We start from the raw sequence: 250,763 nt of genomic DNA on the forward strand, positions 1-250,763 counted from the left end.
TGCGTCGGGGAACTTTTTGGAAAACGCAGTTTAACTTTGGAATTCGTAGCAAATCCAAAAATATAGTATCCATCGAGGTAAATTTTTGATGCTGCATAGTGTTATCAATTAATAATTCCGAACTATTTAATAGAAACTCTACAATTTTAATACATTTCCTTCTAAATATGCTCCTTTGAAAAGACTCAATCTTCTTTAGACTATTTTTTTTGCTTTCTCCTTCCCCAATTTTTTTTGTCGCTTGTTACTTATCAGCAACCATTTTTAATTTACTGCTAGATTTTTTGCAGCTTCCCCGCTGTTGCTAATTATAAACTTTTTAAGTGGCTTATTGGGACGGCTGCGGTTGCCTGGGACACGTCGCGTATCCGCAGTGGTGTACGCCCAGTGCCGGCGGCAATTCATCAAGTGCTCCTCAACTTTTTTGTACTTTCCCAAGATGTTGCCGCTGTGTCCTTTTTACCCGCCGGCCGGGAAAAATGTATTATTTAAGGCAAGTAGTTTCCGCTTTAAGTATGCACACAGCGGCGTTTATGTGCATTGATAATGAGTAGGCCACCCGTTTTTTATGCTCTTTAAGCTGGCGTAAAAGTTTGATTAATGTTTGCCCAGTCGGGGAATTTATACGAACTTCAACGCTCCCCCATGCATATGCTTGTTTGGGCCGTCATAAAATGGCATTAAAAGCATAAACACACCAGTGCTACCAGCGACTTTTAACAGCCAGCTCATAAATATAAAATTATACATAAATGCGCAACGAAAATCACATCACTTTTTCAGGGGGATTTTCCAAAGTCGACCTTGCATTTTCAGCGGACATAGTTGATGTGATGGATCACAATTCGATTTTTAGTAGACATTAAGCTGGATCGCGTGTCCACGCCCCGCCGCATAAAAGCGGAAACATTTCTCACCTTCGTGGAAAGCGGAAAAAAAAGTGAATAGATGGAAAATCGGGGAAAGTTCAGCACGAAAAGCAAACATGAAGGAAGCATGGACAGGAACATCTGCCAATGGGGGTGCGTCAAAGTCAAGGGAAATTTATGATGATAGATGGGGGAAAACCGAGGGGAATATCTTCAATATGCAACAAGCTGCCAAATTGTTACAGCGTCAGCACAATCTTTGGGATATAAATGTTCCTAGCAGAAGAAGCTCCTTAAACGTGTATCAATAAATGAATTGACTTGGCCATAAAATATTCCATATTCCATCACCGGGAATTGCATCACAAAAAGAAATGGCGCAGGGTTGTAAATATTTAATATGCTTTTTGCATGTAGCCCATGATAAAGTGCGTGGCGTTGGGCAGATTAATCATATCCCCGGGGGGATTCAGGAGCTGGATCCTAGCACACCTAGCTGCAGCTGCTCCGAAAAAAGAAACCCATTGTTCTTTTTATATATATCTCGTCCTCCGCTTTTTTTGTTTCTGCACATTATCAGCATAAATTCAAATAAAAAACGAGAGTAGCTGCTGTCTGTCGTCTGTGTAGCTAAATAAATGATGTTATAACAGAGCGAGCGAAGAGCAGACTGACAGGACACACACAGGTCCTGGGGCCTGCCACCCAATCATACATTTTCCCCTACCTCCCCTTTTTTTTGTTCAGTTCAACTTTGGCAATTTTTCTTGCGCCCCCAAAAGTTGACAACAGGCAAAGCGAGGGACTAAGCCAGGACACGTTTTCCAAGGGGCAGCAGCTGTCAGCCGGAGAGCCAGGACAACATGATGGAGCTCATCAACATCAGGACGGCGGTATGTTCTGGTATATGGGGGCCAACTGCCGATGGTCTTAGGCAAATGGAGCAACAAAATGGCTGCCGACGGATGAAGACGCGTGCCTGGCCCGAAATCCCGAGGCGTGATTGATTAATATTATTCTCGGCTAATCTAACTTAAATGGGCCACAGCAGAAAGAGCAGGCAAATATTACTTATTCAGCAACTTTTTCCTCTTTTCCTTGGCTCCGAATGTGCGTGAGTTCGTCTCGTTGACTACGCTCCATACATAATAAACACGGCGGCGTGTTAAGTGTTGGCCAAAAAAAAAAAGGAGGAGAAATCCAGAAATATGTACGGATATCTGTGAGTATTTCATCTCATATTTATATGCAAGAAAGGTAGACAACTGAAATAACCTTGTTATAAGGAAATTTGCTATGCATAAAGCACGGCGGACGCCTAAGAAGCTCGAACTTTTCTTTGTCAGCAGAAAGATATAATAAATGTTGACATGAAGCACAAGTTATGTCTTGGCCAAAAATAAAATTCTCTTTTCCAGTAATATTAATACTTTTTCTCGCAATAAAAATTAATTAATCAAATTAAGTCTGTGCAAATGGCCGCTGACAGCGTTTGTCCCGAGGCAGTGAACTTCACTGATTGCTCACTTCAATCAATAAATGAAGCTCGTTATTAATTAATGCAAAAATGATGGCAAAAAGGCCGCAACAGCCGAAGCGAACAACTTTTCTGATGCGAATTGAACAACTGTCAGCAACATGTTGCCGTCGACCTGCGCTTTTCCCCGCTTTCCCCAGGAAAACTACCGCTTTTCCGCCTTGAAGGCCCGGCATTTGACAGTTGGCTCATTTATTTCTGCAATTTTCCACCTGACCAACAGCAACAGCAGCCGCTGAGTTGTTGACTTAATTAAAATAATAAATGATTTTCGGTTTCTATTAAGCCAAGGGTCAGTAAAATTAATTAAACCTGAACGGGGTACATAATTAATTGTGAAATAATTTGAGGAATGGCAAATCAAAAACTGACTTAATAATGAAATCTATATTAATGGTCAAAAGCAATTGAATAAATTTATGGGCTGTATAATTTTTTTGACGTCTAATTAATTTTGATTGATTATGTAGATTAAATAAAAAAAAATAAATTCTAATTTCTGAAACATATTTCTGAAATAAAATAAAAAGTACAGCAAATGCAGTGAAACTGAATTTAGAATTAAAATATATCTACAACAATATTAAAATTTAAATTAAAAGGGTTCTAAAAAATACGTACAAGTCTTTAATAGTTTAATATAAGTTTAATATTCCCGTAATAAAATCCAAAGTCTTTCTTAATATTTTCCTTACTTTATTTACCACAATTATGATTACCAAATATTGTCTGTTAGCACTTGAAGGACACAATCCCTTCTCTTTGGCCAAGGAAATGGAATTCCCTTCGCAGCCAGCTTGTTGCCAAGAATTTTTCAATTAATTTTTACGCCCAACCGCAGAAGGAGGCGTGGCCATATCTGCCAGAGTCAGCTTATGATTCGTCTTCTTCGATCCAGATTCAGAGCCACCCCAATCTCAACCGCCCCTTTTGGCCATAATTATTGTTTGCATTTGCCGGATGCAAAGTTTTTCATTAGTGCGAGGCAAACAAAAAGGAAGAAATAATAATAAAGAAATGAAAATCGCACAAAGTTGAAAATCGCTGGTGAAAGGGGGGCGGGGCGAGTTTTCCGACTGGGACGCATTTGCAAACGTGCCGGTGGCATGCTTCATTGGCTTGTGCATTATTTGTGCAACCTGGGTTGCATCGTAAAAAATGCAGGAGTAGCAGGCTGGCGCTGCAGCTGCTCCTGGCTCCTTTCGGCAGAGGGCAGGGCTCAGCAGGGCAAAGGGCAAGGACGATGATGGGTGGGCGCGAGGGGGAGGTGGGTGCTACGGGCTGGGCGTGCCGACACGGACATGCGAGAACAAGCCACAGTATTTATGGTGCTGTGGCTGCCGGGGACAGCAACGAGTAATGTTCGCCCCCCTCTCGCAGGACGACGTCGGGCCATAAAACACAATCAAGCGTAAAAATACAGGGCGGGCACTTAACCCGGCCAACAACAACACTAAGAGCTACGACAACCACGACACGTCAACGGTTTTTACCTTTTTATATGCACGGTACTCGAGCAGGACGCCGGGTATATTATATTCCTGAATATATATGGAATCAACTAGAGCAAAAAAATGTAAAAGCGCCATAAAAGCAAACCAGCCAGAAGGCAACTATATTTTCTATGCAGGTTTTGTAGGATACGCAGATATGGTTTATTTCTTTATAAATGCTTTGTTTTTATCACCAAACGTTGCTTTCTTTTTATGTCATTTAAAATAATTGCAGGTTGATGAAAAGAATATTTTCCTATTTAAGAAATTAAATATGGAACTTTTTTATCCCTTTACCAAACAAAATATGATTTTGTTATCCCTAGAATAAAGCATATAAAAATCTAGAAAGAATCAGAAAACTATAGCTGCAGAGTATCACAAGGTTGGTAACTTAAAAAGGTGTTACATGTGTTGCAGGTTCAGTGGTTGTTGCTTCTTGGTATTTAAATATTTTAAAATGTTTGCTTAGCAGCTCGGTGGCAGCGCTGTTGCTTTTTGTCGCTTATTTACTTATGCCCGTGTTGGCATTACGTATTAAAATTGCATGATTTTAATTGCACAGCTTGCACGGAGCGATGGCAACATCATTTCAGCGTTTCTGCAGCGGCTGCATTTAATGTTGCGCATACGCAACGTTGTCGCTGCACATAATGTTTGCGTTTGTAATTGCAAGGGCGGAAAAGATAGTAATGTCCACGTCCCCGCCACCGCCCACACATACATATATCAGGCAGTAAATCCATAGTTTCCCATGCCCCCCATTTTCTGGTTAAATATTATTTTTGCTATTAGCCGTACTGTACAGAGCGCTCCCTTCCATTCCCGCTTCATTACATCCGCATCCCTTTCATTTGCTGTGCTCATTTCGCCAGTTGTTTATTTATTTGTTTTCTCTGAATGCAGCTGCTGTTGCTGACTTTGTTGTTTTTGCGGTGCAGTTTCTTATTTCACGGAATGAAAAGCTAAACAGCAAAACGCATTGTCTGGCACGTAATGATCGGAATCGCGGGGATGAGGATGTTGTTGTGGTTAAAGCCTTTATGGAACTATAAACTCTTAGGTTAAGTGAGATGCAGAACGGGCAATTTTATAAACTATAATTCTAATACGGTTTTATGAAGAAAAACATTACTTGTGCTTATCACACCTATTTATGTTTTTTAATACTTAAATTATTTTAGAAAGCAGATTAAAAACAAATATAAAAAGTTAGTTATTTTTTTAGAATTTTATTGTCCATGCTTTATTGTTTTAATTATAAAGCTAACAACGAATTTATTGACGGTCAAAAAGCATAGTTCCTATAATTAGGAATAAATTTCCGCCTGTTGTCCACATTTTTAATAGCATATGACATTTTCCAGTTGTTCAAGCACTCAAAACCACACTCAATTATGCGTATAATTTAATAAACAATTATTCGCTTTTTCGACTGTTTCCAAAACATTAGTTAGACAAATGAACTTGTCATTTGCTGCTTATTTAAAAAGCAATGCAATGATATTTATATTTATTTTTGCGACAAATACACGCGTGCACTCGAAACGCGTAAAGTCTCCAAACATTTAATTAAATAAAAAATCGAACAACATTCACTAAAAGCATCAAAACAGCAAACAAATAAATGGAGTAAAATATAGAAAGTGGAGAGAAGCGCGCTAATGGCAACTTTAATGCTTCGAGGACTATATATGTATATATATATATTTTTGGGGATGGGGAGATCTCTGGGCATAAGGATGCGCATAATGTGCAAAGTTTGCGACGCAAACTAATTTCAAAGTAATTACGTAGCACAAAAGTGTTGATATTAGACTGCAGGAAAGGGGGGCGAAGAGCCAGCTGCAAAAACAACATGACAAAATGTCGTCAGCAGACAACAAAAAAGCCAAAAAAAAATAACTTGCCAGCCAAACAGCTGCACAAATGCGATGAGTTTACACCAACATCGGCAGCCGCCCTCGGAATCCCGCCCCTGTAAACAAGCCACGAATGCGCCACGTCAGCGCAGCATCATCAAGTCCCTTTACCGACTTTCTGGCGCTCTTAACAAGCCCCGAAAAAAATGCAATAAAATAAGGAAAAACTTCTTAGGCGGAAAACGCTGTCAAAGCTTTTGACTTTAATACGCGGTCGGGGAGAAATTAAACTTGGTATCTGGCTTCATCGAGAGTCCCCGGGCGATATCCTAAGTAGCTTCATTTTCCCCCCCAGGCCAAACAATTTTCTATTTATTTGTGTAATATTTTACAATTTCATAAAGTAAACGAGAAATGGCGAAATATGAAGACAGTTTAGGGAGCAAGAGAATTTTAGGCGAGGAATAAATACATTTAAAGAAAATTATAAGGATATTGGGATTATGACTTTAAAATAAGGTTTTATTTTATTTAAAACGTAGTAATTTTAGTATATATATTTTATAATTATTTAGAAAAATAAAATTAAAATTGTAAAATAATAAAACCAGTATTTTAAATTGGAACTTAGCCAACAATGTTTAAATTTCTTTCTAAAATATATTATCAGTATATATTATATCAGAAGCCTTTAAAAAATTGTCTAAGTGTATATGTAGCTGGAGGCACTGTAGGCAACTGGAGGAGTACTCCCAAGAGGACAAAACAGGAAGACAAAACTCAGTAGCCAAACACACAGATACACACTCTCGAAATACACTCGGCGGAAACGGAAGCTGGCAAAACAACGAGCGCCGAGCGGCAAAAACAAAGGCAAAAGCAGAAAAGCTGCAGCTGCAAAACAAAGGCAGAAACTCGAACAACGTTCGCACAAAGCGGCTAAAAACAACAATAAATGCAAGGCAACAGAAGCTAAAACAAGTAACACAAACACAAAGACAGTCAGGGAAAACACATTCGTAGATTCGTACACGTGTCTGTGTAAAATGCAGTCTGACTCTTTATCTATAAATAGTTTTTCACGTATAAAAAAATAGTCCTTTAATTAGTCTAAAAACCTCTGGAAAATTTGTATTTTTAAAAACCTTTAAAATCAAAGAAGAAGAATCATAAACTCCAAAAACAAAGACTAAAATATAATTGATAGTTTTTTTAACTTAAATAAGCCTAGTTTTATATTTAATTTATTATTTACTACAAGTCAGGTCGAGATTAATGGCAAAAACCTTTTAAAAGTTAAGCACTTTCGCCCAAATATCGTGCCAATCATTTAAAAGTCACGGTAATTACTTAGGTTTTATCTTTCGCAAATTATTACCGCACTTAGTATCCAAGCAAGAGAACGCATTCCGATTATTTAGGATTCCCCCCAGTTTGGCATTTGAGCCCTGAACTCTCCAAATGGGGCCACTATACACTATAGAAGCATCTCGGCCATTCTGGGCACGTTCATAAACAGGCATTTTATGTCCTGAAAGGACAGCTGTTGCCGCTCGCCCGACCATAATGAAAATATTTACAAGATGAAAACTTGTTTCGGCCATGGCTATGTGTGTGCTGGACATAAAATTAGCATTTTTATGCAGGCCGCCACACAATTAGAAACAGTTGCAGCCCAGTGTCTTCGACCCTGCTATAAGAACGATCCCTACACTTTTTCCTTTGGCTTATGCTCGTACTGTAAAATGGCCAACATAAAGTGAACTTTAATGGCGACCAGGTAGGTTTGTTAGCTCACATTTACATGGACATTAAATGGCTGCTGGTCCAGACATGTCCTGCCACTGATGCTCTGCTTCTTGTCGATTTGTTTTTGGTCATTACTTGCCCCGAAAAAGGGGGCAAAAAATAAAAGCGAAGGCTGCCCCAGCACCCGGTTCAGTTTTTAATGGCTTCGACTGGCGAACACTTGGAGTGTCGTTAAGGGGGGCGATAAAATCCAGAATGGGGCGTGGCCGGCGCCGGATGCTGGGTTACGGACGTTCTTTTTTTGTCTGACTGACCATTGGCTGCAATTAAACCCACACCAGGATACTCCTCCTCCCCATCCCCCTGCATCGAATATCCCTGCCCAACCTCCCAGCTGGTGTGTTAATTGAGGTAAATTACGCCATTTTTATACCAACTCCTCCTTTGCTTTTTTTCGTCCCGCCTCAAATAGGTTTATTGGGAAATTTATTTGTTTAATTGCATTATTTTTTGTTCCCTCGTTGCTGGCGAAAAAAAAAAGAAGTAAACCAACAAAAAAAAAAGTATGCCATAAAATTGTTTTTATGGCGCACTGGCATAAGCTGGAAATTTATCGCTCTTGTTTGGCCAACAGAGCGGACCTGAACGCAGAGCTTAATGAAATTTGAGAAATTTTTATTTTCAGCCATGGGGTTGCCGCGAAGAGTATTTTCCACAATTAAATTGGAATATTTCGCTAGCAGCTTGAATGAAATTTTCAAATTTTCATAGCACATTCCAAATGAAAATACTAAACTATTTCCTGATTAAATATCAGTTGAAATTGGAGCGACAAATTTTCTATTATTTAATCTATTTAATTTGGAATTTATTTGGTAAAAAAAACCAATGCAGATAATTAAACCCAAACTACCCAAAGCTTTGCTTCCCATAGGATAAATAAACTCTAAAAATCCCATTTCAAAGTTTAGGCTAAACTTTAAGCTACTCTGTACAGAATTTATCTTCATTCGCTGCACTAGCCAATTCTTTTTCGAAACTAGTTCAAATCCAGGTAATCCCTGCCCCAGCTTAGCTCTCGTTTGAGCAGATTCTCGTTTGGGAAAAACCAATCGGGCGGAGAGTAGCAAAGCCACCGAAAGACAGCCAACGATTGGATAGGCTGCTGTCTCAAGCATTTAAGCCTAATTTGAGGGAGGGCCGGGTGCTCAAAGGAGAGGCTACGCCAGCAGGTCCTGGCAATTACAGTTAAGGCAATTTTCGCAACGTGTCACTGGCGCTGGCTCCCACTTTTCACTCACTCTAATCACATACACCAACTGCAATCGGCTTTTGTGCTTTTTCCTCCCCGTGCAGCATCCTGTTGATGGCCTCGTTAGTTGCGACTTAGAACGAGCCACAGTACAATCAAATCGACACACACACACTCACACGGGGCTGCCATAAAAATGAATGTCCTGGCAAAAACAAAAAAATAGAAAAATCCAAAAAGGTACTAAACGAAAAAAGGAGGCCAACCAAATGCCATTTACATTTAAAGCGCTCTTTTAAAAGGGCCACCCTAACCCAGAAGCCCTTGTCTTTTTAGGCCGGGCCCAAAAAATAAATTGCAAACTTTTCGCAGCGCAAAAACTTTAGCAATTTAATTAAACCGAAGCGACTTAGTGGTTCGGGCCAAGGCGCGACACCTTTCAGTCTGAACTTTGGTGTCCTTTATGGCCAGCAAAATACCGACGAACAATGTTGCAGGCAAACGGAAAAGAGAGGGAGTGGAAAAATAGTGGAATTTCCCGGGAAAAACCGGGAGAAACGAAGAAGGTAAAGGACATGCAACTGGTTGCACTCTGGCCCTTGCACCCGGCAACATTTTATGGACCATTCAAAAGCGCTACAAAAATGAATCACAAGCGATAACAGTTAAGGCGAAAACTTGCAGTTTCCTTGATTACAGACAAGTTGCTTTTCCCCCCAAGGCGAGCTTTGTGGGTGGAGTCGATTACTCATCCACATGACAAGCAAAACGATTGAAGGCGACAGGAAAAAAGAGGAAAAGAACGAATTCTAAATACTCTCTTTAGAGATTTTAGGTGGTATATCTAAAGAAATTTTTTTATTTACTTTGCGAAAGTGTTTGGAAAAAGTTGTTTAAATGTTTGGAATAGTTTTGAAAATTGTTTTAATTTAAATATACATTTAAAACAAATACACATTTTGATTTTTAGCATTGTCAACATGCATTTTCCATTTTCCCCGTATTTATTTTATTTAAATGCTTGAGACAAGGTAGACAAAAGCACACATAGTGAGACGTACATATAGGATTTAAATCTTAACTGTCATTAGTGCCAACGCAAAACTGGCAGCCAGAGCACTCGGAAGCGTTTAAGTGCACTTGAGTGGATTTTAATGGACTCAAACGGAGGAGAGGCGCTGGGGTGGTGGGCGTGGCAGCAGGCAGAAGGAATAGCAACACTCTAGACTCTTGTGCCTCTAATCAAGCCTTTTGTCTCCGTTTGAGAGCGTAATGAGGAGCAGGAAGCTCTACCACTCCATCTGTTCCTCAATCATGTTTTCAACTTGAACCAATCACCAAAGCACAGAGGGAAATTCATAGGAATATGTAGTTTACCAAAAATATATTTTAAAAGGTATAAATTCGTTCGTAGAATATGTTTGTAATATAGTTTTAGTTTAAAAATTTCTTCTTGTGTATCTATACATTCTCTTCGAGCCCAGCTTAAATTTAATGCACTGCAAAGCAATGAGTACTGTGGCCACCCATTTCATGGACCATTTAATAACCAAAACATTTGCTAATTAGGCACCGAGTGGCCGCCATTGGCAGTTGAAGCGCTGATGCGTGACTTAACCAGTGAATTTCTCTTCATTTCTCCGCACCATTATGCGAATCCTATGCAAATAAACAGGAACTCAAGAGCTGGGCCAAAACGGGAGTAACAATGAATGGCAAAATTGTAAATAGGCCAGGATTTCTTGTTACAAATGCTCCATTCAACAACAAACTGAACTCTCGACTCAACTCGACTCGACTCGCACTTCTATGGCCTACTTCATTAATATTTATACAAAGCGAGAGAAGTTTCCGAGAACCCGTGCAAATGGTTTTTGCCTTTGAATCCGTAATGCTCGAAATGAGGCGGGGGATTTGGATTCGAAAAGGTTTTCCCCCGCTAACTTCTGGGATCGTTTTCGTCGTAATTGAACTATAAATGCGCCGAGTCGCACATTTATTTGCTTGTTTATTCGGTTATTATGCGACTGAGCGAGGCAAATAAAATGCTAAATTGTAAATCAAATAAATAAATCGGCTGCAAGTTAAGCCAGTATTTGCGTTGCATTTAAATGTGGAAACAGATTTTCATTATTGTATTTCCCTTTCATCTATTTGCAGAATCGTTTAAGCATTGCGGTCAAATGAATTTACATGGAATTTTCAATTTTCGGGGTAAGTTGACAATAAACAACCACAAAATATCAAATGCAGAAAATCGCTTTTTATGCTGCTTAACCCGCAAAATACAAAAGGCCATTGAGAGTCGCTTTCAACTTGGCTGCACATGTCTCCGGGCTGAAATTGATATTTTTGCCAGTGGAAATGGAAATGTAATTAAAGCCAGCTTATAGGAAACATTTCCTTTTGCCCTGACTGCCAGCTGTAGTTTGTAGTTAGAAGTTTGCAGTTTCCCAGGTCGTGTCATTGAAATAAACAAACTTGCGATTCAGCGAAGCAGAAAATTAATTTGCGAATTCGGGAGGTAAAGTTTGTGGCGAAAAATGGCCTGAGATCAATGAAGCTAAATTAATATTCTAAGTGCTCTTTTAAAGTGGTTACTCAAAAGTATTCACAATTACAATTAACATCCGAATATTTTAATAAAATATTTTTATAGTCACACTTAAGGCTTGTTCTGCAATTTCTTTTTACTTTCATCTTTTCAATTTTGCTTAAAAAATCTCACAGCCAAGAGTCCTTTTTTTGCCATGCACTATACATAGTTATGTAGTCCTAAGCCTCGGCATGTCCTGGCTGGAAGAAAGGACTTTCAATCAGCAGGCACTCCCTTTGAACTCTTGCCACCTGTGTTTCTGGGCCAAAAATGAAGTTAAAGCTCTTTTTATGGGGCCAACGTGAGGTTGTTTTTGCTGATGTTGTTCGCGTGGCTGTGTTATCCTTTAGCCGGGATGTTTGCCTCCGGTTTGTTGATGCAGCTATCCTTTCGCCGCTCCTCGGGTTGTTTTATTTGCCGTACATCTTTGTTGACTGAGTGCAAGAGTGTAACTAACGTGAACATCGTTGTCCGCGCGAGGAATTTAATTTGGCTGCAAATTGCTGGCAGGAAACATTGTTAGCCCGGCAAACTTGTTTACATTTTGAGCAGTTTTTAAATTAATTTGTAAGATTTCAAGATTTCTTTAAAATTTACTTTGGAGTCTGCAGTGAAATATGAACAATTGCTGAAAAGCCTGAATATGCCACACAAATCAGAATGCTTTATTCTAATCCGCATGGCCAGCTTGACTTTTTCCATACATTTCCATGGCTGCTTGTTCAAGGACTTTCCATTGCCTTCTTCTTGTGCTCGTGTGACCGTAAAAAGGACATTCACATCTGCATATTTGCATGAGAAATTTGCCAAAAACTTTGCAACTAACCATAGAAAAAAGCAAGTAACGAAACAAGTCAAATAAGAGATCATCGGATTACATGGAAAAGAAGAGCTAACAGGCAGCAGGCCTTAATTGTATTAGAAAACGCATAGAAATGCGGAATGCAAATAGTAATATTTTACAAGTTTGAAAGGAAGTTTTCGGTCTGATCCCCTGACTGGCACACACACACATCTTCAGGGAAGAGTGGTCATGCATATTGCATAATAAACAAGCCGGCACACATGCATTTATTTATTTCAATGCCTAGACAAAAACCAGATTTTTCACAAGCCCCAAAAACCGAAAACAGCAAATACCAAATAAGCCAAAATGATGGACGCAGTGGCTCAAGTAAAAGATTCATTTACAACCAGAAACAACTGGCGTCTGCTTAGATTTCCTGTAACTCGGTTTCTGCTATTTGCATACAAGGCATTTGACTTTTGTTCTAGATGACAAATAAAATAAACAATATACACATGTATGGCCATCTGTGGATTTGATTGGCCTGCTCCAGCCGACAGATACAGATACAGCTATAGATACGAGATACTGGGGAGAACTGAGTTCTCTACGTGACTGCGACACGACCAATTAGTGTTGGCCTGTCCGCAGACCGCCTGCTGTTTCCCAGGAATCCCAGATACAAGTTCTGTCTGCCATCCTGCCATTGGCAAATTAAAGACTTAAAGCCCTTGCAAATCCCCCTTTCACGCAGGCCGTCTGTAATTCAAAGCAGGCATTGAATTCAACACCTTTTATGAAGAGCCCGGCGCATGCACATGCATACAAAATCCAAAGGACGAGGAGGACGAAAAGGAGTCCTGCTTGTGCCATTGTGGCTGTGCGCTTGTTATTTGATGACTATTTTAAGGACACTTTGCCAGCGTCGTTTTGCCCAAGTGCCACTGCACAAAGTGCTAAAAAAAGGACCTGAAAAAGATGCTCGCACATAGAGAATAAAATGAAAATGATAACCAGAGTAGAGTAAACCGAGTACACAAATTTGATGAAAGGCGACCTGAAATAAGCAAAAAACAGGGAAGGATGAAAGCATCATTAGATTGATAAACACTTGGGGGAAAATTAAAGAAAAGCTTTCAAACTAAATAATTAGGAGAAAATTAAATTCAACATAATTGTTTATAGGAAGGAAGACCTTTATCGGGACCTAATAGAAAATATTTTTGTGCAACTAAATAATTAAGCGAATAAAAAATTTTAAAAATCACCACAATTTATTTTAGTTAAAAAAACTTTTTGTGCAATATTAATGGGTAAAAAAAAACATTTATTTAAATCTTTAATAACCAACAGTTCAACCTCTTTCACCCCAATCATAGTCCGAAAACCCTTATGCAGAGTACGCCAAATGAAATTTGCTCAGTAAATGTCGAAAGACAGCGGCAGACTTCAAAGTGTATGAAAATCGTAAGAAAAACTGATGGGGAAAACCGAACTTCACGAACGAAAGGAAGGGAAGGCAATGGAAAAGTTGGGGGAGGTTAAAAAGTAAACAACCATTATGCACTCCACATAAACGTTGGAGCTCGGAGATTGGGGGTCGGAGAAGTACGATGCTATCGAGAGGGTAAATGGCAGTTGGGCAGCATAAACACATTTTACGGGCCCACTCCACTCCCTTACCCACACACACACACAGCGAGAAAAATAAACAATTTCATAAGATATGCGAAAAAAACGGAAGAAACAGCGTTGGAAAATATCTGAATATTTCTGCAGGGACGAAGGGGGAAAGGACAACCGCAGGAGGAAAGCGGAAAATGCAAAACAAACAGAAAATTTTCAGATGGTGGACAACAAAAAAAAAGGGAAAAGGAAGGCGAGCCAGGCGACGAGACACTTTGCCGCCAACGCAAATATACCCCGAAAAGTGGGCAGGAAAAAAAACAAGAAGTGGACTTCAGGAGCAGTGTTGTTCACTGAAGTTATCACAAAATATTGTGAATTTTAATATTATAAAATAATGTAATAACATAACCAAATTTAATATTTTTTTATAAAATATAAAAGTAAGTAAAGTTGCTTTGTACTTTTGTCACACAGAAAAAATACATTTTTTTTAGCTTTTAAAAATAGTAAAATATATCCAGAAATATTCCAAATATTCAGCACTGACTAGGAAAAATGAAAAACAGGGGCAGGGAAAAGTTGGAAAAGACCGGAAACCGGGGGCGACAAGCAGAAATGGCGACATCGTTGGCCACTCAGCAGCGTTTGACACTTGAAGCAAATGACAATGTGGCCGGCAAGGACAACGTAAGGACAACGCTAAAGAGCACAACAAGGGCAAAACAAAACAACAAGAAAAAATAAACCAAAAAAACGAAGGCAAACACACATAAATATTTCAATTTTTGTTGGAAAAATTTCACTTATGCATACATTTATGTATCCCATTTAAGTGCGTAAAGTAAAGATGAAATATTGAGCGGGCATAAAATTAAATCCACACTCAAACATACACAGAGCAAGGATGTCGGAGTGGACCAGTTGGCATAACAAACTGCTGATAAGGCGGAAAACTCGTACGCGAATGGGGAAACCATTAAAAAAATGAAGAAGGGAAAACATCTGCGGGCCCAAACAGTCGTAAATAAATGGAAACTCTGTGCCCTGTGATGGCCCCTAAATTGTGGAAATAAATGTTATGTCCTTGGTTTCGGTTCAGTTCGACTCGATTCAGTGAAAGTGTTACATAACTATGGCTGCGATTTATGCCGCAGTCTTTTATATTTACAATAAATTTGCAAAGATTTTTATTTGATTTTTACATTAAATTCTAGTAAGGATTTAAAAAAAAAAATCTCTAAGGATCTGAATTCACCTAATAAATAGTTTTAAAGATACTTACTAGAAATTCTCTTTTTAAATTCCAATTGACAAGACACAATACCCACTTAGCCTGCTGACAGCAGTTTTGAAATCTCGTTTATATCCTGCTTATACCTGGTCAGCAATTTTCCTCATCTTCTTGTGGTCACGCCCCCTCGTTAGGGCCACGCCCACTCATATGGCATGCAATTGGCAATGCAACTCCCCTGTCAATCAAGTGACAGCCACCCAGCCATTTGGAAATTTTCATTTCTTTTGTTAACCAGGAGGAGAAGGAGGAACTCTGCGGTTAAAAAAACTGCTTATCAATGAAGGCGCTATAGTAGCAATATCCCCACTTCCCCACAAGCATATATACTCGTATGTTTATGTAGGGAAATCCATAGAGAGATTGGCAGAGAGACATTTGCATGTGTATTTGGTTGTTGGCTGGTTGGGGTTTTTTGTTGTAGCATTGACATTTACGCAACATGTCCCTGTTGCATGTTTGCAATTTGCATTTGCAAATAGTTGCCAAAACGAACATCAAATGTGGCTTGACGGAGGGGGCAAGATCACAAAGGGAAAGGCGGAAAAAGAGCAAGTAGAAGCGATATGACACTATGAAAAATATGGTATTTGAGTTAAAATATAGAAATAAATTATTCAATTATTTATATTTATATCTATTTTTTTTTTTAACTCAGTTTTCTTATTATAAAAAAGTACGAGTGTCTAAATATTTAATAAAGAAATAGAAGAACTTACTATTAAATTCTTCAAAACTGTACTAAAAATTTCTTTCATGCCACAATTTTTAATATACTTTTTTCTGGGAATTTTCAATTTCTTTTGCGAATTTCTTTTTTGACTGTACTGCCGTCACTCTGACTTTGCCGAACGAAAGTTTGTAAATATGCATGCAAATTTCGCCCGTTCTAGCTTTTTTTGTTTTCAATTTTGGCTGCCTAGAGTGAGCATTTGTGTGGGCGGAATGGGTGGTGATTTTGCCCACAGTTTTAGTTACAGTTTTCGGTTTCGGTTTCATGTTTGCCATGTTGCGGCAGCTCTTGTTGGCTGGTTTTGTTGTTTGCCTCTTGGCATGCATTTTGATGGCCTCAGCTGCCGACATCCCCCAACCAGACTTTGGCATTTTCATAAATGCATATACAATATGCGAGTGCTGCAGCCTTTGTATCTCAGCTGGTGTGTGGATGTGTTATGAATTGGAATATTGGCCATATTGATAACCACACAACGACAGCAACTAACTGGTCTAGTTGGGGGATAACATCAATAATCTATTTCTGGCCCGGAGCATTTTTCATTTGAATCCCATCTCTAGCGTTAATTTGCATTCTCAAAATGCCACAAGGCTGCCACTGAGTCTCAGTTCTCTTGTTTTTTTCGTTTCTGGGTATTAGCATATTGAAATTTGAACTGTGTGTATATTAGTCTGTCAGTTTGTTGGCTCGTCAATTAAAGCATACATTTCCCAGGACGATTTTCCATTTTTCATCTGGGATTGCTTGTTGGTTTGGCTTTGAATACCATTGGAAATTCGTTAGAGCTATAATTCGAAAATGGAGATGTGAGGCAGGAACGTATGAAAGCAATTAACTGTCCAATTTTAGCTTTCACTTGAGTTAAACATTTTAGATTTATTAACCTAAAGTAACAAATAAACAAGCTTCAATTTAGCATAAAAATAAAAACATTTCTACCCCTCTTTTGAAGCAATTAGAAATGTATTTCCAATTAGCAAAACATTGTTGCTCAGCTACGATTAATAGACAAAAGCTGTTCGAGAGCAGTTTTCCCAGAACTTTCGTGGCTGAAAAACACTTGAGCTAACTGAGCTCATTCAAAAGTGCTGACGCACAAGCCCGAAATCATGGCAAACTTTGCCAGGAATAAATTGAACCTTTTCTCGGAAAATCTTCAACTGCGAAGAGCAATTAAAAAACTGTTGGTTTCATTCCGGCAAATCACTTAAAATTATTAACAAACTTCGGCTCCGGTCGTTCTGGCCTAAAAGCCGAGCAAATGAAGTTAGCCATTTTCAATCTGCTGCCATGACCAAACAGAAAGGAAACTTCAAGGAAATCCCACACACTCTCGTCCAGATAAGAAAATCAGGAGCTACAGGGATTACCGACGAGGGGTGGGTAAGTGCAAATCAGGAAAAAGTGCGTCAACTTTTTCCCCAGGTCTCTCTTTCTTTTTTGCTTCCCTTTGCTGACTTAACAACATACAAATGATGAAAATGAATGACTACATCCTCGGAGCAGTGAATGAATGAATGAGTGAGTACATGAATAAATGCATGAACTCATGTTTGCATGTGGAACGCGATGCTGAAAGCAGCTTACTCACGTTTGTGTAATCAGTGTGAAACCAGCTCGGGCCAAAGAAAAAAGGAGGGAAGAAGAAAAAGCTGAGGGCAAAGAAAAATCCAAAGAGAAAAGGAGTCTTTCGAATTTAATACACCCCTTAGAAAATGTGTTTACCATTAGCAAATTAATATTTATCAGTATTAATATAGTGTAATTAAATTCAAATATGTCAAACATGTGACTAAAAGTATGTTTAAATTCACTCTGTTTTCCTGTTTAAATTCACTCCGCATTTGGATTAAAAATATATTGTTGCATACTTTTAGACACCTAATTTTTCTTTTAAAAGTTATTTAAAAAACCCAACTGTCACCAGTTCTTAAACTTGTAGTGCAGTTTCTTAAAACCATTTATTTTTTTAAAACTATACGCCCACCAATTCCCCGATTGAAAGGTATGGTAGAAGAAAGAAACCTTGCTTTAAGTTCAATATACACGATGACATGGGGCACTCCAGCCAGGAACTTCCTCCTCTTCGCTTCTAACAGGATTGAGTGACACGTCGCCGTTTCGGGTGATGAAAATTCCATGTGACAATCGCTGTAAGCTATATGCGAAGGCGGGCTGAGCTTAGGGCGTGGCCAAGGCAAATACCTTTATTGTATGTCAACGTGTCAAAGCCAAAAGCGCCAAAGTCAATTCGACTTGCGGTTGTCGCTCCTTGTCGTTGACAATTTTCCAACATGCTTTTCCTTTAGCTTTTTCCCATTTCCTACTTCCCACCCCACCCACACAACAAAATCACCCGGGCTGCCTTAGATTGGCTTGGCTTTTGGCCACAATGTTATGGCCCGGCTTAAAGGCTTTGGCTTTCTAAATGCACTCGCAATGACTCAACAATGGCGCTGCAGTCCATAAAGCCACACGCACCCATTAAAACTACTTAACGAGCAATTAAAATCACCAGTAAAGCACAAAAAAATCGGAAAACTCTACAAAAACGGAAAAATGCAAGTCAATTGCATTTATCAAATGCTGCCAATTAGAGCAGGCGAACGAACAAAAGAAATTCCTTGGGAAAAGAGGAGGGAAGGAGGGGAGTGCAGTTCTGAAACAAAAGCCAAGTCAGGGCACTAAAAATTTATGACAGCAACTAACCTCAAAATGTGAATGCCACCCAGGGCGCATTACGACCCAAATGCTGTGCCAAAGTTTGAGTAATACTCTTACGCTTGAAAGGGTAATTGAATCATGTCGTCGAAAATACTTTACGTTGAGAGACCACAACCTGAAAAGAGTGAAATTAATTTAAAAGGTGTCTAAAAGTATGCAGTAATAAAGGACAGGGAGAAACTCGGAATAAACTAAACGGACTTACGGTCACCAAAAATATTGTTGCATATTTTAGGGCACTATTACAAAAGATTTCATAAGGTACTTTTTAAAATACTTTTTACTCAAAACATATAGGTCATATTAAATTAAATTTCATAAAATATGAAGATTATTTTATAAAACAAGATTCTAAGTATGCAAATTAATTTTAACTGAAATCCAAAGAGTATTTAAAATTCCTTTACCGAAATAATTGAAAAGTCTCTCCACCTTTTTTCGTTTTTGCCTCGGCGCCAATGATGCCGAAAGTTGATTGCGCTTTAATGGCCAAGGCGTTGCACAAAGTTTCGGGCTTCCCCCCACCAGACTTTCCACCCCTTAGATATGCATTGGGAAAAGGAACATTTCTAATTATTTAATGGCTGCACCGCATGCAGTTTTGTTATGCAAATGACCCCATGGCCTGCCAAATATTTACGACTTGGGGCGTGTTTGGTTGCAGTATACGTTTTCCATTTCCCATTTCCAACTGCAAAGCGAAACTTTCCGATCATTATTGCAGGCGCACTCACACATGGAGTGCGGAAAACTCTCGCACACACACACACTTGGCTGAACACGTAATGGCCTCTCTCTCTCGTTTTTCCTTTGTGCAGTGATACGTGCGAGCCAAACAAAAACAAAAAAAAAGCGGCCCAAACAAAAGGCGCTAAAAAAAAATGAGCCGCAACCATAATCGGGGCTTAAAGTGCTCGGGAAACTGGGTGAAGAATTTCCCACTTAAAAGCAGAAAAAGCCAAGGAAACAGAGTGCCAAGCACATTAAATTACGACTCTGGCAAAAAGGAAAGGAGCGCACTTGGATTACCAACTTTTTGCAGTAGTACATTCAAATGAGTTGCCGGAAAAGGTGGTACATACTTCACTGGCAGGCCTTTCCTATCTGATTTTCCATTTAACGCTGGCAAATTTGCTGGCCAGGCCAAAACAGTAACTGGAAAATCAATCGTAAAAAACATTTCCGTTCGAGCAGCAAAGGTTTAATATTCCTAATAAACTGGATATATTTAGTTTTAAGTTTGGAGAATTTTTAATTTTATTTTAATCCTTTGCAATGCATTTTCCCAAGAATATTCCAGTAATTACAAAATTAGTAAAGCCAGAAAATTCTTTTATTTCCCATAAATTGGCCTGTCTTTTGTCGTAATTGCCTGGCAACTTTGGCTTTGTTCCTTGGTGTGAATTTCAGCAAATGACAGGACAGCCATCCCTACTTAGTCGCTCCATGGGCTGTGTATGTGCCCTTTTGACAAGGACGTGGCCCGCTAACTTGATTGCCATTTCAATTGACCGCAGTTTTAGAATGCCTTTTTGTCCACGGACATGGCCAAAAGCCATCGGCTGTGGAATTGGCAGCTACAGCTTCTGGCTTCGGGCTTTTGTGACTGCTGCGGCTGCCTTTTGTCCACTTCCGCATCATTACGGACCCAGTCGCTTTTGTCGTTCTCGTCGGTTTTCCCCCGCCGTTTCTGCTGCTTTCCCTAGCATTTCCCGGCCTTTCCTCTAGCTTTTTGTGGTATCGGCTAGCGGCTAATCTGTCGCGCTCATTGAATGTCCCGAATAGAAATCTGAAGTCGGAGCGGGGCCAGTCGACCGGAAGTTGCCACAGCTGCCGGATGCATCGATAACCATTTGCCATGTGTGGGCTATGTGTATTTTTCCGACAGCATTGGCTCGGCATTTTTTGTGCGGTTTTTTGTCGAGAGAGAGGAATTTCAATTAGCGTTCGCTTTTGACTGTGGCAGAACAAGAATCATTTTCTACAAAAATAATTGCGAAAAAGAATGCTTTTTTGATTTAAAGCTTCTCGAAAACTTAAAGTAGTTTCCCGATCTTTACTATTATTTTATTTCGGTTAATTACATTTTTTTTTTAAATTTGAACAAAGATAATGGTGAGTTTCTTACCCAATTTATTTTATTTATATACAACAGAACAAAAGAATTCGAAAGAATTTAACGGAGGCAAGGAAATTACGAAAACAAGCCACAAATCAAGTGGATGCCGAAACGAAATTGAAACATAAAAAAATTAAATAAAATGCTGAACCGGGAAAAACGACTCAAATTAATAGTGTCTAGAGGGGCGAGGCGAAACCATTTCACTGGCCAGACATCCTGGCATGCTGGGTACCAAAAAAAAAAGATGAAAAAGAAAACGGAGCCGAACGAGTGCAGGAAATGTCCAGGGCAGACTGTTGGGGGAAAAAAAGGAATCCGAGAAGCCGGCAGCTTTAAGCAAAAACATCCTTTCTGCGGTTGCTGCAAACTGAAACGAAATGAATCCTGCTGAGCTGCAGAAACCGTTGCCTACTTTCGGGCGTTTAGCTCGGCACTTTTCAATTTAGTTGCCATCGCCAATTTGCACAGACAAACTGCAGCTGCCACAAACAAAGTTTGCCGCTTGGCGTTGCGAAAATTCTAGAGTTTAGCTCTCCACCGAGTTGATGGCCTTTTAAAGCCATTTGAAGCGATTGCTGCCATTGCCAGTGGCAGTGGCAAGTTTTCCGCCTGCGCCAACCGCCAAAACAGCAAAAGACCAAAAACGCTTTGCGGTTTTTCCAGCTGCTCCTTCTTCTTCCACTGCGGCTTTTCCGCCGCAGTTTTGTGGCCAGCTCCAAGCACTTTCCACCAGTTTTCCGTTTTCAGTTTTCTACTGTGTCTGTTCATGATTTATGTTGTCTCGCCTTGGCGCTACAAAATCTTGGCTCTGCCGGCGCGAAAAGAGGAAAAATATGGAGGAAAACACCAGCACTTGTCAGTCAATGCTGAGTCGAGTCCCGGAGTTGTTAGGGAGTTAACCTTTCATTGAAGAACAAACAAGCAGAAAATAAATAAGAGGAAAAAGCTCAGTAGAACATGCAAAAGTTGAAGCGTTTTGCTTAGAAACTTTGCGGTTTTTTCCGCCCACTTTTTTCCACCTTTTCCACTCACCTCCGCTTGTTTGGCCAACTACTTTAAGTGAACCTAATGGCCTGATGTCTTCGATGAGTTTATTTGTTTGCCCAACTTTTGTTTGCCTTGCCCTGGACAATTTAGTTAAGAAAATTATCGTTTGGCCGTCAAGTGTTGACTCGGCTTTCGCCCACTCACACATATGTCCTGGGAAAACAAAGTTGAGGGAAAGAAGTTGTGCGGTGAGGTGGAGGGTGCTTGACATGCTGAAATGTTGACAGGCAGGCAAACTTGAATATGAAAGTTGGTTAATTGAATTGAAGTCATTAGAGAGTCAGAAGAGTTTGCCCAAATAAATAATTACATAAAATTGATACTAAGTAAATGAATAAGTAAGATGAAGGCAGCTAGGAAGGGAAAATCTTTCTCATAAATTAAACACGATTAATTTGAAGCAAAATAAATGAATAGAAAATAAACAATTGATTTGCTTCTGGAGCTAGATAAAATATTTATTTCTTGAAAGGAAGAAAGTATAAATTAAATATTTTTACAACAAAATCCCCTTTTATTATTGCCCAATTAGTTCGACTTACAAATTATGCTTCAAACTTTTGCCACATTTGTTTCCCTCCTGGACATCCCTGCGTATACGCAATGCACTAATCAAGCTTCTCATGTTTCTCTACTTACAGGCAGCCACATGTAAACTGGGCTGAAATTCCCAGGATATGGTCAGCAACTTTACGAAGGTAACACAAAAACCAAAAAATACCAACACGCAAGACCAAAAAAAAAAAGAAAAACTTCATCTACAACTGCCAGCAACAGAGTGTACAAACTTTGCTGCCCACTTGATATGTTAAATCTGCGTGAATTTATCAACTTTGCTAATTAACAGCGTTTCCTCTTCGTCGCTCGCCATTTTTCAGCCCGAGGGGTCAACCAGAAACTAGTCCGAAATCTGTTTACATTTGCAACACGAGAAACTGTTGGCCCCACAGCAACACGGGGCCATAACTTGTTAACGGTTTCACTTATGTAAGTTCATTAGCAGCAGCATCCAGCCATCAATCAAATCAGCAAACTAAACTGGCCAACTGACTTGGTTAGTTTGCGTTTGTGTGGCTCTCGGGTGGAAATGAAATGAAAATTAGAATGAGCACACGCCACACACACGGAGATCGACCGACTGACGGAATGACAGGTGAGTTTTGTGTGTGGAGGGTGGATTGCAGGTGGATTGCCCATGTCCATGCTCTCGGTTCCGGGATCCGGAGTCCGGACCCTTGGACAATGCCCGAGGGCTACGCGTTGTCACGTGAGCGGCGAGCTGGGCAATCAACGAATCAGGCAACCAATCAAGCGGCGTGTGACATGCAACTGAAGCGTCTACGTGACCCCCAAGAGCACAGAATCCAATCCAATCCCAGCCCACCTTGATTCGAAAGACCACCCAGTGCAACCACAGTGGTGCAAGTGGTGCAGGGAGATTGTCCTCATTTGCTTTTACTTTGCATTTAAACTTGATGGTTAGACTTGTCTCTTTCCTTGATTTATACAACATCTCTTGATACAGAGACTAGATAAAGGACTTGAAGAAAAAAGAATTTAATGATTTTACAGAGTTAAAAGATAGAAGGTTAATCAGAGAAAAAATCTAAATATTTTAAAATAACTAATAAGAAGGTGTTCCTAATATTTAAAGAACCTTATATGCAACTTTTTGAGATCCCAATTAGTATTCATCTCTTAGCACCTTTCAAAACTTTTAGAAAATTTCAAAAACCACTTCAGTTACCTAAACTTCACACGGTTCCCAGAGTGGTTGGCTATATCACGCAGAGTTCTGAACTCCCTCATTGCATTATGAACTGGTCGAACGTGCGTCTGTCAAGCTGCGAGTCCTGGCCAAGGACATGGCCCCCCGACTCCCAGAAGCCCAGCCTTCAGCCTCGCCTGTCCGCACTCCTGACTGCTCTCGGCCAACTCAGACTGCCTCTCCCTATCCTCCTCCTGGCCATTTAGTCCCTGCGACACGTCAATGCTTTCATCATTTAATTAACTGCCTTCGTGTGGCTAAATGGCCAGGTGGCAACTGGATGGCAAGGATGCGTCCTGCGTCCACATCTCACGTTTCAATTCGCAAGGAGCCAGGAGAACGAGCCAATCCTTGGTGGCCCACTTTGCATGCCACGTTTGATTGATCGCCCATCGGGGTGCGAGAGCTAAACGGGAAATTCGACTGTCACTTTCCCTTGGCCAGTGGGAAATGGTGAGCCAGTCAGCGCAGACAGGACCAAATGATGTTAATGCAATGAGTAGTCGAAGAAAACTATTGACAGCTCCAAGCGATGGAAATTGTCACCTGGAAAATTAGTTTTTTGACAGGGCCATAAAAGACTATTCCCTTTCAGTAATTTTAGTAATTTAATAGAAGTCAAATGAGAGACTTAAGTAAATTAAAACTAGAAACAGGATATTTCTTATACGAATGAAACTATTACCATTATTTCAATACTTTTACCTGCACTCGTGTTTATCCACTCACTTATTACTTTTGCATCCAGATTATTTGTAAACTGAAACCGAAAAAGAAAAGCAAAGAGAACAAAGTCTTTCGCATTAAGAGATAAACTTGCGTGTGAATAATTTATGGTCTCCAAACAAGCCAAACCAACAAAAGGGAAAAGTTACTCCAACTGTATCTGTATCTGTGTACTCGTGCAGATTGAAAAGAAATCCAAAAGCGATATTTGCGTTGATTTATGCTTTTATTTTCTGCATTATATTCGAGTTTATATTTAAAACATTAGACAACGTCAGCGGCGACACAAAAGAGATAAAAACCGAGCGCTGAGGACTGCAAAAATAAAACTGCAGCTGCAGCAACAAAAACTCCAAACAAATGTAGGTGGAACGTCGAGCTGAAAAGCGGGCATACAAATATATATATATATATATCTGTATTCTATACAGATAAAGCGGCGGGCGAAAGGGCAGACAGACAAATAAAGCGGAAATGTTAACAGCAACGAATGGCGCCGGCGACAGGAGTAACGGGAAAGCAGAAAGAAGGGGAAATTCCAGGGGGTCTAGGGGATCTAGGGGATGTAGGGGGTCAGGGGCTGACTTTTCCTCCTACCGAATTTTCATTTTGTACACGATTTCCGCTTAAGCACATGGGACAAGCTATCCCAGCTCGATTTCCCCCAGACATGTGCGTATAATTTATGTTGCAATTTATATATGTAGTTCTCGTTTTCCGTTTTTTTTTTCGGGGAACTCCAATTGACTGTCAGTCGAGCGGTGAAATATTCAGTGGAAAAGACAGGTGAAGAGGCAGGTGAGAAGTTGCTGCAACGTTCTGTTGACATCAATACCTTGGAGAGGTGGAAAGAGCAACTGCACAGGTAAAAATGGGTTTTTTATTATATTTCTTATTATTGGGATACGAACTTTGCAATGCTCCATTCTGTGAAAGTATGTCAATATATTAATTGTATATAATTTTAATAAATTCATTTAAATTCACACTTTTATTATGAAATTATTATAATTATTATAATATTTTATTATACTTATTTCTTTGTGTATCGCATGCAGCAGTTAAAGCATTTTTCAAGTCCTTCCTTGAGCAGAAAAGATCAGGGAAAAAAAGGCAAACAAGACAATAAAGGGACCTGAATGAAAGCGGAAAATGCCAGTCAAGAGGGGTCCACAGAACAGAACAGAACACATTCCTTTGCAAATGTCAAGTAAATAGTTGTTTGCTCGACAATTGGCAACAGGCTGCCTAAGAACACGAACTCCTTCAGCACAATTCCCCCTTGGAGCTTTGTCTTTGTTCCTGTTCTTGGGCCTTAAGCCCGTTAAGGAAACTTTAAACATTAGTTGAGAAATAAGTGAGCAGATTCTGTAAGGGACAAGAGACAACTCGTTAGGCGCGCATTAAACGGGTATTACGTATTTAGGGAACTTAAATGGCAGTGGAAATAAAGTATTTAAGATAAGGTTTTCTATGGCTTTGTTTTACTTTAAACAATTTTATTTGGGTTAGAAGGTTCTGGCGTTTCTTTTTAACAATAAATAAATGATAAAATCTTTATTTACTAAATATTTATAAAATTTAACTGACTTTACAATACTTGACACCTTTTCATTTTCCCGTTTCAGCTACTTTTTCGTTTCATGAAAGGCAGTCAAATGTATTTTTAAAGAGGAGATTTTCCACCCATTTTTTTGCGTTAAGCATGGCTATTTTTATACCTTTATCATGTTATATATATCTCTGATAAATTGTCTGCTGGCTGCCATCTCCAACCCGTCCACTCAGCTTTAATTTGCCTGTCATTTCGCATTGCCTGCGAGGGCTAAGCTGACATTTGGCCCCGTCAACTGCCACTCCCGCCGCCTTTCTCCCACTTTTTTTCAGCCAAGCTGCGCACATTTTGTGAAATGTAAGCGAAAAAAGGGGAAAAACTTGCACAGGTCGCAAACCGGGGGCAAGAGAAAAAAAATGCCATGGAAAGAGGCTGGAATGAAACTAATTACGTGGACGACTTTACACGGAGATAAGACTTAAATCACCAAAATGAAATGAAATTTCCTTCAGAAAAAAGGGGGAAAATTTTGCCTCAAAACGTGCACAACGTCATTAGGCAAAAGGCTACAAAACAAAGTGTGAAAGCCAAGAACGCGACCACGAAGCGGGTTAATTACGCACAACAAACAATAAATTACTTGGTCCACGGAAATGCAAAAAAAAGGGTTGGAAAAAAAAAGATGAAATAAAGTGGGAGAAAATAAGAAAGAAATTAGTAAAAAGAGACCCTAATCAGCTTAGTGGGTTTTCTTTTTACCCCGAAAAGATGATTAAATTTCTGTGTCGAAATCAAAGGAACATTGCGTATACGCCATGTGTTCGCTAGAATTCCTGACCATACCCTAGTTTGATGTCCTTCGTTTCTCTCCTTCTCTGCTGCCACTTCTCTAAGCTCATTCTTCCTTTTTCTCTTTTTCCACTTAATTTCTTTGACTCTATCACTTTATCCGCTGGCTTTGTTTTTGCGAGCTCACACAAAAACAAAATATACTGAGGAAACCAACAAAAAAGAGGCGAAGGAATTTTTTAATTATAAAATGTGTTTATCCGGAATTAATTGTTTTCTGTTGTTGTTGCACTTTTCATTTTAGCAGCTGTCCCGAAAAAGTAATCCAACAAAAATAAAGTCTTTTTATCTCTGCATTTTTCTTTCACATTTCTCTTTGTTAAATTACTCGCATATAAAGCTTTGACTTTTTGTCGTGTTTAAAAGAGAGCAAAAATAAATGTATTCACCAAGGATTATTAACCTTTTTTAGAAGCATTTGACGGAGTATTTTCTTTGGAATTTAAAATGATTTCGAGGCCATACATTTTAAATAAAGATTTTGCAGAATTGTGACTTTTTCAATAATTCTGGAACAAACAAACTTAAACACATGATTTTTACAACAACTATAATAACAAGAAATCGTTCATATAAACCTGGAATTTGGCTTCAAATAGTAAAACCGACTCTGCCTTATTTCTACATTTGTTTTTTACAATAAGTTCCGGTATCTGTTTTCCTTACTCGTTGCAGTCTGAAGCAAAATGGCGCACAACTCAACATTGATCCGTAAGGCGAAAACAACCCGATTAGAGAACCCGTCGATAGCCCAGACTTATCGACAGCAGGTCGACGAGTACGGACCGTCGAAAGATAAGATTTCCAAAGTGAGTAACAATCGACGCACCAAGACATCCAAACAGCAGATGCCGGAACCACCAAAAGATATTATCCACAATATGAGCAGGATGAGTAATCCGTTTGATATGGCCCAGTCTTCCAAAAATGCGATCAGAGTTGCCGGAGGTGGCGGTGCAGCAGTGACTTCAAAATACCAAAGCCGTGTTACTCTAAACAGCCAACCATCCAAAACTGTTCGACCCTCGGTGACTACAGCTAGCTTTCAAAAACTGACACCCAAGGAGATAAAGGAGCTCAAGGAAACCAAAGAATTCAAAGTTTTTAAGGAACCCAAAGAAATCCGATGTTTTAAGGAACCCAAGGAGCTTAAAGAACTTAGGGAACACAAAGAGCAGAAGGAGCCCAGGGAACTGAAGGAACCTAAAGAACCCAAAGAAACCAAGGATCCCAAGGTTAAGGGTGCCGATAAATCACCCCATCTCAGTCATCGTTCCACCCGTCATAACACCAATCGCACCAAGAACTATTTCGATAAATACCTTAAGTTCGCCTTCGATCTAAGTACTCCCGAGGGAGTTAAGAAGCTGGAGGACCATTTCTTTCCCAACCAAATCCCAAATGCTACTGGCAGCTTGAACCCTAAGCAAGAGGAATAATTAAATCACGATTTTGATCACTTTAAAGGCGAATTATGTTGTGCCCAAATTTTCAAGTTTTTTACAAAATGATTTTTAAATTGCAGCGAACCTTTCTTCTGAAATCAAATTGGAAAATTGTCAAATGCAAATGTTATACAAGTTAATAAATCGAAATCTTATGATTTTCTTGTTAATTATGTTAATTAAAGTAGAGTTTCGTGAATTTATTAAAAATATTATTAAAATTTAAATTATAAAACTATGTAAAAGAGCTAGAACTCTTACTAAAGGGATTTAAGCCCCAGAGTCTAATGAGCGTTAATAACACTTTAGTAAGTGTTTGCCAAAAAATAACATAAACAAGAGAACGCTATAGTCGGGTTGGTGTCTCGACTATCTAATACCCGTCACTCAGCTAAAGGGAGTGCGAACTCGGGTTGGTGTCCCGACTTATAATCGTAACTCAGCTAAAGGGAGTGCGAGGGAGATAGATATATAAATTTTGATTGCGTATAACTTTTTAATGAATGGTCCGATTTGAAAAATGTCTTCTACATTTCGAAAGGTATAAATATACACAACAAAATTGCATTTATACTTCTCGGAAATCTTTAAAGATGTGGGCGCAGGACTTATTTTAAAATCGTTAGTGGGCGATAGTGGGCGTTAGAGGGGGCGTGGCGCTCGCCTAAAAGAAACTTGCGCTGCGTAGGAAGTCAAAGAATATGTGTGGGAAATCTCAACCTTCTAGCTTTTGTAGTTTCTGAGATCTCAGCGTTCATACAGACGGACAGACGGACAGACGGACAGACAGACAGACAGACAGACAGACAGACGGACAGACGGACATGGCTAGATCGACTCGGCTAGTGACCCTGATCAAGAATATATATACTTTATGGGGTCGGAAACGCTTCCTTCTAGCTGTTACATACTTTTGCACGAATCTAGTATACCTTTTACTCTACGAGTAACGGGTATAAAAACTGCTGCACAAAGGGTCCATTTAAATAGTGGGTAATGTTTCTGCAGGGCTTAAATAAAATTTATTGTGTGGTCCAAATGACTCACTCTCTCTTTCGTTTTTCCCTATGCAAATGTATTATGCTTTGTTCAACATAAATTCACGCACACAACCATGTGCGCACCCACACTATAACACGCTTACCAACACACACACACACGAGCCACTCATTCAGCAGAGCAACAAAAGCTGCGCATTGGGCATTGTAAATCATAATCAAAACAATAGAACAAATGAAGCTAATGTGCCGCATGCAAAACAACAATCGGATGAATGAGTGGCAGAGAGAAAGAGAGGGAGAAGGACTGGGAGGAAGCAGGATATATGATCCTGGTCGTGACAAACCATTAAAGCTGGAAAATTAAATTGCAGAATATCTGCTAAAGCGTTTATCCTCCAAAGGGAGGTTAAGTTTATTGGAAAAAGGAATTTCGTATACAATTTTTATAATGCAATAAAAAAAATTAATTTAAATACAGATTTTTTATATTTATATTTTAAGCAGAAATTACATTTTTAGGAACTACCAATAAAAGCTATAATATGAAAGTAAACCTAACTATATCAAATTAAAATATTAAAACGGTTGTAAAAATATATTATTATAATTCTATTTTAAATCCTATGCTTCCATAAAAAATATTATTTAATAACAATAAAGATTTATAAAAATCTAGGGGTTTATTTTTAAGGTAAGTTTATTTAGGGTATCCAACTATCCCAATTTATAGCACACTTTTCTGGGCGAGAATTGTCAATGTCTGCTGACCGATGCATTGTGATTTACTGCCTGTGCGCATGTTTATTTTATTTAATTAATATTTCTCATTCAAGAAAAAATAATAATAAAATCGTTCACAACAATGGCGCGTAATTAGTGGGAATTGATTTATGCGACTGCCGGCGCATTGATATTACCGATCGGAACGTATAGAATAACGTGCTTAATGAAATGCAAATAGTGCACAAATGGAACCTGATTGAAATTCGCGATATTTAAAAATGATTACCTGCAACGCTGTGTGTAGCTGGTTGACATCGGGTCAGATCTACTTTTTCAAGCATTTGGTCCCCTTCAACCAGCTGTAGCCAGTGGTTGATGACAACGAAACACTAGTGAACTGTGATAGATGGCAAACATAAATTAATATTATTATAAAAATTCAAACAATTGATAAATTGACACAGAACATAAAATTCACTAGAAATATAAAGGCAATTAATCTGTAAAAATGTGGAAAATAACTAAGATAAATATTCAATTTAATCCAGAGATGTAAATAAAGCCAGCTGCAAATCCGATGAATTTATGGGAATTATGCGGAATATTTTTTATCCTTTCTATGCGCTTCATTTTTAGATTCTTGATTGTTATTTGCCAACATTTCGCTGCATTCCAATGAAGTTCAACTATGCAAACAATCTCGGCCAGCAGCAAAAGCATAAAAGGAAAAAAAGATGAAACAAAAGATTTATTAAGAAAAAAAATGTAATATTATTACATATTGAAGTAATTTAATAATAAAAAAAAAAAAAAATAAAATTAAAAACAACTATTATTGTAATTAAATAAAATTTATTACTAGTTTAATAAAAATCTTTAAACCTATTCCTAACAATATAAGCCCATCATTGACTTATTGTTAACGGAAAGCACAATAAGCTGGATAAGAATGTCAGGTTAAGTCACAAAAGATAATAGTCCATTCAAGAGATTATCAAAAGCAGATCGGATTTCTCAAAATGCACTTGGCAGCTTCACCCAACCTAGAGACCAAATGCAGCAAATTTTGCTGTGCAGACAATTTGATGTATTTCGGAAAGCCAAATAACTCATTTTCATGTTGAATGCATTACGGCTAAGAGCATTAAGTATTTACCGATTAAATATTCGCACAGATGCACACAGTCGGTGGATGTATTATATGCAAATATTTGATGAAATTCTGGCAATGGCAAATACATGAGCTGCGCTCAAGAAAATCAAACATTTTCCATTATTCAATGGCATTTCACTTGATCCGCAATTCTTATCCATTGCTTCGATTTGGGTAAAGCTCTATGAGCGCGGGTTATCAAACAAAATGAATTTAATTAATTTTATAGCCATGTGGAGTGGGCCAAAATGGCCACTCAATTAGTTAACAAGCTGCGTTGGCATTTGCACTCTAATCAACTCGACTGCTTCGTCCACAATCTATTCAGAAAATTTGGCAAATCAAGTGATATGTAAATAGCCCCCGCTGCTGAAACAAACTGCAATTAATAAAATATCTGAAGAGTGGACTAGGAATGTGCTAAATTAAATAAACTGACCACTCGGGCATTTAATTTATGGCATCAACTAAGTGAAAAGTTTTAATTGGGCACTGGAAGTGGATAAATTAGCAAATGTTTTACCTTATTTAATATTTGGCAAAAAAAATGTGCTTCTAAAAAACTGTTATAAATTTAAAGGATATTTTTTAAAATAAGATAAAAAAGACCTCTAAAAAGAAAACGCTTTGCTGGCCAAACTTGATCAAAGACAACTTTGGCTCGGCACGTCCATAAATTATTCAATTATGCGCAGCCCGCAACGAAACGAATCGAATCGAAACCAATCGAATCGAGCTGAACTCAACTCAACTGAATTGAAAGTTCAAATTGCATTGAATTTCAAAATGGTCAGCGTTTAATGAAGGCCCAGCGAAATGGAGCAGAAGTGAAAAATAAAATAAAAGAGCCAAACACCCTCGGACTTTTTTTCTGGCCACGAGAAATTCAATTTAATGTAGATTTACATGCAGTCGTCGAGGTCGAAGCCGTTTTTCTTTATTTTTCAATCGGAACGCTTGACAAATCACCGAGGGGTGGCTGAAGTGGGTGGTTATGGGGTGGTAGGGGATGGACGTTTCCCGCGGCTGTGTCATGAATGAAATCGACATAAAACCAACGTGACCAACGTCATTAATTATCGCCGGCAACGCCGTGCACTGCTAATTACGACATGGCCAGCTCGCTGAATTCCAGCCTCATTCCTCATCAGGATCTGAACTCCAGTTGCCGGTCATTCGGGACAAGGGGGACTAACCGGAATCGTTGGCAACATAATGGCGCACACTTTGCATTTTGGCCTCGAATAAAAAGTGTGTGCGGCCTGCCGCAAATTTATATGATGGCCAAATTGTGCCACTCTTGTTGGTCACGGAAAAAAAAATATGAACTTTAATCCTGAGAGTAGTAATACCTACTAGCTATTGGCATTGCTGGGTCTTAAATTATATACAAAATACAACGTTCATTTACATCAATAAATCTTTAAAAATATGGGCTAGAATCTGCTTTTCAACCTAAATCTTTCATTCATTTTGTAAGGTTTTTTGTTTGAAATAGCCAATCTTTAGATTGTCAAAATGTATTATTAAAGTGCAACCCAGTCAAAATGACCGAATGTCCAAAAAAAATATATTCATTATCTGCCCGACAACCAAGCACAACAAATCCATCATAAATAAACCCATATTTGTAAGGGCCAAACTCGATGCTAACGGCATTTTCCCCCAATTCATTTGACATTGCATTGTGTACCATTTTCTGTAGGAAAATCCTAAGCGAACTGGCGACCAAGTGAATTTTGACGAAGTTCTGAGGAATCCAATGAAGCGTCAAGGATAATGGAAGGACCTCGAGCGGCAAGATGAAGAGCTGCTGACCGCACCATTCATTTTGTCATTTTGCAAACAAGTCGCTGTAAAAGATAAGTCGCGCCAAGTACGAAACTTAAGCCACTGAAGCGTAAGATACACACAACAGCAACAGGACGAGGACGCCAAGGAGTAGCGGCGGTGGAGGAGTAAGAGGATTTCCAACAGGAAGGAATAAAGGAGCAGCAGCAAGAAGTACCAGTAAGGACTCAAAGGAGCATTTTTCCAATTGCAGGATATTCGACAGCACTCAATAACAAAAATCACACTAATTTGCGAAAAATATAAAAAAATATTAGTTACATTGAATTAATTATAATTAAATTAAATGTTGTCTTTGACTTTTAAACATTTTGTTATGGCTTTTAAAACGATTTAAACTAAAATATTAAAAGTACATTTCAGAACAAAAGTATTTAATAAAATTTAATTGTAGCGCTAAAATTGAAAAATAGATTCCATTGAAAAATCTAAAAATTGTCGAACACTACAAAAACTGCCAGAGGAATTTGGACTACATTGCATTTGGGGCTGGCACCTCCATATCGACATTCAATGAGGCCAAGCGACCGCAGCACTGACTCAAAGGACGAAGGACAAGGGCCGATCCCGAGTTGTTTCGCTGCAAAATTTCGTAGAAGATGAATGGTGGGTGTTGCGAAGCAGAAGAAAGATGGGGGAATGGTTCCTGTGGTGGATTATTTTCGGGTGCGGATGGTTCTGCGGTTATGTCAATATGACGACAATAGGATTTGCCACGATAAGCTTCTCTGTGGTCCTTGATTTCCTAGAACCAGTGGGAAAACGGGGATTTTCCAGATGCTCTGACGTCTGAAGAGTTCGCTGATAAATGAAATTCGCAAAATAAATGCATTGAAGTGGGCTTTACGCACACCCATTTCTCCCTTTCGCCGGCTGTTTATTTTCCTCTTTGCCGACTGTCGACTGCCGACGTCAGCAGTTCATAAATATGTTGCCTTATTTTGCCGAGTATTATTTCATGCCCACTTGTCAAAGCAAAGTGGAACACAATCCAAACTAAAGCGTATTGTGGCCGATTGTTTAAGGGTAAAGAGGCAAATATTCAAGCTAAACGAACTCTATTTTGAGAAAATATATTATTATAAGCTTGCATGTATTTCTTTGTGTGCTTTAATGGCAATAATAGTTAAATGCAGATTATGTGAATATGGTTAATATTTTAAGAGGGGTAATTTACCACCTCTTTCCATTTACTGATAAATTTCACTGCCATTATGGTTAACCAAATTATTTAACTTAAAGAAAGTCCATTCTCATTAACCAAGTATATTATTATTAATTAAAATTCGCATGCAGTTCTTAAAAAAAACACTGCTCAGCATTACTAAAAGTCAAATAAATTTTAAAAATAAAAAAGAAAATATAATCTTTATTTAATATTATATGAAATTAGTGTTTTTAAGTGCACTATTTCCATGAGACATATATTGTTCGTAAATTAATTGAAAAATTATTTTAAAACAGTTTTAATTTGTATCCAAGATTTTTGTGACAGCCTAACCTAATCCAATTCAAATGTGTAATCAACCTCGACTTGCTATAAAGTCGACACTCGTTTATAGTTATGGATCACACCTGTCTGTCGGGGCCATTAAAATTGATGCCCGTGGTGAACGCTCTCAGCCATACAATTATCATTGTTTTGTCACTTGCAACATTCGCATTCACATTAATTAAAGTGCCACATGAAATATTTCCCATTTAATGGTGAGTATTTTAAATAATTTTAAATGAACCGAGGACGGTCGTTCCAGAGTGCCATTAAAGATATAATAAGTGGATGTAAGTTATGGCTACAGTTTTTTAAACCGCAAAAAACGCGTGAAAAAATAATAAAGGGATTTTTTGCATTTAAAGGTATGCGAGTTGATTTTGAGGCGGATCCCTTTATTTATTTTATTTTTGTGCGGCCAACTCTGGGGCAAATAACTCATGCAAAGGACTTTGAGGCTGAAATCTCAGCAGGTTGATGACGGAGGATATGCGGGGGCCTCCTAATATGGCCATATATCTTCTGCTGACATAACTTTTTATGCCCAAAAAGGACTAAAAGGACTGAGCGTGAGATGAGTGCCAGTCCCTGTCGCTGTCGTCGTCCTTGCGGGGGGCGACCTGTAAAAAGGGGCGCCGGAAATACGCTTCACGTTTTACTGAATTTGAAAATTTGAAAATTATTCATGAGCATGTGGAAATTAAATTCAGGTCCACACAAAAGAGATTTATTTGCCCGTCTAGAGCCCTCCCTTTCGCACAGCTTGTCTACTCGTCTCATTCGCTCTATGAAATGAAACGAAATGAAAAGGCAGCAGGACAGGGCCAAGCGGCTATTTATTTGCCTGGAGCGCCTCCATCTTGAGCTCAAGCTCCCTTTTCATCTCCATCTATTGCCTTCAATTTTTTTTTTCCTGTCTTTTAGTAGTTTTTACCTATACTCTTTATATGGGTAGCCGGGAATATTATTTTCTAAGCTATACCATACTATTATCCTGCAACGATTTTAATAATATATATTTTTATATCGCAAAAAAATATTTCATCTTAAAATGGAACTCTGTAAAATTTCAAAAATATATTTAACTAGCCCCATTCATTTTTTCGATAGCTATTTAATAATTATTAAATAATAGTGCTATTATTTTTATTATTATTATTATTGCTCAATATCTAAACTGAACTCTATCCCTTACAATAAATTCCTTTTGCAAGTGTATCCAGAAGCTTTGCCTCCCCCATTTTCCGCACTTTTTTCTGATGTCCGACTTATCGCAAGTTTTCCATTATAAAATTAGGTCAGCTGCAAAAATAACTCAACTCAACTATTTTACCAGTCACTCGTTTTTTATATATCTTTTCTGAGCTGCGGTCGCCGGACAAATATTTAGTTGGTGGGGAGTTGGCGTGGTTGGCGGGAGGACAGAATGGGCGGGTCCGGAAAATGGAAAAAATGCTAATTTGTCAGTTTTACGCTGACATTGGTCCGGATCCGAAAGCAGGGACTTGATTCAGTGCCCCAGGAAGAGGACATCCTCCCATGGCCAGGGCCATTTTGGTTCCAGCCCATCCCATCTCATACCATCCCATGCGATCCCATCTGATGTTGGTTTCGTTCGGTCTGTTGTCATAAAAATTGTTTCCATTACATTATGCTGATTTCGTGCATTTATTCAGGCCGACTGCCGCTTGCCTCTTGGATATCTGCTTTGTGGCAACTTAATTTCCATTTTTTTTTTGTGCTGTTTGTCCCGGTTTCTTTTTCCTCCTATTTTTCATTGCGATTTCCACTAGTGTGTATTTGACCAAAAAGCAATTTCTATTTTCTTCATATCGCACAGAAAAGTTGAATTTGTTGTGCTGCAGATAGCGAAGGCAGCAGAAAAAAGCATTGGTCAAACAATATAACAACTTTTTTTTAAGCTTTTCATATTTTTCGATTGCCCTGGACAAAGAGGGGAAGAAAAATTGTAGTTTATCCTGGACTTCGATAATGGAGATGATGTTATAGGTATAGTTCGTTTGGCCAGCTAAGCAGTTGATTTGATTGGCGTGGCGAGTTTTTTTTGGGTCAAGCCACTATGTTTTTGAGATGGAAAAGTGGATACTCTGTATGAATCCCCCCCACACTCACAGAATGTGCAGCAAAAATGTTCTTCTGGATCCGCCACTAGATTAAACCAACCTATTCATTAGCTTTGTTCGTTGTTAAACTATTTAAACTACAATTGCCAATCCCCCATATCAACACTAGCAATTTGAACGTTTCCGCGTTGGCTCAGCATGCGATTAAAAGATTTTATCGAAGCATGTCCAAATGACTTTGCTCTCTCACCCATAAATCACCACACCTGAGTGAAAAGTGATAGGAACGGTGGTAATCTGAAAGCACTAGGTCAAAACTGGCTGCATTGTGTATAGTTAATTATTAATTATTCGTAACACAATTGTCGATGATATCATGTAAGCTGCAGGCTGCAAATTAGAATAGATTCCATGTTATTAGATGGACTGCAGTTTAGTCGACAGGTAGAGGGGTTGTATGAGAAAGACATTAATACCAAATAATTAATTTTATCCAAAGCATCCCGTCTGCCTACCAAATATGTATGTAAGCAATAGAGTATAGTATAAAATATTTAATCATTTTAAGGTGATCCCTATCTAAACATGTGAGGAAAGGATAAATATCCAATTATAATAGACTATATTGCCTTCCCGAAGTTTATAAAATCAATCGCAAGGTGTAGAATGTCAAACTTTATTACAAAATGTAAGCCAAAATATTTAAAAATTAATTTAAATATCTTTGCTAGCATTTCAACTTTATTTTAGAGACTTTGGGCCACTCCATTAAACCCTCACCTCAAAGGGAACAAAATAACCGAAGCGAATCGCATCGAACTCATCAAACCGCCAGTCAAATAACCAGTGACAAAAACAACAACAACAAGAACCACAGCAACAACGCGGCCAACTAACAAACCGAACAACGTGCGATATGCAACACAACCGACCAGCAACACCAAGAACCTTTGGGACAGCGAAAAACGGAGCTAAAAAAAAGCCAGAGGAGCTCGCAAAAAAAACTGTCACTTTACTCTGATTGCATCAATTGAAGCTCCACTGTGGCGCACGTCCATTCATCATCCGGTTGCTTCATCAACATGATGACATGACAGCGGCGGTTGAGACGACCCACCGATACTTGTACCTCTGCACCACCCACTGAACCGCCCACTGAACCACCCCTGAAAGACCACCCACTCCCTTCTATCGCCTTTACACCTCCCAGATCTACGCATGGCCAAACTAAACGAAGGTTCCCAACTAAAAAAAAGGAGGAAAATGAAGAAACAACAAGAAAACGCAGTCTACTTTAATCGTCATACTTTAAATACCCTTAAAAATATATAAAACAAATTGGCAATAGGATTTTTTTTAAATATTTTAGTTTTGAATTGGAAAATATGTGTTTAAGCGTGACAAAACTATAAATTACTCTTTCCGAATTTAGAAAGTGTTGACGAAATGCAGTACAATGCTATATTACCCCTTTTAAGGGTATAAAAAGGAAAATGAAGAAACAAAAATGAGTAAAGAGTGAAAAGTTTGCAACTTCATTTCGTGTTTTCGGGTGACAGGGACGGGTCTTTTGGTAGGGGCTCGGCACACAAAGAAAATAACGGATTCTTGCGCAAACAGAGGACTAAACGAATTTCGAAAATAGAATTACAACTTTTTCGCCCAGGACGAAGAAGAAGGCACTGGAAACAGGATGTCTAGAGCAAATTTGTCCGTTCGCTTGTTTCCCGAAAAGAAATTGGCGCTTGTGTTCCTCAAATTAGTGCAACGAAATGAATGGCGGTGCCAGCAATAACAATAGCAGCAAAGGAGAAATGATAAGCTGTATAACGGGAGATAGGATACTCTTACCCGAACGATCTTTAGCATTAGAGCCATGAAAAAGCATAAGAGTGCGATAGGTTATATAATTAAAAGGGTATATTTATATTCCAATTAACCCAAGATAAGAAAAGAAACTAGCTGCCTTTTCAGCTAAACCCATTGTTATTTTAGTTTTTCGCTAATTTCTAAGGGAACTATAGGATATAATATAAAAAAATAAACTTTGAAAGGGTATAAATATAATTACATGATCCATTGTCTCCAAATCATTATATTTCTGATTTTAATACAAATTATTATCTCATTCCAACAGTGTGCTGCATCTTAAATGTATACCTATTAATCGCAAGTTCTAATTTAGTGATAATACTGGATTTGTTACTAATATTTAGTAAATTAATAAATTGGTAAAATACCCAAAATTTTAGAATTCTATTACACATTAAAAACATAAAGCACTAAGATATTGTGACATATACGTTTACAGTAGCACGGTTAATATCATAAGCAAACCAGTTGGAATGAAAAAGATAGTCGCCGTGAGGAACTGGAAGAACATCTGTTACTTGCATATTAAGAAAATTGGTATTAAGCCTTTCCAAAATAATATCGTGCTGAAAGCAAATAATTATAAAAGGTATGTGAGGTATCCATATAAAAAATAATTAAAGCGGTGTACTCACATCAAAGGGACAAGTATGATTCATATTGGAGTGACTTTTGAAGAAACTATAAATGTAAGTAGCAACGGGATTCGATTTTTGATTTTTCAAAAATTTGCAGGCGTCTACTGTAACGTTATAGAGAAACGGCTTATAGCCATTTAAACGCTGAAATAATGCTACGTTGACCTAAAACGACAACAGATTAATTAGATCAAATACTTTTTGTTTAAGCATTTACACACTTTTATTTTGGTAATAGGCTTTTTTACCAAATTCACCTTTAAGGAAAGGTATTTATATGTACGATTCACTGATTTTAGCAAGCAATAGTCAAAGTTGGCGAACTCAGGGTCGTGGGAAGTGCATTTAACGTTTGTAAACTCCACTCTTGATATAATCTGCAAAATCGTTTAAGTACGTTGTAAGTATTATACATAAGGGAATTAATAATAAAATGTTTCTTACTTGTTTAATAAAACAAAATAAAATTATAAATTGAACAAGACGAAGACGAATAACCATTTTCGAATATGCTCGGTTTCGTTGCCAATGAGTTATAACAAATTTAGGTTTGGCAATAATAGCTCTATCTATTAAATCACCGGTACGTTAATTCCCATGTATAATCTAAATAAATGAGCAAAAAATCAGCTTGATGAGTTTGATGATCCATATAACAGATCCATATTATAAAAGTCAAAAAATTGTATACCAGATATGTCGTAGTTTTTTGGTACAATCGTAACGAATTTCATTATTGGTCAGTCTACGAAAACTAAACTACCAAACGTGTTATTTATTTGAGTATTTAAACCCTTTTGAAGAGTATAAAAAAATATACAATTTTTAAATGCTGGGTCTAAAGCACGTTCGGTTGTCCCTTAGCCTTTTCCCAATTTTCTTGACCCCGACTATATCAGGTATTGTTGAAGTGAATGCAAATCAGAAACCTCACAGCTTCACATGACGAGGAATTTTTCCCTGGCTAATTCCTTTATTACGATTCGTTAGAGCCAACTTTGATGCAGGACGCTTTTGGAGCAAAGCAACAACGACGGCAATTGACCAAAAGTAATCAGGCAAAGGAAAATGAATCTTTCAGGTGGGGTTACCAACACCTTTTTCAGCCCATTTCACCAAACCCCCATTCCAGATAAGCCCTTCTGTAGACGGAATCGAAAAGTTGAGCAGCTTAATTGCTTTCATTTGGCTTTGCACTCGATGCATCAATATGACGTTGATTTTTAACACAGCCAGAGGAGAAATCCAAGTGAGTTGGGGAGAATGAGGAGTGCTGCTCTGTTGGCTACGAAGAAATTTTCCAGTGCACTTCACTTGGCAAACAATGATGCAAGAAATTGATTTTCAACAAGCTCAAGCTCAAGTGCCCTTCACCCGACCCCTCACCACTCCGTATTTTCCGCCCACCACCTCGCTTTTCCACCTCCCTTTTCCACTTGAGGGCGGCGACGTCTGCCTTGATGATGAAACGTTGTCTAAGACAATTGCTTTTTGGCCAAAGTGCAAGAAATAGATAAAATTAGTGAGGGGCGTGGCAGCCTCGAAAGTGCTCCTTGACAATTGAGCAAAAGGAAAAGGGACTCTTGAGTGGTGGAAATGCAATCCTCAAGCAACTGCAATCTCGGCCAAATCCCAAATGGTGAATCCCTTTTCCTCACTCAGTTTTCCCATTTGTTTTGTTTAATTTGTATAGAAAATATATTTAAGCCACACATTTAATTTAACTGTACTTATCCATTAAATAATTTTTTCTCTCAATTTTCCGCAATCTTTTATTCTTTTCCTTGAAGCTATTGCATTTGCATAACGCGCAATTATAAATAGCTCGCTCGTTTGTTTTTCTTCCATTTACCTGGTCGCAAGCTCTGCCCGCTCGCTATGTTAATTAAAAATTATTGTAATTTTTTAACGCATAATTATGCTCAAGCACTCGACCACTGGCCCTGCATTTTATTTATTGAAAGCACTTTTTTCCATGCACACGGCCACGAAAATTTCATTAACAGAATGGCCCCCGCTCGCACTCGCATTCATAAACCACGATATACGAGCTTGATGCAGGGGAAAATGCATATAAGGTGCCACCAACAGAAGCAAAGAGATGTACCCTTCAGCGGGCAAACGACCCAATTAATTATTATTTTAATAGTTATTTTAAATTCATTTCCATTTTCTTGGTCGTTCTTTTTAATATTTCAGAAAGATAATTATTTACTCAGCAAACTTTTATTATCTTAAGAGAGAACAAAATTTCAAACGACCTAAGTTACCATTATTTCATCAAATTAAATTTTTTTACAATTCTTAAATTAATCTTAGGGATCACGGACGCAACAAAAATCCCTTGACCTAAATTGTTTTAAATATATACTGTTCTTAAAAAAATCTTTATGTTTTGTGATAGTGATGGGATTTTATCCTGGCTTATCCTGATAAACTAATGGATTTTAAAGTACCTTTTTAATTTCTACAATTTGAAGGACTTGCTTTAAATTACAAATAGAAAAGTGTATCAACTAAAATTAAAAATGCAGTAAATTCAAAAAATGAGGAACATCCAACACCCATTGTCATCTACCGTCAATGGAAATTTTGAGACCTGGTCAAAAAAGGCTTAAATTCCAGATGGGTGCCTCATTATTTCGACTGCGAAGCCATCATCGATGGCTTAGTTTTCACAAAACAAAAAGCCTTGCGGGTAACAAAGGAACGCATACATTGGAATCTGTAACCCATACACATATGCATTTCCCACACAGATGCACCAACACCCACACACACGGGCACACCACTCGGAGGAATTGTCATTATACAATGCAACCGTGAATAATAGGCTGACCCAGATGAGGTGCATTAACCAAATGAACCGCATCGCAAGCCATAACAATAACGCATACACCCACGCAAGCACCGACAAAAGCCACACACACGCACATGGAAAACAGCCCACGCGGCGTATGCGTAATGCGAGAGCTTTAACATTTCGAAAAGTACGTGGGTGGAGAAAAATACAGAGATGTGAAAAGAGCCCAGGGGAGATAAGAACTTTAGGATGCAGACCGGCATAATTGAATTCTAGTGCTGAACTAAATAAATTAAAACTTTTACCAATCGACTGGCAAACATAAGCAACCCAACCTTTAACTGCGGAATGTAATAAAATGTGTGCTAAATATTTTAAACGAGAATGAATGTTTGTTTCTGATTCGTTATCTAGAAACTTGATTTTAGTAGATTTTTTAGAATAAATCTGCTATTTTTAATATTTTTAATATATTAATATTTTTATAAAAAACGTACAAATTCATGTTATTTATGAAAACTGTAAAAATTTTACTTAATCCTTCTTAGAATTACAAAAATTGATTTTTGATTGGAACGTGCTTGTCTCGATAACATCTGCAATCGGGACCAAACTGGAATTGCCTGCATTCGTAAATCATTCCTTTGGGACAAAAGCGTTTGTCCTTTTCGGTGATTGGGCGACATCGGCAAATTAACCTTCCCTGGTAGAAGACACACTTGTGTTGCTCCCACCAGGTGCATTTTAAGGGTTTCTCGGCCAAGGTTAAATAGCACCAAAATCCCAGGAGGAACAGCAGAAGAAACGATCGCATTCCGATCCGGCTAAACCAACAAGTAACTATACAAAAACCAAATGCAAACAAGCAGCTGGATCGAATGCTGCAGAAAGCGTGTCAAATGGGAGATATTTTTTTAAGAATTTAAAAGCAATATTTTTTTGTTTTTGATTAAATTTTGATGGTAGGTAGGTAGGTAAAAATTTTGATAGTATCTTATATATTTTTGAGCTTTTATACAACTGCTAACGATTTTTAGTTCAGCTCTAAGAACTTTAATTGGTTTTATTATATGTTATGCTAAATAACAATGGTAGTAATTTTAAAATTTAAAACCCCTTAAAATGCTATCTCTCAACACTTATCCCACGCGATAGCATCTACAGTCGGGACCATGAGCCACTTCTTTACAGAAATATTTCATAGTGGGCGGACAATCGCGGAAGGTTTTGTTCAGATAAATGGGCCGACAGGCGCAAATATTTTTACCCTTCCAATGGACACACTTTGCCTGCGTTTGCCAAGTGCATCGCAGCTTCTTCTTGTCGGCCATGGAGGCTACACAGCCGCAGAACAACAGGATGACCAGCCATTGGGTGAAATGGAGTTTCATTGGATACACCAGACCAACTGCGCAATGCCCAAGCTATCTGCCATCCAAATAATGCGAAGCGAATGCTTCATTCAATTTCTGGAATCGATTTACGTTGGCCCCTACACCGCGGGAAATAATTAGCATTCTACTGAAGGGAAATTTTAAATATAATCTATAAAAATAAAATTATTAAAAATTTATATTTAATGGTAATAATATTTATTTAATGAAATAAAACAAATTACAGAACTTAAAAAAATGTGTTGAGATTTTTTTTAAATTTCTTTTTAATTCATAATTTTTTATTTTATTGGAATATTTGACTTCTTTGATTTTGTATATATACAAAATCATGTTATCAATATTAACATTAAATCGAAAATGAAAACTTTCCAAAAAAGTTTCTTTCTGTGCAGTGAAAATGGCTCACAATCTCTTATTAAAACGAGACCAATTAGGCTCCAATGCCCTTGCCCTACTTGGAAAATTAATAAGCAAAGCCTGTGAGGATGGAAGAATGAGGGTCCAGACCCTTTTCGTTGGCACAAATCGCATTTCATTCAATTGTCGATCAGCTTTGCTGATTGAAGGCAAGCTGCATCGGCAGCTCAAAATCAAACTCAAACAGCATCGAAGTTTCTTCTTTCGGGCTGACGAAAATTGCTCGTTTGCACATGAGCTCAGCTGAAAATTGCAACGCGAAACACGTAGAAATGCGGCGGTGGCGACGGAGATTCAAAGGGAAAATGAAGGGGGGATTCGAGTCGTGGCCAAATGATTGGCCGTGTCAGAAGAACTTATCATGCATTTCCCCAACGTCCGTTGATGGTCCAGTTCTCCCTTATCGGTAGAACGATGGAATTTCAATTACGCCCGGAGGATGGTAGATATGCCACAAACCGAATTTGGGAAACTCCCAATATTTCATCATCATTTTCATTGGTTATTGAGTAAACCCACAACTGACTGCAAATTTTGGTGGCTAAGAAAACAGGAACGTGAATTTATGTATAAACTTAATAGGCAAGACTCCACAACAGCATTAAATTACTATTTAAAAACTGAAAATAAATTCATAAATCCTTTAAACATTGTTATCTTCAACTAAATACATAAATAAGTAGAAAAAGAAAGAGCCATAAATACTGAATAAAAAAATAGTAAGGGAAAACTAATGGCAGCGACAATTCGCCGCAATTACGAAAATAGTTGAAAACTGTGCGAACGACAACGGAAAAAACAGGAACATAACCAACCGAGAATACCGGTTAAAGTATAGTAAATATTTTGCACCAAACACGGAAAAAAAGGAACAACTATATAGACGTGGGTATGTGTGTTTTAAAAGCGTTGTGGCATCGTTAATATTTTTCCTGCCAACTGTCAGACAACAAAACCCACAGGAACAACAGCGACAAGTTGGCTAACACGCATACGCCGCGTACGCCAGGGGGCCAAGAGGGGCAGAGATGCAGAAGGCGTGGCTTTCGCGATTGGCAATGGGAACAGCAATTTTTTGGTCCATGAGCATGCGGCAAAAATTAGTAGCGAAGCGAACCAGACACAAAACACACATCTGACAACGGAAATTGTTCAAATGGCAGAGCAAAAATCGACGCAGCAACAGCAAAAGTTTAAAAAAAATACAAAATCAAGAAAACAAAAATACAAAAAGTAATATTCTTAATTTTCTAGAAAAAATTGTTTTAACTATCTAAAGAAATAAAAAAATTAAGTAATTATAAATCGTTTTATAGTTTAAATTCCAAATCAAACATTTTAATTAAAACAATTAAATTTTCCCAGTTAAATGCTACATGGACTATTGAATTTATTTTATTAATTGTTTATTTTTTGACAACCTATAATATGAAATATTTCAATAATGTGAGGTTGATATTGAACGTAAAAAAAATTACTCCAATGTTCTACTTAACCCCTTTTCATAAAGCGACAACCTCAAACAACCTCTGTTATAACAGCAGACATAGCGAATATAATATAACTGCAGCGACCACAGCGAATATTGAAAAACAACAAAAACCGAAAACTTATCTAGTAAAATGACGCCACAACAGAAATGATAATAATGTAAGCAGAAACGCTGATAAAAATGGCCAAATGTTTTGTATGTTTTACATGCGGACGACCTGTCCTCTCTATTTTGTTTATTTTACCATAGCTGACGGTGTTTTTGTAGCTGCTCCGAGGTTTTAGGATTGCATAAATATTGCCAGGACACTCGCACGCTGATTAAATTGCTGTCTTACATTTTAAAGCATAAAAATATATTTAGACCCATATTAAACAAGTAAATTAAAAAGTAGCATTAGGACTATTTCAAATCAACATTAGGTACATACTTTTTGTTATTGGAAATCAAGTCAGAGGTTTGGAGAAATCAATGCAAATCGTAAAGCAAAATACATTCTATTTCCCTACCGCACCCTTCAATTTTCTGGATCCATTTTCCGGCCCAAAATCACTAGCAGCCACAAGAAATTGGCCGACCTTTACCGCCTGATTACACAGGTACACAGCCAAAAATTTCCACGAACCATTTCAAGTTTTCCATGATATTTGGGTGCTCCTGAGTAAAAGTCCCATACAAAATTATTTTCCATCACCTACAGGTTCCGCGGTATAGCTAAGAATACAAAAAACCGATGTTTGCCGACATTTTGAATTACGTGGCCTATATAATTGGACCAACCTTTATTATTTTCGGTAGGACCTACTCTCAATACATCAAGGCATTCCTAAAAAATAGTCCCCATTGTGAACCATTGCCCATGTCTTTGGAATTCGACGCCAAAGTTGAAAATCCCAAAATTGTAGAGATTTTTCTGATGGAAAAACAATTCTGAGGATTAAATCTTGAATGGAAGTAATTTTAACTATTAATTGTATCTATTGTTCATTGTATGCTTTAATTTCGGTTTACAGCGTTTTCATGAGAACATTTTATTGGATTTCTTATACTAATAAAACCGATTTTTTTATTTCATTATCTACTCCTAAATGTTGTCAAATTTTGAATAAGTCATGGCAACCTCTAAAACTAAGAAACTAAAATACGTTCACTGAACATACACAGAGAAATGTAAATGTTTACTCCCATTCTGTAGGATGCCTTGACTTTTTTAAAATTTGACAACATTTAGGAGTAGATAATGAAATAAAAAAAACGGTTTTATTAGTATAAGAAATCCAATAAAATGTTCTCATGAAAACGCTTTAAACCGAAATTAAAGCATACAATGAACAATAGATACAATGAATAGTTAAAATTACTTCCATTCAAGATTTAATCCTCAGAATTGTTTTTCCATCAGAAAAATCTCTACAATTTTGGGATTTTCAACTTTGGCGTCGAATTCCAAAGACATGGGCAATGGTTCACAATGGGGACTATTTTTTAGGAATGCCTTGATGTATTGAGAGTAGGTCCTACCGAAAATAATAAAGGTTGGTCCAATTATATAGGCCACGTAATTCAAAATGTCGGCAAACATCGGTTTTTTGTATTCTTAGCTATACCGCGGAACCTGTAGGTGATGGAAAATAATTTTGTATGGGACTTTTACTCAGGAGCACCCAAACATCATGGAAAACTTGAAATGGTTCGTGGAAATTTCACAAAGTTTAATTTTGTGTTCCTGTGTTATGAGTCCAAGTTTTTCGTTTGGCTTATTGCGAAACTTTCCGTTTGCCCCATCGACTCGCCTTTTTTTTGGTGTTTCAGTTTGCTCTGGCTTTGCTTTGCTTTTTGGCCTTTTGATTTTATTATTTTTCCATTTGCAGCAGATTGGCTTAGGCCCGGCCAAAGGAACCCAGGAGAGTGCTCCACTCTCAGTCGGGCTCTCCTTAGCTGCAATCCCCGTGGGCAATTTGGAAGCCATTTGTTTAGTCCTTTTCTTCACCTCATCCTTCAATGTTGTTTTGGCTCAAAAAATGTCACAGTATTTGATGAAAAACTTGTTTAAGCAGATGGCTAACGTACAACTGACTTTTTCTTTTAACTCCAAAACGTAAAAAAAATATTAATAAAATACACCAAAATGTGGCTTTTCTTAATTCGTTATTTTGGTATCAAAATGAATTTTGAATGAAACTTATAAAACATGGGACTTTAAGCAATTTGAATTATTTTTTGAAGGTAGGGAATTTGTAAACAAAGCCGTTACAGAAAAAAGGTACTACAAATTTTTACGAAATATCTAACAACCCAAAATATATTTTTCAGATGCCGCAAACACATTTACAATATTGCATATCAAATATAGGTACATGTATTTCCCAAAAACCGACAAGTATTTCCAGCCAAATAATCCCCCACGAGCTTAACAATATCACTTTAGGAATTGTGTAAATATTTCATTTACAATTTTTGTGCTGCAGCAAATGCCATTCGCTTAGGGTATATTTTTAATTACCATAGTTGCATTGGCCAAAAATGGCAAATGCAAAAGGCAAACGTAACAACAAATTCAATTGCGACTTTTTGCAAGAGTAAACAGCAAGCAAAAATAAAATAAAATAAAATGAAATAAAGGCGAAAGCCTCAAAAATAATATGGGGGTACACGCAAATTGTTAAGCTTCTTGTAAGCCGCAATGCAAATGCGGCTTTAATCAATTAAAAAATTTTCCAAAGGCAGTTACCATGTGTGTGTGTGGGTTTGTTGGGCAAAACAAACGAAATCAAATACAGAATGGTGGGGGGAGGGAGGGGGTTTATTTTTTGGAAACACGGGGCGTATGAGCAACTTTTGCGGCCTGTTTCCCCATCGCTCCTTGACTGTCATGTTGGCAAGGCTTTTGCCAAAAATTTCAACTTTCTGCCCCTGGTAGTGGCATTGTGTTGCTGTTGTTGTCTCTGCGGTCTGTTGGCTTGACTTGACTTTTGGTTTTTCCCTGAGCCCTGCTGAATCCTTCGTCCTGGCTCTGGCACTGTTTGTCCTTGCCTAATGTTGCTCATCATCGCATTGTTGTTGCCGCGCTGAGTCTTATTTATGCGACATTGTTGCCTTTGTTGCTGTTGTTGCTGCCGCCGCTATATGCAAAGATAATAAGATAAATGTTCTCCAAGGACTGGCCGACAACGTCGTTGCTTATGCGAGCAGGACATTTGCACAAATGTTTTGTGATAATAAATATTACTCAGTGCCCCATCACCGGGACCGGTCTTTGGTCTTTTGGTCCTTTGGTCCTCTCAGTCCTCTTAGTCCTTGGGCCAATGTTTAGGGACTGGCTTGCGGTCGTTCAGAAATGGCAACAAAATAGCTGCGACCTTACGGGGGAATAGCTGATATTTCGAAAAATGTTGCATTTACTTTTGTATCGTGTCTGCGGTGCGGTCACGAATCCTGCTCATAACTTATAAATGCCCTCCGCTCGGTAATTGAAATTTACTTTTAAATTATATTTCCGATTTGGCCTTGTCTAAATTTGCAGCCCCTAAATTTGCCAAATGAATTTTAATGATCAAGATGTGTCACAAAATAAATAATATTTTATCTCAATCAACTTGTTAAAAATTCCAATTAATTTCTCAGTATCTTATTATTTTACTTCCCGTTTAAAAATTTAACCTTTTTTAAATTCCACAACTTTTGAGCAACCATTTTTCTGTATTTTTTCTCTCCCCAGCAACACTTTAGCCTAATCTAACTAAACTTTTAACTTATCATTTTGTAGTTTGCAACTATTTTTGTTTTAGTTAGTTAGTTGCCGAAAAGGAAATCACATTAGGCGTACATTTTGTCTGAGCAGGAGGTATAAAATCCGGGGGACAAGGGGCCTTAGTAAAACTTATTTTCTAATGAATTTATAAAAACGTTTCGGAACATTTGGGACCATTTCGTTGAGGATATATGGGCGAAAAATGAATTTGCATAATTGACATGCGCCGAGTTTTCGGGCAAACCGCAAAGCAAAAATATATATGAGCTAGATTTTAAAGCCAAACTTTAGCAAATATATGGCGAATGTTTAAAGGAATATATTAGCTTAATTGTTCCATTTGTGGTCAGCAATTTTAGACGAAATGCAATTTGGCAAGTTTAAAAAGGAAACCAAGGCTTAAACAATTAAATTAAGTATTTAATTTCTTCTTTACTTGGCAAAATTATTAAAAACAATGAAATTAGTTTGGAGAAAATTTAAAATTCCTTTAAAAAATTTCCTTTTTTAGTGGCAAATATATCTTGGGACCAAAAATATCTTGACATCTGCCTTTAAAATTTTTAAATTCCATTTTATATAAATTTCTTTAAATGCTTAAACAGCAATGTTGATTTAGGCCTGTCTCCCACCAATATACAAACAGAAATTGATTAACAAAATGAAGAGAAATGAAAGGGGCTCGTAAAAGAGAATTCGCCAGCATAAACAGGAGGCAATAAGTGTGCCGGAATGGATCATAAAACCAATTGGTCATCCCCCTTCCCCCTCCAAATGACACCAACTGCCAATGGAGTGCAAAATATACCCAAAAGACGGTGGGTCGGCTCGATGAAAAATTTATGCCTCACGTGATGGTCGCCGATGGCCGGAGACACAAAAACAGAAACACACAAAAGCCAACTGCGAAGGGGAAATGAAAAACCGTAATCATTTAAATGAAATTCAGAGAAGGAAGAGCCCTGCGTGGAACCTCTGATTATCTGAGGAACTGAGGAAGTGGCTGTGGCCGTGTCAGTGGCACTGCCAGTGGCACCATCAGTTTAACTCGGACAATGAAACCAAGCGAGTGAAAAATTACAATTGTCACAACAGCAAATCGGTTTTTCATTGCTGTCCTTCTCGTCCTCTCGTCCTCAGCGCGAGACTTTTCACGGCGCATTGAAGTTGATATGAAAATAATTGCATGGAAATTCTCGCCAAACGGGGAGATCTATATCTCACGGTTTCCACCTCTTCACCTTCCTCTCTGTCACTTGGAAAATCATTAATCTTTGGCGAGATCTTGGCGCGTTACGTATACGACGCGTTGGCCGCCGTCGAGTTTAATGAGTTAATTATACCCGTTACTCGTAGAGTAAAAGGGTATACTAGATTCGTGCAAAAGTATGTAACAGCTAGAAGGAAGCGTTTCCGACCCCATAAAGTATATATATTCTTGATCAGGGTCACTAGCCGAGTCGATCTAGCCATGTCCGTCTGTCCGTCTGTCCGTCTGTCCGTCTGTCTGTCTGTCTGTCTGTCTGTCTGTCTGTCTGTCTGTCTGTCCGTCTGTATGAACGCTGAGATCTCAGAAACTACAAAAGCTAGAAGGTTGAGATTTCCCACACATATTCTTTGGCTTCCTACGCAGCGCAAGTTTATTTTAGCCGAGCGCCACGCCCCCTCTAACGCCCACAATCGCCCACTAACGATTTTAAAATGGGTCCTGCGCCCACATCTTCAAAGATTTCCGAGAAGTATAAATGCAATTTTGTTGTGTATATTTATACCTATCGAAATGTAGAAGACATTTTTCAAATCGGACCATTCATTAAAAAGTTATACGCAATCAAAAATTATATATCTATCTCCCTCGCACTCCCTTTAGCTGAGTTACGATTATTAGTCGGGACACCAACCCGACACAGCGTTCGCACTCCCTTTAGCTGAGTGACGGGTATTAGATAGTCGGGACAACAACCCGACTATAGCGTTCTCTCTTGTTTTCAATTCCATTGGCACGACGGGAGGGACAGAGGGGCAGAACGGGGAAAAATGCAAATTTTACACCGCCTGGCATCTTGCATTTCATCTCCATCCCCTTTCCAACCCCGCAAACCCCCCAAACCACCCAATCCCACCCCATTCATTAGCCATTAGAGCTCCATTATGCGTTGCATGTTTAATTATGGGACCCTTTGGTTGGGAAAATAAAAGGAGAGACCGAGAGGGAGTGCAAAATGGACGGCAGAAGTTTAAGAATTCCATTAGATAACAGCTTTGATGACTTTCAAGTGGCTCACTGGCATTTATGGTCTGGTTTGCCTTCGATTGGCTCATCGAGTATTGATTGCTGGATATTGATGGTGATTGCATCCGTCCAGTGGCTCTGGATATCCATTAACGATGCCATTGTAAGCGTGTTATCAAAGGGCTTGGTCCGAGCCAAGTTTTCAATTCCATGTAATACCTATTTGTTGGGATATTTGAAGAAGTGGCTTACTTGTTTCCACTTTGTAATCTTTGTTAGGTATTTTGCAGCTTTCAGGGCTTACATTGTATTTGCTGGTCAACATAGCTTACAAAACAAACCAACATCTATTAAAACATGAGATCCAAAAACATAAAATTATAAAGAATATTAAAAAGATTTCTTATATTTATTTGTATATCAAATTAAGATTGTGGGACGTGAGCTTGTTATATCAGAATGAAGATCTTGTTGCTGGAAACCTTCTCAACCTTCTCCATTGATGAAATCTATTACACTGTGCAGCATTTTTAGTGCTTTTTAAATTTACCTCGATGGATGCTATATTTTTGGATTCGTTACGAATTCCCAAGTTAAACTGCGTTTTCTAAAAAGTTCCCCGACGCAAGGATTCTTAGCAAAAGGACCTCAAAGTTCGAAGAATGCTGAAATTGGACAACTTTCCAGAGCTCTCAGAGACAAACGGATGCATTGTTTGATTCGATGTTAAAGTTTTTTAAAGGATACACCCTTTATCTTTCAAACCCCATACTTAGAATAATTTTAGGATTTTTATTAAAGGAGAAACAAATTTTAGAAAACATAGTCAAAAAACATAAAAGCATACAGCTGCGGTCAAAATAGTAGTAGTGTTGCCGCCCTGTGTTTTTAAAGGTTTGTTGTTGTAATTTATCTTCTCCTGGTAATATTGTATTGATTATAATTGTACTAATAGACTAATTGGATAAGAAAAGTGACAACAAAAAAACTTTTAAAAACACAGGGCGGCAACACTACTACTATTTTTACCGCAGCTGTAAGTTTTTTAGTTTTTTGACTATGTTTTTTGGAATTTATTTCTGCCTTAAAAAAAATCCTAAAATTATTCTAAGTATGGGGTTTGAAAGATAAAGAGTGTATCTTTTAAAAAACTTTAACATCGAATCAAACCTTGCATCCATTTGCCTCTGAGAGCACTGGAAAGTAGGCCAATTTCACAATTTTTCGAACTTTGAGGTCCTTTTGCTATGAATCCTTGCGTCGGGGAACTTTTTGGAAAACGCAGTTTAACTTGGGAATTCGTAACGAATCCAAAAATATAGCATCCATCGAGGTAAATTTTTGATGCTGCATAGTGTTATTAAAGTTAAGTCCCATCGACATTTCATCGGCTCTTAAGCTTCGTAGGCGGCATCCAAGTAATTAAAAAATATACGCAAATTACTCGACACAATGGAAACAACAGCGGTAATGGCAATGGCAATCATTATGATTGCACGAACGTAATGCAATTTAATGGCCAACAAACAGGGGACACGAGGGCGGAGGCTGGGGGCGTGACCACACTGGAACATCGGCCAGAAGATGAAACAGAAACAGCCAGCTGAGTTTAAAGTGTTGCAGATATTGGTCAAAAGTGCTGCTGCCGGATTTCAAAAAGTACACTTAAAATAACAAAAAATAACAATAGAAAAAATTGAAAAATATATTTAAATTTTATATGCAAATAATACTAAACAAAATTGTTGGTCAAAAAAACTTTGACCTAATATAACATCATTATAAAAATCAAAATCATTAGGAATACCTTTTTATTTGAAAAATAAAACTTAAAATTTGATAAAATAGTTTTCTAAAATATAGAGAAGTTTTTAGCTAAAATATTAAAAACATTGTTATTTATTTTTGAAATTAATTAATTAATTGTAAATTCGTTTCACAAATTTGCAGGATAATAAAAAAGTAATTTAAAAACCGAGTAAATATTTGTACCTAACCTAATATTTCTAAAATATAAAAAAAAAACATTTTTTTAGTGTAGAGGTGAAGAGGAAACAGCAGAGGAGGACAGAAAGCCACACGAGAGATAAACGCCCACATGAGCAGTTATCACGCAGGACACAAAAGTGGAGGGTGCAGGGGGTGGAAGGGGGTGCGGATAAACTGATGGACGGACGGCGACAAAGTGCGTTCACATAATAATAATGGAAATAATTTAACTTATTGGATTTTAATGGGATTACACATGCGCAACATGGCCAGTGCGGGTATTAAAAGTTGGTCAACTTCTGTAATGGCCCTTGGCCAACTCTCGGGCCCAACGGAAATGCCGGCCGACCAACGATGATAACGGTAATGATAATGATGATGTTGATGGCCTCCGGTCGGAGGAGGGGCAGGTCGGAAAGGGGCGTGGCTGTGCAGCTGAGCGGTCCATTTGAAGCTGACGGCTTTGATTGCATCTCGACTGGCTGACTTTATGATTATCCAACCCAAACTTATTCAAAATAATTGTTTATAACATATATTAATAATGGTGTATAATCCTTACCATAAGTACAACAATTTAAGTTGTAAGATTAAAAACAAAATTAACATTTTCTGATAAATGATACATTAAGAAAAACCCAAAAAGTAATTTATTCATTAAATTTAAATGAAAAGTGCCGTTTTGAAGGTTTTTTTTTATAAAAAAAAAGACATGCCCCACACGTATTCAAATTTATCTGCTTATAACCCTCAAAAGCAAATCCCTTTTTGAAACTACCAAAATGCCGCTGGGTGGCACTTCTTTTGGCATGGGCATTTTCATTTAAAAACCGCACTGGTCTGGCGTCTGATGTCTGGATGTCGGATGTCTGACCTACTGCCGGAGGGCCTAACTTTAACTGCTGTAGTTACATTTACGGTTGGGTCCGAAAAAAGAGAAAAAAGTTTTGCCGTCAGGCAGTCGTCATTTCCATGACCAGCGTCATCAGGAGTAGCAGCAAGGACCAACGGCCACCACATGGACCGCAACTAACCAACCACATCATTTCCAGGCGCAAACTGCCGGCAGTGAGTTTTCCCGAGTATTCGTGTCCGTTTCCATGTCGGAGGGATATTGCTGCAGATGAGTTTGATACACATATCCTATCAGGCAGCTCTTCATCAGAGTTATACGTAGTCTAGCTTAAGTAGGTCACCGAATAAATATTTCAGAATTAGATTTGCATTTAGTTACCAGGTTTTTTCCATTATAACTATGTTTTAGTGAATTAAGCTTAACCAATTGATTAGTTATATAAGCTTAAATCTACAAAATAAGAGCATCTTTTATATGCCAGTATCAGATTTCGTTTCTTTTTAGCAAGATGAAAATAATAGCTATTTTAATATTGGCAAGTCTTGGCTATGGTGAGTTTAACTGGGCCTCTAGATTTCTATCTCAACAATATGATATATTTCACAGTCCTAAGTGAAAGTTCTGACACTCTGAAGAGGGAAAATCGACGGGACCTTCAAGACATATTAAACAAGTATGGACACCTATCTAATGGAAATGCAGAATTCTCCGACTGGATTGAGAAAGTCCAAGCTGCTATCAAAAGAGATTATATGAACCTTAGAGAGAAAGTGGACTTGGTGATTGAGTTTAAGCGTTACGATAGGGAACGTCAAGACCTCGAAGATAAACTTGGTGATCGTAGATCCAAGGTCAAAAATCTTATTATTGATGGAAACGGAGGCCCGAAATGTATACAGTTTTACCAAATGCAGTATAGAAACCTTGAAAGAGCTTTCAAGTACTCAAATGCTATAAAACGGAAAAAAATCAAAGATAATAGTGTACCATGCCCAAGAAATTTAATGGTAATTCAGGTCGAGGACGACGATGATTATGACTATTTAAACTATTTTTAAGCAAACGAAATATTTGCAAAGAACGTATATATACGTTCTATATATACGTTCTGTATACATATATTCTAACATTTGATTTAAATATATTTTATTTTAATTCATTGATTTCAAATTTAATGTTATTTGTATTTTGATCAAAGTTAAAACTAAATACAGAAAGCGACTTGGAACCTAGGAGGTAATATAGAAAGTTTTTAAAGTTATAGCAACTCATAAACTTATGATTGTTAGCATGTCTAATTGTTTTGTTATTGCCGCAGAAAATTTGTAAAGCATTAAGCTTTACAAATCGATTGGTTGTTTAAACTCAAATCTGTATAATAAAAGCCATCCAAGTATCAATATCAGCTGGCATTCCTTCTTAGCAAGATGAAGATCATAATCATTTTAGTTGTGTCATTTAATCTTGGCTATGGTAAGTCCGGTTGGAATTCTATATTTCTATCTCAATATATATATTTTACAGCAAGTGAATATGAAGCTCTCAAGAGAGAAAATAGGCGAGAGCTACAGAATATTATAAAGAAGTATAAACACTTGTCTACTGGAAATGCGGAATTCTCTCAGTGGATTGAAAAAGTCTACAATGAACTGAATAGACAATCTGGGAATATTAAAGGAAAAATGGAATTAGTAGCTCAATTTTACCTTTACGATAAGGAACGTCAACGCCTCGAAGATCAAATTACAGATCGTCTATCGAAGGTTACAGATTTATTGATCTACAGAAGAGGCGGACCAAAATGTGTTCAGTTTTATCGAATGCAGGAAAGTGAACTTAAAAGGGCCTTCAAATTCTCCAATTCCAGAAAAAGGACAAAAATCGATGAAAATAGTACTCCATGCCCAAGGAATTTTATGGTGAAAAAAGTCAAGGAGTATGATGAGTACGACTATTTAAACTGGCTTTAATTAAAACAAGAGAGAACGCTATAGTCGGGTTGTTGTCCCGACTATCTAATACCCGTCACTCAGCTAAAGGGAGTGCGAACGCTGTGTCGGGTTGGTGTCCCGACTAATAATCGTAACTCAGCTAAAGGGAGTGCGAGGGAGATAGATATATAATTTTTGATTGCGTATAACTTTTTAATGAATGGTCCGATTTGAAAAATGTCTTCTACATTTCGATAGGTATAAATATACACAACAAAATTGCATTTATACTTCTCGGAAATCTTTAAAGATGTGGGCGCAGGACCCATTTTAAAATCGTTAGTGGGCGATTGTGGGCGTTAGAGGGGGCGTGGCGCTCGGCTAAAATAAACTTGCGCTGCGTAGGAAGCCAAAGAATATGTGTGGGAAATCTCAACCTTCTAGCTTTTGTAGTTTCTGAGATCTCAGCGTTCATACAGACGGACAGACAGACAGACAGACAGACAGACAGACAGACAGACAGACAGACGGACAGACGGACATGGCTAGATCGACTCGGCTAGTGACCCTGATCAAGAATATATATACTTTATGGGGTCGGAAACGCTTCCTTTTAGCTGTTACATACTTTTGCACGAATCTAGTATACCCTTTTACTCTACGAGTAACGGGTATAAAAATTTAATTCAATATATAATACCACTTTTGATTTGAATTTTTTATTAAAAAGTTTTTAATTATTGGGGTAATCAAACTATAACACAATGCTATTTTTCTGCAAGTTATGTGGTAATTATTTTTTGTTTTACAACCTTTAAATTGACTTAGTACAGTGGATAATTGTTTAAAAATTAAGATTTTTTTATGCTCGTTATAATATACCATCTCGAATCGCTTTGTTTCGCATATAAAGGCTTACGCTAATTGAATGTTTATTCAGTTAGCTTTTAGAATCAGAAGAATGAAGATTATAGCAATATTCCTAATGTTAAATATTGGCTACAGTAAGACCACAACAACCAGCATTGCAACTCAATGAAACGATATATTTTTCAGTTTTGGGCTCTGAAACACTTGAAGAACTTAATGCAGTAGCAACAAAACAAGTAAAAGATATGGTGGACAAGTATAAACACTTGTCTGTTGGAAATACTGAGTTCTCCCAGTGGATTAAAAAACTTGACAAAGCAAGTAAATCGAGTCCTATGAAAGAAAAATTTAAAGTCCGAGCTCAGTTTGATATTTACAACGAACGTCGCCAAGACTTGGAAGATCGTATTAGGAACCGCATCAAAACGATCGATGATCTAATCAACAAACTCCTTGTTATAAACACAAAGAAAAGTAAAAAGTGTCTTGGGTTTTATCGAAGGCAGAAAAAATCTCTTCAAAAGGCATATAACTTTTCGAATGTAACAAAACGGGCTAACCTTTTGCATAATAAGAAACAATGCGACCCAGAAAATGAAAGTTATGAAAGCTCTGAATACGATGAATATAGTTATTATTAAGCCAACACAATATCTTAAAAAACTATAAATATGATTAAAGAAACTATAAAGAGAAACAACAACCTTATTTTATTAAATAAATTTAACATAAAGATTAAATTAAGGATTAGTACAAATTTGTATTCTATCATAAAAACTGTGAGCTAACCTTCTAACAGGCATACAAAAACTTCCTTTTTAATACACCTCAAAACATGGAGTTTCTGTCACCGTTCATATTGATTATAACCAATCTTGTTCACCATCCTCTCATTCAGAGCTGGGGCTTCTGTCCATTTTTATTGCATCCCCCATTCGGCTGACCGCACTTTAGCTTCATTTACAGTTATTTGCAATACCCCACCTGCACACACTTGTCCCTCCCGCCGCCCACAGCCACGCCCCCGCAGGCAAAACCGCAAATTCAATTTTGGTTTAGAGCCTACAAACATTTTGCAGCGTGTTTATGTCCGCTGCATTGTTACGAGTAGTTTTCGCTCCTGGCCCGCTTTTAATGCAATTTATGGGAAGTGTTTTTGCCCCGGTTTCGGTTGCCATTGACCACAAAACGATCTTTTGTGATATAGAGAGCGGACTGGGTGGGTTGAAATAGTGGTCGTGGTCTATAGTTGGATTTTCATTTAAGCATGACCGGTCGCCAACTGACAATTCTTAGTGGCCATGTCCATCTGCATCACCATCGGGCCCACAGATAATAATCATCAACTGAATGGGGAAAAATTTTGCAATTTCGCATATTGCAATTACGAAACCATATGCTAGCTATTGCATCTAGATCGGTCAATTGGCAGGGTTTTGTAGTGGAGCAATTCGAATGTGGGGAAACATTGAATGCACATTGTCAATCACAATTTTTAAAAAACCATAATGTAAAAAAAAGGTTTTTTAACCCATATTTAAATACATATTATAAGAATATTAAAACAATTAAAGTTATGGTAAGCATATAATATAGATTCGTTAATAAAACCTATAATAAATCAATACTTATGGTTTAAGTTTTAGTAAATTTTATTTATTTATTTATTGTCAGGTTAACAAGGAAATTATAAATTGCCTATAACCTTGGTGTTTAATAGTAACTATAGCTGCTGTGACCTTAAACTACGTTTGTGCCGTAAATATTTACATTTTTACATTGAGCTTAAGTCTAGTTTTATATTAGTTGGTATATTTTTATTTTCTTTAGGAATTTAAGGGAAGCTCGGATATTTGAGGTAGTTTTAGTAAATTAAAGCTGTCATTTAAGTTAGAATGGTCAACTTTATTACGAAATTGAAAATGCTATGCATATGCGTAGGTCGACCTGAAGATCTGAACAAATTTCGAAACACTTGAAGACAGTGGATATAATTTTGAACGAAAAACATGTTTCGTCTACTTCTTGTCGAATCGGACCAGACGCGTGTCGTCTCCGACCTCCTTGAGATCCTGGGCGTCGCGACGGAAGCGATAGGTGCCCACATCCTGGTTAGCCGTCTCCGGCAGCTTCACCTTGATGCCCTTGTATTCGGTTTGGGCTTCCCTGATCTCTGGCACCCGCAGAGCCATCTCGGCCTTGTACTCGTCATCATTTCCGATGTCCACGTCCTTCGAGTTCTTCTGCACAGTGGGATCCTCCTCGTCCTGATTCCAGCCATCGATTTCGATGGGTACAATGGGATTTCCGTCCACGCCTAAAACGGAACTGGGGGCACCATGGGGCAGGATGCCAACAGGCTCCGCTGGAGCCGAATCCTCTGGAGTTGGCGAGTCAGCCGCATCAGTGGCAACTGACTGAATCGGTTCCTGGAAATGAGGGCGGTCCATCGAAGTCAGCGAATTGACGAAATTACGATTGAACTCCACGTCATTCTTGGCCATATCATTCATATTAATGTCGATCACCGTCACGCCATCGATGTTCCTGGGACGATTAATTGTGAGGCACGTAACTCCGGTGGACATTTTGGATCGCGAAGTCAAGCGGGAAACCAGAATTCGCTGGAGTGCCAGCTTGTTTCTCAGCATCGACAAGTTGCGAAACATGGTTTTCGTTAATATATTCGATTTTCAAAATTAAAGACCTGTCACACAAAACCGTAAAGAAAAATTTTTAACAAAAAATACTTTATTTACAAACAAAAATTGGAAGGTCTTGAGTTGCCGAAATTTTAGATATGACTGAAGTTCACAGATTGGCTAGACATCTGACACAGTTCGATTGGGAAAGAAGTTAAATCCAAGGCTAAAATGTTTCCAGATATTTGAATTCTTATATAGAGTGACAAAAAATAAACAAATAAATGTATCAATAGTTAAGTTGGTCCAAATATATTTTATTTCAAGCTTAACGAAGTTTCTAGGAATACTATAAATACATTTCCAAACATATTCATTCAAATTAGCTGTCCGAGAAATGGTTATTTTAACAAGAAATTTATATATCAAATTAGCTGTCCAAGAAATTATTATTTTAAAAAAAAATTTATACATGTAATAAGAAATTGATATATGTATTATGTAGCATTTTTTTACTTAGTTATTATTCATTCCAAAATTAAATTAATTATGACACTAAATGTACCCCAATTAGGGTAGCATACCATTACTAAAATATTACATTAAACATTGGTTAAGTTTTAAATTTACAAATAAACGAATACCATAAATATCTACATACCCCGTCCTTTAAGAAGCATACATATATAAATTTCAACGCTTTCGCTTCGGGGCATTTCCGCCTGCCTTTCGCACCTTCCGCTTGCCTGAAGTGGAGGTTTCTGTGCTCTCCTCAAAGGACGACTGCTCCTCCTTGCCCGTGCGCACCTCCCGATTCACTTTATAGGCGGCGCCCATTCGCTTGATGTTCTCCTTGTGCACCACTTCGTGTTTAACAATCCGGTGGGGATAATCTGTGCCCAGGACGCAGCCGTAGGCCCTCTGGTCGGCCAGCGAGGCTTTCCAGGGCTCATAAATACAGCCTGCTGGATATTTTGAGAGTTCCGGGACATACTTCCGTATGTAGTGCCCCTGGGGATCCGTCTTCTTGCCAAACGCCACCGGGCTGTAGACGCGAAAGTACTGATGAAAGAAGGCGGACGCCGAGAGCCACATCCAGTTGCCAGCGTTGAGGGCCCAGTCCTGATCCAGCAGTAGCTGCTCGAACACGCGCTGCCCCTCCTCCCAGCTGATCCAGAGATCGCCGCGTGTCAGGAAACAGGCCACCGCATGCCGGGCCAAATGGTGGATCCAGCCCTCCTGGCGCAGCTGACGCATAATGGCATCGATGAAGGGATAACCGGTGCGTCCATGAGTCCAGGCCTCCAGGTGATCGGGCTGCTCTTGCCAGGGAATCTGCAGGCAGTAAATGTTTCCCAGCATCCGGTCAAAGTTCGGCTCAGCTGCCGCCACTGTGTAGTAGAATTCCCGCCACAAAAGTTGTCCAATTAGCGAAACGGGAGGCTGCGAGTGCTTCGTCTGACGCTTGAGAATCTCCTTGAGCCTTTGATGAAACAATCGAGCACTAAGGCATCCAAACTTTAGATAGGGACTCAGTACAGTAGTGCTGGGCTCCAGGGAATTGGGTGCCGTGTTGGGCTTCTCAAAGCGGGCCACCCAAAGTTCATCCTTTAGAGATTCCTCCATACGTCGCAGGGCCTCTGTTTCACCTGGTTGTGAAAATAATTTATAATATATTCATTTATTTTAAGGATTCTAAACATATTCACCTCCCGGAAATTTATTCGGTCCCAGTTCCTCTGGTCTCTTGACCAATTGCTCCATTGTAGGACAATCGTAGGCTGCCGAATCCTTCTGCTCCACTTCATCTTTAGGTGGAACAACCTTAATCTTGAGCTTCTCAGGAAAGCCTAGAACTTTGGGTACCTTGAGTTGATCCACAATGCCCAGAAACTTTTGATAGGTAATGGGAGCCTTGCCAAGATTCTTGGCTATAACCAATTCCGGGTTGTAAATCGTGTGGGAGCAGTGGGTCTCCACCCTAACACCCTCTAATTTGGCCAACTTCTGGACGGCAGCATCTCTGGACAGCGAATACGGCTCGATGTCCGTCTCGAAAGTCAGGAGTTCTACGCGCCAGCTCTTGAAGATCCGGGGAAACACCTCTGCAGGCTTTCCGCGCACCACAAACAGGCGGGAGTCGAGTTTTCGTAGCTGCTTATCCAAATCCTCCAGCGTCTGCTGAAGGAATCGCCATCGATTGGCTCCCACTTGCATCCAGTCGAGAATTCCCGGGTCCAAAATGAATATCGGGCGGATGAAGAATTTTCCCGGCTTAGCATTGGCGGCGGTGAAAATCTGCGATAGAGCTGGATTGTCATGGACCCGGAGACCTTTGCGGAACCAGTGGACCAGAGTGGATCTGTCTTTATCCATTTCAGCACGTGTCCGTGACTTAAAACGGTACTTATTCGGATTTAACGCGGAAAAGGTATTTCAAACGCAAAAGCGCTCAAGGAGACCTGCCAACTTGTTTTTCTGAACTCATTTACACTGCGCTGCAAACAGAGGGTTTTAGTTGTTTGTTAAATGTTTCAGTTTATGATGTATTTGTTATATTCAGTAGCAAATGCCTTAAATTTAAAGTTTTTTAATTTCAATTTTACCAATGTATTTCAACATTAAGCATAACAAATGTAAACAATCTTTTAAACTTGTCCATCCAATTATTTATTTTTAAAGCTAATATTGCACCACTCTAATTGAATTAAAAATGTATTTTAATTTATAAATTGTTCAGTTTTTCTTTTATCTTAAGAATGGTTTATTGGCTTCACAATATTTTTCGCAGTTAATTTTTTAAAGTACCCAAAAAACACAACTTGAAACCTGCTGCTGAGTGTAAACAGCTGTTGTGTAACTTAAAATACCGCATTTGTGACCGAGTTGGCATCCCATATTTTAGTATTTTTCGCAGAACTTATTTGGTGCACAAGCACCGGTTGCCAATATAATTATAATTACTTTTTAGCCCAATAAAATAAGCAAATCAACGGCAATCGAACACCCCAAGAGGCTAATAATAAACGCCAGAGAGTGGTAAGTCCCTTAAAAATCCGCCCACAATGAGCGAACAGACCGATTAACCGAGATTCCCTCGCATTTCTTTCGCTGGCATCGCAACGCATCGCAGGCGCACATCCGCCAATTGATCAACAACAAGAAGCGAGGAAATCACGGCGGAAAAGCGAGGAAAACACGGCGGGAAAATGGACCTGCTCGACTCGATACTCAATGCCATGGATGCGCCGCCTGCCAACAACGAGCAGCAGAAGACGCTGATCAAAAAGCAACGCGAAATGATGGAGCGAATGCAGAACAAACAGAAGGAGGAGCTCCTCCGATTCCGCAAGTATGTGGACGAACGGATGGGCCGATTCGCCAAGGACGACAGACAGTGCATCGAGTTCCAGCCGCTGGACAAGGTGCATCGATCGGTGATCCACGAGGTGGCCGAGAATGGCGGCTTCATTGCCATGAGCTTTGGCCGCGAGGATGTGGACCGGCATTCGGTGGTGTACAAAAAGGAGCACGCTCCCGGCGAGGACGAGGTCACGGCCCGTCGCAATGGAGATGGCTGGAATCCGGAGGTGGCCAAGGAGTATGCCGAGCGGCGGCGGGAGCGATTGGCGCAGGAGCAGAGCGACAAAGAGGCTTCCACCTCCGAGGCGGCGAACTCATCCACATCCGCAGCCGGGGATCCGGAGTCCGGCGAAGTCAAACCCACGACCAACTACAAGGCCAAGTACGCCCACCTCATCGGAGAGTCGGCCGCATTGCAGGCGGCCCGCAAGACGGAGACCAACCAAAGCTACGGATTCGTGCCCAGCAAGAACAAGAAGGACATGCGCTCCATCGAACAAACGCTGGCCGACATCCAGGCCAAGAAGCGCCTGCGATTGGCGCAGCAACAGGAACTGGAGCAGGAGCAGCAAGCGCAGGAGGCAACCACAACATACACAGAGGACCCATGAGTCGGCTGGAACACAATTAGTATACTGATAGCTCACTTAATGCAAGACTGTCGTAACCCAAAAAATTTGATTATACTTTGTAAGGGATTCATATACCCCCCCAAAAACATAAAATAAGAATCAGCCATACTTGTCTTGTTCCCGAATTCCTAATCAATTATAGTTGAAGAAACAAATCAAACTAGGTTACTGGCAAACTTTTGAAAGCCAAACATTTTTAACATTTTACTTACATCAATTGTATTTAGAAAAGGGAAAAAGGCTCGAGAATCATCTCTCATTTAAGGTTCCCCAGTTCAATGTTTTTCCCAAAAAACGCCTTATTTTTGAAGTTATGACAGCCTTGTATCGAGTGAGATTAGTTTTGTTGATTCAGATTAGTCACATGCAAGGTCACGGACTGCCATGTAAATCATAAGTAATAAGCAATTTAATTTGTTGGCCAATTAGGAATCGAGAGTTGCAAGTGAAGTGTTTAGAACAAGTTATGTATCCGCAACAGCGTCCGAATCGCAATATCTATTTATATAATAAAAATATAGAAAAAATCGACAAATTCAAATTAATCTTGAATGCAGGGCGCCATTTAAAAGTCACCAAAAAATCCAGAATATTTTGCAGTTTTCGGTATTTTATTTTTGGTGATTTCTCGTCACGGTGGTGAGGCAGTCACAGTTTAAAATTTTCATCTGCAGAGAACCCACGTGTTGCAGAGCTATGAAAAAATATATCCAAATAAAAATGATTTCCACGAGAAATCATCAAGATATTTATGGAAATATCACAGGCGAAGTCCTTCTTAATAGCTGAAACTTAAGTCGTAACTAAAAAATGTGCGGATATTAAGCAGCGTGGCAACCGCCCCAAGGAGTCTCATTTGAAGACTTCTTGGGACCAACGTGGATTGTTTCAGCGGTAAGTCATATATTTATTAAATATTTTTAACGTCCATGATGAGATCTTGAGATAGGGACATCTGATGTCTATGACTGATTTATCTTGATAGTAGAACTGATAAAAGAAATTCATGTCCTGAGTCACTAGTCTTCTATGTATTTACTATGTACTAAATATTATATTTATCTTTCAGATGATATTGCTGTTCACTAGTACAACGGCCTCCAAATAAATGTCATCTATAAGTAAGTATAATTTATAATACCCAAACCCACGTTTTTTTATGATGACACCCTAAGATAGGGACATCTGATGTCTATGACTGATTTATCTTGATAGTAGAACTGATTATACAAATTAACAGTTCTTCTGTGTGGCTTTATCCTTAAAAACACTATATAAATTTATAATTATTGCAGGGACAAAAGGATATTTCGAATGGAATAACCACAAAAACGGATTTCCTAATATGTAAGTATGATTTATAGTACTTAAATCTTGCATTTTGTATGATGACACCCTAAGATAGGGACATCTGATGTCTATGACTGATTTATCTTGATAGTAGAACTGATTATACAAATTAACAGTTCTTCTGTGTGGTCTTTTTTTAAAATATACTAATTTATTTACAATTTTTGCAGGAAAAAAATTTTTTTATCTGGAATAACCATAAAAAAGGAATTTTAAAAATGTAAGTATGGATTATAGTACTGAAATCTTTTATTTTTATGATGACACCTTAAGATAGGGACATCTGAAGTCTATGACTGATTTATCTTGATAGTAGAACTGATTATACAAATAAAAAGTATTTCTGTGTGGTCTTAACTTAAATAATACTAATTGATTTATAATTTTTTCAGGGAAAAGGATACTTTGTATGGAATAACCACAAAAATGGATTTTCTGATATGTAAGTATGATTACAGTACTTAAATCTTGCATTTTATATGATGACACCTTAAGATAGGGACATCTGAAGACTATGATTGATTTATCTTGATAGTAGAACTGATTTTTAAAAAGTTATTTTAAATCCATTTATTTAACTTAACATACTAATCCATAATTTTCTTATTGTTACAGAGTTTTGTTCTGGACAAAAAAAATGGTTGGATGATTTGAGCTGAAAAATGTTTAAAAAGAAAATTTAATAAATACTTTTCAAAACGCATAAGTTTATTATTAAAAAGTTTAACAAAATTTGAAAAAGCTTGCAGAAATAAAAACGAAATAAAAACTGTTTAGATGAACAGAGCTAGCTTGCATAACTGGGTCAAACTCATATGACAAAAACTAATATTTCCAAATCAGTTCTCAATCGACAATATAATCTTGAAACTTTTTGGAATACATATTTTAATCATGAGATTCCGTTCGCTGAAGAAAATCTGCCCGAAAAAGAAAAAGGAGCGACTACTCATTCTATTTATTCTTTGCGTTGTGATTGCGGTCTACAAAATACTCATGGGGATAGTTCTGCCGGAGATGTCGGATTACGGGACACCCAGTTACATATTTCAACGGGTTCTGGGGGTCTTTCTCTTGTCAAATATATTGTCGAACTTTGTCATGTGCATACTGGTGGATTCAACCATCGATCCCAAGCGAATGAAGGATCAGTTGGAGCGAGGAAGGCACAGTGAGAACTGGCACAAGTGCGACGAGTGCCGGATTTTTGCTCCACCTCGATCATCTCACTGCGATTCGTGTGATGTTTGTGTCCTGAAGCGAGATCATCACTGCATCCTTACCGGTTGCTGCATCGGTCATGCAAACTATCGATACTTCTTCTATTTTATGTTCTATATGTTTTTAGGCTGCCTGATCTCGATAATATCATCTTTTATCTTTATTTATGCGCTACGTGGAGGCCGCTACAAATTCAGTTTGCTGACTCTTCCAGCAATTATTCTTTCAAAATTTTCAGGACATAAGGATCAGGATTTGCCTTCAATTATTTTGAGGGCCATTGATTTAAGCTTTCCTGATAAATACGAGGTGGTATTTGCAGTTACGTTCGCTTTGTTGTGGATCGGGATTTGCGGAAGTGTTTATATGATTTGTGGACACTGGTCCGCTATCCAGAAGGGAGCAGTTTGTTATGAGTTCAAAATTAAAAACTTTCCGTTCGATCGGGGACTACGCCGGAACTTGGAGTCATTTTTGGGGACACGAATGAAATGGACCTGGATTTCTGCCTTCATACCCAGCCCGCTGCCCTGCGACGGATTCCACTGGGAGCCAATTGAAACTGATGAAAAAGATGGGGGCAATCGGGCTTCGGAAAAAACATTTAAGGATATATGATTGATGTTGTGATTTCTATCCGGCGTTTTCTTCGAAATTGTTAAAAGTATTGAAAGGAAACTTGCAATTACTTAATGATGTAAAAAGCATTTTAGATACATATAACCGATTATCTCATTTCAAAATGTAACCACCTTTTTTTTAATAAAAAATAGATACAAATTTTATCACAAAAAAAATTATTAAAACGTAAAATACATTAGATATTAAAATATATTCGCAAATTCTTCTAAACTGGAGAGTTTGTTAACGACATTTAATGATCCATATCCATATTTTTATTTAGCAGCTTTGAAGTTTAATTTCTCGAGTGTCCACTGTACTTGTTTATTTTCCTCAAGTTGGCAGCTTCAGCAGCTGTTTTTCTGATAACATTGAAATGCTGGAGAGTCGCTGCTAAATGCTTAGTGTTTTATTTTCACCCGGTCAAGATCGGCTAGTAGTCCAAATATGCAGCCCACCAAATCGAATTCACGGCTCCGCCTAAACGCGGGGGGTGGGGTTGGAAGTTCCCCACCAGCAGGCTCTGGGGAATATATCAAGGTGGTGGAGTCCCAGTGCGAGACCGATGGATTCGTCAATGAACAGTGGACAGAACCGGCGATCCCAGGACCAGTACCCTGGAAAACCATTATCATCATCCTATTGCTCTTCATCGGTGGCATTGTAAGTAATATTATTTAGTACCTACAACCAAATATATATTTTTTGTTCATATTTATGCACGTAAATATGTTCAATCACATCACAGAATAACATCATAATTTATGATTTATTTACCTTAGCTTCTAAAGCACTTAATTTAGTTAGCTTATAGTTTTAACTTTTAGTTAAATAATAAATAATACAAAAATAAATAATTTATTTATATTTTTAATATTTAATAATTAATGTAAATTTGGTTTATTAAAAGAATATATTTTTGAAGGAAAGGAAACATTATTCATCGCTTACACGAATTATATCATAATACTCAGAGTCATTACCACAGTTTGATCTGATATTTAGGGTCATCTATTTATACACAGAAAAAAAAAAAGATCAAAAATAGTCATCAATCGGGTATTTTTTCATATCAATTTTGGTCCCATTTGTGTTCAATGAACACTGTTCATATCAAAATGATATTTTCGAACATATGAAATCATACCATTTTGTTATGGAAAAATTGATATGAAACAATATCAGTTTCATGTTTTCCCGTTTTTTTTCTCCGTGTATATCTTACCTATATTTAAGAGTTAAACATTTATATACCCCCTCACGCACATCTCTCTTTATTTTCAGATCTGCATCGCCTTCGCCACTCTCAACTGGGTGACCGATACGAGCCGGGAGCGATCGGATCGCGTGTGGGCGCTCGGCATTATCGGGGCACTGACTTTCATACCGGGCAGCTACTACGTGTACGTGCTCTCCTGCATTTTGCTCAATCGCAACGGATTCACCATGGACGAGATACGAAGACTCGGCTGAGGAGAAGTGGAGACCAAATTCCATGTTTTTCGTCAAATAGATTTTATTGCGTTTACACTACAGTTACTCACACATTTCATTGGCATAATTTCTTTAGCAACAATCTTAATTTGTAGTTCATAATGATACATGTGTATTGCCCCAGTAATTGTATAAAAATATTTTGTAAATACGAGTTTGTTATCAAAATGTATAATGCTTGGCGTGGCTTTTAGTGCGCGGAACATTAGCTATCTATATAAATACACCACGGCGTAACGCTTGTTTAAATATGTTAAGCATATGTTTTACAGGCATGGACTATATAGGTTCTATAAGATTTATGTTATGGCCATTTTCTCTATCAAGCTTAGGATACAGTATGTTTTGAGCTTAATTATATACAGTGTTATGCGTTATATTTTTGTATCTAGTTTAGAATTCTTTACAAACAATTGCTTTTCGTATTTTCGGGTATAACAGAGCGGGTAATCAAACTATTTAACGGGAGAGGGTAGATTCGGTGTATACACAGTACATACACAAACATTATAACGAAATTAAACTAGCGATAATTAACATTTCACTGCTCCACGACGGTCACCTCTATGGGTGGAATGAATTTCCACACATGCACCTGCTGCTCATCGTAGCTGGAGGAGAACATGACCGAAGGACCGACATTCTCGCTTTCCGCCGGACAGGAACGTGTTAGCAGCGATGCCGGCTGCTCCGATTGCTTCTGCGGATTACTGGTACACTCGATGCTGGCCTTAAAGCGTCCGGGCGTAAAGAATATCACAGAGCAAGTGTGCTGTTTCTGCTCCTGCTTCTCCAGTAGGGGAATTGCAATTCTAAGATTTTAAAATATTGTAAGTATTTAACTAAAATCGAATTTTAATAGTTATGATTCTCACCTATTTGGTCCTGAGATGGCCACGCGTGTCTCCAAATTGTAATTCTCCATACCGTTCAGGTAATCTTGATAGAACTTGATGCTCAGCACCAAGTTTCTGAGCGGCTGCAGGGATTGATTTGCCAGCTGGATGCTAAGATGCGAACGCTGGCCCACTGTGCACACAATCTCACTGTGCGGCTGCACGGGGATCTCCCGAAAGCTAATGGCTAAAATTGAAATTATCATTAATAAATCGATAAAGAAAATTAAAATTAATTAAAATAAAATATTACCCCACTCCAAAGGCGATACCGCTGTCAAATCCACCATGGACTGCGAGAGAACTATCCCCCGCAGGGAGGCGATTCCCTGGATGTCCGTTCCCGTCAACAGCCAGTTGATTTTCACCCTCTCAGCTATGTGAATTGAACAGAGCTTGCTGAGGGCATCATTAAACGACAGAAGCTGCGTCCGAAAGCAGAGTTCTAATTGACAGAGAATCATTATTAATGAATGACCTCGCATTGCTAGTAAATTGGCGTACGTACCCCTCTCCAGATTCTCAGCCACCTCGGCTGCCCGGGCGGCTACCACTTGCTCCAGGGAGCAACGATCCACCGGTATGGGCACCCGGCAGCTCTCTTTGGCCTCGATGAGTATATTCTTGGTGTCTGTATAGTTGAGCGACATCTCTTGAGCGGTCAGGTTGGAAATGTCAAGTACCAGGTAAAATTGGGAGGCTCTGTAGATTTAACATTTAAAAATATGAAATAAATCCTATTAAAATCAATAAGTTTGTAACTTACACCTCAGCTGGCAGGACATCCCAGCTAGTTATCTGCGCGCTGGGCAGCAATTCTAGGTTAAAAGACACCGCACACTGGCGGCAGTAGCCCGCCGCCAGAGCTTCTCCCCCGGAGTACTTTAATCGCACTTGTGCCTCAATGTGCTGCGAATATTGTGAGCCCAGGCTGGAGGGTCCTGCTCCTCCGCCTGGCTGCAAACTCAGGGCAGCCAGCGACGGTTGACCGCCCGAGAAGGTCGATCGGAAACTGGAGTTCTGCGGCTCGTGGCGGCGATGTTGCGGCGAACCAACTCTCGAGGGTAAGCTAGCGTGCCCGGAGTAGTTCGTAAGGGACGCCGCTCCATAATCCCCGGTAGCAGCGCTGGAATGCACCGAAGCCGGTGGCTGAGGACAAACAAAGTCCGCTTCGGCATAAACATCCAATATAATTTCTATGGAGCCCTGCGGAGGCACTGGCAGCTTGGCCTGTAATTAGTTATTTAAAGTTATTTTATTTATTCTCTATTACAACTCATATCTCACCTTTAAAGCTTCCTCATCTATTCGGAAGATCTTTTTCTGCAGCTCCTGCTCCACATTCGAGTTGATGCTGACCTCCAGGTGCTCCAACGGTAGCGTGGCGCTCTCATTAGTGATTGTAATCGTGCAGCTGGAGGATTCTCCATTGTACAGGGTCAGGCTGGCGGAGGTCACTACGATATCCGCACTGTTCATGTTGCTAAATGTCGCTGTTTGGGGCAGCGAAGTTTTAACGGATATCCTAGGAAGAGCGGGGATCACATCCACTAGGTAATTAGGCGGAAAACTGCGCCCACGCATATGCTTCAGCCGGCAGTTGGACTTCACGCCCAGCGTGTGCGTGCTGTAGCCCTGCAGATCTAGCTGCCCCGTCTCGATGGGCGTGCCATGGAGTGCCACATATGTGGGCACATGTGGCTGGAGAACAATTGTCTGGGGCAGTGACTCAAAAACCACGCCGTTCGTCAGCAGTCTCATGTCCGTTACGGCCAGCTCAAAGGGCAGAGGATTGCGCAGACGCACAGTCACCTCACTAAGATCGTTTTGCACCCACTGGAAAGCTAAAAAATATGTAAATTAGTAAGGAGTATGCCGAATATATCGTACCAGCTTACCTATTTTATTTTTGTCCTTTTTCTTGTCCCTCCTGTCGACCGAATTAAAGTGTATGGGGGTAAACAGAAATGGCCCACTATCCGCCTTGGCCACCTTTATTCTCTGCGGTCGTAGATGAGCGGGCAAATCCTTAACCTGAAGATCCAGGCAGAAGGGCAGATCCGTAAGATTGGCGGGTGGTATCACAGTGCCATTTTCTAGAACCAAAGGGACAGGTGAACCCTCGCACTGGGCGCTTAAATTCTGCAAGAAATAATCATTAATTAATTACAGGTTATTCTCTTATTTTGATTGACTAAAATAACCTGCAGTTGCACAGCCATTTCGCTTTGCTCCGTTGGCGACATGTTGTCCCATTGCGTTTGCAGCAGGAAGGTCATATGCCGCGTGGCCAGAGCCGAGTGTCCCAATCGCCTGGCGGCCGTTATGAGGGTCTGGACCAGATCGATCTGCAAAGCCGGCCAGCCGGCTGCATTCTCGAGCACCTCCAACGGATCCAGGCAAAGCAGATAGCCCGTAAAGCTGCCCAACATGAGGCGATAGCTTTGATTCCAGTCCGGCGCCTGGCTGCCCTGCTGCACGTGCTTCAAAGCAGCGAGTCGTTGGAAAAATGCCGCCTTCCTTTGATAGCCAATCTGCTGGTAGAGCTCCGTAATAATCTCGAACCGCTTTACACGTTCCGCTTCGCTCATGCTCAAGTTAATGTACAGGATATTTTGCAGGAACATGGCCACATCCAGCGGACGATTCTGTTCTATGCAAATTCGCGATGCCTTCAGAGCAGCCTCCGTTTCAATGGTGGCTGCATGCCTGTATTTGCTGTAGTTAATAATCGCCTTGCGGTAGTAGTTCGTAATCTCCTCGGCCTTGAGTATATTCCCCGGTAAATCGCCGTTTCTTTGGTGACCGGGAATAGGGGCCGCCGATATCGTCGAAGTGGAGGAAGACGACGTGGTCGGCGTGTCCGAGGCAGATGAATTGGTGGCCGTCGTCACCAGGGAAGACACCGATGAGCAGGAAGATGAGTTCGAGGTCATGCGATGCTGCTGCGTGGAGTCCACATTGTTTGCAGTGGCTTCAGTGGCATTGATCTTCTTGGTGGCATCACTAGCACGCCACTTTTCAGGGGTGTTCTTCAGAGGAGAGGTGCCTGGAGAGGATCACAGATGAGTAAAAGAAAATCAATGGTATTTTGATGACTCACCCGCCTCCTGAAGCGAAGAGTTCCTGTGCAGCGTCTCAATCTCGCGCATTTGGGGATACAACAGCATTGCGGAGGCGGCACAGAGACCCTCCTCGGTGGCACCTACCCATAAAGAATCGCCCACCGACCTCAAGGTCTCGTTTGCATTGTGGTACAAGCTCAAGGCATCGTCCACTAGGCCGGCTTGCAGCGATAGATCCGCCAGGTTCTTCATCACACGACCCACGCACCTTTTCCTATTGTTCCTGGACTCCATATCCAAGCCCACAAAATCCCGCTTTTCGAAGGGCGCCAGCAGCAGGCTCACCTTGTCCGCCTTCTCGCGGGATCTCTCCAAGCGTCGCGATTCGAGTACCCAAAACAAAGCGCTGGCAAAGTCCCCAATCCGCGATTCCAGATCCGAGCAGGAATCCTGTTCGCGGTAGAAAAAGGCCTGCGCTTTGAAGTTCGAGGGCGTGGTGAATTCATCCTGCAGTCGACGACCTCCAGCCGGCGGAGGTGCCAGTACCTCACCAATCGTCTCCAGCGTGGGTTCATCGGGTCCAAAGAAAATGGCACGCGATTCGTACAGAGTAGAGCCGTAGCGAACTTTCAGGGATTCGTGCTGGCGGCACAGTTCGTTGAGTTCCGTTTGGTTATCGAATTTTCCAATGGTAATGAGTCCTAGCAGACGACGGTGCGTCTGAAAGTCGCCCCAATCGTTGTGCTCGACGGGATGATCGTGAACGAAGCGGATCCAAATGGAGCGCGGATTGCCAGCGGAATCTGTGGATAGGATGATAGGGAGTTAAAGGAAGAAGTGACTACGGAGGATCACCCACCATTCACCCGGATGTGGTTGACACGTCGCACTTTCTCGAACGCCCGCTGGAGGATGCGGGCGCGGGAGGGTCCCACGCCGCGTAGCAGCACCAGCAGGCAGCTGTGGTGCAGGGCGCTCTGCTCGTAATCCGGCCGGGACATCGCTGGCTCGGCGCCACCACCACCGTGCGAGAGCATCAGGCCAACGGCCGCACGCATTTACACCGCGCCGCGGCTAGCGAATCCAATCCGAGTCCCAATCCCAGTCCGCAGGATCGCGATCCCAGTTTCAGTTGCATCTGCCGAGCGGCCTACAGGTTTTCCATTTCGCCGTGGAGCTCTCGATTGGATTCGATTTCTTCCAGGAGGAACCACCACCTCCCCCTTTTTCTTGGTCGCTGTCCGACTGCTTTCACTTCACTTTTTGCCTGGTTCCGCGGCTGCTTTCTCGCCCACTGGCCTCTGCCACATGGAGAAGGATGCTGGGCACTTGGGGGATCGCGAAAATCCCGGCTAATTGTTATGTAAATGGAGTTTTGAGCGCAGAAAACCGTTTGGCAGTTTGCTTTTGGCGAAGAAATTGTCCAATCAGTGCCTGTCGACTAGTCGCTGTGAATGGCACATCGCACAGATTGACGGTGGGCAGGGTAACACTAACTTTTGGGATCAGTGTTGGCAAACGGATTTAGTTTTAAGTTGTTAAAATTAAATAATGAATTTTTAGTTTCCATATTTATAAACGATTTTGTTTTAAATGTGCTACTGTCTATATTAAATTGTGAAATCTAATGAAATTTGTTAAAAAATTTGTTTCATACTTATTTATTTAATTTATAATTTAAGTAAAACAAAAAAGTTAAAAGTCGTTACTTTGCTTTATTTTTTGCCATTATCTGGCGAAAAAGTTGTAGATCTAGTTGAAATACACGAATGTTTCATTATTTTTGTTCACTTGCTATGATCTTATATTTACCAAGAAAACTTAAATTAGCAAAGGTCGTAGAAAAAGAAATTTATAAAATAATAAATCGATTAAAGCCCCGACTACCATTAAAAGCCCGGACTATTTTCGAAAATGAAATCTACCGCCCTCGAAAATACCGTCATTTTGGCATTTGGTATGTTCTAGTACTATTGTAACTGCTCCCCAAACGGGCACACTGTTTGCAGTCAGATTTTCAAGGGAAAACATCTGACAATAATTTCAATATTTTCCCGATGACGAGCGTCGAGGACAATCCGTTCGCTGCTCTGCTCCAGGAGGGCACCAATGCCGATGGCGTGTCCCACAAACTGGTCGAGGAGGTGCTCCTGTTCACGCTGAACAAGGCGTCCGCCTGCGCAGGCCTCTGCCTGGCGGACGTGGTGGTGGACACCAGTGAGGAGACGCTGGGCGAGGATCTGGTGGCCCACGCCCTCTTCGAGCGCCTGATGCTGGCCGAGACCGGCCAGTATGCCAAGGCCAACGCCAGTGTGGATTCTCGGGAGCCGCGAGCCATGTGCTACCTGCGCGGAGCCTTCGCCCGTTGCGAAAGGATCCAAGCCGAGCGGAAAACCGACTGCTCCAAGGTCCTTGCGCTGATCCTTAACAATGCCAGCACCTGCATGCGCCAGCCGGACCTCTTTGCCCCCCAATCCTTCGCTGCCCAGTGGCTGGAGATGTTCGAGCAGGCCGACGAGCATGATACCAGCACCCAGGAGTTCCTGGTCCGCGTCGCCTGCAAGGTGGTGGAGGAGGACGAACCTCTCGAGGCCCTGGGCGCCCTCAAGGCCATCTTCTACCCGCTGCTCACCGAGCTGCAGAAGCTCATTGCCAAGGAGAACCTGATTACGGTCAAGAAGAACGTCTTCTGGATCCTGGGATTCTTTGTGCGCGACAAGCGAGCCGCCGTCCTGGGAGAGCTGCTCATTGACTACACCACTCCCAATCCCAAGGCTAAAGGTTAGTCTTCTGGTATCTGAATAATTAGACTATCTTTTACATTGCCATTTCTAACTAGAGCTTTGCATGAATGGATTTAATGAATTATTTTGAATTTTTTATTTTATATGAATGAGTTTATTAGATTTTTGAGTTTAATAGAAATGAATGAATTTGAATTTTGAGTTTAATAGAATTGAATGAATGAATTCCGAAATAATTCAAACAACAATTTCTTTTGAAGAAGAAAGGGCCAAAATTTTGTGATCAAATCTGCATGCATTTTATTTTCTAAGCAGTTAACATTGATTTGTTAAAAATTTCCCACTTTTTGTTCTTAAAAGAAAGCACAAAAATTAATACAAATTAATAGAATTGAATGAATTTGAATTTTGAGTTTAATGGAATTGAATGAATGAACGGCGTGAATTCCGAAATAATTCAAACGACAATTTCTTTTGAAAAAGAAAAGGCATTAATTATACCCGTTACTCGTAGAGTAATTTTGTGATCAAATCTGCATGAATTTTATTTTCTAAGCAGTTAACATTGATTTTTTAAAAATTTGTTACTTTTTGTTCTCAAAACAAAGCACAAAAAAAATCTGGCAAATTCATAAAAATTAAATTCATTCATTCATTCAATTTGAAACATAGGTTTGAATTAAACAAATCAGAAATGTCATGGCATACTATTATAAAACAAAAATGTAATGATTCACGCAGGGCTCTACTTCTAACTAAAAAAGCTAAATAATATTTTTATTAAATATTTTCCTTAATTTCCTTCAGGTGGCGAGTACATGGACACTTTGCTGGGCAGTCTTCTGTGCATCTCCATCTTGCCCAAGACCCAAACGGCCAAGTACGAGTTTTTCCATGAGCTTTCGCTGAATCAAACGGACTCCGCCCTGTGGGGACTTTTATCCCATCACCAGCAGTCCATTTTCCTGCTCGTCAAACAGCTGCTCGTCCTGTCGCCCGAGACCAAGAAGAAGACTCTCCAATGGCTGGCCAATTGCCTGGATGCAAACGTATCGCGTGGTCACCTGTGGAGCAGCATCAATCTGAACCTGGAGCAAACGGTCCACAGCACGGCCAGCGATGCCTTCATGACGAGCTTAAGTGCAGTTTTGATTCGTCTCTGCGCGCCTCTGTGTTTGCCCTCGTTGAAGGTAAGCAATTTATGCACCTGTTTTGGTTTTGTACTTAATATCTGTTATAGGTTCTTCTGGTGGACCCCACTTATTGTGCCGTGCCGGACAAGGATCGGCAGGAGAAGAGCGTGAGCCTGCTGAAGGCCCACGACGAGACCTGCCTGCTTCCGAGTGAAGAGGGCGCGGAGCGTCTGACGGCTGAAAAGTACAATTTCGTGACGGAGATCTTCTACATGACACACAAATGTTTCGAACTTGCCAATCGTCCCTGCATTGAACGCCTCACCCGCGTGATGCGCGAACTACAGAACACACAGACGGCCTACGAAGAGGTTCTTCACAGCGATCCCAACAACGAGTTGACCAAGAACCTATTTCGCATGATGCTGGAACAGATGCAGCAGGTGCTGTGCATCAAGAACACGCTGTCGGAGCCCTCGAATGACACCGCCTTGCTGAAGTTCTTCGAGGCCTCGGCCATCTGGCTGACGGAGGTGGCCATGCTGCCGCGAGAGATTTACGAGCAGTGCCTGGACAAGCGAGACTTCTCGCCGCAGCTACTCCGCAACCTGGAGCTGCTCTCGGACACGCCGCCCTTTGTGGCTCCCTATATGCAATCCGTGCCGGAAAGCATTATTGACAACATTTCGGCTTATTTGAACTTCTGCCGGCGACTCAACGGAGATCAATACATCCATATCTATTTTTCCGCCCACGATGCCTTCTTCAAGATGATACTGCTGTTCATGGGCAGCTCGGGGCTGGTCAAGAATCCCCACCTGCGTGCCAAGCTGGCTGAGGCTTTGGAATATCTCCTGCCCACGCAGATCCTGGGAAGCAATCGGCAGACTTTCGTCACTCACGTTTTCGACAACCATTCGGATCGGTTGAAGGTGGTGCGCAGTCTGCTGAACGTCTTCGTTAGCATCGAGATGACCGGTCAGTCGGTGCAGTTTGAGCAGAAATTCAACTATCGCCGGCCCATGTATGCAATAATGGAGTTTCTGTGGACAAAGCCGGAGCATGTGCAGTGCTTCCGGGATCTGGCCATCGAAGCGGAGGAGAATATGGAAGCCATCGAGCCGCCCATCTTTCTGCGATTCATCAATTTGCTCATCAACGATGCCATCTTCCTGCTGGACGAATCGCTGTCCAATCTCGAGCAGATCAAGCAGCTGCAGCAGGCCCAGGACAATGGGGAATGGAATGGCCTTTCGCATAACGAGCGCCAACAGCAGGTGACGAACCTGCAACACTTGGGAATGCTGGCGCGCTTTGACAACATCCTGGGAAGGGACACTATCAACATCCTGAAGCTTCTGACCACGGAGATCAGGAGCATTTTCTGCCACAACAGCATGGTGGATCGCATGGCAGCCATGCTGAACTACTTCCTGTTGCATTTAGTGGGGCCGCGGAAGGAGCGCTTCAAGGTCAAGGACAAGAAGGAGTTCGAATTCGATCCGGCGCAGACGGTGCTGGAGATCTCGCACATCTACATCAATTTAAGTGCTGACGACAGCTTTTGTTTGGCAGTGTCGCAGGATGGCCGCTCGTACAGTGAACAGCTTTTCGGCTATGCCGAAAACATCCTCGTGCGGATCGGAGGCGGTCAACTGATTGGCGACATGTCCGAGTTTGCCGTGAAGGTGGCGCGAATGGGAGCTCAGTATAAGGAGGAGCAGGAGCTGCTGGCTGATGCGCCGGAGGAGTACCTAGATCCGATTATCTCCACTCTGATGACGGATCCCGTCGTGCTGCCCAGCTCCAAGGTAACCGTGGATCGTTCCACCATCGCCCGTCATCTGCTAAGCGATCAGACGGATCCCTTCAATCGCGAACCGCTCACCATGGACAAGGTCAAGTCGAATGAGGCTCTGAAGTTGGAGATTGAGCAGTGGATCCAGGGCAAACGGGATGCGGCGCGCTCCAAGAGTTGAGGGAGCATCGGGCACGCAACTGCTGGCACAGCTGGCCAACCAAAGAGTTAAGTCCACGGGATCACGGATCAGGCTATAGTCAATGTTTTTGTTTTTTTCATAAGAATTCCAGTCATACATAGTGTCGTGTGTATGTTCAATCCTTGTACAGTTAGTGGTTTTTGAACTTTATTCCTAATCTATTTCTCTTATTGGTCAAATAAATGTTTCTATACTCTCGAGCTGTATTTATTTGTTGTTTGTTTTATGTTGTGTTGCCATTAGGGAACTAACCACGGTTTTGTTTTCAATTAAAATGTAAGCTCTGTATCTGTACATTAAATAAATAATACTTCATTAAACAACTAACATGTTTTTGGAAAATATTTAAAGAGAAAACTAGAGTATAAAGTCGAAAGATTATCATAATATTCAGAGTTGTGACTAATGCATTATTAGATTTATAATGAATTATCAATTTCATTAGCATTAAAGCAAAGTAATGCTAGTGAACTCAGTTTTCATTATCATTAGAAAAATTAATGCTTTTAATGCATTACTTTTGACAAATATAATGCTAATAAAAATTCAATTCAATACTTTTGAGAAAAGTAATGCTAATGAAAATACAATTTATTACCTTTGAGAAAAGTAATGCTATTAAAAAATCAATTCAATACTTTTGAGCAGGGACCGAAAATAACAGTTATTTTATTATTTTTAATCAAAAAAATCTTGCACTTCGGATCCCACTAAAAATCAGAGAAAAAAGTCACATAACCAATCTAATGCGGTCTATTCAGATCCGCAATGACCTAAATTTTTGTAACTTTTTTGAAATTGGTCATGAAGTAACTGTTATTTCAGACTTTTAAAATAAAAGTCAGAGAATAACAGTTATTTTTTGACCGAAAAAATAAAAGTCCTCCGTAACTTTTATTCATGACTTTTATAATAAAAGTCTAAAAATAACTGTTATTTTTAGACTGAAAAAATAAAAGTCAAGATAACTCTTACGAAAAGACTTATAGTAAAAAAATCATTAAATAACTTTTATTTGGTGATCGAAAATATATAAGTCTTAAATATCTGTTGCTCAATTGGAATTGGAATTTTAAAGGTTGCAATTTGTACTTATACACATGAATTCTTCAACATAATAAGACCGCGAATTCTTCAGACCTAGAGAAACCATTAATGACCATGGTAACAATTTTTAAAGTTCTAACCAATACAGCCATTCATGAATTCTTCAACATAATAAGACCGCGAATTCTTCAGACCTAGAGGAACCATTAATGACCATGGTAACAATTTTTAAAGTTCTGACCAATACAGCCATTCATAAAGTCATAAACATAATAAGACCGCGAATTCTTCAGACCTAGAGGAACCATTAATGACCATTGTAACAATTTTTAAAGTTCTGGCCAATACAGCCATTCATGAATTCTTCAACATAATAAGACCGCGAATTCTTCAGACCTAGAGGAACCATTAATGACCATGGTAACAATTTTTATGACAATTTATGACAACCTTTTATGTTGAACTCAACTAATAATGTAACGATGTACAACAAAACCTTTGACAATAAAATATTTGAATAACATATGAATACTCGATTATGTATACGCATATTATTCAATGTCGCGCTAGTAATTATCAAGGCTCGCTATATGAGTTTATGACTTTATGAATGGCTGTATTGGTCAGAACTTTAAAAATTGTTACCATGGTCATTAATGGTTCCTCTAGGTCTGAAGAATTCGCGGTCTTATTATGTTTATGACTTTATGAATGGCTGTATTGGTCAGAACTTTAAAAATTGTTACCATGGTCATTAATGGTTCCTCTAGGTCTGAAGAATTCGCGGTCTTATTATGTTGAAGAATTCATGAATGGCTGTATTGGTTAGAACTTTAAAAATTGTTACCATGGTCATTAATGGTTTCTCTAGGTCTGAAGAATTCGCGGTCTTATTATGTTGAAGAATTCATGTGTATAAGTACAAATTGCAACCTTTAAAATTCCAATTCCAATTGAGCAACAGATATTTAAGACTTATATATTTTCGATCACCAAATAAAAGTTATTTAATGATTTTTTTACTATAAGTCTTTTCGTAAGAGTTATCTTGACTTTTATTTTTTCAGTCTAAAAATAACAGTTATTTTTAGACTTTTATTATAAAAGTCATGAATAAAAGTTACGGAGGACTTTTATTTTTTCGGTCAAAAAATAACTGTTATTTTCTGACTTTTATTTTAAAAGTCTGAAATAACAGTTACGTCATGACTTATAAATAAAAGGTGCTGAATAACGATTAATCGATGACTTTTAAAGTAAAACTTATAACTGTTACGGTCCCTGCTTTTGAGAAAAGTAATGCTAGTGAAAAATATTTCATTACTTTTGAGAGAAAGTAATGCCAATGATATTTTGTTCATTACCATTAATAATGATAATGAAAAAATGTTCATTAAAAATTTTATAAAATATTTTTCAACTATATTTTACTTTAATCATATTAATAGGAACTAAAATAAAACTAACAAATTCGTTTCCATAACCGATATAGGATAAAGAACGATCTGGAAAGTAAAGAAGTGGTTTTCTAGACAGCTTTAATCACGAGAGACTAGTTATACAGTCGTATTGAAATGTCTTTATATGTTCTTTTTGAAAAACTGTTGCTTTATTAATCCCTGATAACTCCTTATCGTAAGGCTTTAACCTGCTCCATCGGTCTTTCCCGAAGGACTTGATGCACTGCCCTCCATGTCTCGACCTACTGATTCGAGGAAGCGATTGAAGTAGCGACGCCCTGTCAAATACCATAAGGCCTCGTAATAACTTTTTGGCAGGACCTCCGGAACCTTGTGGCTGCACAAATAGGTCAAATGCAGCGTGTTGCAGGGAAACTGCGTAAAGTCATTGCCATGGATGGCGTCCACCACAGTCATCAGCTGGACGTAATTGTCCTGGGTGTAGACCACGTAGGCCTTCAGGTTTATATAGCTGTGGACGGGGATCGAATGGGTGAAGGTGATGTCCGATATGAAACGGATCATCGAGTACTCGTTGGCGAAGAGGCTGGCCGTCATGTAGGCCAACTCGATGGCGTTGCGGATGATGAAGCCACCGAAAATGGTGTTCGATTCGTTGCGGTGCTCCGGGAAGGAGTGCAGCAGGGTCCGGCGATGCCACTTGGACATCCAGCGGCAATCCGGAGGCAGAGTGGTCATATCCGTGGGTGTGGGACCCTCGATGCCCTTGGTTCGAGTGAACAACTCATACATGATCTGCTCCTCCTCCCTCGAAGGCTTTCGTTTGTCCTCCAAAAGGGGCGATTTACCCGCCCTTAGCTTGTGCCGCTCCAGGGCCTCCTGGTGGAGGCATTCCTCCAGTTCGTTGGCCGGCACTAGAGGATTCACTGGGGCCGGGCCACTATTGGTGGCATCGCGGGCGGCAATCACAAAAATGGCCTTCGCCAGCAGCATTCCACTTTGCCGCACATATGCCGAGATCTCCATGGAGCTATCGCCCGTCCACGAAACGTGTCCCGACAGGGAGACGTCCACATCCGGCCTGAACTTCTCGACCAGGAAGTGCCCGTGGTCCACCAGCAGGGTGACGAAAGTGTAGGGCAATGGAACGCCTTTCGGTAGCTTCGGCAGAAGGACATGCCGATGGCAGATCCACACTGCAGGGGAAAAGATCTTAATAAGAACAGGGATTGGGATCAGAATTGTAAAATCGATATGGCCATGTAAATTTCAAGTCGTTTTTACATGAAATACCCTTTTCGACCAGGTCAAATTTACCAGAGGCCAGGTCAAATTAAAATTGATCTTAAATAAGGTAAAATTGACCTACGATTCATTTCGATTTTTTTTGGGTGCAGTTTACCTTACCGGCGAGAAGGTCGAGTTCCTCCATCATCCTGCCCATGCGCAGCAGGCCGCCGGCGTAAGCGAAGCGTTGCCTCAGCAGAGCATCGGATTCCAGGAGCACATTGGCGCTCGTCTGCGAGTCCGTCATGGAGCGGTTCGGCAAGTCGCTCAGCTTTGGCTGGAACTTGAGCAGCCCTTCCCGGCTCTTGGGGATGGCGTGGTAGCCAGCCTCCACCCCGATGTACTCCCGGATTTTCTTTGCCACTTGAGATTAGGATTAGGATCGGGATTACGAGTATTGCAGCTGGTTGTGGTTACCGTCTGCCATGGTGCCCGAGCAGTGTCCGGACTCCAGTTGCTTCCTGCCGCATTCCGCGAACCGGTGACGAAGGGATCCCAGTTGCGGACACAATCCTCGCAAGGCGATCCTCCCAAAGCATTTGCTTTTTTTGCAATTTGAAAAAATATACATTTGTATGTCAAATAACAAAATAAATGAAATTAGAGTAAAGTAAAATTAAATACTATACTACTATTCAAGTTGAAAACAAACAACTTTTTAAATAGTAACCAATCATACAAATTTAAAGTTTTTGAGCCCTAAATAAACCGTTACACCCCTTGGATTCCCAGTCCGCTCCTGTTCAAAAGCGGCGCTGGCATTTCCCCGCAAGTCGCGAACGGTCTCACTGTTCCATACGGTTGTTTCCATATGAACTGACTGTTTTTTTTATACCGAGTGCAGTGCAGAAAAAAATGGTTAAAGCTCTTTTTGAACCAATATATTTTACATAACGGCTGTGCATCAAATAACCAACCGAGCGGAGGTCAAGAACTCATCCGACGCCGCCTGAGCGTGGTCGTCCTGCTCCCAGAGCCACCACCACCCCCAAACCCTCAGGGCTCCGCTCCTGGGTGCGCGAATCAATTACAGCGACGTCGTAACGCGAAAATCGATTTCGGCTGCGGGTGCAGGCTGAATCACCAGAAACTATGTCCCACTGCGATGTGGACGCGGAAGTAGAGATGACATCGCCCAGCAGGATGAAGGAAGCAGCCGTTAGCCGGAGCAGCGTTCTCCTCCTCCTGGCCACAGTGATTCTGGGCCTACTGACCTCCGGATGCGAGGCCACGGACACGGATATCGCCCTGGACGCCAAGGCCACGCTGAACCATCGCATCCAGAGCCTGGATCTGCTCGTCTTCGTGTTCCTGCTGGCCCTCACGGTCCTCACCATATGGCTGTTCAAGCACCATCGCGTCTCCTGGCTCCACGAGACCGGACTGGCCGTCATTTACGGTATGTTGGATTCTTAGGGTCTCAGAAGGTGTCATGAAAAGTCATCATTACATCTCCGGGCTCATAAAGTTTAGATTTGTATATACAAGATGATAATATGTATCTACAATGTACAATATGTTGGCATTTCCGTTTGTCTAGTCTCCATATTTTAAAGTTATCTGAATGAAGCTTTTATAGATCTCATCTTTCAATCGTCACATCTTTCTATTCATAGCTGCACTGAGGGAAAAATTGAATTCTAATAATATTTAATGTGTAACTAATGATTACCTTTTTCTAATATTACCCCACAAAATCCGATATGAAATAGGTTTATTTCTACCTTATTTCATATCAATAAAAAGGCGATATGACTTATGTCAAAATTAAAGATTCAATCATGATATTTTATCATATCATAAAAATACAAAATTTAGTATTTTTTGAGCAAATAATATAAAATTAGATTAACATAATTTTTTTCATATCAAAATGATATGAATAACTTGATCTTTAAAAAATATCAAATTGACCATTACCATTTTTTTTTTCTGTGCCTTTAAGATATACAAGAATTTAATATATTTTTTACTATATACAATGTATATAACTTGAAGATAGCTTTTGTTATTCAAAATACCTTTTTCCTGCAATACCTAGAACTCAAAGCTCTTGATTATCGGTCACCTGCCCGTCGTTTTGTAGACCCCGTCATTTTCATTGTCACCTCTTTGTTGTCCCATATTCGGAATTACCCTTTTGTGCACGCCAGCCGTGACATTACGTTCGAGCATTTGGGAGGCAGTAAAAGCCAAAGTAATCTAAATAAACATAGAAGAACCTGCACGCAACGACAACGGAATCCATTGCAGCAAAGATATTGTACACGAGACCTTGTCGTGCTTAGTCAGCCATTATCATTGGGGTTTTCCGTCAAAATACATTTTCACTGCTCTTTCATGATCGCGCAAACCTGCCGAGTACTTTGTTATTCTAACATTTTCATATACATTAAGTACTGCGGCATATGTGTGCAGCAATAAAAGAGCAAACAAGATTTCTTTCAACTAATTGAAGCTAATGAAACAATTCAATAAAACAGGTTGGGCTGGGCATTGATGAAACCCCGGGCCTGGGCGTAAATTGGGAATGATTATTTAGCATTCCCCAACAGAGCGGGTGAAAGCTTTTTGTTATGGCCCAGCTCGATTGATAAATTCCCAAGATGTTGTGTTCATTACAATACACGGGAAATAAAACAATTTTCAAATCAAGCAAGATAAAGAACACCCTAAATCACTCTGTTTGTTTTTCTCTGATAACGTTTGACTAAGCATATTTCTTATCGGTTCGGTTCTATTAGTCACACTTTCGCTTTTGCGATAGGTCAGGCCAGACATTGGACATGTGCTGTTTTCTTAAAAAAAAAAACTTTTAAAATAAATAATATAATCTGAAGTGACCTCAAGGCAACACTTGTTTTTACTTACCATCATGTTTTCATTTATTTTTATATGATTGTTCCAATATTAATACTATATTGACTAAAAAAATTTTGTTATATTGAGTTTTTCTTAAACTACGATATTCACAATTATTTTTTGTTTTTAAAGACATGAAACTGCGTTCTAATGTTATTACTAATTTCTAATAATAATAATATTATTTTATTGACTACAAAAATTTGTTATGTTGAATTTTTTTTAACAAATATATTCGCAATTGTTTTCTGTTTTTAAAGACATGGAACTGCATTTTAATATTATTACTAATTACCTATACTAATTTTTAAAAATTCATTTAAAATCTTAATTAAAAGCCAAACCAAATAGATGTTTTATCTTTATTTCCTTATCCTCTCTCAGGCTTAATTGTTGGAGCAATTATTCGGTATGCGGGAACCTCCGCCACCCTTGTCCACATGCAGGTGGAGCCGCAAGGTGTTCCGACGTACACCGATAAGTTGCCGCCCGATACCCTCTGGTTTAAGGTAAGTCATTAAATGACAGAACAATGCCGGGGTTAATATAATTCTTGTCTTTGTTTTAGTACCCCGTTAACCAGACGAATGGAACCAAATTACCGGAGGGCATCAAGACATACGCCTATGTATTTCGTGGTCAGGTCCACGATGTGGATGAGAATGAAATCGATCTGAAGGCAACTTTTGATCCAGAGGTGTTTTTCAACATTTTACTACCGCCTATAATATTTTACGCGGGTTACAGCTTGAAAAAGGTTTGCTTATTGCTCTGAATTTTGTAAACAATTTACTGGATTGGTTTTCTTCTTCGCAGAAATACTTTTTCCGCAATCTGGGTGCCATCCTCACGTTCGCCATTGTGGGCACTACCTTGTCGGCCTTTCTTATCGGCGGCTTCATGTACGGTTGTGTGAAACTGATGCCAAAGTACTTGAGCAGCAGTTTCACATTCCTGGACACTCTTTACTTTGGAGCCCTGATATCGCCCACAGATCCGCTCACCATTCTAGCCATATTCAACGATCTTCGAGTTGACGTTAACCTATATGCGCTAGTCTTGGGCGAATCTGTGCTCAACGATGCCGTGGCCATTGTCCTTAGCGGGTAAGGGTTTTCTGATTTATTTTAAATAATTTTAAGTAATATGTGCTTATTTATTTGCAGAGCAATACAAAACTATGGTGAACATTACTCTAATACAGGGGAATTCGAAACTACAGCTTTTCTGCGCTCGTTAAGTGACTTTTTCTCCATCTTTCTGCTGTCCCTGATGATTGGCGCCGCCATGGGCTGTTTGACAGCATTGATATCCTTTTCAAATATGCCTTTACTCTATAATATTAACTTTAGTACAATAGCTAGATCGATAACTTCCTTAACTCCTGCCACACATGACCAAATTCACGCGGGTTCGCGACTTTCCCCTTCTAGAGTCGGCGCTCTTCGTGCTAATGAGCTACAGCACCTTCCTGCTGGCCGAGGCCACCGAACTCACTGGCGTGGTGGCCGTGCTCTTCTGCGGCATCTGCCAGGCCCACTACACCTACAACAACCTGTCGGAGGATTCGCGGCAAAGAACTAAACAGATCTTCGAGCTGCTTAACTTTTTGGCCGAGAACTTTATATTTTCCTATATTGGCGTTTCGATGTTCACCTTTCCCAAGCATCATTTCGACGCGGGATTTATCATAACAGCTTTCGTAAGTTTATTTCTATATTATTGAAAATCCCAAGGCTAAAAAATATTTTACTTTCGCAGATCTGCGCCGCTATAGGACGTGCCGTGAATGTGTATCCTTTATCCTGGCTGCTGAACATCAAGCGGAAGCCTAAAATCTCCTCAAACTTCCAGCACATGCTGTTCTTTGCTGGCAAGTCTTTAATTGCTACTAAAAAGGGACTCTTTGTAATGAGTTTAATTTCTAATAGGACTTCGTGGCGCCATGTCCTTTGCCTTGGCCATCCGAAATACAGTGTCGGATGCGCGACAAACTATGTTGACCGCCACATCGCTGATTGTCATCTTTACGGTCGTAATCCAAGGTGGGGCAGCCAATTTTCTGTTAAATTGGTTGAAAATACCGTGAGTACATGCCGTACATTTAAATGCTTCCGCGTTTATTATCAAAAATCTCCCTTAATTGCAGTGTTGGCGTTGACGATGAGACTGAACAATTAAATAATTACCAAGTGCACAGTGTGAGTACACAAATATCACGTACATATGTACGTGCTTTTAGAAAGTATTTTGAAAAATGTTTGTGAACAGTAGAGGATTATCTATTTAGTACATATATTTAATGTCTAAAGATCTTTAAGCCATAATTGCAAATGCATTGATTAAATTACAACTTCTCTCTTACATTCTTTTGAAAGAATAATTTTTAACTCATGATTTTTGTTACTTATACATTTCTACGCACCTCACAACATTAAACCATCTGCTCAAAAAAAGGTTTACAATTCAATGGACAATTCACACCCGCAGACGGTAGGTTTTTGGCAATGATCATTCAATACATGTCCGTTTTGTTTAAATTGAATTTATAATTTTATCTAGCCTCTAGCATATTTATTATCCAAACGTTGACAGGCCCTTTTTTATAAGCAAATATTTTGAATTTCTAATTTTTGTGCATTTTTCTTTTGTTCACCCGCATTGAAAGTAGAGCTAATATCATTTAATTGAACTCTGTGTTAGTCTGACGGTTATTTACAGGATGTGGAAAGCGCCGGCGGAGGTCGCGGCAAGTTGCGTTTGTCCGGTGGAACGGAGTCCAACTTGGATACGCCAGCGGATGGACCGAATGGCAGTTTGGGCGGTGGACGTCGTCGCAACAGTCACGAGAAGGCCATACTGGCTAGGATCTGGGGGAACTTTGATACCAAGTGAGTGGCAGTAAACTATAAAGATTTGAATTTCACTTAGAGACTGATACCGTATCCCTAGGTACATGAAGCCCTTGCTGACGCACTCGCGACCCACTCTGCTGGAGACGCTGCCCGTTTGCTGCAATCCCATTGCCAGACTGCTCACCACCACACAGCAGTTAACTCAAGTGAGTTGAATGCTGCACTAAACAGGAGAAAAAGGATAATAACCAACTGAAATTCCTTTCAGGATGGTAGCGAATTTAGGCGCGTGGACTCGGACTCGGATATCTGCATAGACAATGATACCGGGAATGGTCTCAGCCAGGATGTTGGACCCGGAACGGGACCGGCTGTGGGGCGCCGGAACTCTCTGAGTCGCGTAAGTATCAAGTACACCGGCGATAATCACCATCTGCTCGCTAGCTACCGAAATATTGAATAACCGAATGAGCGAAGCACCCCAACCACCAAAGACTAATCCTAGGCGTAGCAAGCTGGCCATTAACACACGAAACGAAAAACCTCAACTAAACCAGAAACCAAAAAACAAGAACCGAAAGCATCTACACCATAGATACTTTGGCAAAGTAGACATATTGTTATTTAAATACTTAACAACCATGAAAATGTGATTTTTGTTTAGCGATATTCTGTTTTTGTATAATTTATATGTTGATTTTGTGGTGCAAGAGGAAAGGAGGAGGCTATTAATTTGCACCCACCTTCAATATTGTTGATTAATTGTTTAAGTTTGTGCGGCGGCAAGCGATTTCTAGTCTACGATTGTAACACCTATGTAATATTGATTTGACTGTTAACTACTACCTAATGCATGCTTACCAAATATACTATATAATCGAAATGTAACTACTCTCTCAGCGATGATATTAATTTATTTATTCATTTCTGCGGCATCTTTCTTTCTTTCTTTCTGTCTTTCCTTCGACCAATCAATCATCTAACAAACTCATGCGGACTATTTATCAATTTAACTTTGGTTGCTCTAACAACAACAACAACAACTACAACAACCAATGAAAAACTGCATTCATCTAAAAAACAAATATATCAAAAATTTTATCAATTGGTAAATGCCCAAAAAAAAGTCTGTTCAATTGAACGAAGCCAATCATCACCTTGCAAATGAACTCAGCCTGGTTACTAATAATTTCATGTAATCATTTCTGTGGAAGAACCAAGAGATCGAGCCCGTTTCTTATGTATTTGATTTATTTACTATTTATAATATTTTTGTTTGTTTTTGTCTACTTTTCCTTGGTAAATCAAATGTTGTAAACGAAGCACAGACGGAGACCCAGACATGAAAAACTAAGTCCCAGAGTCAGTTAGTTCAGTCAGTGAATTGATTAACAGATTAACAAATGCTTCTTAAAGCACAGCAGTTAAGAATGTTCGTTTGTATTGTTCACTTTTAATTTCTGTATTTTTCCTCATAATCTAATTTCTTAGATTCTAACACGCGACTAACCATGTAAGTACAAATTAAATTGCAGTTGATTTCCTCATTTCCTTATCGCCTTTTGTACATAAATACGTACTTAAAAATAACCATAAATTCACTTATTAAATAAATTTTATATTTATTTATTTGATTTTCTTCTAAAAATTATTATTATTTCTTTTAGGTTGGAGGCGAGCATCGAAATGTTTACTTATAAGTTTTATTAATTTTTCTGTTTCTTTTGTTATTTATTTTAATTGGTCTCATTTAAAATGGAATATGATGTGAAAACTGTACAAATTAGATTATTACTCCTTAGTTTCTCCTTGTTTACGATATGTGATTCGGAACTCTAGTTATAAATTAAATATCAAGCTTATCAATTAATTCAAAAGTTCTTGTGCAACGATTTAAATTCCGTAAGGGCACTGAAGCTACCTTTCATCAAGGTGACACACACGAATACCATACCTTAAAACACGATATATTACATGCATATGAAGCCTCTTTTATTTTAATTTTTCTACTCTTGCGTCTTTGCCATTTTCTTAGTTTTGCCAAAATATATAAATACGCCTAACTAAATGGCCTAGTGAAAATTTATACGAATACTTATAGACATATTTTCTTTTTCTTATTTATTCGTCATCGCAATATATGCAAACATTTAAAAATATTCGCCTAAAACCACAAAACAAATTTATATTCAGATGGAGATTCTGGAGCATGTTCAAAGTCCGGTGTCGACGAGAATCAGACTCTTAGGATTTTATGGAAAAAAGTTATAAAAGCCAAGGCAGAAATAATCTTATTTACTTTTTGATGTATTTTACACAACATAAAAAATTATAGCTTTTTCGTTTTAAGAAGTTAGTGTAAATATATCGTTTTGAAATCTGAGCTAAATATGTATATTCGGTTTAGTTCTAACGTTTAAATTTCGATCCATTTGCTGATCTATTAATTTGTTCCCATATTACCTAAGACCATTTCTTACTACATACATACGCTGTATTTTAATCAAAGCGAAGCTCTCTGAAGATATTAATTGTTGTGCTGTTAATTTTTAAGTCTCAACAAAATAAAATAAAAAACAAATGTGCCGAATTGTTTTATTTTAGAAACAAGAATTGGAGTTTACTTCTTGTTTAATTGTTTAAAATCGATTTGGTTCCGTTAAATACTTCAACTACCACCCGTAATGAAATTTTTGAAAACGCCGTATTTTACAAATATGCCGAAGCAGTGTCACTAAATTAATACAATTATTTCGTATTTAATTCAAATTTTTTAAATGGCTTAAAAATTGATTTCAAATCGGAAAAAACTTACAATTTTTGAAAACATTGAATTTTAAAAATATTGCGGTGCAGTGTCACCAAATTAATACGATTATTTTGTATTTAAGGCTAATTTTTTTAATGTCTTTTAAATGATCATGCTTTTATAAAATAGCGTTTAAATCGGAAAAAACTTCAAGTTTTCTAAAACATTGAATTTAAAAAATATTGCGCTGCAGTATGACCAAACTTCGTATGTAGGTATTTTAAGGCCCTGCTGCATTGGGCACACTGTGACGGCGCGCATTTTTTATTATTGGAGATTTTGGAATCGCTTTAAAATTGATATAATCACTGACCTACGATACTCATCATGGAGGTGGTCAAGCGCGGCTTCCTCCGCGCCTGCAAGAACCACAGTTACCTGAGCTTCGAACTGATCGATAATATTCTGGGCCCGCTGTGCGCCCACCACAAGGTCCCGAAACCCTCCAGCAAGGAGGCCGTGAAGGCACTCGTGAGCGAAATAAACGACACCATCAGCGACTTGGGACTGACGCTCGTCTTCATCAAGTATCCAGTTAAGAGCGAGGAGTATCTGGTGTTCGCCAAGACGGATCCCACGCCCGACAACGTGGCCAACACGGGACTGTCGGCCGAGGAATGCCAGTACTTCTCCAGGCTGCTGGACAAGATTGCCTCCGAGGAGGACTGCCACATCGCCTGGAATGCGGCCTACAACCTGCAGGGCAACTCGAAGCCGCTGAAGAAGAGCCGCATGCAGGAACTGCTGCAGAAGTGGACCCAAATGGGCTACTTCATGGAGCTGGACGAGAGCATCTACCTGGGGCCGCGCAGCCTCGTCGAGTTGAGCTTCTACCTGACCACCAATCACGGGGAGCACATCAAGAACTGCATGCTCTGCAAGTGCCTGGTGCTGTGGGACATCCGCTGCGGATCGTGCAGCATCCAGTTCCATCGGGAGTGCATCCACACCTACCTGCAGCGCCGCGATATCTGCCCGTCCTGCGGCAACAAGTGGACGACGCCTCTAAGACGTTCCACTAGTTCATCTTCATAAGAACTAATTTTGTTAAGTATAGTATAGATTTCGGTTAGTATATGTATCGTATAATCAGGTTTACCCATGTCTATTGGTATTAACTAACTGATTTCAAGAATACAAATAAACGAGTTAAGTTAACATGTTAATTGTACTGAAAAAGATTTCTATAAGTATGACAAGGTCTTAAGGAGCTATTTATACCCGTTTCTCGTAGAGTAAAAGGGTATATTGCATTCGTGCAAAAGTATGTAACAGCTAGAAGAAAGCGTTTCCGACCCCATAAAGTATATATATTCTTGATCACTGATCAGGGTCACTGGTCGATCTAGCCATGTCCGTCTGTATGAACACTGAGATCTCGGAAACTACAGAAGCTAGAAGGTTGAGATTTCCCACACATATTCTTGTGCTTCCTACGCAGCGCAAGTTTATTTCAGCGAGCGCCACGCCCCCTCTAACGCCCATAATCGCCCACTAACGATTTTAAAATGTGTCCTGCGCCCACATCTTTAAAGATTTCAGAGAAGTATAAATGCAATTTTGATGTGTATATTTATACCTATCGAAATGTAGAAGACATTTTTCAAATCGGACCATTCATTAAAAAGTTATACGCAATCAAAGTTCTTTATATATCTATCTCCCTCGCACTCCCTTTAGCTGAGTTACGATTATTAGTTGGGACACCAACCCGAGTACAGCGTTCGCACTCCCTTTAGCTGAGTGACGGGTATTAGATAGTCGGGACACCAACCCGACTATAGCGTTCTCTCTTGTTTGAAAATACTATAATAAGTATTAATACTTTTCCTATTTAACCTCGAAAGTTATGTACATGCATTAGGCAAAGTTGAATATATCCAAAGTTTACTGTTCCTATAACTGTAATACCTCTCTCGAGACCTAGCAAACAAACCTCTCTCTTTCGAATGTCACTCTAAAATGGCGTGTACGAGACAGAAAGATCTCAATGTTCGTCGAGATGAGTGTTTGTGACAGTCCAAATAAAAGTTCCAAGCTGGACAAAAAGTCCTTGACTCCTTTCAAGAAGGTGCGTCGCAAAAATTGGAAGCAGGAGGCGGTCTACAAGGTGAAATACTAAGTTCTTCGTAGTTGGACAACCTAAATGCAGTTTCTTTTTCAACTAGAGTGATATAAGCAAGGGCCAGGAGGTGTCTTATGTGGGTGAAAGGTTTATACCCAAGCGTTTTAATCGGGACAGTATTGAATTCAACCTTAAGTACATTGGCAAGCGGGAAGAGCGGGACATTCTGGAAACGGTGAGAACCTATTTCTAGTATTACAATTTAAGTTTTCCTAACGACGTTCAGGGTGAGACTTTGACGGCTAGTTATTGGCGTCAGAGCGGCTTTATAGCCAACATTAACAGGACCTTCGGGATCCAGGAGCGCCGGCTGCTTCAGTTCTGCAGTCTACAGGGAACGCGATCCACGGTTGGCGACAGTGACTCCGCGGACTCCGACTGGCCATGTAATCCCCGGGCGCGTCCACATGCCATCCAGAATGCCACCCATGAGATGCCCGGCATCTGCAGTCCCGTCGACTACAACATGATGGACTGGTCCTCCGGCGGCATGGTGGCCATGTCCTCCGGCCAGGACATCATGCTGTGGCGCAACCTGGACGAGAGCACCATGCTCTTCAGCGTTGAGTCGCCCACTGCCCTGAAATACTCGCCAGATGGCAAGTACCTGGCCATCGCCTGCATGGATAGGAATTACCCAGGTATAGAAGTTGTCCTTAAAAACCCAGTTAACCCCTTATAATCCTTTTTTTTCACCCCAAGTCCTGGACCTCTGGGAGGTAAGATCGACCATGGAGTTCCTGGTCTCCTATCGCAAGCTAATCTTTAGTTCCTGGGGCTACGTAAGTTGCATTGAGTGGTCGCACGATGGCAAGGAGCTCACCTGTGGCACCCAGTGCGGCATCATCGTCGTGCTGGCCATGCCCAAGCTGCGGACTCTGAACCATTTGCGCGAGCACCGCCACAAGGTGAACAAAATCAAGTTCGATCCCACGCGAAAGTATTTCGCGTCTAGCGATACGGATGGTACCATCTTTATCTTTGACGCCGTGCTGAAGGTTCGCCTGCTGAAGCTGGGCGGCAAATCCATACTCTTCGACTGGCATCCCTGGACCGGCGAGGATTTAGCTGTTGGTTAGTACATACACAGAAAAAATATTTTTCAAAGATCAATTTATTCATATTATTTTGATATTATTTGCTCAAAAAATACTAAATTTGGTATTTTTTATGATATGATAAAATATCATGTTGATATGATTGAATCTTAAATTTGACATTAGTCATATCAGCTTTTTATTGATATGAAATAAGGTAGAAATAACCCTATTTCATATCGGTTATTTTTTCTGTGTAGGTTATGGTAGCTAAGAGGAATATACATAATAATAAAATAATTAAACTCCACAGCGGAGCGTAGTCCTGCCTGCGTTTTCATCTTCAACATACCGCGGCGGCAATTTGTGGCCTCTTACAGGCGCAGGGACGACAGGATAGTTATAAAGACAATAACTTTTAGCAAGATCACGGGAGAGTTGCTGGTCAACGTTATTCGACGTGGTGAGCTCTTTAGTAAGCTAAACACCTGGTTCACCACTCGAAGTAATGTTTCTCTTCATATCTTACAGATGAATCGGACTTTGCCATCTGCGAAATCTTGGTCCTGGCCTCGTTGAATCGAGTTGTGGACCTGATGTCCCACCAGGATCGCGGCACCTTGTTCCTGATGTGGAATCCAGATGGAACGAACATTGCCACCGGCGGCCTGGATGACACCTTTTCACTGTGGAACTTCTTTCCCACCCACAAACAGAAGGCCATACTGCGAAAACAGGAGCAAAAGGCCAAGGACAATTGCAGCTCCTTGAGCCTGTTTAAGGGAATTCGTTGAAGAGTTTAGGGTTTATATTTTTTTTAATGTATATCTGTGTCTAGTCTTTTACTCAAACCAAATGTGCTTTTCATTATTTATTCAATTCATATTGCTTCCATAAAAATTCCATTGGATTTAACATAGGCGTTGTTTTACTCTAAAATGAACATAAGAAACTTGGGGTCTCTCCACCCAAACTGAAGGTATGAAAGTAAAATTCCATTGTTCACCATGGGATTACAGCGTTGAAATTTGGTAACTAATCACTAGGCTAGAGGTAAATGTTGTAAAGATGTCCGTAGAATCGCTGGCATCCTTCGCTCAATAGTCGCGCTGCTTGGGTCTCGAGTGGGCCTCCTGCTGGAAGATGTACTCCGCACAGGCCTCGGCTTCCAGGCGGCGTTTCTGGAGCAGATGGGGCTTGATGACAAAACGATGGGTGGTGTAGATGAGGACCGTGGATCCGATGCCTATGGCCATCAAACCGACAGTCGTTGTGGCGAATCTTTTGAGACCGTTAATGAAACTCATCTGGGGGTGTGAAGAAAATAGATTATGTTAATTTAGCTGTCAAAAAATCATCAAAAGGATATTCTAACTTTTCAGCTGCCGGTGCTTTTGGTTCTGAATCGGTTTTCTTTTCGCCCTTGTACTTCAAAATCAGTGGCTGCCAAATGTAAATACCGCCTAGCACCCCAATTGCCGTGACCACCATCAACTGCGGAACTGTGACACCTTTGGGACGACGAATTTGCATGGCATGTGCGTTCAGTCGAGCTATTTATTTACTATTTGATATTAAATGCACTAGTTCCTATTGCCGGCTGCTGTTACATCAACGCACCATGAGATTTTGGTGTGGATCAGCTGTTGGCAACTCTCGCTTAGCAACACTGGTCATTTGGCAGTGTTGCCAGACTTTACCCGGCTTAATTAAAGCTTATTTAAAATTCAAATTTTAATTAAAACCTATTTATAACTGCAACTGAATCTGTGACGTCATTTTAGAAAAAGCATTTGCAACTTCCCTTTTAAGGTGATTGGGTAATATTTCTAACAAAAATACAGGAAATGGGGGAAATACAAGTACATATTTATGTTCATTTCTTTTTAAGAATTTGTATGAATTGTTTGACTAAAATTTACTAAAATAGTTGAATGAATGTATAATTTATAGGTAGTAAAAAACTAAATTTGGATTTGAAAAAATGTTAGCTAAATGCAGTTTTAAATTTTAATAACAGAAATCCTTAATAACTTTTGTTTTTTTCCAAATTTTGTTAAATGTTTTTAAAGAAACATAATCATTTAAGCACCTAAAAATGTTATCAGTGCCATTCCACTTGCTTTATTTACTCCTCTTTGGCATTATCGTCTTCGCCAGAGGATAATGACGTAGGCCGTGAGTCTTCACTTTGGGAGTCCCAACAAAAACCACACACATGCGCAGCCACAGCGACGCCAAAGCCGACCTCGGCGGCGCAGCAGCAGCGGAGAGAGGCTTGAAGCTGGTTCTTAAAACGCTCTGCCCGCTCAGCGCGCACGTCACTCTCAGTTGGAACGGCGCGTCAAACGGTTATCGCTTGCTCCTCCGGCGCTCCCTCGCCTCTCGCCCCCCCGCATTTAACAGTTGTTTCGCTGCTTGCGAATAAGAAGCGGATAGCAAAAGCCACAAGAAGAAGATCGAGACGAAGCAGCAGCAGCAAGAAATATGACAAAGATGGGCGGAAATTTGGCAGTGATGCTGCCGCTGGTGTCGCTGCTTTTAAGCGCCACCTTTGCCACCGGCAACGGCAATTCCATACCGACGACCACAACGCCCCAGGGCGTTTTTGAGACCCGCACGGACAAGCTTCCCAGCGGAGCTCCGGTCCTGCCCTCCAGTGCAGCAGGCGGCATCTACGACGACATAGACACCTTTGTGCCCTTCAGGAGCGACTCGCATGATCCCTTCTCCTGGCACCTGCTCAAAACGGTGCTGCAAAACGAGACGGCCGCCAAGAATGTGATCATCTCGCCGTTCTCGGTCAAACTGGTTCTGGCCCTGCTGGCCGAGGCAGCCGGAGCCGGAACCCAGACCCAAGTGGAGCTGGCCAACACGCAGACGGACATTCGGTCGCAAAATAATGTCCGCGAGTTCTACCGCAAAACCCTGAACTCTTTCAAGAAGGAGAACCAACTCCACGAAACACTGAGTGTGCGCACCAAGCTTTTTACGGATAGTTTTATCGAAACCCAGCAAAAGTTCAGCGCCACACTGAAGCATTTCTACGACAGCGAAGTGGAGGCTCTGGACTTCACCAATCCGGAGGCGGCGGCAGATGCCATCAATGCCTGGGCCGCCAATATCACACAGGGCAGGCTGCAGCAACTGGTTGCCCCGGACAATGTGCGCAGCAGCGTCATGCTGCTGACCAATCTGATCTACTTCAATGGCCTGTGGCGCCGCCAGTTCGCCACCACCTTCCAGGGACCCTTCTTCCGCAGCAAGGACGATCAGTCGCGGGCCGAGTACATGGAGCAGACCGACTACTTCTACTACACCAACTCGGACAAGCTGAAGGCACAGATCCTGCGGCTGCCCTACAAGGGCAAGAACTCCCTGTTCGTCCTGCTGCCCTATGCTCTGGATGGCATCCATGATCTGGTCAAGAATCTGGAGAACGACGAGCTCAAGGGCGCCCAGTGGGCCATGGAGGAGGTGAAAGTGAAGGTGACGCTGCCCAAGTTCCATTTTGACTACCAGCAGAACCTCAAGGAGACTCTGCGCAGTCTGGGCGTACGGGAAATCTTCGAGGATAGCGCCTCCCTGCCGGGATTGACCCGCGGAGCCGATGTGGCCGGCAAGGTGAAGGTGTCCAACATCCTGCAGAAGGCCGGAATCAATGTGAACGAAAAGGGAACGGAGGCGTATGCCGCTACGGTTGTGGAGATCGAGAACAAATTCGGCGGCAGCACCACCATCGAGGAATTCAACGTGAACCGGCCGTTTGTGTTCTTCATCGAGGAGGAGTCCACCGGGAACATACTGTTTGCCGGAAAAGTCCACACTCCCACCACCACCCAGAACTAAGCCTAAACAGGCGGTTTTATCTTTAAATATGCAATAAAATTACAAACAAATCAGACTTGATGCTCCCGCTTTTTAAATTAATCGAAAGTTATGAATGTCGGTGTTTTTGAATATTAAACTGGATAGCTTTCTTTCCGGTTTCTGTTACCTCATATGGCAACACATCCCCCTGAATCTTCAAAGAGAACCTAAGCTATGCTCTTGACCCTCTTTCAGTAATCGTGCGTGGCGATGAAGTCCCCCTCGCCGAGCTCCCGTCTACATATAATCCACAACATTCCGCTGGCTGATAAAGCTGGGATGGGACTGTCGTTAAATGTTTGTTTTTATATTTTATGCCCCGCCTCAGGCGTACCTTGAACAATTGAAAGCAAGAGCCAGCAATCAAGCGAGAGATGCAAAATACCTTCCGACTCTGGGAATGTCCCACGTACGTAACACTAGCAATATCCAAAGGGGGAGATGAGATCGATGGGTAATCGCTTGTCAACGGCAAATAGAACCCATGACTCAGGGGTCTGAGATGTTGTTCAGCAGGAAAATCTAAAGTTTGCTCAGCCATTTAAGTTTTGCCTATGTTTTGAGCAAACAAAGAAGTTAACTAAGCTTGGGAATTTTTGGAGAGCCTAGGAACTAGTAGTAAATAATACACTTGGGCTATAAAAAAAGCAAATTTTAAATATAGAAATGTTCTTATAGTCCCTCTAAATGTCCTACGTTTATTATTGCCTTAACTTATCTTTCTTATATGATACTACATCCAACGCATCCTTGAAGAGCCGTTCAAGTATCCGTCTGAATCAACAGATGACGTGCAAACAAAGTGGGCAATGTTTGCAATCATAAAAACCAGTTTACAAATAATACGAGAAAGTGCACACTAAAGTGCATATTTGCTCTGCTTTCGAGAAATGAGACTGATTTGACTGACTGACTCAGACCGAAGATAAATACTAAGAAAAGAGGGCATAAGCTTATTATTAATTATAGCATTGCCCTAAATGTTTGAAACGCAGTAAAAAGTACACTTTATGAGACAGTTAGATAGGAATACATTGTAAGAAAAAATTATGCGACTGCAGGGACTGATAATTATAATTGGTTTAGTTCTAAGTCTTATCTAAAAAGATTTTTTAAACTAAATTCTTGAGAGACTTACCTCCGCCATTGGGCAACATTGCTGCTATAGCTGATTGTGCCTGCATTTGAGACTTGCTGAAATTATTGCCTCCGCCGGAGTTGTTCTGATGGCGCATATGGGATGGTAGAGTCTGCTGAGGCTGTTGTGGCTGCGACTGTTGGTAATGCTGTTTATATTGCGTTGGAAAGTGCGGCTGGCTGGGTTCGAAGGATGAAAAATTTTGATTTTCAGAGAAACGTCGATTGTTCGAATGAGATTGCTGCTGTTGCTGCTGTCCGTTCATCAGGTGGCCAGTAGCTTGGTTATTGCCACCGCCCGAGATCAAGGCTTGGAGCAGAGCATTTGTGCCGGCATCCTGACGACCATGGCGTTGTTGTCCCCGGTTCAGGTGTTGTTGCTTGGCCCCGCCGTTCATTAACTTCGTGGTCTGCTCCTCCATCTTGCGCTTCATCACTGCATTTCGCATTATGACATTGGCATGGGCTTGCAAGTCTTCCTGAGACAATTGCTGCGGCGCCTGTGACTGTGGATTAAGCTGCGGCTGCTGTCTGGCGGCCAGTGTCTGCTGCACAATGGCCAGGTTGTGAAGATTCTGCAGCTGACTTGCAATAACCGTGCTCGAGAGCATGTCCAGCTGCTGTTTGTGCTGCTGCTGCTGCTGCTGGGTGTTGGTGAACTGCAGCACAGCCGTGATTGCCTCGCGATCCATGTCGGACAAGCGGGGATTGGCCAACTGCACCAGTAGTCCATGCTTGGATATTTCCCCTGGGCGAAAGAATAAAAAAGGATTTATCAAGACAGTCCATTTTGAAAATAAGTGTCATATTTCAGCTAGAGCCCTGCATGAATAAATTCAATGAATTATTTTGAATTTATTGTTTTATATGAACGAGTTAATTAGAATTTTGAGTTTAATAGAATTGAATGAATTTGAATATTGAGTTTAATAGAATGAATGACATGAATTCCAAAATATTTCAAAAGACAATTTCTTTTGAAGAAGAAAGGGCCATAATTTTGGGATTAAATCTGCCTAAATTTTATTTACTAAGCAGTTAACATTGATTTGTTAATAATTTTCCTCTTTTTGTTCTCAAAAGAAAACACAAAAAAAAGCTGGCAAATTCAAAAAATTTATAAAAATGATTTATTTATTCATTCAATTAACTATTAGATTAACTATTAATTAGAAAAAAACATTCAATTTATTTCACATAGAATTAAATTAAACAAATCAGAAATTTCATGGCATACTATGATAAAACAAAAATTGAATGATTCACCCGACTAATTGTGGCACCAAATTTAACCCAAGAGTTAAGCCAATACAAAAAACGTATTCCCTATGTGGGATAAACATACAAAACAAATCACGCAGGGCGCTAATTTCAGCTTACCTTTAGTCAGACGAAGAAGGAGCAACTGGGTGTCGGCCCTTCCGAGGATCGCCTTCAGCTGCAGGCCAGCCAAAAAGGCAGTCTGTTGCTGCTGCTGCTGGATGATGACGTGCTGCTTCTGTTGCTGCTGCTGATACTGTTGTTGCTGCATAATGAAGTTAGAAATGGCATCGTAGCCCGCCACCTGCGGTTGTGGCTTAGCCGCCGAGAGTGAGCCAATAAGCTTTTGGAAGTTATCAGTCTGCTTGTTGGCCGACTCGCCAGCATTGGTCAGCGAGTTGCGACGCCATTTGGCCTCCAGTTGCTCCACCGACGGCATTTGGCTCATATGACCCGGCGGTTTGGGCTGCTCCGCATTGTTGCCATGACCCTGGTTCATGGCCTGCTTGAAAAACTCGTTCAGCGAAGACGACGAGCTGTTTCTCTCTCGGGCGAAGAACGACATAAATTTAGAATTACTCGAATTTGCATTTGATGGCTGCTGCATTTGCTGAGGCTGCGCTTGCGGCGGCTGCTGCTGCTGCTGCTGTTGATTTACATAATTGCTAGTCTCATAATTCGGCTGGCTTTGATTGAACTTATCAAACTGAAACGAACGAACACTGCCTGAGCGTTTGTCTTCCTTTAGCAGCTGATGATCGTTGGCCAAAACCTTGTTCATGTTCTCCACATTCTGGTTATTGTTGGTATCATGCTTTGGCATGAACTTATTGCGGCCCACGGGCTCCGGGTGCGTCCATTTGTACTTGTTTTGGTCCACCTGTAGGAAATAGGCAATAAAAATGGGTAGAAATAAGTATTTGTCCTGTAGTAAAATGAGTTTAGATCACACACACCTTATGTTTCGGTGCCTGCCTCTCCATTTCGCCCACTTCATGGTGATTGTGGCTCTCCTTGAGCATCTTTTCCTCTTCCTCATCAAAGCCGCACAACTCAATGGTATCCAATCTGGAGGTGGGTCCACAGCTGAACCACTCCGGCTCCTCGTTTTGGTTCCTGTAGCGCCGATGATGCCTATCCTCGGAGTCCCGAGACTTTGGTTTCGACACGACCAGGAATCCTGACATTACGCGCTTTACGTAGTTTTCGTTGGCACGGCTCAGATCTTCGCTAGACTCGTTCGACTGCATTGTCTCGTTCTCGGAGCGATTGTTAGACATCCCCATTACAGGAGTATTCGGTCGTCCTTGGGGCTGACTGCTGATCTCCCCGTTGTCGAAGAACTGCAGCACCGTCATGTTGCTGCTGTTCTGATGCTTCGGATTTGGATCCTCCATCTGGGATTTGCCATTGTGGTACGAATGGTAGTCGCCGTCGTTGTAACCCCACTTGGAATGATTGAAACGACCGCTTCCAATGCGTCTTTGGTTCACAATTGCCGGATCCTTCAAATTGTACATTAAAATTACAAAAGATTTATAGATTTTTTCAACAACAAATCGAAAAACATGAAGTTTTAACATTTGTTTATGGATATTTCAAACAACACATTGAAAAACATGAAGTTTTAACTTTTGTATATGGAAATTTCAAAGAGAAAATCTACTAGAAAGTGTTCTAAAACAATTGGATCAAATCACAAAACGAAGGAACAAATTTTTCAACACATATTTAAAATGGTTTTCGAGGTATCCTAAGAATGCTTAGTACAAAGTAAAAATGCAATATATATTAATGCACAGATTCAAGAACAATACTGTAATATTAGATATGGATTTCTGCCTTTTCAGTGTACTTATCAAAATCTTATAGATAGTATGTAACGGTTAAGATCATTCGTTTCTAAAGTAAGTTTTATTTAAAATCATGAATTTCTCATATAGGTTAATTTAGAAGTTTATTCCTAGAAAACTGGAATGGCTAAAACATTTTACGAACAAAAAAAACTTTAAAAGTAAACTGACAGTTAAATAAATTCAAAAAATAAGCATCTCTATGGGCTTCCTATCGACCCCTTCCCATCTCTAAGGGCCAGCGAAGTAGTTCGCACACCCACAGACGCACTCTCATCACCTACACAGCCATATCAGCATGCCCAGCTGAGTGGGAGATAAAGCTTATAAAGAATAAAACAAAAAAAAAACAGTTCTACTAAAAGGCGGAATGCGTGCTAAGCTAAACAGTGGTCGCCGGCAGAGCGAGCGAGAGAAAAGAGCGGGAGTGGAGCGAAAAGAGCGGAATGCAAGTGGAAAATCACACATTTGGCACTGCGAGTACGAGTGAGCACTGGAATCGGAATCGGAATCCGATTCGGATTCGGAATCAGAATAGCAATAGGGAATAGGAATAGGAATAGCAATACCCCAATAGCAACCGTAATCGCAACGCGGCCGGTTGACATTGCGCTTGTCCCGTGAATTTGGTCGAATGCGGAGCAGCGATTATAACTGTAAACAGTAGTCATAATCCGATCGGAGTGATACGAGCGCCAGACTTTCGACACGATGCAGTTTGTGGCTACAGGTAGGTGGAAAGAAAACAAAAGATTGTATTACTTAGGGTTTCCAAGCAACTATACCTATGTTTACCAGAATTCTGCTCTACAAGTGGTTCAAAATCAATAGATTCAACTTTGTATTTGAAAAAAAATCTATAATTTTAAAAACCTCTTAAAAAAATATTAAATTATTGTCATTCCTTAGAACAGAGGCTACAGGTAGGTGGAAGGAAAACTAAAGATTGTATTACTAAGGGTTTTCAAGCAACTATACCTATGTTTACCAGAATACTGCTCTACAAGTGGTTCAAAATCAATAGATTATACTTTGTATTTAAAAAAAATTCTATAATTTTATAAACCCCTGCCAATAATATTAAATTATTGTATTGTATTACTAAGGGTTTCCAAGCAACTATACCTATGTTTACCAGAATAATGCTCTACAAGTGGTTCAAAATCAATAGATTAAACTTTGTATTTTAAAAAAAATCTATAATTTTATAAACCCATGCAAATAATATTAAATTATTGTATTGTATTACTAAGGGTTTCCAAGCAACTATAGCTATGTTTACCAAAAAACTGACCAACAAGTGGCTCAAAATCAATAGAAAAAATTTTTTAGTAAAAAAAAAATTCTAATATTAAATTATTTACATCCCTTAGAACACCCGCACCGGCGACTGAATCCCTTGACCGGACAATGGGTCCTGGTGTGCCCGCATCGCACCCAACGCCCCTGGTCGGGTCAGCAGGAGAAGGCGCAGAAGAACGAGCTGCCCGAGTTCGATCCCACCAATCCCCTTTGCCCCGGAGTCACACGCCCCAATGGAATTGTACATTGTAACGATCCCATATACCAAGCCCCATTCTAATATCTATCTATCTAGGAAACTCCTGCCTACGAGAGCACCTATGTGTTCGAGAACGACTTTCCGGCCCTGGTGGAGGTGGTGCCCGTGCCGCCCAACAGCGATGATCCCCTGTTCCAAATAGCGCCCGCCCGTGGCAACTGCCGGGTGATGTGCTTCCATCCCAAATCGAATCTCACCTTGCCCACGATGAGTGCAGCGGAAATTGTCGTTGTTATCGACGAGTAAGTGTTGAGGATTTATGGCACCACCCATGATAAAAACAATTTTTATCTCACCGCCGCCTATCTAGGTGGATCAGCCAGTTCAACGAGCTGAGCGCCAAGTACGCCTGGGTGCAGATATTCGAGAACAAGGGCGCCGCCATGGGCTGCTCCAATCCCCATCCGCACTGCCAGATCTGGTCGTGCTCGTTTCTGCCCACGGAACCGCAACTGAAGCAGGAACGTCTGCGTGCCTACTATGCTACGAATGAGCGACCCATGCTGGCCGACTATGTGGAGCGGGAGCTGCAGCGCCAGGAGCGCATTGTCATCGAGAATCCCGACTGGCTGGTGGTGGTACCCTTCTGGGCCACCTGGCCCTTCGAAACTATGCTAATCTCGCGCAACAACAACAAGCGAATCAATGATTTGACGCTGCAACAGCGAAAGAATCTGGCCGTGACCATGAAGGAGCTGACCACCAAATACGACAACCTATTCCAGTGCTCGTTTCCCTACTCAATGGGCTGGCACGGAGCACCAACTGGACCGGAGCATGCCCACGCATCGAGTGCCCACTGGACTCTACATGCCATCTACTATCCACCCCTGCTCCGTTCGGCCACCGTGCGCAAGTTTATGGTGGGATTCGAGCTACTGGCCATGGCCCAGCGAGATTTGACCCCCGAGCAGGCGGCCCAACGATTGCGGGAGGTCGATGGAAAGTGCCATTACCTGGAGAAGTGATTTCGCTTAGGTTAACTCTCTATATCATCAATCATTCGTTTCGATTAAATAAAGGAAAACAATCAAATACGATGGCTTTTGAGGATCGACTGCAGTAATTACTCAATACCTATTCGCAATCAGTTGTACAAATATTCTAGAATAATGCTAGTCAAATAGTGATGGTCTAGCAAATGATTAGCATGATTGCCAAAGACCCCTGGAGGTCATGCATTGCAATCATTGATTTATCAGATAAGCCCAGGAATAACGCGACTTTGTGTTACCTAATACACAGTTGCAGTAAAAACAATAGCTAGACGGGTGATAATATTCTACCTGATCGTTTAATTCAACTAAGCAGTTGGGATTATAAAGATGAATAACTTTTGAAAATGTTAAATTTAATTAAATTTTTTGTAGTACTTGCAAAATATTTAAAGCAGTGACCGTAATTATTATCAGTGATATAATAAAAATCAATATTGATTTTTTTGATTTTAATTTTTATAAATTTTACTCCATTATGGAATTACTAGTTTAGAATTATTATCAGTGATATAATAAAAATCAATATTGATTTTTTTGATTTTGATTTTTATAAATTTTACTCCATTATGGAATTACTAGTTAAGTTTTTTTGCAATATATATATTTGATCGATATTTTTTTCGCTCACAATTATAATAATTAATCTTTGAGTGATTGAAAAAAACTCAACAAGTAAATTTTAAAATGGAGTAAAATGTATAAAAATCAAGAATTAAAACAAAATTGCGGATATAGATAGATAATAAAATCCAAGTGGATGATTTTGTTTTTTGAAAAATACATCGATAATCATTATTTACGGTCCCTGATTTAGAGTTTTAATTTCAATAGAAAATTGTAAATATATAAAATATATAAAAATAAAGAAGGGATCGGAAGATATAAAGAAAAACTCAAAAACTTCGCAAAAAACTCCTCTTAATACAATAAACTAAGAAACTACTTTAATATATTTGATGAAGAAAGGAATCCTCACCTGGAACTCTGTTTGCGGCTGCGGAGGTTGGCTCTGGATGATGGACTCGTCGCTGATCAACTGCGGCTTGTTCTTGTTCTTGTAGAACGCAGGCATGCACTCATTGTTGTTCGTGTTTGAATTGTTGGTGCTGGAGCGAGCCCGGAACCTGGTGCCATCCGAGGTGCGCCAGAGATTCATGCGCCGGAGTCGGGCCTCCAATTCAATGTCATCGCAGGTGGCGATGCGTGGCATGACAAAGCTTTCCTTGGACCTGTGCATCAGGGCATTGAACATCCCGTTGCGAATGTCCAGCAGGTGGGAGCGGGTGTAGTTCTTGACCGGCTTGCTACTGACCATCGGAACGGCGGCGTTGGGGCGAACAGCTTTCGGAGCACGCAGACTTCCCGGCTTGTGGATTCCACTGCTAGCCGGACGCTTTTGCTGCGCCGGCATTGGATCCTTGCTGGCCTGCTGCTTCTTCGGCGAGTCGTGCTCGAGGTCACAGCTAACGGCCGTGCAGGACAACATGCTGGTGGGCTGAGTGTAAGGGGTAGATGCCCGGGCAGAGAGCACCTGCAGTGCTAGGCCCTCATCCTCGTGCGGCTGCTTCGAGGATCCATGCATCGGTATGGCTTCACGGGATATTGCTGCAAGGACTCGATTCTGCTTGGCCAGCAGTTGTATGATCTTAAAATGCCTCTCCAGCTGCAGAATCACCTCCGGTTTCTTGGCCTTACAGTGCAGGACCAAAGCTCTGGAGGTCGTCAAGGCCTTCAGCGGACTGTCGCATATTGTTTCCGGCCCTGAACGCCGCGGTAACAATTCCATGGCCTCCACCTTCTTGTTTTTCATGGAACGGGAAGACTGTTTACCAAAATAAAAACAACATTTAAAAAATGTCATGATGAATGAGTATCTATCTGCCTGTCTGTATTCTTTGAAAAATTAATGTGGAATGTAACTATCTCAATAACTAAATATATGACATGTAATTCAGACCTTTGTTGATTTTTACTTTAGAAGTTTGTAGTTAAATTTTGTAGTAAAATCTCTTGGACTTAGACATTTACAAAAACGCTTTTTCAAAAAATTTCTTTACTTTTTACTTTAATATAACTGAAAAATATGAAACTGATCGTCAACAAAAATAAATGTAAAAATTTATATGTAAAGCCAAAACAATTATTATTTTAAGTAAAACCTACTTTAAAATACTTTTTTAAAGGATAAAACACGTTAAATTAAAGAAAATGATATAGTTACTAATCGATAATAGTTATAAGATTTTAGACACTGAAAAAATGTTTATGCTTGTTACTTTGATATAACTGAGAGATATGAAACTGATTGTCATAAAGAAGAAATTTAGCTTGAATATAAAGCCAAATTAATTTATATTTTAAGTAAAACCTACTTTAGAATACTTTTTAAAAGGATAAAACATGTAAAATTAAATACAATGATATAGTTGCTAATCGATAATAGTTATACGATTTATACGACTTAGACACTTTGTACCTTAGATCTTATTATAATATTTAATTGTTCACTATATAATTTTAGCGAAAACCTTGCGAGATTTTCAATGAATATTTGAAAAAATGTTTTACGTAATATAAAATATAAAATGTTCACAATATATGAATGTTTCAAAATCAACCAATTTATACAATTTTCAAAAGCTTTGTGTTTTATAAATAGATTTTACATACATAGCTATTTATTATCTATCGCTTAAATACAATATTCAAAGCCAACTCACTTCGGGGCTGGACTTTTGCATCCGCTTGTTGGCCTCCAGCTTGGTGATGGCCTTCTCCAGGGCGTCCTTCAGCTTGAAGGCGGGCAGCTTGAGGTAGCCCAGTCCGGTGGCCAGGAATGCGTTGGCCGGCAGCGGGGGCGGTGGGGGCGGAGCACAGGGATCCTCCCACTTCTCGGAGTTGGCCTCGTCGTCTTCGTGCTCCGAATGAGCCGTCGGCGAGGTGGACTTGGATGCCGGAGGGGCCTGAACCGGAGTTGGGGGCGGCGGCGGGGGCGGGTACTCGAAATGGGCCACAACACTGGGGGTCAGCGCCTCCTCCGGCAGATCCACGGCGAGCTGATCGCTTTCACCGGCATTCGCATTGGTTGCAATTTTCAGGGCGCCAGCGCCATTTTCTTGCTCAGCTTCGGCCATTTGCATTGCGCTTTGGCTGCGTAAGTTGCCATTCAATTCGATCGCCTCCTCAGTCAAAGGGTCCATACTCACGTTAATAAATGGTTTTTTGATTAAAAATTAAAACGAACACTTTTGATGGGTCGAAAATTCAAACTATGCAAAAAAGGAACGAAATCACGTTTAACACAAGTTCGATCATAAAATCCGTTATTCGGTTTCGGAGCGATGAGTAAGCAGGACAGGAACAGGAGAAAATACCGAAAAAATACCAGGGCGAATGGTGGGGAGAGGGAAAGAGATCAATGATCAGTGTTGTTAATAGATCAAATGCAACTTTTATCTTAAAAGTTCGCTAAAATATAAAAATAGTTAAATTATTGGAAAATAACGACCTCTTCGAAAATATTTGGAAATATTTCTCCCCTCTAAAATATATTATTTAATTTTTAACAGAATATTTAATAGAATTTTTAATAGAATATATGTAAGAACAATAACTTCCTGATAATTTTCAAGATAATTCTTGACAATTCTACCGCTCTACAAGTTTACTCTTACTTACTTAGTCAAAAAATTCACTTATAAAATTCTAGTTTTATTTTAAAAACTAATTTTAAAACCAATACAAAAACGTACATACATAAGCAAGGTTGCCAACCACTTGTTTTCAATACCCCTAATGAAAATCCAAGTTTCTCACCTTTTTAATCGTGGTATATTCGCAGTATTTTTTAGTAATTATCAGTATTTTTTGCAGAGCCCGATAGTCCAAGTGGCGTCATTAGTCCAACCTATCGATACACTTCTTCTTTATAAATATTGGGCAGATTATGTTAAAATAGTTTACTATTCAGATCTCCGTCTATATTCTCCACGATCAAAACAGTAAATAATTAACATATTAATACAAAATGTACAAGACATTTTTAAAACGAAAAACATCGATGACAAAGTTCAACCATCGATATTTCCAAATTGTATAAAAATCATCGATGTGTCCATCGATGTTTCTTCACCTCTACAAGCCAGGCGAAAAAACGGAAGAAAAGTGAGGAAATAATTAGCGTGCCATCGATTATATAGTTGGTACTTACTCGAAGTACCCGCGACCTAATCTTGCCAAGCGGATGGCTGCCTAAGGTGAGCCCGCCGAGCGTTAGTTAACCCCAGCGGGGTAAACAAATCGCAACCTAACCTCTCTTTTCTCCGCAGAGACGAGGAACTTTAGGAAAAGGTAACACACACAGAAAAGAAAAGACCCCAAAATGACCCAATATCTGCCGCCGAATCTGCTGGCGCTGTTCGCGGCCCGGGATCCCATACCGTTCATGCCGCCGGTGGACAAGCTGCCGCACGAGAAGAAGTCGCGCGGCTACCTGGGAGTGGCCAAGTTCATGGCCGATTTCGAGGACCCCAAGGACACGCCGCTGCCGAAAACGGTGGAGACGCGCCAGGAGCGGTTGGAGCGGCGGCGGCGCGAGAAGGCCGAGCAGGTGGCCTACAAGCTGGAGCGCGAGATAGCCCTGTGGGATCCGACCGAGATCAAGAACGCCACCGAGGATCCCTTCCGCACGCTCTTCATTGCCCGCATCAACTACGACACCTCCGAGTCGAAGCTGCGCCGCGAGTTCGAGTTCTACGGGCCCATCAAGAAGATCGTCCTGATCCACGACCAGGAGTCAGGTAAACCCAAGGGCTACGCCTTCATCGAGTACGAGCACGAGCGGGACATGCATGCCGCCTACAAGCACGCCGACGGTAAGAAGATCGACAGCAAGCGCGTCCTGGTGGACGTGGAGCGGGCCCGCACCGTCAAGGGCTGGCTGCCGCGTCGCCTGGGCGGCGGTCTGGGCGGCACGCGTCGCGGCGGCAACGATGTGAACATCAAGCACTCCGGCCGCGAGGACAACGAGCGGGAGCGCGAGCGCTACCGTCTGGAGCGGGAGCGCGAGGATCGCGAGGGGCCAGCACGAGGTGGAGGTGGTGGCTCCAATGGCCTGGATGCCCGGTCTGGACGCGGTGGTTTCGGCGCGGAGCGGCGACGCTCACGCTCCAGGGAACGACGCGACCGGGAGAGAGATCGCGGACGTGGCGCCGCTCTGGCCAGCAGCGGTCGCTCGCGCAGCCGTTCCCGCGAGCGGCGAAAACGACGAGCGGGCAGCCGGGAGCGGTACGACGAGTTCGACCGCCGCGATCGGCGCGACAGGGAGCGCGAACGGGATCGCGATCGGGAGCGCGAGAAGAAGAAGAAGCGCTCCAAGTCGCGCGAACGCGAATCCTCCAGGGAGCGGCGCGAACGGAAGCGCGAGCGAAGGGATCGCGAACGCGGCGGCACCGGATCATCCGCCGGCGGCGGTGGCGAAATCAAGGAGCGCAAGCCCGACTTCCGCGACATGGACGTCATCAAGATCAAGGAGGAGCCCATCGACGATGGCTACCCGACATTCGACTACCAGAATGCGACCATCAAGCGGGAGGTGGAGGACGAGAACGAGGAGAAGTATCGGCCGCCGCCAGCGCATCACAATATGTTTAGTGTGCCGCCGCCGCCCATTTTGGGTCGCAGCTCGGGCAATGCGAATCCCAATCCCGACAACGGACAGCAGAGCTCCGGCGACCAGAGCTGGTGGCGTCAGTAGAAACGAGAGGAGGAAGCTTTCAAGGTTAATAGTGGTAGAATTCAGCCGTCTGTCTCGGTCGCAACTATTTATTCATTCGACTCGAGGCACTGCAATCGTGGAGTTATCCATTTTACACAGAAAAACTTTTAAGGTACCGCTTGGAGGAGAAGATTATATACAAACCCAGACCGCTAAACGCAGATGCCACTAATTTGTGCGTAGCTTAAATCATTTAAATTTATAAGTAACTCTTAACAAATGAATATGAAAGAAAAGTAAGTAAAATAAAGCTAGCCCTACATGTGTTTGTTTCCCCACCTTTGGTAAGGGGGTTAAAGGGAATACGGAGATCGGAGATGGCGAATATGGTATTATCCCTTGGTGGTTCCTGGGATTTTCTTACTCACCTAGCTCTTAAGCTCTCAAAAAAAAAAAACGCAACTTGAACACAAACCCTTGCACTAACCCGTGCCTTTCTTTTCTCTGTTTCTTGCAGTTTTCAATCAATTGAAAATCTGACTCTGACTAGCGTGCAAGCAAAAGCAAAAGCATAAGTATTCAATCGAACAGAAATCCAAAACGTTAATTAGTTCCGCAAGAATTCGTAGCCAAAGCCAAAGCCCAAGTCCAATATTCCAAGCCCACATCAGGTAATTTGGTCTACGCACAAACCTCACTAATCCATGCGTCTACCGTTCTAGGACCGCTCTAGAATCGAGACAGCTACCGATATTTTCCTCTGGGTTGCCTGTTGTGTGGTGTGTAAGTTCCATTGAGTCGGGCTAAATTCTTAAGACCTTCTGAGTAACAAAAAACCAGGCTATGTAAGTTTCCCCCGGTAAGAAGTGCTCGAGCTTTCCTCTGTTTGGTACACATTGCGAACTGCTCTGTTGGGTCTGTGGCAATCTACTTATCCATTACGTCTGTAACCAATTTACCATTTCGATCTTTTCATGTACGTTGAGCTGATTGTTATCGTACTGAAGAGGAACAGGCGGCGGAAACTCGCATAGAAAAGAAAACTCCACAAAGGTTTGCTTTTGGTAACTGGTAATGACTGGCTAGGTGAGGGGTTTTGGAACTATTTTGACCCTTTTTTGGGTTGCGGACACTGACTAAATTGTGGGGGCGACATTTATTTTTTTGTATTGTTTGGCAGACAGGACCCACGCAATTAACTTGGTGTATCTTGGACTTATGGGGGAAAAACAATCGTGTAGTTAGGCACCTTTTAAATTAAAAAATAAAATAAAGGAAATAGGTCAAGCGTTGATGTCACATTAAGATTTTATCAACTAATAAACAGCCTTTTTCGTCTTGAAAAACATAAAACTTGTTTTATTTTTACCTGTTTATGTATTTTACCTGTTTAGATTTTAATCTAATAGGTATAAGTGCTTATATGTAAGCTTTCTGAAGTTAAAAAACTAAGAATTTATCAAATAACTCTCCTTACTCAAAAATAGAAAAAATTAAAAAAAGAAAACCATCGATTTCAAAATCAAAAAAATTAACCGCCCAAATATATATATACCAACTAGGTTAGAGATGGGTGGGTCACTCGCGATAGTATCGATTTATCGGATATTTATGCTACCAATTTGTTGGCACGGCACTGTAATGTATGTATATCTTTCCGTCTCTGTCTAGCACACATATTTCTTACTGAACTTGTTCGATTTTAAAAAATCGGACCAGTATTGTATTCTAGTAAATAAAAAAAGTTATGTAGCCCTGATATATGGTCATTTATATCAGTAATGTTACAAAAAAATCTTCCAGCCAACGGGGTTTTGGTTGCAAAAAATGTATAAACAACGCAAGTCACTTACAAGTGTCCAATGCGGAGTTTATTAGTGATCACTGATCAGTTATCATGTTTTTCTGGTGAACCCTCCAATTAGGTAGAAACCCATATTAAAAAAAACCAAATTTTTTCCTTAACATATTACATTTAAAACACACATTTTAAGAATCTGATTTAATTAGTAGGTAAAGGAATATTTAATTTTTTTTATAAACCGTGACGGAGAAAACAGTGACATTAGTCGATGGGTGCCGGAAAACATCGATAACGGGACACATCGATAGCGGCGCGTCAACATCGAGTTTGGTGCCACCTCTGATTTTTTTTGGCGTGTAGCTGTAGCAGAAAGCAAAAGGAAGCCGCTTGTGGAAAATTTCAGGCATCGGCTAGCATCTAACTACCAGAGAATTAGGTAAATTTTCGCATCATTTCGCGTTTGGCGGCTGCCCGGCGGCCCTGTGAACACTCTACGCACACGGTTTACTAATTTTCGCGTGTTTATTTGCGGCATTTTGTCTCGTTTCTCGTACAGCACGCCCGGCATTCGACGCACCGCAAAAAAAACTTCTTTGACCACTCAGCAGCAGCGACGAGAAACGACGAAAGAAAAAAATCAACATGTCTGACGAAAAGAAAGGCGGCGAAACCGAGCACATCAACTTGAAGGTCCTGGGCCAGGACAACGCCGTTGTCCAGTTCAAGATCAAGAAGCACACACCCTTGCGCAAGCTGATGAACGCCTACTGCGACCGGGCCGGACTCTCCATGCAGGTGGTGCGCTTCCGCTTCGACGGACAGCCCATCAACGAGAACGACACTCCGACCTCGCTGGAGATGGAGGAGGGCGACACCATCGAGGTCTACCAGCAGCAGACCGGCGGCGCTCTTTAAAATTACTTAGTTAAGCTAGATACCCTCAAACCTTTATAACTAACAAACAAACGAGAAAATACAAAAAGAATCAACAACTATACACAATATGAAGAAGAAACCAACCAAACAGGCAGTAAGAAGCAGTAATTGAAACAAGAGTGCGTTTAGTACAACTGTAGATTGAGTCTGTATGGGAAACACGACCATAAAAACAAAGAAAAACTATTGCAGACAACAAAAATTATAAATAAAGCATTTTATAAACTATATCTAGAGGCTGTTTCATTGCCTGGCCGATCGGGGCTTGTGTTCTTTTTTTCTACCCTGAAAAGCCGGCGCGAATTTCCCGCTTCATGTGTCCCTCTTCCGCACACATACGCACATGCATTTGCATCGCACGCGTGTGTGTGTGCGAGCAGGACTGGGTTGAGTGCGCGTGTGTGCGTGCAATTTGGTATACATACACAGCGGGGCTCAGGGAATTTGCGGGAAAAGTACATCGTATGTACACCGGCGAATCTGCAGAGTCTGGGAAAACATAACCTCAATGCTCGAATATTGTCAATGACGTCATTTTATGGAACCTTCTGGGGGAAAAGGGCATAGAAATAGGTATAACCTCAAAATTGACAGCTCGTATCACGTACCATGTATGTTTGAGCCAGCTGAGACTACATGGCGATTGTGTATGTATACCATGAATGGGGCTGAGTTTTTAGAGGTACAGTTGGGTACAAAGAATTATGGTATACATACACACATTCTTACCCTTTCAAAAATATAAAAAAAAAATTTTCAGATGTGAAAGTAAAAAAAAAATTTTTTTTAAGTTTTCATAAATGAAATTGGTTTTTTAATTTTGATCTGCAAGTTCAGAAAGTTTTACTAAACTCCGCGAAAAATATTTGTTTTTTAAATATTGTACATTTTTGTTTGTTGATTTTAGTTATTGGTTCACCCTACTAATTTTCGAGATATTTATGTCAGGGAACGAAAATAACTGTTATTGTAAATTTTTCATACAAAAAAATCACGCACTTAGAAGGGTCCTAAACATTTTTTAAATACACCACAATTTTTATTAGCCATTGTAGTTTACAAATCCGTAATGATTTTTATTTTTTGATTTTTATAATAAAACTCAAAAAATAACTGTTATTTTTTGATTTTTATGAATAACAGTTATTCCCTTGACATTTTTGAAAAAATGAAATAATTAAAAAAAACATAATACCCGTGCTTTTTATAACTTACTCAAAATTTGTTAAAAAAGGCAACCGCGCATATTTTATACCTATATTTTTTTAAAATTTTGTTTACCCACAAAATCGCCATAAATCAAGTTTGAGTTTTATTTTGATCACGACGAATAACTGTTATTTGTCAACTTTTATTATAAAACTCAAAAAATAACAGTTATTCTTTGAGTTTTACTTTACAAATCAGAAAATAACTGTTAAAGTGTGATTTTTAAAATAAAACTTATAAAAGTTACGTCCCCTGATTTATGTATTAGTTCCTAAGGTCGACTTTATTTGACTCTAGATAAGCGCTAAATTATCAATTTATAAGGAAAATGTATAAAATGTAGTATAACATCCTATGGGATCCCTTTACAAATCAAAACCGCTATTGTAGTTACATGAGGTACCGCTTGTGTACTGATAGCAATTATGACATCTAATCATTTTCACCATAAGCCTTTTAATATTAGTCATGCTTATTGTGTATGTATCTATGTAACTTTATTTGTAAACTCCAAATGAAATGGCATAAATTATAAAGTTATGAAATCTTAACGAAACATTAACATTCTGTCATGTTTATTTGCAACAACGATTAAAATATGTACACATTGAGCTTTAAAAAGAGTGTGAAAGGCACCGATTCCCGCTTAAGAATAATTAAAAACAGAACCCTAGGTTAGACCCACTCCTTGGGATTCTTCAGCACCTTCATCAGCTTGCCCTCCTCGGACTTGGCCGTGGGTTCGTGCATGTACTCCCAGCGGGCGTGCAGGGGCAGGGACATCAGGATGCTCTCGTACCGCGCTCCGGGCGTATAGAGACCAAACTTGGTGCCGCGATCGTAGATCAGGTTGAACTCCACGTAGCGTCCGCGGCGGAGAAGCTGCCACTGTCGCTCGTTATTGCCGTACTCCCGGTTCTTGTGCTTCCGCACCAGCGGCATGTAGGAGGGAATCACAGCCTTGGCGCAGCTGGACACAAAGTTGAAGGCCGCCTCCTCGTTGGGCGTATCGATGTCGTCGAAAAAGATGCCGCCGATGCCGCGGCTCTCGTTGCGGTGCTTGATGCGGAAGTAGTCATCGCACCACTTCTTAAAGCGCGGATAGTAGGTAGCATCATGCTCGTCGCAGGCGGACTTCAAAGTCTGGTGGAAGTGGCTGGCGTCCTTCTCGCAGAGGTAATAGGGCGTCAGATCCGTGCCGCCGCCGAACCACCACTGCTTCTCGCCCTTGGCCGTCTCCACCTCGAAGTAGCGGTAGTTGAAGTGGATGGTCGGGACATGGGGATTCCGCGGATGGATCACGGCACTTACGCCGCTGGCGAAGAAGGGCAGGGCGGCGCCCTCTTTCAGGTTCTTGCCGCGCGCCCGCATCTGCTGCACTGCAGCCGGTGGCAGGGAGCCGGTGACCACGGATATATTCACGCCCGCCTTCTCGAAGACATCGCCGTCCTGCAGGACGCACGTGATGCCGCCACCGCCCTCGGAGCGCTCCCAGCGGTCCACCTTGAACTTCTGGCCGCAATTCTCCTCCGCCTCCAGGGCGCGACAGAATTCCGCCTGGATCTCCATGATCAGCAGCTCCATGCGATGGCGCATGTTGTCCTTGTCCTCCAGCAGGGCCTTCGAGTCCGTAATGGGCTCGGCCATGAACCGTGAGGTGTCCAACTGCGGCCCCTTGACCTTTGGGTTGACCGCCTCGGCGGAATGTGCGTACGTGACCGCCGAAAAGCTGGCCAGGCCCAGTCCGGTGCCGAGAAGAAAGCCCCTAACATGCTGGCCCCTCGTCCGGCGGATCAGTTGGAAGGTGCCCAGCGATACCAGGGATATCGTGTGACGCAGTGCGTTCATTTTGTGCTGTCGGCTACTTTAAATTTTCAAACGTAATTCAAGTACTTTCCCCGAACGCACTATGTTTGTTATCTTTCACACCGGCATAATTTGGAAATTGCATAGCCTCTAGTGTGACCGTAGAGGCCTTTTAACCTACAAAATATACCAAAAGGAGGAGTTAAATTTTTTTAAATTTTAATTAGGGGGATTCCCTAAACTTTTGAATTGCTGAATTGTTGAATTTTGGTCAGCTGTTAATCAGCTGTTCCATACAAAGTCAACTTTCAGAAATTTCAGCAATTCAACAGCCTCGAGGCTCTGAAAATTTTGTTGAATTGCTGAAAAACCAGAGTTGTCACCTTTTTTTAAAAGTCGTGGCAACTCTGTAACATTTTAGTATCACCAGTACGCATTATTTATTTTAAAATCAACTTAGAAAGCATATTTGTGGTTCTTTTTACCTTGGTAACACTTTTAGACAGTTACTAGCAATAATAAATCAAATTTTACATGCTTTAAGTTCCGTGAAATTTTTCAACAAATAACAGCTGTTTGAAAATTCAACAGGAACCATTTTGGGTCGTTCCCTTAATTGCTGAAATTTTTTGTTGAATTTTCAACAATTCAGCAATTCAACAGTTTAGGGAATCCCCCTATTATTAAGCTTAGAATCTACAAGTATTTAAATTTTTAAATCATTTTTGAATATTAAATAATTTAGTTATTTACTCTAGTAATAATGTTTCTTAATTGAGTTTCTTAAATGTCGTTATGAATATTCATATATAAATATCTTCGTATTTAAAATGGACCTACGCCAAATAAAAATTTTTCATTGTCGAATATCAAAGGAATACCCCACTGAAAAAACGGGCACTCTGCTTAGTTTGAAAAAAACGTCTGCCAAGGCGCGTCGATCGCGATAAATGAGCGTGTTGTGAAGAGTTCGATCGAGAAATAGTGTGTGCGTAAAAATTAAAGAATTCGTTGAGATTAAATAAAGTGCGACGTCGAAATCATCGCCAGAAGGTAGGTGATTAAGTGGACCAAACTCTAAACGCTTTGAACTATAGGCAATTCGTGCAAATTGTGCAAATATTCATACATATTTACTGAAGTTGTGCACCCAGGACACACGCACACACACGCGATCTGGGGCCTTAAAGAGAGAAACGCTATGTCTGGGACTAAGAAACTCCAAAACACTGACGAATGGCGTCTGAAACTACGCCAGATTCTCATGACAGAGCGGTAAATACGACCTCCCAATCCTTCCCTTGGATATAGTGTTGCACTAGTGTTCGATTCCATAGACATTTAGACACCCTTTTTGAATGCCTGCATGTCAAAAATGATAGTAAAATAGTCCGAATATATAGCACTTAGAAGTTTTATTTGAGGAAACTCACAGTTTTAACTTTCAGCTTGCCGCCGAAACCCGTGAAGATGGACGAATCGAAGGGAATGCGTTTCAGTCTGGTGCTCGATGAGGATCTCAAGGGAAAAGCGAAGAAATTGCCGTCTCTCCATTCCGGCAGTCAAAAGACCTTCAGTCTCAGCGAGGATACCATGTACGAGGCAGCCTCCTTGGGGGATTTGGACGCCGGTGATGATAGCTTCAGTGCCTTCGAGCGAATGTGCGATAAGACGGGCTCCGATCCGGACAGCACTCTGTTTCAGTACCTGCACAGCGAGGAGCGAAGCCAGTTGATGTCCAGGACCAAGGATCGCAGCACCGATGATCAGAAGGAGATCGATGCACTGCGTCGCATGCTCGAGGCGGTGGGCACCGATGACGGCGACGACCTGCTGGAGAACGAGAGTCCCGTCAAGGGTGTGGAGTGCACCCAGTTGGAGGATGTTGAAGCACCCTCTCGTTTCTGGGACAACACTATGGCCGTGATCGATGAGTCTGCCTCTGGCTCAGGATTGGAGCAAAAGGCCAGGGTTTCGCCTGTTAAAATGGTGGGACTGCTCCGTCCCTCCACCATCATCGAGGACAATGAACTGGAGTCCGATGTTTCATCCCACATGAGCTTCCAAAGCGCTCGCACACTGAAGACGAATGCCTCCAGTTGTTACGAAACAGCCACGGATAGTTCTCTAAGCGGAACCCTCCTGAACGTCGATGATCGGTTCTATGCGGCAATTGCCAAGGCCAAGCCACCGGGAATGTCGAAGGGAGAAGAACTAGAGCTTCTGAGCGATCTTCATGGGAGTCTACGTGAGCTGGCTTCGCTTTCAAAGGAGAAAGAGCAGGTGGAAGAGGACGAGGAGCAGTTGGATGATGTAGAGGATACTATAATAGAGCTATCCTCCTCCGACGATGAGGAGGTGCAGCTTGTATCGGAGGTGAAACTAGAAGACACCTCTCGTGTGTCATCAGTCCACCCGAAAGATCAAAATCAACCGGAAAAGGCGGACGAGAGTCTTGAGAACAAGGAAAACTCGTTGCATTTCAATGATACCATGGAGGAGATGCAATACATGATGCAAAAGGGCATGGAGTACATGTCCGGTGGAGCTTCATCATCTGTTGCCGCCAAACCTAAAAGCCCAGTGCTGGCCAAACAGAATACGTTTGTGATTTCACCGAAGCAAAAGCCAAAATCGCCGGCTGTCTTGCAGCCATCTTTACCACTGCGCGTCTCAAACAAGCCGCAAACTGTGGCAGCTTCGCCCAGCAAGGGCAAACAGCCACCCAAGGTCGATCTCAGCATGGAGTGGACCAGGAAGAAGTTCTTTGGTGCCAACTCGGGCATTCCACAACGTCGCCAGATGCAGATAAAGCAGCCCTACGCCAACATTGTCAGTCCCATTCGCGCGTACACCCAGAAATCTGGCACTGCTCCGCTGATGTCCACCATCCGTCCAACCAACACTGATATGCTATCCACCCTGGCCATCTGTGAGCTGGAACAGGAGTCCCGTTTGTGTCAGCGGAAGCTGGATTTCACCGAGAAGGCGGGAACATTCAAGGCGGGTGAATCGGAGTGGCTAGGGATTAAAAGCATCGATTCCACTGCTCATCTGCTTCCCAAAAAGGCATACATATCCTCGGAGATAAAGCATGTAAGTTCAAATTAAAGCCCTGCATGAATGGATTTAATGAATTATTTTGAAACTTTTGTTTTATATGAATGAATTAATTAGAATTTAGAGTTTAAAAGAATTGAATAAATTTGACTTTTGAGGTTAGTAGAATTAAATAAATGAATGGCAAGAATTCCGAAATAATTCAAACGAAAATTTATTTAGAAGAAGAAAGGGCCATAATTTTGTGATTAAATCTGCCTGAATTTTATTTACTATGCAGTTAACATTGATTTGTTAAAAATTTTCAATTCTTGTTTCTTAAAGAAAGCACAAAAAGTTCATAAAAATTATTGATTCATTCATTCAATTCGAAATGATTTTGAAGAACATTCAATTTATTTCACATAGAATTGAATTAAACGAATCAGAAATTTCATCATCTAGTTCAAACTTAACTTTGATTTGCTGTCCAAGAATGATACTTATATTTATCTTTACAGGTGGTGGATGAGCGTACTCCTGTGCCCATGCCCAAGGTCCCGAAGATTCAGAAATATCTTAACTCGGCCGTGGAACCCACTGTCCTGCGTCACGATGGCAAAATGAAAATGGCCGGCGAGGCCACGCGCAATCCGTCCTCATCGCACATCCCACGTCGCGCCAATCAGAGCCTGGCTGATCTGTCGCTCGCCTCAGGGGATGTGTCCTTGTACACGATAAGAGATGCCCAGAAATTTTAAAGGCCCATTAAAAATAATCCCACTCTCTTAGCGTTAATATTGCAACGATAATAAATGTATTGTATAATTAGTGCTAGTAAATGCCTGCGTTTTCGTTTCGTAAAATCAGATTTCAGAATCAAGGAGAAAAGATTTCTGGTATTGATGAGTAGAACAAAGTTGCTAAATAAACTTTCTTTCTATCTATTGTAGTTTTTGAGAAAATCGCGCTTATATCTGAAAATAGCGGACGAACATGGGAAGACAAGTATCTAAGATTACCCATAACTTTTGATTGGACAGTCCGATTTTTACAAACTTTGCAGAGTTTATTAGGTATTGATGAGTAGAGCAAAGTTGCCCAATAAACTTTAGTAGTTTTTGAACATGGCTACGGACGAACATGGCAAGACAAGACTCCCAGAAATTTGGAAGGCCCTTAAAAAATATTCCACTCTCTTAGCGTTAATATTGCAACGATAATAAATGTATTGTATAATTAGTGCTAGTAAATGCCTTCGTTTTCGTTACGTAAAATCAGATATCAGATCACTGGTTTCGCGGCTGAGGACCCTTCCAGGCACGATTAACCTTGGACTCGGAGGGCCTGCCCAGTTCGTTGCAGATAAACCGGCCGACTTGGATGAGTTTTTCCAGGTTAACGCCTGTATCGAGGCCCATGCCGTGCAGCAAGTAGACCACATCCTCTGTGGCCGCATTGCCAGAGGCTCCCTTGGCATAGGGGCAACCGCCCAGGCCGGAAACCGAGGAGTCCACCACCCGAATGCCGTAGTCCAGGGAGACCAGTATGTTGCTCAGCGCCTGGCCGTAAGTGTCGTGGCAGTGCACAGCCAGATTTTTAGCCAGCACGACCTTGGTCACCTCGTCCAGCATACGGCGCATGGAGCCTGGCGTTCCCACGCCGATGGTGTCGCCCAGGGAGATCTCGTAGCAGCCCATTTCGAGCAGGGCCTCCACCACTTTGACCACGGCTCGCGGTGCAACGGCTCCTTCGTACGGGCAGCCGACCACGGTGGAAACATAGCCTCGGACACGCACTCCATGCTTTTCGGCTGCCTTTAGAACTGGCCTAAAGCGTTCGATGGCCTCTGCTGCCGTGCAGTTAACGTTCTTCTGGGAAAATGCATCCGAGGCGGCTCCAAAGACCGCCACTTCCTCGGCTCCAGCCTGCAGGGCACTCTCGAATCCCTTGAGATTCGGCGTGAGCACTGGATAGCTGATTCCGGCCACCTTGCGGATTCCTTTCAGCACCTCTGCGTTGTCGCCCATCTGAGGCACCCATTTGGGACTCACGAAACTGGTGGCCTCTATGGTCCGCAGTCCTGTTTGGGACAACTGATTGATCAGCTCGATTTTGGTGGCTGCCGGCAGCAGTTTGGGTTCGTTCTGGAGGCCATCCCGTGGTCCCACCTCCACAATTCGCACCTGGTTGCCGGCGTTTGTGACCGCCGTGCGCTGTTAGTTTGCAAAAGATTAGCTTCTAGTTAAGTGGGAATATTTTTCGTGGATTCACCTTTGTTGTTAGCCAAGCGAGTGAGCGAATTGGTGGAATTTTCATGGCTAAAAGTTGTAAATAAAAGTTACGTATGCCGCTTCTTCTTCCTCTCAGCGGATAACAGCTGATAACGATCCAAGATCGATTGCTTGCCAAATTTCGATAACGGCTTTGTTTTTATCGCGGTTCCATCTCTAAGAAAGGAGCGTTGTTAAAAAGGAATTTAAGGGGGATCAGGGCGTAAAGCAAAATAAACTAAAATTTAGTTAATAAAATTATATTAAAATAGTGGTAAAGAGGAGAAAATTAAATTTAAGGTATCTAATTTTACTTTATTTTTAAAATCTTATATTATAACCCCTTCCCCTACGCCCATGCCTCACATATGTTCGTAAATTCAGCCCTTTGATTGCTCACACTTTTGTAGCAAATTGTAAACAAAACTTGTACCTTAAACGGCGTTAACTATTTGCTAAGAAGATGGAAGCTGCTTCATCGCCGGACGAGGAAGATGTATTCCACTTTGAGACCGAGCACCTGGCCCTTCGTGGCAACGAGTGCTATGCCAACCTGTTGCGCACCATGGCCGTGCTGCAGGCCCAAAGGATCCGTGTCCATCAGCAAATCGACGAACTGGAGGCCACCAAGAAAGTCTACATGGATAATCCGCAACTGATGCTGGACAAGCTACAAAACAACGAGCCCTTGATAGCGGATAACTATATAACCACCGCTGTGCTGCCCGAGTTGCCCACATTGATCGGCAATGATGAAGGAAGTGCCCTCAATGAGACGCCGGCGGACGCTCCTTCGTGGACACATCCACCGGACGAGATGAAGGATAGGAGCAACGGCCGGTCGGAGAACTTCAATCGCCTGTGGACCAACGAGGAGCAGCGCCGCTTGGAGAAGCTGCTCATCCAGTATCCGCCGGAGGAAGTGGAAATGCGACGATTCGGCAAGATAGCCAAGGCCTTGGGCAACCGAACGGCCCAGCAGGTCTTTAGTCGCGTCCAGAAGTACTTCCAAAAGCTGCACGATGCCGGCATGCCAGTACCAGGTCGAATTCCCAAGCATCGACGTCCAGGATTAAGTAAACCGAAGGTGCACTTACGCAAGTCAACATTCTTTCCTGCCCAGAATATATCGCTGCAAATGCCGGAGGATGATTGCACATTGGATGACCTGCGGGTCCAATCGCCGGCCAACGAGATGCTCCTCATGCCGGCATCGTCGCAGGTCAAAATCGAGTACGTGGACGCCGATCTGGATGCGGAGGCCAAGCGGAAGCAGGAACTGCGCTTGAAACTTCTAACTGCCATTCAGGAAGAGAAACAACAGGGCGAGAATGGCTATGAGCCCGACCTGCTGGCTCCCAAGTGCGCCGAATGCGAGGAGGCGTCTGTGACCAGGACGCAATGGCGTTGCAACAGCTGCTATTGTCACCTAAATCTGTGCGGAGATTGCCTCGCTAGTCAGCTGATAGAAGAGCGCTTCGAGCATCTGAGCCATGAAGTTGTAGTGGACCAAGAGTCATAATACTTATGATTACTATAACTACCTATTACAAAACAAGTTTCATAGATTTTTAAGAATTTATCAAGGGTATTAGAAGATAATTAAATAGGATAAGATTAAATGAATTAATTTTAAGTCATAATACATAAGTATACTACTATACTACCTATTATAAAATAAGTTTCATAGATTTTTAAGAATTTCTCAAGGGTATCAGAAGATAATTAATTATCTTATCCTAGATAAAATGAATTAATTTTAAGTCATAATACTTATGACTATACTACTTATTATAAAACAAGTTTCATAGATTTTTACAAATTTCTCAAGGGTATCAGAAGATAATAGATTGGGATAAGATAAAATGAATTCATTTTAAGGAGAGTAGATGTCTAGATAGCCTAACAAATTGACAGGGAAATCCAACCTGATTTTAAAGATGAAATACCATTTTATACTTTTTCAGGATATATGTATAATTTCTTTGTTGACAGCTTAAAATAATACAAATAAAAAGCGTAAATTCTAAAAAGAAATCCTACTTAATTGCGCGTTAGTGCAGCTGATTTCGGTAGGGATTGAAGGCGCTGGCGACGCTTGGCTTCAAATTCAGTTGCCATTTGCCAGGTTTCTTTATCCAAAGTATCTTTGCCCCTGGCAATGCCCAGTAGTCGCGAAAGGACCAACAATCCATGCAGATCATCGGCATTACTTTTCGCATTAGCCTTCCGCATATCCACAAAGTCCTGTTGGATCATTTCAGTGTGCTCCTCGCTGACGCTGAAGGGGCTAATCCGGGCTGTTGTTAAATACTTGCGAAACTGCTGCAGCCGCGGCGCTTGAAGATAGTGGCGGGCTGCCTTCAGAGATTCTGCGAAGAGTTCCACGGCCTTTGCATCAGCATTTATGGGCATTATGAAGTCGCTCTAAGAAAAGAGAGTTTTTAATTAACGACTGTATATGTAAAAATAATAAATACGCTTACCGGCAACATACTGCGACCTTCACTGAGGACGAGAACCGGAATGTTCGCATGGTAGTCTATTTGGTAATACTGAAAGTCGCACTTAAGCTCCTGGTTGTTGATGAGATGGGCCAAATGTTGGATGGCATGAACGCCATTGGCCTCCAGTTTACCCTGTTGCATGCACGTCTCGTCGAGCACGAGATGCGTGTGGGGCGCCAACTGCAGTACGCCGGAGACCAGCTTGTTGGTCTCATAATCCTTCCTGCAAGTAAACACATTTGATGTATTAAATGATCTCAGCTAATAGTCTTTATCCCACTTACTTTGGAGCGAAGGCAGCCGTGTTCAATGCCTCCAGAGTCATCGGAAGGCGATGGCTGGCCGGCAGTAGCAGCTCCAGAATTTCGTACAGCTGGGTTGAGTACTCCAGACATTCCTTGGGCAGATTACACAGGTTCAGGGCAAACTTGCCGATGCTCTGCATCTCGGAACGGCTGTAGACTGATGAAATTAAATGCGAGAGCAAATACTCGGCAGCCAGATCGTCGTCAAAGAGGCACAGTTTAAGGAGCATTCGCAGATCCTTGTGCACAGCCAGCTGGGAAGGATTCACCTCTTCACATGGCTCAATGGGCTGTCGCAGGCTTTTGTCCAGCAGCGGATTGGCATGCGGCAGCATCTGGACGCCAAAGGCATGTAGTCGGGGTATCAGAAAAGGCGAAGGATGAGCTGCCTGCAGTTCACTTAGGTTTTCGCAGTCGTCGATGTCCAGGGTAGCGACATCCAGCGAGGATACTGATAAAAAGCCCACAAAGTCGACCAGCGAGTTGAGCTGATAGGTGTCGAAGTCCTCATAAACCTTCACCATGCAGGCCATGCTGGGACGACCAGGCAGCGGAGAATTAAGCAGATACTCGGAGCCGAGAGAAGAAGATCCTTTAGAGGCAGTCACTGGCTCCTCAACCGTCGTACATGGCCGCTTAAAGCTGGTTTCACCTTCGCCGTCCACCTCCATGGCATCCTGTTCATCCAAAGTTCTCTTTTTCGCCGAGCTAGGAGATTGAGCAGGAGGTACCAACTGGATCTGTGGACAGCACAGCTTCTCGTGCTCCTTGCTCCAATCATTCAGGCCCGGCACGGAGACCACAAACATGGTTCGCCGTTCGCCATGCACATTTCCCTCGGCATTGTAATCGATCTCCTCGCCGGTGGCCAGTTTCAGGCAGTCCCTGTACTTTCCGTCCTGCAGGCGCTTGCCGCCATCGGGTGACTTCACCTCGTAGCGCTCCAGGTAGATCTCCGGGTCCATCATGTCCTGGATCATGCCGCGAAACCGCACCAGAGTCTGATCCTTCAGCTTGTGCAGCGGCGTGTAGTTCAGCAGGGGAATCGAGTGCCAGCGACTGGGATCCTTCAGAAGGTCCTTGAGGCCAGCGCTGTCCCTGTGCTGGGCGGCCAGTTCTTCGGGCGTGCTGGGCAGGTCCATGGCACAGGGCATTACTTATTTAGTTTGCGAAATTAAAAAATCTCCAAGAGTGAATGCAAAAAAACAACAGCTGCTTTTGGCGCGCCAAAATGTGATTCGATTAATTCTATCGACCTGCCTATCGATGGTTGCCAGGGCTGACGCACCTCTGCCGCAGAACGGATGTGGAGGGCGGATGTGTGCACATCCGCAAAAAAGTGTACAATTTCGGGAATTACCGCAGCAAGAAGTCATGAACAAGAAAAGCAATGTGTGGCAGTACTTCTACAAGACCTCGGGAACGGTAGCCAAATGTCTCCTGTGCAATAGGAACTACTCGAGGAGGGGACGCGGCACAACTTGTCTGCGAAATCACCTGAAGAGCAAGCACCCACCGGAGTTCCTGGCTCTTTCCGGGGACATCAAGTACCTGGATCTGGTGAAGAACGAGATCTCCATTGGTTCGCCCCTGCATCCCACAGCCCAGTTGGAATTAAATTTGCACGTAAGTGGAATAGTATGAGTATTAGTATTAAAGTGTATCTTATAAGAGGGGGGTTCCCGCACATCTGTAGCCACATACTCTGGTATGTGGAATTGATTCCCTAATCCTTACATTTTAATTTAAAATTTATTTTAAAAGTAATTATAAATATTAAATTTTTAATATATTTCTGTAATTGAACTCGGCACCTAAAATTCGTACTCTTTAGCGGATGCGGATATCCGCATGACACTGTTTAAAAAATTTTAATTAAAAACCGTTAATTGAATTAACATTTTAGGAAACAGATCCTGATCCTTTGGACACCGAGGACATTTCGTACAGTCTGCGATGCGATGAGAAGTTGGCCCTCATGCTCTTGAACCACTCTTTTAAGTTCATCGAAGGACCAGGATTCGTAGATTTCATAAAGGTGCTGCAGCCAAGATATCTGATAAAGTCGAGGAGCTACTATGAGAACATACTGTGTGGGAATATATACAGGAAAATGCAGGAGCATCTGAAACTGCAGCTGGATCTGCTGGATGCCATCTCGTTATCCACAAGTCTTTGGCGGGGTGACAAAGGCGAAGGACTGTTGAGCTTGTGTTGTTCTGGGATCACAAGGGATTTTAGAACTCATCGTTTTATGCTGAAATGCGAGGTTCTAAATTATGAAAGCGCCTCCAAAGTGGCCTGTTCTATTCGAGATTTGGTGCCCAGCTTAACGATAGAGGTGCCCAAGGAGAAGACGCACTGCATCATCAGGGACGAGATGACGGCCCTGCCAGGATCCCTGCCCGACTGCAGTGTCCATCGCCTGCAAATGTGCGTGAGATTTGCTCTGCAGTCCAACGAATTGCTCCAGAATCTGTCATCGAAGTGCAAGCAAATAGTTGACCACTTTGCCTCCTCCAAGATGGCCAACGATCATCTTAAATTTATTCACGAAATCCGCCTGACGCGAGATCCTTGTGCACTGGTACCCTATGATCCTTTGCAATGGAATTCAACCTTCAAGATGATGGCCAGCGTGATCAGGATGAAAGATGCTATATCCCTCTATTGCGAAGAGTATAATCTGATCCAAATATATCCCGATGAATGGGTAGAGATTGATTTGTGCAATAAAGTAATGCAGCCGTGTGAGGAAACCATTAAGATTTGGAGCAATCCCTCAACGACGACTTCATCGGTAATTCCACTGGTGGCCGCTTTACGGGACTCACTTCGTACCGATGTCCATAACTTCGTTTCTTCGGTGGTAAGGTTAAAATAACTAATCAAATGAGTAATTTTTAACCTATTCAATCTCTAGACTATTTGTAGTTTTGCCAGAAAGCTGCTTGAAGAACTGGAAATGAAGTTTTCCCATGTCACCTCCGATATACAGTTCTTGATGGCCACCTATTTGGATCCGAGATACAAGCAGGCATTCTTCACCGAGCGAGAGGAGCACTTGGTGGCCAATGAAGTTTTGGTTTTGCTTACCAGAGTGCAAGATGAACGGAATGGTCAACCGCCGTTGAAAATAATCAAAGTGGCGTCCTCTTCCTCTCTTAAGAATGAATCAAAGATTGATAGTATACTGGATAGTATACTGACAACAGCCGCTACCAATAATACTCAACAGGCAACCACGTCTTTCGGGTCTCAGTCGCAGATTAAGAACCTACTATACTTGTACAATTCCGAGCCCAGAATCGATAGGAACATGGATCCTTTGATGTGGTGGAAGGCAAACATAAAGTATAGTGCCTTGTATGCCATCGTTCGGAAATTTCTATCGGCACCAGCAGCGAGTGTGGCTAGTGAAGGCTTATTCAGAGATTCTGCACACTTGTACGGTGATATGCAAGCGGGTCTGAGCTCCGAAAATGCTTCCAAAATATTGCTCATAAAGTCTAACTATTGTAATTCGGACATCAAGCAGTAGAGAACTTAAATTATATAATTTAAATTTTATTTATGACTATGTACATAGCTTTAGCTTTAACTTTGAACTTAAAACTAATTGATCGCCCGGAAAGTTAGATTTGCACTTAAGCCGAATATGTCTGATCGGGTTTTAGCCCCTGTAATCGGGATCATTATGTTCCTCATCGTCTTCCTCCTCCTCCTCTTCTTCATCTAAATTACGAATAGGTTTATTTTTTTGTTGATGTTGAATAAAATAAAAACTGTGAAACTCTTACCATGATCACGGCGTTTTCGGGTGTAGGCTCGTTTGCTGGCCACTGGCACTTGATCAGTTTCGCCGTGCAGCAACGAATTGCGATACAAGATTAGCGGTTGCCATTCCTCAGCTCGGCTGGATGGCATGGCGGGTGGTATCATCTTGTCCAGGAAGCTCATGATTACCTTCTTGTCCTGCTTCAACAGCTTGTAGTTGAACTCGTTCAAAACCTCCAGGAATAGCAGACGTGTGGGTGCTCGCACTGGATCATCGGACTCCTTGTTGGCAGCAAAATAAATGCCGCCGCGGTGAATTGCGGCCACAGACTCGCGATTCTTAATGGCATCAAAGCCAAAGGTGAGGGCAAAACGCTTGGCCAACTCCTTGAGGTCTACAAACTCTTGGGAGCTCTTCGAAACAGCTCCGTCCTCATGCTGCTCCTGGAGGCTCTTGAAAACCGTGGTAAGACTCAAGAGTAGGGTCATGGCAAAGTTAACTTTGTTTATCTCACGCGCCTTGCCCAAAGTGGCTTTAATTATGTCGCCATAATCGTTGTAGCACTAAAATAAATAGTTGTGATTAAAAACCCTGGCAATTTAAGAAATATTTAGACTCACCTTGACATAATATTTAAAAATGCTTGCCGCTCGCATTGTTGGTATAATATTGTACACCACCAACTTGCAGTAACAAGCCAAAAAGTTACGCTTCTTATGCAGCTCCTCGATTCTCGTTTCATCCTGGGCCACATCTTGCTTGAGGGAAAACACATAGTGCTGCACAAAGTTGTCCAGGATGAGGTGCTCATCCATGCGCGACTTGTACTCGAGGCCACGAATGTGTTCGATCTCACTGCGAGCCAACTTATCCGAGAAAATGATCAGCAGATCGCAGATGGACTGGTAGGCCTGCAAAACATAAAGATAGCAATAATTTACAAAAATAAAATATATTATTTATCACAAACCGCCTCCTGAATCTGCACTGTGGGTCCATCGCGAGTGAGCTCAAAGCAGGCTCCCATAAAGGTGTCCAAATTGTTGCGCAGCTCGGCCACCACCTCGGCCACGTTCAGTGACTCGCAATCGTTCTCCACGTAGTGAAGGCCCCAACTGATGGAGAAGTAGCAGGCCTCAATGCAATAGGCTAAAGCTTCGTTGGGCAGACAGCGGTCTACGTTCTCCTTGGACTGGGCCTCCTCGACGTCCTGGAAGAGGGATCTGAACAGCTCCCAGGGGTTGAGGTTGTGCGAGGAGTACAGAATAGAAAGGACTTTCAGGGTGATGGTTATGTTGTAAATGTCATCCTCATTGGGGGTCTCTTCGCCTGCGAAAATGAAAATTATTATTATTATTTTCAAGTGTTCGACTATAATGTAAAATTTACAGGTGAACTTAAAATTAGCTATAGCTACGGGATTTTAAGCTAAACAATTCCAGTTTTTATTCTTTTACTACAAATTTACAAGCTTAATTAGACTATTTTACTTCATTTAATTCTTTCTGTTATTAATTACAGGCTTAATCTAAATGTCATTAATTATGTTTTTAAGATATTCTATTATTTTTTTAATATCGGAAGCTTTTGGGTGAAATATTGTTGATATTCATATATAAGAGATATAATAGTCTCGTTGATAAATACCTTGTATAAGATTGCGCCATTCCTCTATTGCGTCCTTGTATTTGTTGACGGCGCTCTCAATGATGTTCGATCTGGCGATATTGCATCTCGTGTATGTAGCACTTCCCTCGGCACAAAGGCATTCAAGCGTTTTGGCGCATGTTTCGAGCACCTCGCGACCTGTGTGCATGCTCATCACCTGATTGATGCGGTCCAACAGCGCCTGTAGGTTGCCCTCCTGTCGATTGGTGGTGTACAGATTGAGATCAAAGTACTGGGGAACCGCAAGCAGGTTGGCTAACTTCTCACTGTCCGCCTGATATTTCTCCAAAAGGGAAGGCAGCGTGACGATAAAGTGTTCGGTCAGTTTGGCCTTCTCATCTTGAATAGCCTTCAGTTCCTTGGCACTAAGCGTACATTTGCGATTGCTGGCGCGTCCGACGGGAACTTCTCCAGTGGCCGATTGCTTGACGCTGCTGACCATGATCTCGATGAGCGTCGATTCCTGTTTGTTGTCCAGAACCTCCTCGTTAGGACCAGGCTCTTCCAGCAGCAGATCCGTCATACATTCCCAGTCCCTAACCATGTCGTTGCTATCGATGAAGGAGTCCACAAGATAGGCGCCATGCTCGTGCAGCTCGGATTCGATAAAGAATTGCACCAAGTCCCGAACCAGCGGTGTATTGGCCATGCGCACTTTGCCTCGCTTCGTCTTGGTCTCTTCCATGTCAGCAGTTAGATGAAACAAGCGGACGTTCAGGAACTCAGCGGCTGCCTGAGCAACACCACGATGCGAGGAATAGACCAACTCGTAGACGATTTCACAATCCTTGTCAGCCAAAATCTCTGGATGAATTCTGGAAATTAAAATAAACTAGTTTATCAGTAATCCTTAAATTAACAAATAATTAAACATACTTTAGAATACTGATGACCAGCTTGACGGCATGAACGGACACCTCAAACTCTTTGTCCAGAGTCATTGCCACAATCCTGTCCTTAAACTTGGACGTGAACAACTCCAACTTGCCTTTCAGCTCATCTTTTTCGTACAGCGGCAGCAACGATTGCAGACAGCGCAGGCGCACCTCCCCGATCTTGTCGTGCAGCGTCCAACCGATGTACTTTAAGTACGAGTCGTCCAGAAAGTTTTGCGGATAGTTCTCCATCCAGATGCCGATCTCGGCCATACAAATGGCCCGTATGTCTGGCAGACTATCCCTGTAGCGATGGACAAACACCGATTTAAACATGTAGGTCAACATGCTCTTTATCTCATCCATATTCTCCTCCAATTCGGAACGCTTAGTCATCAGTGAGTCCAAGCGATCGGAGGCACGGCGATCGCGAGACTAAAAAGGGCTGAGATTAGTAACACAATCTTTAGGGATATTATTAAACGCACCTTAACACGTTCAGCTTCGAATTGCTTTGCAGCATTGTCGAAGTTGTTCGAAACTAGCAGGGCTACATCCACCAAGGCAGTCATCAACTTCATGGCCGCCAAGGTGGCCGTGTGTCGAAAGGCTCGCACCTGCGAATCCGACAGGCCCGTCAGCAGCGAAATGACGTTGTCCATCAGAAACTGATCGTATATGATGGAGTACTGGCACTGCTTCACCAGCGTTTGCACAAAATCGCAGAAGTTGTTCTTGAACTTTCGCCACTGAGTTCCGGTCATGATCAATGGATATTCTCCGCTTTCCTGTGAATGTTTAACTGTTTAGTTTGCTTATTGGACATCTCCAGTAGACTTACCTCGTCAAACTCCTCGGTCATGCGTCGAATGATGGCCGTGTGGTCCACGGGATACTGGATATCCTCGGATATTTTGCCCTTGCAGCCGCTGGCATTTATGAAGAACTGCATCAGGGCGACCAGCGCGGTTTCTCGGTTTGCCTTGTACTGCTCAATCCACTGGTCAACAATGCTCTGGAATGGAATGGTAGAATATTATTTGATTCACAGCAAGGCAAATAGCTTCCTACGGCAATGGGATTCTTGGAGTGCCGCACAATGTAGTACAGGCTGTTCTCGTCCGTAGTGATCTCCCGCTCGTTGTCGATCCGCTCGTGGTGTCCCTTGTCCACGGGCTCCTTGCGCGGCCGTTCCACGCGTTCCTTGCGTTCCTTCGGATCTTTGCGGGTGGCGGGAGTCTTTCGTTTGCGCGCAATTGGCGCGAAGAAGTCGTCCTCGTCATCATCAATTATGGGCGGCTTATCCCGCACGCCGCCGCGAGCACGCAGCCTGGTCATCCGCTTGGTGGGACTATCCGCATCCGAGGTGCTCTCATTTAGAGCGTCGCTAAAACAAATAGACACTTATTTTTTAGGCAAACACAAATGGTGGGAAAACAGAGCGCCCGAACCTGTGCAATTCCTCGTAGTCCGGCGGCGGATCATCCATCCGTATTCGCTTTCCCCCGCGACGCGCCATCATTTTACGTATTCAACTGGTGGCTCACTGGTATATTTGGTGTCTAAACATTAAATGTTTAATTAAACAACACAATTTGTAGGAAAATAGCGTCTGCTTATTTTCAGTGATGGCACTACCACCCAAAATACAGCGCGAAAAATATCGATAACGGAAATCGTGAGCAAGGGCTGCAAATCTAGGTAAACTTAAAAACTTAAAATATTAAATAATTTTTAAAAATCTATCATCTGATTTAATTTTTATAATATAAAGGAAAAGATAATTTTTATTTTTTTAGCTCGTTTCGTTATGCATTAAAAAAAACTGTGCAGCCCTGAATAAATGCATTCATATATCGATAACGCGAATCGCCGCTTCACCAGAAGAAAGAAGAAGAACCAAAACAAAATTTAGCTGGAAATATAAACAAATTAAAAATACATAAATTATGACTGAATTTGGAGGAGATTCGGGTGGTCGGCTAAAGGGCGTGACCATAGTCAAGCCCATTGTGTACGGGAACATAGCCCGATCCTTCGGCAAGAAGCGGGAGGAGGACGGACACACGCACCAGTGGAAGGTCTATCTGAAGCCCTATTTCAACGAGGACATGTCCATTTACGTGAAGAAGGTGCACTTCAAGCTGCACGAGAGCTACGCCAATCCGAACAGGATCGTGGTGAAGCCGCCCTACGAGATCACCGAGACCGGATGGGGAGAGTTCGAGGTGGTCATCAAGATATACTTCAACGATCAGTCGGAGCGCCCGGTTACATGCTACCACATCCTGAAGCTCTTCCAGTCGCCCGTCGTCGATGGTGAGCTCACCTCCAGCACAACCATGGACACCAAGAAGGGTCTGGTCTCCGAGTCGTACGAGGAGATCGTTTTCCAGGAGCCCACCCAGATCATGCAGCACTATCTTCTGCTCTCGGAACAGAGTGCCAATGGTCTCTTAACCCACGACACTGATTGTAACTACTATTTATTTACTATATCCAATTGGTTAGCAATAATTTTAACTTTTCTAGTTGAGGAAAAGAAGACGAAAACGCTGGACAATATTGTCAATGTAAAACAGAAGGTAAAGGGCGAGATTGTTACACTTAAGGACAAACTAAAGCTGGCACGTGAGACAATTTCAAAATTCAAGGCGGAATTGGCCAAGGTGCAAAAGCAACCGGCGTAATAAATGCACAATTTCTATGCTGAAATGCTTTCCATGCATTCAGTTTCGAATAAGTGTAATGATTTTAAGTCCCTATGTGTAAATTATTAAATAGAGGATTCAAAAATGTGCATTGTTTGATATTAAACATATTAAACAAAACTGGATTTTACAATTTGCCCGGTACAATTACGATTTATATCGATGGCTATCGGTGTAAAAAACTGTGTCTCTATAGCTGTGATCAGCTGAAACCACAATTGTTTATATATTTATTCGAAAAACATATAATTTATTGTGATCAGTGTAAAGATGACAAGCATTGTTAACTTGAATGACAAGTGCCTACTGTAAGAGGAGTAGTGTTATTTACCTTGGATATATCTTTGGATAACATTTATTTTAGTAAAATTTTAGAGTTCCTGGATCTTGGGGGACAACTGCTCCTGTGGGAGGCTACTGATCCCAAATCACGCCTGAACAAGGTGATTTCAAACTGCTGGCAGAGCCGAAACAACCACTCTTTACATGGTAAATTTTTTGAGGATAAGACAGAAGTTCTTCAACATTTTCTGCAGTGCATTAGTCATTCTGTGGTGAAACTAACTCTCGTAGATTTTTCCATAGATCAGGGATATTCTTTCCGTAGTTTTAGCTTTCCTAGTGTACGGGAATTAGACTATTCGCTGGAGAAATCCGATACAGACGATATAGAGACTTTGGTAATTTGCTTTCCCCTAATAGAGTCCTTTAAATTAAGAGTTAAGAATGAGGATCCTACCTTTGAACTATTCTCTGGTCATCATATGGTCAGGTGGGAGCACCTAAGGAAATTGGACATTGTCGCTGCCTTTGAGCACTTGAAAACTAAATGTTTTCAAGACATCTGCCAGAGATTGCAGCTTAAGTTTCTAAGTGTGACGTGGAGAGATTCCGAGGAGGACGCCTATGTAGAAGCCATAGGCAAATTGCAGGAACTGGAGGAACTGCATTTGGAACTGATGCTTCTCAGCAGGGAAAACACGATACATCTATTGTCTCTGCCTAAGCTAAAGAAACTTCGCCTTGATGAATTCGAAGATGTGGAGGATTTGATCGACAACGTGGTCGAAATGCGGGGACAGGATGTTGTATCCTTTACCTGTAACGAGAACTTTTGGCTTTGGCTCACTCCCAACCGTTTCCAAAATGTGCGAAAAGTGTGCATTTTGAATGAAGGAGTCGTGGATGGAATATGGAGTCTAGAAAGCTTTAACGACGATCTTAAAGAATTTCCTTGCTTGACAGAATTGTATATGGTGGACATCACCATTTGGCAGACTGGCGATGAGTTTTGGGAGATGATAGCCTTCCTTCCCCAGCTGCAGCTACTATATTTGCAAAATCACGAAATTGAGGAAGGATTCTTGGAGTTCAGTGCAGCGACTATGGACAAGGCTTTATATCAACGGAAAGATCCTTTGGTCATACATTTTTTGGAAACTACTCAAGAGGATTTGGTAAATTTAATTTAATAAATGTTATTTTAGGATTCTAATGATTTTTTATTTCAAAGATCTTTAAAGTTCTGAGTCATCCTAAACTAGAGATTTCGTTTACAGTTATTAAGGATGCTTATCCCATTTTAGAAGGCGGACTTTTGGAACTGGAATTAACACCTTTAAAATAGTAAAGACAAATAAAATGTAATAAAGCGATTATAAAATAAAAATAATTCAGATTAAAAATATGATATTAAAACACTTTTTTGTGATGTGGGCTCATTTCTAACAAATCTAAATAAAAATTGAAGTCTAAGCTGGCATGACAAAAAAGGTCATATTAAGAGCTAATCTTTGGATAAAAATTGTTTATTTTATTTGTTCCGTTATTTAGTGGTTTTCCCCGTAGTTGTTCAACATTGCTGATGCCCACTGTAGCCCGATGAACCGGTGAATTCGGAACCAGCGATTCTCACCGGTTCGCCGGCGAGCGAATCAATGCAGCTGAACCAGCGTCGCGGTTCCGATTCCAGTTCCAGCTCCAGCATCCCCACGGAATAATAAATGCCATTGTTTATTTGACTTGTTGAGTGCATGTGCTTGTCCGGTGGCTTCGGGGCCCGATCGAAATCGAAGCCCGAATTAAAGATATACAATGATTTTATGGAGCTGCGTCGTTAACGTGTAATGTGCATAAATAATTTAGGCCCACGACCCAGACACACATACACATATATAAGCCATAAGTGATGCGCGATTGCCGAGAGTGAAAATTATTAACTGCGCAAACGCAAACGCGTTTCTCCACCTAGAATTACTCGAGTAACTTGGGAAAAAGGTGAGTTAGAGGCTTTACAAATGTTTTGAGTTCCGGAATTTACAGATATTTTCGGGTTTACCCCCACCATTTGCAGACAGCCCCCCGCCCCCAATGACGCTGCTCACATCCTCGCTGCTGCTCTTCTCGCTGCTGACGTCGCGGCTGGAAGCAATTCCGGTTTTGGAGAATATCCCCGCCCATCCCCCCTCGCACCCCTCGCCTGGCGTGCGAATTCTTCGCGCACCCGAATCTTTGGTGGCGCCCCTGGGAGACGAGGTGGTGCTGGAGTGCGAGACCAGTTTGCAGCCCGAGCGCTTCGAATGGACCCACCGATCAAGCAAATCTCCTGGTGCGGGGTTCAAGTACCTCCGGACGGGAACGGCCAAGGCGAATGTCACCCAGGAGGCGGCCATTTCGCGGCTCAGGCTGCTCGTCCGGCCGGACACTCTAGGGGAGTACCGATGCATTGGCTGGTTCGGTCCACTGGTGGTCACCTCCACCGGTGCCCGACTGGAGCTGGCCAGCACAAGCCTGGTGGCTAGCCAGGAGTCGGAGGAGTCCCTCCAATGGCGTGTGCCCGCTGGAAACTCTGTGCTCTGGTCCTGCGGACAACAGGTGCAATCCAATCCACCCGCCAGCTGGTCTTACTACCGCAATGGAGTGGAAATCAAGCCAGAGTTCGTCGGAACCAATGGAAATCTATTTCTGAGCAATGTGTCCTCGGAATCCTCGGGCAGCTACTCCTGCCAGGCCACCAATCCTGCCTCCGGGGAGAGAATCCAGCTAGCCGGCACGCTGCAACTGCAGGTTACACCAAGCCAGAGGTCGCAGAGCAAGTCACCGCATTTGCTGAAGGGACAGCCGAGCAGCCAGGTGATAACCAGCCGCGAGGGAACCTCCCTGCTGCTGCTGTGTCCTGGTGTGGGTTCACCCCCACCCGCAGCTGTCTGGAGCAGTCCCGATGTAGCTAAAAATAAGCGTTGGAAATTTTATGGCCATGCTCTAGAGATCTCCAACATTGGGTTGCAGGATGCAGGCACCTATATCTGCTTCCAGGACAATGGAGTGCGGCCTGCTTTGGAGCACTACATACAGGTGCGCGTGGAGCAGCCGCCGAAGATTGTGCGACCACCCTGGGCGGATCTTACGAACGAGGGAGCCCGCCTGCAGCTGGAATGCGAGGCCACTGGAGTGCCGAAGCCGCACATCTACTGGCTGCTCAACGGACACAGCAGCATTGACGACACGGAGGCTGAGCTGTCCGGTAATAGTCTCGTATTACATAGCGTTTTGAAGCGCCATGCCGGTTATGTTCAGTGTTTTGCCCGAAATTCCCTGGGCGAGGATAGTGCCGGTACTCTACTGCAGGTGAATCCCAAGCAGATTCAGGAGCCCCGCGAATCGGGAGGAACCCACCGTCCAAAACCCAACCAGGGCACGAAGCAGAAGCAAATGGTTCCACCATCTCCACCGAATGTCACCCGACTCACCGATGAATCCGTGATGCTCCGCTGGATGGTGCCGCGCAACGATGGATTGCCCATTGTCATTTTCAAGGTGCAATACCGCATGGTTGGCAAGCGCAAGAGTTGGCAGACTACCAACGATAATATACCCTATGGAAAACCCAAGTGGAACTCTGAGCTGGGCAAGAGCTTCACGGCCTCCGTAACGGATTTGAAGCCCGAGCATACCTACCGTTTCCGCATCCTGGCCGTTTACTCCAACAACGACAACAAGGAGAGCAACACCTCGGCCAAGTTTTATCTTCAGCCTGGCGCAGCACTTGATCCCATGCCAGTGCCCGAACTGCTGGAGATCGAGGAGCATTCGGAAACGGCGGTGGTTCTGCACTGGAGTTTGGCCAGCGATGCGGATGAGCAACTGATCACGGGCTATTATGCCTACTATCGACCCTCTTCGTCGGCTGGGGAATATTTCAAGGCCACCATTGAAGGAGCCGAGGCGAGGAGCTTTAAGATCGCTCCCCTGGAAACGGCCACCATCTACGAGTTCAAGCTGCAGTCCTTTAGCTCCGTTTCTGCCTCCGAATTTAGTGCCCTTAAGCAGGGACGAACGCAGCGTCCCAAAACCAGTACCACCGAGGAGCCCATCCAGCAAATGGGCGACACTACAACTCCCAGTCACAACGAAACGTTCAGCATGAGTCCCATGCTAACAGGGACAATTGGCGGTGGTGCAGTGCTGATCCTGCTTTTGATCAGCACTTGTTTGTGCCTGTGCCGGCGGAGGAGTTCCCGAGGCAGGGGAAATAATCCGAATAAGCCACGGATGGCTGAGCTGCGGGATGATTTCGTGCCGCTGGGAAACTGTTCACCCACCAAACAGCGCCAGCGAACCCGGCACATACACATCACCCTAAATCCGTTGGCCCAACAGCAGCAGCAGCAGGCGATGGAGGAGAAGAACGACAACGACCAGGATACGGCCTACTATCAGCGACCGACTAGCTACGATTACGATCCCGGCTTAAGGAGGATGTCCTCCTCCTCGCTGCGTCGCTCACAACGCACGCTGGAACGTGCTGGTGGGAGTAATGGCTCCAGCAACGGCAACAATAACAATCTCAATCAATCCGGTGAGGCGGGTCCTGTCGAATCTACCGGCAAGCCAGGACGTGTGCTCATGAAACGCCCCCGGCTGTCCAGTCGCTCCGAGAACCTCTCTTCCGGCAGCCTCAACAGCGTGGGCGTGTAATCGCTATCTCGTGATCTTTAGTCCGTACATCCCTACGCCCGATGTATTACGCCTATTCCTCTACCTCTGTTTTATCTACCACTTTGAATGACAAAACCTTTGCTGTTTGTACTTATACGAGAATACCACTTAGAATTAAGGTACTTAAATAGACATTACTAGATTTATGCATGCTTGATCGTTTAAGAACATAGCATTATGTCCATTCTATCGTAAGTCTTCCATGTTTCGCGATAAGATCAAAATCTGTACTGATAGCTTCTTAATGACCTTTACAAAAATGACAATAAAGCTTGTAGCTTCATCTTTAAAACTATATTTAATCGATTTTAAAATTAACTTTACGGATAGATTTTTTTTTTAATTTTCAAATAATTCAAAGTTTTTTAAACGATTAACAAGGGGTAGGTCAAAGGAGATTGGGATATTAAAAAAATCATTGTCACTAAGCAATAAATTTAAAAACCGGGAAAATAAAGAGTAAAATAATAATATATCAAAAAGGAAATATATTTTTTACTCATTCCTACTTATATCTTACCCTTTGAAAGATAATTTTAAAGTCATTGCCTGATTGGTTTTCCTTTTAATTATTCTCGACTCGTAAGTTAGTTTAGTTTAGATGGATTATAGGGGGATTCCCTAAACTGTTGAATTGCTGAATTGTTGAAAATTCAACAAAAAATTTCAGCAATTAAGGGAACGACCCAAAATGGTTCCTGTTGAATTTTCAAACAGCTGTTATTTGTTGAAAACTTTCACGGAACTTAAAGCATGTAAAATTTGATTTATTATTGCTAGTTACTGTCTAAAAGTGTTACCAAGGTAAAAACCACCGCAAATATGCTTTCTAAGTTGATTTTAAAATAAATAATGCGTACTGGTGATACTAAAATGTTACAGAGTTGCCACGACTTTTAAAAAAAGGTGACAACTCTGGCTTTTCAGCAATTCAACAAAATTTTCATCAGCCCCGAGGCTGATGAATTGCTGAAATTTCTGAAAGTTGACTTTGTATGGAACAGCTGATTAACAGCTGACCAAAATTCAACAATTCAGCAATTCAACAGTTTAGGGAATCCCCCTTAAATTAAAAACAAATTAACACAAAATTTAAATTTATGATTACGGTATATTAACGGTATATCGTGTAATGAGGCAGTATTTTTCTGCATTCAAAAGTGAGGCGCTAGGGATTTGTTATCTCCAAAAGGCGTTTGGGATTATTAAGCTGACAGCTAATAATTGGGTCGTCGTCAAAATTTCTATTAGAATCGTTTTTTTTTGTACAAATTTTTGTCCGAGAAATCAAATGAAGCGGTTACGCTGAGGACGAAGCTGCTCCAAACCCGCACAGAACGTAAGCCACCGAACGCGGGTCTCACAAAGTCAACAAATGTAAGCGTTCCATTGTTTTTTTTTGCAGTGCCAGCAGCTGAGGGCCTGGCCACAAAAACAAAAGAAATCCCAAAATCGCAACTGGACGGGGGCAGGATGTCGAACCTATCCGTGGGCCAGATGATAATGGACGCGCAGCGCATGGCCAGCCGGGTCAAGGACCTGGACGCCCTGGGCACGGCGCTCCTCGAGGAGGCGGAGACCAACAATCGGCTGGTGGAGAGCCTGCGGCAGTACCAGGACGACATCGAATCCCTCAACCGCATCTCGAACAACAAGACCAACGCGGACATGGTCAATCGCATCCAGCAGCAGAATATCAACAGCTCGGAGATCCTCAAGGAGAACCGCGAGCTGAAGATCTGCATCGAGGACTATGAGCGAGTAATGGAGCTGATGATGCAAAAGTATCGCGAGCACACCGTCTCCAAGGTCCTGGACAGCAAATTCAGCTTCAAGGAGCTCTACAACGAGCGCATGTGGCAGGTGATCCGGGAGCAGCGAGAGAAAATCAACGAAATGGCCGCCGTGATGCAGCGGGCGGCCAGTGTGGACGATGGAATGGTGCAGCGGGAGCTGCAGACCATTTCCCAGTTGCGCCTGGAGAACGAGACGCTGCGCGAGCTGCTCCAGATTTCCAAGCAGTACGGCTCCTCCCAGCGACCCATCCGCGAGAGCGACCACCTGCTGGAGGAGAAGGCCGTGCAGACGGACAGCCAGGCGGACGACTCCGCCGACGACCTGTCCATATCGGGCGCCTCGGTGGAGAATATGAACAACAACTCGGTTATCCAGATGTACAGCAGCAGTCCGGAACAGCCAACAAAGGTCACTGCAGCCGCTGCCGCCACCAATTCAATCATCACTGCCCCAGTTCAGAGTCAAAGTGACACACAAGCACCAAATGTGACGCCGGAGACAACGGCGGCGGCGCCGGCTGAGCAACCGGAGGCCAACGAGAACAACAACGGACCTGCAGTCAATCCAACCAGTGCCCCGCCGCCAGCGACGACGCTTAACGATTCTGGCGAGGATCTGGCGGCTGTGGCGCCCGCAACATGATAGGAGCTGCTGCTCAACGTTGTTGATTCATTTGGTCTTCATTTCAATCGCCGCGCTGTTCCATCATATTTACTCACCCACTCACAAAACAGCCTGCATACGATGAGGGCACACATAACCTGCATTAGGTCTTAGCGGTTGATAATCTCTAAGTAATTTATATATAATACGCATTGCAGCATAATGTTCATACACGCATTGTAAACAATGAAGTTCATCATTTAAAACAAGGTAAACCCACTCACCACACACACGAATGTAATGTACCATGTACTCTGTCGATTTTATGATTTCTAAATAAATTCCATAACAAATCGAGGATTAACCAAAATTTTATGGTTGTTTTTTTTATTGAAAAGATAATAAGATCTTTTTTAAAAGGCATCCTCCTATGAAAAAAATTTAAGAACATTAATAGGAAAACGAGACATTTCAAGCGTAGATTTCCCATTAATCTGAATGACTAAAGAGAAGCGGTTAAATTCTTATTCACTGGTTATGAATCAGAGTTCTGCGAGAAAGGCTGATCAGAACTGGATATTCATGTATATTTATGACTAACAACGATCATAAAAATTAGCATTTCTCATAAGCGCCGGTTTTTTAGCAGCAGATTCGAATATGGTTATAAAGACTTCCCACATATATTTCACATATCTATTGAGACTTAAATTTACAAGTTTAAGGTGCTATAAATCATTTATTGTAATAATAACGGAAGCAAACTAAGGAAGATATTGCAACAATTATAGCAGCAAAGTCAAAAAATGTATATTTCGGTGAGTTAAAGTATTTGTTATTTTGTTAAATGCATTTAAAAATATCCTTTAAGAGTTCATTAACATTAATTTTTGAAATCTTGAGAACTGAGTACTCCAGCCGGTTTGAGCGTCGCAAGAACTTAAAAAGGTTTTCGAAAATTTTCGAATAAATCTCACAGATTCTCTTAGACGACATCGAAATCAGTACTCTTCAGGAAAATACTTTACCTCGTACGACTGGTAGTTTAAGCTTTCCGAAATAATTTAAATTTAGTTTCTCGTCGATTTTCAACGCGTCCGCAACCCAAAAACAGTGCCAAGGAACAGCGCCCGGTTCGCATGACAGCTATCTATATAAGTATTTCGAGTGCTCGGGCGATCGACGGTTATATTAAAGCTATATAAATATATATCTACGTGCGGGCCTGTGTGCGTGCATGGGATTCAAGTGAAAAATCGATTTTGGAATCGTTGAATTACATGGATCGTATTGAAGATGAAATAAACAAATATTTGTGTAATATCTAACGGTATTTCCGAAAAGTCTTGCATTTGAAATCGCTTGGGAAGATTTATGGGAAGTGCGCTGCCATTTAGCAAGAAGAAAACTAGGCTATTTTTAAAACACAGCTAATTTCTGTGGCCGTAAATGTTTTGTATAAAGTGAATATTCCAAAATTAAATCAAACAAATCGCAAGCGAGGCAATAGCTCATTGTGTGATTCGAAGTGAACGAAAGGATTCGTATTCGAGGGGGATTTAGTCCCTCGAGATCTATATCTATGGTGTAATCGGCAGGTAAATGCTGAGTGCTGAATAATCCGAAGCAATACGCACCGAATCCCGGCGGTTACGCAACCCAGCTGAAAGATCCACACACCATCCAAATCCACATCCCAAAGGCTGGCCCCATTCCTCGTCGTCCAGCCGCAAATTATTCTAAATGCGGAAGTATTTCGTGTGAGTCGACTGCGTTCTAAATTAAGTCACACATTTTGCAAGTAGCGCCGTCGAAAAACAGAACGCTTCAGATGAAAATAGGTTAAAACGGTGATAATTATTTATAAACGCACTAGGGATTTGCAGCGATCGAATCGAAGACAAGAGAGAGCGAAGAGAAAGGAGTGGTGAAAGCTCCTAGACTTTCTCTTCGGCTCGCTCTTACGATTAAGTTTTGATTTTCGCCAAAAAACATGCGCAAGCGGAACCAATTCGCCTGCGCAACTTCCACCTGTGCTAGTTTGTTGTATTCCCTCTCTTGATCGCTCTAAAAATATACAATAGACGGATACATATTTGTTATTGTTTATATTTACCATTTCTATCCGGATGTTTACTGTTAGTAAATAGTGCATTGCCTGATGTGGACAAATAAGGAAACAAATTTCGATAAAACTGAATATTTTTAAAGTTATTAGAAGGAAGTGGGTTAAAAATAATTAAATCACATTTTGATTTGTTAAAAATTTTTAAAAAGCCTTTTAACTTAAACCTACATATTAAACAAATATGAAAACAAATATTTTGGAAAGTTCAGTACAGACTAGTCTTTAAAAATATTACATGAAGAAAGGAACAAAAAAAAACTCAGTTCAATAATATTGAAACAATATTGAAGTTCAAAATATCACTTGTTGTGATTCTTAAACACAATTTTTGAGCTAGATTTGAACAAGCAATCTGAAGCTAAACTCCTTCTAATATCAGTAACATTAATTCTTCCTTTTGTTGTTTTTGATAAGTCATAAAAATCTTATGATCATGTAGTCTTTTAATATAAGATACACAAAGCTTTAAATCGGAATGTCGTAATGGAAGCAATTGAGAAATATGCACATAAAATTGGATTAATGCAATATCTTATAAAAATGTTATTGCTTTATTTACCCAAAGGTATTTTTGCCTATAAAAATATTTTATAGCTGCCTCAAATATGATTTCAAAAGCTTATCCAGGCATTGTCGAAATTCTTTATTGCTAATTGTTAATGACCGAATCGAAGGCATTGATCTACATCTGCACTTGCAAGTACAAATAAATACAACATCCGTTGACACTATCTATCAAACCAGCCAGCTATTCAATTTAAAACAATTGGCTAAGTGAATGATAACAAATAATGTTCTACTATTTGATGTACGTGTATAAGATTCCTTTGTTAACTTGGATTAATGCCAGAAATTCCACTGTTTTGCACAGTCAATTGGGAATGTTTATCGTGCGAACAATACATTAGTTTTGCCAACAAAAAAAAGGACAGATGCGAAGTAAAACGGATACACATTTTTTAAAAGGGATAGAAAATAAAATAAACGGATACCCGAAAAGTAGGAGTTTAATAGAGTTTTCTCAGGTAGAAAAATTAAGAAAATAAGACAAGACATATAATGTGATTTCATATCAAAATCATGAATAAGAAATTTACTCCATTTGATTTAGAGTTTTTCGGTGAAAATTACCATTTTTAAATAAAAGTCAATAAAACCTAACTATAATTTTGTCTTGATCGAACAAACACTGTGATAAAAAATAGACTTTAAATAATTTATATTGGCGATCTTCAACAGAATAAGACAAAATTGATTACTCTTAAGTTTCCGCTTACAGAAAAAGAAAAGCTGATAAGTTGTTCGAGAACAGATGCATCATCTGTACCCATCGCTGAAAGGCGATCAGCTCTGCCCCCTCGGCTTTCATCCCCAGACTCGATATCCCACGCGATGTAAGCGCTGCTTCCGGGATTACAAGGAGCATGGAGCCCGAAGAGCCGGCGAGGAGGTGGCCGCCTCCTCGCCAAATCTCTCCGATGCCCAGAATTCGCGGTAAGTCCTTTAAAATATCGACCCAATCATACAAAAAAATATAACTTCTTTGACAGACCCTCTTCGCGAACGTGGACTTCAACTCAAAACCTAACAAGTGCAAACTCAACCAACGGAAATGATATAGGTATAAAAGTAGCTCATAACATTTCAGAAAAAAAGTAGAATACCATTTGAATGTAGATTGTTAATTTTTGTTTTTTTGAAAATTTTTGTTTAAGAAAGCTAGAAACTTACTCAACTCTTTCTTATGACTTAAGTGTGTCCTCATAAGAAAATCAACAAAAGAACGTTAATTCCATTGATCTGCATTTATTAGAAGCTTAATCTATGTAATATTAATGTTAAGTTGTTGGTTTAACTTTTAATGTAGAGTTAAAACGATTTGTGTAACAGTGTCCCAATCACTTTTTGGTAAAAGTTCTTAAAACCAAAACTGTTTTAAACTAAACTCAGTGGTTATAATTAATTTATGTAGTTACTATTTTTGTGACGACTTCTCAATGTTCCAATTACTCAATAAAAAAACCATAGAAGAATTATTTATATTAATAACAATAATTTATTGCTAAATTTATCTGGTTTTCAATATTGAGAAATCGTTCGACAAACAAATTAGTTTTTAAGTTGCTAAAAGTATGTTACGAATCTTAATCAATGTGTTTGTCTACTTATCTCTCTCACTCACATCTGCGCTTGCACAAAAAACCACCACGAACTGTGCCATCTCTGTCTGTCTCTCTCTATCTCTCTATGTTTTCTCAACACTAATCTCTGCATTCAATGAACCGTTAATGTTAACTGCTACCATGCCACGCGTGATCTGTACTGTGCTCCCGCTCTCTCTCTCTCGCTCACGCTCGTTCTGTGGCATCTGTTTGTCTCACTCTCGCCACCTGCGAGCGCAATCGATCGCTAATTGCAACCTGCAACTCGCAACTTGCAACTTGCACCTGCATGCACGACTCCTGACGCCCTTACTGAACTCAGTTGTCCACTTCAATGTAGAGCTGAGGAAGCGTCCGCAGTCATGGGCCTCCACGCCGGATATCGACGAACCGGACGACGTGGGTCGCCGCCCACAGGCTGCCGCGTCCACCAGTCGATCTACCGTCGCCGAGGATCACAATGTGGCGGTCACGGTGAAGCTGCCGGTGCCGCCGCGACGTCATACTACCGCCTTAGACATCAAGGAGGTAAGTTATTAATACTTTTTCAAGGAAGCAATACCCTATCTGCGATTCGAAGCGGTTTAACTTAGTCTTACTGTACAACTAGTTTGTTTTCAAGATTAGTAAAAGATACTCTGAATACCCTGAGCAAGTTCAAAAATCGTATACACAAAAAAAGCATGTCACCGTAAAATCGATATGGCCAGGTCAAGTTTACCTGGTCTCATATCAAATTAAAATTGATCTTAAATAATGTAAAATCGATCTACGTTACATATCGATTTTTTTTGTACCAACCAGATAACTACATTATTATATCTTCTTCAGGTGGAACATGCTCTAACACCGCCATCCCGTGTCACCTCCTCACCCAGTAAAACTTCAAGTATTCCAGATGAGTTAGTCATCCTATCGACAGACAGCTTAGCAGAGCGTGTCCGCAAGATGAATCTTCTCAAAAAGCAGCGCAGTCTGAACTCCCGGGAAAACAGTCGGGAGCGATCGGTTCCACGAAGGGAAGAGTAAGTTGAAATGCTTCTTTAATTTATTGATTTTCAATGAAGTATCCTTCCCATCCCTTAGGGAAAGCGAGTCCACAGCTGCCCCACCACCAGTGGTTCCCGATCGTCCCGAGCGCAGCAAGTCGGGAACCTCCCTAAACCAATTGCCCCAAGCGGAGCTTAAGAGAGCCGCCCTGCCGCCGAAGAAAGTGGCGTCGGCAGCCACCACAACATCGTCCAGCAGCAGTGGCACCACCTCCCTGAAGACCTCCACGTCCTCTTCCCTGAGCAGCGAGGTGAAGTCCTCGTCTTCCACCACATCCACGTCCAGTTCCTCGACGAGCTCCAGTTCAGTTCGTCGCAAGGAGGCGGATGCAGTGTCTGCCAGCAAAGAAATCAAAAGACAAACCGTTCCAGCGGCATCGGCATCCCACTCTAGCAGCAGCAGCAACTCCATCAGCACTCCAGCGAAGACGCAGGACTCGCAGGCGATGCAGGAGCAGGTGAAGATACTACGACAGGATCTGGAGTCGATGAAGTCACGGGCTGAGAAAGCGGAGCGGGAAAAGAGTGATATTCTGCTGCGACGACTGGCCTCCATGGACACCGCCTCCAATCGCACGGCAGCCTCGGAGGCACTGAATCTGCAGCAGAAGCTGAACGAAATGAAGGAGCAGCTGGATCGCGTCACCGAGGACAAGAGGCGCCTCAATCTCCGGATGAAGGAGCTGGAGAACAAGGGCAGCGAATCCGAGCTGCGACGAAAGCTGCAGGCCGCCGAGCAGATTTGCGAGGAGCTGATGGAGGAAAACCAGAGCGCCAAGAAGGAGATACTCAATCTGCAGGCCGAGATGGACGAGGTGCAGGACACGTTCCGCGATGACGAGGTCAAGGCCAAGACCAGTCTGCAGAAGGATCTCGAGAAGGCCACCAAAAACTGTCGCATCCTCAGCTTCAAGTTGAAAAAGAGCGATCGCAAGATCGAAACGCTGGAGCAGGAGCGGCAGAGCTCCTTTAACGCCGAGCTGTGTAATAAGGTCAAGAAACTGGAGGAGGAGCTGCGTTTCTCTAACGAACTCACCAGGAAGTTGCAAGTAAGTCAAAGAAAAAAATTAAAAAAGAAAAAAATAAATAAAAAAAAAAAATAATATAAAAAAAATATACAAAAAATACAGACAGAGGCCGAGGAGCTGCGCAATCCTGGCAAGAAGAAGGCACCTATGCTGGGTGTCCTGGGAAAATCCACATCGGCGGATGCCAAGATCACCCGAGAATCCCTCACGCGCGGTGGCTCCCAAGAGGATCCTCAGCACCTGCAGCGCGAGCTACAGGACTCCATTGAGCGGGAGACGGACTTAAAGGACCAACTGAAGTTCGCCGAAGAGGAGGTAATGCCCTTGCGATGCACAGAACCCACTCGATTAATCATTTCGACCATTCCACGCGAAGCTCCAGCGACTCAGGGATCGTGAGCGAAAGCGGGTTAGATTCAGTTGTGGCACTCAAACTTCTGCCGAGATGCCAACCGAGGTGCTGGCTTTCCCACGAGGCACACAAACTGTGGTCCCGATCCACAGCGATATATCTACCAGTGTGGAAAACTTGGTGACCTCCAGTGAGGCTGTCACCCAAACTGATCTTGAAACGATCGATAGAAATGCCTCGACCGAACGGGAAACCATGTCGTCTCCATTTGTGGGCCTCTTTCCACCGTCGTCGTCTTCGCGAGTGGGCCAAACCGGTTCCCTGCTCTTTCCCAGCGCCATTTCGCATGTCCTTCTGAGCGGAGCAGGTACCAAGAACCTCTGCCAGGAGGATCAGTCCACCTTTTCTTGTGTAGCAACCACTTGTAGAACCAGTCAATGTTCTTTTCGTTCTTCAGAGCACTCTCTCTAAAACTATTTTTATCCTCGAATACGATCTCTGAATGGGTTTACTCAATCTTTCCTTTCGACTTTCAATTGCTCTTGTTATAAATCAAGTTTTTGTGTTTCAGGCTGAACATATGAGGAAAAAGGTGACTCGTTTCGAGGATGAAAATGAGTCTTTGATGATGCAGTTGAAAAAAATGGCAACGCGCTCACGAAGTACGAACCAAACGATACAACCAAGTAGAGCCTTTAATTAACTAAGTACTTAACCTTAGTTCGTAGATTAATCAAGTTTAATTCATCTGAGTTTTACAGACATGGTTGTCACTTTGACAGAATCACTTGAATTACATGTTTAGTTCATTTAAAGAACTATCAAGTGACAACCATGAAATTTAACCATCATTAACTCAGTCTAAGGTCACTTAAACTCTACAACTAGCGTGACTTAAACACTATTTTTCTTATTTTCATGACAAAATTTCGATGATGTAAACTTAACCAACTAACTTGACTTTTCATGCGCTTATTAATGAATAAACAGAATCAGTTAATTTGCCATTTTTTGCGGCTGCTCATTTAATTAACAGTAACTAAATCAGAAAACCCTTGGTTAAATTGTAACTGCTAGTAACTAACCAACTAAAATGTAATTCAATTATTTTACACATTTGTAATAATTTTAAAACTCTTCCTTAGGTCGCAAGCTCAGTCCCACTCCGCATCCTCATCGCCTGGCACCCGAGGTTCATGCCGATCGCGATGAGGGAATCTCCGACGAGGATGATCCCGCCGAGCTGAGAATTCTCCTGGAGCTAAACGAACAGGAGGCCTCGATCCTGCGATTGAAGGTGGAGGATCTGGAGAAGGAGAATGCCGAGTCGAAGAAGTATGTGAAGGAACTCCAAGCCAAGTTGCGCCAGGATAGCTCCTCCAATGGCAGCAAATCCTCGCTGCTCAGTTTCGGTACATCCTCCAGTGCGGCCGAAAAGAAGCTAAAGACCCTCAACGAGGAGTTGGTCCAACTGCGCAGGACTCTCGTCGAGAAGGAGCAGGCGGTGGACTCGCTCAAGGATCAGCTGAGCAAATTGGATACCCTCGAAGCCGAGAACGACAAGTTGGCCAAGGAGAACAAGCGCTTGATGGCGTTGCGAAAGGCGAGTGAGAAGAACGGAGAGGTGGATCAAAAGATGAAGGAATCCCTGGCGTTGGCCCAGCGGGAAAGGGATGAGCTGACGGCCCGCCTGAAGCGGATGCAATTGGAGGCGGAGGCCAAGCTGCCACCTCGCACGGCCAAGAGGGTCAACGACCTGACGCCCAAGAGCCATCTCAAGAAGTGGGTGGAGGAGCTGGAGGACGAGATTGGCGAAATGCGGGTCATGCTCAGTTCCTGTGGAACGGATCAGCTGAAAGCCCTGCAAGCGGCCAAGGGAACGCTGGAGGAGGATCTGCGGAAATGCAAGCAGAAGCTCTCCCTCGCCGAAGGTGATGTCCAGCGATTGAAGCTCCTCAACGGATCAAGCAGCAAGGTAAGCGATCTCGAACAGAAGCTCAAACGCAGTGATGAGGACACAAAGAAGCTAAACTCCAAGCTGAAGGACTTGGAGGAGAAGGTCAAGAAGCAGGAGGCCCAACTGAAGCTGGGCGAGACTAGCAAGTCCAGCTGGGAGTCGCAAAGCAAGCGGGAAAAGGAGAAGCTCTCCAGCCTGGAGAAGGACATTGAGAAGCAGTCCAAGGAGAAGGAGCGGCTGGAGGCCAAGATCAGCCAACTGGATGCCGATCTGCTGACTGCCAAGAAGTCGGCCGAGAAGAGCAAGTCCAGTTTGGAGAAGGAGATCAAGGACCTGAAGGCCAAGGCCAGCAAATCGGACAGCAAGCAGGTGCAGGACCTCAAGAAGCAGGTGGAGGAGGTCCAGGCCTCGCTGAGCTCCGAACAGAAGCGCTACGAAGACCTCAACAACCACTGGGAGAAGCTCTCCGAGGAGACCATCCTAATGAGGGCCCAACTCACCACCGAGAAGCAGAGCCTCCAGGCCGAACTGAATGCCAACAAGCAGAAGATCTCCGAAATGGACACCATTCGCATCGAACGCACCGACATGGCCAGGAAACTGAGTGAGGCCCAGAAGAAGATCGCCGATCTGCAGGCCAAGGCCCTCAAGACGGTCAACGGCAATGGGGGCGAGTACGAGCGCACCGTCCTCAAGAACAAGCTGGCGGAGAAGGAGCACGAGTACGAGCGACTGCGCCGGGAGAACGAGATGAACATCGATCTGGTCTTCCAGCTGCGCAAGGATAACGACGATCTGAACGGCAAGCTGAGCGACTACAACCGCATCGAGCAGGCGCAGAGCTCGCTTAACGGACACGGAGCGAGGCGCGAGGCGGAGATCAGGGAGCTCAAGGAACAGTAAGTGGCCATTTATTAAACGATGAAGTTTCACTTCCTAATCAGACATAAACTCGACCTTTTTTTAAAGACATAGCGTCATATCTCCACCCTTCTACGATCGACATATCTCCGTTTTTAGACGACATAACTCCGCATTGATTAATGGGGGAGATATGTCAAATAAATTGCGACGAAATCCATTGGGCTATGACGGCGGAGATATGTTTTTATCCCATTTTAATCATTCCTCCAAATACATTATTGCGATAGCCATAGCTTTCTGCTGATTAAAGTTTCAAATTTCTTCGCACAAAAAAAAGCATGTTCCCGTAAAATCGATATGGTCATGTAAGTTTCAGCTCATGCAAAACCCATATCAACCAAGTCAAATTTACCGGGCTTCATATAAAATTGATCTTAAATAATGTAAAATCTACCTACGTTTCATATCGATTTTTTTTGGGTGTTCTTATTATATAAAAAGTTTAACATTTAACTTACAAATAACAATACAAACTTAATTATAAGGTCAATAATAAAATATCATCTTTAAAACATGATTTCCTTTGCATTACAGATTACAGAGCACTGAACTGCAGATGAAATCGGAAGTGGCCACAGTAAGACTTCGTTATGAGCAACAGGTGAAGAACCTCAGCGGAGAACTTAACTCCATGCAGGTAAGAAATATAAGAATACACTGAAAAAATCACGCTGATAAATATATCCCTTCGAAACAGCGCCAATGTGAACGCTTCAAAAAGGATCGCGATGCCTTTAAGCAGATGCTGGAAGTGGCCCAAAAGAAGATTGGCGATCTGAAGGCCAATAATACGGGAAGACAGAGTCGTGGCTCCATGCACAGCAGCGATGATGATGACAAGAGCAAGATTGCCTATCTAGAACAGCAGGTAAATATGTTAAAATCTTAAGGAATCTCTTATAGTAAACCTAAAGCTAACGATCGCTTTTCCAATCCAGATTGGCCATCTAGAGGATCAGTTGGTGGAGTCGCGCCTTGAGTCCAGCAAGATAAAAACAGAACTCGTCTCCGAGCGCAGTGCCAATGAGATCAAGATATCCGAAATGCAATCGAAGCTCAACGAGTTCGAAGAGGAACGCGTCATCGGATCGGGCAGCACCAAGCTGCCGGGCATGAAGACCAAGCTGGAGCTGTCCTGGCAGAAGGAGCGTGAGGATCAGCAGCGACTGCTGCAGGAGACCTCCACTTTGGCGCGAGATCTTCGCCAGACCCTCTTCGAAGTGGAACGGGAGCGCGACAAGGAGCGGCTGGAGTCCAAGCGGAAGCTGGACCAGATCAAGCGGGCCACAGAGGAGGAAATGGAGGAGGGCCGCAAGAAGATCGCCGAGCTACAGTGTGATCTACTGGAGCTTCGGGATGTACATGCCAAGCTGCGCACCTCCAATGAGAAGTTGAGACGCGAGGTGAGTGTTTCATGTATTTTTCAAATATTTTATCATTGAAAAACCGACTTTTAAGAGTTTCGGGATTATATTTAATGGGAAAGAATGGGGCCAGTCTTCTGATATTAAACAATGAAAAATTCCAAAAAAAAAATTATAAATAAAAAACAAATTATACAAAAAAAAGATAATTAACTTTACCCCAGATGGGACTCGAACCCACAATCCCCGGCTTAGGAGGCCGATGCCTTATCCATTAGGCCACTGGGGCTTGCTATATTCGTTATCGAAATGCCTGTATGAACTTTAGTCGAGCTGATAACAGCCGAAGATATTTCATAGAATGCGGTGTAGTATAGTTAAGTTTACCGACTCAAACAATCCTAGTGGTTCTAAAAAACTACATTTAAATATACATATGAATGCTATAATTTGAAATTCTATGGTATATATTGTTCATAGTTTTTTCTTTTTTCTACCTCCAAAGATTTAAAGAATTTAAAAAGCCTTTAATTTCTTGATATGAAAACAAAAAGAATAAATTATACATTAAATATACATATGAATGCTATAATTTAAAATTCAAAGGTATATGTTGTTCATAGGGCTTTTTCATCTACCTCCAAAAGTTTATAAAAAGGAATTTAAAAAGCCTTTAATTTCTTGATATGAAAACTAAAAGAATACATTATAACTTTGCTAAAAATAAGCTAAGATATATAACAATTTATGTTAAAATTGAAGCTGTTTATATTTCATTTGTAATACTTGTTATTATTATTATCTCTTTATTCCAGCGCGAACGCTATGAAAAGGAGCTGATCAAGAGACGCATGGAGGCGGATGGCGGAGATCGCAAGGTGGGCGCCCTTTTGCAGACCGTTGACGAGTTGGTAAAGATTGCTCCCGACCTGAAGATGGTGGGCAGCGGAGGATCAGCTCGAAGCAGCAGCTCCGGCTACGACAAGAACCTGCGACCGGAGCAGCCGAATGTGCGTCGCAGCCGCTCGCCTTCGCCCACCCTGAGCAGCTCCCAGATCACCAGTGTCCTGGCCAGACTGGCGGAAGCCTCGGAGGAGCTGCGCAAGTTCCAGCGGGTGAACGAGGACGAACAGGAGCGCAGCCGGATGAGGAGGAGCAATTTGCGCCGAGCTGCCTCGCAGGAGAACGATCCGCACGGCAGCACCAGTTCGGTGGCCAGTGCAGCAGGATCACAGAGGGGAGGAGGACGTTTGTCCCGGAATTCGTCCAACAATGGAAGTCTGATTCGCAAGAGCCTCTCGCTGGATCACTCCATACAAAGGGATCAGGTGAGCTAAGCATCAGGAATATTCATTTTTAATGCTGGAAAATTTAAATTAATTTAAATATTAATTGTTGATATAAAGTTCAAAGTTTCTTAATTTGGAAAATTATATTTTAAAGTGCCCCTGAAAACTTACAAAACTAATAATAATAATAATGTGCTAAAATAGTACATCACTGTAATATGTAATTTATAAGGAATCATATGGAAAATTTGCCAATTATAAGTCGACTTATAAAATCCACTTTAATTATCCTCGTAGAATATTTGGCGGCAGGACGATGGCAGTGTGTCCTCAATGCAATCAATAGACTCCGAACTGGGTGGCCTTGTCAGGGACTCCAGCTTGGACTCACGCCTGGATTCGCGGCTATCTGGTGGATCCACCCAGAGCGACATACCCCGAGGACCTCGCAAGAAGAAGAAGGGCATCATGGGCAAGCTGCGCAGCCTGACCAAAAGCAGTCGCAATTCCGAGAGTGAAATATCAGTAATACTATGACAAACAAAAAACACTAGTTATCAAATTCTAATATTTATTTATTTATCTTTCAATAGATTCAAGGATCTGACTCGGACATCAGCGTTGCCAGCGACTTGAGATCGAGCAAGAAGGATCTTCGTGGCCGGCTCTCTGGGATGTTCAAGCGCTCTGGCTCCAATTCTCGCAGCGAGAGCATGGAACGAGCTGGAGGAACAGACCAGAGACCCGTGGCTGTCACCGTAGTGGGACATCCCGATGGACCCCAACCTCGCGAGCCGCCGCCTGCCAATTCCCTCACACCCAGGCCCATTCGTTCTGTAAGATATATGCAATCTCTAACTGAAATCCTATATGATTCTGATCCGGTTATCCATTGCAGATCCCCAAACCGCCGAGTGGCGGAGCACCCACCACACCAACCACAAGACGTCGCGTAGCCAAGTAGTCACCGTCGCTTAATAGGTTTCAATCTCATAGGATCCATTCTAATCTAGTAGCTGTAGACGTTCGAATAACCCTCGCTATCATTGGCTCCCGAATTGCCATCATAATTATTTGTTGTTTTTGAATAGTTTACATTTTTATTTGAACACTCAGCCGAAATAAAGTCATCTTTTTCAAATAATCCATCGAGACGTGTGGTTTGTTTTTACTGAAGAGGAATAAAGGTCTTTCTATTTCTATAAACATGGAAAAGTTAAAATATTTTGAGTTTGTGGCAAAGAGAATTACATTTACATTTATGTAAACCAATCCAGCGGATAGTAGTCCCATTAGAATTGGACATGTTGCATAGAAATGTCCCCAAAATGTGGTTGGCCTCTCCAAATTTGCAAAGAAAAATGACACGGAACTAAGAAGGAAGAGTACTACGATTTCCAACATTGAAATCTGTAGGGGTAGTACTTTTTCCTTCCCGAATTTAAATATATACTCTATTCCCTTACAGAAATTTCAAATGCTTTGCGCTCATTTTTTTTTTCAATTTTCTGATTCCGAGTTTGAATATTTTGATAAATCCCAGGAATTCTCGATCAGTACAAGACTTAAATAAAAAGAGTGAGTGACATTTATTCTATTTACTTGCAATTTATGTATATATTCAAAGTATTTTGTTTTGCTTAAAACTTGTTTTTACTTTCATGTTTTGTTTGTTTTTTTTTACACACTACATTAATTTTGTTCGTTAAATAAATTTAAATTGTATAATTAATTTGTTGTAATTTACTTATTGTTGCTTACTCCTTTTGTATTTGTTTTTTGCTTTTTGTCAAATGAATCCAACGTAATTCAATTTAGTTTTAAACATTTTTTAGGGTTTTTAATAGATATCCAATCCAATATGCAAACAAAGAGTTACAAGTTTCAATTTGATGTCATTTTGAGTACGTGGCATGTTCAAATAAATAGAATCTATTGATTGAATAGCCCTTTAAGGATACAGGGGGGTTAGGGGGAGGATATATGTGGGTTGTACGTAAATCCAGTGCGAGATACGAGACGTATGTAGGGGGTACGTTGCAATATTTATTTGTGTAGTAATTACTTAGCGCTTCCGCGTTTCATGTTCGTTTGAGTTACATTTATACATTTATGCGAACTATTTCTTGGGTATTAACTTGTGATCAGTTTTCAGCTTCCGTTTCCTGCTCTTGTTCTTCCTCTCATAGTTAGTGTATGTATGTGTTTGTCTGTGTTTGCTTGTGGTTTTTCCTTGCACACATTTATAATTATAAACTTTTGTATGCAAATGTTCGTTTATTGGCTTATTTAAGTTGTTCAATTTTTGTCGCTCGAATGCTTTTCTGTTGCTTTAAAAGGTGTTCGATTAAGTTTTTAGCATTATTAGTAACAATGTCCTTACTTGCGGCTCTTATTCTCGTTTTGTATGTTTTAAATCCTTATTTCCTTTTTATTTTTTCGATTTTTGTTTTGATATTACTTAGGCACTGTGTTCGTATTACATTAAAGAATTAATTTAAAATTTAAATTTAGGTATGTATAAATACATTGTAAAAAATTTCTTTAAGTTTACCGTAAACTAAAATCTTGCAACGCTATATGTATTTCATTTTCAAGTTCTCCTTGTTACTCTCAATATTTTCCTCTGTTGATGTCCTTGTATCTATGTATGTAAGTTAAGTTAAGTTAAATCCTGACGTCAATGTTAATCCTTAAGCACTGTACCACGTTCGCCCAGCTGCCATCAAATGCTAATGTTAAACTCCTATTCACTCCCTCGCTATCTCGATCTAAAAGTACGTGTAGAAAAGTCTAAGAAATTATTTCAAAATGAATGCTTGGAAAGTGACAAAACGTGGCTTCCTCTCCAGTTTCCCTTCAAGTTTCCGTTTCCCCGTTTACAGACCCAAGTCGCAACACTTATATGCCTAAAATCGTTACAATCTGGTTTACAAGTAAGTCCCTATATATGTATATGCAGTTTTTAGGAGGTTTCTATGTGTTCTCTGGGTCAGTCGCACGTGCGTACAACTAACTGCTTCAGTATCAGTTTAAGATTCCAGTTTCCTTAGTTTTTGTTGGTAAAAAATTCAAATTCATCGAAAGTTATCTTTTTGGCTAACAAACGCTTAAATATCTTCATCATCTAGATTCGGTTTCGTTATTCTTATGTACCATGCAGCCTGCGGTCTAATTTGTTGACTTGCTAATTTATATTAAGTATGTAGTTTACTCGAGTTGTTTAACACACAATAGTGGGGAAAACGAAATCTACTTTCCATAATGTACAGAATTCGCTAGGACAAAAAACTGAAATAAAATGCAATTTGAGTACAATTTCCGTGTAAACAAAAACCTTATACGAACTTATGTTGGTAGCCTATTCATCAGTGATTTATTCGAGTTACGAGTTGTATAGTTTCGTGTTTTAGCCTTTTTTCTGTTCAACATCGTCTCGCCTTAAACTGCTCCATTATGTTGCCTTTCGTTTACAGTCTCAATTTTGTTTTTTTTTGCGATTTGTTTTATTTTAGTTATTTTGCTTAGTTTTCCTCTTTTTTTCTGTGTTTTTCCGTATTTTTGTCTATTTTGTATTTATTATTATCATTATTAACTACATACAAATTAGTTTTTGTTCACTATTCTCTGCGTTTGTTACATTTTAAAATTACCATATACATACATACCTCGTTTCGAATTTTTGCTTAAGAACGAACGAAAGTCGGGCTTTAAAAGGGATCAGTGTGCTGTCTTTTAACTAAGTATTGTATTACATAATTTGTCTCTTAACTTGCAGGCATTAACAATTATCATTCAACTTCGACTTCTCTTAACCGAGTACGCTTTTCTTCCTACACAATGATCGGGAAACTGTTACTAATATTATATGTATATAAGAACGGAAATGATAAAAAATAATCAAATTGAAATACAGATACAAAACATGCCACCCACATACATATGTATATATGCCTGTTGATCTTTAATCTTATTGATTTCATTATCTTTTATTTATTTGGTTGTTCTTTTAAATCCTTGTCTTGTCCTATATAAATTTAGTCATTACAAAAAGGTGTCTTAGGTGGAATCGTTTTGTCTTAGGAATTTAGCTTAGATATCTGTTAAATCTCATCTTATTTCAAATCATTCTAGTCTTTAATCGCTAAGAGTACTTCATTACATAAAAACAACTCTCATTTTGAGGGGTTAGAAAAGCCAGGGAGGTCTTGGGTAATATGGGACAAAACACATTTAAAATTCTAGCCTTCTAGCGTAGTTAGAAAAGGATCTGAGTGTACCGAGTTGGTGTGTTTGTTCAATAGATGTTCTCTTATCTTAACTATGGGTACCAGTCGACATTTCCGATTCGTAAACAAATTCGAGAAAACTTAATCGTAAGAATTATAGTTCGAAAGTATTGATAAGTATCTAGTTCATTTCTCTCTTCTCCTAGAGCTATATTTTATGCATATACGTATGTAGAGCTATACAATGTATACAAAAAACGCATTCTCGTCTGTGATTTTGGTTTGCATTTTGGCGCATCATTCGTATGTTAGCTTATCAGTATGGTAAATAATATAACCCTTACATTATTGTTTCATTCGTGGTTCCTATGATCTGATCTCTTCAATCGAAACGTCGAAAAGCCGAAACCAAGCTGATAAAAACAAATGCAACAATAAAAAGGCAACCGAAACTTTCGATAAGCTGTCGAAATCAAACCAATACCGATACACAATTCTCGATAACAATCAATCAAAGCGATTTTGTCATCCCGTCATTAATTGGCCAATAAGGAAACCAACAATAATGAAGGAACAAAAGCCATATACACAAAATGACATCAAATGGGAACGAAAAACATAATGAAATAATCTGATTTTGGTTATTATTTTGCTTCTGCTTCTCTGGTGCTCCAATGTGAATGTGATTTCTCCGGATGTCTGGACATGTCGAGTTCGTTCACCTCTGTTGCAATTGGACTTTTTCTGCAACGTTTTTTTCTAAAGTGTATGCATGTGTGTGTGTGTGTACGTGTGCTGCCAAACATTTACACTTAATTTTAAATTCTCTTATTTCTTCTGTTTTAGCTTGAAAGTGCAACACTTTGTTTAATACAATATTTAAATTTATTTTACCGTTAAATCGTTATATGTTATAATTAATATGTATATAGTATATATAGTTGTATATAGTAGGTTTATTCATATATATTTTTGTTTGTTTATTACGTTTACGATGCACATATATTGTATGTATTTCATTTTGAATAGGGTTCTTTACGTTTAGGTTAATAAAAAAACAATTTATGTTGTATTCAACTTTAAAATAAAATGTTAAAAAATGAAATTGTTTTACAATTAACAGTCAGTGTATGTGTTTTGTCTTCTAAGAAATCTCTAATCGCTTGAATTGGTTTATAATTTTACTTTAACCTCCACAACGTACATGTTAATTATTTGCAATTCATTAAATTGTTGCAATAGGTTTTATCATAAAAACAAAAATGATACCCAGGTATATAAACCACCAGAAAATAATAGTGTTCATCTTATTAAATTACATCAGGTTGATTTGCTGGCCATTTTTTTTAAACATTATGTCAAATTGTTTTCTTTTTTCTGAATGCATCCACAGCAAATCCAGGATGGTGTTGTTGGTTGCTGCAGCCGACTTTACTGGAAATGCTGACCGAAACTTAAAAATCAAAGTCTAAAGCATTTCCCTCCATGTTCTTCAAACTCCTCAGCTGATCGATCCGCTGATCAACTGATCCTTCCCCGCGTCACGCCATCATCTCGCCGCCCACTCGCTGACCTCGATGTGACCTCTGCGACGACAACACTAACAGAAAAAAAACGGACACATACAATCACACTCAGGCACGCACACCGTTACAAAACGATACAGTGAAAAGAAAAAGATTGAAATTCAATGAATTTTCAAAGATTTTGTTGTTTTTTTTTCAAAAATCGAAACGTTTTTCACACGTTTACTTTACTCGTTTACTTGCTCATTGTTTTAGCATTTTTTGCTTTTGTTTTGTGTTGGTTTTTTTAAAAATTGTATAATTAGTTATAAAATGTAAGCATATGTATTTGTAATTTAAACGAAATTAAATTAGGAATTTATATCTGTAGGATTTGTTTTGTTGTAGTAGAGTACAAATTATACGAAGAACACTAAGCAATAAATCACCGAAAAATAAAGTAAAGTACTTGTATTGTATATTGTAATTAAATGTATGTATTGTAAGTTGATTTGTTGTAAATAAACAAATTAAAAATTAGTGTATGGTATTTTAATAGAAAAAATTACTTCATATTTTATAATATATGTGTATGGTAAATGTATTAGCATATAATATGTATGTTTCTCATTTTGTTTTTGTTGTTTTTTCATCTTTTCTTTTTGTAATAATAAATTGTAAAATCGCAATCATATAATCATCATTAAAATAGTTTACTTTCATCTTGTTTTACACACAGTGCACGCTCGTTTAAGTGAGCGTGCAGAGTAGTTAAGAGTAAATATGTATAAGTAATTAAAGATATATATATGTTATGTTCATAATCAATTAAAGTTCTTCTCATCCTTTTCCTTTTGCTTCTACTTTTACTTTTCCATTTGCTCATTCTTTTCCTTTTACCCTTCTCTTTTCTCTCTGTGTCTCGCTTCTGTTCTTGTTGTTGTTATTAAATGGGGTTAAGTGTGAGTGGGTGTGCGTGTTGATGGTGTTGTTGTTGTTGACTGATGTTATTGTAGTGCACACTTTTAGCTGGTTGTTGTCGTTGGTTGTTGTTGTTGTTGTTCCTGCTGTGGTTGTTGTCTGCTTGGCAAACGATGAAAATTTGAAAAAAATGTGCAACGCAACTCTAAGCATCGTATTTTGTAACTTGTTTAACTTGTCCTATTCTCTCTGCCTGCCTCCCTTTCTTGTTTTCTTTTTTGCTTTTAACTCTGTACTCTTTACTTTCATTAACTGTAGCTTTAAATTTACGTTTCCTTTTGCTCTTTTTTTACTCTTTTTTCCTTTTTTGTTTCCTTCTATATAACTCGTTATATATATATTGTATGTATATAAGTATGTATGTATATAGTTTTTATGTATATTGGTTAAGAGTGTGTTTTGTTGGTTTCCATATCCATTATAATCAATCATCATTATCATGCTGCTGCTGCTTGGCTTCTTCACTTCGCTTTAACTAAATAATAAATCCAACGCACTATATAATTCTAGTTTCAAGTTCAACTTTCGCTTAGATGTAAACGACCACGTACGCTTATTAATTAGGTTTCTTTATATATGTAGTTTAACTTTTAGCTAGTTTTTGTTTTGTTTACTTTAAATGGTAAATTTTTAATTTTGTAACGTATCTTCCCAAGTCAGTACCGCCCTTTTCCGCCACCACGCCCTCTCATCCAGCGACCCCGTTGTGGGTCGATAAAACACAGTTGCCGATTAGATTCGCCCATTGTCTCGAAAAACAAAAAAAAAAATGTCGCGGCCGAACCATCATGAGTCACAAAGGCTAAGGCAAGCAAAGAATTCTCAGAATAGACTCTACATATCTCTTCTACTCCAGCCGATTCCTTGTCAAACCCTCACTAAACCTTGTCGCCCCGATATAGAAAGCGGGTGGTGGCGAAAGCAGATCGCAGACCGACATGCTTTTGCTTTAAAATGTACAATTTCGAATTTGTATTTACTAATTTTAGTAATTAAGGGATCATCTTTACTTGTTTACTCTTTAAATAAAATTATAAGTTCTTATTTTCTTTGTGTTGGTATTTCGCACTCTATTCTTGATCTTCTTGTGTCTAATTAGCTAAACTTTATACTTGTAAATCATTACGTTTAAATCTTCACATTTCTATTTTGTTTGTTGTTGTTGGTTGTTAATGCCATGTATCATATGTGTCTACGGGTTTTAGTTGGTTGGGAAGTTCTTGTTAGTTGATTCTGGCTGATTGGTTTGTTGGTTGGTGAGTGTGGGATACAGGAGAATGCCAGTTGCTGTGGTGTGTTGTGTTTTGTTTTGTTTTTTTATGAGGCGCATGAAAGAAATAATGTTCTCTTGTCTAAATGGGTGAGTGTGTGTGCTGATGTTTCGCCTATGAATTACATACTCGCTTCTATAGAACATACATGTATATCTATGAATCTGACTTGTCGCTAGGTATTCTCGTGTTAAATTTGTTTCGCTTTAAATAATAGTTGTACAAGAGTTTTAAATATTAATTTCAACAACTGATCTGATCTGAAATAAAAACGAACAGACGACGCTTTAGCTTACAATTACCACCATCTTTTCTGTCTTCTTCATCATTCGCCGAGGACGACGACATGTTGCTCTGCTCTGCTCCGCTACTCCTACTCCTACTCCTACTCCTCCTCCACTCGAACATCCTCCTTAGACAGCCTGCGAGGTGGCATAGGGTGGCTGCGTGGAGCTATCGTTGCCATACGCCGACCGCGGCCCAGCTCCATAGTTGGAGGCGCCCTCCTGCTTCACGTAGTTGCTGTAGTCGTAGTCGTAGCCGGAACCATAGCCGCCGTAGTCGTACTCAGAGCCGGACTTGGAGGCCGAGTTGCCGGGTCCGGTGCGCGGCATGCCGCCCACGGGTCCGGTGGTCGAGGGACCGCCCGCCGCCCAGGTCTGGGCACGCGAGTACATGTCCGTGGCGGTGCCAGCTCCGGCTCCCGGTGCCCCAGTGGGTCCGGCAGAGTTCGGTGGCATGTTCCACGAGTTCCAGCTGCCGCCGCCCGATGGTCCCGAAGGAGCTCCGGTCGACGTCGAGTTGTACATGTCATAGCCGCCGTAGCCTTGCGTCTGCTGCGGTCCAGCGTAGTTCGACCACTGCGGTGGGGGTCCCTGGGGTCCTGGCGGAGCTCCCCAGCCCTGGTACGATCCGGGGCCGCTGTTGCCGTAGCCGTACTGCTGCTGCTGCGGCGACGTTCCCCAGCCCTGATAGCCAGGCATCATGTTCGGCGCGCCAATGGGCATATTCAGTGGTGGTCCACCCATCTGGCCATTCTGGCCCTGCATCATGTTGATGGGAGCGTGGTGCGGTCCCCAGTGGCTGCACTCGTTGCCCAGCTTGCCGTAGGCGCCGCCAACCGTGCTGTTGTTGGAGTTCTGGCCACCAGATCCGTCACGAGGCTCGGCCTTCTTGATCTCGACCTGGGGGGTGGGTAAATAAATTGATTAATAATAGTTCTGCAAGCATTTGTGCATTTGTGTAGTTAAAATTAAAATAAACCATACATCTAATATTGTTTTTTTTAGAAAATTAAATAGAAAAATTAATTAATTAAAAATTAAAAAGAAAATACAAAAACCTTTTAAAAAATTCACTAAACTATTTTTGATAAAATAAAGTTAAGAATGGCATAGTAATGATACTATAATGATTTACTATAAATTGAAGTAGATGTGGAAAAAAACTTAATAGAACCTATTTATGATAACACACTTTAGAAAAAGATAATTGTTAAAGTTGAATAGGTTAGTTAGTCAAAGTAAAAATTAACAAGATCGTGGAAAATGGTATCAACAAAAATTAAATCATCGATTAAAGCACAATACGAACCCAAATGTTAAAAACAATTTGGATTTTGTAAGGAAATTATTTACTCATGTTATGGAAATAATCAAAACAATATAAATTCCCGGCGATCACCCACCTGCTTGCCATTCAGATTGATGTACCGCTCGTTGGTCACGTGCTCGACGGAGGACTCCTCCTCGAAGGAGAGGAAACCGAAGCCGCGGGACTTCTTCTTCTCCTGGTCGTACATGATGACCACCTCGGTGACCTTGCCGTAGCGGCCAAAGAAGGTGCGCAGATCGGTCTCGGTGACGTTCGAGGGCAGGCCACCCAGGAAGACCTTGTAGCCGCCGCCCTTCTTCGGTTTCTGCAGCGTGCGCGGATTGCACGGCTTGGGGTCGATGGTTCGGCCGTCGAGCGTGTGCGGTCCGTTCTGCAGCACGTGGTTGACGTTGGTGGGATCGGCGAAGGTCACGAAGCCAAAGCCGCGCGACCTGCCGCTCTCGTTGTTCTTCATCACCACACAATCGATGATGTCGCCGAAGCGGCAGAAGTACCGCGACAGATTCTCCTGCGTCGTCTCCCAGGACAGGCCGCCCACGAACAGTTTGCCCCTCTCGTCCTCCTCCATGATGTTGTTCTGGTTGTGGTTGTGAGCTATGGCGCCGGGTAGGTTCTCAATAATTGACGTAATCTTGACGCTTTTTTATTAACACGGGGTGCAAAGAAATTAACTTGTGTTCGGCTTTTCTTTTTGGGGGGAGCACTTTTTCAATTTTTACACTGTTGCTGGTTTCTTCTTTTTTTTGTGGTTTTGTATGTAGGTTGGTTTAAACGTTGCCAAAGTTCTTTTCCTTCAAAACAATTAAACAAAAGCCACGACGTTCACACGTAACTTTCTATCGTAACAATATCGATGTTGTTTGTGGTATTCGTTTGCAGGCACATGGAAAGATACAGAAAAAGAATTAATAAAATCTGGCTAATTAAATGGCTACACAGAGAAAAATTAAAAGAGAAACGGAAATTCAACAAATGTGAAGTAGTAGTATCGTGAGCAAATTTTTCTCCCTGTGTAAAGATCTTGGGTGCGAATGGGTGGAAACGACCAGATGACAAAAACACACACGCACGCACCGAAAGAGAGCCAAATAGTAGGCATAGTAATTATGAAAGGCGCAGGTAGGCAGAAAATGGAGAAAAAAAAAAGCGGCAGAAGCAACCGGCCGGTACCCATACTGCCAAAGACATTCCCTAGCAAGTGCGAGTGTGTGTGTTGGCCGTCTAACTGCTTTTTGTACACGTTCACAAGTTTGCTCCTCCTTCCACTCCCCACCACTCTCTCTTCGTCTTTCACTTGCTTTTACACGGCTACGTGAAAGTATTGTTTTCTTTTCGCTGTGTCACGAGCGGATTTGTTGTTGTAACAAAGTCCCCAGCCTCACTCACACCCACACACACACATGCCGCCTATCAATGAGAACAACGAACTTATTTCCAAGGTGAAAAGAGAGCTGTCGCCGGTTCACCACATTTGCGCGCCATTCGCCAGGGGATTCCAGGTTATAGCCAGATGTGGGCCAAATAAACAAATTCACACAAATATATTTGAGTTTTCAATGCGAATGACACCAAATTTTGGACTCGTCTGCACTTGGTTATCACGTAAACCCTGTTTTACTGCACTCACAGCTCGCTCGCAGACATTTTGCCCATTAACAAGTAAAAAAACATGTGGCAACGCCATGTGTGACGTGAACGCGAATGGAAAGCGAAAAGCAAACGTACCAAAAACCAATGCCCTCAAATAAATGTTAATTCCGTCGAAAGAAAAAACAAACAATTCTTTTTGAGTTTTCCTCCAGCTTGAACCGATTACTTTTTTTTCTGACGGAGTACTCGCGACTGAACTGAATGAACCGCACCGAGAGTGTGTGGGAAATTCACCACGGCAGAGGCAACGAAGAAAAAAAAACAAAATGGAAGACGTGCCTGATGAAAAAAAAATGCTACAACAAAGAAATCTCAAGACATTTTTTGGCTCTCGGATTCTTAGAAAATGGAACAAACACATTTCACTTTATTTATTCTCTATTTTCCTCACCCAAGCAGGTTACTTAGCAGAACAATCACGAAATCACGGATGCACAGGTCACGCCGGGTACACTTTTCATATTTTACCTAACGGACCGGGGAAATGTTGGCGAAATTAACCAAGATTTCTACTACGCAATTTTACAAATTTCGCACGATTTTTGTATTTTGCACCGCAATCTGCTGCCGTGTGTGAGTGCATGAGTTGGCCGTACGTGTGCGCGTGCGAGCGTGTGTGTGCGCGATTCGAATGGCCGCCGAGCGTTCTGCAGTGGTGTGCGTGTGCGTTGGTGTGGTGTTATACATAGCATTTTTTCGTATGTATGTATAAAAATATGAAATTTTCCACTTTGATGGGTGGAAATAGAGTGCCAAAAGTGGCACGGAAAAGCGCTGAAAATTGCACAGACCTCGGTTTGACAAGAAAAAAGGAAAAGGCGAAGAAACAAGCGATTCGAACCAATTTAGCCCCACACACACAAACACATTCGCACAGCGAGCAATGGCAGCTGCGTCAGGTATTCAGGCGTTTTTTTTTTTTTGGAAAGGAAAGGCTAGGCAGGCATTTTGTTAAAGCACCGTAATTGTTATGTAAATGCGATTTTCAGTCGCTTTCCATTCTTACCGTTTGTGCCAAGTGTTCGTCTGTGGTTTTTTAAAGATTTCGCACTGCAAATTCACTAAATTTAAGTGTTTTTTCCTTAAAAAACTAGCTTATAAATAATTGTATGATTTTGATGCATACGATATTATAACCTAACTTATATGATAAATCGCCGCCACGTTTAATGCTGTGTGACCGCCGATCGGGGGAAAAAATACCGCGGGTCATTGAGAATGTACTAATTCATACTCGTAAAAAATACTTAAATATACTGAACGTTATAAAATACTTTCAAAATTTAAAATTTTCTAGGGGGATTCCCTAAACTGTTGAATTGCTGAATTGTTGAAAATTCAACAAAAAATTTCAGCAATTAAGGGAACGACCTAAAATGGTTCCTGTTGAATTTTCAAACAGCTGTTATTTGTTGAAAAGTTTCACGGAACTTAAAGCATGTAAAATTTGATTTATTATTGCTAGTAACTGTCTAAAAGTGTTACCAAGGTAAAAAGAACCACAAATATGCTTTCTAAGTTGATTTTAAAATAAATAATGCGTACTGGTGATACTAAAATGTTACAGAGTTGCCACGACTTTTAAAAAAAGGTGACAACTCTGGCTTTTCAGCAATTCAACAAAATTTTCAGCAGCCCCGAGGCTGATGAATTGCTGAAATTTCTGAAAGTTGACTTTGTATGGAACAGCTGATTAACAGCTGACCAAAATTCAACAATTCAGCAATTCAACAGTTTAGGGAATCCCCCTTCTGTTCTGTTAACACCTCGGCATTAGAATTAAGGACATATAAAGGGCTTAAAAAATGTTTTTGTTTTCTCTTTTCTATTGCTGAGAAAACTGTTTTGTAAACTTGATTGTTTATAAATTGTTTAAAGAAATTTAAAATCAATAAAATTCTAATTTTATACAAGTTTATCTTATTTAAACAGTTAAGAATTAGCATCACTGATGTAAATTAAAAACAAATTGTTAAAATTAGCTTCAGATAAAAATCTTAAATATATTCGCCGTCCCTGCCATGCAGCGTTGCCAGACCATCCTGCTATTAGAGGACCGTCAACCGCAGATTAAGCATAACTTTTGGTATTTCTTCGCAAGTCCTCCGGCTTGTTCTAACGGTCCGCCCACGGTCACTCTGTTTGCTACCCGGTAAAATGAGTTTTGCGCTGCATTAAATAGAAAATAAACATAAAAATTCGCAGTTGCCGACCGCGTTGAGTGATTAAAAGCGTTCGCCAGTGCGCGTTTGACCGATCGGGCTCCCCAGGAAGGCGGTGGCAAGTGAATCCAAACCCATCATCGATTTTTTCTGAGCTGCTGTGCTGCTGCCTCTGCTGCTGCCACATTAACACAGGGCCCAGAACGCAGAGAAAAGCCAAACCAAATAAAATAAACAGAAACAGAAATGTCGCGCCATCCGAGCGATAGGAAGGTGTACGTGGGCGATCTGGGCAACAATGCCCGCAAGAACGATCTGGAGTATGTGTTTGGGGCGTACGGCAGTCTGCGCAGCGTCTGGATTGCCCGCAATCCGCCGGGCTTTGCCTTCGTTGAGTTCGAGAGTGCCCGCGATGCGGCGGACGCGGTGCGCGGCCTGGACGGCCGGACGGTCTGCGGACGCCGTGCCCGGGTGGAGCTGTCCACCGGGAAGTACGCCAGATCCGGCGGCGGTGGTGGGGGAGGAGGAGGCGGTGGCGGCGGCGGCGGAGGACTGAGCGGACGCGACCGTGGAGGAGGCGGTGGCGGCGGCGGCGGAGGTCGTGGCGACGATAAGTGCTACGAATGCGGCGGCCGCGGCCATTTCGCACGCCACTGCCGCGAAAGGAAGGCCAGGCAGCGACGCAGGTAAGCGCATTTCGCATTCGCAATCGCCATTTCCCTTTTTTCATTCATTGCCATCGCCAAAAAGTTCATCCTTTTTGTAACATGGCGAGAGATCCGCATACATACATATGAGTGTATGTGTGTGTGTGTGTATGCCCATGCAAAAATGTTGAGTTTGTTTGCACGGTGGTAAATCTTTTGGCATTCGAGGTGGGAAAGCCGCTCTGTTAGGCGCGAACACCCAAGCCCATGTTAACTTTAACAGCGTGCTGTTAAGGGTAAAGTGTGCTGTTAAGCGCAGCGAATGGAGCTGTACCTTAACAGCACGCACATGTGCTCGACCAGAATACCCATTACCCATAAGGTCAGGGGTATATACTTTCTATATTGACCATATAACAATATTATATGTTTAACATATATTTTTAAAAATACCTAACCATTTTGCTATTGTTATAATGCATTATTTTTAATTATTTTCATATTTTTTTATGAAATAAAAATGCCAAGTAATATAAATAGTAATTTTTTTGTGCCCCAAATTAAAAGACCTACCAAATTACATAGCAGATACTATTAATTTAGTGATATAGTGCAAAGAAATAAATTCACCGATGGATTTTACTACGTATAAAAACGTTTAAAGGGTATCAGCCAGTCGGTAATCTGGCAACCCTTTAAAATTCCCCGCGCTCCAATGTTCGTGGTGAATACGCTACAGCACCACTGTTAAGCGCGAACGGAGTGGCAACGCCGTCCAGCGAAGGCACACGTGCTTGCGTTCATTTTGGATTTTTCTTTTACACGCGGCATACGGCAAAGAAGGTTAAGTTGCTGCTGGCTGCCGAGTGTTTCACTCGTTTTAAATTGAATTAAAATCAAAACTAAATGAGCAGAGTGTAGCGCGATGTTTGTGCTCTACGAAACGCCGGCGGGCTACGCGATTTTCAAGCTGCTGGACGAGAAGAAGCTGGAGCAGGTGGACAATCTGTACCTGGAGTTCGAGACACCCGAGAAGGCCAACAAGCTGCTGAAGCTGAAGCACTTTGAGAAATTCAACGACACCACAGAGGCGCTGGCCGCTGCAACGGCGGCGGTGGAGGGTAAGGTGGCCAAGCCGCTCAAGAAAACCCTCAAAAAGCTGCTCGTCGACGATGTGCAATCGTCGCTCCTCGTCGCCGATGCCAAACTGGGCACCGCCATCAAGGACAAGCTGTCGGTGCAGTGCGTCTACAACACCGGCGTCCAGGAGCTGATGCGCTGCATCCGCCAGCAGGCGGACAGTCTGCTCGGCGGCCTGCCCAAGCGCGAGATGACCGCCATGGCCCTGGGTCTCGCCCACTCCTTGTCGCGCTACAAGCTCAAGTTCTCGCCGGATAAGATTGACACCATGATTGTGCAGGCCCAGTGTCTGCTGGATGATCTGGACAAGGAGCTGAACAACTATATGATGCGTGCCCGCGAGTGGTACGGCTGGCACTTTCCCGAGCTGGGCAAGATCATCACCGATAATATTGCCTTTGTGAAGACCATCAAGTTGGTGGGCACCAGGGACAACATGGCTGCGAGCGATCTGTCCGATATTCTGCCCGAAGATGTGGAGGAGAAGGTCAAGGAGGCGGCCGAAATCTCGATGGGCACCGAAATCTCCGAGGAGGACGTTCTGAACATTCAGTGCCTGTGCGACGAGATTATCTCGATCAACGATTATCGCATCCATTTGTATGACTATCTGAAGGCCCGCATGATGGCCATGGCTCCCAATTTGACTGTGCTCGTCGGCGATACAGTGGGCGCTCGACTGATTGCCCATGCCGGTTCGCTGATCAATTTGGCCAAGCATCCCTCGTCCACCGTGCAAATCCTGGGCGCCGAAAAGGCCCTCTTCCGGGCGCTGAAGACCAAGAAGGATACGCCAAAGTATGGTTTGATCTACCACGCCCAGTTGGTGGGACAGGCCAGCCAGAAGAACAAGGGCAAGATGTCGCGTTCGCTGGCCGCCAAGGCGTCGCTGGCCACGCGAGTCGATGCCTTCGGTGAGGAGGCCACCTTCGAGCTGGGCGCCGCGCACAAGGTGAAGCTGGAATCGCGGCTGCGGCTGCTGGAGGAGGGTAACCTGCGCAAACTCTCGGGCACCGGCAAGGCCAAGGCCAAGTTCGAGAAGTACCAGGCCAAGAGGTGGGTTTTTAGTATACAATTATATAAGCGTAAGACCGATTTCCAGTGATGATACCCAAAAGGTTTCGCATTTATCCGATTACGATGACGATAAACCTTGGCTGTCTGAGCGAAATTGTGTTTACCACTAAATCTATTGCTAGTTTGTACTGTTTATTAATGTATTCCTTGATTTTTCAGTGAGGTATTCACCTACCAACCAGAAGCCGACAACACCTTGAACGTGAAGAAACGCAAGCACTCCGAAACCGAGCAGACGCCCGTGAAGAAGGAGATTAAGGAGGAGGAGGAGGTGGCCGCCGAGGAGGAGGTCAAGTCCGAGAAGAAGAAGAAAAAGAAGAAGAAGCAGAAGGACGAGGAGGCCGCAGAGGAGGCGGCGGCGGCGCCTGAGCCCGAGGACGAGCCAACGCCATCGAAGAAAAAGAAAAAGTCAAAGCACCAGGATTAGTTTCCCCACCACCTTGACTAGTTGTAGCCCTTAAGTCTTAGCTTCCTAGGTTACCTTACTGTAAAGTATAGGATTTTACAATTATCAACAAGATTAAAGTTTCTGTTGTACATTAGAAATAAAATGTAATATTTGCAAAAAAAATTTGAATTTTCGAGTATTGATTTTGGGACATTTAGTAGTTTTCTAGAGCCGAGTGCATAAAATATTAAATTTATTATGCAATTTAAAATGCCACATTTATAATGCTTTTGAAAAAGTAAACCAGAATTATAAATTAAATGTAAAATACCTTAAATGGAATTTATTGATATTTTTATTCCCATTAATTTCTGTATGTTGCGCAACATAAATTTAAATTCAGTTCTTATCATGTTTTTCGATTTGAAAATCAAATAAATTTAGGCAAATTATAAGAGGAATTAATGGATTTTATCCAGGTTTAATTAGGCACTTTATTATAACCAAATATTAAATCGATTTAATGAATAAATAGCCTTTTTTTGCAACCTTTGTGAGGAAATAACAAAAGTTCTTAAACATTCAGTTTGCAAAGCCTTTCAACATCTCCTAGAAGCAACTACCAACTTTGGAGGCCAATCTGTCACTCTCGGCGAGACAAGAAGTTCGATTAGCTGCGGTGAAGAGGCCAATGAAGCAGAAAGCTTTTACGTCAGCTCCAGAGGTTTGCTTGCATCATGACGCCCAGGCATTTTGTGGTCCACGGCGTGCTATATAAAAGCAAACGCCAATGGTGCCAGTCGAACGAGAAAACGATGCGAGATGCATGGTCATCTGAAGCTGCTGCTGGTCCTTGGACTCCTGCTGACCTATGCGGCGGCCAAGAAGAAGGAGTCATCGTCATCCGAGGAGGAGGAGGGTGGCGAAAAGTACGAGAAGAAGAAGTTCGGTGACGAGGAGCACAAGGGCGAGCACGGCCACAAGGAGCACAAGGAGTGGGAGGAGGACGAGAAGAAGCACCACGAGCTGGAGGATCACGAGCACCATCACGGCGACAAGGGATCGAAGAAGAAGAAGCACTACGATGAGAAGGACGAGCATGGGGAAAAGCATGAGCATGGCTCGCACAAGAAGGGCGGCAAGCATCATCACAAAAAGAAGCACAAGAAGGGTCACAAAGAACTCGAATACCACAAGAAGTTCATGAAGGATGAGTACAAGAAGGAGAAGAAGTTCTACGATGACGAGCACAAGGGCGGACATCACAAGAAGTACGGAAAGGAGCACCATCATCATGCCGAGGAGCATGGCGAGCACAAGAAGGGCGAGAAGCATGAGGGCGGCAAGAAGAAGGGCCACAAGAAGCATCATGGGACCTACAAGAAGGGCCACCACGACGAGGACCACAAGAAGTACAAGAAGGAGCACAAGCACGGCGACAGCTACGAGGAGAAGAAGGAGCACGGCGAGAAGGGCTCCAAGAAGCACGGCCACAAACACTACAAAAAGAAGGGCGGCAAGCATTGAGCAGAAGGGTCTTTAAAAGGCTTAAGATAAATGTGATGTTTATAAGAAATGTGGCATTAAAACAGGGCAAGGTTGTAACTATATTCGGTTCGTGTTTTTCTATTTTTCTTAAAATCAAAGGGAAACTCCCATTTAAAAATGTGTATCCTAGTGGTTTGGCGGGAATGTTTCAGTTTTTAAAGTGAATAAACTTGACCCTTATCAGAACCAAGAAAAATACAAATTTTTTGGGTCAAACTAAATATAATACACATTGCTTATAACATGATGTTTATAAGAAATGTGGCATTAAAACAGGGAAAGGTTGTATTTATATTCGATTCGTGTTTTTTCTATTTTTCTTAAAGAAAAGGGAAATCCGCTATGCAAAATATGAGCGAATTGTTCAGTTTTTAAGGACCCTTATCAAAACCAAGAATATTACTAATTGCTAGGGGCAAATTATGTATAATATCATAAATTTTAAATATTTTTTATTTTAATATCCTCTTTAAAATATGAACTCCAATGGATTAGAGGGAATTTATCAGTTTTTAAGGTGAATGAAGTACGACCCGTATCAAAACCCAGAATAAAGAATTAAAGAAGCTCATTTAAACTAAAACCTTGGATTTCGCGATCTATTTCTTCAAAGAGATATAACCATAAGTTTTTATACACTAAAATTCAATTTTAAAAACCTATTGCTAATAAAAATCTTTCTCCATTTTCCCCTCTTCCAGAAGCAACTCGTTCAGCAGATCTCGCAGCACATCCCGTCGCCGGCGCACTCGCTCCAAGTCCGGCACCCGATCCCGCAGTCGCTCCGCCGGTTCGGTGGGCCGTCGCTCGGGCCGCTCGAACGGACGGGACGAGAACGGATCGGCGTCGCGGTACAGCGACCACGAGCGCAACGGCAGCGGAGCGGTAGACTCGCCGCCGCCTCCGAAGCGGCGCTACGAGGATGAGGACGAGGACCGGGCCAGGGCATCGCCGCGATCACGTTCCCGTTCCCGATCTCGATCGGCGTCGCCGGCGGTGCGCCGTGGATCGCCGCCCAGGCGTCGCGGCGACTCGTCCGCCTCACGATCCGTGTCCAGGGACTAGCGACACCGAACGGATGCAGACAAAGCCCGGCGCGTGAAGATGAGGGCCTGAACTGCAGCCCCTGAATCCCCGATGAATCCGGAATCTGGAATCTTCCCCTCATTCCCAACAAACAAAACGAAACAAAAGAAAAGAAAACATAAAAAAACAACCTCACATGTAACAAGACAGATTCCCAAATACTTTTTCATGCAGTATCTATCTACGGTTTAGTTGTCCAGAACCATATTAGTTAAGGGTTTTAATTTATAGTGGAACTCGAGTTTGCATATTTAGGTATTCTTATGTTCCAAAAACAACAGAAACAGCAGAATCAGAGAAACAACAACAACATGCACATGCAGAACAAAGAAGAGCGCTTCGAAAAATCATTTGACGGAAAGAAAGATAAATATAAAGATATAGAAATGGATCGGCAGCCGCAGATTATCGATCTAGTCAAGTTTGCTATGTAAAAAATTGATTTGCCTTGGATTTTACTTTTTGCTAACCCTGGAATTATACTCGAATGTGCAGGAGACGAAGCATCGCCACCATTTTCATGTCAATTCTACACATTTTTCAAATTATACTACTCAATACACTTGATTATTCGACTCCAAAACTCTGTATGATGTGTTTCAATATTCGTAATAATTAAGTCTTGCAACAGTGCATAATAATTATTCATACATTGATGTCGTAGTTAAGTATTAAACAAATACATATGTATGGATTCTTGAGATGTGTGTTTGAATTATATAGCAAATGCGCTGAACACTAAAATACACAAATATTCAATCAATAAATTAAATGCCAAAAAAACGTGTTCTTTGGTTTGAATTGGGCGGACAGGGATATCAGTCTGGCAACGCCGCAGTGGTATATTTTTGTATTCTGTCCCTAGTTGGTATATTTATTGTGTACTTGCTTTGGCCACACTAATTTAAGGTTTTTTTTTAGTTTTTTAGTCGCTGATATAATAAAAACGGTTAAATTCTATAAACCAATCTAAAACAAAATCAAGTTTCTGTTTTGATTCATTTTTTACGCAGGGCTTGCGATTGTTCCTTCACAAATTACAAAACTAGTCTGGTCTGGCAACGCTGTATTTAGTATTTTTTCATTTTTCGCTGTGGTATTTTCTGGCGCTTCGGATACGCCACACTATTCTCCTTCGCATTCCAGCAGTTCAATTTTGTTTTGTGTTTTGTTTTGCCTTTTTTTACCCAACGCCTTCGACTTTCTGCCCACCGCTTCGTTACAAATAGTTGTGAAATATCCGGAAAAGTGAATCGCCTTGCACCGCGGGCAGCTGAGCAGCTACAATGGCCTTCCGCCAGTCGGAGCATGAGATGAGCGTCACCTCGCTCGATTCGAGCGTCGAGCTGCGATCGCGTTCCCCGTCGCCGCAGCTCTTCAATCCGCGCAAGCTGCGCTTCGCCGACGACGACTTTGACAAGGACCCGCCCGAAGGAGCGAGTCCGCGGCATCCCCTCCAGCAGCGGCTGAAGCTATCCACCGGCGAGGAACGGCAGCAGCCGGGCAGCAAGGATAAGGACGGCGTCGGCGACGGGGACGTGTCCATGTCGCCACCCTGCCAGAAGGTGCGCGCCCTGCGCCTCTTCAGCACCCCGGCCACCCCGAAGACCATCCTGCAGAAGTCGACGACGCAGTGCAGCAACCATCTATCGGCCGCTGCAGCGGCAGTCAACGCCACCCGTCGCAGCGAGGAGCTCTTCCGCGAGCGTCCGCGATCCCTGCCCCTGCACAACCGCAAACTGCCCGCCCAGGACACGGCCAACGTGAATCCCTTTACGCCTGATAGTAAGTTTGAGTTCCCAGTTCATTGGGCGATTCTTTTATTCTCTAATGTCATGATATAAAAGGGTTTCTCTGAGGAACTATTCCACCAATATATTAGTTATTTTCCAAAGCTAATCCTTAAAGGAGTTTCTTGTATATCATTGCAATTGCCTTTATTATTTAGTTAAACATTCAATTCTTCACTTTCCACAAATAGTTAAAATAAAGAATTTTTATAAATAATAATTTAAATTTATGATAATTTAGGAATATATCATTGCACTTGCCATTACCATTTAGTTTAACATTCAATCCTTCACTCTTCACAAGTAGTTAAAATGAAGAATTTTTATAAATAGTAAATTATTAAAATTATTAAAGTTGAGAACTAAAAACCTTATCTTACTAGTAACCTAATAGGTAATTTTATTTTATTTTCTAGACTTCCTGGCACAAATATTTAAAATTAAGAATTTTTATAAATAATAATTGTGTGTAACTGTATAAAGCTAAAAACTAAAAACTTAATCTTATCAGTAACCTAATGCATAATTTTCTAGCCCTCCTGGCACAAAAAGTTTAAATTAATAATTTGTATCACTATGGACGGCAGTCCATGTAGTGACGAAGCGCACCAGGAGGGTGTGCGAAGGCGACTACTATATATACACGAAGAAATGAAAATCTACTGTGATGGTCCGATCATAATGAATGATACACCTATCGAAAGGTATTGCGAAAACTAACAGGATTGCATACCAAGACTCTAAGAAAATTAATTGGCTTGGGAGAGAGAGCGGTGAAAGTAAAAAAGTGAATATTTCGAAATTTGGAGCTGTTGGGGCCGGTGGGGATAATTGCCCCCTCTCAATGTTTTAGTTGTATTCCTTTTGAAAATACCCGTCGAATGAGGGGTCATTTGTCAAAATCCGACGCTCCGTTCAAAAGTTATAGCCAAAATAAGATTTTCTTCGTCTTCCCAAAATGAAAATTTAATTCTGTTTGTCAGTTTGTCAGTTTGTCAGTTTGTCAGTTTGTCAGTTTGTCCAAAACATGTTTTCTAAGTTTTGAAAATTTGATATGACGTTCATCACATCGATATAAAAAACTTTTGTTCTACCACTTTTGGAAAAACTCGCTAGTTTAGCGGGAAAACAGCTATAAGTAGCTAAAATTCGGAAAGCCGTAACTTCTATACTACTAAAGCTACAGACTTGTGCTGCATCTCGTTTGAAAGGTATTTTGAAATGCTATAAACGCCATTTATATGCAACTTGTGTAAATGTAATAGTTAAAAAAATATGAACAAAAGACAATTTTTTAAAACTTTTTTTTTAGCTTTTTTTTATTTTTTTCAAAAACGGCTCTAACGATTTTCTTTAAAACTTTAAACTGTATAGCCCTTGAGATTCCTTAAATTTTGGTATATAACACATTACTGTAAAAAGTCACGTTTAAAAGTTATTTTTATACGAAAATAGCCACTTTTGCAAGCTCGAACTACTAACGCTCCCTGAGTATTGAAATTTGTGTGAGGGTATCCGAACTGTATTTTAGGGTCATGGAATCAGTAAATTTGCACTTAAGAGTTCCATATAGGAATCTTTTGTTCTACGACTTTTGGAAAAAGCCGCTACTTTAGCGGGAAAAAGCTAAAAATAGCTACATTTCGTTAGTTTGTAAGTTCTACACTACTAAAGGTACAGACATGTGCTATACCTCGTTTAAAAGGTATTTTGAAATACTTCAACGCCTTTTTAACTGAATTCGTTAAAATACAATAGTTTAAAAATTATGATTTATGACCAATTTAAATTTAAATGTTTATATTAGCACCTATGAGAGCAAAAGTAAACAAACAAAAACTTCTGATATCAAATAAAAACACCTCTTAACGAGGTAAAAAACTAGTGACGAACGCACCTTCAACATACAAAAGTTCTGATATCAACATTTGTGACGAAAAATTATTACACTCGTCATTAAATAGACTTTCTAATATTTTCTCATTCGGCACGCTGCAATAGAAAATGCCTGTGAAGGGAAAAAGGCTGGAATAGTTTGCTAGGGCGGGCCGAATGAGAAAATATTAGAAAGTCTATTTAATGACGAGTGTAATAATTTTTCGTCACAAATGTTGATATCAGAACTTTTGTATGTTGAAGGTGCGTTCGTCACTAGTTTTTTACCTCGTTAAGAGGTGTTTTTATTTGATAAATAATAATTTATAAAAATGTTTAAAGTTAAGAACTAAAAACCTATTCTAATCCCAAGCTAATTCTTAAAGGAGTTTCTTGTACATCATTGCATTTGCCATAACTATTTAGTTAATCATTCAATCCTTCACTCTTCAAAAATAGTTTAAACTAAAATTTTTTTAAAATAATAATTTTTAGAAATGTTTAAAGTTAAAAACCTAAGCTCACTAGTAAACTAATAATTTAATTTTATTTTCCAGGCCTCCTGGCTCACAATAAGAAGCGCTGCCGCACGCAATTCGGTCGCGAGAATCTCAACCTGAATGTGAATGCTATGCAAAAGTATTTGCTCAGCGAGGCCTGCGACGAGGATGCGGCGGAGGAGGCGGGCGACTCACTGCGCGAGATCCACCAGCAGGCGCCCAAGCGGCTGGCCCTGCACGACACGAACATCAGTCGCTTCAAGCGCGAGTTCATGCAGGTGAACGTGATCGGCGTGGGCGAGTTCGGTGTGGTGTTCCAGTGCGTCAATCGACTGGATGGCTGCATCTATGCCATCAAGAAGAGCAAGAAGCCGGTGGCAGGCAGCTCCTTCGAGTAAGTTTTATATCAGTTACTAAAGATCATATTTATTTAACCCTTTCCTTGCAGAAAGAGAGCCCTAAATGAGGTCTGGGCCCATGCTGTCCTCGGCAAGCACGATAACGTGGTTAGATACTACTCCGCCTGGGCGGAGGACGATCACATGCTGATACAGAACGAGTTCTGCGACGGTGGCAGCCTGCATGCTCGCATCCAGGATCATTTCCTGGGCGAGGCAGAGCTGAAGATTGTGCTCATGCATGTGATCGAGGGCCTGCGCTACATCCACTCCAATGACCTGGTGCACATGGATCTGAAGCCGGAGAATATATTCTCCACGATGAATCCGAATGCACATAAGCTCGTGGAGGTGCAGCCGCAGCAGATGAAAGACGACGATGGCATGGACAGCGTCTACGAGGAGCTGCGCCACTCGGAGAACCTGGTCACGTACAAGATCGGCGACCTGGGTCATGTGACGTCCGTTAAGGAGCCCCATGTCGAGGAGGGGGACTGCCGCTATCTTTCGAAAGAGATCCTGCAGGAGGACTATTCGAATCTCTTCAAGGCCGACATCTTCTCGCTGGGCATCACGTTGTTCGAGGTGGCGGGCGGTGGCCCGCTGCCCAAAAATGGACCCGAATGGCACAATTTGCGAAATGGCAGTGTGCCGATCCTGCCCAGCCTGAGCAGAGATTTTAACGAACTGATAGCCCAGATGATGCACCCAGATCCCGACAAGAGGCCCACATCCCAGTCCATATTCAGCCATCCGTAAGTTGATAAAATCTTAAGGGGGAAGTTACATATAAAACTCTATTTTTTTTCAAGTTTTTCGTGGTTTTTTTTAACCAATAAGGAGTTGCGCTGGGATTTCGTAACTTGGCATGTTGATTACATTGTTCTTATATAATTCTAACCGATTTTTATTTTGTTTTTATCTTTCAAATTGCCAGCTGCGGATCGTCCACAGGTCGCTGTGTAGATCCGATTTTTATGAAACCAAGTTTATTTTGTCAAGAAATAATGTAGAAACTGTCTGAACCTAACTTACATAGAATATCTCAAAAACTATAGTTGTGGCACTATTACAAAGTCAAAAATCTATTATTTTCATAATTTTTTTGTTGTTTTTGGCTAACAAAAAATACTTAAACGTACAAATTTCTACATTAAGTAGGTTCAGACAGTGGGCAATTTTATTACAAACATTTCTGTAAAAGCAGCATGATGATCGAGACATTACTTTTTGAGATACACCATCCGCAGCTGAGGAAAACGTGGTTTAGGGAAAATGGTATTAATAGTAATGAAATATATCTACTTCATAAGAAAGGTGGGTGCCGTCATCCTGGTATAAATTTTAAAATAGGTCGAATTTCTTCGTGAAACTTTCATGACAGATTTGTAAAGTGTTATTCTACCAATTTAAGTAATAAAAAAATTGAATTTTTATTTTTAATCTTATAATTTCCTTTAATCCATTTGCATTCTGAACTACTTTGCAGAATTTTGAGTGCCGTTGACTCCAAGAGCAAGCTGCAGCTCGGCCTGGAGCTGACCGTCGAGAAGCGGAAGAACGAGATACTAATGAACAAGCTGAGAGAGGCCAAAAAACAGATTAAGTTGCTCGAGCAAAGAGGTAATGAATAATACAATAAAGAATTATGTTTTAAATGATTATATCACATTCTAACCATTTATGTTTTGTGTCCCATTCTTTTAGTCAACCTCCTTGCGGTGACCAACAATCCAGATAGTCTGGATGGGCAGCGATGCCTCCGTTCCTTCACGCGACGCATGCGCACGCCGTTCTCCAGCCATGGCAAGTTCGATGGCATATCCGATCGCAACAAGAACATTATCACCAATATCTGATAAGCTCGCACACCTCGCACCGAACCGATAGCCAAACTCTTCCGAATCGAACGTGAACTAAGCTCACATTGTGTTACCTTCTAAGCGTATTCATATAATCGATATGTATTTTTTAGTATCCGCTTCACTAGATCGATCCCAAACCCCCAACCTCAGGCACCACGTGTGTTTTTCCAAGCTCGTGGATTAAGAAGCATTCGTAATATAATATATATATTTTTCAAGCTCAGTGAACTTTTCTTTGTAGAGAAAGCACGATCGTTTTTAAGAAACAAGGCCCCCGTAAATTTTAAGATTATCACTTAGCTGTAATGAGTATTGTTTTCGAAATTTAAATATTTATTATGTTACATGGAAATCGAAATAATAACATTCCATTCGTTAAATATAGCGAATGCTATTCCATAATTCCGCTGTGTCTTTTGTTGAATGACTCGGGGTTTAAAGAATGATGGAAAAAAATTGGGAAGCCCTATAAATTATGATTGAAATTTGTTGGTTCAGTGATATGTAAAATATTTGTACCAACTAAATTTGAAAAATATTAAACTTTTTTTCAATTACTTTTTATTTTTTGTATGTTGAAATTGATGGGTATTATGTAATGCAATCGTTGAATATAGTATAACAATATCTATACTTTTTTATTTGTTATTTTGTAATCGTTTTTCTCACGCAGTCATTGGGACATTCTTTAAATATTGTAATTTGACTTATTTTCATTGAGGCACTGAGACTAGATGTTTGAAAAATGAAGAAAATAAAAACGATTGCAGCTTTACTAAATTAGTCGTTTCTAAGAAGAACTCGCTATTGATTGAGAAAATGCTTTGGCATCAGTTTGTCTGACAACCCTTAAACACTATTTTCTTTTTTATTAAAGTACTTTGTAAAAAATGAAATTGGATTATACTTTTAAGATCGGCTACATACTAAAATGCATGTATTGTACACCTAAAATCTTCTATAATTCTGATTCTGTTGCCTGTTGCCGCCGCCCTGTTGCTGGTAGTTGTTATTCCTTGGACCATTGTAGTTGTTATAGTTGCGCTGCTGATTGGAATTATCCTGGTTGTATCTCTGATTGTGGCCATATTGCTGGCGGTTATTGTAGTTGCCTTGATAGCCACCGCCGCCGCCGCCTCCGCCACCCTGATGCTGATTGTAGTTATTATTGTAGTTGTAGTTATAGTTGCGGCTATTGTTCTGATAGCCCTGTCCTCCTCCCTGGTTGTAGCCACCTCCTCCTTGGCCATAACCTCCTCCGCCTCCTCCGCCGCCACCAGCGTTTCTAATTCCCGCGTTTAGCATGCGATGTCCACTATCCGGAACGTAGGCCCTGGTCAAATGGCTATTGAATCCGATGACGGGACGATGCTTCTGACCCTGCTGCTCATTGGGCAGCACCTGCGGCGGATCGACGGCATTTTCCAGCCGCTTTGCCTCGAATATGTAGTCATCATCGTACTCGGGATCCTTAAAAGTGGTCGTCACAGTCGTGTTGTCATTAATGTCCGACAGTCCCGAGATCGGCGACCTGAGGATTCCACTGATGGCAGTGTTTAGCTCGGTTTTTCCCAACGTGCCGCGCATTCCGTCAAAGGAGACGGCATTGCATTCGTTCTCCTCCGACTTATCGCTTATCTTCTTGACCTTCTTGAAGTGCGGACTCTGGTTGCTGATGTACAGGTAATTGTCGCCCCGCTTGTTGCGCTTCACCTCCTCGCCCGTCAGCTGTTCATAGTAGGGAACCAGGGCCTTGAAGAGCCGCTTCTCGTCCACGAAGGGCAGCAAAGCGACTCCCTGCCAGGCGAACTTCTTGCCATTCAGATCGATCTTGAAGTCCTCTGGGTAAAAGTCAATGATCGGCGACTCCGGGTTGGCCATAAGATCAGCCCAGGGTTCGGGGACATGGGAGCTACTGGCGGCCGGAAAGACACCCATCAGTTGCTCCAGCGGATTGAAGGGCTTGGTGCCCTTCTCGAACATTGTGGACAGGCCCTGAATGTTAACAAAATCGGAAGCGAATGGAGCATAATGATAGGGGAAGTACCAGTTCCAGGAGGCGCAGCCCTGGTAGTAGTACTTCAGCACCCAGCACAATCCGCGAACATATTGCAAAGCGACGGCGTAGCGGAATTGCTGATTTCCCGGCGCCACATCGAACTTGGACTCGTAGTAGCGATCCTTGAAGCCATCCTCCCACAAACGCACCTCGTCGTTGTCCTCCTCCTCCTCCTCCTCGTCATCCAAATTGGCCTGGTCACTGGTGCGCTTTCTATTCCTTAAAGCAGCCGCCTCCTCCTTGTAGTTGCCAATGCTCTTTTGCTGGCTATTCGGTCCCACGGCACTCGCTCCGAATGCAGACTGATCCAGGGACCTGTGATCCTGATTCCGCTCCTGCCTCTTGCGCGCCTTGTCCCTCGCCTTGAACTGTTGCTCTCGCCGCTGGCGGCTCTTGAAGATCTGGTCCTCGGCATTGCCCAAATCGGTCATTATCAGTTGCACCCTGTCCAGATTAACATCGCCCGAATCGGTGAGATAGCCCTTCGTCTTGTAGACGCACTTCTTGTACAGCTCCACGAGCCGATCCACTGCACCCTCGCGAATCTCCAGGCTGGGCAGATGGGGCAGAAAGTCGTTGCCCACAAAGAAGCACATGAACACCCAGTCGTCCAAGGCGCGCTCGAAGCTGTACTCGAACGGCAGGCTGGGCATCTCCAGCGTCTGCTTCAGGTACTCCCGCAGCACGCTCAGCCGCACGAAGATGAACTTTACCTCCGCTCCGATGGGAACATCTGGCTTGAAGTTGGCGCCTGTGGGCGCAGTGGCCCCCAGGCCGACGCACTTGTCCATCTCGTGGCCAAAACCATTGCAAATGTCGCAGGGACGCGGCTTATTCGGCAGAAACTCCTCGCGAATGATGGTGAAGTTGGGCTCGTGGGTGGCCAGGCCCAACATGATCAAATCGGCATCGGCGCCGCACAGGACGTGCTGCGTGTTGGGATCATGATCCGGCTGGGCGCGCTGCTTGCGTATATAGTCCATGATCTTGTGCTCGCCCTCGCCGGGCACATTGGCATCGGACAGGATGACCTTGATGCCCTTCCAGGCCGGATTGTTGTTGAGCCGATCGTGGACGTAGTAGTGCAGGCACTTGCTCAGCCGGTCCATGAACGGTGTGCCCGGCGTGATGCAGTTGGAGTCGAAGTGCTCGCCCTTCTCCTTCTCCGGCGGCAGCTTGCAGCCGCGACTGAGCAGCTCCTCGCGGATGCGCTCGATCTCCAGCCGCTTCTCCGTAGTCTCCTTGGCCGCCCGGAAGCGACGCGACCGCTGCTGATTCATCTTCGCACGCGGCGCCACCCCATCGATGGCCATGTAGAGCAGCTTGCGGGGACGCACGATGCCGAAGAGTCGATCGATGCAGTCGAAAATGGCCACCATCATCTCGTCCTCGTTCTTCGGCGCCGGCTTGTCCTCCGGATGCGTGCAAGGATGAATGATGCCGTTCATGTCCAGATAGAGGTTGTCGAACTCTATCCCATTCGGATTCGGCTGCGTCGCATCCTCGTAGATATTGCGCCCGGTGTCCGGGTCCACCTGCTTGTTCTCGTTGCACTCGATGATCACGCTCGGGTACTTCCGGCTCAGCCAGCGAAAGAATGCTGGAACTCCCATTTTAACGTCGCTTTAAACTCTATTTAGTCTCTAGTTTCAGTCAAACTCTGGTTTTCTTCGCTTTTCCTCGAGTACAATAAAAAAGGCATGCTTCAGTTAGTAGGACCATAAATGGAAAATATACCAACAAAAATACTGAAAAATTTAAAATATTAAAATGTCTGCCTATGAAATATGCTATACGGCTATAAAGATGAATTACAAATTATTATTATAAATAAATTATTTATGGAATTGGAATTGTTGCATTTTAAACTTATTTTAAAACAAAATATGAAATTTTTTAACAGGAACTTTATCAATTTTATTTTTGTACCTTCTATCTGTTAATTTTTTTGTTACTTCTAGACTATTAACCAATATTTCTTAAAAAGTTGTTGTTTAAAATAACGAGTTAAATACAATTATAGCCTTTTTTAAATACTCCCGAAAAGGCAGCCAGATTTGACGGGAAAACGCCAAGCCAGCACCTCTAGTCCCACCTGCGAGGTTGCCAGACCTTCAAATGTAACTCATGTGGTCGATTCGAAGAGGCAGTTTTAAGATCCTAGGATGGCCAAGATACTGCAGAAATACATAAAGTTCTCGGCCAAGGAGCTGGAGAAGTACGCCAGCACCCCGGGGTCCTGTGTGCGATGCATCTCCAAGGAGATGCACCTGGCAATGGGTCCGTACGGCATGGCCAGCTTCAAGCACGCTCTCCACGAGCTGCTCATCCGCACCAAGGTGGGATTCTACGATGCCAGTCTCGACGGGATTGTGCTGGGCATCAAGAACATCAAAGTGCTGGGACAAACAGCCGGACTGCGGGCGGATGATCCCACCATGCACCTGGTCATTCACGCGGACTTCTACGTCTTCCGTCCCGAAGTGGGCGCCGTACTGAACGGCGTGGTGCAGCACATATCCAAGTACCACATCAACGCCGTCATCTACCGGGTCTTCAACACCAACATCCGCTTCACCAACAAGGAACAGAGCCGCGATGACTTCGCCATGGACCAGGAGATCAAGTTCAGCATAAAGAGCTTCGATATCGGCAATGTGGTGCCATGCATCGAGGGTGAACTTCTGTTTGAGAATGGCAAGGAGCCAAAGGTGGGTTACTACAAATTCTTAAGTGGTTCAGGAATCATTGGTCTGCTGATTTAAATATGCAGATTTGAATGCCTCCTCTGCTGATTCAAATATCCAGATTTGAATACTACATAAACGCAATATTCTAGATTATTAAGTGGTTCAGGAGTCATTGGTTTGCTGATTTAAATATCCAGATTTGAATAATTAATATATTGATTAATTTATTATCCAGATTAAAAACTTTACTGTACTTTAGATCAGATTTTTGTAAGAAAACAAATCATAGCCAGATTTAGATCATATCAAACTTTTTTGAAATGTTTAAAAAATGTCTAAAATATTTTTCTTCAACACAGAATCAATCCACAAAGTTTGCCAGTCCCGAACCGGAGGCTATATTGGTTAAGGAAGAGGACCCCGATGAAATGTTAGATGCCCTTTTAGAAGAAATTAAGAAAGAACCCGATTTTACGCCAACTAAGAAATCAAAAACAAAACGCAAGAATGGAGAAAATGGTGACACGGTAAAGATGAAAAAAGTGAAAAAAGAAATAAAAAGCGAGCCAATATAGATTTAAAATCTTTCGTTTCTAACATCTATGTACAGTACAAATTAATAATTATATAATGTCGTACAATTACGACATCTAGATGGCCGGGTTGTTATTATTATTAAAATTCTTCACGTTTAGTGACTAGTACTAGGAATTCAAGTAAATAAATAAATAAATAATGAATTAAAAAGGCCTTTCGTACGATTCATTAGCTCAATTAACTTACCTTTGATTGTAGGATTTCATTTCGAATATTTGGCAACGATTAATTGAAGACATGTTTTAAAATGTGAATATGAATACTTTGTAATACATATGTATTTCATACAAATAGAGTCAATATTTTACAATACATTAAATACAATATGTGTATTATAGTTATAATATCTGGTTTTCTTTTACAAATCATTAAAAGCTTGTTTTATATTATTTTGATTTCGCTAATTATTAAATAACAAGCAAATAGAATAATATATGAGATTCTAATCGTACACCAAAAAGTAACATAAACTATACACACAATGATAACACTTGACAAATTATTCCTACACAATATCATCTCAATCACGTCTACAAGGAACATTTACATAATGTACAAACATACGTAATACATACAGTTACAACGATTTTTAGCATTGAGGTAAGGGAACACAAGAAATGATTCTATTTTTAATATTACTATGGCAGAAATTGAGGGCAGTGAATGGGAATAGAGAAGTAAACAAGGATCAGTTATTAAAAGAAAATATATGTAGGAAATGAAGTTACAGAGAATTTCTTATTCGAAGAAGTCAGAAACTTCCACTGAGAAGTAGGAAAAGTTCAATTTAGACAAGTTCGGCCACAGAAATAACTAGATAAAAACTTTAAACTAGGCTCACAATTGGTTACTTGACGGGTTATGATTGCTAGACTGAGATTTCCTGAATATGTACACGTTTCTTGCCGCTGCTGCTTCCCGATCCTGTCGTGGAACTTCCGCCTGGCCCCGTCTGCCGCAGGATTCCCGTTTGCTGTTGCTGCTGCTGCTGCTGTTGGGCGGCTAGGAAGGATCGCGGTGGTGGCGGCGGCTCGGGAATGTCATCATCCCGGGTGATTTCCGAGTCATTCCCCGCCGCCGCCGCCTTGACAGCCTCCTCTATCGCCTTGAAGGACATCTGATCCGAGGACTGGACTGCATAGTCGAATTGCTGTGGACTGCTAGTAAACTGCAGCGTGGTGTCCACAAAGGATCCCCGCTTGCTGCTCATCGCCGAAGTGGATTCCATCAGCGTGGGCAGGGCGCCGCTGTAGGTGACCATTTCGATGGGATCGCCCGGCTTGGTCTTCAGCAGATCCAGAGTGCTGGTGGAGCAGGGGCCCCAGGTGTCCATCATGAGGGAAGTTTGACCTGTTGACGATGACGGCGGCAGCTCCACGAGCAGCTTCTCCTCCTTCAACTGCTTGGTCTTCTCATCGTAGCAGCTGTACTCCCCAAACACCACGCCCACCCCGCCCTTGCTGTCCACCACCGAACCACTCAAGGTATAGGCATCTGAGATATCTCCTGGACCCGCACCACCTGCTCCTCCGCTGCCGCCCATCAAAGCGTTGAGCTTCAGCATGCTGGAGTTCTTGCTGTTATCGCTCTCCTGCAGCTCCTCCTTGGTCTTGGCATCCCGCGCCCGCTTCTCGCGCTGATGATAAATGCCCGCGAAGATCAGGACATTGAGGATGAGCAGGAAACAGCCCACGGCCACCGTGGCTATCAGGGCAGTCGTGTAGCTCTGGAATTGTTTGCCACCCAGTCGCCGCAGGAGCTCCAGGTTGCCTATTATTCCTGTAGATGCGGTGGCCAGATCCTTTTGCGTCTCCACGCGTGTTACTCCGGTTCTATTGTCCTTCGGCGATTGGGTGGTGGTTAGTTCCGACACGGACATGGCTCCATCGATGCCGCACTCTGCAAGGATTCGTTGAGAAGTAAATACGGGATATATTTGGCTAATTCTTATACTCAACTCACCTGTCGTTGTGGTTGCTCCCGTGCCACTGGGATTCAAGGCTTGTGTGGCATTTGTACTTGGACTCTTTGGCGGAGGAGGTGGTGATGGTGGCGGCGTCGTCGTTGTCCTGCTTCTCTGCATGATGATGATGTTATCATCTTCCGCGGGCTTTGTCTGCAACTGTGGACGGACAACGCCTGGAAAAAAATAAAAATAATAATATTTAAGAACATAAAAGAGCGTATATTTATTAAACTTACCCTCATAGAGATCCCTATTGTTCATATCGTCCTGGAACTGATGATGTCGCATGGACTGGTCGTTGATGTTAAAGTGGCGATGCAGCTGAGGGATGAGGTTCAACCACATGGACAGCTTGTGACCACGATAGTGGCTCTGAATGTTGGCCTTGTTACCTAAAAACATTAAAATTGTTTAAGAAAAATGTAAAGATTCACTTGATATCAAGTTATAACCTACCCAATTCCACATACAACTGGTTAACCACATCGTAGGCATCCCAGAAGGGCAGCTCATCGCCATCGTAGCTGCCCACATCGCGTTCACTGGAGATTCCCAGTTGGGTGAAGGCTGCATCATTGCTGCGTAGTCTTCGCCGGATGTAGGATCGCTTCTCGTGCATGGCATTGGTCCGCCGCTGATTGTAGATCACGGCCAGATTAAGAGCCTCGCTGAGATTCGGATGGGTCAGACCAGTAGATCGCTTCTTCTGCTGATGCAGAGCGGCCTCCAAGACTTCGTTTGGATTGGGGGGCACTGACTTTGCCGTGGATTGGTTCGGATTGCTATAAATTTGAAAGGGGTTGATAGGGGTAAGGATTTTAGAAATTCAAGATCCAAAATTATTGTATTTTTTTAGTTGTGGATTTAAAAGTAAAATTCTTATAGTCCTAACAGTTTAAAATAATACCCATTTAATTGGCCCTTAAATAAGATCTTTGTACTTGTGGAACTCTTTAAATTTCTATTGAAATGTGGATTTTAAAGTCGAAGTACATTAGTTTCTAATAGAAACTTTCTAAGGATAGTTTTCTATACCCAGATTAATTTTAGCAAATTTATTAAGACACTCATTTTAATATTGACAATAATAATGTTAATTAAGATGATCGATAAGCCACAAATAATTTCGGAATTAACAAGCGACCCGCAACAAATTTTTGGGTATCTTTAAACGGTCCTTACGTTTTAATTTCAAATATATTTTAAATTTGAAAATTGACAATAATAATATTATTTAATATGATTAATGAGTCACAATTAATTTGAAAATTAACAAGCGACCTTCAATATATTTTTGGGGTATCTTTAAACGGTCTTTACGTTTTAATTTCAAACATATTTTAAAGTGGAACTCCTATTTTATAGGCTATGCTTGGACTTACCCAGTTTTGGCAAAGTTGGACAGATATCGCAGCATTAGACGGCCAATTTGGCGCTCCTGAGTGGTGTAGTTGTGGGGGAAGAGCGGGGACATGGGCAGACCCAGCCAGAAGGGCACATCTTCGCCGCGCACGGAGCCGGTTCTCTAAGGGATCACAAATTCAGGGCCATAACTAATGCACTCAGGTTTCTTCGGGTGTATCATCGACCTACCTGCGGGTACTCCTCCTCGATTGTTTTGTGCTTAAAGTGCAGAAAGTAGGCGCGGCCCCCTCGCAGACTGTGCATATAGCCCAACTTAATCAGCGGCGAGGCCGTGTGGCCATCGCTCAGGAATTGCAGGGTGGCGTCTCGGGAACTAAGAGGATTACGTATGGCTTTCTCCCAGTCGGTGTACTCATTCTGCGGTAAATTAAGTTTGGGATTTCGTTTCGACACAGTGCATAAATTAATTAGGCAACAATGTGACCCATGACCTTACCTTCAAAACGGCAAATATCTCATTCAAGTGATAGTGAAAGTTATTTCGCACAAAAGTGCGCAGGATGCGATCCCGTCGCGTCTCATTGAAGCCGAATTCCAAGTCTTGGGCACTCAAATCCAAATACGACTCCACAGATGTAAGGCAGAAAATGAGGTCTCGTTTCGGAAAGTTTGCATATTCAATTCCTGAAGTACTGTTAACGTGTGAAAGTTTTTATAAGTTGCTTTATTTCTTTGACACCGTTTATTTTTAACTACCTAACAATAGCTGAACCCATTGGCAAAGTGGTGCTGCCCAGAGGATTGGCGCCGGGCGATATTACAGTACCATCCACAAATGGAGCGAAGCCCACGAGAAATCTAAAATATTTAAACACCAGTTAAGAGGTTAAATAAATTATAATTTAATTATTCTTCAAATAAAAAACTGTAAAGTAAGTATAATAAAATAGTAATGTTTACAAGTTTATTAATCGTTAAGTCGTCGTTAAAAATAACTATAAATATACATGACATCATAGTTATTTACATAAAAATGGAAAATTTGGGTAATTTTAATTTAATTATTCTTAAAATAAAAAACTGTAAAGTAAATATAATAAAATAGTAATGTTTAAAAGTTTATAAATCGTTAAAAATAGCTATAAATATACAAGTCATCAAATTTATTTACATAAAAATTTAAAATATGGGTAAATGGTTTTTATACGATTGGAAATAAGATAAACAAATTACCCGATGTTATATCATATTTATGATTTTTACCCGTTTATTCCTTCTTTTATTAAAAAATGAGTGTTCCCAATATTTTTATCGCTTAAACTTTAAACTCTTTCACTTGAAGCGAACTCCAATTAATCGGCTTTTAAGCGAGAAACACGACCATGTTCGGGATTAATGAAATGTGTGACATACCGTGGATGATCCACCTTGACGGCCAGCAATTCGGCGACGCTTTTGGTCCGGAGGCAGGGGGCCAGGTCGTCATATAGCATGTCGCCGTGACAGCCAGTCTGTTCCGCCACGCGTCTCTTCACAAAGAGCGGATTTTTCTGAATGGCCCAGGGTGACAGGGCGGAGCCGCTTACGAGAACTGTGCGCTGTATTAAATCTGGTAAGGGGTTTATGATTATTTCTCAAGCTTTATTTAAGCGATCCTTAAAAACCAGTTCCCACTTGTTAATGTTTATTTTTTAATTAATACAAATGGGAACTGGAAATGTATATTAAGGATAGCCCTACCACTCGCCACTGGGGAAACAACCAGTATGTTGGCCAGCACAGCTCCAGTTCCGTAGCCCAGGAGAGTGATGCTCTGGGGATCCCCACCGAAGGCCGGCAGATTCTCCTTGAGCCAGTGTAGACCCGCCACCAGATCCATCAGTCCAAAATTTCCCTGGGCACTCTCCTTGCCGCCCGTTTTCAGGAATCCAAAGATCCCCAGACGGAAGTTGATTGTCACCACGATGACATTGCCGTGGGCAGCAAGCTCGGAGCCATCGTAGGGATTCCCTGAGTTCCAGTCGTACGATTCGCCATGGATGAATACCACGGTGGACAACTTGGTCTTTGGATCGCCGCTAGTATCATCGGTATTACCTGGCAAACAGGTGAAGGTATGTTAATTATATTGTGACTTGTATTATTTTTAGATATTATTATGCCATTTCACATTTGACTAGCAGATGATGAAGGTTCTCAAAGCTGCCAAATCCGCAGCGCTTGCAGAAGATTTTTAAGCACACTGCAATGCACTACGGAATTGAAAGCTTCAATACCTTTTGAGGAAAACTGAACAAAGAACCATCACACATTCGCTCGTTATCTTTTATATGTACATTTAGCTAAAAAGAATTTTATGAATTTCAAAAGAGTGCACAGAATCACCTAATTAAATAAATATTCAAATTTTTCTTGATTATCCAACGTTATAAATGTTAAATTGTTAAGCTAATTAAAAATAATTATCGCGGATTTTAGGTAATTTTAAAAGTTGAGTTTCAACCAACTTTTATTTCAATATTAATTTGAGTAGCAAACGAGGCGGAATTAAAGTAATTATTTGCTTTACTCTGATGCTAAAACTCCAATTATACTTTAAATATGATAGAAAAATATAGCTTTGGGTTTCATAAATTGATATTTATTAAAGTCATATATTTAGAAATTTCTGAGATAATTTTAGGAAAAAATCTTATTTATTTGGAATAACAAACCCCACATGAAAAATATGTAGTAGCACAAATTGAGAACAGCGGGTTAGATTTCCCACAAGTTTTCGGCGCACTTAAGTAACGATTGCCTGGCACAGGTCCCCAGAACGCAATCAATATCGAAAATGGCACTTACGTCTCTGGCGGCGCGTCTCGTAGGGCACATAGATATTTAGGTATAAGCAGTCTTCCGATTGGTTCTTGAGTAGCGGCAACAGGCGGCGCAGCTGGGCGAGGCGGGCGCGGGGCACCTCGAGGAGAGCCTCCGGTCCGTTGGGCGGTATGGGGATGTTCTGCGGACAGACCGGCGAAAATCGATCCGCGCTGCGAACCGTTTTCCACGTCGAGGGCGTTATGGGGGGCATAAATCTGCAAGAGGAGCGAACAACGGTCGTTTCGATAAGTAAATATTCCATTTCGGCCACATGGGCAACCAACTATCGCATCACGTATACGCATTATGTGCCCATACACATGGACAGCCGGGGCCAAAATAAAAGCACAATTTGTGTTTATTTTTCAAGCCGTTTGTACTTTCTCGAAAATATACATTTTGAAATGAAATATTTTAAATTTTAAATATTTTAAACAAATCAAGTAAGTTTAAGTAAAAAGATTTCAATGGATTATTGTTATTTGAGTCATTTTAATATTCATATTTTAATATGAAATATTAAATACCTACAACAAAAAGAGATTAAATCTTTATAAAATAATTATAAAATATATATTATATTTTCACTGAGTTTTTGTTTGTAGAAAACTACAATTCTTGATCAAAAAAAAGATAAATTAAATTACTTTTCCAACTTTTATACGTTTTTAGATTTTAATACTGGCTTGTAGTAATTTAAGAAGTAAAAGGTAATTTTTATCAGGAGATCTCTTGACTTATTATACAACCTATGGAATACTATAGTTCTTATGGCTATTATTTGAGCCCCAACTGTTTGATTGGCAGTTCGGCACTGATGTGTGGAACTTGGTGGCGATTAAGGCAAAAGGATTCGCTGGGCTCGTAAAACACAGAAACTAAGTACCGCCCATCAATCAAAATTGCAAACTGCTTTTGATTAATTGTGCATTTTATTGTTTTGCGTTAAAATCCATCGATCACTGGCCGCCCGGATTGGATAAGCGAAGGAGACAGGCAGCGGCGATAAATATGGCTTGGCTATGTTGATTTTATGACACGATAATTGACGCGAAACGTTTTGATTGTTTTTTGCTTCTTTGTGGCTCGGAAAAGTCCCTCCCTTCCAGTCCATTTAGCCATCCGGGAAAAGGGCAAACAATGGACCGCATAAACAAAAAGCTCGCGTTTTGCGGCGAGCATAATTTTTCAGCTATACGTGACTCGGTTCGTGTGCTTTTCACGTATCTACTTTTTGGTAACTCCTAACCAACTCGCCCTACCATTTTCCCGCTTTTCCCTATCCAAAACCAAAAAAAAAAAAACACATTCGACATGTTCGCTTGCTAAAATTAATACTTTTCGGCACAAAAAAAGTTACGCCATAAACTATTTATAAACGAATATAGCAATTTTTGTTTTGGCAACTTTTTCCGAGTGTTAACAGGCAACGTTTTATTCGGTGTTTTATTCTTGTTTCGCGTACACGGAATTTTGAATTTTGAATTTTCCCCCGCAGCCCGAAAAAGTATGCTGTACACACATTTATGCAGCACTCGTGCAGGTTAGCTAACAAGCTTATGGGGAGAACATATAAATAACCATCTAAAATATTAAAAGCTTTTAGCGGTATTCGATTTTCCTCCGATTCCCCAGCGCCCAGCTTTACTTTATTTTTTAATAATATATGGTGCATTTTTGATTAGAAGTATTGGCGACAGATGCGATTGATTAATTACCTCTCGACACGTTTTATCTACCCACTCGTTTTCCTTTTTACGAAATCTCCTGGGAGATTCCCTTTTGATTAACTTCTGTTTGTCGATTCCCGGCATCTGTTGCTGCATGATAATGAACCGCATTCATAAACGACTTCATTTCGGGCCAGGCAGCCGTCACACACTTTGCCACAGGAAGTAATTAAAGAACAATTTTCATGAATTGTGGCTAAGCAAACAGGAACAACAACAACAACAGCAATGGAGCTCCTGTTGAAGGACCCCTTAAGTACTTCATCCAATCGCTTCATCAAACACACTTGTTGTTCGTGCATGTCACACGGAGCTTTCACTCCTTCGTCGAGTTTGGTCGACGTGCAAAGGATAAGTGTGAAAGTGCCCAAGTAAGGGGAAACTTTTGTAATATCCCAGAAACTTCACTCGGGGGCTTCAGCTTTCCGTTCGCTCAATACCATCAATACCCACAATACCAACGCAATACCATCAAATGCCGGCAATGGCTTATCGAACTTTTGCGGCTCAGAGGTCCTTGACGCTCGCGGCTCCTGGAGCCGTCAACTGTTTTGTTATTAATTGGGTGTGGAGCCTCGCTGATTCCTATTCCGATTCCTCAAGAGAAACACTAGCAAGAAAGTTCGCTTGGCTGTGTTTTAAAATCGTAACCCCAAAACTAACTCCCGGAAAAAAAACTTTTTAATTGTTACGTATACACAGTGCAAAGTTGTGGATTAATTCCAAGTAGCACTTTGGCTTCATTACGGGCGGCTCCGTTTTCTCTCGTCCCCGCGGAACTTTAAATCCTCAAACAATGCTTTGGGATTTCCGGGTACCCGGGATCCAGGACCCACGACCCAGGATACGGGAGTCGGGGTATCGAGGGCCCAGATCCCGTAAACTTCTCACTTGCAGGCAAACTCAAGCGAGGGAGGTCCAGACCCGCATAGTGCCAAGCACCATCCACACACATATTTCATGAGAATAATTATTAAAATTGCTTCGGATAAAGTTGCGCTGCGGCGCTGTGTGAAAAAAGTTGTCCGAGCCTTTCAGCCTGAGACGACCCCCATGTGGCGCCCAGATTGCGAAGGCTCCACCATGCGGAGGTGGACAAAAAGGTGGCGCCGTGACTCACGGTAAGAAAATTTGCCTCCCTAATTATTACTTAAAAATTATAAATTATAATTATATTATAATATGTCAATTTTTGGCCATATTATTATTAATTTTTATACTACAGGATTTTTATATTTTCCCTAGATAATTTTGTTTTATTTCTAAAGCTAGGTACACACTGTGCAAAAAGTTTGCTGCAAGCAAAGAACTTGTAAAGTTTGTTTGCAGCAATTTGCAGCAATCAACTTGCTGTTAATTGTTATGGATATATGGCAATAGGGTTCTTACATTTTTTTTATTTAAATAAAGTTTTACGTCGCGACGTGAAGTTTAAAACCGAATGGAAATTTTTTTTACGAGAGATGAAGTTTTTGTGACATTTTATTTGAATTCTAATTGAGGCCTTTAAATAAAGTTAGCGACTGATATGGACCACAGTATAAATATTCACTGACAAAATGAGATCTGAAATCGTCGTACTTGATGTTAATTGATTTGGATATTTATAAACTCCCATTTCACTCACAAAATCGGATTTTTCAGGATCTCAGGGTAAGTCGATTTTTTCAATTTCTGATTGCGATTAAAATTTTTCACAAACAATATTAGATTTTTTTAGGTTTAAGAAAGGAAAGGACGAAATGGCAGCACTGTTTAGTATCGTGGTTAGCTTATGTCCTGTAGTTTCCTTTATCAAAATGTCATTGATAATTTTTGTAAATATTTAATTAAAAAAATTAATTCTGTTACGACAATCTGCATCAAATCAGTTTTTTAGTATAATATAAAATTTTAATTAGACGTTGATCAAATCAGTAAGTTTATTCTTATCACGCTAACTTTTACCGCTTTATCGTTTATAGATCTAGATATCAGACACTAAGAAGTCTCAGTGGTTCTCAATAATACTACTTGACACCCCATTACGCTTTATCTTTTAAAGCTGAGTTTAGCTAGCACAAACTAAAACTTCTCACAGTTTCTCTGAAATGACATCACACATTTCACACAATCCTGCCCAGGTGGCTGCCCACGTGAGTGTCACGCTGTCAGCGCTGCTTAGAAAGTTTTCACTTTGCCGTGGACGACCCCCCGGGGAGGCGTAATCTTGTGCCACGCCAAGGCGCGACTCCACTCGACTGTCGACTCACCTGAGACTGCCCACCGGGGGCGAGGCGTAGGGAATGCCCAGGAAGGCCTCCACCAGCGGCGAGGAGCGGACCACAATGCCCCGCAGCAGGCCGTACTTGGTCTTCACCGTGTTGCTGCCGCCGTGGAGGCAATCGCAGCAATCCGGCCAGAGGCTGGTGAGCAGCAGGAGCATTAGCAGGGTGCACGCCTCCGGGTGTCCTCCTGGCTGTCCTGCTGGATGTCCTGGATAATGGAGGTGTCTCCGCCGCGGGCTGAATGCTCCTCCAGCTGACGGTGACGGTGAGGCTGATGTTGCTGACGTTGCTGATTGCTGGCGCCTTTGATTGTGTCTGTCGGTTTTGGAATTCTCTAGAAATCTCTTTAATGTTATCAGTCTTATAATGCAAATTCCCGTTGCCATGATGCGGGCATCCGCTTCTGCTTCCCCTTTCGTATCCGTTCTCCTTTCCGCTTCCGTTTCCGCTTCCCGCTCTTTATCTTTATCTTGTGCATCCGCTTCCGCTTCCGTAAGCGTTTGCTGCGCAATTGAAGCGCCGATAGTTTTAATGCAACCCATCAAGGAACCGAGGCAAAGTAAACCGTAAATGTGTAGAAAACGCGATTGAATTATCTTAGTTAGTGGCGTCGTCCTTGCTTCGAGCTTCAATTGGCCCGGCCCGCTTCCGTTTCCGTTTCCGGTTGGCCGTGACACTTGCCGGGAATCGTGGGAATCGAACTGTGACTTGGACTTAAACTTGGACTCGGATTTGAAATCGGATCGGGGCAGGATGCAGCAGGATGTCGGCTCCGCTTCATCTTGACAGCCGTTGTGCGCATGTTGAGCTTGTGATTCACGTACACGGCCGTCATGGTTGGACCCTAACGCTTTGATTTCAAATATTATACACTGAACGTGTTGGCCTCTGCTCTATTAGAGTCGCAATTTCAGCTTGAAGTCGTCCCGTCCGTGGAAATATCTGCGAATGAGAATGAGAAGAGCAAATTTTCCAGCATTAGCGTTTAGTTTAGCAATACGAGTGAGTGGTTATGGTTGTGCGAGGGCAAGTGTTTTCCTTTTATGAGATTGCAGTTTGCAGATTACCGATTGCTCTGCGGAGCAAAGTGCAGTTGGGTGATGTGACTGTGGCTCTAGAGGTGGATGTGGCTGTGTCTATGGCGAGGAGAGAAAAGGACCTTTACGCTGTCAGGCTCTGGTCTTAACTGCGCCACGCATCAGAGCGTGGCATCCTTAAATAGCCTTGGTCAATGCATCCGGCCAAGCAGCCATAGGAGCAGCGCCAGATGCGCCAGTACCAGTGCCAGTACTACCAGCAGCCACCTCGAGCTACACTCGGAGAAATGCAGACTTTAGACGCTTTTTAAGTAATTAAAATAAATATAAAATAAAATAAAAGGCGTTTTTTTTTTTATTTATAACTAAAATATCATTGTTAATACATAATATTAAAATTGAAAAAGGCTTAATGAACTTTTTGTTTAGAAAAATAGTTTTTATTAAAAAAAAAAATAAATAAAAAATAAAATGAAAATTTTATTTCTTAAAATTTCAAAATTCGAGTATTTTTGGAAAACTAATATTATAACCAACTACAAAAGAAACGAAAACCCTTAATTTTAAAAAATAGAATAAAATAGTTTAAATGGCATATCTGGAGAATTGACTTTGCAAAGGTATCGTTTTGGGATACATGGGCATCATTGGCCGCCTTTTAAAGGGACAATGATGCCAAGTGGCTTTTGAAGGCAACGGGTAAGATCTGTTTTTAATATTTTTTCAAGTGTTCGGTAATGCCAGTGCCTGCTTTGGCGCCCACTTTATGGCTGCCACCTCAGGAGGAGGCACGTTTGTGGTGTTGGTGTTGGTGCTGCTGCACATGGTGCAGGTGCAAAGCGCTTTGCACCGTTTGACCTCGCCCCCTGCCCCTCATCCTTATTCCCATCACCATGCCCATCCTCCTGTTGCCGCTGGTAAGGCTTTTGTACAAGCCGGAGCAAAGGATGATTGCAAACGTGTTGGGTCGCTGAGAACTAGTTCAGAGGATGTGTTTTATGGGGAATGAAAAACCGGTGATTGATGTTTGAATCGGTTCGAATGGCAATCTTAACGACAGGCGGTGATCATTTTTGGTAGATTCAATTGCTGTTTTATTTCTGTTAAGCTGAACTAAAAGTAATTAAATGAAAGCGAGTTCGAATTAGTAGGAGGCAAAGTTCATTTTATTCGAAATAAGTTTCCAAGTTACTAAAGTAGATCACTTTTTCTATTTCTAACATTTTTAATAAAGTAACCAGGCTGGCTTAAAGAGTTATTTAGAAAAATGCGAAAGCCATTAGCAAGGACCCGCCCTAAAAGGATGCGGTGAAAGCCAGCATATTCCTGTATATTAATCCATTGAAATACCTCCATTTGCATGGGAATACTTACACGCATAACCCACTCGCCACATAACAATGTTAATCCCTAATGTGGGCTACGCAAAATGGGGTGAAGAGGCTTTATTTGGGTTAAGATAAAAATGTGTAAATCTGTCAACCTTTTAGGTGTTAATTTAATGTACTTAAACGCCGGTGTCCCCGCCATGAGCACACATACAAACACATAGAACCCTCTGAAAATGGTGGAACTGGACCCCGAGTAGCACAACTGTTATGGACTCCTAAGCTCTTGTGGGCCTCATTAACAAATGCTACGGGTTCTGCGGGTTCCAGCCGGGTAAAAATGCGAACCGGGAGGATGTGAGTGCCTCTCGCACAAAACGGCCATATATCTTCGCCGAGCCGGAGCAGAGCTGTTTAAATCCGTATATTTTATAAAGCTAAACAATTGGCAAAAATAAAACAATGCCAAACAAACACTGCAGAGCGGACTGAAAACGAAACGAAACGAGACGAGTTGAGCTCAGTTGAGATGACTCCGGTTGAGCTGGGCTAAGCAAACATACATTTCACTAAATTGCAGCCATAAAACTAAAGTTTAACTATGCTGCGGACCCGGGAATAGTATCCCCAATCCCCAGCCCTTCGAATTTTATACGGATGTGTGTGTTGACAACCAAAATGTCGGCACGTTTTTGCAAAGAAAAAATAGCTCGTGTCTTTACTCGACTCTTCTGCTTTCCGGACGGCTAATGCGGTGAGTCATGGTCGACCGGGATTTTCGAATAAATTTCCACTTTTCAATTAACTAAAAGCTAAAAATGACATTCTGGCTGCATCTAGCTGGCTGGCAGCTGCATTATTTATATTTATACAAACGCTTTAAGTTGCTGTTGCAAAAAACATAACCTAACGTAACGTAACGCTGCTTTCTCGGTATGATAAATATTTACATTTTCCCTTTATTCGCATTGCTTGGCAAATGTCTTTCATGCCATGCGTTTTCTTTAGCTCTTTACGTCGTTTCAATTTTCTTTCATACGACCGACTGTATGGGAAATCTGTAAAGACCGATAAAATTGCATATTTTTCCATGAAAGGCGTCGACCCGGAGGGGTAAGAAAAAAAAAAAAAGGGAGAGGAAAAAATTAAGGGGGGTGTCAGCGTCACGCAGACATTTATCCCGGGCATCACGAGCGTTCATTCACACAACATCTGGAGGAGAAGGGGGTCCGGGGGTTTGGGGCTACGGCTACACATGCAGATGTAGGATACACACATATAGGGGCGGAAATGCGAGGAACTGGCATGGAAATCATGGCAACGCAAACAGGAAATGTTACGCTCCCGTCCCGACTTACTCAGGTCTTTTTCTCAACTCCGTTGCCAAGAAAGAAGTTGAAAGAAGGCGAGGCTCCTTGGAAAAACTGAATCGGAATCGACTATTTGTTGCCCAGGCTCTGGAAAATTGGGAGCCCCCAAAGTTATGCTATGGATTTTCACGAATTTTCCTAGCTTTCATCGGATATTGCTTGCACTTAGCATATGTAACACAAGAAGCCCAAAGCTTTTCGGGGATTTATGGAACCACAGGAGAGGCACCTAAATTCAAGCTTATTCCGAAAAATAACAAAGGAATGGAATATAAGGTAAATAAGTACTATTTCTATTTTATCTGTTTCGAATCACAAAGACGCATGAAAATAAATAAATTAATAAACATTAAAATAAAAAAAAGGAATAAAAATTTAAAAAAATTGTTGAAAAACAAACAAACTAGCTCAATCGCTTGGTTGACATTTTTCACTCAAAATATTTTACTGATCTATTCTTATCATAAGTCTTCAACTTTTCGAAAATATAATTTTCCTAAAATATTTTTCTAAAAATAACAAATAAGAAGTTAAAAAACTCTGAATATATTATATAACATTTTAAAATAAATTAAAAGTTGTAGTTTTGCTCGTAAAATTCTTGATTTTACAGCGGGTATGTAATTTTTTTAAACATCCTAAGGGTTTCCTTTTTGCTACGCCCATGATTCCTTTCCGAGTGCCCCATGTCAGGCCATTTTTAATGGGTAACTGGCCTGGAGAAGTGGCAATCCACCCGCAAAATCGCACACACACACCCCCTTGCTCTCTTCGCCTTGTCAATGGCAGTAGTTGCTGGGTGAAGTTTTTGCATTAAAAGTGGAAATAAAAGTTGCAAGACGCATTAAAAATTGTTGCTTTTTACAATTGCGATGGAATTGCAATTGTGCAATGGCGATGGCAATTGCGCTGCAGTTGGAATTGCTGAGATGTGCCAGAGACAGCGATGTGGCTGAGATGTCGATGATGAAGACGATGATGATGGTGATGTGATGACGACGACGACGATGCTGGTTGACGGTTTGTAACTGCAGCACTTTTTAATAAGTTTCCCAAATGAATCTCGGATAGACTCATGTTTTCCCTCACCATTTGACCGGCAATCCATAAAAGACGACTGAAAAATGTACGGAAATTGCCAAAGAAAAGCCAAAGCAAAGCAATATCTTTCGTTTAGTCAGGCATTCAATTGATTTTCTACAGCAGGCTTCAGGAAATAAGCTTTAAGAGAGTGAGACAGAGACAGAGCGAGTGAGGGAGGAGGAGCGAGCGAGAAGGAAGAGGAGAAACAATGGAAAAGCGACGGGAAAAGGAAAATATTTATGAAAATAAATAAAGATTGGGCTACCATCTCCACTGGATCTCAGCAATGTCGGTTAAGTTTTTATGGCGCAACATTTCTGCTTTAACCAAATGTTATTTTATTTTGCTTCTGCGCCAGGGCACACAAAAGAAAATTTGATAAAAATCTGCAGACTGTTAGGCAAATATATTCGAAACTTTAAAGAGAAGAGATTTCCTAATCAAAGACCTAAAAGAACAAATAAAATGTGGTTATTTGCCCGTTTTCAGAAGCTAAAATAACAAAGCTTTGAGTATTTTCATTTATCATAAAAGAACTCGAATTTCACTTGGTTTCCCTCCAATTGGATTGAATATTGATTGAAGCTAGTTAGCAAACTTAATAGAGCAAATTAATTTGGCAGGTATTTCAAATTGGCTTGTTAGTGAATAGGATTTATGACTTGCTTGAAAGCTGAACAAAAGAATCTGCCGAAACAACAATTTTATAGCTTCGATTTCCCATTTATTTTTCTATGTTGAAAAATCTTTTACATTTTTATGTATTCAACTTGTTAAGTGAAGCATGAACAAAGAAATCAAATAAATTCAGCATTTAATTTGAGTACATCCACTTGAAATTTCAATTCACTCTCTTTTTGGCAGCTTGAGGTTATTTTTTCTTTGAAATTTTCCACAACACACCCTACACCCATTTAATTCCATTTCTTCATCAGGCGAAATGTACTTGACCCTCGTTGGCAAATCGTTTGATGAACCCATTTGGTGCAATCATGAAAATGCGATATAATTAGCAGCAAAGTTACAAGGACTCGCAAAGGACCGAGGACCTATAGCGATTTCAATTTCGCACCAAAAAGTAATTGCGCTCCCTTATCCCTTTTCATTTCATCGTGTGTTTTTTGTTTTATTTGTCATTTAAATTATAATTCTCGTTTGACCTTTTTTGTGAGAGGCCGTGTTTTTGTGTGTGTGTGTCTCTACGAGTGTGTGTGTGCGGGTCCTCCTGTCAGAAAAAGGACGAAGCGTCTGCTCGAAATGGCAAAAGGCGAAAACCGTGCGCCAGGGCAGGCCGAGAATGTGGAACTACAAAACATTTCAAATGCCATTTAGAGCCAGCCGTCGTTGTCGTTGTTGCACCTCACTCACACAAAGGGACACACACTCGGCGAAAATGTGTGCACTAAAGGGTGTAGCAAATTTAGATTCCTTGTTGAATTATTCCAAATTTTTTGTTATACAAAAATTTGTCTATTTTTTTCAAAACCATGATTTTAAACTTTAAAATTAAAAAGCATTAAAAAAGCGAACAAAAATTAGTGTTTCAGGGGACTCTTATTTATTTAACTTTTTATTCTTTCTCACAAACTATACAATTATAACAGGCTAGAAGGCCTTTCAAAATAAAAGTATCAAATTGATACTATCAATTAAATTGTTAAATAGTAATTATTATCTTTACTTATTTTTAATAGGCCGTTCTTTATGCGAGGATCTCAGCAGGCTGAAATGTAGAGCTCAGTTTAATAGTTAGAAATAAAACTAAATACCAACAAAAATGCTCTAAATAAATACTTAAATTTCCATTTTCATTTCCTAATGTATCTTTATTTCCTACTTGATCAAAAATACAATCTAAGAACCCACATCTACACCTACAGCTACCTCTGAAACTATGGTTTTCGGAGTGCATCGATAGACCTCAAACGCGCTATGGATTTTTGGAATTTTTCAGGTGTACACACACAGAGATACGCACTCTGTGGGCTGGATGGCATTTGCCGGAACCATGGGCGGCGAAATCACAGAACTTTCCCCTTTCATTATGCTGCAGAATAAACGAGGTTACATGGCTGTTTGAATCCACAACCGAATAAGACAGGAAAGGGGCAAAAGGGGCGAAGGGGCCGCGGGTCCGAGGAATGGGAATGTCGGGGGTCCTGGATCCTGGGCACTTGGGCACAAGCCAAGCTCTTTGGGTCTCGCTTTTTGCTCTCATTTTTCCGAGTCCAAAGTCCAAAACTTTGTTATGTATTTTTCCACACTCATTTTTACTTTTTTTTCTCGTAAACTCTAGCTGTTGTCCACATTGAAGATTTGCCGAGCTGGCGAATTCCATTCGGAAATGCATTTCCTTGGCCCCACAACAAGGAAAAAATAACAAGAAATTTGTCAATATATGTAGCACATACTACGGGTACAATCCATTTGCCATCCGCTTTCGCTTTGCCCAGCATGACCCATTCTGTCTGGTTTGCTGACCCACTCTCAATTCCGCAGCGAAGATTTATATATATTACGCCCATTGCTTTTTGGTAATTAGAAAACAATTTTATTTGCACAATTGTCGGGCAGAAAGTTTGAACAAGTTGACAAATAAATTTATTACCATATCTGCGTGCCAAGGCAATGTGAAAGTGAATATGTGGCTGACACTCGCAGTCAGTCATGTTGGAGACCCAAACCCTTGGGCTTCTGGGAACGGAAATCGAAAATAAAGTTTGAACAGAAAGCTGAAGGTTAAACAAGTTTCATGAAATCTCTGGTTTGCGTTTTTGTTTTAGCACCAGGGGAAATTGCTTTTTAATGGACTTTATTTAGATGGGTTCAGGCAATTTATTTGTGGGCATGCAAAATGCACATTTCCTAATTTACTGTGTGTCGGTTGGTTCATTTTGGTTCGTTATGGAACTACTTAAAAGTCCTTGTTCAAATATGGGTAGGGGAGAGTGGGGGAATTTCGTCAGCATTTTTTCAAAGCTATTTTTTGTCCATCTTGAGACACGTTATCATATTTTTATTTATATTGTTGAATGCGGTTAGCACCAAGCTTTAAAATGTGACATTCCCCTATTTTTTTAATTAGCTTGGTGATTTATAAAAAAATAAAATGTAAAACCAATATACTGGGGCAATCTCACCACACAGGGGGGTAAAATCACCACACAACTGGGGAAATTTCGTCACCTGAAAAATGTAGGGAGTTTAACGCCTGAAAATATGCTACACTGATAAAGCGTACCATTTTTGTTGACGTCCTATATTTGTTGCTGCTGCTGGTAGTCTGTTCGTTAGCCAGCTCGTCAAATATAAAAATATGTATTTAAAATAGTTGCGAATTTACCCTTAGCGTAGGGTGGCGAAATTTACCCAGACCGTACTTTTTTAGAAATAATTATTTTTCTTGCGAAATTAGGCGCGAAGTTAAAAATCACTGACGCAGAAATGCACATTATAGCACTGTGTATTATATAAAAAATCGTGTATCTTATTCCTTTTGAATTGTGGCATACAGAAAAAATTTCGTCGAGAACTAAATGTAGCTTTTGAACTGTTAAAACACATTTAATATTATAGCTTAATTATCTTGGCCTTCTGTGCAAAACAAATGCATTGGTTGTGTCTGGCCGTGTTGAAGGACTAAAACAAAAAAATTATATATTTTTACGACTTATGGATTCCGAGATATTGCAGGTGACGAAATTGCCCCTGTGACGAAATTCCCCCACTCTCCCCTACTCATATTTAAAGAGAAAGATTTTATTTTATCTATAATTAAATTTGCAGTCCAAATTCTTCCAGGTTAGGTTCGCACCTTATAATTTTCCCCAAATAATTTCGTTGTAATGAGCGTCCTTTTGGGCATAACTTCAAAATTAATGCCTTCACCTGCCTACACTTCCTTTAATATACATTAAAGTTCCCCGAAGTCAAATGAAATAATTATCAATTATGTGGAACACACATTGCTCTGTTGTTCTCCTAGTTGCAATTCTAATTATAATTACTCCCCCAGGATTCTTTGACGCCTAATGACCTAAGGACGTTGTAGCCTGCACACAAAATGCAAATGAGCCAACTGTGGTCAATTGAAACATATTCTAGGCTGATTTATGCAAGTATGTTACCCCATATACATGCATATATATGACATGTAGGAGGTGATTAACATGGGAATGAAGATACAGATAAGGTCGAGAATGAGAACGAGAAGGACCTGTGGGGGGTGGACCAAACTGGACCAAAGTGGGTGGCAATGGGCCATCCTGCGGCGACGACGGCTAAAGTAAAGTTGACCAAATTACGCAGGCATAAATTATTTATGACTGCGGCAAGAGGCAAACAGGCGTGAAAACACATTCAACATACCCAACTCAACTTAACTCAACTAGTCCCAGTTCGAAAATGTTAATAGTCGGCACAAGTACAGTGGTACTTCTTCAGTTTCAACAACTATATGTTACAAATCAAATAAGTTTGCTGTGTAAGTTACTTGTAAATGAAACTTGTGTGTAAGTTTTCCTGTTCAAATTATTTTATTATTTTCATTGCATTTATTAGAGATCTTATTAGCTAGGCATTTATAGAAAATAGCGTTTCGAAATCATTAATAATGGGGCCTAAAAGTATGCAATAAAAATTACAATTATCAAATATATTGTTGCATACTTTTAGACACCTTTACTTATTACGATTTTGGTGGGCCAAAAAACGGGGCTCCTTCTTGAAGAAGGTTAGTTCTACTGAAGCTCGACTGTATCAAAATGTAGTGTGGGTAATAAGGCATTTGCTAGTGGGTTGGGCTGCCATCGAGAGGAGCCGAGGTACTTGGGCAAATGTAAACATGAAAGTACTCTCCACTCTACCGATGCCTCTACCGATGCCGATGTCGATGCTTTTCCCGATGCTGGGACACTGGCACTCCACTTATCGTATTTACTATGTACTTAGTATAATTAAATGGGCTTAATGCAAATGCTCAGGCTGCTCCACTCCACTTGACTGAAACCAGTCCTAGTCAAGTTTATTCATCATTCAGTTCGAACAGATGCGTCGCAAGTCTCTTGTTTTTGCACATTTTGTGCGACTTTGTTTCGTGTTGCTGCGGAAATTGAGATCGTTTGTAATTTAATGAGCATGTAAATTAAAAGGATGCACTTAATGCCCAGATATGTACAAATATAGAGATATATCGATGTACATGTGAGCGCCACTTTATCCGATATGTGTGCGATGTACATCCCCTTAGCTTATATATCCAATCGTAATTTATTGCTGCCGTGAAGCGAAAACTTTCAATCGGTGCCAATGGAATTAATTTGAGCCTGCGCACACACACACATACAGGGCACACAGGCACCATCGAATCGAGTCCTGTGTATGTATTGTTAATGTATTTATGTATGTATCTAGGTGTGGGAGCGCTTCAAGTATGCATACTTGTTTTATCCCCGCATCAATATGTATGTATGGGTTCCCCCCTAAGGATGTGTGTGTGTGTTTTTGGTTGGAAGCCTGGCCGGAAGGAGAGCAATTTTTTTTATGTTTTTCGAGGGGCTAAGTCCTGCTGAGCTCTGCTTAAGGACATAGCCTAACTCCTTTCGGTATCAACCGATTTTCCGGGATTTCTACGCTAAGTGGCTTGCGATATACACTGAATTCTGATTAGAATATCCTGTATATGGAAATTTTCCACATCAGTTTTTAGCGGCGTCACTTAAAACACAATAAAAAACATAATTTAGCTTTGGTTGGGAATTTGTAAATTGGAAAAGTGACTCTTGAAAGTTTAAAGGGCTCTACATAATTTACCTATCAACAACAAAAATGGAAGCTAAAAAAGTGTAGAATTGACTGCACTTGAAATAAAAATCATTCTGGTTGGAATTTATAAACCTTTTTCTATTTTTATACCCTTGTAGAGGGTATTATAATTTCAGTCAGATGTTTGCAACGCAGTGAAGGAGACGTTTCCGACCACATAAAGTATATATATTCTTGATCAGCACCAATAGCCGAGTCTATCTAGCCATGTCCGTCTGTCCGTCTGTCCGTCTGTCCGTTTCTATGCGAACTAGTCTCTCAGTTTTAAAGCTATCGCGATGAAACTTTCCCGAAGGTCTTCTTTCTATTGCATGTAGTACATATGTCGGAGCCAGCCGGATCGGACCACTATATCTTAAGGCTCCCAAACAAATATAAGAAAATTCATTGTAACTTTGTAGGAAGTAGGCGTTTTGATTCTTGACTACTTAAAAACAAAATTGAAATAAATCGAAACGCTGAATCTGGAATCCCTGGAACTGCACCGAGTGAGTATTCTTTTATCTACAAGGGTATATAAGCTTCGGCTGGCCGAAGGTAGCTTCCTTTCTTGTTTAAGGCTAATATGGTTTCTTATTATTGATTTATTTATTTTTGATTTAAAAAAATATTATTTACTTTGTTTTTTAAAAAAAAATGTTTTGAATTTTTAAATAAACAAATATATTTTAAATATTGGTTTATCAAAGGTCAAGTATTTTCTAAGTGTATTTATTACATTATCATATTTTAGTCAAGTGCAAAGAGTCAACACAATTATGCTCTAAACCAATCAAATTAGTTTCATAATTGCCGAAGTACTTTCAATTTCTTCACTATGAAATAAAGTAATAAAATTAATTATTTATGTTTTTTTGTTACCGCTGGCTGCTATCTTTGGACAAATCAAATGCAATTATTTTTAAAATTAATAGAGAAATTATTTCGCAAACGAAAACCACTCAGCATCAGAGCCAGTTACCGCAGAAGCCTCTCGTGCCGCAGTACTCCACATTCTGAATATTTTATATTCCTCCGACATTTGTATGCAGGCTGTAAAATCAGCGGGGGCGAGAGTTGAGCAGAGCACATGCGAGTACAAAAGGGCAATTCATTACGCAATGATAATTAACATGTAATCAGAGGCGGTAACGACTTGGTCAGAGTTCGCAGGGGATCGTAAATATGGCTGGGGAGCATAAATTTAATTTGCGCTTCGCCACCCCAAAGAGGTGCACACTTCCACTTCCGCTTCCGGTGCGAAACGGGGCGGGGGCGAAGTTGTTAAAGCGGCAAATAAAAATGGAAGGTAAAATTGAAACTGCAAAATCGACTGCATAAATCAGTCAGAAGTGATGCTGCATGCTGCGTGCTTTCGTGTTTTTATTTTCCTTTTTCTTAACCATCTCCGGAAATTTCTGCTGCTGGCGGCCGAGTAAATGGCATATCAATGCGTGATTACGTATACGCCGCATGGGCCAAACAAATTGCTGTGCCTCTTCAAGGCAAAGTGGGGGGCGTTCGCTTCATTATGCCGAATGCCTACGTGCACTACTTATTTATCAAGTGATGGCGCGACTCTGGAGCTGCCACTCCACCATCCCCATCCCATCGGATCCCATCGTAGCGCCTTCTTTATTTATGGAAGTGACTCGCTGAGTGCGAAGTCCTCGCATATCATCCATCGCTCCCACGCCAACTGCCCACAACCCGCTGGGTCATGCTTTCGATTGCTTCCGCATCATTGCACACTGGTTCAAGCAATTTGTTTGCCGCTTCCAAACAATAATTTCCAAAGTACAATTTCATCTATTGAGGATATTTTTAAAATCCCTTGTACTTCCTAAATGAACAAAAGTAAAATGCAATTCCAAGGAATCGATTTTAAGATGATAAATGCCTATCTCGGCTTAGCTGAAAATTTCAAATTGCAATCAAACAGAAATAACCAGAGTTAGTCCAAGCTTGAAATCTCAAATGGAAATGAATTTAATCTTTTGTGTGAACCTTCGGTAATAAGAGAATTCAGGGTGTTAGTATAAGTATAAGAGGCTTTGCCTATTTAATTTGATTGAAAAAACTCCTTCACACAAGCGAATTGCATTGAATTTCATATTGAAATTCACATTTATTTATTGCAAAACGGCTGGCCAATGCAATCAGTATCATTTTACATGTTTTAACTTGTTAATAAATAATGCAAATCGCATTTTTGCTGTCCAAATTGAAGAAGACAAAGAATGATATGAAATAAAGTTTGATATCATGATTCATGAATCAACCAATTAAAAATTAAACAAAATGGTATTAAACAAGTAAATCCCTTTTGTTTTTCATGCTTTAACTCAAGAGTAATAAATGCGCAATTTGTTTGAGAAATATTGTATGATTTTTTAAAAGCATAATTCGTAGAAGAAAAAATTAATATTGTTGAAAATGAAAAACATTTTTTGCTTTGCTTTACAATGGGGTACAATTCCTGTAAAATGAATATATCAAATGGAATGTAGAAAGATAGTGATGAAATAGGTAAAAATATAATTATATTGGTTGGAAATTGGGAATTTAAGGAGTAAAATCGTTTGTTCTGTATTGGTAATTATTGTTAAGGTCAAACTATTTATATTTTCAATGGTTTGTTAATGATGCCTAAAATGTTGCAACCTTATAAGTTATTCATAGTAATCCCCAACCAGTGTGCCTTGTCTGCGGGGGACAGTCGTCGTATGAGAGATACAAAAATAAGCACATGCAGAGGGCCAGGATATACGAGGATATGCCATATACCATATACAATATTTGAGTGTGGGCGCAGAGTGTAGAGTGTGCGTTAAACGTCTGCCTCTGATAATGAGGATAGCACGAGGATGAGGATGAGGAGCGTGTATCGGGCAAACACAGATACATAGGCCGAAGGCTGAGCCGCATCTTTATCCTGATCCGCTGCCTGCCGCCTGCTGATGATGTTTACGTTTGAATAATTTATGACACAATAAAAAAGCAGGAAAAGCCAGCAACGAAAAGCCGAGGGGCAACAGGCACGGGAAGGGGGATTTCGGATTCGGATTTGGATTGCGAACCACTGCAATATGGCCGCAAGGTGCAAAGATACGGTGGCAACTTAGGCGACCAAGTCCGTGGCAACTGTGGCTATGGCAATGCCATTTGGATAGACTGACTCTACGTGGCACACGCACACCATTCATCCGGATGGAAAGAACGTCGTTGGCGGGCACAGGCAGCGTTTTTATTCATTTCGAAAAATGATAATTGGCTGCTGACAGCCGCAGGGGTGGGGAGAGGGGGGGGGGGGGCTTAGACCACCGCGGAAAATTGGAACGGGATGGACCGGCATCATCAGTGGTTAGCTTCTGTTTGCTGCTTAGTGGGCGTCGGGAGCCCTCGATACCCGGTAATCGCAGAAGGGTTTATTGCATTCGTTACGGTTTTCGTAACAGGAAAAAAAAAGTGAGTGGGTCGGGCTAAACGTTTAGGTGGAATCGAATTCAATTCCATAGAGCCAGATCATTTACAGCTGCTACAACTCCAACTAATATTAAAAGTGGGCAGCTAGCCGTTAAGTGCTAAAACCAATTAGGGAAAAATGGAAAAGTCGTTTAGAAATGTTTGCATAGTTTTCAATATTATTTTTTTAAATCATGGTGTTACATTTTTGGAGAAGTTGTTTGAATCGTATAAGTAGCTAGTAAAGGTTGTTCTGTTGGCAAAATAAATAAATAAATAAGTAATACAAAATACAAAAATTTCTTCAAATCAGCACTGCCTTCCGGATTGCGTTGTAAAATTCTGATAATATAAATAAACTTCTTATTGTACTGAAAATTATATGAGCTTTAAACAATAAAAAAAGCACAAAAGCAAATATAAATATTCATAAACTTTTTATAACATATGATGATGATAATAAAAAGATGAATAAATGTTTATGAACTTTCAAAATTTCTATAATTATTGGGTATAATCAAATGAACATTATTTATACTTTGAACGTTGAACCTCAGAATTCGAGGTTTTTATATAAAAAGATAAATTTTCTTTTAAAGGATACCCATGGCCTGACTACTAAGTATCCTTTAGTCGGGTTCTCTATGTCCTACCAACTTTTTTCCGTGTTGTGCGCTGTGTTGGCGGCGGCTAAATCAGAAACAGAATCAGAAACAGAAACAGAACCAGCCGAGTAGAGTAGAGCAGCGGAAACTGTAGCTGAAGTTGAATGGCAGTCTGAATAGACCGCCGGACGGATGGGGATAGGGAAAGGGACGGAGAGATACGGCGATATGGGCTACAAGGAGCCGCCGAGCGAGACGGAATGCGAGTGCAAAAAAAGGGAATATAAATTGCCTCTTAAATATGGAATAAGTGCGGAAAAGTGTACACCAGCCGACGGCCACCAGCAAACAGCAAACATGCACATAGATAAACTATATAGCTTCTGGCCAAGATAAACAAATACAGATACAAGTACAAACACAAACGCAAACAGAGGCGCAAACACACACGCACAGATGGCACATCAACACACTCGCAAACGACTGGAAAAAAAGGGAAGAATCTGCAGAAGATGAAGCCAAGTTTTGTAACAGTTACAAAGATAAAGCAAAGTGGGCGTGTAATTGCGTATGTATGCGAGCGAGTTTGTCTGTGTGTGTTTGTCAGTTACTAGGGGGCGTGGAAGTGGGAGTGGCAGCCGCCCCCCGCCCATTTCTTTAGCTTTCCCTGCTCATCTTCAGGCTCATCTTCTTTGGCTCGTGTCTCCTTTGTGTCCCCTTTTGCATAGACACAGAATCCTTTGGCAATAGACACATAAATTTCAGCCAACACAACATTTCGATTCAGATTCATTCCCCATTCAAAGCAAATGACTTCAGGGGCGGGGTGATGGTGGTGGGCGGTAGGCAGTGGGCGGGGTAGTTCGGCATGGGTCCTAAAAGTGTTGAATCTTGTGTTTATAGCCATGTAGATTTCTCACCACTACTCATGTCCCCTAATCTCTTGGCCATTTGTTAATTTTCCACTTTCGATAAGATATATTTTGTTTAGAAAGCTAATGGATACACAAATTTCTATGTTCTCTCCGAAGGAGCTATTTGCGGTTTTTAGCTAGGCAATTAAAACTATACAATAATGTAGATATTCACAGAATTTCATAATATGCAATGATTGTGAACCACAGTTAAATTTCTCTAATAAATAATGTTTAATTAAAAGTCATACATTATGGAGACTTGACTAAACAATTTTAACATAAGTTTCCATTTTCCAAAATATAGTGGCTGAGTGCGTATGCGTAATATACGCTAAGTGGAACAAATAAAGTTTTAATAAAGGACAAAATTTCAACGGATTAATTAAATAATTTGGAAACCTAATTAAATCTAAAATTAATTTAGGCAAATTTTTTGTTGTCGCAAAGCACCAAACTAATTATCGCTTTGTCAATCTTTATTTTAATGAACGATATTCTATCAACTTATTTATTTTCATAAAATAATCATTCACCTTCCTTGATTTTTTTTTATTTACACTATCATACGCGAGTAATCAAAATGTAGTTATTATTTATTCAGGTATAGCAAACATGCGGAATGAATTTGAATGCTTTTTTTATCACAAAACTGTGCAAATATTGTTGAAAGATCCGAATGATCTTTTTTTTTTATCAAATATAGAGGTGTTGAGTTTAAATAATTAAATTACTAATGCTGCATTAATTGTAATTTAATGTTAATAAATAATTAAATTTATTCTGATAACATTTACCTAGTCCCATTTATTTATGTCACATTTCACCTGACATTTGTTTACTTGTTGACATTCGTTTGATTGTGACTCACACCGATTATGCGCAAATACGCGTTTCAGCTTCGTTAAGAATAAATTGGCTTAATTGATATTTTTTTACACTATAAACCATTTATTAAAAATCATTATTCGAGCCTGATTTAAGAAGGTAAATAAAGTTGTGCATAATTTACTTATGGTTGGCCAACGTGCAGAATGCGTAATTATTGAAAAATGTAACTACTTTGTATTCGATTATAATTATAATTTTATGCCGAGTTTCTCTCAATTAAAAATAATACGAAAACGTGTATTGATGCGTGAACGAATTATACTTTTTCCTATTTTAACAAATTTACAAAAAATGGCTTAATTAATTTAATAAAATACAAAATATGTAGAAATATACAAAGGTACTCATGTTAATTGTATGAAGACTTCTTTAAAAATTAAAGCACATGTTGCAAGGTACTGAAACCCATTTGGTCTAATTAAAATTCCAGTCGTTTGCTCGCTCTCTTAAAGTAATTTCGGCTTGATTAGACACCAGCCATCCCTTGGCGAAATTCGATGCTCACACTAACTAAATTGAGAATTCGAAATTAAGAGGAATTCTCCAAGGTGTAGAATGCAATTTTGTAATCAAACATTTAACTCATTTCTTTTGCCGCGCTGATTGCCTCCTGCTTGGCTGGCGAAGCGAATGGAGGAGGCAGTCTAATAGAAATACAAAACACATACACAAAGTTAAATAAAAGAATATGATACAAAGGTAAAGCCAAGAGCCGAACAAAGTTCCACCTTATCCCACTGCCAATCCCCGGGAAACTCATCCTCATCCACATCCACCGTTCTGGGCAACAGATCCGTTAACACCACAGGCCACGACTTTTGCTTTTTTCCCCGCCCGACTTGGCTTCTCCGGAGTCCGGGAGCCACACAAAGTTGCCGCCAGCCAGCTCGCACACATATATATTTATATATATATATGGATGATATATGTATACACAGGTCCCGCCATGGACACATCGCTTTCATTTTAGGTGCCGCAGAACAGTAAAAAAATCCCCTCTGTACACATTTCAAGCAAAAATTTCAATTAAGACTTTTACTATGAATTCATTTCTGTTTGCCTTCGTGTGTTTATGTGCTGGCTGCGCTATTTAGTGTGTGTGAGTGTTTGTGCCAGCTTGAACCATTGCCAGGACCGCTGGTAATTTTTCCTTTCCTTGTTTTATGTTTAAGCGAAATTGGTCAACAGTCTTTTGTTTGGCGCGCCGGATGCAATTTTAATCTGCCCAAATGCCAGGCGGACTCGACACACGCACCGCAGGAAAATAGGCAAACGGGAAAAACGAACCTTCAATGGGTATGATGGATAGCAAGGATGGCAAGGACTCGGTCCTCCGAAGGTTGGATGAAATAATGACTACAAACCACCGACACAGGGCTCTAAACCCAGACAGGCAGACAGACCTACGCACACACTTCAACGAAATGGCAAGAGCGACCACATAATATTTTAGTTTTTTGACCCAAAAATGTCAGCGGGACATGAATTATCACTGCCGCCAATGCCAGCCGTCGAAAAACGAGAGGAGGTCAAATGGTAGCAAGAAACTGGATATTGCCAGGAGCACAGCTTCGAGAGATACAAGATTATAATCGGGAAAGCTTCTTGAGTTTGGGAAATCAGTCATAGTCTAAAGTAGTGAAAATAAAATCCATTAAAATCTTGTTATTCTTGTTGCTTTAAAGTTTTTCTGAACTTTTAATCAGCTTAAAAACAGTTTTTCTGAACTTTTAATCAGCTTAAAGGTAAATTATGGATTTCAAGTGGATCTAAAGGTTTTTTGATTAAGACACCTTTTGTTGTTTACTACTAAACTCCATTATTAATACTAATTCGCTATAAGTCTAGTAAAATAAAATTACAATGTTGAATTCGGAATCTGATCTTAGGAATTTCGGTGTTTAAAACATTTCTGCAAAAAAACTGAGTTCCTGAGCCAGTATTTTAAAGTGTTAAAACCGTGCACTATGGGTAATTTGACCACTTTTTTGGCCAAAACCCACTCTTAAAAAGTCCTTAGAAATTGGATTTGTCAATCACAATGTATTAGGATAACATGAATGTCAAATGTTATTAACAGAAAAGTTTAACAGTGTGCATCACTGTTAAGTTATCACCTGTGAAAGCCTGCTAGTGCTTCAACGAGATGGCAGCGCTGGTAAACCGCTTATTTTGATTAAAAGTTTGAATGATCAAAAAGAGTATAATGAAGCAACGCAGCGCCGTTTTTGAAATGCAGTTCAATCACAAAATCATGTAACTTTTTTTTGTTAGCGTTCCGATGTATTTATTGACTGTGGTGTTCCTAAAATCTTGGGTGTAATCTAACCTCAAAAAACATTAAAATTGGTATTGAATTTTTATTTTTAAATGGAGCTACAAAATGAGTCCAGCTCTTTCGAGATCTGGAACCTTTTTTATCTTGTCGAGTACTTAATACTCTTTAAACTCAGTAAGTATAAAAGTGCACTTTTGCGCACTTTCTCTGAAATAAATGTTTTAAGACCTCCATCCAAACATGAATATTTCACGTATTTTTGTATCGTGAATGTCAGTTACGGTACAATCTTTGCAAAACCGGTATGCAACTATCTTTGTTATTAAATATTAATTATTTCAAAATTAATTTTCATCATTGTTTCATTGCAATAACTTTGTTATAAAGGTTTATAGTATTTTTGTTAGAAATTATAATGGTAATAATTATAAAAATAAACTTGCAATTCAAAAATACAAAAATGGAAAACTTTGATATTTTTTAAAAATTGAATACGTTGCTCTTATTAAAATAAATTAAAAAAAAAATTTTTTTTTTCACGTTTAAGAGAAAAATTTTTTTTTCCAAAAAAAAAGGCGGAATCACGCCTATTTTTTTAAACAAAAGTTTCTTTAAATTTAATATAGTTAAATTAAAAAAACCGAATGGCTAATTATTGGGTCGTTTTTAAGTTATTAATTAATGCCACAAAAAGTGGTCAAATTACCCATAGTGCCGTGTTATAGGAAAAATTGTTATTACCCAAAAGTTTGATGCAAAAAATTTGGTTTGGCCAGAGGATTACTGTTTCATGGCTGAATGAGGGAATAATAATCCTGAGTCAAAAAGAAAGCACATTGACAAAAGATATTCAAAAGTTTTCGCTGTTTTTCATAGCCGAAAAAACTTGTTGGATAAACAAATTCGATGAAAAAGGTTATGTAAGGTCAGAGTTTTTCTACGGGTTTTTGATATTTTTGATATGTCGGTTGACTTTTCGCCGCTTTGGAAAGTTCTTTAAAAATTCTTTTTGATGGGATTAACGCGGTCCGCACACCAAAAGCCATAGTATACTTTTCGGGGCGAGCGCGTTGCTTCCTTTGATGATGATGATGATGTTGATGGCATTAACCCAAAAGATGGCCAATATCGAAACGGAAAACCGAAAAGTGGGCCTAATACGCAGTCGGGCTAATTTCATTTTGAGAACCGCCCTCGCAGCGCTGCTGGGATGTTTGCTGTTGTTGTTCGCAGCCACGCAGGTTGCTCTTTGCTTTGCTTCTGCTTGTTTGCCTATGTTTGCCTATGAATAACAAGAAAACCAACAACTACGAGGGGGAGAGGGGGAGGGGAGGGGGCGTGGGAGGTTTTGTGAAAGTGGGCGGCTGGGAAAGCGGGAGTGAGAGGTCTCTCTCTTGAGCTCAGGGTGAATGGAAGAGCGGGGAGGCTGCGACGTCAGCAGAGGCTTCTTGAGGCGTTGCAAGGCGACGTCGACGACTGTCACTTTCCAAGAGGGAAAAAATCTGTTTGGGGCGTTTTTATTTTTTTCTTTATTTTCCCTTTGCCTTTGCCTTGTGTCGCTAGGAGCAACTTTGCCTGTACATTTCTTTTTTGCCTTCTTCTTTTGCCTGACTTATTTGGGCTCACCTTTCGGGCTGTTGGTCCTCGTCCTTGGCAAGCTGCTTAATCGTCTTTGTCCCTTTTAACTTTTGCGCCGCCAATTTTCTCCCCTTTTCTTTTTGAGTTCTTTATGTTTTTTCCTATTTTGTTAGTGTTTGTTTGGGCAAGCTGGGAACTTCCGCCTAGTTTTATTTCAGTTTTTGGCGTATCAAAATTTAGTTTGACTTTCTTTGGTTTTCACTTTCGCTTTTTCCTTTTGCGGCAGTCCAGTCCCGTTGTATTCAACAAATTGTTCGCGCTTCTCCTTCAGCTTCACCTTCACCTCTCTGTGGCTCTCTTTCCTCCACACACTCTCACTTTACGGGGGTGTCCGTGTGTGTGTGCCGTGTCGCGTGTGTGTTTGGTGTACGGTGTGTGTGCAGCAGGTTTTCACAGTTAATTGAGTCTGCACAGGTTTTTACCACTGCTGGTCACACTTTTTACACTACCTTCGAGGCACTCTTTTTTCACACATCACATCACACACTTGGGCCTTCTATTCTTGTGCTGGCCTTTCTAGGTTTTTCTTGTCCTTCGCCCGTTTTATCCGTGCTCCGTGTCCGTCTGCGTGCGCGTTCGCTCTTGCTCTGATGCTGACACAACGACAACGACGATGCTCCGACTCTAATTGCGTTAAAATATTTTCGCTCCCACAACAACAAAGCCAGCTACAGTGCACAGAGGAAAAATCCCCTTGATATGCTATTAAGATTTGCCGATTAAAAATACATTTATTAAGAAAAATCTAAATTTGTAACATACGATTTGTAGAGTGTAGATCAAAGGACCGTGTTCAATTAGCATCCCTACCCAAATAATATTTGTTTATTTTTATAGTTTTGTCTATTTTAAATTAATAAAAAAAAATTAAGCAAAATTATAAATACAACGGTTAGGAATTAATACCCTTGTTCAACCAAATGTTTTATTTTATTTTTTATGTGTTGATATTTGAAAAGGTCCTTTTTATATCGAAAATAGTTTGTAAAGCCTGTCAAAATGGTTTGTCACTTAATTTCATTGTTTCTTTCGGTGTAGAGCAGGAGGAGAGAGAAGAGCAGCATCAGCATCCGAATCTGAATCAGAAGCAACAACAACTGCCGCTCTCCAATTTGTCTGACGCTGCTTCTTCTTCCTTCAACTATGGCACACACAGTTCAATTTCAAGTTGAAAAACTTTTTCGGGTGAATCTCTCTTACCAACACATTCACACACACCCGAAACTTTGACTTTGAGCAGCTTTTTGTGAGAGCCGCTCTTTGTGCGTGTGCGTGTGTGTGTGATTTTGTTTTCCCATCTAGTTGCTCCTTTGTTGTTGTTGTTGTTGTTGCTTTTGCTCCTGTCGTCGTGAGAAAACGACTCTCGTTCGCTTTTCCCACAAATTTTCGTATTTCGTTTTTGGCGCAAGCCCAGTTTATTGTTGCCATTCGCTATTATTATTGTTGTTGTTCCATTGTTGTTGCCGTGCTGGCATTTTTTGGTCCTTGTTGCGCTCAGCAAGTGAGAAAAGCCACAGGAAGAGCCGAGGTACAGCAGCATCGTCATCCACATCCACATCCACATCCTCCTCCTCGTCGTCATCATGAATCGGGCATCGGCATCGGCTGCCCGAGTCCGACATCGCGGCCGCCATTCGGTTTCCTTTTTTCCGCCAAGCTCTCGTTGCCACAGGAGCGGAGGGGTAAGGACCGGATTAAAAGGCCCTCCCTTTCCCAATCAAATATTATTCTCTTTATTTTATTAAGATAGGCAGAATAGTACAAGGATTTGAACATGTGTGCTACATTAACTGAAAAACAATCAACACAAAAAATGAAAAACATATTTTAAATATATGATATTTAGAAATGAAAGGCTTTTTGAGTTATATCGAAGTTAAATAAAATATTTTTATCTAGTTTGACTTAATTTGTTACCAAGTATCCCTTCCAAGTTACGTATGTATGTATATTTTTGTCGTTCTTAACAAATCCCTTCTTGCATTTATAAAAATTACGTATACGCAAACGCAAAAAATTACGTATACGTAATAATGCTACTACGAATTTTAATTTCATAAAACCCAACAAAGGTTTTATTTTCTTCTCCAAAGTACTTTTCTTATTTAAAAATTCAAAATTATTGTGAAAAAACAAATTAGCGATTCAAGTGATTCACCATTTTTACAGCTTCTCATCTAATTGAACCGCTCCTGTTTGAGCGCTGTGTGCCACTCACTGGTATTGTTTTTTGTGTTGCTGGCTCTGTTCCATATTATGGTGGCATAAACATATATACTCGTACTCGTACCTTGCCTAGCGTACATATAGACATTTTTTTGCGTACTTTCCCGGCTGACTGGCGTTTTGTTCTGCATTGCTGTTGTTGCTATTGTCGTTGTAGGAGGTACGAGTGCTGGAAGCACTTTCGAGCACCCCTTTTTTGTTGATGTTGGCAGTTGACGGCGTTGTTGTTATAACCGGTATTCGTATGGTAAAAAGGGTATATATGAGTCGATAGAATGTTTGTCATAAGAATAAGGAGAAAGCATTCTTAGCAGATAAGCATCCACAAAATATTAGTGTATTTAAGAGCCATATCTCAAGTAGAATGAGCTCAAAGTTTTAAAGATGCTTTGTACTTCTTTTGAATAATTGTAAGAGTAGTTTATTGCGCTCTAAGGAATGCAATACTTTTTGAAGGACCAGAAGGACGGGTATTCTAAAGTCGAATCAGTTATACTTGCCATTCCTATGTGTTTTTGTTCTTCCTTAAGGAGGCGGTATCCTCGATTGTACCTGGGTCTGGTGATTTGGCTCCGCTCTTGTTGTGGGTCGCCAGTGTTGAGGGCTGAGATGTTTGCGTTGTTTTTCCACGGGCGACTGTCTGAAGTGCAAATTTGCTTTAATTATTCCACGACAACAACGGCAGCATTTGCAACGGGTTGTGACTCAAATTCAGACACTAGCCTTTGGACCCTCAAGCAGCAGCCGCCTACGTACATCCTTTAGAGTGGACCCAAGTTTTAAAGTCACAGTCCCTTGGGATCTTTAAATTCATGTTGAATAATTTTTTAAAATGTTTGCCTTAGTAACAATGCAGTTTACTGTTGGCATGTGCACCTGGCGTATGCGTGATGTGCTTTAGAAAGAACGAAAGGAAATTGTTTCTGGACTCCAAAAAACCCGGCTACTTTAGATAATTTTAATTGTATGTATATACATCAATATATACTTTAAAAATCGCTAAATAGTATTTAGTTTTTTTTATAATCTTAAATTAACTTAAATCTTAATCTTAAACATTGGTCCATCCTAAGAATCACATAAAAACAATGCTAAATATTTAAGTCGCCTGTCAAAATGAAATGTGCACCTTTAGATTTTGTGACATCATTTTATTTTATCAAAAAAAAAAATCAAAAAATAAGAATGTGTTCCTAGAAAGCATTTGTATGTTCTTGGAAGTGTCTTCGGACTGAGGTTCACCCCAATGCCCACATTTCAGTGGCTGGCGGCGACAACGACAACAACACTTACTCATGCATCCCTCCCGCCCGCGCAGGACTTACCGCCCCCCGCAGGCAGGACTCTTTGCGACATTGAGTGACACCTTGTGAGCGTTTCACCGCAGTTTCTCTCAGTGCACGACCCAGACATGACACTAGCCGGGCTTCCATCTAACCAACCATCCAACCAACCGAGCAGGCTCCTCTTGGGTGGCTTCGTCGCATTTGATGCTTGACATTGTTGGCAGTCGATATTGGTTGTAATTAGCTTTAATTGAAATTGCTCCATTCCCGTCCGCCGCGGCGATCCCGGATATGTATGTGTCTCCTCCGTTGAGGGTGTGTGGCCCCGTGATTTGGGTTTTAATGGGGAAAATGTTTGTAATTTTGGCAAAGTTAATTTATGGGGACCCCGGGACCCCAAACAAATCCCTGACCCAGCTACATTTTCAGCCGCCACCTCGGTGCTGTGACGCATTTTACGGTTGCCGCTTTGCCACTCAAATAATTAGAGAAGTTCAGATCCATGCGAAAAGTTTATACATTTCTGCAATTTTGCGGATTGTTCGAATTCAATTGATTTCGGCCATTTAGTGTAGCAAATTGGTGTGAGAGTGCGAAAACAATATGCAGATAGACAGAAAATAGGTAAATATATTGCCGGAAATTAGATAAACAAATTTACAATAAATATTAAATGCCAAGAGTGAAATCAATTTTAATGGCATGCGGGCAAAGTCACATTTATGCAATAATCTCTCTACTGAAAATGACAATAATAATTTTAGCCAATTAAATCAATAGAAAGCACATTTTTGCGTACGTTTTAATTGTTCTGGCTTTTTTGGTTTATAATAACTCGTATCATGTACTTATATAGCTCTAATCACAATTAGTTTACCCAAGTGAATTGCAATGGAAATCTTTGAAGAGTTTATGGACATAAACACAGTTTATGGCGCAGATATCAAAAGGAATACTACTACTCGCTGTCTGTGAAATAAAGCCGAGCACTTTTATCAGTTTTGGATGTATCATGATTTGTCAGTAAGAATTAGGCAAAGGTAAATTGACCAAAATCATCAATTTGGGTTTTATGCAAATGGAAAACAAATAAACAGACAACTTAATGCGTGTTTGTTTGTTCCAAATGATTAATCTAGATAAATATTTGGGCTTTAGGGAGCTATTAGAATTATTGATAAGCAAGCTGATTACTATATAAAGTTGAATCAATTAGACCGTCAATTAACAAGTTCACCTGCTTCCGCGCTAAAGTCAATGTGTCTCAATTACCAAATCCCCTCGAAAGTTGATCAAATGATAGGTAAAACATAGAGTCGCGACCATATCGATGGGAATTGATTAGCTGGGCCATAAAGCCATCAAACGCTTTCGATTTTCGATTGATTGAACGCCTGAAGACTGACTAATTAAAGAAAAACCAACCTTTATCTCGAGTCATCAATCATTATTTATTGCATACTTTTTCGTGTCATATATTGGGCCATATAAATAATGTATTTTCACAGCGCCAAGTACAGTTGTACAGTTATGACATTGCATTCGCCATGGTAAATTCTGAATTAAATTTATAGCTAGCCAGCAAAGCTAGATGTCAAGTGGCTTGGGAAGCGTGTAGGAAATTATTTTGTTGACCATTTTATTGGTCGTGGTATACCAACTGAAGGGGCCTTCGGTTAGAGATATAGTGCAATGCAGTAGCAAAGAGCTATGGCTTACACCATTGGCTACCGATCGACTTGATTTACGCCCTATCCAAAGAGCGGGCTTTGGCCCACCTTCATTTTCAGGTGGGTGGATCAAATCGGATGGGATCGCACAAGAAGATAAGAAGGAAAGACTTACAGCGATATACTGCTTCGTACTGCTCTTCGGGAATCGGAGAGTCAGAGAGTAAGAGAGCGGTTTCAATTCGATTCAATTCTTTCGACTGTGTCTACAGACCTGCCTGTGTGTGTGCCTATAAAACGCTTGCAGGAATTTGCAGCGATTTAGTCGTCATTTTAACCAGGTTGCGGATCGTCTTCGCCTCAGTTTTCAGTTTTCCATACTCATGGATCGCGTTGTGTGAATATGAAAGTAAAAGTTTCCGAGGAACGACTACTGCTGAGTCTTAATTAATTGACAACACCCACTCTTCTGAGAAAAAAAGTGAATTAGTAACCAAACGAGAACAACGAAAAGTGACAAAGTGCCCAGAGATTTGAGACATCAACGAAAGTTGTCTAATTTCCTGCCCGCCATCTGAATACAAAGTAGGTTTTCCCCACCACCGCCCTTTCATCTTATTCCCACCTTCGGGTTCAGTGGCTGTAATAAAGTAAATACTTTAGATATTTCACATTTCTGGCTGTACGTGTTTTTTTGGGCAAACCAATTAAATGACAGAAAAAAAGAGCACAAGTGCAAATGCAAATTACACTCGCTTATGATTAAAACGCCCGCTTGCGACTTTGAGCTGTTATTAATTTGGTTCATATATTTGACTTTATTTACGTTTTTTTGCCCATTTGCATATTGGCCGAAATTAATGAAATGTGAATGATTTCTTAATGAACTCGAAATGAATGCATAAGAACATTTTATTGCATGAGGAAAATCAATTTGCAGTGCTACCAATTGTATCATAATTTAAAATTTGTTTAATCGAGCATCTCAACCGGGTTAAGCCTATAATATAAGCAGTGAACGAGTTCCAGAACGCATTAATTTATATCGGACTGGGAAATAATAAATGCGAAATAGGAATGAAATTAACTACGCAGTGCGTGGAACGGTACTAAAATGAATTATCATTATATTGTAGAATGTAGAAATAAGTATATTGTTTTAAATGAGTTCTATTTGGATCTTTGTAAGCATTATATAAATTAATTCAACTTTTCTGTCATATCATTCGGGAATTTATTTTCAACTAACTAAAATTTCTAATCGCTTTTAAGAGTATTTTTGTTTCTGTGCGCTGAAGTACTTTTATATCCAATCCAGATCAAACAGTGCCGCGTGCCAAAAAAATCACTTTTATGATATTATAAACCAACTTTATACTTTGGATCCATCCAAAATACTCATTATTTAGGTTCACAATTCGTACGGCTTAGATAAACAGAGGAAGTTTTACCCAGAGACCTGTGATAAGGCGGCCCTACTAAATGTAAAGGAAATACATGCATAATTAAAAGAGAAACCCAGAACGAATCTTATCTTATGCCTCGAAAATTGGGCCAATAAACACTTACCACAATTAGCAGTTGTCAACGCGACTAATGACAAAGGCCAAAGCCAGACAAAACGAGTGTAGAACAGAGTGAAGTGGATCCGACTGCGGATTACAGATATATTGATAATGTTTTAATAAACAATTCCCAGCAATTGAGGGAGATAAACGAAAACCACCTGAGTCGAAATCCCAAAAACAAGACAGGGGAAATCGAAAATGAAAACGAAATCGTAACCGAAACCGAAGCCGATCATATAGAAATAACATTCATGGCTGATTGATATTCGAGTGGAGTGGGTCTGTTAATGAAACACTCGTAAGTGGAGTAATCACACATATTTCGCGATCCGATCGCAATCGTGAAACCAATTCAAAAAGGGGACCCGACCCGATCCCGTCTGCGTATTTAGCATTCGGAATCAATCACAATTCACACTTCGCCACACGGTAGTTGGGGTAGTAGGGCAATACAAGCCAATTAACTCATCCGGGCGGTACGATAAGGGGTTCCCGAGCTGCTACCGCCACCGCCCACCGCCCACCTCCCCTTATCGGCCCACCGAACGATAGCCATTCGATTTTTATGATCGGCTCACTCAAGTGCTTGGTGGATTTTTATTTTCCTTTTTACTCGATTTCATCTTTATGGCTAAATCTTTTTCGGTATAGCGCCCTTTCCTATCGACGGTGTTTGTCAGATAAGCCGCGAACATATTATATTATACGGATTTTCTACATGCTGCGATCAATCATCGAAAAGTCTTTTATATTTGCAATAAATTAATGCAAATATACAACCTGAGATAACTTTGTGAAAGCTTCGCCCCGAATGGCTCCAACGAAATCCGACTGCAATAAAAGATTCGACTGATGCCATCTACCACTTGATAACTTCAATCGAGCTCTATTTAAAGAATTCTCCTTAACTTTGTCCAGGGAAGGCACAATTGATCAATTGAGCTGTAAGTTTTAGAGCGTCTTCTTTGACGTCACTCTGAAGTTAAACAGTCAGGAAACAAAGCGTGGTAATAAACCCGGTTTTATTGATACCCAATTAAGAGTTCTTTCAACTTCGATCGATGGAAAATTATATGCTCTTTGAAGAAATAACTGAAAATATTTGGTTTATAGAAAGTGGTGAGGAATTGGTTTAGGAAAATTACATTGCTTAATAGACACTAGATTAAGGAATAATTTAAAGAGAACTAAGTTTTTTTCTTTGGCTAAATAACTTTTCAAAATGAATATTTAAGGGTTGAAAACAGAGGTTGGCACGCAATACAATGACATTTTGTTTTATATTTGTGTGAATAATTTAATAAATTAATTTAATTTGTAATTGTACGTGTGCGGCAGAGGTCAAGCAGATCTATTCCTTATTTAGTTATGCAACAAATCTATCTAAGTTATTAAAATTAATAAGAAATCCCATTATGACTACGCAGCAGAATATAAAAAAAAATGAGAAAGCTATTACATTTAAAATCATTGGTTCATTCAACAATCGTCATAGCGTATAGTTAATTAACAGTGCCCTACAACTGGCTAATCGTAACCGGAAAAAGCCCAAGGGAGATTAGCCAAGTGTCCAATATCATCATATCTGCCAGTCGGCCACATGTGACTCTGCGTGATAACGATCCGTAGAAATAACCAACTAAATTTTCCCTCCATTTGAATTCGTAGTGATTCAAGTGAATTGTTCTCAAAATTTACACGCTCCCTGCACTGAAGTGCTTGGGGGATTAATTGTGTAAGAATGCGAAACTTATTATCTCCTTTGATTATCTATTATTGAGCAGTTTTCTAGCAATCGATTAGATTAGTACAATAGCAATGGCCATAGGAAGAACAACAGTGCCAATTACAAAAGCGAAATCGTAGAACACAAAATGCGTTTGGTGTCTGGCCAGGTTTGAAAGTGAATCACGTCACCGGTAGCTGATACTAAGCCAACTACACCTCCTTCTCCAAAGTTGTTTCAAAATCGGTGTAAAATGTAAATGCTGTTGGCCCTCATTTTGGCTATAACCATTGTGCAATGGGGCTCGAAGTGGTCGGCAAAGAAAACCTTTTGGGCCAAAAATGGCTTGGCAGTGCTCGTGCTAAGTAATCCGGTCTTCTCCAGCCCTTCAGCTCTCCAACTGGCCAACAACCGCTCCGGCCAACTGACCCAAGCTAACTAACTACTTCGAATTTGCTTATGGCTTGGCCAATCCGATCAGGCAAACATGTCACGTAGAATCATTCCTCGTTGTTGTTCATTCGTTGGCAATGCAAAATGCTTTTTGGTGTGGGTGCAAAAGGCGGTGGAGCGGGCTGGGGGAGGGGATCAACCTCCGGCAAGGTCAAAAAGCGGCAAAAACCGATGAAAGCAAAGCTGAATGCAAAAATAATTCACAAGGATTCTGAGGAAAATACAAGAAACCCCAAAGAACAATGAGCTGCATTATTAAATTAAAAGTTAAAATTTTTAATTTACTTAAATGCCAAAACTTAACGAAATTTATAATTATCAGAGCTTGTAATAACAAGTTGGCCAAATATAGAAGGACATTCTGAGTTAGGATTGTAATATAATTTCTAATCGAATGACAATAAACCTACTTACTGTAATTTAAAAAAAAAAATACTTTTCACAAAAATTTCAAAGTTAGAAAAAATTTTTTTTTTGGAAATCTTAAAGGGATATCTGTAAATCTACCTTAGGTTATTGGCCGTACAAAAAAGGTAGTCCTTATACCATAAAAATGATGGAAATAAATAAAGGGAATAGGAAACAAATAATTATTTGTAATGAACATTATAAGTTTGAAAACCCCAATTTATAACTTAATACCCAAATTAATTGCCTAGCAGAAGCAGAGGATTCCCCCGAGTTATTCACCCTACAGATGACCTGTAGACGGGCATACAGTTAGCCCATTGGTGCACACTTAGGGTTATATAGCCAGATATATTTGCTTATATATGTCTTAAAGCCCCAACAGATGACACACGAATGCTAATTAAGCCGCTTTGTTCGCCATTTGTTCGCATGATAGCACGTGACGATGATATGCCGATGATGATGAAGATAATGATGATGATGATGTGTCGAAAAGTTTGTCAACTCGGGTCTGTATGATACCAGACACGCGTCAATTAGAGCCCCGAGCCCCTCCAAAAAAAGAAAACAAAGTCACTTCAATTTTTAGCCATCGCTCCAGATTAAAATGGAGATGATGACCGAAAAGTGCCTGCGGCACTCGCACTCCTCCTGGGGTGACTGTCCAAGCATAAATATTGTCTAAAACAATTTTATCACAGCAAATTACTCATATCAATAGCGGACTTTTGTTGAATCGGCGCTAATTAGAGGTGAAAATTGAAAACATTGAGCGTGGCTGGGCAATTATGCAGTTGTGATTGCAAATAGACTTTTTCCTACCTTCCCAACCTTCCTGATATCTACTGCCGGTCTTCCTCCATTCTCCCCATTTAAGTCTATATTTAGTGCTCTAATCAGAGCGTGAATAAAGTCAACATGTTGCACATTGTTTAATGACAAAGTGATTGTAATGAATAAGATCAACGTACTTGAATACTTGAATATTCATATTCTTCACCCTTCGAATTCCTTCGATTCCTGATTTGAACCATCAGCTTCAAATCAATCTGTTCGCATTTCAGAAAGACTTGTCACCTGCTATTTGCTGCCAGCTTTTGTGTGAACCATAAATTAGCAAATTGAATAACGCAACTTTTAAACAACTCCAGGGGAGGAGAAAAAAACGATTTTAAATCAACAATTTTGCCAGGCAACCAACATGCCTGTGGCTTTGTTTGATTTCAGCTAACGAACCGCATGACTTGATGTCACATTTTGTTCTCCTCGCCGCAGAAGCGGAAAAAGTAGCAAAAACAACGGAAAGCCCCGAAAAACAAATAATCACCAAATGTATAAAATAATCAATTCAGCCTCATTATTTCGAGACGTCTCGACGCGCCGTTAGAAAACCAAAAAAAAGGGGGGTGAAGGAGGCAGAAATTAAACCGAGCTCGCGTGAATTTATTTAGATAAAACGCGTCATAATGGAACGTCAAACAAATGGCTAAAAAACTTCTTGGTCATCAAAGCGAGAACCGACCAGGTTTTTACATATTCATAGGAAGAGATATGGGTACATATCCATATCACAGACCGCATATCATGTGTCTCTTTCGGGCCGGGTGATATAATTAAAGCTAATTGTTGTTAATTTTTATTGAGGTTTTTAGAAGTTTTTACAATATTTATTTAATATTTACGTTAGTCTTTAACATTTTCACAAGTTCACAAAGGCACTAGGAAAAATAACCAATATAGATTAGATAAAGGTATTTTAATATTTACAATATTTAATATATAATGTGGAGAGGAATCTTCAGTATATAATAAAACCCAAAAAACCAGAGTTAGAAAATTCAATGTATAGACGAACTCACAAGCTGTGCTTTAATATTTTTTAAAATATTCACATTTAAAAATATTTTTGCAACCAAAGAAAAATATAATATGGGGAATAATTTTAAAAATTATAATATTTTCATGCTTAAGAACCATAATTATTTTTTAAAGTTTTTTACATTATTATTGGAAAAATTTCGCATTAGAGTATTAACCTATTTTTTTGCATGGCAAACTACAAATATTTGGATAATTATAAGTTAATAAATAAATAAATACCTATATTTGGCGAAACAAAAATTGATTGTGTCTCCATTAACTTTTAAATAACTATACATACTACCTTCCCTGACTTTGATAAATAGCTGTTTGGCTTTCCAATTAGCGGCTCGCCATTTCCCTCAGTGTATTCGGCAGGTGTCTGTGTGTGAGGGCCTCGGTAAGTGTGTGTGTCCGCCTGCAGCTGGCGGAGTGCCACCGAGTGGTAATGAATTTATTTCATTGCTAAACGTCGAACGAGATAGTTGTAAAAACTCGCGTATCGCTTATTAATATTTTTATACTTTTGATTCGCAACGGCGTCAGATGTTTAGTGTAAGGTTGAGAGCCATTAATCTAGCCATAAAACCATCCAACGAGTAACGTTAACTGATTATAAACTTCGATCCGCCAGAGCCATAAGACGATGACGGCCACGGGAGAACCAGGAGCTCGCGAGGATCCCTATCCCTCTGGGGGCGGTGCTCCGGCGACCATAACCACGCCGACGACCATAATCGCTCCAACCCCCATCCCCATCCCAGTGCCCAGCGACGTGCCCATGCCCAATTCGAATGGCAGTGGCAATGGAAATGGTGCTGGCAACCACAAGAGCACCATTGTCATCGAGAGCCAACCCAAGCGGCGGGTCAGCATTATTTCCGATCCGCCAGCGATCGGCGGAACTGGAGGCCTCGGCGCTGGATACGATAATCCCGCCTATGAGCAAAATCCGAGGCGTAAAATTTCACAGGTGAGTGGAAGTGGAGAGGTTCATTAGACGCCGGCGATTGGGATCAATTCGGTTGATGGGTGCATCGTAAAAACGGATTTGGCTGTGTTCTAGCTAATCTCTTAATGAAAATATATATGGGCAAACGATAACAGTTCGTCATTCAGTTGGAATAACCTCGATTCGTATTCTCATCGCAGACTTCCACGCATTCGCACACGGATATTGGACCGGCGCGAAGGAAGAGCATTCTAAAGGATACAGTGCCCCATGACAACGAAAGTGATCGGGCCTCGACTCATAGCTATGGTAAGTGGTAGAATTGCTGATCCTAAAATCTCAGACAGAAACCCAGTTAATCAGTTTAAACTTAATATTCCTAAAATATTTTCTATTTTGTCTGCGGCGTACATTGTCTATTCCTAACTTTTCACGCGTGCAGTTAAATATTTCCGCAGCGGTCACGTTTTTATAAACCAGAATGAACTATTAAATTCTTTTGAAAACGTGCTACAATGAGTATTTATTAATAAATATATGCTGCGTACTAAATTGACTTCGAGCTCTTACCCAATTTGAATTATAATAAAACTCTGATTTTGTTTTCAATTTAAAAGTATTTAAAATAATTAAAAATTTCAAACATTTAGTGCAAGCTTTTAAACGTAACGCGTAAATAATATTTTTGTGAATCAGACATATTTTAACACATATTAAATGTGTTTCTCCTAAAAATGATAGGAAGTTTCCTATAAAACCAGCGCCTCATTGTCACGGTCTCGTTGAGATTGCGGCCTGAATTAGCCAGTTGAAAAATGCAAATATCTCAAGTTCGACCAACTGTTTGATCGGGGGCTATGGGTTCTGCGTCTATTTCATTTTCCAGTTGACATTATCAATTAGCGAGGCGGGGGAAGTGGGCTCTACCAATTCCAAATATTATTGCGTAGGTCTTGCCTTTGACGTATTCCCCTTCGATATGATATTATGGACGTAGTTATCACCTAATTAGAGATCCATGATGGCTGACGAGATAATTTTCTTGAGGCCTGAGGTAAACTGGGAACTAGGTGCTTCCGTATTGATAATACATTCATTAATGGCCACGAACCTTCCTCTTGTTTCACAGAAAACTATCGACAGAATGCGCTGGACGTGCTCAATGCGAAGTACAATGGCCACCAGATGGGACACACCTCCGGGGGCGACAGCAGCAATGGCGGGGCCAACTACGTGGAGGAGTCCTGGATGTACACATTCTGCCTCAAGTGCCGCGGCGAGGAGCCATCTGCGTCCTGGGAGCCGCCATTCTGGCAGAAGATCTTCCCCTACCCACTGTGTCCCACCTTCAGGACGGTATCTCGCCTAGTTTCAATTATATTGATTGGTAAGTAAAGTATTCGGAACGGTTGTAAAAAGCATATGTTGCCATTGGCTATGTCAATAATACCACTAGGTTACAAAAGTAAATCGACGATTTGTACTTAGTTAAAAATCTTAATTTTATTACGGCTCTTGGAATTTTTCTACATTTTTAAAGATTTTTAAACTTGAGAGTTTTTAGTAACGAACTCAGTTAACAATTTAAAATTGACTTTATTAAGAAAACTCTTGCGACATCATAACTCTATCAATCGGACCAATTCAATTTATAGATTTTAACCTCAAGAGTTTTAAATAAATTGTTTCAAATATTTTTGTTTTATTTTCATAATATGCAATGCATTATGCTTTTTTTTTTATTTTTTTACAATATGAATATTAAAATTACAAATTTAATACCCGTTTCTTAAATTACAGGTGTCCTTATCTGGGTCACGGCCTTTGTGATTATCGGCGACTCTGCTGCCCCTGGAGGACAGCTGTTCGGTCTGGTCGTTCTCACTGTTGCCGCAAATTTCGGTGGCTACCTGATATCGCTGACCACCTTGCCGCGTCTAATTGGAATGCTCTTGGTGGGCATCCTCTTCCAGGTGAGCGTTAAATATACACCATTTATTTATGCTGTAAAAATAATAATTTGGCCATGTTAATCATTTAAACCATAATTGGAAATTTATATTATTAACAAGGTTAGAAATTTAAGATTTTTTCCGACCAAATTCTAACTGTTATACGTGTCGTATGAGTAATTTTTACGACAATTTCGCAACGTTGAAATCCTAAAATAATTTTTTTGGCACATTACGTTATATAAAATTGTATTTTATCTCGTCGGCCATTCAATTTAAACTCACTTTTAGTACTACATAACACTAAAAAATAATTAATTTATTATTTTTATTTATCACAAAAAAATAAAAACGATTTTTCTTAATTTTATAATTTTAGAACGTGGGCTGGGCGAATATCGATGGCGACTTCTCCAAGGTAACGGCCCACCTGCGCAAATTCGCGCTCACCATAATCCTGACTCGAGCTGGCCTCGAGATGGAGCCGGAGGCCTTCAAGAAGGTGTACAAGACGATCCTGAAGCTGGGCATCATCCCGTGGTGCGTGGAGGCCGTTGTGATGGCCGTGATGTCGCACTTCCTGCTGGACCTGCCCTGGATCTGGGCCTTCCTGCTGGGCTCGATCATTGCTGCCGTTTCGCCGGCTGTGGTGGTTCCCTGCCTGTTCCGGCTGCGAACCAAGGGCTATGGCGTGGCCAAGGGTATTCCCACACTGGTGGTGGCCGTGGCCGGAGTGGACGATGCCCTGTCGGTGGCCATTTTCGGCATCATCAGCACGGTGATGTTTTCGGACAAGGGTCTGGCCTATCAGATTGCCCAGGCTCCCGTCTGCATTTTGGGCGGCCTGGGCTTTGGCGTCATCTGGGGATCGCTGGCCCGCATCTTTCCGGAGAAGGGTGACGCCTATGTGGTGCCGCTGCGGACGCTGCTCCTCTTCACCGGCGGCCTGATGGCCATTTACGGCAGCGAAGAACTGGGCTTCGAGGGAGCCGGACCCCTGGGCGTCGTCTTCGCGGCCTTCGTTTCGAATCTGTTCTGGTGCAAGGACGGCTGGGATGTGGAGGACAATCCGGTGTCCACCGCCTTCGAGATCTTCTGGATGATCTTCGAGCCTATACTATTCGGTCTGACCGGTGCCACCGTCAAGATTCGCGAGCTGGACTCGCACACGGTGTCCATTGGAGCGGCCTGCATCTTTACGGGCGCCATTCTGCGCATTTTCACCACGGCGGGCATTGCCTTTGGCGATCGTCTCAACACCAAGGAGAAATTCTTTGTGGGATTGTCGTGGATGGCCAAGGCCACGGTACAGGCCGCCCTCGGTCCAGTGGCCCTGAAGCATCTGGGCGACGATGCCACCGATGACGAACGCAACTGGGCGAATATTGTGCAGACGATCTGTGTTTTCAGCATCGTGCTAACCGCTCCGCTCGGAGCTATCCTGATCTCGGTGACGGGCACCAAGCTGCTGACCAAGACCAAGCAGCCGCAGGATCTCAGCGGCTGGCGACGCAGCCATCGACCCTCCATCCGCGACATCAGCATCATCGACGAGGAGGAGGAGCGCGAGGATCCCGAGATCCCCGAGGACAAGGAGACGCACGACAATACGCTCAACAACGCCCACATCCCCACCATTTCCTACACCTACAACACATAGTCGGTGTTTTGTTGTGTCAAGAATAATGTTGATTGTTTTCTTATTGTACACTAGTTTAAGCGAACACTGCAGTTCGAAATAAATGATTAAGTTAATGAACTCCGAGTTTCTCATTAATGGGTCAAGAAAATTACAATGGTCTTAATATTTGCCTGAGTGAATTAACAAATATATGAGTAGTATAAAATTGATAAATTTCTGATTTGTTTAATTCAATTCTATGTGAAATAAATTGAATGTTTTTCTAATTCATTTCGAATTAAATGAATGAATGTATAATTTTTATGAATTTTTTGAATTTGCCAGTGTTTTTTTGTGCTTTCTTTTGAGAACAAAAAGTGTAAAATTTTTAACAAATCAAGCTTAACTGCATAGTAAATAAAATTCAGGCAAATTTAATCACAAAATTATGGCCCTTTCTTCTTCAAAAGAAATTGTCGTTCGAATTATTTCGGAATTCATTCATTCAATTCAACTCAAAATTATAATTAATTTAATTCTAATAAACTCAATATTATAATTAATTCATTCATATAAAACAAAAAATTCGAAATAATTCATTGAATCCATTCATGCCTTATTGTATTTATAAAAGAAAATTGAGTGGAAGTAAATTCAGATATAGCTCTGAACAGTTATAATTGGAAAACCTTTGGTATGTTTCAAAAATAATTTCTTTTTAATTACAAAGAAAAACATACATAGTTAACAGTTAAAGAAAACACTTCCGTTTCCAAACTTAAAGATATTTTTGCACCGGCTCGCCCAGAATGGTTTCCAGCTCCTGAACCGCGCTGCGTGTATTCTTCTCCACGCGCTGATGCTCGTCCTCCAGCAGTTCGGCGATAAAGGGAACCGTCTCTGGCAAGAGGGGGGCGTAACTTTCTCCCAGCTTTCGGGCGATGGCAACGCAGCTGTTGAAAGCCAAGATCCGCACTTCGGGCGTCGGTGTGCGGGTCTTCAGGAGTACCTGACTGTTGAGCTGCTTCCACATCACATCGTTGGTGGCCACCGCCAGCTGGGCAATGCTGTTGCTAAGAACTTGCTGCAGTGGGTCATTGCCCAGTACCAAATCGTTCTCCAACTGATTGACCAACGGCGGCATGAGAGCGTTAAATCGATGCTCGTTGATAAAGTCCTCGCTGCAGTACAAGAAAACGTGATGCAGGGTGTTTAGGATGGCCGTCAACAGCTCGACATCATCTTCCGGCTCTCCAGCATCGAACTCCGGGCGAATAGAGTTAAGCTCCGTCAGCAACTTCGAGGCGTCTTCGACAAATTCACTGGCAAACAGCACGAAAAGGGACTTCAGAGCCTCGGCGATACGGTTGGTCAGCAGGAAGTAGGTGAGACGCGTTTCCCTGGAGCTGCTCTCCAGCGCCCACTTGTGGACACGGGCGTACATGGGTCGGAAGCTCGTCTCGGAAAGCTTTAAGATCCACGTCACAAAGGTCTCAGCAACGGCGGCCTCCACATCCGAAACCACCTGCCGCTGCAAATTGCGTCCGCGTACCTGCAGCCGGAAATCTAGCGCTTGCAGGAACAACTCGCTCAGAGGATCCTGAACCGGCTGCAATTTAGCCGCTGTATTGTGTCGGATGCTTTGGAGGAGGAGCTGCTGCATCAGTTGGCCCAACTCGTCATATGCCTGCTGCTCCAATAGACTGGAGAACGACTTGGCGCAACTGGGAACCAGAATGCGCACCTCCACGCCCTGGGCGACCGCTGTCCAAACGTCCGCAAGTCGCTGCTTCAGCGCCTGGGTGCGTTTATCCTGCAGCAGCAGTGGATTGTCTAGTTGCACTGAGAGGCGCGCCAAGGCGGCAATGATGTCCACCAAGTAGGGGCCCAGGAAAAGCGGCAAGGCCTTGAACAGCTTGTGAAGAGCTTAAAAAGGGAAGGGAAAATGTAAGTAAAGATTAAGTTGCCAATGTATTGTATAAACTTACCTTGAACCAGGGTGAAGCAGACGTAGTCCGGTGCCTGTTTGAGCGTGGCCATCTGGTGAACCTGTTCCTTTAGCAACTCCGTGAGCTGGGGCGCAAACTTGGGCAACTGGGCTAAAGCGTGAGCCTTGAGACTTGCACAAATCTCGACGAGGGTCAACACCACATTGCCCACTACTGCCTTGGGCACATTTGCCCGCCGTTTGGTGATCTTGGTCAGGATGGCCAGCAGGGAGCGGCACTCTTCGATAAAGTCGCGTCCATGTCGCAAAGCCAAGAGCTGCAGTGCATGCAGCGCCGTCTGTTGCAACTTTGCCTGCTGCGCACTCTTGGATCCGCTTTCCAAGATGACGTTGATTATGTCCTGCAATGGCGCAAAAAGCACCCCAAAGTGTTCGGCGGCCGATCCCGCAAAGTAATCGCTAGTGGCTCCCAACTTTGTCACCAACAAATCCAAAACCTTGATGCGCACATACACATGATCGTGCTGCAGTAGCTCGGTGATTACGCTGAGGAAGTGTTCCGGTGCCAGTAGCCCGATGGCGTTATCCAAAACGTCGTGGGCATGGTTGCCTAGCACCCGCCAGAATTTATCCAAATAAGGTGTTTCGCTGCCCGATTCCAAAGCAGAATTGACCACGCCCACAAAGGCGAGCGTCTTAAGGATGAAGCCCTGATAGTGGGGCAGTAGTGTGCGGGGATCGGGAACTTTCATCTTTTCCTTCCACTCGTTGCAGCTGCTAATTCCGGACAGGAAATCCATGATGAGGTACTTGTAGTGACGAAGCTCCTTAAACGTTCGCGTCCGCACATCAAAGAACTCGGCTTCCGTGGATGAAAGGGAGGAGCCGGTGCCCTCCTTGCCGTCAATCTTCTTGGCCGGCAACTTGGCCATGTATTCCAGCAGCTGGATGCACGTCTGCAAGGCGACCGTCGGATCCTCGAACATCAGCGTTACTTCGCGGGCAAAGTCCAGTCGCGACTTGTCGGTGGAAACGTTTTTCTTCTTGGCCTCCTCCAGTCGGACTTGCTTCTCGAACACAATGCACAGGAACTGCCAGAGATGCTCCTTGGGTTCCAGGACGCGAAACAGGGTGGCATACAAAGGCAATCTTCGATGGGCCGGCACATCGGTGCACATATCAGCAAACACTTTGAGCACAGGAATAACCAGCTGTCTGTGTCCAGTATTCAGCAGCAGGATGGGTATAATAGACTCGACCACGTTGTGAACTATCTGCAGGCTAAAGGCGTCGTCGTGACTCGCCACCCTGGAGCCCACGAACGTAAAGATCTCGACGATCTTGTCCAGCACCTGTTGCGGATACATGCCGGCACAGTGGGTCAGGAAAAGCAGGGCGTGCTGCTGAGTCTGTGGGTTGCGTGTATCCCTCAAAGCTTGCACCACCACATCGATGCGGAAGCTAGACTCAGGCACGGCCTTAACAATCTCCACGCCGGCTGACTGGGCCGTTTGGCAGCAGTGCAGCAAGCTCGAGAGGATCAGTTGCTTGGGATACTCGATGGCACTGTGGTCTTCCAGTATTAAACAGGAGGCAAGAAGTTCGAAGAGCCGAGGAATCAATAACTCAGCTCCAACCAATTGCTTCTTGTGCTCCAAAAGCTCCAGCAGCGTCATTCCCTGTTTCCACAATGGGCTGGTTATGTCCAGTTGGCTGGGGGCCGCTCGTCGCTTCGTGGTATTCTTGGGTTGCTGCAGTTGCGCCCTCGACATGTCCACTAGCATCGGCACAATGGGCTGGCACTCCAAGCGGCAGCGCTTCAGCAATCGATGGCTGGCCAGGAAAATGCTATCGTTGTCCGAATTGGTGGCCGCCTCCACAATCAGCTTGATCAGCGCCACTTTGTGCTTGGCCTGCAGCTGCTCAAAGGTCTCCGGAGTGAGGCTATTCAGCAGGACACAGGGAAGAGGCTGGAGCTTCTGGTCCAGCTGAACGTACGTGTCGTGGTGGGCGAAACTCTCCTCGAAGAGCTTCCAAGCCAGATCCTTTCGAAGCAAAACATTCAGTGCTACGCGTCCCTCGAACTTCTCCATCACCGACTTGTAGATTTCGTTATGTGGCCATGGGAGCTGCTTCAAGTGCTGATTGTCTACGCCCGTAGTTATTTTTTTTAGAGAGTCCAGTCCCAGCGGCAGTAATTCGGACAGGAAATGCTCTTCGTTTACGTGCTTCAGGGCCGCCAGCAGAGCTGCTGTGCAAATGGGCGGCTGCTCGGGGTCGCAGGCCAAAGCTAAAACCGATCTTCTCAGCTTGGACAGCACTAGTTTCTCCTTGGCAGTGGCCTTCTCCGGTTCCAGAATGGTGTACAGAATCAGGGCATATTGTTCGTGGTCCATGCTCAGCTCGCTCTTGCGCTGCAGCAACGATCGCACAAATTGCTCTACGTGGGAGACAAGTTTGCGATTGCTAATCAACTGCAGGGTGTTGATGGCCTGCACTCGCAGCGTTTGTAGAGGCGATCCGCAGGCGTTGGCCACGCGCAACACATGAACCAGGTTGCAGTTCAGTTGGGACTTTGGATTGGACAGAACAGCCTCCATGAGCAAGAAACCCTGCAGGCGGAACACAGCATAATCTGAGTCGCGAGGCCACAATTCCGGCAGTCGCTCGAAGACATAGAAGTTGGACAGAAAATCCAGTTTATCCTGTGCCTCGGGCAGAATCAGTTGGAGACTTTGCTGCAGTGCTCGAGTCCACTCTTGACGCTCTGGCTGATCAACCCGTTCCGAGAAGACTTGACAGCTTATGATCTCCAGCAGCCGCAGGCAAAGACGAAGTTCATCTGACAACTGATTCCAAGGCGTCGAAGCCAGAGTTGTCCATTTGGTGTTCTTCACCAGAGTCAAAAGGAAATCCACATACAATTGAAGAGGGGCAAAGCTCTGCGTGTTGCGATTACCCTTGGCCACGCGGAACTCGATGTTCCGACTGTATAGTTCAATTTTCTGCAGTATGTGAAGGCTTTCCTGCGGCTGCAGTTCCCTTTTGGCGTAGGCAGTCAGCAGCAGCAGCAGATGGGTCAGCTGAGAGGCTTCCTGAATGTAGCCTTCACCTCCATGATTCTCTACGCTCTGCAGCAGCTCTCTTTCCTGACTAATCAGCTCCTGACTGTTGCTCGCTATTACATCCAAGAAGTGTTGACGATGCTCGTGAGGATTAAAGTCAATAAATTCACTGCTCACTTTCAGCGCTGCCAGGAAGGGAACTTTACTGGCAAAATCACTGCTGAGCAGAATAAGCAGAGCCTTGTGCTCATGCTCCGCCAGAGCTTCTCCGGGAAAGAGGAGCGGCATCAGCGCCAATAGCACCAGATTCTTGTCATAATATTCGCTTACAGTTGCGGAGGTCAAGTGACGAACGGCCAGCGGAACCACAACCTGCCACTCCTCATCCTTTTCGGACTGACCTCGGTATAGCAGACGACACAGGGTTTGGGCCAGCGGAAGTGGACCCAACATGTCGCAGAGCTCAGCGGTGGTGAGTGAGAGCACACTGGACACCACAGCGCCACTGTCATCGTTGATCCTGTCGGGCAGACATTCTTGGAGCAGCTTAACGCTTCGCTCCCGTTTCTTAGACACCGTGAGGTTCTGGAGCAGTTGCTGCACAGCAGCCAGTCGCCAGTCAGCGCTGTAGTGATAGAGCTTCTCATAGGCATGCTTCGCTTTGTCATCTGTGGTATTGAGTCGGAAACCTAAATAAAATCATATTCTTTATCATAAATTCCATTAGGAATTATAGCTATTCTAGTTTACTTACCTAGGGCCAACTTAAGGGCCTTTTGGCGATTGCTTGTATTGGATTTGGCCCTCAGAGCCTCTTTGACACTCAGGTCAAAAGCTTCAGGATAACGTTTTTCCAGCTTTTCCAGGTAATCGGAATACCAGGTCTGAAAGCTGGTCTTTTCCGTCTCCGCCTCATCATCCGAATCAATTACGATGGTATCCTCATCTTCGTTTGCGGAGGTGTCCATGGGCTCTGGCACATCGCTCTCCGTCTCCACAAAGGTATCCAGAAAGCAACTAAAATGTGGAAGTTATAATTAATAATCTTACAAATTTTCAAATAATATTTATATGATTATTTTGGTCATTTAAGATGTAAAGAAAAAGTAAAGCCTTTAATCAATTCATATTCATGGAAAACATAGAGCCCTGCATAAATGGATTCAATGAATTATTTTAAATTTTTTATTTTATATGAATGCATTAATTAGAATTTTGAGTTTAATATAATTGAATGAATTTAAATTTTAAGTTTAATAGAATTGAATGAATGAATGTCATGAATTCCGAAACAATTTAAACGAAAATTTATTTTGAAGAAGAAAGGGACCTAATAAGGGCTAGTACTCAACCCAACAAAAAGTCGTCCAAAACAAAAACTTCATATGAAACAAAATTTTTTGACGTTGTTTTTCATATGAAGTTTTTTGTTTTGGACGACTTTTTGTTGGGTTGAGTACTAGCCCTAACATTGATTTGTTAAAAATTTTCCATTCAATTATTCATTCATTCATTCAATTCGAAATTAATTAAAAAAACATTCAATTTATTTCACATAGAATTGAATTAAACAAATCAGAAATTTTATGGCATACTATGATAAAACAAAAATTGAATGATTCATTTAGATACTCACTTGATCAGTTGCTGGGCAGTCGGCGTAGCCATTGGCACATCCGACAAAAGGTTATCCAAGAACAGTTTGCACGAGTTGGAGGCGGGGTCCTCCTCCCGAATGGCGGTCACGGCTCCCGTCACGAGCGGCATGCAGATGGACTGGATGGCAATGTTGCTTTTGGCCAGCGAGGCCAGAGTCGAGATGAGCCACTTTTGGCCCACGAGATTCATGGCGGTCTCTGGCTTAAAGTGCGGCACAGCAGCCTGCTGTTTGCCATAGATGCAGACGAGCAGGAGCAGTGACTCCGTGTGGAGTCTCTCGAAGGGGCAATTCGCCACGCGTTGCAACAAAGCATTGCACACTTCGCTCTTCAGCTTGGTGCGGGAAACCAGCTGGGCGACAATCACATAGGCTGCGGCCATAAAGTCAATATTATCGGACACCAGCCCACGGAGCAGCGACTCCAGAATGGTGGTGATGTGCCAATCCTGCAGCGGCTTCGCCGTTTGCAGGGCGCCCACAACGACGGTGGCATAGAAGTTGATCTGGGCTTGCAGCTGGTGGGCCCGCGGACCCAGTTCCTTGACCGCCTTCTGGGTGCTCTGGCAGATGAAGCCCAGGAAGGCGGGATTCCCGGCGGCCCGGTTGACAATGGCCGTCTTGGCCAGCGCGACGCCGGGACGCTGCAGCGGACGCAGCCAGTACCAGTCGCCATCGGACGAGCGGAGTCTCATGGTCTTCAGGATCATCACGAAGATCTTGGTCTCGTGGTAGGGCAGGATCAGGGCCATCACCTCGCTACGATTGTACTCGTGCACCTGGAAACGGCGCAGCAGCCACTCGAAGGCCATGTGGGCGGGGCGCAGCAGGAGGTAGGGCGACAACAGGCGCAGGAACTTCCCGATGGCCGCGTCCAGCATCTTGTTCACCTCCGGCAGCTCCACCGATCGCTCCAGCGTCAGGGTGGCCTCGTCGAACAGCGTCAGCTGGAACTCCTTGAAGGCCGGATTGAAGTCGGTCAGCTCCTGCAGTCCCGTTATCCCGATCTCGTAGATGGAGCGCCTGTCCTTCTTGGCCGCCTCCTTGGGATCGAAGAGCACCGAGGCGCGACTCCGGGCGTCCGCCAACGTGACCGACGACTGCGGCGCCGCCAATTTCTGCAGCTGCTGGGCCAACGCGGTGCTCATCGTGGATGGCCTGTCTTTTCCTTCTTTTTAATTAAATTCAAAGTTAAAACGAAGAATAAAAAAACGTGCGGCAACCGCACTCCACACGTGTTTGTGTTAAAGTTATCGATATATCGATGGGGTGTTTATGTCGGAGCGGCCTTTCAGATAAACACTAATCGAAATTACAGGCGGTTCAGACAGAGAGTGTTTCTGCAACAGCGACCGGAATAAGTTCCATTTTTCAAAAACGTTATTTTTTAAATTATAAGGCCTCTGCAAAATAAAACTTAACTTAAAACGCCGAATAATTTAAAGATCTGTAAAATGAAAATGTAAATATGCTATTATATAGTGCGTACCACTTCATAATTAACAATTTGTAAAAAATGTATAAAAACCGAATACAAATTCCACTCAATTTTTAAGCTTACCATTTTTATAGGTACAAATAAAATCATGGCAAGAGAACGGTTTCCATGACCTTTTATCACTTATTGGGAGACAATTAATTTAAAAAAGTCCTTTATAAATAAAAATAAAATACTCTAGAAATTAAAGCTCTATTTATAAAAATGTTTATATTTCGCATATGTAAAAAATACTTAATCTCGCAGAGGTACAGATTTCCGACAGACCTTACAATGAACGATTTAAAAACAAATATGAGAATGTGTGTAATGACAAAATGGAACTTAACGCGGCTAACATAATACGGAATTGATGAGATTTGAACAAATCGAATACTAAACGTAAATAAAAGCCTATGCTATAAGCTAAAAGCAGAGACGCTTTAGAGAGTTCTTCCTTCTGATCTTCGGATCGCGGTTCTGGGGACGTTGTGGCGGCGTCAGTCGCTCCCGGGGCATCATGAGCTTGGAGGGCGTGTCCAGTTCGGTGACAAGGCAACGCTCGCCGGGATGCGACTTGCACAGGCAGTTGACGCAAAAGCGGAATTGGCAAATGACGCCGGTGCATTCGGCGAAGTTGTAAGCGGCTGCCGGCTGCGGCGTCTTGTACTCGTCGAGGTCCAGGGACAAGAAGCGCTTGAGCGACTGTCCGGCGAATGTGCTGTTGTTGCAACCGATGGGAAGCGTCTGGGACAGCGCCATGTCGCCGCTCTTAGCTGCCTCGCTCACGAAGACCCGGCTGCCTCGTCCGCATCGCGGGCACTTGACGCGCTGCGTCTGCTCGCGCAGAATCCTTCCGGCATCCACTTCCATCAGGTGGACGCTCGCGTTGCCCGAGTCCATTAGCGAGGCGGCACTGTTGGCCAGGCTGCTGTGGTTCGAGCTCTGCAATGGCACTGTTTGGTTGGCCTTGGGCGCATGGCGGCACCGCTTGGGCACCTGGTGGTTCTCTTTGGTGAGGCTCAGCTTGAGCCGGTGGTTCTGCAGGCGCTCCAAATCCCGCTGACTGCGATAGACGGCCTGCCGCCAGGCCGGCGACACCTGGGTCATCACGTCCAGCGTGTGGGCGCCCAAATGGCGCAGTATGCACTCCAGGGCCGGTTGTTTCTGGGCCAGTTTGGCCACAATGTCCAGCTGCTCGACGCCGCCGTAGAAGCGATTCTTGGGAGGCGGTTGCTCCAGCTGGGGGAAGAGCAGCTTCTTCGACTTCTTGGGGCTGCTGTGCGGCGGCTGGAAGTGTTTCTTGCGCCGCTTGGGCAGACTGTGCGCCTCCTGCAGGCGGGGCGTCAGCGAAAAGGACTCATCTAAGGAGCCCTGTTTTTGTGGCTGCGACCTGGAATGCGGAAATGGCTTGCCCCAGTGGAGGTCCTGCTCCTGGTAGTGGCCACTGGGCGTGGTCTGTCCCCGAATCACCAGCGAAGTGTTCGACGCATTGCGACAGTTCTCGCCCTCAGCGTCCTCGAACAAAAATGGCGTCTCCGCGGTGGAATTGTGCTGCGCCCGAAAGGATGTGTAGCCGGACTCGTTCATCTCCGCCTCGAAGGAGCCCCGGCTGGGGCTCTTGTGGCGCAGCGCCTCGCGCCGGTAATACGCGCTCATCTCGCTCGCTTTTTTGACTTTCGAATTGTTTTGCTTGTTTGCTTGTTTTTGGGTGACAATTCCTGAGCTATCGATGCGTCGATTGGCTTTTCGTTGACATCGATTGCCTGCCGGGGAATCGAAAAAGGTGGCAGTATCGGGTGGGAGCGAAACTTTGCTAAGCTAGTTGGGGTATTCCCAATTGTTGAAGCGCTGAATTCAAATATCATTGAACACTAAAAACTTGCTTACTTTATTATTTGTTCATTATTTGTTGTTTTGCGGCTTCTCACATTTTATTAAAATAAAATAATTAATTTGTTTTACATCAGTAATTATTCGGCTGTTTTTAATTTTCATATTATCTTCTAAAGATTTTATAAAATTTCATTTATTGCTTAAAATAAAAGTAAGAAAACTAAAACTGGGGAAACTGGTAAAGCAGCATGTACATTTTTTAAACTAAATGATACTTACGAGGTTAAAAAGGTATTTTAAATTCCCCACATCAAAGAGAAAGGGTAAACTTTTTTCTTTGAAAAATGTTTAATTTGCCAAAATCCACAACTTACCATTTTGTTTCAACTTTTATTTTTTAAATCAAATCGATTTTAAAATATATCGCTTACCGGCTTCCGACCTATCAGAGGAAAGCAGTCGGGATAATCTGGCCTTGGCTATCATCAGTGTCATCAAATTAACAGAAATCCTTCAATAATTTATCATTTGTTCCCCCTGACTCTTCCTTAGCTTTCCCTCGTCCCTTTTCCCCTCATGTTTCCTGTGTCCTTCCACAGACAAATTTGCCGGATCAAGTTTTTTGTGCAAATCATGACGGGGCATAGATTTCGGATTCATGTGAAAGTCTTCCTCCAGCGTTCGGTGGATAGTTTCGTCAGCTGTCCATATTGTCTGCGGACAGGAGCCCCATGACCCACCACCTATGTATAGCACCACCACTTGCCACACCATTCCCATTCCCCTTCCCACTCCCCATCCCATTTCAAGGCGGCGAACGACTTCATCCACTTGCTGGGGGAAATGAGAGGTCGAGAGTCTGTTGTGGTTGCCGGGGGAAAATCAATGAATGATATTTCCTTTATGAGGCTCAATTATTTGCTGCGGGGATTTGCTATTCTTCCCCGGATTCTGTCATCTGGTTCGTGCCTCATTGTCCTTCTAAATGCTTTGGCAAAATATTTTGGGTATTTGCCCTGCCTTTTGTCAGCCAGCAGCTCCTGCGTTAATAATTTATGAATATTTGCTCATTTATTGTTTTGCATTATTTATGGTTTTATTATTTGTCTATTTGCCTGGCCCAGGGGGAGGCGAAAAGGGGGCGTGGCGCCGGGCAAAGATTTTGTTTTGATTTTAATTAAATCGACAGACGCACAGCGGCTTAATTTAAAGTCATTTGACTGTCCTAATCTCTTTTTCACTCTCTCTCTGCTCGTTTCTATATCTTTTGTGGGCGTGGGTTTGGTAGCATATTAATTGTCGCTGTGGCTTTGGGATTAATTTGAGGTTCATTGGTTCAGCCCCTGAAGTCGTGGTTATCCTGTTTTCCTAAAGATAGGAGGGATGTTTACTAATGACTTTGTCATTGTAGACCGAAGGAGTCAAACTGAATGATTGAAATTTTGTATTCATATTTTTAAGATCTTAAAACAAAATAATAAAAGTTTTTTTATTTGTAGGTATGTTTGAGAAGTAAATTTTTTTTTATTATTCTTTTTATTTTTTTAATAGGCTTTGGCTTAAAATTTTTAAAGTATTAAGAAGTAATGAAATATTATATTTATGTACTAATCATTACAGATTAGAATATTTTTTTTATTTTTTATATTTGATTAATTTACTTAAATTAAATTTACTTCGGTTTAACAAAAGGTCTTAAACCTTGTAAAATAATAAAGAGAAAAACATTGTTAAACACTAATCTTTACAGATTATAATACTTTTTTAATTTTAATAATTGATTTACTAACTTAACTTAAATTTACCTCGTGACAACACACGACATTAAATCGTAAAAAAAATGAAAACAATCTTACAAACAATCTTAATACAAACATTGCAAGTTGAAAATTATTAAATCATTTTAAAATATTCACAACATTTACGTCGACCTTAGATTTGCTTCTAAGATTTAATGTCAAAATCGTAACTAACCTTTTCTGAGACCCTATTTGCGTTGCTTTACTATATCAATCCAAACTAACCTCTTCGCCTTCACCCCTAAACTTACATATGTCAACAGTACACAATCCTTGCGGCCAAGAGAAACCTTGAGGCAAATCCATGTCCATAAGGTTTTGACATATGTATCGCCTGTATGCATACATATGTTTTATGTGGAGCTATGTTTGCACGGATATTGATATCAGGCTGATTAATTTGAGTTTACTCACCAGAACGACCCGAAATGATGACAAATGGAGGCTAGCAATGAAAAGGAAACGCAACCCGAGAGTCAATATTTGCACTCAATCCGTACATATGCTCTAATTATTATCCCTTTAGCAGTGGGCAGTGCTCTGTTTGGCATTATGTCGCAGCACGCACACCCACTCTCTATGGTCTCTAGTATTTTGACCCAACCTAACGCCCCCGTGACAGTCCAAACAGATCAAACATGGGTCGGTCGCTCGAATCAACTAATTATGGTAATTTACCGCGGAATGTCAACAAATATTTTGTAACCGGTTATTTTATCGCACGGCCGCGACTCACGTAAGTCCTTGACTGAAGGAGCAATCCACCCCACCGCGGATAAAGTGCAACTGGAGCTGGGAGGAGGAGCAGGAGCTTGGTGGAATTGGAGCTGGACAGGCCAGGTCCTTGGCAGTCGGAACTTTTGACAAACGATGTTTACCGCGGTGGGAGGCCGTATCCTGGGTGTCCTTGCGACAACACGAAGCGGTCTGATTATTTTTAACCAACCAACCAAACGGACAACCTCAAATGGCTGTGCAAGCAAAGTAACCCGAACTATAACTAGAACGGAACCCAATTCGCTTGATTGTGTTTGATTTCGGCGGAGGGCTTTTTTCATATTTTCATTTTTGCTACCTAAGGTTAACTGGGGTATGCTTGTCTTTTTATTTAAAATTCGATTATATATTATTCCATATTACTTTACCAATATTCTAACTAATTCGTTGTTAGAACTGTATTATTATATTATATTATAGTATATTATATTATTATTATTTAATAAATTCATAATTACCAAACATAATGTTTGGTATTATATATATTGCAGTATAAGATAAATATCTTTAATTTATTTGCTTTTTTTATATTATTACTATTTTTAAGTGAGGTAGGGTTTCACTTTCTGTACAAGGTATCATAAGGTCTAAAACTCATCTACAATTTGCTGTTTACTCGCTTTTATTATGGCCCACTGCGTGGTAATTCATTTTTAGTCAATAAATCGCTATGTTGCTGGTACTTTTTTGCCCTTTTACCTGGGTGTGGCGAAAGGAAAACAAAAAGCAAGCTGATTACCAAGCCAAAGTGGAGAAACAGAGGAGCAGTATTAATTTGATGGTAATAAGGAAATAATCGTACTCATTTATCATTTTAATGTTTTTGCATTTCACGACGTGGGCGAGCCAGAAGTCGGAGCAGTTAAGTCTATCAGATAAGTGATAATGCGATTCTTGTTTTAATCAAAAATATGTTTAACAATTATATTTTTGAATTTGATTGTGTTTTTGGAAAGCAATTGTTTCTGGGTGAAAAATATTCTGATTTTTATTTACTATCCAAAGAATTCGAAAATAATTTCTCAGCTATATCAATCAATCAGCTACAGTCTTTTAGGAAATTAAAAAATGAAAATTAAATTGGTCCTTTGGCCTAGTTGAGTAACTTGATACATTGCAAATATTCACGGACAATTTGCAAAATTTGATTGATTCGCCAATCGCGATTTTTTCTTGTATTTTAAAAATAAAACCATCGATCCCAGTCCTTTTGAGTGGGACACGTGCATTGCACATGACAAATGGCAGAACTCAGATGTGCAAATTTTAAAGCGTGTTTTTTTATTTTTCAATTAGCAGATTACATTAATGTGTTATTATTATAAATTTGTAGTAAGAGAAAAAGAAATAAATGTTAAATTTTTCCGACATAAATAAATTACTTTTTCTGTGTTATTTAATTTGTTTCTTTTTTATAAACTTTTTAATTTCAAGTTGCAGATCCTTGTCACCCCCGCAACTATAATTTGTCAAAGAAGCAATTGGCAAGCCAAGTGTCCAGGATGTGGAGAAGGGTTAAAGGCGAAGGGTCAGTGGTTTAAGAATTCCAAACGAAGAATATACCATTCTCCCAATTGTGTGAATTAATCATGGGGCGGCTATTTCAGTTTCGGTGGAAAAAATGCGAAAAGTACACGGAAAAACGGTTTCAATTTGAATAATATGACGAAAAGGCCGAGGCCAAAAAGGGTTGACAGCAAGGTGTTTGTGTGTGGGCTACCACTTTTCAGGGTGTCACTGTCACTCGGTTCATTTCGCATTCACAACATGCTCCAAGCATCGCGGCTCTCTTGCCAATTTCATTTAGCGGCATCATTTCTGCTCGTGCCTTTGTCATTTTTTCTCAATTCCATTCTTTTTTTTCTGCGATATTTCTCCCCCGGCTGATGGAAAACAAGATAAATGATTTTAAACTTGACTTTTCATTTCGTATATTAGCCGGAACGTGCCACACATAGTTCATTTAACCCCTTCCCCTTCTTTTCGCCACCTGGGCCAAACACTGGCCAACGGATCCAGGAAACCCGTGGAAAAACGAGAAGAATCTAATTGTTTTCTATTAACGAGCCTCGATTTGTTCCATGACTTTCGGTTGATGTAACATTCGGTTGATCAAAATATCACACGCCGTTGTTTGTTCACCCCTACTTTTTCATGCGATTACGATTCCGATTCCGTTTCGAGAATTCCTCCCTTCCTGCAGGTTCTGACCCCCACCCACCTCTATTTGGACATATGTTGCTCTGCTCAGCCCGATGATGTATAGCCCTCGGTTGTCGCCGCTGATTATGGTGGCTACAAATGCTTCGGACCATGAAGTGGTTGCTGGTAAAACTTGGACCTCGAATCGGAAAGTGACTCCATAAACACTGTTTGCATATAGGATGAAATTCAATATTAATTGGATGAAAGCCCAATGAGAATTGCGTGTTAAATGGTAGTAAGTACGTACAACACTGAGGTTTTCGTACAAGAAAAATTATACGTTTCTTCTTTTGTAAGCCCAAAAAAGAATAAATATATAGTGTATTTGTTTATTAGTTCGGCAAGGTCTTGGAGAATACTTAAGTCGGTTGAAGGTAAGACACATTGGAGGACATTGCCTTCGACCGACTTTAGTGTTCTCTATACTCTTATATAAAGCCAACATATGAAAACACCAATCGTTATATGCAGAGAACTGGCGTAGAGTTGCCTTGATCCAGATTTATCACCTAAATTTTGTTTTGGTCTCTTGCACGGACAATTCTTTACTCCATTTAGATGCCTTGTTTTGCACATCATACAGGCTTGATCCGTTAGGGCTTTAGGGACTATAATTTGACAGCCGAGTTTTGGTGACCAAACACATATATATCGAAAAGAATGATCTTTTGCTGAACAAGAAAGAAGTTGAATAAGTTTTAATATATATTATTGCTAACTCTTTCAATACCCTTGATGTTCATATTGCTCGGAATGCACACGTCCAAGTTATCGGTTAGCGTAGGAAATACAGATTTCACAGAACTAGATCTAGAAAAAAGAGATAGCTCAACATAGTATCCCGAATCACTTTCTATAATGCAATCGCCCTTGTTGCTACCAGTGCAGTCACCGCACATTACAAGGTCTTTATTAAATGTCTGGTCCATTGCAGTGGTAAAGAGAATAAAAGCGAAAATCAGAAAAAAAATTATGTGATTATGTGACATTTTTTGAAAAATAAGATGATTATTTCAAGGAATACTGTTTTAAACAATGAAATGATTATTCTTTTTATTTCTTTCTGGGTTGCTATATTTAATAATAGTTTAAAAACAATAATATTTTATCTTTCAAGCCCTAAACCACTCGAACTTAACTCAATTAACAAACGCTTTCGACCAGCATATCCCCGTAACCAGATATCATAATCGCTAAATCGAGGATGATTACATCATTGTCCCAGCGATGGGTTTCCCATCGGATGATTGTTTGCTTGCCCGACTGATAAACGCCCCAAAGGGTCTCACCTTAACACCTCCTTAGGGTCACACACTCCCCGGCCGAACAGATATTCCCATGGATATAATATCATGGTGGTGGTGGCACTTACACTCCTAGCTTTTCTCCTCTTTTTTATCCATTTAATCAATTAAGTCATCAGTACAATATTTGTATTTGTATTGCCATTGTTTTTTTCTATTCGGTTACTTCCTGGCAGCGGTTCCTCGATGATTATGATGATGGTGGTGGTGGTGGTGGTTAGGGTGCTTCCCTTATTGACTTTTCTATGACATCCGACCGATTGTCACACTATCTTACCAATTTTCGATTCACAGTCCCATTGTTTTTTGTCTGACTTGATCACGTGTCTGCCTCCACCACCTTGACTTGGGTTACTTGAGGCGCTGCTGCCATCCAGACACTTAATTAAGACGAAATGCCGCTGTTTTATTATTGGTATAGTAAATACTCCATAAATTTACTAATGAAAACACTTAACGACACACGTCACAAAAAAACAATGCGGGAATTCGGTTTTTATTTACCCAATATTAGGATTCTCCCTTCTAATATTGTAATCATAAAAGGTACTTAATAGTACTTGATATTTATGGATTTGCTAGAACTTTGTAATATTAAAGAGGAGAGTTCTGCGGGAAAAAGGAATTTATCTTGTATTTTATTTACATTTTCTGTATAAAAACGAAAAGCCTTCAAGAGGCATAAAAAATTACAATTAGACCAACTAAGACGTTTTCCAAGTTTTTCTTGGAATGTTACGTGGGCCAATCTGAAATTGCTGAGAAGGAAGCAAAAAGTTATGGGGTAAAGTTCTAGCTTAGACTGAAATCCTTTCACTTAATTGTGCGTCATAAATTAAAATGCCAGATCTTAAGAACGCAAGAGGCTGATTAAGGGGACTTCTAAAGTTGGATCTCGGCGTTCCTGGTTTTTCAATTAAAAGTTTTGCAGGTAAGTAAATTTCGTAAAGTTTTTTCTCAACCGAATTTTAAATTCGGGTTTCCCTTTCCATGTGGGAATTTTCCTTTGTTGCCCTCACTAGTCATCTTCAATTTATGTTTGTGCATACAATTAGAAATCTGTGTTCTGACAACAATCTATTCGAAATTGGAACTGCAATTTCAGGCCATGTAAGATGTGCCCGATGCACATGGCCCCTGATGCACTTGACACTCCGGCTGCCTTTGCATCTGGGCATAATTCTTAATGTTTTGCTTTCAATTTACTGAGACTACTTAGGCAGCTCTTCGGGTGCCCAGCACAAATTTGCATATTCGTTGACAAGGCCCCAGATGGAGACTTGCAGAACTTGAGCATCGAATAAAACAAATGCATTCATTTACAATTCTCTCTATGCTCCAAGGATGAAGCAATCTTCCATCGATTACCAAAGACCTCAACTGGACCACATCTGATGTAAATTGGATTGCTAGCAGGTTCTTAGGCCTCCATCTTTGGCCTCTGTGTTTGTTTCTTGGGTCCAGCTTATTGGATTTGGAAGTTGACTTTATGGTTTATGTAAACAAGACTGTGGAGACACTATATAATTTTCTATGGGTAATTAAATAAATGGTAAGGTGTCAATTGAAAGGCAGCAATCTTAAATTGTAACCAGGGACCGTAAATAACAGTTATTTGTGATTTTTTTTTTTAAAGGACTACTGTGATATTTGGTTTTAAACGTCAAAAATAACGTTCTTTTTACTCTTGTCCACAAAGTATATGCATTTCAACAAATCTGGAAAGCAAATTAACTGTAAATTGTTCATGTCTATAAAGTGCATAAAAACCAGTTAAATTGTTAATTAAAACTTATACAAATCTCAGTAGGCCTTTTAAAATAAAAATCACAAATAACTGTTATTTACGGTCCCTGATTGTAACTTTATTTAATACACTTTAAAATATGTAATAAAAAGAAAGCTGTTTGTATTAATAAAAATACTAAAAACATTCAATTTAAAACACTTTTTTATAAATTTTTAAATTATTTTAAAAGAGATTGGTATTAAAAAAATATTTAAATTAAACATACAAAATTTTATGAATCGCTATTAATTAAATGTACTCTTTCTAAATTGTTTTTTTTTACATCTTTTTAGGTGACATAATTGCTTATTAATGATACCAAGGTCAATTACTTGCCTCTATCAAAGACCCAGTTAAGAACTTATTCCCTGAACTTTCAGAGTAATCCTCTTGAAATCAATGTTAAATAAATTATGTACAACTATTTAGCAATAAATTAATCTTCATAAATCACAAATCAACAACAGGGACGACAACCTGGCGACTGTCAGGTGAATAGATAGATGGACGGAGAGAGCGGGGGAGCTGGGGAGCTGGGAACGGCGTTCCATGAACTACATTAAATTAGAAACGAGGCGTCGTCAAGATTCCGTATAATGACAAAAGCAATTAATTTTGTGTGTGCCCAGGCAGAGATGCCGGGGAATTGTGCGCAAAGGTGTTGGTTATGGGAAAGGGGTGATCCATCCAAACCCTCCTCCAACCCTTTTCCGCCCAACCCCGATTACGTTCACAAATCGCTACAACAACGTGGCAGAGTCACCTCCACCTCTACATTCACCTCCCAACACCCCTGGACACACAATCAAAATTCCACAGGCGAAGGTTGTGAGCTCAGAGGAGCTCAGAGCTCTACTCTACTCTAGCCTCCATTCGAAAGCTTTGCAATTAATTATGCGAATCTGACGAATCTTCCTAAGCGGCAACTCTTCGACTTGGCCAAAACACAGATACGCACGCACACATGGAGCGGGAATGCTGTTGCTGTTTGCCGTCAACTGGCTGGCATCATGATTTACATGGCTGCCTCTTCCGCAGCCTCTGCTTCTGGTAAAATTTTCCTAACGGTGGGAGGGGAGGGGGGGGGGGGGGGGGGGGGGTTGGGAATCGGGCCACACGTCTGCGCCTGTGGTAATCAAAAGGGGTGGGGAGTGGGCGACGTAAATGCAAATTTAAAGGCGTGAATAAGCCAGCGGCAAACTCCGGAACTCTAATTGTAGACAACCCCCGTAATTATCCGCTATGGAAAAGCCATTAATGGTATTAGAGGGATTTAAGTGAGTTCAAGGGGAAAGGTGTTGCGATTTGGATATCCTTACCATAAATAAAGGGCTATTGTCTTCAAATTGATTTAGTAGTTACTGGGGCTAACTATTGTCAAGAAAGTAGTAGCTCAATATTTTGAATTAAATTATTGTGATTTTTTTATGTAAACTAAAAAAAAAGTAATGTAGGTATATTATGTTTAAAGCGCACGTTTCTTTTTCTTTGCACCTTGTACCAATTAAATTTTTAAATGGTGTGCTTGTTGTCAGCATAAAATACAAATATTTCTTGTGTTTTCCATTTTTAATGAATTTTGGTATATGCCTACGGTTTGCTTTGATGTTAGTTATTTATTTTTAGACTTTTACGATAGTCCCTGATTTGAGAAAGTGTGCAAAATAAAATCAAAGACATTTTTGAATCTTGTAATTGAAATCTAAATATATGCTTAACAAGTTTTTATAAATTTAAGAATTTTACGAATGAGAAAAAATTAACATGGGACAAAAATATATTAAATAATAATAAATTCAAAATCAATCTAAAAACTAGAAAGAATTTATTATTATATTTTTTAAGAGTTTTTAAATCAAATGTTTATTTAGTGGCTTACTTTAAAATAGCCTTCTTTCATTAATTCCCGTGTTTCAACAAGGGTTGTCGCCTTAATCCCTCACCCCATTGCACTCAGCTTTATGGCCGATTCACAGGCTGGGCAACATAAACACTTGACAATATGACAGTGAAACGGGATGCGGCCAAAAGAGGATGCCAAATGGGCCACACCCCTTTGCTAATTTGAGGAGAAACCAAAAAGTGTTTTGGACCCACTTAATGGTTTGTTTTCGGTTGACAACTTTTCGTCTGGTTGCTGTAGCCTTTTGAGAGCACTTTCCATTTGTTTGGCTTGTGGTCGCCTGATGATGAGCAGGAAATTGAGGACCGAGGGGAAAATGGGAACTAACAACTAATTTAAAGCAATTATGTAAAAAGTTTCCTCTCGAATTTCACCAGTCGCATTCAAAGTTCTAACGCCGCAAATGTCCGTTCGTAAATTTTAAGTGGGAATAGTTTTAATTAAATTTGTCAAATTATGACGGAAAATTCAATTAGTTTTTTAGGTTGGCAATGTTTTTTGCCAATTTAAGCGTCAGAACGAAGTTGGTAAATAAATAAAAAAAAAGACTTGAATTTTATTGATACAACTCTGTCTCACCCCCTCATCAAAGATGAATTCCCATTGCGTATGCTTCAAATCTCTTCGGTATTTAGCTTCCGAGATCCCTTTCGTTATGCACTTGTTCAAAAATAATAACTAATCATAATAATAGTTAGGAAAAAAGATTCTCGGAAATCATTTCATGGGAATTTCCATCGACTTGGGCTGTTACTCCATTTTAACGACACGTGCCTGCGCACGCACTTTGATTAGGGCCAAGTCAATCTACCCCATCTGGCCTAACCCTCTATAAGGAAATTACCACTTGTCACTCTGCAAGGGCTACCAGCTACTGCCAACCACCACCAGCACCACCATGTTCCTCGACGAAACCCACCAATATCGTATTCCAGATTGCATAAACTGAAAAAAGGACTTGGAAACGGGACTCAGTGCACTTGCCTCGTGCGGATTGTGGGAAGTCCTGCGAGTGTCAAATTTTTATGACTCTGTTTGATTTCTGGCCGGCATAACGCTGTTAATGGAAGGCACTTGTTCAACCCGTCGAAATTAACGAGATTTCCAGCTTCGGGATATGGATCTACGAATCCTACGACAATATTTGCCAGAGGATAACATGTGTACACGGGCAAGTGCAGTGTCATCCTAAAGTGTGGGAAACTGTCAGAGCTCTCAGGGATTTTACTTTTACTGATTTTGGATTTATTATTTGCAGTCTAAGTCATGGAAGTGGTACACATTTTACTTCATATTTAACTTAATAAAATGTTGGGTATTAAGTAAATTTATTAACTATTGCTAAAGGTTTTATTCTTATTTGTATATCAAAGTATATTTAATAAAAGCTGGAAAAAAATTCTTTTGAAAAGGAAGCTTAACTTTCTACTGAAACTTGCAAAATTATTAGA

At 41.2% G+C, this 250,763-nt stretch overlaps 45 protein-coding genes, 3 long non-coding RNA genes and 7 other non-coding genes across 69 annotated transcripts; 35 read left to right on the top strand and 20 right to left on the bottom strand.

Annotated features, from left to right (window-relative positions):
• Positions 1 to 15,898: 15,898 nt before the first annotated feature.
• Positions 15,899 to 16,374, bottom strand: LOC108055319 (uncharacterized). The gene is given in 5 exon segments (XM_017138633.2): positions 15,899 to 15,955; positions 15,957 to 16,202; positions 16,205 to 16,300; positions 16,302 to 16,322; positions 16,324 to 16,374. Coding segments are annotated over 5 exon segments (471 nt in total).
• A 10,801-nt stretch (positions 16,375 to 27,175) lies between these two features.
• On the top strand, positions 27,176 to 28,221 carry LOC108055318 (small ribosomal subunit protein bS6). Its single transcript, XM_044395101.2, has one exon. It carries the CDS (start codon positions 27,279 to 27,281, stop codon positions 28,029 to 28,031), a length of 753 nt encoding a protein of 250 aa, XP_044251036.1. The 5' UTR covers positions 27,176 to 27,278; the 3' UTR covers positions 28,032 to 28,221.
• Positions 28,222 to 36,901: 8,680 nt separating this feature from the next.
• Positions 36,902 to 37,377, top strand: LOC138914810 (uncharacterized). Its single transcript, XR_011420622.1, has 2 exons — positions 36,902 to 37,029; positions 37,092 to 37,377. It is a non-coding gene; the product is annotated as an uncharacterized lncRNA (long non-coding RNA).
• Positions 37,378 to 38,392: 1,015 nt separating this feature from the next.
• Positions 38,393 to 42,397, bottom strand: LOC108055276 (uncharacterized). Its single transcript, XM_070214127.1, has 4 exons — positions 42,374 to 42,397; positions 39,073 to 39,228; positions 38,849 to 39,016; positions 38,393 to 38,779 (listed from the first exon to the last, which is right to left on the bottom strand). The coding sequence occupies exons 1-4, from the start codon at positions 42,395 to 42,397 to the stop codon at positions 38,624 to 38,626; spliced, it is 504 nt and encodes a 167-aa protein (XP_070070228.1). The 3' UTR covers positions 38,393 to 38,623.
• On the bottom strand, positions 39,139 to 61,728 carry phr6-4 ((6-4)-photolyase). Of its 2 annotated transcripts, XM_070211684.1 has the most exons (3): positions 60,942 to 61,728; positions 59,894 to 60,881; positions 39,139 to 39,228 (listed from the first exon to the last, which is right to left on the bottom strand). In XM_070211684.1, exons 1-2 carry the CDS (start codon positions 61,606 to 61,608, stop codon positions 59,926 to 59,928), a joined length of 1,623 nt encoding a protein of 540 aa, XP_070067785.1. In that variant the 5' UTR covers positions 61,609 to 61,728; the 3' UTR covers positions 39,139 to 39,228; positions 59,894 to 59,925. The 2 variants fall into 2 exon arrangements, with proteins under 2 accessions (XP_070067785.1, XP_016994124.2); XM_017138635.3 differs by lacking the exon at positions 39,139 to 39,228 and having other exon boundaries at positions 59,600 to 60,881; positions 60,942 to 61,727.
• LOC138911997 (uncharacterized) lies at positions 51,533 to 53,138 on the top strand. Its single transcript, XR_011417629.1, has 3 exons — positions 51,533 to 52,603; positions 52,895 to 52,922; positions 52,981 to 53,138. It is a non-coding gene; the product is annotated as an uncharacterized lncRNA (long non-coding RNA).
• Positions 55,139 to 55,944, top strand: LOC108055286 (uncharacterized). The gene is made up of 2 exons (XM_070211689.1): positions 55,139 to 55,262; positions 55,314 to 55,944. Exons 1-2 carry the CDS (start codon positions 55,217 to 55,219, stop codon positions 55,757 to 55,759), a joined length of 492 nt encoding a protein of 163 aa, XP_070067790.1. The 5' UTR covers positions 55,139 to 55,216; the 3' UTR covers positions 55,760 to 55,944.
• Positions 56,622 to 57,282, top strand: Sfp38D (Seminal fluid protein 38D). Its single transcript, XM_017138637.3, has 2 exons — positions 56,622 to 56,724; positions 56,777 to 57,282. Exons 1-2 carry the CDS (start codon positions 56,649 to 56,651, stop codon positions 57,229 to 57,231), a joined length of 531 nt encoding a protein of 176 aa, XP_016994126.3. The 5' UTR covers positions 56,622 to 56,648; the 3' UTR covers positions 57,232 to 57,282.
• On the bottom strand, positions 58,475 to 59,396 carry LOC108055323 (uncharacterized). Its single transcript, XM_017138636.3, has one exon. The coding sequence runs from the start codon at positions 59,257 to 59,259 to the stop codon at positions 58,609 to 58,611; it is 651 nt and encodes a 216-aa protein (XP_016994125.2). The 5' UTR covers positions 59,260 to 59,396; the 3' UTR covers positions 58,475 to 58,608.
• Positions 61,729 to 62,123: 395 nt separating the features above from the next.
• On the top strand, positions 62,124 to 65,353 carry LOC108055278 (sperm-associated antigen 7). The gene is made up of 7 exons (XM_017138575.3): positions 62,124 to 62,271; positions 62,366 to 64,121; positions 64,297 to 64,348; positions 64,523 to 64,574; positions 64,748 to 64,797; positions 64,970 to 65,019; positions 65,193 to 65,353. The coding sequence occupies exon 2, from the start codon at positions 62,442 to 62,444 to the stop codon at positions 63,204 to 63,206; it is 765 nt and encodes a 254-aa protein (XP_016994064.2). The 5' UTR covers positions 62,124 to 62,271; positions 62,366 to 62,441; the 3' UTR covers positions 63,207 to 64,121; positions 64,297 to 64,348; positions 64,523 to 64,574; positions 64,748 to 64,797; positions 64,970 to 65,019; positions 65,193 to 65,353.
• On the top strand, positions 64,151 to 64,225 carry LOC123003290 (small nucleolar RNA Me28S-Cm2645). The gene has a single exon (XR_006412522.1). It is a non-coding gene; the product is annotated as a small nucleolar RNA Me28S-Cm2645 (small nucleolar RNA).
• LOC123003286 (small nucleolar RNA Me28S-Cm2645) lies at positions 64,381 to 64,456 on the top strand. The gene has a single exon (XR_006412518.1). It is a non-coding gene; the product is annotated as a small nucleolar RNA Me28S-Cm2645 (small nucleolar RNA).
• LOC123003287 (small nucleolar RNA Me28S-Cm2645) lies at positions 64,607 to 64,682 on the top strand. Its single transcript, XR_006412519.1, has one exon. It is a non-coding gene; the product is annotated as a small nucleolar RNA Me28S-Cm2645 (small nucleolar RNA).
• On the top strand, positions 64,829 to 64,903 carry LOC123003288 (small nucleolar RNA Me28S-Cm2645). Its single transcript, XR_006412520.1, has one exon. It is a non-coding gene; the product is annotated as a small nucleolar RNA Me28S-Cm2645 (small nucleolar RNA).
• On the top strand, positions 65,051 to 65,125 carry LOC123003289 (small nucleolar RNA Me28S-Cm2645). Its single transcript, XR_006412521.1, has one exon. It is a non-coding gene; the product is annotated as a small nucleolar RNA Me28S-Cm2645 (small nucleolar RNA).
• Positions 65,354 to 65,440: 87 nt separating the features above from the next.
• LOC108055283 (probable palmitoyltransferase ZDHHC24) lies at positions 65,441 to 66,576 on the top strand. Its single transcript, XM_017138581.3, has one exon. It carries the CDS (start codon positions 65,472 to 65,474, stop codon positions 66,414 to 66,416), a length of 945 nt encoding a protein of 314 aa, XP_016994070.2. The 5' UTR covers positions 65,441 to 65,471; the 3' UTR covers positions 66,417 to 66,576.
• Positions 66,577 to 66,783: 207 nt separating this feature from the next.
• Positions 66,784 to 68,170, top strand: LOC108055309 (transmembrane protein 230). The gene is made up of 2 exons (XM_017138616.3): positions 66,784 to 67,082; positions 67,704 to 68,170. The coding sequence occupies exons 1-2, from the start codon at positions 66,867 to 66,869 to the stop codon at positions 67,890 to 67,892; spliced, it is 405 nt and encodes a 134-aa protein (XP_016994105.2). The 5' UTR covers positions 66,784 to 66,866; the 3' UTR covers positions 67,893 to 68,170.
• On the bottom strand, positions 67,916 to 73,359 carry brun (trafficking protein particle complex subunit brun). The gene is made up of 10 exons (XM_017138615.3): positions 72,734 to 73,359; positions 71,913 to 72,677; positions 71,014 to 71,858; positions 70,708 to 70,951; positions 70,097 to 70,653; positions 69,576 to 70,039; positions 69,318 to 69,511; positions 69,063 to 69,254; positions 68,789 to 68,996; positions 67,916 to 68,725 (listed from the first exon to the last, which is right to left on the bottom strand). Exons 1-10 carry the CDS (start codon positions 72,930 to 72,932, stop codon positions 68,455 to 68,457), a joined length of 3,939 nt encoding a protein of 1,312 aa, XP_016994104.2. The 5' UTR covers positions 72,933 to 73,359; the 3' UTR covers positions 67,916 to 68,454.
• A 500-nt stretch (positions 73,360 to 73,859) lies between these two features.
• On the top strand, positions 73,860 to 77,957 carry Ube4A (Ubiquitination factor E4A). Its single transcript, XM_017138628.3, has 3 exons — positions 73,860 to 74,655; positions 75,426 to 75,808; positions 75,859 to 77,957. Exons 1-3 carry the CDS (start codon positions 73,932 to 73,934, stop codon positions 77,728 to 77,730), a joined length of 2,979 nt encoding a protein of 992 aa, XP_016994117.2. The 5' UTR covers positions 73,860 to 73,931; the 3' UTR covers positions 77,731 to 77,957.
• A 2,412-nt stretch (positions 77,958 to 80,369) lies between these two features.
• LOC108055306 (acyl-coenzyme A thioesterase 9, mitochondrial) lies at positions 80,370 to 82,131 on the bottom strand. 2 transcript variants are annotated; one of them, XM_017138614.3, is made up of 3 exons: positions 81,924 to 82,125; positions 81,627 to 81,869; positions 80,370 to 81,415 (listed from the first exon to the last, which is right to left on the bottom strand). In XM_017138614.3, the coding sequence occupies exons 1-3, from the start codon at positions 82,075 to 82,077 to the stop codon at positions 80,442 to 80,444; spliced, it is 1,371 nt and encodes a 456-aa protein (XP_016994103.3). In that variant the 5' UTR covers positions 82,078 to 82,125; the 3' UTR covers positions 80,370 to 80,441. The 2 variants fall into 2 exon arrangements, with proteins under 2 accessions (XP_016994103.3, XP_070070002.1); XM_070213901.1 differs by having other exon boundaries at positions 81,106 to 81,415; positions 81,623 to 81,869; positions 81,924 to 82,131.
• A 65-nt stretch (positions 82,132 to 82,196) lies between these two features.
• On the top strand, positions 82,197 to 89,786 carry Nhe3 (Na[+]/H[+] hydrogen exchanger 3). Of its 7 annotated transcripts, none has more exons than XM_070213887.1 (14): positions 82,198 to 82,905; positions 84,753 to 84,877; positions 84,937 to 85,125; positions 85,185 to 85,474; positions 85,535 to 85,681; positions 85,767 to 86,070; positions 86,130 to 86,241; positions 86,300 to 86,453; positions 86,518 to 86,569; positions 86,826 to 86,861; positions 87,072 to 87,259; positions 87,321 to 87,429; positions 87,492 to 87,623; positions 88,891 to 89,785. In XM_070213887.1, the coding sequence occupies exons 1-14, from the start codon at positions 82,599 to 82,601 to the stop codon at positions 88,921 to 88,923; spliced, it is 2,178 nt and encodes a 725-aa protein (XP_070069988.1). In that variant the 5' UTR covers positions 82,198 to 82,598; the 3' UTR covers positions 88,924 to 89,785. The 7 variants fall into 7 exon arrangements, 6 of the variants coding, with proteins under 6 accessions (XP_070069994.1, XP_070069988.1, XP_070069998.1 ...); XR_011418236.1 differs by lacking the exon at positions 86,826 to 86,861 and adding an exon at positions 88,552 to 88,736 and having other exon boundaries at positions 82,201 to 82,905; positions 88,891 to 89,786; XM_070213893.1 differs by lacking the exon at positions 86,826 to 86,861 and having other exon boundaries at positions 82,197 to 82,905; positions 87,090 to 87,259; positions 89,417 to 89,783.
• A 479-nt stretch (positions 89,787 to 90,265) lies between these two features.
• On the top strand, positions 90,266 to 91,178 carry Nse1 (Non-SMC element 1). Its single transcript, XM_017138580.3, has one exon. The coding sequence runs from the start codon at positions 90,360 to 90,362 to the stop codon at positions 91,065 to 91,067; it is 708 nt and encodes a 235-aa protein (XP_016994069.2). The 5' UTR covers positions 90,266 to 90,359; the 3' UTR covers positions 91,068 to 91,178.
• Positions 91,179 to 92,015: 837 nt separating this feature from the next.
• On the top strand, positions 92,016 to 94,109 carry cort (Cdc20/fizzy protein cortex). The gene is made up of 6 exons (XM_017138598.3): positions 92,016 to 92,142; positions 92,201 to 92,332; positions 92,384 to 92,798; positions 92,860 to 93,231; positions 93,508 to 93,657; positions 93,726 to 94,109. Exons 1-6 carry the CDS (start codon positions 92,023 to 92,025, stop codon positions 93,986 to 93,988), a joined length of 1,452 nt encoding a protein of 483 aa, XP_016994087.2. The 5' UTR covers positions 92,016 to 92,022; the 3' UTR covers positions 93,989 to 94,109.
• On the bottom strand, positions 94,051 to 94,711 carry LOC108055301 (uncharacterized). The gene is made up of 2 exons (XM_017138602.3): positions 94,570 to 94,711; positions 94,051 to 94,501 (listed from the first exon to the last, which is right to left on the bottom strand). The coding sequence occupies exon 2, from the start codon at positions 94,499 to 94,501 to the stop codon at positions 94,292 to 94,294; it is 210 nt and encodes a 69-aa protein (XP_016994091.2). The 5' UTR covers positions 94,570 to 94,711; the 3' UTR covers positions 94,051 to 94,291.
• Positions 94,362 to 107,164, bottom strand: cup. The gene is made up of 6 exons (XM_017138596.3): positions 106,594 to 107,164; positions 104,850 to 105,695; positions 100,418 to 100,966; positions 99,582 to 100,341; positions 98,203 to 98,949; positions 94,362 to 94,501 (listed from the first exon to the last, which is right to left on the bottom strand). Exons 1-6 carry the CDS (start codon positions 107,071 to 107,073, stop codon positions 94,488 to 94,490), a joined length of 3,396 nt encoding a protein of 1,131 aa, XP_016994085.2. The 5' UTR covers positions 107,074 to 107,164; the 3' UTR covers positions 94,362 to 94,487.
• On the top strand, positions 95,533 to 97,098 carry Spn27A (Serpin 27A). Its single transcript, XM_017138599.3, has one exon. The coding sequence runs from the start codon at positions 95,682 to 95,684 to the stop codon at positions 97,041 to 97,043; it is 1,362 nt and encodes a 453-aa protein (XP_016994088.2). The 5' UTR covers positions 95,533 to 95,681; the 3' UTR covers positions 97,044 to 97,098.
• Galt (Galactose-1-phosphate uridylyltransferase) lies at positions 101,662 to 103,915 on the top strand. Its single transcript, XM_017138601.3, has 4 exons — positions 101,662 to 102,044; positions 102,688 to 102,857; positions 102,912 to 103,117; positions 103,186 to 103,915. Exons 1-4 carry the CDS (start codon positions 102,026 to 102,028, stop codon positions 103,841 to 103,843), a joined length of 1,053 nt encoding a protein of 350 aa, XP_016994090.2. The 5' UTR covers positions 101,662 to 102,025; the 3' UTR covers positions 103,844 to 103,915.
• An 802-nt stretch (positions 107,165 to 107,966) lies between the features above and the next one.
• Positions 107,967 to 109,911, top strand: snRNP-U1-70K (small ribonucleoprotein particle U1 subunit 70K). Its single transcript, XM_070214534.1, has 2 exons — positions 107,967 to 108,129; positions 108,202 to 109,911. Exon 2 carries the CDS (start codon positions 108,255 to 108,257, stop codon positions 109,626 to 109,628), a length of 1,374 nt encoding a protein of 457 aa, XP_070070635.1. The 5' UTR covers positions 107,967 to 108,129; positions 108,202 to 108,254; the 3' UTR covers positions 109,629 to 109,911.
• A 1,765-nt stretch (positions 109,912 to 111,676) lies between these two features.
• On the top strand, positions 111,677 to 112,559 carry Sumo (Small ubiquitin like modifier). Its single transcript, XM_017138576.3, has 2 exons — positions 111,677 to 111,829; positions 111,950 to 112,559. The coding sequence occupies exon 2, from the start codon at positions 112,036 to 112,038 to the stop codon at positions 112,306 to 112,308; it is 273 nt and encodes a 90-aa protein (XP_016994065.1). The 5' UTR covers positions 111,677 to 111,829; positions 111,950 to 112,035; the 3' UTR covers positions 112,309 to 112,559.
• Positions 112,560 to 114,085: 1,526 nt separating this feature from the next.
• Coprox (oxygen-dependent coproporphyrinogen-III oxidase) lies at positions 114,086 to 115,493 on the bottom strand. The gene has a single exon (XM_017138638.3). The coding sequence runs from the start codon at positions 115,384 to 115,386 to the stop codon at positions 114,214 to 114,216; it is 1,173 nt and encodes a 390-aa protein (XP_016994127.2). The 5' UTR covers positions 115,387 to 115,493; the 3' UTR covers positions 114,086 to 114,213.
• Positions 115,494 to 116,251: 758 nt separating this feature from the next.
• Positions 116,252 to 119,225, top strand: sip2 (septin interacting protein 2). 2 transcript variants are annotated; one of them, XM_070219580.1, is made up of 3 exons: positions 116,252 to 116,397; positions 116,793 to 118,440; positions 118,905 to 119,225. In XM_070219580.1, exons 2-3 carry the CDS (start codon positions 116,815 to 116,817, stop codon positions 119,142 to 119,144), a joined length of 1,866 nt encoding a protein of 621 aa, XP_070075681.1. In that variant the 5' UTR covers positions 116,252 to 116,397; positions 116,793 to 116,814; the 3' UTR covers positions 119,145 to 119,225. The 2 variants fall into 2 exon arrangements, with proteins under 2 accessions (XP_070075681.1, XP_044250844.1); XM_044394909.2 differs by lacking the exon at positions 116,252 to 116,397 and adding an exon at positions 116,487 to 116,619.
• Positions 119,226 to 119,357: 132 nt separating this feature from the next.
• Hmgcl (hydroxymethylglutaryl-CoA lyase) lies at positions 119,358 to 120,797 on the bottom strand. Its single transcript, XM_017138624.3, has 2 exons — positions 120,658 to 120,797; positions 119,358 to 120,599 (listed from the first exon to the last, which is right to left on the bottom strand). Exons 1-2 carry the CDS (start codon positions 120,700 to 120,702, stop codon positions 119,673 to 119,675), a joined length of 972 nt encoding a protein of 323 aa, XP_016994113.2. The 5' UTR covers positions 120,703 to 120,797; the 3' UTR covers positions 119,358 to 119,672.
• Positions 120,798 to 120,934: 137 nt separating this feature from the next.
• On the top strand, positions 120,935 to 122,500 carry Atac1 (Ada2a-containing complex component 1). The gene has a single exon (XM_017138577.3). It carries the CDS (start codon positions 121,120 to 121,122, stop codon positions 122,176 to 122,178), a length of 1,059 nt encoding a protein of 352 aa, XP_016994066.2. The 5' UTR covers positions 120,935 to 121,119; the 3' UTR covers positions 122,179 to 122,500.
• Positions 122,501 to 122,607: 107 nt separating this feature from the next.
• LOC108055326 (mini-chromosome maintenance complex-binding protein) lies at positions 122,608 to 124,622 on the bottom strand. Its single transcript, XM_017138639.3, has 3 exons — positions 123,448 to 124,622; positions 123,143 to 123,386; positions 122,608 to 123,083 (listed from the first exon to the last, which is right to left on the bottom strand). The coding sequence occupies exons 1-3, from the start codon at positions 124,620 to 124,622 to the stop codon at positions 122,700 to 122,702; spliced, it is 1,803 nt and encodes a 600-aa protein (XP_016994128.2). The 3' UTR covers positions 122,608 to 122,699.
• Positions 124,609 to 127,022, top strand: LOC108055315 (zinc finger BED domain-containing protein 4). Its single transcript, XM_017138626.3, has 3 exons — positions 124,609 to 125,094; positions 125,375 to 126,337; positions 126,392 to 127,022. The coding sequence occupies exons 1-3, from the start codon at positions 124,609 to 124,611 to the stop codon at positions 127,007 to 127,009; spliced, it is 2,067 nt and encodes a 688-aa protein (XP_016994115.3). The 3' UTR covers positions 127,010 to 127,022.
• SA1 (stromal antigen) lies at positions 127,015 to 131,417 on the bottom strand. Its single transcript, XM_017138625.3, has 10 exons — positions 131,241 to 131,417; positions 130,861 to 131,176; positions 130,631 to 130,804; positions 130,278 to 130,577; positions 129,791 to 130,224; positions 128,894 to 129,729; positions 128,217 to 128,575; positions 127,867 to 128,157; positions 127,269 to 127,809; positions 127,015 to 127,203 (listed from the first exon to the last, which is right to left on the bottom strand). The coding sequence occupies exons 1-10, from the start codon at positions 131,309 to 131,311 to the stop codon at positions 127,142 to 127,144; spliced, it is 3,384 nt and encodes a 1,127-aa protein (XP_016994114.2). The 5' UTR covers positions 131,312 to 131,417; the 3' UTR covers positions 127,015 to 127,141.
• A 234-nt stretch (positions 131,418 to 131,651) lies between these two features.
• On the top strand, positions 131,652 to 132,586 carry Gas41 (YEATS domain-containing protein 4 Gas41). The gene is made up of 2 exons (XM_017138579.3): positions 131,652 to 132,264; positions 132,322 to 132,586. The coding sequence occupies exons 1-2, from the start codon at positions 131,739 to 131,741 to the stop codon at positions 132,477 to 132,479; spliced, it is 684 nt and encodes a 227-aa protein (XP_016994068.1). The 5' UTR covers positions 131,652 to 131,738; the 3' UTR covers positions 132,480 to 132,586.
• A 123-nt stretch (positions 132,587 to 132,709) lies between these two features.
• On the top strand, positions 132,710 to 134,486 carry LOC108055275 (uncharacterized). Of its 2 annotated transcripts, XM_070219581.1 has the most exons (5): positions 132,710 to 132,808; positions 132,865 to 132,989; positions 133,203 to 133,957; positions 134,014 to 134,273; positions 134,349 to 134,486. In XM_070219581.1, exons 1-4 carry the CDS (start codon positions 132,771 to 132,773, stop codon positions 134,125 to 134,127), a joined length of 1,032 nt encoding a protein of 343 aa, XP_070075682.1. In that variant the 5' UTR covers positions 132,710 to 132,770; the 3' UTR covers positions 134,128 to 134,273; positions 134,349 to 134,486. The 2 variants fall into 2 exon arrangements, with proteins under 2 accessions (XP_070075682.1, XP_070075683.1); XM_070219582.1 differs by having other exon boundaries at positions 132,743 to 132,989; positions 133,273 to 133,957.
• On the top strand, positions 134,291 to 137,792 carry ihog (interference hedgehog). 2 transcript variants are annotated; one of them, XM_017138629.3, is made up of 2 exons: positions 134,291 to 134,777; positions 134,858 to 137,792. In XM_017138629.3, the coding sequence occupies exon 2, from the start codon at positions 134,871 to 134,873 to the stop codon at positions 137,475 to 137,477; it is 2,607 nt and encodes an 868-aa protein (XP_016994118.2). In that variant the 5' UTR covers positions 134,291 to 134,777; positions 134,858 to 134,870; the 3' UTR covers positions 137,478 to 137,792. The 2 variants fall into 2 exon arrangements, with proteins under 2 accessions (XP_016994118.2, XP_070075680.1); XM_070219579.1 differs by having other exon boundaries at positions 134,292 to 134,777; positions 134,854 to 137,792.
• Positions 137,793 to 138,698: 906 nt separating this feature from the next.
• On the top strand, positions 138,699 to 140,268 carry Fgop2 (Fibroblast growth factor receptor 1 oncogene partner 2). Its single transcript, XM_017138640.2, has 2 exons — positions 138,699 to 138,837; positions 138,904 to 140,268. Exon 2 carries the CDS (start codon positions 138,972 to 138,974, stop codon positions 139,935 to 139,937), a length of 966 nt encoding a protein of 321 aa, XP_016994129.2. The 5' UTR covers positions 138,699 to 138,837; positions 138,904 to 138,971; the 3' UTR covers positions 139,938 to 140,268.
• A 692-nt stretch (positions 140,269 to 140,960) lies between these two features.
• LOC108055291 (myosin heavy chain, cardiac muscle isoform) lies at positions 140,961 to 153,295 on the top strand. Of its 2 annotated transcripts, none has more exons than XM_017138590.3 (16): positions 140,961 to 141,658; positions 143,306 to 143,520; positions 143,577 to 143,647; positions 144,529 to 144,716; positions 145,020 to 145,213; positions 145,275 to 146,286; positions 146,368 to 146,580; positions 146,642 to 146,984; positions 147,763 to 149,473; positions 150,033 to 150,135; positions 150,196 to 150,366; positions 150,437 to 150,901; positions 151,678 to 152,190; positions 152,449 to 152,676; positions 152,745 to 152,987; positions 153,050 to 153,295. In XM_017138590.3, exons 2-16 carry the CDS (start codon positions 143,339 to 143,341, stop codon positions 153,113 to 153,115), a joined length of 5,703 nt encoding a protein of 1,900 aa, XP_016994079.2. In that variant the 5' UTR covers positions 140,961 to 141,658; positions 143,306 to 143,338; the 3' UTR covers positions 153,116 to 153,295. The 2 variants fall into 2 exon arrangements, with proteins under 2 accessions (XP_016994079.2, XP_070070984.1); XM_070214883.1 differs by lacking the exon at positions 146,642 to 146,984 and adding an exon at positions 147,189 to 147,279.
• Positions 151,079 to 151,151, bottom strand: TRNAR-CCU (transfer RNA arginine (anticodon CCU)). Its single transcript has one exon. It is a non-coding gene; the product is annotated as a tRNA-Arg (tRNA).
• On the bottom strand, positions 153,212 to 157,094 carry LOC108055295 (uncharacterized). The gene is made up of 2 exons (XM_017138595.3): positions 153,409 to 157,094; positions 153,212 to 153,350 (listed from the first exon to the last, which is right to left on the bottom strand). The coding sequence occupies exons 1-2, from the start codon at positions 153,553 to 153,555 to the stop codon at positions 153,345 to 153,347; spliced, it is 153 nt and encodes a 50-aa protein (XP_016994084.1). The 5' UTR covers positions 153,556 to 157,094; the 3' UTR covers positions 153,212 to 153,344.
• A 1,232-nt stretch (positions 157,095 to 158,326) lies between these two features.
• On the bottom strand, positions 158,327 to 164,579 carry Hrb27C (Heterogeneous nuclear ribonucleoprotein at 27C). Of its 2 annotated transcripts, none has more exons than XM_070214892.1 (3): positions 164,408 to 164,579; positions 161,825 to 162,583; positions 158,327 to 161,321 (listed from the first exon to the last, which is right to left on the bottom strand). In XM_070214892.1, exons 2-3 carry the CDS (start codon positions 162,317 to 162,319, stop codon positions 160,551 to 160,553), a joined length of 1,266 nt encoding a protein of 421 aa, XP_070070993.1. In that variant the 5' UTR covers positions 162,320 to 162,583; positions 164,408 to 164,579; the 3' UTR covers positions 158,327 to 160,550. The 2 variants fall into 2 exon arrangements, with proteins under 2 accessions (XP_070070993.1, XP_016994081.1); XM_017138592.3 differs by having other exon boundaries at positions 161,825 to 162,587; positions 164,408 to 164,578.
• Positions 164,580 to 165,497: 918 nt separating this feature from the next.
• Positions 165,498 to 172,150, top strand: x16 (x16 splicing factor). The gene is made up of 2 exons (XM_017138594.3): positions 165,498 to 166,249; positions 171,065 to 172,150. Exons 1-2 carry the CDS (start codon positions 165,810 to 165,812, stop codon positions 171,426 to 171,428), a joined length of 804 nt encoding a protein of 267 aa, XP_016994083.1. The 5' UTR covers positions 165,498 to 165,809; the 3' UTR covers positions 171,429 to 172,150.
• Positions 167,008 to 168,998, top strand: nop5 (nop5 ribonucleoprotein). The gene is made up of 2 exons (XM_017138591.3): positions 167,008 to 168,406; positions 168,587 to 168,998. The coding sequence occupies exons 1-2, from the start codon at positions 167,136 to 167,138 to the stop codon at positions 168,852 to 168,854; spliced, it is 1,539 nt and encodes a 512-aa protein (XP_016994080.2). The 5' UTR covers positions 167,008 to 167,135; the 3' UTR covers positions 168,855 to 168,998.
• On the top strand, positions 168,447 to 168,519 carry LOC123003284 (small nucleolar RNA SNORD53/SNORD92). Its single transcript, XR_006412516.1, has one exon. It is a non-coding gene; the product is annotated as a small nucleolar RNA SNORD53/SNORD92 (small nucleolar RNA).
• Positions 172,151 to 172,549: 399 nt separating the features above from the next.
• On the top strand, positions 172,550 to 178,279 carry Wee1 (Wee1 kinase). Its single transcript, XM_017138604.3, has 5 exons — positions 172,550 to 173,234; positions 175,672 to 176,008; positions 176,063 to 176,767; positions 177,502 to 177,635; positions 177,720 to 178,279. The coding sequence occupies exons 1-5, from the start codon at positions 172,736 to 172,738 to the stop codon at positions 177,869 to 177,871; spliced, it is 1,827 nt and encodes a 608-aa protein (XP_016994093.2). The 5' UTR covers positions 172,550 to 172,735; the 3' UTR covers positions 177,872 to 178,279.
• Positions 178,280 to 178,688: 409 nt separating this feature from the next.
• Rat1 (5'-3' exoribonuclease 2 Rat1) lies at positions 178,689 to 181,662 on the bottom strand. Its single transcript, XM_017138603.3, has one exon. The coding sequence runs from the start codon at positions 181,547 to 181,549 to the stop codon at positions 178,826 to 178,828; it is 2,724 nt and encodes a 907-aa protein (XP_016994092.2). The 5' UTR covers positions 181,550 to 181,662; the 3' UTR covers positions 178,689 to 178,825.
• Positions 181,663 to 182,037: 375 nt separating this feature from the next.
• Positions 182,038 to 183,209, top strand: Polr1F (RNA polymerase I subunit F). Its single transcript, XM_017138617.3, has 2 exons — positions 182,038 to 182,647; positions 182,986 to 183,209. The coding sequence occupies exons 1-2, from the start codon at positions 182,102 to 182,104 to the stop codon at positions 183,199 to 183,201; spliced, it is 762 nt and encodes a 253-aa protein (XP_016994106.2). The 5' UTR covers positions 182,038 to 182,101; the 3' UTR covers positions 183,202 to 183,209.
• Positions 183,210 to 183,483: 274 nt separating this feature from the next.
• On the bottom strand, positions 183,484 to 215,449 carry Nlg2 (Neuroligin 2). The gene is made up of 13 exons (XM_044394940.2): positions 215,360 to 215,449; positions 193,402 to 194,309; positions 189,402 to 189,634; positions 188,295 to 188,651; positions 187,968 to 188,163; positions 187,311 to 187,412; positions 187,051 to 187,246; positions 186,783 to 186,971; positions 186,572 to 186,714; positions 185,646 to 185,971; positions 185,426 to 185,581; positions 185,186 to 185,362; positions 183,484 to 185,122 (listed from the first exon to the last, which is right to left on the bottom strand). The coding sequence occupies exons 1-13, from the start codon at positions 215,447 to 215,449 to the stop codon at positions 184,092 to 184,094; spliced, it is 4,104 nt and encodes a 1,367-aa protein (XP_044250875.1). The 3' UTR covers positions 183,484 to 184,091.
• A 3,893-nt stretch (positions 215,450 to 219,342) lies between these two features.
• On the top strand, positions 219,343 to 229,690 carry Nha1 (Na[+]/H[+] hydrogen antiporter 1). Of its 2 annotated transcripts, none has more exons than XM_017144673.3 (6): positions 219,343 to 219,594; positions 225,662 to 226,000; positions 226,180 to 226,288; positions 227,109 to 227,366; positions 227,780 to 227,952; positions 228,311 to 229,690. In XM_017144673.3, exons 2-6 carry the CDS (start codon positions 225,674 to 225,676, stop codon positions 229,589 to 229,591), a joined length of 2,148 nt encoding a protein of 715 aa, XP_017000162.2. In that variant the 5' UTR covers positions 219,343 to 219,594; positions 225,662 to 225,673; the 3' UTR covers positions 229,592 to 229,690. The 2 variants fall into 2 exon arrangements, with proteins under 2 accessions (XP_017000162.2, XP_070067688.1); XM_070211587.1 differs by lacking the exon at positions 219,343 to 219,594 and adding an exon at positions 225,524 to 225,582.
• A 569-nt stretch (positions 229,691 to 230,259) lies between these two features.
• Positions 230,260 to 237,457, bottom strand: l(2)k09022 (HEAT repeat containing 1 homolog l(2)k09022). The gene is made up of 4 exons (XM_017144660.3): positions 236,202 to 237,457; positions 235,320 to 235,582; positions 231,541 to 235,254; positions 230,260 to 231,478 (listed from the first exon to the last, which is right to left on the bottom strand). The coding sequence occupies exons 1-4, from the start codon at positions 237,368 to 237,370 to the stop codon at positions 230,331 to 230,333; spliced, it is 6,294 nt and encodes a 2,097-aa protein (XP_017000149.2). The 5' UTR covers positions 237,371 to 237,457; the 3' UTR covers positions 230,260 to 230,330.
• A 447-nt stretch (positions 237,458 to 237,904) lies between these two features.
• Rca1 (Regulator of cyclin A1) lies at positions 237,905 to 239,460 on the bottom strand. Its single transcript, XM_017144678.3, has one exon. It carries the CDS (start codon positions 239,356 to 239,358, stop codon positions 238,126 to 238,128), a length of 1,233 nt encoding a protein of 410 aa, XP_017000167.2. The 5' UTR covers positions 239,359 to 239,460; the 3' UTR covers positions 237,905 to 238,125.
• Positions 239,461 to 244,084: 4,624 nt separating this feature from the next.
• On the bottom strand, positions 244,085 to 245,336 carry LOC138914806 (uncharacterized). The gene is made up of 3 exons (XR_011420618.1): positions 245,047 to 245,336; positions 244,826 to 244,987; positions 244,085 to 244,480 (listed from the first exon to the last, which is right to left on the bottom strand). It is a non-coding gene; the product is annotated as an uncharacterized lncRNA (long non-coding RNA).
• Between the last annotated feature and the right edge of the window lie 5,427 nt (positions 245,337 to 250,763).

The sequence above is a fragment of the Drosophila takahashii genome, chromosome 2L (genome assembly GCF_030179915.1).
Source record: "Drosophila takahashii strain IR98-3 E-12201 chromosome 2L, DtakHiC1v2, whole genome shotgun sequence".
Taxonomy (NCBI): domain Eukaryota; kingdom Metazoa; phylum Arthropoda; class Insecta; order Diptera; family Drosophilidae; genus Drosophila; species Drosophila takahashii.

Excerpts from the sequence above, each read along its gene's own strand:
- LOC108055276 (XM_070214127.1), bottom strand. The coding sequence starts at position 42,397 with ATGCACCTGGTGGGAGCAACACAA. Across the intron at positions 39,229-42,373 it reads ACCTGGTGGGAGCAACACAA|ATTATATCAAGAGTGGAGTT; the intron begins GTGTGTCTTCTA and ends ACGATTTTGCAG. Across the intron at positions 39,017-39,072 it reads AGCCTATTACCAAAATAAAA|GTCAACGTAGCATTATTTCA; the intron begins GTGTGTAAATGC and ends TTGTCGTTTTAG.
- Sfp38D (XM_017138637.3), top strand. The coding sequence starts at position 56,649 with ATGTTTATTCAGTTAGCTTTTAGAATCAGAAGAATGAAGATTATAGCA. Across the intron at positions 56,725-56,776 it reads AATGTTAAATATTGGCTACA|TTTTGGGCTCTGAAACACTT; the intron begins GTAAGACCACAA and ends TATATTTTTCAG.
- snRNP-U1-70K (XM_070214534.1), top strand. The coding sequence starts at position 108,255 with ATGACCCAATATCTGCCGCCGAATCTGCTGGCGCTGTTCGCGGCCCGG.
- Nse1 (XM_017138580.3), top strand. The coding sequence starts at position 90,360 with ATGGAGGTGGTCAAGCGCGGCTTCCTCCGCGCCTGCAAGAACCACAGT.
- sip2 (XM_044394909.2), top strand. The coding sequence starts at position 116,546 with ATGTCTGGGACTAAGAAACTCCAAAACACTGACGAATGGCGTCTGAAA. Across the intron at positions 116,620-116,792 it reads CAGATTCTCATGACAGAGCG|CTTGCCGCCGAAACCCGTGA; the intron begins GTAAATACGACC and ends TTTAACTTTCAG. Across the intron at positions 118,441-118,904 it reads TATCCTCGGAGATAAAGCAT|GTGGTGGATGAGCGTACTCC; the intron begins GTAAGTTCAAAT and ends TTATCTTTACAG.
- phr6-4 (XM_070211684.1), bottom strand. The coding sequence starts at position 61,608 with ATGGATAAAGACAGATCCACTCTGGTCCACTGGTTCCGCAAAGGTCTC. Across the intron at positions 60,882-60,941 it reads ACCGAATAAATTTCCGGGAG|GTGAAACAGAGGCCCTGCGA; the intron begins GTGAATATGTTT and ends TTTCACAACCAG.
- Galt (XM_017138601.3), top strand. Across the intron at positions 102,858-102,911 it reads TCACACGCCCCAATGGAATT|GAAACTCCTGCCTACGAGAG; the intron begins GTACATTGTAAC and ends CTATCTATCTAG. Across the intron at positions 103,118-103,185 it reads ATTGTCGTTGTTATCGACGA|GTGGATCAGCCAGTTCAACG; the intron begins GTAAGTGTTGAG and ends CCGCCTATCTAG.
- Hmgcl (XM_017138624.3), bottom strand. The coding sequence starts at position 120,702 with ATGAAAATTCCACCAATTCGCTCACTCGCTTGGCTAACAACAAAG. Across the intron at positions 120,600-120,657 it reads TCGCTTGGCTAACAACAAAG|CGCACGGCGGTCACAAACGC; the intron begins GTGAATCCACGA and ends GCAAACTAACAG.
- Coprox (XM_017138638.3), bottom strand. The coding sequence starts at position 115,386 with ATGAACGCACTGCGTCACACGATATCCCTGGTATCGCTGGGCACCTTC.
- Atac1 (XM_017138577.3), top strand. The coding sequence starts at position 121,120 with ATGGAAGCTGCTTCATCGCCGGACGAGGAAGATGTATTCCACTTTGAG.
- cort (XM_017138598.3), top strand. The coding sequence starts at position 92,023 with ATGTTCGTCGAGATGAGTGTTTGTGACAGTCCAAATAAAAGTTCCAAG. Across the intron at positions 92,143-92,200 it reads AGCAGGAGGCGGTCTACAAG|AGTGATATAAGCAAGGGCCA; the intron begins GTGAAATACTAA and ends TTTTTCAACTAG. Across the intron at positions 92,333-92,383 it reads AGCGGGACATTCTGGAAACG|GGTGAGACTTTGACGGCTAG; the intron begins GTGAGAACCTAT and ends AACGACGTTCAG.
- cup (XM_017138596.3), bottom strand. The coding sequence starts at position 107,073 with ATGGACCCTTTGACTGAGGAGGCGATCGAATTGAATGGCAACTTACGC. Across the intron at positions 105,696-106,593 it reads TGCAAAAGTCCAGCCCCGAA|TCTTCCCGTTCCATGAAAAA; the intron begins GTGAGTTGGCTT and ends TTTGGTAAACAG. Across the intron at positions 98,950-99,581 it reads CCTTCTTCGTCTGACTAAAG|GGGAAATATCCAAGCATGGA; the intron begins GTAAGCTGAAAT and ends TCTTTCGCCCAG.
- brun (XM_017138615.3), bottom strand. The coding sequence starts at position 72,932 with ATGCGTGCGGCCGTTGGCCTGATGCTCTCGCACGGTGGTGGTGGCGCC. Across the intron at positions 71,859-71,912 it reads CTCTTCGCTTCAGGAGGCGG|GCACCTCTCCTCTGAAGAAC; the intron begins GTGAGTCATCAA and ends GATCCTCTCCAG. Across the intron at positions 68,997-69,062 it reads GGTATCGCCTTTGGAGTGGG|CCATTAGCTTTCGGGAGATC; the intron begins GTAATATTTTAT and ends TTTCAATTTTAG.
- LOC108055278 (XM_017138575.3), top strand. The coding sequence starts at position 62,442 with ATGGACCTGCTCGACTCGATACTCAATGCCATGGATGCGCCGCCTGCC.
- LOC108055326 (XM_017138639.3), bottom strand. The coding sequence starts at position 124,622 with ATGCCCTGTGCCATGGACCTGCCCAGCACGCCCGAAGAACTGGCCGCC. Across the intron at positions 123,387-123,447 it reads ACGGCTGCCTTCGCTCCAAA|GAAGGATTATGAGACCAACA; the intron begins GTAAGTGGGATA and ends GTTTACTTGCAG. Across the intron at positions 123,084-123,142 it reads AAGGTCGCAGTATGTTGCCG|AGCGACTTCATAATGCCCAT; the intron begins GTAAGCGTATTT and ends CTCTTTTCTTAG.
- LOC108055286 (XM_070211689.1), top strand. The coding sequence starts at position 55,217 with ATGAAGATCATAATCATTTTAGTTGTGTCATTTAATCTTGGCTATG. Across the intron at positions 55,263-55,313 it reads GTCATTTAATCTTGGCTATG|CAAGTGAATATGAAGCTCTC; the intron begins GTAAGTCCGGTT and ends TATATTTTACAG.
- Gas41 (XM_017138579.3), top strand. The coding sequence starts at position 131,739 with ATGACTGAATTTGGAGGAGATTCGGGTGGTCGGCTAAAGGGCGTGACC. Across the intron at positions 132,265-132,321 it reads CTTAACCCACGACACTGATT|TTGAGGAAAAGAAGACGAAA; the intron begins GTAACTACTATT and ends TAACTTTTCTAG.
- Wee1 (XM_017138604.3), top strand. The coding sequence starts at position 172,736 with ATGGCCTTCCGCCAGTCGGAGCATGAGATGAGCGTCACCTCGCTCGAT. Across the intron at positions 176,768-177,501 it reads CAGTCCATATTCAGCCATCC|AATTTTGAGTGCCGTTGACT; the intron begins GTAAGTTGATAA and ends ACTACTTTGCAG. Across the intron at positions 177,636-177,719 it reads TAAGTTGCTCGAGCAAAGAG|TCAACCTCCTTGCGGTGACC; the intron begins GTAATGAATAAT and ends CCATTCTTTTAG.
- Nhe3 (XM_070213886.1), top strand. The coding sequence starts at position 82,599 with ATGTCCCACTGCGATGTGGACGCGGAAGTAGAGATGACATCGCCCAGC. Across the intron at positions 86,242-86,299 it reads GCACATGCTGTTCTTTGCTG|GACTTCGTGGCGCCATGTCC; the intron begins GCAAGTCTTTAA and ends AATTTCTAATAG. Across the intron at positions 87,260-87,320 it reads TGGGGGAACTTTGATACCAA|GTACATGAAGCCCTTGCTGA; the intron begins GTGAGTGGCAGT and ends CCGTATCCCTAG.
- Rat1 (XM_017138603.3), bottom strand. The coding sequence starts at position 181,549 with ATGGGAGTTCCAGCATTCTTTCGCTGGCTGAGCCGGAAGTACCCGAGC.
- x16 (XM_017138594.3), top strand. The coding sequence starts at position 165,810 with ATGTCGCGCCATCCGAGCGATAGGAAGGTGTACGTGGGCGATCTGGGC. Across the intron at positions 166,250-171,064 it reads AAGGCCAGGCAGCGACGCAG|AAGCAACTCGTTCAGCAGAT; the intron begins GTAAGCGCATTT and ends CCCCTCTTCCAG.
- Nlg2 (XM_044394940.2), bottom strand. The coding sequence starts at position 215,449 with ATGTCGGACTCGGGCAGCCGATGCCGATGCCCGATTCATGATGACGAC. Across the intron at positions 189,635-193,401 it reads CCCCCGGTGGGCAGTCTCAG|ATTTATGCCCCCCATAACGC; the intron begins GTGAGTCGACAG and ends CTCCTCTTGCAG. Across the intron at positions 185,363-185,425 it reads CAATAGGGATCTCTATGAGG|GCGTTGTCCGTCCACAGTTG; the intron begins GTAAGTTTAATA and ends ATTTTTTTCCAG.
- LOC108055306 (XM_017138614.3), bottom strand. The coding sequence starts at position 82,077 with ATGTATATTTTTTCAAATTGCAAAAAAAGCAAATGCTTTGGGAGGATC. Across the intron at positions 81,870-81,923 it reads CTCGGGCACCATGGCAGACG|TGGCAAAGAAAATCCGGGAG; the intron begins GTAACCACAACC and ends CCTAATCTCAAG. Across the intron at positions 81,416-81,626 it reads GGAACTCGACCTTCTCGCCG|TGTGGATCTGCCATCGGCAT; the intron begins GTAAGGTAAACT and ends TTTCCCCTGCAG.
- LOC108055309 (XM_017138616.3), top strand. The coding sequence starts at position 66,867 with ATGCAGCCCACCAAATCGAATTCACGGCTCCGCCTAAACGCGGGGGGT. Across the intron at positions 67,083-67,703 it reads TGCTCTTCATCGGTGGCATT|ATCTGCATCGCCTTCGCCAC; the intron begins GTAAGTAATATT and ends CTTTATTTTCAG.
- LOC108055295 (XM_017138595.3), bottom strand. The coding sequence starts at position 153,555 with ATGTTGGAAATCGTAGTACTCTTCCTTCTTAGTTCCGTGTCATTTTTC.
- LOC108055275 (XM_070219581.1), top strand. The coding sequence starts at position 132,771 with ATGACAAGCATTGTTAACTTGAATGACAAGTGCCTACT. Across the intron at positions 132,809-132,864 it reads TTGAATGACAAGTGCCTACT|TAAAATTTTAGAGTTCCTGG; the intron begins GTAAGAGGAGTA and ends CATTTATTTTAG. Across the intron at positions 133,958-134,013 it reads AAACTACTCAAGAGGATTTG|ATCTTTAAAGTTCTGAGTCA; the intron begins GTAAATTTAATT and ends TTTATTTCAAAG.
- ihog (XM_017138629.3), top strand. The coding sequence starts at position 134,871 with ATGACGCTGCTCACATCCTCGCTGCTGCTCTTCTCGCTGCTGACGTCG.
- Nha1 (XM_070211587.1), top strand. Across the intron at positions 227,367-227,779 it reads AGTTTCAATTATATTGATTG|GTGTCCTTATCTGGGTCACG; the intron begins GTAAGTAAAGTA and ends CTTAAATTACAG. Across the intron at positions 227,953-228,310 it reads TGGTGGGCATCCTCTTCCAG|AACGTGGGCTGGGCGAATAT; the intron begins GTGAGCGTTAAA and ends TTATAATTTTAG.
- LOC108055315 (XM_017138626.3), top strand. The coding sequence starts at position 124,609 with ATGGCACAGGGCATTACTTATTTAGTTTGCGAAATTAAAAAATCTCCA. Across the intron at positions 125,095-125,374 it reads AGTTGGAATTAAATTTGCAC|GAAACAGATCCTGATCCTTT; the intron begins GTAAGTGGAATA and ends TTAACATTTTAG. Across the intron at positions 126,338-126,391 it reads ATAACTTCGTTTCTTCGGTG|ACTATTTGTAGTTTTGCCAG; the intron begins GTAAGGTTAAAA and ends TTCAATCTCTAG.
- SA1 (XM_017138625.3), bottom strand. The coding sequence starts at position 131,311 with ATGATGGCGCGTCGCGGGGGAAAGCGAATACGGATGGATGATCCGCCG. Across the intron at positions 130,578-130,630 it reads TGACCGAGGAGTTTGACGAG|GAAAGCGGAGAATATCCATT; the intron begins GTAAGTCTACTG and ends AAACATTCACAG. Across the intron at positions 127,204-127,268 it reads CCGAAAACGCCGTGATCATG|ATGAAGAAGAGGAGGAGGAG; the intron begins GTAAGAGTTTCA and ends TTCGTAATTTAG.
- LOC108055301 (XM_017138602.3), bottom strand. The coding sequence starts at position 94,501 with ATGAGTTTCATTAACGGTCTCAAAAGATTCGCCACAACGACTGTCGGT.
- Ube4A (XM_017138628.3), top strand. The coding sequence starts at position 73,932 with ATGACGAGCGTCGAGGACAATCCGTTCGCTGCTCTGCTCCAGGAGGGC. Across the intron at positions 74,656-75,425 it reads TCCCAATCCCAAGGCTAAAG|GTGGCGAGTACATGGACACT; the intron begins GTTAGTCTTCTG and ends AATTTCCTTCAG. Across the intron at positions 75,809-75,858 it reads TGTGTTTGCCCTCGTTGAAG|GTTCTTCTGGTGGACCCCAC; the intron begins GTAAGCAATTTA and ends TATCTGTTATAG.
- Hrb27C (XM_070214892.1), bottom strand. The coding sequence starts at position 162,319 with ATGGAGGAGGACGAGAGGGGCAAACTGTTCGTGGGCGGCCTGTCCTGG. Across the intron at positions 161,322-161,824 it reads TCAATCTGAATGGCAAGCAG|GTCGAGATCAAGAAGGCCGA; the intron begins GTGGGTGATCGC and ends CCCACCCCCCAG.
- LOC108055323 (XM_017138636.3), bottom strand. The coding sequence starts at position 59,259 with ATGTTTCGCAACTTGTCGATGCTGAGAAACAAGCTGGCACTCCAGCGA.
- Spn27A (XM_017138599.3), top strand. The coding sequence starts at position 95,682 with ATGACAAAGATGGGCGGAAATTTGGCAGTGATGCTGCCGCTGGTGTCG.
- LOC108055291 (XM_017138590.3), top strand. The coding sequence starts at position 143,339 with ATGCATCATCTGTACCCATCGCTGAAAGGCGATCAGCTCTGCCCCCTC. Across the intron at positions 143,648-144,528 it reads AACCAACGGAAATGATATAG|AGCTGAGGAAGCGTCCGCAG; the intron begins GTATAAAAGTAG and ends ACTTCAATGTAG. Across the intron at positions 152,988-153,049 it reads CACCCAGGCCCATTCGTTCT|ATCCCCAAACCGCCGAGTGG; the intron begins GTAAGATATATG and ends TATCCATTGCAG.
- LOC108055283 (XM_017138581.3), top strand. The coding sequence starts at position 65,472 with ATGAGATTCCGTTCGCTGAAGAAAATCTGCCCGAAAAAGAAAAAGGAG.
- Polr1F (XM_017138617.3), top strand. The coding sequence starts at position 182,102 with ATGGCCAAGATACTGCAGAAATACATAAAGTTCTCGGCCAAGGAGCTG. Across the intron at positions 182,648-182,985 it reads AGAATGGCAAGGAGCCAAAG|AATCAATCCACAAAGTTTGC; the intron begins GTGGGTTACTAC and ends TCTTCAACACAG.
- Sumo (XM_017138576.3), top strand. The coding sequence starts at position 112,036 with ATGTCTGACGAAAAGAAAGGCGGCGAAACCGAGCACATCAACTTGAAG.
- Fgop2 (XM_017138640.2), top strand. The coding sequence starts at position 138,972 with ATGTCGAACCTATCCGTGGGCCAGATGATAATGGACGCGCAGCGCATG.
- LOC108055318 (XM_044395101.2), top strand. The coding sequence starts at position 27,279 with ATGGCGCACAACTCAACATTGATCCGTAAGGCGAAAACAACCCGATTA.
- nop5 (XM_017138591.3), top strand. The coding sequence starts at position 167,136 with ATGTTTGTGCTCTACGAAACGCCGGCGGGCTACGCGATTTTCAAGCTG. Across the intron at positions 168,407-168,586 it reads GAGAAGTACCAGGCCAAGAG|TGAGGTATTCACCTACCAAC; the intron begins GTGGGTTTTTAG and ends TTGATTTTTCAG.
- Rca1 (XM_017144678.3), bottom strand. The coding sequence starts at position 239,358 with ATGAGCGCGTATTACCGGCGCGAGGCGCTGCGCCACAAGAGCCCCAGC.